This window comes from Sturnus vulgaris, chromosome 9, assembly GCF_052056855.1.
Source record: "Sturnus vulgaris isolate bStuVul1 chromosome 9, bStuVul1.hap1, whole genome shotgun sequence".
Taxonomy (NCBI): domain Eukaryota; kingdom Metazoa; phylum Chordata; class Aves; order Passeriformes; family Sturnidae; genus Sturnus; species Sturnus vulgaris.
The window spans coordinates 20209660-20498017 of NC_142251.1; the positions used below are offsets into that span (position 1 = coordinate 20209660).

Here is a 288358-nt window from a genome sequence, read left to right on the forward strand (position 1 = left end):
TCTGAAACCTGAACCATCAAAAGCTACATTTTCTGGTATCACTACAGTGAAAGAATGATTTATTTTGCTTTTATCCATTAGAAGACCTAAAGATTTTTAAAAGCTTAATTAATTTTCATATGTTTGCTTTCTGGCTTCTTACAGAGTGAAAGTTTCTTACTAGGCAGAATAGTGTTTTTGGAATAGGCTATTTATCTTTGGAGTAAAAATAGGAACAATAGCACAGATCTCCCAGCAATGTTCACTGCTCAAGGAAAAAACCGGATGTCAGTAAGTATTATAACTCAGTCTTGAAACTCATACATAAATACAGATCCTGGTTTTTTGTGTTAAGCATATTTTCATTAGCAGGCTATTCACTTTGGGACTTTCCAGGCTGAAGATAGTACTTCCACAACCCATCTTCCACAACCCAACAGAATACTTCACCAACATGTACAGTTTTACTTTCTTCTTAAGAAAGAGAAAAATGCCTTGCCTATCTCTTTGTCTGCAGCAGACGTCACAGCCTCTTTCTCTTGGTGAGAGCATGTAACACCAGGGCTCCAGACACTTGCTGATGGATATGTGTCTGGAACAAACTAATTTCAAAAGTGGGCAATAATTAATAAGGCAGTCCTTACAGCCAGATGTCTCACAATGACCCTACTCCCTTCCTTTCAGAGGAAGAAGACAAAAGTAAAGGACTCTTAAAGAACTGATGAACATTCAGATATATTGTGACATTCAGATATAGGCTTTTCATCTTTCTGAGAATCTTTTATAACTGGGGCAATACTTATTCTGTTGCATGTGATACAGCATTTCAGGAATTCTTGCCAATAAATAAATATCAAAAAGTTGCAAAAAGAAGCAAAATGATAAAACTTGTCGTACCACAAGATGGCAATACCGTTTAAAATATCAAGCTTGCTCAACTGAAACAATAGTGTTATGAACATCCATAGCAGATAGTACGCACACCACTTGTTTACAGTGTAAGATGGATATTTTCAAGGAAGTTAATCACAAATTAGTGATATCTGCAGGGTTTAAATTTCCTTTTAAGAAGTACTGTAGAATAGGTTCTTGTTCCATATTGTGGCTCAGGCTCCAGTGGAACAATGTAACTGGATTTCAACAAAAAAGGTGCAGAAGTAAGAATGAACATATTGCAATCAATGAATATATTGCACACTCATTTTCTTTTTCATGTCCTCAGTTTCTGGAAAGGAGAAATTTGAGACCATTAAATAGTGTCTGGCAGATATTCTTGTTGATTAGCTATCACATTAATAATTACAGCCACTTTCAGGCAGCAGAGAGAGCAGATGCAGGAAGCTGCCATGGCATCGTGTCATCGATATAAAGATGTGCTGCATGCAAAAGGTGTCATTCAGAGCGAGCAGATAAAATGATATGCAAGGGTAAATATCATATTCCCTTTTCTGAGGCACTGCCTGGTTGTGTTATTAAATAGTTATTGCTGTTGTCACAGCATGGTGTTTCTGCAGCAGCAGCTCAAAGACAGGTGAGGAGCTCCCAACATGGGCGTGAGAGCTGGGTGGTGTCACAGCCAGGCTAAGGGGTCCTCAAAGGCAGAGAAACTCATGGGCACAAACAACACGTGCAAGCTTTCACACTGCTGAAAGGAATGATGGAGAACGATAAAGAAATTCTATTCCAGGGACACACATAATGATATAAACCCAGAAAATCTAGTCTTGCCTCTCCACTAGTGGCCAGAGGAGTCCTAGACACATGCATGCCTCCCGAATCATGAGAGAAATCACTCTCAGCAGGTCAGCCCTTGCTGCTTTAGTCCCTGTGTCAGGCAGCACTGCTGGGAGCTGGCAGGTGCAGCTGCAGAGTTGCTATTTGCCACACTAATGATTTGTTATGGTGTAGTAAGAACTTGTTAGTCTGCCCATTGCCATGACAGGCCAACATTTCTATTTCTGTTTGCAGTGGCAGATGCAAATAACTACATAAATCACTGGTACAGAGCCTAATTCAAGGCATGTTTTTCAGCAATGTGAACACAGTGCCCAGTAGTGGGCTATGAAGAGGAATGTTATTATATTTAACTGCAGGGTGTATCTTTTTTCCTTGATGTATACTGTAGCATGTAACTCCCATTAACTTTAAAAGGTTATAGACTCTAGGAACATCAAAGTAAAACATACCCTGAGAAAAAAAAGTCTGTCCTTGGATGCTCACACACAGCTGCTATTGACATTAATTTAAGAGTGTAATTCTTAGCCTTAAGTATGTCCTTTTCTATTGGATATGGAACTGAGCTCAATTCTCATGGAAATGTTTTACAGAATTATTACAGAAAATAACAACTCTTAAGAATATGTTTTAAACCGAACTATTTAGAACCAAAACTTTATTAGACAATGAGATACTTATTTCATTGCACAAAACTAATTTCAAAATAAGCAACAGCAAGTATCTCACCCTGCTTTATGTGTAGGTCTTACCTCTCTTATATCTTGAACTGCAAAGTCTCACTCTTGCAGATAGAATTCTTTTCAAGGAGATAACACCAAGTGCCAGATGAACCCACCTTTTCCCCTCATTGCTTGCCTGGACATCCAAGCATTGTGGACACACAGCTGAGGCATGATTTTTAACCTAGATTTTGCTGCATAATTATAGTCAATAGCCATCAATATCTACTCTTTATGGAAGCAAAAACTTCACATTGATCTCACTCTAACTTCTCTGTCATAATTCAGGATTTCCTGAGAAAAAGTAACAGTTCTCCACACAAGTATTTAAAATTGAATTTTCTCCTATACCTCCTCATTCCAAGTTACCTGTTTGAGTGTCCCATGGGGAGGCTCTGCCTTTATAGGTGATTAGGCAAAGAGCTCTCTTACCTTCCTTCCAACTCAAATTCTCATCTTGTATGGAGTGAAGTAGGGTGAAGGATACCTGTGCAGCAGGCTGAGAACATACAGCTTTTTAGTACCAAGTGTTTGGGGTGCTGGTCCTTAAAAACAACCTGCCATGATTTACATAACAAGCCAAACCTGCTACAGATCAGGATGCCAAAAGGTTCACTGAAGCAGTAGAGATCTCAAAGGTCAGAACAGGACAGGATTTAGCAGAACTTTTAATATTTTCCTGTGCAAACATGGAAACACAGTGTGGCCCAGACTGTGCATTCATAGGTGTATCTTCAATTTTTGTGTACGAGACACACACACACAAAATCATAATTGATATTGCTAATTATTTTATTCACTCTGCACTGTGACATTACCTACCTCTCCTAAAACTCAGAATCTCTTTGCTGCATTTTTTTTGTAGCATGACAGTGTGGAAGAAAGCATAAATAAATAATAAAGTGACCTGTAGGCTAATATGCTCCTGAGTTCAGAAGTATTTTCAAGTATACATTTTAAGATGACATGCCATTAAAATAAAAAATTAATAAACAGTAGCAAAAAAAAAAAGCACCATATTTCATTTCACATTAAATACATCTAGGTAACTTGTCACTTTGCCACACCTTATCAGAGGATGACACAGGGAATGGGCTCCAGGAACAAAGGACAACAGCTGTGCCTTAAGTCACCTCGAATTTGAGACTGGATCTGCTGTGCCAGAGCACAGGCCCCACATATCCTGTCCAATATTCTGTCCTTGAAAATGACCAGCATCTATAGAAAGTGCAAGAAAAGGATGTAAGGGAATATTATGGGATAGCTTCTGTAGATGTGAGGAACTGCTCAGTTAAATAAAATAAAGCACAAAGCACCTAGGTTTCTAGCCTTTACACTTCTTTATCCTATCTTAAATATAAACAGATCATTCCTTCACAATGTTTTCAGGTTAAAAATCCTTATTACAGCAACAAACATTTTGCTGCCATTTTTATTTGCTGTTAAAGAGCAATACTGCTGCCACAGAGGCAAGGAGCACAGGTTTTATTTTTGTGTTTGAGGGGTGGCAGAAGGCACTTGCCAACAGAAGACGCTGACAGAAAATTAGAATAATGGTTGCAAGACAGATCTAGAGTTACAGAAGGTGACACAGATTAGGGTATGGAAGGAGGCAATATGCTGAAACACTAAAAGATGCTGCTGGACATGTTTCTGTGCTCGTGTTTACCCCAGTCATTTTAGCAAAACCTGGCTGAATCTCATCTACATCTCTAGATCTCTTTGTACATGTTTTTTACATCTTTTTCTACGAGACTGCAAAAGCTCTGCAAGGCTTTAAATCCTTTCCCCTGGTAATTGAACCTATTTTTTTGCTTTTGAAAAGTGAATTTTTAAGTTTTCCTAGCAAAAGAAAGACAACATTGTGTACAAGTCAAATGTACTTTTCTGACTACATTCAACGTGAGCAGGAAATTGAACATTCTGCTCCAAATTCAACAAAAAAATTACTCTTGGTTTAAATTTGGTGCCACTGAAATATTTGGAATATCTACCCACCTTATCTCCTTCTGCTCCAGAGTATTTAAAACTTGTAACAGTAGTGGGTTGGGTCCCCCCCCCCACCCCAGAATCAGACTAATATAGAACTGCTAGAAAGAGGAATAGTAATTGATAATGAGCAGGAAGACATGATAAATTTTTCAGCAACCTCTGGATAGCACATAAAGCTAGGAAACCAGCAATAGGAGAAATGAATTTTCAAAACCCAGAGACTTAAAAATAGTTAAACAGGTGTTCTGCTGAAGCTTTAACATCAGCACACTTGATGATACCAGATATTGTCATATTTCTGTCATATCTACTGAAAAGCCCAAAGACAGTTATATGATAATTTCAACATTTTTGCATGAAAAGTGATCCAGTAAGCAAATATTCTAATTTTATGGAAGAAAATGTGGCACTGTAGATTTAGCTTCTCAACATGTTATTGCAATAGTGACCAGAAGAGTAAAAGCCAAATGATGAGCAGATTTCCAGATTTCCCAGCTCTTTGAACATCCCCTGCTTACACTGAGCAGCCCTAAAAGATATGACAACTTCAGAAGTTCAATGCACATTTTCAAAATGCATAGTCCAGAGAACAATTCAGACAGAGCTCTCTGGGGGCTACTTTTGTGTTTTTAAGTATTCAGCTGAATTTCTAAATCAGAAGAATAGAAGCTTTCACTTATTTAGCAGAAAGGTTCTCAAGAGCATGGACACTTCTAAGCTCCATCTCAGTGATTTAGCTGGAAACTTTATGGAATTACAGGAACCTGCCAGGATGGTTTTACTACCCAGTTTAATAGAATCAAAATTCCATCACTTCATATTTACTCTAAGGCAAATAGATTTAAATATACTTAGCATGTTTAAAGCATCTAAGAGATTTAATATTAGAGTCCTCTTACTTTTCTTCCTTTAAAATAAGCACGTTCTATCCTTCCAGGAGAAAGTTTTAGCTCTAGAAATTCACATTAATCACAGTACTGATTTGTTCCTGTCCTGTGAGAGATGAGTTAGAAAAGTTTTTTCTAACTTTTGCTAGATGAAAATTAATCTTAGAAAATGTTCATTAATAATATTTGTTTAACAGAAAACACACATGGAAAAAGGCAGTCTGTAGGATTATAGAGAAGGTTATTTTATTGTTTATTGTTTTTTTTCCCCTAAGGCTTGGGCCTATTGATTTATAGGTAGTGGAGAGGATATGGAGTGCCATTGTAGCACTGCTTCCTACAGAAGACTGGATACTGACAATATTTAATTGATGGAATGGCAGTGCAATATCCCTGCATTTGTTTGTTTTCTCATGCATAGAAAGCATGAGAAAATGCTGCTTACATCATCAAAACAAACCCTCATAGAAATTTTATAAGCCAGCAAAGCACAGATGGTTGAAAGCATATGTTAGATAACTATTATAGTTTATCTGCTTAGGAAGACTTTCTCTGCTCAGGTCCTCAAAACTTTGTTAGAACTCAAAATGAGCAGGCGAAGCAAATTATGTAGCATATCTTCATAATTGTCCTTTCATTCCCCTATAAGGTCTTTCCCAACAAAAATGATATTGAGTTGCTTTATAATAATGAAAGTATCCATTGTTTATAACTTTCTTCCAGTTTTCTCTTTAGGATATTTTTATTTTAATAGGCAAGGCCAAAGTGCAAATTACTCAAGTCAGTTTATGTTAAAACTCCCCGTGTTAGGTAAGGATGGAAGGGTCACTTGTTTTAAAGATTCTACAGCTTTTCACAATTAAAAAAAAAATCCATGAATGAGTTTTTTACTCTATGTGCTATTTCATAGGTTAAAGAGGCAATTTTAAAAAGAAGCTTTTACTTTCCCACTTAGAATTGTTCTTGAATTTTAGTTCCTATGGATTCAGGCAAACCTAGGATACTCAGGATCAGTTTGGGTGCCAAATCTGATCCACTAAATCTGTGTTTTTACATCTATTATCTAGCAAGTTGTGAACCACTGTTAAAAGCTCATGGTGGCTCGAATTTAGGGACAACAATATTTTATTTTCAGCTGTGTAGGTCTTTAGGGCTCTGATGTCTGACTTACACTTTGACACATATTTTCATCACACCAGTAGTCCAGACAAAATCTCTGAGTCACTTTTTCAGCCAGGAGTCTTCCTGAGACACAGCTAAAACACAGTGCAACTCCTCATTGTTACTATGCAACATCAAGAGACTTGGGATAAAATCTCATAAAGGTTTTTTTTTTTCCAGCCAACCTTTCAAGAACCTTACAGCCTCAGATTTTTAGCCTTTATAAAATTTAATCAAGGATCTTATTTCACAAGGTGCCATCAAAAGCAAAGTGACACAATAACGTAGCCCAAGTGCATGACCACTTCCTCTCAGATTGACAGTGCATGAAAAAAAATTCCAAACAGTGATGAGGCTTCAATATCTGAATAGAAACATCACCTACACATAAGGATGGGGAAGCCCCAGCAGTCCCTCTGTGCACACACACACCTCATGAAGCAAGAGGCTCTGGAAGACACTGAGCCCATTGAATAATGATTGTCTTTCCTGCCTCTCACAGCCACAGAATCCAGAATTTCTTTTCCTGCCTAGCAAAGGCAGCTGTGCACACCAATAACTGCAACAGCCAGGCTGGGGGAACCTCTCCACTCACCAGAGCCTTAACAGGCCAAATGAAAACTCTTGAGACACTGACTAAGCCTGTGAATTAGGCGTGAATCTAGCAAAGTTTAGTCTGGACTCTGGGAAGCATTTCTTTCCTGAGAGGTTGGTCAGCCACTGGAACAGGCTTAAGTGCAGTTTTGTGGTTTTAGATGATTCCAGACAACAAAAATCTAAGGCATGCATTCTAATCAATTCTAATCAATGAAAGGCAAGATTTGTCTACTTAGCCGTTGTCATTCAGCACAGTCACAAATATATTCACCATATGTATCGTTCCTATTAAAATTATCATTCACATATTTCAGTCAATAATACCCTATAACAGATACATGTGAAAATCACAATATTTATTTCAGGTGATTTATCATCAAAAGAAATTTGAATCTTATAACTGATTACTGAGACTTGATTCCTGACTCTAAAGTAGCACAAGGGCACATGAATATTTGCCTGAAATTTAGATGGGCTGGAGTACATTAGTACTTCAGTTAGATATAAGTATCTTAAAATCAATTGTGGTCAGAATGACAATACTAATCCATCTCTAATTTGCTTCTAATTATGTCTCATACAGCTATCATCATTCAAGTTGCACTTTTAGGCTGTAGAAATATTATGGAATTCACATGTCCCTTTATGTGCATATTTCTGCTAAAAAGCTATACTAAATTCTGCTTGAAAATGGTTGTTGGTAAGAGTTGTATACCAAACCAATATAATAATTTCACAATGGCCACTCTGAGGTTTTGTTCAAAAATGGACCACTCTGAGGTTATGTTCAAAAATGCTCTGTTTATATAAATTTGTGCACAGAACATTTGCAGCAGAGAAGCTGTGGAAGTACTGGCTCCTTTAGAGAAAAGATAAAAATCAATATTTCATTAAGTGTTTGACTCTGCTTTATATATCTCTATCTACATTTTCATAGGAAAACAACCATCTTAAAATAAACAAACAAGAAAGAGCTGTTGGAGAGATATTATTAAATTAAATAATCAACACTTATCCAGTATTTCTAATTTTCCAGCTATGAAGCACTCCAGACTGAAAAACATGTAGTCTTCAAAAGGAAGGAAGGAAGGAAGAAAAAATTAATAGATAAATACACCTTTTTGATCACCATTTTGTGACCAAAAATATCTACAATGCTTTCTCCTTAAATACAGCCCACTTGAAAGAGACAATGAAGACTGAGACATTAAGGGTAAGAAACTGTAGATTTATTAAATTTAAGGTTTTGCTCCTGAATTTCTTGATTAGAAGCAAAAATGAAATGCACCAGGGACCATATTTCTTCATGGGATAAAGCTGAAATTTGCAAACGTTTCAGGTACAAGTACATGTCTGTGAATTTTAGTTATAATAGATAAGAAGAGACTGACAATGAATTTTACCCTGCAGAATACTGAATTTACATGGACTATATTTCAAAATACATAGTTAAAAAATGTTTCTGATGGTTAAAACTGTATTTAACTTGTTTTTCTCAATTCTTCATTCTCAAGGTCATTTACACTCTCAGACATACACATACATGCACATTTTGTTGCTTAAAGCTAATTTACTTTTGTTGATTATTCAGCAGTGGAAGTCATGCACTTCTCCTAGTAGCATCATTACAATGAATTAATAGCACTGTTCACTTATTTTTATTGGGAAAAATGACTTTCAACTATTATGTCTCAGCTGGAGAAATCATATGATATCTTAGGTTATCTTATTCATGCCACATCTTAAAAACAACTTGAGTGCCAACCTTAATTGGATGAATATTGTAGGATATATTAAGAGAACATAATGAAACACTTTTTAGACATTTCCCAGTATGGGTTTAATTAAACTCCCTTTTTCGTTGTTGTTGTTAATTCTGATCAAGTTTTAGGAATCAATCTTGAAGAAAACTAAAGAGGAGACATTTTGTGTCCTAGAGGCCCAATTCTGCATTTATTATTTGTGACATTTCTATGGTATTCTACCAGAAATTTCAGTGTGTAAGGACAGAGGAATTACGACTCGGCAAAGAAAAGATAAAGATAAATCAATTTACCTCTCCTGGGGACCAAACAACAAGGACTGAGAATATATTGATTACTGGAGCATAGAGCAAGGCTCAGCACGGGAATGGGGAAGGCAGACACTGCTGTCACCACCACAGGCTTCCAGGGACACGAGCTGCTCCTGCCTGTGGGACAGGACAGAGCCTGAACACCCCTGGGATACAGGGAGGGGACAGAGCCCTGAACATCCTGGGACACAGGGAGGGGACAGAGCCCTGAACATCCTGGGACACAGGGAGGGGACAGAGCCTGAACATCCCTGAGGCACAGGGAGGGGACAGAGCCTGAACACCCCTGGGACACACGGGAGGGGACAGAGCCTGAACACCCCTGGGACACACGGGAGGGGACAGAGCCTGAACACCCCTGGGACACAGGGAGGGGACAGAGCCCTGAACATCCTGGGACACAGGGAGGGGACAGAGCCCTGAACATCCCTGGGACACAGGGAGGGGACAGAGCCCTGAACACCCCTGGGACACACGGGAGAGGACAGAGTCCTGCAAACCCCTGGGACACACGGGAGAGGACAGAGTCCTGCAAACCCCTGGGACACACGGGAGGGGACAGAGTCCTGCAAACCCCTGGGACACATGGGAGGGGACAGAGCCCTGCACACCCCTGGCCCTGTCCCACCATGGGCTGTGTCACTGGGCAGGGGCTGCCTGCATGGCCAGGACTCTGCCCTCAGGGGTCAGGCTGGCTTAAACTCAGCTTCCATCAACCCCTGCCTAAAGGACCGAGAGGGAAATGATTAGGAGCAAAGCAGGGCTATAAAAGAAGTCACAACAGCCCGTACACTCGTGGCATCTGAAGGGTGTGTGGGTTTGATTTCTCTCCTCTGCATGAAACAAAATTTGCCCAGGTGACCTTTTGCCCATTAGAGGTAATGGCTGTTCTCTTGCTGCCTCCTGTAGCAATGTATTCTCAGTTTGTTGCCTGTCTCAAGAGTAACCATGACAAAAGCCAGACAAAGGCAATCAACAACGAGAAACAAAGCAAAACAAGACAGCTTTCCTTTTCAGCAAAATAAAAACATAGATTGTTTTTCAGTTTACTCTTGGGTTCTTCTTTTTATAAAGTGATCATAAGTTTAAAGACAGAGGAAAATTGCCCACAAATCCAATAAAATTTAGAATACGCAGCTACCAGCAATACCAGGGGATTTCCAACCAATATATTAGCCAACAAATCAATAACAAGAGTAAATCCTTCTGCATTGAGGGCAATCAAATGCTCACTAACAGGTACCATCACCTATATTAATATAATCCCCCATGTGTCAAAGTTAATACCAAAGGAAGCTTATGCTTCACATGTGATAAGCTGAAGGATATTTCTTAATAATGGTTTAAATAAAAGAAAATTGCATGGAGATTTTGCATTAAATGATCCTGAACTGAGTCAGCTCTGCTGAAGTTTCTTCTTTCTGGAGATGCCATGTTTGCTTATCCCAGAGAACATCCTGGTCCATCAGGACTGTAATGCTAAGCCTGAAATGAATTCACAATGCTTTTAATTTAAGGGCTTTCTAAAAGCGACTTCCTTTCAGTATCAGGAAGTTTACAAATACAGTTTTTTTCCTGACCTGTGAAGATCAGGAAACACATTGTAGTGTTTATTTCAAACTTACTAACTACCTATGTAACTTTCCAGCTGAAAATTTAATATATGTCAACCAAACTCTTATTGTTATCAGTAATAATTTCTCATCTGGACTGTGATTGCATAACAGTATCGTGGGAATTTAAATCTTTTAATCTGAAAGATCCTCCTGGGGATGTTTTGTGGTTTTGTTTTAGAGGAAGAGGTATTTGTTGCTTATTTATATCTGTACATAGTCAAACTCCAGAGTTTGGCCAGTCTGTTTCTCCTGGTCGAGTTATGTTCAGGATAGTCAAGTTATCTTCCTTTCTCCCAGGCTGTTCTTGTGTGAAAATGAATATAACAAATAAATTATATAAAAGCAGATAAAGTAACCCTGAATGACTCAAATCAGTTGGAGGTGAGTAGATGAATTTGCCTTTACCTTGTCTGATTAATATTTTCTATCAGTTAAAGACTGGCTTGGAGGCCTTATCTTTTCAGAAGGAGCAGTGTTGCAGTTAAGCCATTTACTGGCTTTCTGGAAATTCAATTGCAGAATTACTACAGGTCCTGGGAAAACATACTTGATTTCTTCTTATTTTACTGATCCATACTCAAAAAGATAATCTCCTCTGTTGCTCAGCAAAAGGCACAACAATGCATTTTGAGCTGGGGTAAGATCTGTAAGTTAATGGCAACGAGTGACATTCATCCTGCATATTCCACATCACCCAATCTGAATTCAGAAGCCTACAAAAGAACATTCAGGATTTTGCAGAGGCATGTGCAAAGCTGGCTATGTGCAAACTGATTTAATAAGCTAAGTGACAGAAAGCACTGAAACATGAGACATTGCTGTTTGCCAAGAGAAGCAAACTGTGCCTAACTAGGTGTTATTGTTATGGTGGTAATGAGCAAGATCAGTATTTTATAATTAACAGAAGGGAATCTCAGATGCCAGACTGATGAGTTAGAAGTTCAAAGAGTAGGTGTTTAAAGGATATTTATGATATAAAGCAGTAACAAGCTGCCTTTCACAAAATGGTTCACACATAAATAATGGCACTCCAAAAACTGGTGCAGGGCAGATGTTTTTTAACTAAGCAATGCATTAACAAATTGAAAGGTGTTTCTCAGATACAGTCAGAAAAAGGGGTATGAAAAAACTGCTCCTTTGCAGTAACACTTCTCTAGACAGAAATAAATGAATTGTAGAATACAAAAGAAATAAGATGGGGGTTTACACATATATTAGTGAGGCTGAGTAGCTTAAAAGAGACAATCTGCTATTTAAGGAAGACCAAAAAAAGATCATGATCATTCTAAACTGAATGTACTCCTATGTGGGTCTCTAGCACCAATGTGGAAGAGAGAAAGCAAAATGGCTAATTAAGAAATGATGAACATTCTGCATCTGATTCCAAATGTCCTGAAAGCATACATCCATCAACATATTTCAGGTGGCTACTTACACTGCTCTTCACATTGTCACAAATCTGATGTCCAGGTGAATGATAAAGAGCTATAAAGAAATTCATGGAAAATCTTAATACAGCCCCATTAGCACTTCTGTGTGAAGTGCATTGCAGTGTTCATGCTAATTACTTTATACGATTAGCCACAGAAATCTTTTGAGCATATATGCCTCTGTCAAAAAATATGAGCAGTCTTCTCTGCATCATTAGGATTAACATACTTAAAATTAGCCATGTGAGTATTTTTTTTTTCTTTGTAGGTTAGGGCTTTTGCAGAACTAATGAAACACCAGATGGCTGTATGGCACTGAACTTTAGAAGATTAATAAAGAGTAATCGTGGAAATGATCATCTGGTAAACCACATTACATTCCCTAGGAAAATAACAGAAGTGAGGTTTTGGGTTTTTTTTTTAAGGGAAGTAAGCAGCTGACAGCAGAAACATGAGCAATAAACAGCAATGAGTGAAATTATGATCCCAGACATACGTGTTGGAGCACAGGCTGACTACAGTGGGGGGTCACAAATTTGTAACCCTGAGCAATTTTGGATCTTGTATCCAGTATCAGTAGACAGCAGATGCAATGCCTCAGAAATGGTACTTGAAAAATTAAACCCAGTTGGGTTAGAAATGAGCACTGCCAATGGATTTTAAATTGGCTGACAAGCTATAAAAGAAGGGCCATGATAGATGGTGAGGCATTGAGCTTAGGGAAAAAAGCCCAAGAAACAATGCAAATGTTTAAGCACAGAACAATGTGACTGATGGGGAACATCCATGAGGATCATGTACTGCAGCTGAGCACTGAGCAAGGGTGGCAGGGTAACTAGAACTGTGTTGGGAGAGGAACTTCAGAGAGTGGGCTGAGACAATAGTGCAATACAGAAATTAGAAATAATGGGACATTTCTAAAACAGATGAGCATAAAGGAAAGTGTCTTGACTAGAAACCATTTTAAATTAGGAATATTCTCCTGTAAGAAAGGTTCCCTGATCTATGACTGAGTTTAAAATTTTTGGCTGCCAAGAAACTTTGTGGACCAGCTCCACTTATAGATGGGGAAGCTGAGGCAGAGAAGTCTCATTTCCTGCTATGATATGACAGCATATTTACATTTACTGGCTGCTTTTTGTATATATAGTATTAAATTTAGCTCTATTCTAGAATTATTAGTCTTTCATCTATTTACTTCCATTATGTTACTGCCATGTGAGCAAATGAAGAAATTTTAGCTTTTTAGCCATCACCCATGTACTCCCACGTGGCCATCCACTGTTTTCTGTCTTCAAGTGGAAAAACCAAGGCTGGCTGCAGTGCAAAGGGGCCATCTGTATCCACAAAGAAGCAGGATTAAATTCTGTAATGCAGATCAAACAGAGAATGAGCATGCATTGATTAGTCAAGTGCACATGTCCTCCACACTCTGTCTCCTATTTGTCATATTATATGTTTTTGGCTTAAAAACACAAGTGCTTAAAGAAGAAGCTCTTATTAAACCTTACATAAAACATCAATGTACAGTTTTGTGTTGCAAAGAGCTGGAGTGAGATAGCCTTGGTTCCTGATGTTCCCATTCAGTGATCTGGCAGGACCTTCATAAAGTAAGGACTTTTCCAAACGTGCAGGGTAGCTGATTCAAGCCTACAAGTGCTGTCAAGGTGACACGTATTTGGCGAAACCAGGAGCCACAACAACTTCTACAACTTAAAAATCTGGGGTAAAAACAAATCAATAAACTGACTGAAGTTATTTCTAAGAAAGAAGAAAGAAAGGAAGAAAGGAAAAGTACATAGGTGAAGATTTCACACTGTAGCTTAGTAAAAAAACCTACAAAGCAGCCTCTAGCCATTTTCTATCCCCAACTGCACTTCCTCAATTCTGCTAGCTCATACTGAAACACTATTTATTGATTCCTACATTTTTCTATTCCACTATAATAAAAAAATGTTCATTCAGATTTAAAATAAGGACAATAAGGCAACAGATTATACCTCCCACTCTAATGCTAAATAATGTTTTCTCTTACCATATTTCAAAAAGTGATTTCAGTGTCCACGTAATCAAAAAAGTTATAGAAAGAACACAGTGGATTTGAAAAATTATTTTAACTGGCTAAGAGTCAAAATTTTTTAATCTAGCATAAAAATTGAATATTTAAGCTTTTCTCTCATTGCATGGGCATGCCCTGCATGTATCTGTTATTATTACAAACTGGTATTTTAGCTTTAAGAGAGGAGTAGTACTGCCAGGAAACTAATTTTTCAGGTTCTGAATCTAAATGCAAACAGACCTAAATAACCTTCATGCCTGAAAACCCTAAAATTTTGCCTGCCTTTGGAAGGCTGAATGGAATTTTGCTGGACAGAAGTAACACTGAATTTCCCATTTTCCATGTCTCCCTAAAACTTTCACAGCTGCACTAGCTATAAAGCAGAAAATTTTGGTGATTTGCTCTCAAAATCATTATAAACATCAGCTACTACTAAAAAACCTTTATTCACCAACAGTTTGCAGAAGTAATGCAAACTCCTGGAGGCCTGATTAGATAAAGGTCTTGGATCACCAAACTCAGCCCAATCTATCTTCAAGCACCCAGGTTTTTTATTCTACTATTGCTTTGCTACTTGACTGGGCAGAATGTGGGCCAAGGTCAGATGATAATTTTCTTTCTCCAGGGCAGGGACACCTGCAAGTCCAGAGGAGCCAGCCTGGGCTTCAATGCAGCCACGTAAAACTCTCATATCAAGCTCAGATTTTCTCATCTGAGATACACCATACAACACAGAAAGGCATTTCTGCTGGCTGAGAGGTATGCCTGCACTGCACCCACTAACAAAGTATTTTTCCTTGCAGTTTCATTCATTCTAAAGCACCTCTAATATGTATTTTTCATTCAGCCCTCCTATTGTTCTGTACGTGTTGTTATACTCTCTCCTGCTTTTTAATGGATTTATTTCAGTTGCTCAGAGGCTGCTGCTGTACATGGAGTCAGAAAGGAGCTCTTCAAGAAGCCAGCCCCACAAGCTGACTGTGTTCTGCACCTCAGTTTCCAAGGAGCCTGTCCACAAACCTTCTGAATTGAAGATAACTTTTGCCGACAGCTCTGTCCTGTAGTGGAAATCAATCACTCATCTTGAGAGTCTGCTTGGACATCTGGGATGCCAAAGACAGAGTCCTTGACTTCTGTTGACAGGGACTACCTGAGAGCAAGGCAGGTACAGCAGCCACCAGCCTGCTGTGTACCAGATCCCAGCATGATGAGCAGTAATGACCTGTCAGGGAAGCAGCCTGTGTACCACCACACTGTGAAATATCCTGAGGGACTCTCTTGATGAATTCAGCCTGCCCTCAGGCGAGAATGAAATCACACATCATTTAAATATTGTTTCATCCTTTTCTTTTAGGGTGTCTCATCCCTCTCTTTGGTCTGTTTAAATCTATATCTCTAAAAATTTTCAAAATAAAGAGAAAGCCCTGAAAAGACCATCCCAACCTTCCCACAAAAATGCTGTGTCTTGGAGGTTGCTGATTTTTTCACAAACAAACCCCTTTTATCTCAATAGGGGTTTGAAAAGGCAGACAGAAAGAATTTTTTTTTTGCTAACTATTATCTGATCATTTTAAACAGGAATTGATTGCTTTGTTTTATCACCTTCAACATTTGGCAGCAATTTTCAAGGAATACATATTGACGGGGAAACAACTTGCAAACAGTCTTGGGAGAAGAAAGGAAATTTAATTTCTTGCCCTTAGTGTAGTAAGATGGTGCAAAACACAAAACCAATGAAATCTCCACTGGAGATAACCATAAACCCCGAGTCCTTTATTTGCCAATGCCTTTGTGTGGTGGGTTGTTTTTTTTTTTCTCTTTCAGCAAAGGAAGTAGCTCTGCCATTTTAATGCTTTTGCACCTTTTGTTTTTCCCTGCAGTGCTGCTGTTTGTTCCCAGGTAAGGGGTCGATTGCCAAGGTTTTGCTGATGACCTCTGTGGCTCTGCCCTCCAGCCAGTGCAGCATAGCCTGCAAAGGGATGAGGGCTCTGCCCTGCCCCTGCTTCATCCTGGACTCTTGTCCAGCTCTAGGGCCATAGGAATGCTGAAGGTTGCCAAAATTATGTGATTTGTCCAGGTCACACAAGAAGGGGCAAACCAGATTTCTTCACTTATGATGAAATGTAATAAATAAGAGTCTGCTCTTAAAAATTGCTTGTGGTTACAATAGGAAGGGATTTCCATCTTCTGAACATCATTGTAATTTCTAGAATTGTAAATTATTGTCCAGAAGAAACTTATTTTCCTTGTGTGATGAAGCCCTGTTAAAACGGAGGGTTTAAATATACTGAAAGAAGCATCATAAATAGCCTTAAAAATACCTCTGCATATGAAAGCCCAATAAATGACTCACAGAGACATGAGTCAGATGGAAAAAATACATTCCAGGTATCTGTAAAGGCCTGCATGCAGGGCCTAAAATGGTGTTAATTTCCATGGGCTATGAAATAGAAGTGTAGGCATGCACTTCATTTTCTCAGCAAGTTCTTACTGATAACAGCAATTCAGAAGCTTCATCTCTTGGAGCTATACATTGTTCCACTCACTTGAGAACTAAAAACCAGTAGCACAGACAAGAGCTACCTCGACCAGAAAACTTGTACTCTTTTTTCCCCTACGTCATTAGAGAGTGCATCACTAAAAAGCAGAATTGCCAGTTCTACTACTGAAAGCTGCAACAGAATGGCTACACAGAGAAACAATACTTAAGGGGACAAAGTCAAACTACTTTGATCAAAAAATACTGTGCCTTTGCTTCTTGAAATTGGCTTATGGGTCAGGAATATAGGGCTTGTCAAAATCAGTATTTCTTTTTTTTTTGGAATAGCACAGCATAAAATCTGCATATCTTGTTGAAATATTTGGCAAATCACTCCTGCCCTACAAGTGCATTATTACACTCCCATGCTAAATACAAAGACAAACAGCTGCAGAGAGATTTTTGCCACACTTCTCATATATATCAAGCACAGCAGATGTAGCAGATTCCTTTTTGTAGCAGACATTCTTTCCGGGATCTGAATTGTCTCTTAGGTAGATAAATGAAGATGGGATTATGTCTTTGCTGGAGCAGCAGGTGAATGAATCACAAAAACTCCTGTCAGTCTGCAGATAAAACATGATCATTTTCCAGGCTTTGTGTCTAAATAAAGAGCTGCAGAGAAATGGCCTGATTTTAGAAAGTGGTGGAGAGAAAGAAAGTGGTGGAAGAATGCTTATTTTTTTAAAAAAAGAGAGTCTTAATTTATTGATTGACTGCCTAATTTAACTTTTGATAAATGCTCATCACTATTCTTGACTATTCACATAAGCAAGCAAAAGTGTGGTTGTGAAGGGGGTAAAGATGACAGTTCTGTTCCATAATGTATTCAGCCAAGGTGCCCTTGTTCATGTATTATACACATGGGCATTTTTAATATGCAGGTTGCAGCTATTTAAAACCTTGCTAATGCTTCATGGAAAAAACTGAATCAGTCTACTGAGATTTCACCTATACAGCATGTCTTTTTTCCCTTCTCACTATTTTATAACCAGAAGCTTTTGCATTAATGCTGAATCTTACTAAAGAGTTTTTCTGATTTTGTTCTGAGGTGCTTGGCTGAAGTTACAGTCCTCACTGATATCTCTTAGTGTTTGCAGTGATGACAATAACTGGTTCCTGTTTCCAGAAAGAGCTTCTAGCCTTTCTGAAAGTGGCAATAAAATCCTGCTCTGTCTCAGGTTGAGCAGTGTGGTTGTTAAGAACTGTGGGTTTATCTCATCCTAAACAGGATTTAAATCCTTCAGATTTGTATTACTGTTATATTCACACAGAGTGTTTCTAAAATGAACATTGAAATCAGTGGCTGACTTGCCCTTCACAGTATTTTTTAATCAGAAAGGAATTTTTTTCTTGCTGTTTTAAGCCATATTGCATCTAATTTCTGAAAACAAGAGTATTCTGATCTGGACTGTTTGATAAACACGTATGAATACTCTATTCAATTTATCAGAACCATTTTCGAGACGACAGATATTTCCTTATTGATTCTGTTTGGCGAGGTAATTAAAGAATGTTCATGTCAAAATTTTCTCAACTCTTCAAGATTGTTAATATTGTAGTCCTCTTCTGGAAACTACTCACATGGAGAAATAAAGACAATGGTTAATATTAAAAACATCACACAGCTGAAGAATAACAGCCACGTGTACTGCAATGGTTCTCATCCAGTTGCACAGACAAAATGTACCTCAGTTCTCAACTGAAAGAGCTCTGGTTCATTATCATATGAATTGTGCTGATACCAGAATTCCTTTGCCTCTTTGACTACATGTAGGTACTGTAATACAAGAAATAAGATACCACGAGCTATCTTCAATTATAGGTCAGATAGTCACTGTTTGTTTGAAGAGTGGTGATCTTCTGTTATTCAAAGTCTTACTTATCTCTGCTTGCCCTCTGCTTGAGTGCCCCAAAAATAAATGCATTCAAAGTTTTTCATGACCCTTGCCAGGCTTTTCCTTTTAGGACAGTAACTTGAATCCTGCCCAGGTCAGCAGGAAGAAGTTGGAATTATCCTCCTAAATAGACAGTTGTTTGTAGCAGCTGGAAAAAGGAGGTCACAGGGCTTGCTCTGCTTCCCAGGCTACTGCTGCTCCTGCCACAAGTGACCACTACCAATTAACAGGCTTACTGGGCATCTCAGCAGTACGTGAATTCAAGGGTGACTGAGTATTGTCATTTCCCTACCCCAGACAAGAGTTGTTTGTACTCCTGTTGCCAAGTAAAAACACAGTGAATGTAGATCTTAAAGAAACCTGCTGTTTACATCAAAGTTGTGAATAACTTTACCATCTTAACATACAGAAACGATTATGTGTGCCAATATTCCATTAGCATTGCTATTACTATTGCTATTATAAGGCATTTCACTGGCCTGCAAGACTTTTTGAAGTGCTACAATAAAGTATTTTTCATAAGTGTGTTCACATACATACATATCAAACACCTCTGTGTAGTCCATCCTTATTGCAGTTGCACTGTTGCATTGCACTGGCTTGATTGTACAACAGTGAAGCCTATGAAATATTTTTACTCAGCAGCAGTTAGGAATCATCCTCAGTTGACTTTTCTCTCCAGAATAATAACATTTGAGGCAGTTTTCTATTTTTTTTACATTGTTTGAACCAACTATAAGTAGAGTTCATATACTGACACAGGGAATACCAACCATAACATGCTTCAGCACCTCGACTCAGCCAGATGTCCTTGGGCCTAGAAAAACTTGTTAATCAAATGTTTAGATGTTTCTAATAATGCAGTTGAGAATAAAAACTGAATTATATTTTTATTCAAGCTAAACATGGCAAATAATGAACTATATTTTCAGTTCTATTGCTTCTCAATGCTGGTTGAAGTTCCATTTTTCTTCCAGAGAAATGGTATAGGACTATAAGCAAAGCATATGCTCAGCCTTTTTGTTTCTGTCACAAAAATTACTTTTGTTAATTATCAGTTTTCTTGGCAGGCTCAGCAAAATGTCCAGGAAGATATTTTCCAGAGCCATCAGATTTTCACACTACATGCTTTTTAGACTATAAACAGCACACACAGCCTGCCCAAAAAAATAGGGCTTCCCACTCCTGCACATGCACATATTGTCACTGAATTAAATGGCAGGGACTGCAGCTGAATTAAATTGTAAATATCAGAAATGTACATGACATGGAGATATGTGATAGTTACAACATGGAACAGAAAGCCAAGAGGGGGGGGATCCCATTTCTAATTTCATCACTTAACTCTCCCATGGATTTGAGGAAATAGCTGATCTGTATGTTATCTGAGTCCTGCCAGCTATAATCTGGGGATAATAGTAATAGTCACACAAAATACTTTGAAATCTTCCTGATAAAAATGCTAAGCAATGTAAATACCTTTAAAAACATTCTGATTTTTTTCTTTTCACATATTTCCTAGGGTTTGGTGCATTCCTAAAATAGCAGCAAGTCAGCAGATGTAGCACAGCTTTCTAGGACATACACATGCCACACATCTCAGGTGACAGAATGAACACTGAAGGTTTTTTTTTGTGCAGAACCTGCTTTTAGGTCACTAAAATGAGGCACTGTGACAACTGGCCTGAGGAAAGGCCTGCTGGTGCCAGCTGAAGCTGCGCCTCGTGCTTTGACAAGCTGGGCTGAGGTTTGGTTTAAGATGGCTTGGTCCTGTCCAAAGTAGCAGAAGTGTGGCCTCTGTCCTGAAAAAGAGCCTGGAGAGAAGCAGCCAAGGCACAGCTTGCTCTGCAGCCACAGATATCCCTGTAGCTGTGATATGTCATGCACAGGAGTATTTGGGGAAGAAATAGAGTCTGTCTTCTAAAATACTGATTGTCCTCGTCATGATAGCAGCAGTGAGCCTTTTGTTAGCAAGCCATTACTGCCCGGCTGGAAACAGATCAGCAAAATAATAAACCTTCTCATGACATCACAGAAGATTTTTCTTCACTCTTCTGAGTATCTTTGCTAAGAAATCAATTCCTACCACCCATTTATCTGACAAGCCAATGTCTTACACCAACCACAAGACTTTCAGAGAAGCAACTTCACAGTCTTTGCTGTACTCCATCCCATGGAAGAGCTTCTGAAGGAACAGCTGCTGGAGGTTCCTCTCCAATCTCCTTTATTATAATGCACCAAAAGTAAGAGACACTATCACAGTGCTGCTGCTTCACATCACAGCTGCTTAGCATGCAGAAGCCATGTAGTCTCCAAGCACTCTTCTTATCTGTCTTGATATACAAGTGTTATTTTTTGGCTTCTACCCAGATTGTAAGTTTCTTATGACATTAACTAAATGGGAAAGTGAGACAATGCCCACGTATCTGGGGTGTTAGAATGTTTGAATAATAATTATGCTAGTAGAATCTTTCCAAGAAAAAAATGGGACTGGCAGGCAGAGACCAACAGAGTCAGAACAAATATTGTAATGATACTTTAAAATGACACTGATGTTCTGCCAAGGCAATGTTAGCAAAATCAAAGAGAAACTTAATGCTACTCTAGTGAGTAAGGCAGAAAGGAGGAAAGCAGAAGATTGACCTGGAAAGTGGGAAACATTTTCTCAGCTTGGCCATTACAAGCAGTGTATTGGAAAGTGGCAAAGAAAGGCATCATGGCTAATCCACAGGAGTTCATGTAGCACATCCCTATTTTACTTTGGTAGAATTGCAAACAGGAATCCAAACATCAAAGGGAAAAAAATCTCATCCTATTAAAAATGCCACGTATTTTAAAAATTCTTTTGTGATATATAGCTACTGGATATGGAGTTTTAAATACTTGTGATATTAGTGATTATTTTGTGGCATGAGATGTATTATTGATTATTGTATCCTTAAATTTCAGCTATTTCCAATGATGGTACTCCACAAGGAGAGAAGAGCTGATCTGCAATGTTCATTGAAGAACTGTCACTTCAGTCTGCATTTACCATCCTTTTCACTTGGGTTTTTGAGATGCTACCACTGTGAAATTCAGATATAGATAACAGATTTATAATCTAGTTTTGAAGGATGTGGAAAAGATACATAAAATGAAAACTCTTCAACCCAGGGAGTGATTTAATTTTTGAACTTTTTCTTCCTGGGAGAAATCTAAATGGGAAAACTGGTATGGCAATAAACACTGACACAGGGAAAGGTGAGACCCTGTTCACTTGCATAGCATCACAACCTAAACTCAACCTTTTAAATCCAGTAACTGGGCTAACTCTGGGAAGATTGCTGGGATATGTAATGGGTGCTTATATCTATTGCAGCATATTTTGCCCATTTTACCTCAACTACCTTTGAGAGGAGAATTGATTTGGTCATTTGGTTAATTGAAATGCTTAAGCAAAAGTTTTTGTTTACACTGGAAGCAAGTCTTTCATGAAAAGCTTTGTCCATCTTAAAAGAGAGCTCACAAAGCAAGGGAGACGTGATGGTGGCCACTAGAGAGGGGGAAGATGAATGTAAAGTGAAGTGCTGCTTGCAAAGTGCTGCTTTGCCTGTCTCAGGAGAGCAGCTGCCAAGCACACTCGAGGAAGAAATCTGAAATCAGACATCTGTATGTGCATTGCGTCCACCATGTTTGCTCTGAGGAGAGAGAACCATATGAAGCAAGACAGCAAAGGTGAAATCCAGCAAGACATCCTACTTTATTGCCATGGCAACCCCACCCTGATGAAAAGTAGAAAAACAATAAAACATATTCAGGAAAAAAAAAATCAGTGCTATCTACCAAGGGAATTGAGGAAGATGCACTTTAAGGAAGAGCTTGACATTTCCACCATTTGGTGACTCTTTGAAATAAAGGTATGGCTGCAGTTTTTGCAAGCTGCAAAGTGAGAACATATTGTACTTGATAAATTATTTAGTTTGTTTAGCAGCTAAAGTCTGAATTATAAGTGAAAGCTGTAGTTACAGATTAGAATCTTTAATGCTGCTGTAGCCAGACAGAATACTATTATTGTGATTTTCCTTGATGTCTTCTAACATCTGTCATCCTAGACTAGATTAACACTAGAATCACCTTTCCTGCATTATACTTTCCAGGATGGGTGTACATGAGTGTGGATAAGTGTGTGCACCTTATGTAAGCTTATATGCGAGTCTGAATGTCTGGGCTAGTAAACAATTTTATGCATTATGCCAGCTCTCTCTGAATTGGTTGTTATTTTCACATGAGTTGAAGCTGGTTTCATACAGAGCTCATATAGGGGCTGTGGCCAAGGAGCCCAGCAATAAAACATCTGCTTGTAAAGAAAGCAACAACACATCCTCCATCCTCACATCACCAATGTGTGATAATGGAGTGTGCACCAGGTTCTGCCAAGGGGGCACAGCTAGGGCAGGTGAAAGGCTCACACTGGGCACCTTGCACAGCTCTTGTGAGAATTGCAAACTGCTCTAACACTCCTGCTGCCTCTCTCCAGAAGGCTCCTGGAATGGCCCAACAGCTTCAGTGGCACAGCCTGCCATTCCCTGCACTGAGGTATTTCTGTGCAGCACAGAAGGTGGGATCTGTACCTCCCCCAGCCTTAGGGAATCTGATCTAGCAGCCGTGTTTGCCAAATATAATCCTTTAATTTTCATCTGCTATTTGCAAATATTGTTTCTTGTAACTAATTTGCATGGGCAATGGTTATTCTAATTCTGCACAGTAATGAGAAAAGCAATAAGACTATCTTACCAAAGGGCACTTTTAAAACTAAATATACTGCTCTCTGTTTTAAATAGCTTATATCTGATGGGGTTGTTTTTGTTTGTATTAACTGTAGCTGAGCCCTTGCAGTGGCATTTAGAGATCCTGTTTCAGGTTATAATTCCTGTGTACAAGGTGGCAGGTATACTAAAGAAGAGAAAAGGTAGAATTTGTCCTGGAAATACAATAATTGTAAGATATGAAGGTGAGAACTGATAGTAAATCACTTGATTCCCAGTTCAGGACTTGATGCAATCACTTGCCTGTATTTCCATATACATCACAGATAGGGAGATCAGCATTCTTCCTTAGCTCTGTCTGGTCTCCACTGCTCACACCACACGGACAGCCTTGCTCCTCAGCACCTACCCAAGCAGTGCTGGCCCTTGGAAGGGAGAGGGGAAAACCTCCCCAGAAGCAAAGCCCTTGGCTGCCCTGCCACGTGGATCCCTCAGCTGGCACTGACAGTAGCCAGCAGTCCTGGCACGTGTCCTAAAGGAGACTCAAACCACAGTCCTACAGCAAAGCCCATGGAAACCATTTGGCAGGAATGAGAGCACGTTTTTGAAAGGGTCACTGAAGTTTAATGCCTTTGTAACTGGAAGGATATAAAGCTTCATCCTGTAGTAAATTCATACTGGTTTTTACTCTGAGGGGAGGCTGTGGCCTTTAGTCTCCACTACATTCATCAGGAACCATGTCAGAGTTTAGCACAATACTGCATTAGTGCATGATGTAAAATGGAGTTACAATGACAAGAACTTATAATAAATTTGGTGTGCCTATGGCAGTAACTCAGCAGCTGGTGTGTGCCACCCTACACTGTGAAAAGCATATACAGACTTTTCTTTGAAACAGCAGCAATTCAGAAATACCTTTGCTTAACAAAGCCCACAGAGATGACATGCTGTCTGGTTCCAAAGAAAAGAATGTTTGGGCTTTTGCACAACTCCTTCATTCACGTGGGAACAAAACCCCTGCCTGGTAGCCAAAGTCAGGGATAATTCACTGAAAGACAACAGAAACTGAATTTGTTTTGGAACAGAATTAACAGCAGCTCAAACTTCTTCATTGAGGAGGTGTCAGGAATAGCCTTTTCCTTGCAGTGAGTGCAACTTTCCTCCTAATATTAATGGGAGATATGGCTTCCTGCATTTTCCATCAATATTAATGAGAGATGCACGTGCCACTAATGGTAATGAGAAACACACATATGTAATTCCCATTAATGATCATTAGACATCCACAGCAGAACCCTCATTAATGCTAATGAGTGTTGCATTACGTACATGTAATTCCCACCAGTATTAGTCTGAGATCTATGTGCATGTATTGCCCATTAGTGGTAATGAAAGATCCACATGTGTGTGGCTGAAATGGTGATGGTGATGGGATGGATGCAGGAGCTGACAAAACAACACACTTGACCTTGATAACACAAACTTGCCCTTGGTGTTTGGGTTCTAGTTCATCTTCAGGAAGTGCATTGCTTCCTGTTAATAATCCAGTTTCTGTATTATGCTGTGTTTTAAGCACCGTGCCAAATTAAGGCAAAATGCAGATATTAGTTTTCCAGGCAATGCAAAATCTCAGTGTCACAGACCAGAGAGCAGCAATTTCAGTGTTTATGCTGGGGTCAGTATGTGGAGTAGGTGAATACATACCTTGATTCAATGGAGTTTGATCAAAATTGTCTTTCTTAATGACAATAAATCTCACCCAAGGCTGTAGTCTGATCAGCACTTGTGCAGTTGTGATCTGCCTTGGGTCCTGCCAGCTATGCTTTCACTGGACCTGTGGAGTTTGTGGCAATTTATTTTACAAGTTTTCTTTTGTAGTTAGTTGCTTCCCATCAATTAGAGGCTGTATGTGGAGAGGGGGCCTGAATTGCACCTTTCAGTGAAAGGAGTTAGTGGAATCTACAAACTGAAAATGTCACATATGGGCTGCAGCCTTGGCTATTTCTGGGGGATCATTTGTGCAGATACTAAAATTTGCTGCATACCTTTCACATCAGCAAAAGCCTATACATAGTGAGCATCCAAGACCCCAAAGTATTAAAGAACACAATCAAAACATAATTCTCTGCAATATTCTTTTAAAAAATGTTAACAGGCCACACCACACCATAACCTCAGAAAATCCCAGAGCTCCTTATTTAAACCTGGTCCTATTATGTGCTGGCTAGCAGCATGTAGAGCCACCTTGGCCTTGCAAAGCCCATCTACCTGCATGAAAGAGTAGAGTATCACACTTACAGTGCACCATACACACGGCTTCTGAAGGAAGCACCCAGAGAAGTGTGGGTTTGTCAGAACCACACCGGTGTAAAGTATCTGGTGTCTTTTCATCCCCATATCTGTTTCAGGATTGCTCTTATTTGTTAAGACTGGTCAAAAGGGAACTTAGCTCAGTCAGACTTACCCATGTAAGGAAAGGGAATCTCCTGCATTGCCACCCTGTTTTATGCTTAGAAAATCTAAAATGTAACATTACTGTCTTTGTCAGAGAAGGTCTGTCTACAACAACACATGCTCATGGCATTGGCATAGCCAGGCTAAGAAATTCTTGCTCCTCAGCACATCTCTTCCCCAGCCTTTTTTCCCCTCCTTCACCTCAAGGCTCCAAGTCACACCAGCACTCTTTATGGAACTGTGCAAAGAATTAGATGATTGAAATCAGCTGCTTTAGAGAAAGCACACAGTACTGGGGTGCTGTGCTTGTCTTTTGGTTTTTCTCGTGGACAGGTGATCTGTAGGACCCAACTTACCAAGGACAGTCGTACCAGGATAACTGAGGGGGACTAAGGACCACAGTGCTAAGACAGGGAGAGACAAAGTCTTACCAAATTATTCCTAGGTCCAGCAGCCAGTCCTCATGACTCCTGGAGTCAACAGAAGCCCACCATCCTCACGATTTTGAAGGACTAAGGCCACACCTGGATGACAATTAAGAAACAAATTAAAACCTGTGGCTTATTTTTCCTGTTAATCACTTTTTCTAGATGCTGCATCACATTCTTCAAGCTACACCTGCTCTTAATTGCTTTATTGCTACCAGCCAGGAAACAAGGACATTCCAAGTCAGAAGAGCAAATACAAAAGGAGAAGAAAACAATTCCAAACCCAAAGAAAATAACCACAAAGCATGCTTCTGGAAGAGCATGTACTTCAATCTAAGAATAAAGAATTAAATTTAGCACTGGGCTTCATGTTAACAAAAAACTAACAGAAGTCTAACACAAAACTGTGACTTAGGGCTCAATTTTCCTTTCTGAGCATGTAACCTTTGTTTACATATTACTGCAGCTCTGGGGCTCAGCAGTGTAATCAAGTGCTCCTGCTTTTAATTAAGGGAGTAAAATTTGCATATTCAAACTCCCCTCTTCCTGGTGTTAATGCCTCAGCAATGCCAGCAGCTTTGAAGGAACTAAAACAATAAAATATAGAAATAAAAAAAATCCTACAATTAATCAGTTTTGTTTCATGAAAGTAAGGAAATACAGAGAAGATAATATTAAATATTTCCAGTCCTAAAACAAACATGCAGTAGCTGAGATTCTGGACCATGTTTTAACTATGGAAGTGTTTTCAAAGGTAATACAGAGTCCTTGTCCTGTCAAAGGTCTGAGGTAGGTAACTCAGGAGCAGGGTTTTCATGCTGTGGGAAAGCAGGCAGAGGTAAAAACACTTGCAGCCTTTAGAGACTGCTGTTTACAGAAATGCTCCTCCCTCATGCAGCCTGGAGAGAGGCTTCTGGTCTGAGAAGTAAAGCCTTGCACTTCAGGCTTTCCCAGGACACTCCAACTTGCTGCTTCACCTTCCTTTTTGGCTCACCACAGACATACAGATCTCCTCTCAGGGAAACATGGGCAAGAATTGATGCAAGACAAAGACAAGTGTGTGATATTTAACAAACACTAAATTTGTGGGCTTGAGATAATGTCAAGGAGATATTCACAGATGCACCAGAAGAAGCGAGATTTTCAAGCAAACAGACAGGGGTTACCAGAGAACTGGAGGAAATTTTGGTTTTTTCGTATTAGTTTATCCATACAATCCTCCAGTGAAATTTGGAGTGTACCATTAAATCCCACTGGCCTGCTGACATCCAGAAGGCAATTCTCATTTTAAGGAAAGAGACAGAATCTTGGCATAACATAATGCTGCTTGGAACAATCTCCTTGTCCATGCAGGCACCTGAGTGGTTAGAAAGGAATCAGTGTTTACTTGGATCTTCCTGAAAGGGCACGCCATGAGTTTGCTGCATTAATGCTGGAATTGCAACCTGCTGCTGTATGCTGTACAACACAACAGGCTCCAGAGGAGCCACTACGGTACACTGAGTAAAATGGGTCCTTTTATAATTGCTCAAATGCATTTTGACATGATAGACTGAAAATACAGAGCTGGTCTATTGAATAAACACTGCAGTAAGTTTCAGACATGTTACAGTCTATTGAGTAAATAATATAAATTTTTTAAATGGTCCAAGCATATATTTTCACAATATGGCTGAATTGCTTCAGAGAAAATGATTGTGTTGATTCCCAGGCATGTCCATGAGTGATTTCCTTTCTTTTCCTTTTAGTTTCACCATTTAGCCTGACTGTTATGCATGGCACTTGCATAATGATGTCTCTGGGCACAAATTATAAGAAACCTGTTTTAAATTCACCCCATGCTAAAGTGGTTTAGCTGCTGTGGGTTTAAAGACCAACCTCAGTAATTATTTTAACATAATCTGGGAGTAGGGGTAATGAAAGGTGATGCTGAGAGAGGGAAAGGCATTTTCTAGCAAAACCTGGAAGAGATGAAGTGGTCTTTCTCTGCCTGCTGCTGCTACCTTCTCCTTCATTTTTTTGTCCTGTTTTTTGACTTGATTCTTCTTTCCTAAACTAATAATGGAGGGAAACCTTTTCATAACATTCCATTTCATGACAGAAAGGCATCTTGACCCATGTCCATCATTAGTCTTGATCATAATTTTATTTCATCCAGTGTCTTGAAAAGGCTTATAGAGAACAAAACTAATTACAAGATTGATTCATCTTCCCTGTGAAACACAATAAATTAAGACCACATAAAGAATTAAATCCTACAGCACTTAAAAAAAAAGTTTGTTGTCTAAATATCCAGGGCCAGACTATCCATAACTGACATCCTCACAGCTTAGGAACACTAAATTAATAAGGCTGCAATTTGTTCTTACATCTCTGAATCAGAAGATACTCCTCTAGATTATACAGCTGTAATTGTAAGTAGAATATTCGAGTCTGAAATACTTTTTGGGCTGTTCTATGAGTTTTTCTGAGCATTTCCTTGAGGAGATAATCCTGAGTTTTTCTTGGACCCATCAAGAGCCTCTGCACTGACGGAACTGAATAACCCAGTTCACCCAGGAGGCAGATGAGAGCCCCAGTACCTCTGAGGTGTGCAGAGCACTGGAGACAGACCTGTCACAGCCTCCTTTTCACTTAACAATGCAATAAAACTAAAGAAAAATAAAGAAGACATATTTAATAGTGTGCTAATCCTAAAACAAACTGCAAAGATAAACAACAAGCAAGGTACCATTCTGCTTAAAGGTCGACAATAGAAAATATGTAAAGAGTTACAAAAGCTCCAGTATAAGGAAGCCAGAATTTCAGAAGAGGAAAAGGTAAAACTCAGGCTAAGCCAACCCTTCCTGCTAGTGAAACAGAGAGATAGGATTCTCCAGAAAGAGACTCACACCTCTCCTGGTCCTGGAACTCCACCAGGCTGCTAACAGGCTGCTAGAAGAAGGAGAAGAAGAAGAGGAAGAAGAGGAAGAAGAAGAAACTAGTTAAATTCGAAGCTAGTTAAATTCTCAGACAGTATAAGTTAGATGAGACTAATTGTGGACATGGTTTCAGCAGCTGAGGTCTCAACAAATACGTCCAATAGAGAATACAAGGCATCACAGTTTATTGACAAATAACAGATTTGCAGTCCATGTTATAAGTAAAGAATATAACATCATAGGGTTCTCAGTTTTTATTGTGTTTTTCAGCTAAGAATAAGAAGCAAATCCGAAGTTTTGCAGAGTCCAGAAATTGCTGACAGCATGAAGAAAGAACCATAGTAACACTGAATTTTTATGGCAACTCTGAAGCAGAATGCACTTTGAATTATTTTAAGTTTACAATGTATCTTTAAAGCAGCTATAATAAGATACGGCTTCCAGCAGTTACCAGATTCACTGCGCAGAATATTCAAAAATATTTTCAATATGGAAAACAATATTTAATGTATCAAAACATAATTTTAAAAACAATGCTTAAATAATTACCAAGACTAGCTACAAGATTCACGGTGACTTTACTAATTTTTACTTGGAAAAGGCTTATCAGTATCTTCAGGGCTTTTCCATACAGGAGAAATGGTTAATTCTCTTTGGTTCCATTGTAAAATAGACCAGCACAAGGTGTTTACCAGCAAGGCTGTAAATCATGGCAGAGCATCTGTAGGCTTTTTATTTTAATGCCCCATTATGAAGACCATAATGATTTGCAGCTAGCTTACTAGGATGATTATCTTTCTAACATAGAAATCAAAGAATTTTTGTTTTGGGAGTTTTTTGTACCTATATGATTTTTCAGGTAAGAGAAAATCAGTATTCTTATGGAAAAAATTGTGGACTCAACTATTTTGTTATAGTACAGTCAAGTGAATGGCTTAAGGCTGAGAAAACAAAGCTGTGGCACTTCCACCTATGCCAAGTCCATCAAACCCTGTTCCTCTCAACACTAAAAGTGAATTAGTTCTTCCACAGACAGCTGCTTAATTTAGCAGAACTCCTGTTCTGTACTTCATGGAGTCTCAGTCCTGGGATACTTGGCCAAATTCACATTTAAAGGTCCACTCTGGCCCAGGCACGCTTGAAGGTGGCAAAGAAGAAGTTAAACACCAAATATCCCGTGGAACACTCTCCTCAAGCACTCCGAAAGCTGTGCTGCCTTGCCCTGAGGAAACCTGGGAGGAAGGTGCTGCACACACAAGGACTAGTTTGGCCAGGGCTTTGCTGGGCGGTGTCACAGGGTCTGGGCTGTGTGACAGGGTGTCCTGGTTTAGGGCAAATTTGGGAGAAAACCTCCAAAGGGGCCCCCCGGTGTGGAGGGAGCAGAAACCATTTCTGAAGCAGAGACCATCTCTGAATCCCTAGAGAAGGCCCCATGGAAAACGATACCTTAGGATAAGAAATTGTTTGCTTAGAGTGACTAGTACCAAGAAGCATCTTGCCCCCTGTAGGCTGCTGTGTTATCTTTCTGTAATGTTAGTGGTCCATTTTCCTTATAGATAATTGGTCCCTTTTCCCCTAAAGTCTTTTGTAGATTGGTTAGTTATAGAATTCTGTAGTTTATTGGTGCAAAATATAAAACTCTTAAACCCTATAAAAGACCCCTTAGAAACCCCACCCTTTGGATTTGGTGGACTGGACCCCCTTTGCAGAAGAAATAAATACTCCATGGAATCATCCCACCCACACTGCTCGATCTCTCCCTGTGCTGGCTCCCAAGGCACATTGCCAGCCTGATTCCTATCCGGGCAAGGCTTGCAAGTGTGCCCTGTTACCAAGAAGTGTCTGGGCAGTTCTGGGGTCTCACTGGCAACTCCCCAGAACCAAACCCAAGCTCCCCTCTCCCAGCCGGTTCGGGAAGCAATTTCCTCAGAGAGAAGTGGAAAAAACCTGTTTATTCAACAGGCACAGCACTGCCCAGCACAAAAAAAAACCCCGATACTGAACAACAAAAGCTCTCAGTGCTCTGAAGAGATGACAAATTCAGAGTGGTAGCTCGGCTCAGTCTGTTCTCAGACCCTCCAGTGCTGGAAAATGCCCAGGCAGGCCCCGGTGGCCACAGGTGCAAGCTCCTGGTGCTCCCCCGGGCCCCCAGTCCAGAGCAGGATAAAATAATTCCAGGAAAAAAAAGGAAAAAAAACATTCTGGGGAGCTTCTCTGCTTCAGTTAGTCAAAAACTAACTAAAACCAAAGGAGAGTTCTCTCCACTGTCCACCACAAAAACACAGTCCAGGAGGACGAGACGATGGAACTCCTGTCTCTGTGTTTTGAAAACATCCTCAGACATTCCACTGCTTCTCCTTCCCCTCCTTCACTCTCAAATCCAGCCTTAAAGGTACAAAACTTATTCCTGGGCTAAACAGACAAATGGGGATACAATTCAACATGGCAAAGTCACCCCAGGACACAGGGTCTGGGGTGTGCCTGTTTATGGGGTGCTCAGCACTCCCTCGCTTGTCATGAGCTACAGAAATGCCAGGTAAGAATTAATGCCAGGGGTCTGTCAGTGCCCCCAGCAGCAGGGATTTGGTGACATGCTGGCAGACTGCTCCTACTCCAGCCTGCACCACTGCACTCCTGTCTGAGCTACCCACGGCACTAGGAAAATGCACTACTCTATCTTGATTTGGCAACTTGTGCATTTAACAACCAGTTCAGGGTTTCACACCTATTTGTCACCTGGCTAAAGGGCACTTTATTTTGCAGAAACTAAGTCAGACCTCTTAAGCAGAGCATATGCCAATACTATCTTGATTAACTAGCAGTCAATACTCTAGACTGTCACCAGTTTCCATGGAGATAGACCCAATAAAGCAGCTAACCCTATTCAGTATGGCCCAATTGAGTATATAGTAATAATATTCTACATTTATATAAGCCATTCATCCTCAAGCACTTCAGAGATTGCAGTGTTCTGATACTACTGTGGTGACTGTATCACAACTACCCCCATCCAGCCACAATGAACCAGAAAAACAGCAGATTTTCTACCATGGGTGCAGGAAGAATGCTGCAGTGTTTCTGAGATAAACTCATTACACTCTAAAAAAAAAAGAAAAAGTTGTTTGAGTTTCTGAATCCTCCTTTGGAAGAAAGACTTTTAGCTTTAGAACTAATCAGAATAAATCCATGTAATAAAATGCAAAGACCTCAATCAATTTAATTTGAGAAAACAGCCAAGGCATCTCTTCCTATACATAATTCCACAGATCCTGCAGATTAAATATTTCAAAATCTCTTATTTGGACTGCTAAGCTCTCTTTTCCAGTGACTGAATGCTGAATTATTGTTGGATGCATTTTCCTCCCTTTACTACCTCATTTCAGTTTTATTTCCTCTTTCTACTGTAGAAATGGTTCTGCCTAACCATGCTCTTCTACAGCCCTTCATTTTTTGTTATAATCCTCCATTTTATAAATGCAGAGAATACCTCATCTTCAGCCACATTTTCTAAACGACAGAGGGAATGAAAATGAGGTATTGAATGCTTAGCTATTACTTTCTCTGCAAGAGTTGTGCAATACTTTATATACATGGCATATGCAGCATCTTGTTTAGTTGTGGATGGAGTGATGCATTCACTTATAAGAAAGAAGCAACAATATATTTGATTGGGAAAAGACACTGAGTTAACAACACTGACTTAACAAGATTTGATGGCAAGGTGCACAAGAATTTACTGCATAAAGAACAGGATCAGACAAAACCGTCAGGGACCCCCTTGCATTCTAAACATCTCAGAGGAAAGTTCAGGTGCAGCTGAATCCAGACTTAGTCCCAGACTTAGTAAATGGTTTATGTCCAAAGGATTATATACTCACAATTCATTCTTTATGTCACTTAGCTAAGAATTTCAGTGTATCTATTCCTAATTCATTTATCAAGTATCTGATGTGATAAACAGAGTTCTTCAAACTTGAATAGCAGAAACCTGGAAAGGCAGCCCCACCCCAGGGGAGATGCTGGTGTGCAGCCCACTGCCAGGCAGGAGAGCTCAACAGGCTGTGGGCTGCCCACTATTTATGGAGTAAAATCATACAATCAGAATTGCATGCCAAGTACAGATGTTTATTTCTTCCTAATTTGGCTTGAATTGGGCACCGGGCAGCACTGTGGTTAGGTGGGTGTACTGCTCAAATTATCCCTTGGCTTTTGAGCTGGTTGCCATCTCCCCTGAATCTACTTGGAGCTGGTCACAGCCATCACGACCAGCACATACAATGTGACTGCCACTGGTGGTTTCCACTGGAGCAGGGATATGGAAATAAAGGTCAGGCTGGCTGGGGGAATCACACCCTGACACAGGTCAGCTGTACCATGCATGCTTCCCTTTCCTTGACAAAGTGTCTCCCTCCAAGTTCACTCAGGACTGTGCTGACACTGAGGCTGTTGCAGTGTCCCTGGTTAGAGTTGCCCAGTTACCTACTGAGAACCACCCTTCTCATCTGCTCTGTTAAGCAAATATTACCCTCAGCAAACAGGGAACTTAAACTACTTGCTGAGGAGGTTGTGTTTGTCTGCTGGATGTATTTCCCTAGAAGAAAGCTAAGGGTTTTTCATGCCAAGTCTTGCAGACCTACCATTTTCCTTTAGAAGTTTCAGCATTCTGTCCTTCAGACTTTCTGCTCTGTTTTGTAAAAGCTATGAAAATACTATTTATAAAGTACAATATTGTAAAATGCTTTTATGAACAGAAGTTCAGTAAGATTATTTGTCTTATTGCCACTCTTGTATTCAAAAACGGATGAGGAAGTTTTGCTCAAACTTGCCAAAATAAAAGTGTTACTTTTGAGAAGGAGTAAGTTCAGAAAGCTGTTTTAGCTCTGGCATATGGTTACTGTTTGTTGCAAGGGGACTTAATTCATTCTCAATGCATTGTTTTTGAATAGAGACATTTGCTGGAATTGAAGCTGAAGTCCCGGAAAGTTTAGCATTGGAGACAAATATTTTGGAAGGTTAATAGCCTGTGGAAATGGAGGAGTCCCACGTTATGTTTAGCACTCACTACAGTTGAAAGATGAAATAGAGACTCTCTTCACCCAGGCACTGAAATGCAGCCACCTGTGGGGAGTAATGTGCCAGCTCTTTAGTGCAACAGTGCAAAACCATTTAAGGGGGAAGTGGAGCGTAATGCTCAGTCCAAAGGGAGTGTTTGCCATTGCTATTACTGAACAGCATGACATTTTTCTCTGGGTGGAAGGCAGTGTTTGTGTAATGCCATGTTTCAAAAGAATTTGACTTTAGATACACAGGAAATGGGATCCTGCCATCAGTCAGTCGATAACTCACTGCCATGGACCAATCTCCCTACTTAGCACTGGAAGAAACCAGCAGAGGCAAGAGCAGGAACAAAGTGAATGTTACTTAATGTGAGTGCCCTCTCCAGCAGGGGTGCTTGTATTTATAATTGTTTTTTCACTAAACTCAAAGAGAGATTGAAATGTTTGGTACAGGCAAATAGCTTTGAGAATTTCGCTATAGATTAATATCACTGTTTAATTAATCGTAAATTTCCTTTCTTTTCCAGAATTAGTTGCCTCTCCTTAACTTAGGGAATTTCTCTTATAAATTTAAGCTTAACTTTGACCTGAATTTCAACCAAGCCAATTCTATTTATTTTAAAAATCATCTTTATTCTTCCATATTAGAAAGGGAGAACTTGGAAGAAGTTTTGTAGGAGGCAAAGCCACATAAAAGTAAAATGCAGATTCTAGTTCTCTGAGATGATTTGTTCAAGGAAACCACACACTATCTGGGTTTAATGTATTAACTGTGGTGCTTTCTTCCACTCTGCTTTGCTTTCCTCAAACCCAAGGAATTGAATTTCCCCAAATTCAGCACACCACCCTGTCTGCCCTTCTGTGCTCAACTGTCAGAAGAAAAAGCATAAACATGGTTTAAATATAGTTAAGATGAGAAATTGTAAGAGCATGTGTAAAAACCGTCTCCTTAAATGTGAATGTCTCCTTTCACCTGAAGGTGGCAATATTTAATAATGTTCTGAAGAAAGAAGCTTCCTATATAGAACCTTTAATTAAAGATTTTATGGCTTTAAGTGGATGTCCTTCTCCCCCATTATTTTTTCACAATGTCTTGAGAGACAAGTATGATGAGGTATTGAATACTTGTTTCCAACAGTCTTGAACACACATTATACAAAATTATTTGCAATTAAAATTAAAGCAAACATATAATATATGACATAATTTTAATATTAAAAAATATAAACCTTATATAATAAGCCAACCCTTCCTTGCCCTCAATTTAAAAGCAATTTTGAAAGAGACAGGATATATATATTCCTTTTCACAGTATTACTACCAATATGCTCTTAACTCCAAACCTAAATTGGGGCTGATTCTTTCAAACCAGACCTTGTCTTTATGCTAAGTTATTTCACCTGCACTCAGTACATGCTGTGATTTAGAATGTGATGCATCAGCCAGGCAAGAAGAGGCAGCGTTCTGGGAATTGTGCTGTGTGATGGCAGGACTGGGGTGCCCTGCTGACCAAGGGCAAAGTGCTGTGTGCACTCAGCATGGGCTAATAATCAGTAAAGAAGCTTGGCCCAAAGCATTTTCTGCAGAACAGAAGAAATAAGGATTTAAAATAGAATTCATTAAAAAAAATATATAGATTTTTTCTAAAAAAATGAAAAAATAAACCTTAATCTACAGATATCTGTCTGTGGACTTTTAAGACGATATAATTCTATAAATTTCTTAATTTTTCTTTCTGTCTTAATTCATCTTTCACTGTTTTCCACAGGGAGAGCTCAGTGATTTTTTCCTTTGATTATTATAAAATTCAGTGTTTTCTGCAATCCCATTGATTATTGTCCTTGTGGCTACATGCAGTAAGATATTACACACGGAATGGAAATATGTTTTACACAGTCCTGGCTGGTAAATCTACATCTGCAATGCTCTGAGCATTCCCTACTAGGAAATCATGTCAGATTTAAAGAAAAAAGAACACTTAACTAGGGCAGGCAGCAAACAAAAAAATCCTCAAAGTTCAGAAGACAGCAGCTATTGTGTTAAGAGTAGTTAGGCAAGAAAGCCAACTGTTGAATTTTCCCTGTCTAGAGAAAAGATGAAATGATAACAGGCTGTGAGTACTTAAGAAGAATTAATAACAAGAAGGTGGAGGGTGGTGTGGGAGGATGGTTGGCAGCATGGGGAAAGCAGGTAGAAGTATAGTAATAGCTCAGAATTACTGAAGGGGAAAATGTAGATTAAATAGGACTAAATGAGAGAGGAGGGAGGTAACCTGGCAGAGGGTCACTGATTTCAAGGCAAATGTTCATCCCTGAGGATCACGTCGAGCTGCACTGTTTGCAGAGGCTGGAGCTGGTGACCCCAGAGGTCTTTTCAGCTCTAATATTTATGGGTCAGATGACTCCTCTCTTTGGCAATAACTGAGGGAGGAGTGTTTTTATGGAGAGCCCTGCTTCCTGAGGGACTGGCCTGTGCAAAGGAAGCCGGCAGCCTGGCTAGGTACATCCTGCCAGCTCCTACACCTTGCTAACAGCCTGGAGCTTTACCCAGGCTTTCCAGCCTGAAAGAGGAAAAGAATCTCTCACTAACAATGGCTCCTGGTGGCTCTGGAGACAGGCTGATATAAATAAAGCATAAACAAGAACTGGAGAGCAGTTAGTTGGAGTACCATTGTTTTGACTAGAAAAAGTGCCATTGATGAATTGACGGCTCTAAAACCAACTAGTTCATATAATTTCTGACAGAAGGTTGATTTTGCCTTCATGTCCACCCCTGAGCAAAAGTGAACAGTAAATTATTATCCTTCCAGACAAAGAAACAAAGGCCATTTAGGAGGGAAAGGGAAGAAAATAAGGCAGTAGTAAATTCGTGCCTGAATTACCTGCCCAGCCCCTTGCCTAGCAGAGAGTGTAAACTGGCAAATTCCCTGATCTTGTCCTACCTCTGGGAAACAGACACAAACTAGCTCCCTCAGGGTATGAAATGGCTTCCATGAGACCACAGCCACAATCTTGCTCTTAAAGATTAGCCATATTTCTTACTGGGTTTCAAAAGTTTTTTGTGGGAATGTCTCAACTCCTTGTTTAATGCATCCACTCTGTGACATTCAATGCACTTAGTCATTAAAGTAGGCTCACTACCTTTGGCATTTCTATTAAAACTGCATGTTCAGGAAAGGAACAGTGTCTGAGTGAATCACTGACAAGAAAGCACAGGTACTGCAGAGGGGAAAAAGGGTGATTATCTCCAGGCATATTCTGCTGGAAATTGAATAAACTCAATGAAGAATTGACAAAGCTGTAATAAGAACCACAATATCACAAGGTAACAAGGCAGAAAAGCAAAAATAACACAATCTTAATGCCTATGCATTCAGACTCCATAAAAAAAATCATAACACAAATGACAGAAATACTTCCTATATACTCTGACGCCAGATCATTCACTAAAGCCAACATGACACAATATGTTCATGAGCAGCAATGTGTGCAGATTAGTCTTTTGCCACAGCCATAGCTAGAAAAGATTTTCAGACTTCAGCTGCAGGGACAAATTAAGTGCATGCATGAACAGGATGGTCTCAGTTTAAGAATCTCAGAACATCACAAGTAAAAATGAATTGAAATAAAAATAAAGGCGTGAAAATAACATACAATAGATAAACAAAGATAAGCCACTGTGCCATCCAGAAAGTTTCGCTACAAAGAGAAAAGTTTTTATCAAAGCGTCCAAAGCAAATGCTTTTGGCCCTTCTTAGATGTGGTGGGATTTCAGTCTGCAGGCCTGGATTGAGGAACAAAGCAGCCACGTCCAAGGCTCAGGGTCACTCGGCACAGGGAAGGGCAGAGGCAAAGGCAGTGCTGGGCTCCCAGAGCTGGCACCTGGACAGATAATCCCAGGAACAGCACTGCGGGCACAGGGGTTGTGTCTCAACACCAGTGCCCACCCCTAGGGAGCCCCATGACCTCCAACAGGTCTGGCCTTTCCCGAGGCTCCCAGGGAAAGCACTCTGCTGCTCTAGGCTGGGATCTGGAGGGGATGCCAGGGCTGCAGAATGGTGCAGGCTCCCCTGATCCATGGCTCTTCAGATGATGGAAAGGGAAGTGTCAAGAGGCTTCATGATGCCACACAGCCCCTCCCACTTACCAGGACTGGCTTTGCAGGATTAATGGATCCAAAACCCCAGGGTCTTGGCTACAACACTTCATTATGGCAAAGCACCTGTAAAGCTATGACAGATTTTGCAAAGAATAGCTTAATAATACATTTTAATAGAGTCACATGCTCTGCTTATTTGTGCTTTAATTATTATGCCTCTCCTCTCCTGCTCTGCTGAGTCGTGCCTATTTTGTTTTCAATAAGGATGCTTGATGAAGATGAATTAAAGCCTGTAATACTTAATTTAGCATAGAATAAAATATTTAGTGTGTTAGTTCATATTCTGATGTGCTAGGCAAAATTTTCTCACACTTAACAAAATTTAGGGTCAGTCAAACAACAAGAATCTGTCAGGTCCAGCTCTGGCTACAATGATCTGTGGTTCTGCCAGGATTTCTTTCACTAAGGAGAATCTCAGTAAATATTTTTTCTTGGTGAATTCACATTGCAATGTACCTTTGGACAGTAGATTCATCTAGTTAATGGGACATATTTCCAATGCACATGTAGGATGAAGGTGGAAGGGTACTGGTTGTTTCATTTTGCTTTCCTAAAAAGCCTACACAGAAAAAATGCTTTTCCTTTTGGGTTCTCTTGCAGTTAGTTCAGGGCCCTGGAAATGTTTTTTTCTTTTATTAACCAGCAGGTCATCTCTGTTATCTCAGATGGAACATGCTGTCCCATTTACAGCACTGCCTCTGAATACATTTTCTGTGTTTCCATATTTTTCCTTTCCTAAAAGAACCCACTGCAGAAAAACAGAAAAAATAAATTTCAGGTTGAAGAACCCTTTACTAAAAGGGAGAAGTACTACAGCAGAAGAAGCAGGTCATTCCATAAGATTCATTTGCTAAATTTTAATGTATGCCTCAGCAGGGTGGCATGAGTCTAATTGGATTTGAAAATTGTGTGAATCTCCTGTAATAAAAGCCATATTTGCCAGGGCAGCTACAGGAAAACATTATTCCTATTGGGTCTTAGATTTAAGGGACAGCAGAATGAAAGAATGAATAACAAGCATTCTACAAAATACCCTTCCACATGACTGTGGAATGCTGTGCAACTTCAAATCACCGTTCCAAAAAACAGGATTTATATTAGGTTTATGTTGTCTCCTACCAACAACCTCATATTGATAGAATACTCGGGGGGAAGCTTCAAGGAAGATTAGCAAAATAATCCTTTCATGCTGGGAGTTGCATTTCTTCAGTTAAATGGCCATTGCAAGCAATGAAAATGCAGGCAAAACTGCCAGTAAAAGAAAAAAAATCCACAGCAGACTGAATCTGGGTGTTTTCTGGAGTCAGCTTAAATTATCTGCTAATGGACAGCTATCACACTTGTCTCTCTTTCAGTGAAAATCTATGAAGTGTTATACATTTGTGATCTATTATACATATTATGTAATATAACAGCATCTGTTAATGAAGTCTGACACAGGCAATATTGTATTGATGTAACCTGCTATTTAATTATTTTTTGTCTGGACAAAAATGATGTGAAGTTTAGCATTTAGATTTTTCATTTATTTCATGTTTAATACATTTAGAAGCATGTAAAGGAATTGCACATGCACTGTCTAAATCTTGTGAGGAATATAAAGGTTTTCTCACAGCACTTAATAAAGCTGAGCTTTTTCTTAACCCCACCTACAATGACAGATCAAGGAGAATTTTGTTCTTAAAAAAGGATTGCCCCCAGAAACACAGCTTTCTTTAAAGGACAATGTATGGGTAAGAGTTGAGGAGTACCTCTACAGTCTAATGTGAAAATAGCACTATTTGACCTGGCAACAGTGTTGAATAGAAATACACATTGTATTTAAAAGATACTCTGCACAAGTAGTTTTACATGAAAATCACTGGATTGAGTTTGGGGTTTTTTGGTCTTCTTTGTTTTTCCTTATTCTTGATAGAAAAAACTAAGACTAACCCCATTTTCCTATCTGACAGCTAAGTATTTTAATTCTGGTTCAACTTCCTCCTTTAGATACAAAGACTCATGAATAAAGCAGCTGATGTCTTGAGGTAGCCATAGGTGATATTGCTTTTACCCACTCGTATTTTACAGCAGTCTTGCTATGAAATCACCACAGAGCAAAGGAGGCAGAACACGGCCCTGCCTAGGATGTGACACAGCATCACTCAGGCCTGATGTGATACAAAGTAGTGGGGTTTCACTCAGTGAAAATGAGGGAATAAATATTTGGTTAATTTGCTTCCTACTCAGGAGATTTTTAATCCGAGGCTGAAGGGCTGCACCACAGAATTTTCACTTCAGAGGAGAGAGGTTTTTTTTCCAGTTAAACATGAATGAGATGCTTACAATGAGACCTTTTCCAAGCAAAAAGTGATAATTTATGGGGAATTTGGGCATCCCTGCAGCAAAAGTCCATTTGAACATATATGATGCAACAGTAGGAAAGCAGGTCATTTCCCTCTCTTTCTAAACAGCCAAAATAAAAAAGGAGAAAAAAGAGCAGCGGTTGCAGACCAGGGATATGACTGTGATCTGATTCTGCTCTCATCCTGAGGTAAGTTACTTGACAGCAGTGTACTTACATGCAGGTCAATATCAGGATGGAATGAAGCCAAATGGATTGACATCAGTTCATGCTTTCACAGAAAGAGCCCCTGAGTTCCAGAGCAGCTCAAGCTGTGCTTTGCCACAGGCTGGAGAGGAGGCAGGTCCCATCTCCACCTCTCTGTGTAACACAAGCCAGTGAATTTACAACATTTTTTTCTCTGTCAGGGAGAGTTGTACTCAATGAGAAAAGATTCTGAGACTGGTGTTTGCATCCATGGTTGTGCTCTTCTCCAAGCACAGTCTCCACAACATTAACCACAACATTAACCTTGAGTTTCCAGGGGTTGTTGCAATACCAGAAATTAAGGCATTAGTGAGTTTGAGCCACCTCCCCAAATGCCCTCTCTGTTAGAAATCCTCTCAGCAATCCCTGCAGATCTATCAGCTCATGCTTAGCCCAGTGTCTCAAAGCCAATTGCACTTGTTACTGAGAAAAATCTGTGCCAAAGTTCTCCCATCCTCCAATGCTCTGCACATTCTAGGGATGGGAAGTACGACCAGCATCTCATAGCAGGCAGCAACAACACACAGTACTTCCTTCCTGCTGCCCACATCCCACCTTTTACTGTCAGTGAACTTTGGAACTGCACCTCAGAAGATGAATTACTAACCAACGTGACAGCTCTCAGTCTGATGATGCCTTTTCAGTGAAATAAAAGCTATAGTCCACAGAGATTTTTCAGATGCTGATACATTTAAATAGCAAAATAGTTTAAGACAGCCAGTTTTCCAGCTGACTAACCCCAAGTAATAAAAAAATCAAAATTGTATTAACTGTACTTCACTTTCTTTTTTCACCACTTAAACTCTCTTAACAAATGCATATGTGAAAAAATACCTCCTGTAGTAGCTACTCTAGGTGAGCGTGCATGGAAAGCATTAAAAAAAGTCCTCATGTACTGCAGAATATTGCTCTTAACCTGCCTATATATTAAACTTCTAATAGACACAAGGTGAAATGGATGTGAATGACAGAAAAAATTTTGACTTGTGACACAAGCGTTTTGGTTTTTTTTAAAAAACTGATTAGGAGGGGTCCTCAGTCCATATTCCTAAAAATAGCCAGTGACACTCTAGCTGGTAATTTGAGCTCATCAATAAGGATACTAATTATCTCCAACCTACAGTAAACTGAAAATTCTTACTTTAATTTTTTTTTCCTTTAAAGCATGCATTCTTTATTTGCGTTGTCAATTAGAAAATGCTTCAACTCCTTCTTCTCATAAGGGAGAAAGAAGAAAGTATTTTTTATTTTACAAATGTGCAAAAATAACTTTTTTCCCCCCCTATCTTTATGATGATTTTATTATAGTTCTGGAAAACAATTTTACACCTGTCCTGAAAAATCAATTATATAATTAAAATACTGTTGCAGATGGAATTAAAGAAATAAGGAGATGCAAGATGAGGAACAGCACCAGTTGACAGATAAGGGAAATGAGGAATGTTGGTTTTGAGATCCAGACCTTTCTGAGTTATTAATACATCTAACTCCCTAACTAAAAATCTAGGTCTAGGTTCAGGCTGACACAGGATCACCGGTGACTGCACCAGAAATTGCAGTCAAATCTAGAAAGCTCCAGCCAATTAGTGGCTCACTGACAAGACATTCTTACTCCTTTCATTTTCAGTGCTGACAGATAATTTTCATGAAGATGTAAACTAGCTTTTTAAAAATACACATAGCTGAATAAAACTTACATATACAAGTTCTAAAATTTCAGAATAATTAATACAATAGAAAGCAGGAAAGAGTCAATAATGGATAGGAAAATACAGAAACAAACAAAAAGCATGGGGATGCTATGCTGATCTTCATCATAGGACATGATGAGACAGTATTTTGAACTCATATACCAAGTGTGATTTTTCAAGTATCTGCAAATAAAAAATTTTATAGGACTTTTTGGATAAAATTATTTGGAGAAAAGTCAGATATTATATGCATATTATTTCAATAAAGCCCACCTGAGCTATTTTTACAACTCCCTGTAAAGGATGTATTCTGTACCAAACCCTTTCTAGTTCTTCGAACTTTTTAAATTAGCAAAGTATCCTAATTTTCACAATTCATACTTAGCTATATTACTTATTTCTGCTATCTTTTCCTCTTTACATTAGATGATAACATAAACTATTGCTCTCCTGTTTAAGCTTTGCACTGATTTAGCACTTCTATGGCCCCTCAAACCACAGATTTTGGAGTCAGTTGGAAGATAAAGTGAAAGTCAGGCCAAGCTGGATTTGCCCAGCATTGCTTGTGCATTGCTTTCACTAGATATTTAATTAGTATTATAGAAAGAAAAAATACATTTTTATGGAAATCACAAGGTTATTTGATGATTTATCCTACAAAATATATTTTAAATTATGTTCAAAGGAAAAGGTGATGAAAAGACATTGTACAAATTGCCATTATTCTTCCTCTGTTGGACTTGGTAGTGAAAAAACTCAGAACTAGGCCTTGCATCAAAAATAAGGAAGAAGTGAATCACAAAACTCAAACATATCTGAAGCATGTGATCAGAATTAGGGACTGTCTCAGTTTTGGCACCCAGTCATTTGGACCCCATCACCTAAAGCAGTCCCTGTATAAGGAGAAGGAAAGGCAGTGCCGTGGGGACACAGCACCTCAGACAATAAATGTTAAATATAACCCATGGACTGCTCACACCATCAGCTCCATCACTGCCCTGCCTGTGCTTGGGTCCTGACCCACGGACCCCCCAACCTTTGTACCCTTGCTCTGCACACATGTAAGGAGTTCAGGAGGCAGTGCAGAATAACACAAATACAGATTATGATGCAATTGCCCATAGTTAAAGTGATCTTCCAAAGCTGCAATTTTGCCAAGATGGATAACACCTCCTGTTGTTGTTACTGATATGCAATTATCACTGGGACAGTTTAGGATGCTGCAGCATCTCAATCTCACCAGCACTAGGCTAGAAATTGCACAGCTTCTCAAACACAACAAAGGCTCATCAGCTGCCCCTTGGCCAAACTGATGTGTGTGGTGTGTTCTTCACTAGCTGCCATTCTGTGAGCAAGGCAAGCAGTATTGTTCATGTGAAAACCTCCATAATATACCAGAAGGTAATAAATAAACATCAATGCATTTAATTAAATTATTTGAATGAGAAATCAGCTCCTAGACACAAAAGGCTTGCCTTCAGCCAATATGTATTCCCATCCTACTGTCCTGTCCCATTTTCTCTGACATCCTTATGTTATCTTTCACTGATCTCTTCTGTCATTCGGCCAAGATCAGGTTCAAAATCTTTTCCTTGCCATTAGTAATGACCCTGTGCATACCCTGGGAAATCATCTTCTTTTTATATAAAAAATGCTTCACCAGAGCCTTTGCTGTCAGTAAGGTTGAAGGGACATCTCGAGCACCTAATAAACACAGAATAGATTTAGCAAGGAGATTCAGAAAAGTAAAAAAAAAGAAAGAAAAGCAGATGAAAACGTAGTACAGCATTAAAAAAGAGAGCTTTGAGACTCGCTCAGAAGATTAAAGGATTACTTCTATCTTGGAAGCTTGTGAGATGAAAGGTCCAGGTAACCTATGCACCTATGTAACCTGGCATATTTAACTTTCCTGATACAAATTTATTTTTCTGGCATTTTTGCAAGATAGAGAAGTTAACTGAACCAGTCATGATGGCATTCAAATAATGAGCCCTCTATCAGTGAGGCTGGAATAAAATCCAAGGTGAGAACAGTCCACTACAATTTAACAAAATGTTATCTTACTGTAATCCGGTTCACATTTTTACAATTTATCTAGCAGTTCTAGCACTTCTGAATTTTCTTTTTGGCCTACAAAATGTTATTTAGAGTATAAATATTCTGCCCTAGGAAACAAACTACAGTGTCCAACACTTTTGGGATCACTTGTGATAGCCTACGTTAAAGTCTCTACTCCAGATATCAGAATAAAAACCACAAATTAATATAACATAATATAATTACTATGATATCATATGTTTGCTCAGGAGTGTAATTTTTAACTTGCCCAACTAAGTTTCTTTTGATACACCAGGACTCTTCTATATTTAACTAATTAAGAAAATCTGGTAAAACCCTTATTGTACCACTGTATTATGTATTTTGACATTTTCTTTTCATGCAATATTAATATAGTTCTTCATGCCATCCTATTTTCTTATTCTTACTTTCAATGAGACAAAATATCTAGAATTTTAGCTAAACACATTGATAAATGAACTAATGAGTTAATGGGTCCAACTTTGTAATGTCACAACCAGACAGAAACCTCTTCAGGTGTGCTTTGATAGGGAAGTATCCTGACAAAATAATGGTTTTTGTCCATTTACTTCATGCCTTTCAATGAAATATTCTACCTGCACCTACAGAAAAGTGCTTTTATCAGGACATTTGCAGTCTGCTCTGCACGTTGGCAGCACAGCCCGATTGCTGTGGGCTCGGGGCAGAGACAGCCTGTCCTTGCCAGCCGTGAGCAGGTTCAAGGGCAGCCTGCAGTGCCCTCTTCTCTGGCCCTTCCAGAACACTCACGGAAGTTTCTCCAAAGTCAGGGACTACAGAAAGGGTAACAAGGAAACCTGGTGTGAAATAACCCATTTCAAAGGGAATTTTGCATTTTGGAGTTTTCAGAGACTGCTAAGCACCACTAAACAGACCAAGGCATTGCCCACACAGGCAGCAAGCATCATCCAGGGATGTTGCCACCCAGACAGTGCTGAGCTCCTCCAGCTGCAGCAGCAAGGGAGATCCTGCAATAAAAAGCAAGGGACTTGGGCTTTAAAAATTGATTCCCAGCTTTGGCTTGTCAAAGTAGATGATGTAGTTGTTTTTATTTAGCAAGGAAGCAGTTGTACAGGAGGCTGGGGGTCAGGGAGATAACTTCCTTCTGTAAATTATATAAGGATGGGATGTGGCCCTGAGAGCATCTGTAATTCAATTTCCAAATAGTTTTACTAACAAGTATTGCAGCATCTTCTCCACCTTACTGCTTTTCAAGGACTAGTAAAGCTTAAACATTTACTCTGAACTTCCAGGTCATGTAATTCAAATCTCATAAAGAAACATGCAGAGCACCTGGGTACCATAAAGATGCCAATCACTAAAGCAGACTTGCATGTAAATGTTGTAAATGTTTCTGTTCGGGTTTTTTTTTCCCCCAATCATATTGTAATAGGATTTTAGTATAATAATGAGACTTACAAGGAATTGTTCCCATCATAAATTTGTATAGAAAAGCTGAGAAGTCTATTTAACCCAAGTCAGCATTACACAAATCTATATAAAGCAATAGTCAAAATTAATTTTCTGATGAAATGAAAGAGGAAAAAGTCTCATTTTACTTTGCTCTGTCTTACACATCAAGGTAGCAGGCGTTTTAGAGAGAGCACATTACCTATTCTACATTATCATGAGAAATGAAAAAATTGAACGCATGCCATTGGGTATGTGCATGTGCATCTGTTTTCCAGCATTTAGTGTAAAAAAGGCTAAGCTACATAGTTGAAATTATCCTTTTTTTTTCAGTTATGAAGGTTCAGTGAGTTCACTGAAGTTCCTTTCATCCATATTGTGCAAAAGGAGAATCAGATCAATCAAAAATTAAAATCCTGTTAGTGGACTTGGACAAAAATGATCCTTGTGCAAAAATTTAATTGTGAAGTTTCCCCTGATTTAAATTCCTCTTAATTTGACTGAAGGCAAAATCATAATCCTGCCTTTGTATCTCACTATCTCTTCTAGTGCACTGTGAAAGCAACTAAAAGATATATTTAATAGGCTGAGCTATGTATTCTGCAGGTCAATAATCTTCAAGGATCAAGAGCAAAAGAAAATGCTGAATTATACCCTGCCAATGACACTGTCTTTCTTGCAACTGCCAAAATACCTGCAGAGGGTTATCTCAGCTCATCTCAGTTACAAGGGCAGAGCATGACAAGAGGAACAGATTTGAAAGATCCAAAGAAGAGACTGAAACCAAGAACCTGCACTGAATACAGAAACAGTCCATAAACTCTATCTAACACATGATGATATGCTCTGTGCCTACAATGCTGCTGAACTGAAAAAGGAAAATAAACCTTACAAGATGCTCAGTGTAATTTAAGCTGGGAACAAAAAGCCATGGATCCCATTCTGAGGGACCTGGACAGAAAAGGGCACAAACCCTCTGACAGCTGCAGGAAAAAGTGCTTTTGGCATCTTTATGACACCATCCAGAAGCAGATGAATATCCAAAAAGACGTTTTTACTACGAGCTTTATTAAGAGAATGATATGCTGCCTGTTCAGATAGTTATTCTACTAAAAGGAATTATTCTTATTTGCTCCAGTTGTTTCACTTCCCAGCCAACACACATCTGAGTTCTTACCAGCAATGCAAAGAAAATCAGAATTTTTTACACAGGTGTTGCATCGGTTTCACTAATAATTTAAATAATAAAAATCATTAGCATCCTCAAAATATAATTTTTCATTAATCTCAGGAAATACTGATACCACAAGTCTGTCCCAGGGATTTTGAAACAACTAATGAAATTTTTGCTTTGTAACTTCTTTCCAAGAGATTGCAGAAAGTCAAGTAGTGTCAGGACTGTGGAGGACATCTGAGTGTTCTGAATGTCCCTCAGGAATAAAATCCTGTTCTTTCAATCTTTAGAATAAAATGTAGGGACTTTTGGATGTGAAAAGACATATTTTCTAATTTTGACGTTTCCTTAAATCAACTCTTCAGCCACTATTGCCCTTTCTAGGGCTTAAAAGCCATCACTAAGTTTCTCCCAACAGCTAATTTCAGCTAATTGAATATCTTCCATTTTAATCAGAGGGATAGCTCATATATATGTGAAAAAATAATGTGTTAAAGTACAGTATTTGTATAAAGTGGTCTATAAACTAAAATCTGACTCTTTTTCCCAGTCATGGCAGTATCCAATGTTTTCATTTCTCTCATGGAAGGAAGCTCCATCAGGTGCCCAAATCACACATTCACTGCAGTCTGTGGTTCCTTTATTCAGGCACAGCTCTCCCATAAACATTGTTCCTGGGTTTGGGACACTGTGGGTGCCCTCAAAGGGCTGCCTCCATGTAACAAGAGGGTAACCTAATATGCTCATCTGGATTCTAGATTTCAGGAATATTTTTTTAGATTAAAATAAAATTGAATTTTACTTATCAGGTTTATAGAAAATAAAAAATGTGTTTAAACTAAAGAAGAAAGAAGCTTGTATTTTTTTTTTCTTTTTTAATGTTTGAGACTGAGCTCTTTCAGACTAGGAAGAGAAATCCTGCCAGGCAATAACACCCTGATCTAAAGCTGGGGTCTGTGACAATGCATGAGGCAAAGCACTGATAACCCTCTCTGGTAAACAGACATCTAACCCTGACCCAGCACCTTTATTAAGAAATTCACCCACACACTGAGCAAGCCATTGCTTTCCAGAGCTTAGTAAATTCACATCTATTTACTGTAATATTTTTCAATATAGAGTATAATACACTTAGAAAGCACTGAGGTCTGGCCAGACAACAATTTATTCTTTTACCAGGAGGAATAAAACCTTCTGTATTGAAGCAAGCGTGCAAGTTCCTTTGACAAAAGGTGTTTTGCCAAAATCTGTCATTGCAGTTATTGAAAAAATATTGATAAGCGTGGTTCAAATTGACTAAATACCCACTGAAAGATGTAGGCAATTTAAACCATAATATTAATGTGGAGAAATTTCCCTTTCATGGGATAACCCAGTGGGTAAGACAGGTGTGCAGCACAAGGTTTTCAGTGAACTAGGTTCTCAGAAACCTTCTCTCCCTCCTGTGTAAAAATCTTTAAAATTAGCTTTGAGTAAAAGGGAGAGGAAATTACATGACTGAGCATGTTAGCAAAAAAATCATGAGTGGTATGAAACCTTAAAAGATCCCCCTGCAATTCTATTAAGAAAATTCTATTTATCCTTTCATACAAATTGATAACCCCTTATTCTGTAGTCCCTTCCCTGTCTCACCCTTTCAAAGTGATCTTAACTGTTACAACTCTAACATTCTGCATTCATAACCAGCAATACTATAAAGTACTAAAATAAAATAAAATAGTCTCTGTGAACTTGGGCAGCCATAAGTTACTCAAAGATATAAATCACTTCCACATTTCCTAATTCTGTTCTGTACATTATCTCTCTGTTTTACACTAACACATAAATAACTCCATAATTCATAGAGGTTATGATTTTCAGTGTCTATTTTCAAATAGGCTTGAAATATGCAACACAATATCTTTTGCTTGCTGTAAGTAAAAGTTTGTCAGCTGAAGTAGGGGCTGACAATATTGTTATAAAAGTCTTTTGGGTGAGTTTTAAAATTAGAAATTTAAAAAGTAGATACTGTCCCAGAATACAGCAGGAGTTACTTCTCTCCTAATGAACAAAAAGAGCTTTTTGTTACTTGACATTTGGTTTAATTGAGAGGGACCCAATTTGCTCTGTGACTGGTACATAATAACAGAGCAGGGAAAAGTACAGAACAATCAGAAGTGGCTGTATTTTCAGAAGTGATGAAAGGCTAATGAAAACATCCCAGGACTGCCCATACACATCCTGGTCCTTCCCTAACAAGGGGGGGAGCAAGAGGTCTGGAGTTTAATTTTCTTTTAGGGCAGCACAGTAATACACCTTAATTCATTCAGCACCGACTTGATCCTGACTCACATATTCCTGTAAGGCCACAGGGGAAATGATGGGAGGCTGGGAGGGTCATTTCTCTCCTCCTCCTGCAAACAGCCAGTGGCAGAACTGTCTAAGGCAGCAGAAATGCCAGACTGAAATAATGCTGGAATGGTACACAAGTGAAGTGAAATGACAAAAGGCAAGGCACACACCCCACACCCCCCCAGCCCGCCCCGTGCTTTAGCCAGAGTCATCTCAAGGGCTTCATGTAACAAGAGAAGACACAACATTTTCAGATGGAAATGTGATTTTCAAGTTGACAGTACAGATTTAATTAAATGGGAGTCCAAGGAAAGAACATAACACTGGGAAATAAATAGGCTATAAAAGAAGAAAACCACCAGTGTGGATAGCCAAGGAAATTAAGGGAGAGAAGAGGAAAGAGCAAAGGCCATGTGAGACATCTATTACAAAACATCAAGGTTAATGCTACAAGTGGAGGCATAGACAGCCAAAGTGATAGAGATTACGGAAATGATCAAGGAGGCAAAGATCAAACGTGAAAGGAAATTGGCAGATTCTTACTCAGTGCATTCTGTCTGCACTGACCTGAAAAAGAGAATTTTTGTGTTTTAAAATGTTGTAGCTGAAAAAAATGGCAATGGAACATATTATAGCTTTTTAGACAGTGAATTGACTTAAAATTCAAGCAGCTATGGAAAGCAATTATTTTAATATTCTACATAAAATTACAGACTCTCTGATATTTCCTTAAAAACTGTGTCCCAGATTAATATGAAAGAAGGCACTTTGAAGTATCAAATTTATGATTCTCTAAGTGTAGCTCCATATCATAACACTTCTGCCATTTTCTATTTTTCTGCAAAAACAAGGGGAAAAAAAAAGAAAATTGCTGCCAAAAGTATTTTGGAATTAAAGAAAAACAGAGCCAGGCACCATGGTGCAGCTGGAACATGAGATTCTGCAGCTTCCAGTGGGAACAAGGACACCCTGTTTGAACAGGACACCTGGGCTCTGAGGCAATCTGAGAGGCAAATCAAATCAGTATTTGCTGCCAGAGCTGGGTTGTGCTGGGAGTAATGAGTGTAATCCTGATATATATAATAATATAATATAATATAATATAATATAATATAATATAATATAATATAATATAATATAATATAATATAATATAATATAATATAATATAATATAATATAATATAATATAATATAATATAATATAATATAATATAATATAATATAATATATATATTATGCTATTGCTTTCATAGTGGTGGCAATCCCTTTACCCATCATGGTCACCACATTGCTCTCTGCTACTTTTGTTTCATTCTACTTCAGCCAACTTTTTACTGCACTTTGTGCTCTGTTTGCTGTAGTTGTTTACTTAACTCAGCTGAGCCCAGCCTGATGGGTCACAGCCAGACCCTGAGCAGACAGGTAAAAAGGACATTTACTGTTCTGGAAAGCTTGTGCTTCGTGTGTCAGAGAAGAAGACACGTCCTAGACCATATTCAATCTACCTGGCATTAATCCTCCACATATTCCTTCAGTCATTATGATATCTGTTTAGACAGCTATTATTCTTAGTGAAAAAAAAAAAAAACCAAACAAAACAGATTCACTCATGCACGCTTGAATGAGTTTTCTTTTACTTTTTGTTAAACTTTCAATTTTAGCAATTATTTTGCCTCATCATGAGACTTCTGTCTTTTCCTTCTGTCTTCAGTTTTAGATTGTACCTGTAGCTCACATATTGCAGCCACAGGTTTTCAGCTCTTGTACTTTAACAAGAGCTCGCCTTTGAGATAAAAATGAAACACACTAAAACGGACAATTTCTGAGTCAGCCCAACTTTTTTCTCTATCCTAAGGGCAGAATTTCAAAGGAGCAGCCATATCCCTGCTTCTACAATTCTAACAATCATTTTCTAAGGAGGATAACATTATCATATCTGCGATTCACCACTTATAGCAAATCTAAAGTGAAGAAAGGAGAGCAAAAGTAATTAAAGAATGTCTATTTTTTCTTCCAGAGAATTAAAGTCTATTCTTACAAGATTTATATAATCATGCTCTAGTTGCACTTGACTCCAAGTGTTCAATTCCCTAAGGATTTAGGAACAGTGCTACTGCCTATACATTTTCTTCAGGGGACTATAATAGGAAATGTGAAATCCAGTCTGGTGGAGGAAGGCTTGCAGAATGCTCTCATTGCTAGGATTAAGGAGCAGAATCAAGGAAAGGAGCAGAATTATTGTCATTAGTCTCTGCTGAGCACGTCACAGCTTAATTTACTGACCAGTTCCACAAAAGGGTTCATAATTATCTCTTGCAGGGTTGAAGTACTAATTCTCTTTGGTGAGTGGAGACAAAACCACACCAGTCTTGACAATCTCCTCTATTTTCCTCCGTTGGTACTCCCTTGTCAAAGAGCTGGGTGGAGGCATTGCTCCTTCAGCTCCTGTCTCTGGGCAGGGGTGCCTCCCTTGGCCTCTGAGTGATCACACAGAGCATCACATTCACCATCAGGCACAAGACAACATGCCAAGCACAGCAGGAAAGGGAAATTTGGTGCTATTTGACTTCTGAAGAATGTCTAGAAGGGTCATATACACACACAGGAGAGCAACTATGCAGCAACTCAGTGGATACATGACAACTGCCTACAATTACTTGAAGGAAATAAGCACTGCTTTAGGAAAGGTATTATTTATCATAAACATTGGGAATGCAATGCAAACACTGGTAAAACACCTGGGGACTGAGCTCTTTTAATTTGTAGGGTCAGTTCCTGTATAAACATTAAAACATTTGCAATTAGGCATAATGTTAGGAAGGTAGTCTGAGGGCCTATTTGAAAAACAGAGACTGAAGGGGTTTAGAATCAAGTGCATTTACAAGTTATTTTCCACCACTTACAATCTCTCTCTTTTTTTTTTTTCCTCTGTAAATGTAAAGAGACCCGTGGTTATTTTATACCTGTGCTAGTCAAGGTTTTTACAAGCAAATTTATGGAACAATGAACTCAGTGTAGAAATGATGAACATTCAGTAGATCCTTATATCCTATGTGAAGAAGAGTGATATTTTTTGTTTGTTTCATTTGCTTTAATATTATAACACCTGCAACTTGTTTTGGCTCTGTAGTACCGAAAGTAATCCCTGTTGCAAATACTTCTTTTTTTTTTACTTTTGGACATATTTGTATAAATACTGTTACTAAACATTTATTTTAAAGTTGCAACTCAATGTGCTTTTTATTCTGTACATTAAAAAAAAAAGTTATCCAGTCTCTCTCATCACTATCTCCCTCACCTTTTTGACTCCTCTTCTATGGCTTCTGCCCACTAACCACTCTTCTCTTTAATTCCTCCTTTCTCTTCCTTCTCTCAGTATTCCCTCACCTCTTTATGACACTGTTGGCCTCTCCTTTTTTTCCTTTCTCCCATCTCTAGTCACCCCTGGTTTAAGGAGGAGCCTTGTGTCCAGAGACCATCCCTTGGGCAGCCCCAGTCCTGTGATGAGAACACAGACCTCAGAGGGGCAGATGGAATGGGAATGCAAGCAATGGATGTTGTTTTTCTCCCTAAGTTAGAATGGAGACACTCTGAATTATCAACTAGAGAGTGGTGGAGAAGGGGTTCAGGACATCAGAGAAGACAGAGTTGGAGTGAATTCTGGTCCAGAACTGAGGTAGAAGGAATGGCATTAGAAGGAAAGAAACACTGTGCTCTAATGGTTGTGGCCAGCTATGAAAACTGGTTATCAAAATGCTTTCTGGGGTATTATCCTGGATGTGAGTCACTCCCTTTGCAATGGCAAAGACAACCCCATTTTTCAGCCATTTCATCTCTAAAATGTTTCTCATTATTAGATGACTGGACAGCATCTACACTGAAACAAATAGCAAAGCCATTCTAATGATTTCAGGATATTTAATACTCTCCACTTAATTCTTAAGTGCACATAAGACCCATTAGGTCTTGAGTCACACAGGGTAAACACTAACAGTAAACTTAAGCTTATAAAAAATGACTCATCATGTAATTTTATGCATATGAAATAGAAGAAAATATTTCAGCCGTCATCTATCCCAGCAGGGAAAAATGTGGGGAAAGGTTTACTGAGAGAGAACAATTTATACATGAACAAAGATAACGTGTTTTAGCACATTAGGACTCTCCATTATGCATTTCCTGTGATTTTGGCTTGTTCCTGTGAGCAGTTACACGGTCAGACACAAAGTGCTCTTTGCAGCACTACCATGAGATGTCTCATCTGCCTATGTTGTCTGTGTGTTTTATTTTAAGCAAGTGCTCACAAAAGTAACTTGCATTAAATTACCCAGATGTAATGTTTTGCAAACAGCCAGTGGAAATTATGATGAGTGTTCCTAGTTAGCTGATCATCAAGCCATAATAATTTTAGAATAAATTAAGCTATGGATATTATGGATACGGAAAGAAGTGTTAGTGCCAGGGATTTTCTGTTGCTTTTTTTTTTTTTTTTTTTTTTTTGAATGTTGCAGTCAGACAAGAAGGGCAGAAGAGGTTTGTAGGTTTGTTTTGCACTTAACTTCTGTTCACTTGCACTAAGCAAATGTAAGTTTCTCAAATCTCAGGACAGAAAGCCTGGTTTGAACTGAACTTTTCCTTGCCAAATGGGATTTTCAGTAGTGAAGAACAATTTGTTTTTGTCGGCTTTGACCCCACTTGTCTTCATCAGGTTACTTTTTGAAAGAAGACTTCAATGATTACCTTAAAGAAAGAAATGATGTTCTGATTCAAATGGCCCTGAGTGGTATTCTCAGAAGTCACACTGCTATCCTGAAAAAGGCTAATGAAGAAACACCATCTCTGCTATGACACTTCAGTGGCTGACAATACATTACTAAAAATCTACTATATTCTATGATACAACTGAACAGAAAAAAAAGAGAGATGCATAGACTCATAATAACCTACCTAAATACTGCACGTTTGCAGACACAATTATGTTAAAAAAATAACTCTACTGTGGCACTTGCTAGCCAATGTAAAAGACATTAAAACTGGTTAATTTAAAACATATGAAAATCTTCACTGCTTTGGTGGTCTTTCAGTCCATTTTAAAATGAGCAGTGTTCAAAACCATTATGAAATATGGACATTCTAATAACACTTCTTCTGTTTTGATACCTGGGGCAATTTAAGAAGGTCTTGCTTTTATGGGTTCTACTAGATTAAGTTCTCTGTTTATACATGAACCATGGCAGTTTCAATTTGTGTTTCACAGACACTGCCCTCAAAGCCTTCCTTAAGATTTTACCTCTGGAGTAATTATGCTTTGTAATACATTTGGGCCCTCAAGTTGGAATGAGGCTGGCATGGCAGATTAGCACATACTGGATTCATTTCATGAATGCATTGAAGTTTTTCCGCTCTGGTATAAAATGACGAGAATTTCCAGTGATGATGGATTTAGAATTTTAATAGACTGCAATTAATCTTTTGTACATTTTTTCCCCTAAATCTAACATATCTACCTTCCATACTAATTACAAGAGTGGCTGTAACAGTGTAATTTGTCATGCAAAACAATTGTTTCTGGACCTGCTGTTACACAGAAGTGAAGGAATTGGGTTTGGGCTACATTTGGAGCCAGGGAATAATCTAAGGGTTTTTCCTTTTTCTTTCAATATTGTCCCAAAGAGATGAAGCTAAAGCAGGAGAGGCATTGTAAAAGTTCACTCCTGCCCTTACAGCCTTGTCTCTCAAGCCTTTTGAATACCATTACCTCCACAGAGCCACATTATAATAAGTGCATATAATAAGTTATATAATAAGTGTATATAAGACTCAGTCTGACACAGGTGTTTGTATAGATGCAGGCCCAAGATTCTTTTGACCAACTTGAACCCAGACAACCTTTTTGCAGTGCTACCTTTATATTTAAAGGATTTTCTTTTTTTCAGTTAAATAAGTCTTTCTAAAGAAGCTAAATAGAAGCAAAGCACTGATCATTTTTAAAAATATATAATGTGCAGAATTGTAACCACAATGAGAGATGCATATCATGTATGAGAATTTCATTAGTTCAAACACTAACCTCATTAAAAAACCTCCATAAAAGGGAAGTATTAAATATTAAAGAGATGGATCAAAGGCTGGACAGAATTCCTGCCTAGGCTCTGCACACGTCTGAGAGAAGACAAGTTATATCCACACCTCACCCAAAACTCATGAGAAACAAAAAGCAAACAAAGAAATAAAATGCATTCCTCCAGGCCTGCTGTGGATGTCAGGGCAGAAGCAAAGAGCCTCTGGATGCAGACAGCAAACAAGGACCATTCTTTTTCTCAGGGACAAGTAATTCCAGATATGTATTTTGAGGAACTTGAGGCAACTGCAGCCTCCTCTACTTTCAAACAAAACTGTGACACCCAATGGCTCTAAAAATTCATCTCCTCAGTTTCATGCAGGACAGTTAGAAAAGGAGACTCTAAAAATTGAGTTACAACTCTGTCATGTCAGGTTTTTGCTTGGTTTTTATTTTTCTTTTACAGGCAGTGTGTTTGTTTGAGACTTTCCCCCTGGTATTATATTTTAATTAAAATGAAGTATTTAATGTGAAATTCAGTATTTTCTACCTATGTATAAGAATTTTAAATAAAACATGAAGTTCTAAAATTAAGTGTAGACATGTGGACAGGCTTGTCCTTTTAAAATGTTTTATTTATTTCCCCACCAGTAGTCTGACTGAGCAGGAATCAGCTTTATCACCTGATATTCCTTATCCAAATTGACTGAATGCAGAGGAATCCTGAACACAGAAACTTTTTCTGAGGCAGCACACTGACTTTTTCTGACTGTCCTAATTTACTTCTAGCAAATGAGGGGAGTCAAATGTTCCACTGCAGGCCCAGGCTTGGATTAGTCATGTACAAAGTGTGCAAAGTAGCTGAAAATTACAAGTTCAGAACAAAAGAGTTTCCTGGGTGTTTATGCACTTCTAATATCTGCCCAGATGCAAGACAGAAACAAAATTAATTTCAAAACCAGCTTCTCAACAGTGATTATTTCTGTGGGAGGAGGACCTATTTTTTTCAGTCCTGTCAGAATATCTATGGTTTGTTTTTTTCTTTTTTACAAAATACAGCCTTAGTATGAGGCTCTTTCTGTAGTGATTTAACCAATACTAAAAAAAAAAAAAATAGGTTTATCAAACCTTCAGGAATAATTCCCTGGACTCTTAAGAAAGCTTTCTGTTGCCTTTCAAGCTTTGCTGCACTCATGGAACCTCTCCCATTATTTGAGAAGGATGGTGTTTTGTCACTTGGCTCAAGTTAAGGTTCAGTACTACAGTTCCTGATACAAACCTGGGCAAGATCTCAAGGAATCTTTGCACACAGTGGAAGCAACCTCAGTATTTAGTGAATGTTCTGATGATTTATTTTTCTCACTATACACCAATTAAACTATCTGTATTAATATTAAAGGACTTCCTTCTACTTTATTTTTACCCATGCCACCCTAAAATCCATATGAGGATGAACCTCACCTTTGGCAATAAGGAGGGAATAGATGAAAGGAAGGAGAGAAAAAAAAAAAAAAAGGAGTATGCATAAAATTACTTTTCATTAGAAGAGCTTCAATTCCTTCTAACAATAAAATAAAATTCTGACCAGTGGTCATGGTCAAAAGCTAAAACACAAGAAATTTCACCTCAACATGAGGAAGAACTCCTTTCCACTGAGGATGGCAGAGCACTGGAACAGCTGCCCAGGGAGGTGATTTCCCTCTCTGGGGACATCCAAATCCTACCTGGGTGTGTCCCTGTGTCACCTGCTCCAGGTGACCCTGCCTTGGCAGGGGGTTGGACTGGATGATCTCCAGAGGTCCCTCCAACCCTAACATCCTGTGATTCTGTGAAAAGATACCTGCAGGACTGCTCATGCCTGAAAGTTACTGAACTTCCAGTGGTTGATAAGGAAAAGAAGTCACAAATATAAATCAATAAATAGTCACAAGTCTGACTAAATCCTAAATGACAGTGCTCAAGAGTAAGGTTTGCCATCTTTGATGGAGCAGCCCAGCAAGTGGCAGTTCTCTGATGGCTTTTTAAAGCACGATTCACAAGCTTTCAAAAACTTCAAACCTGTCCACTCCATTGCAGAAAATATCATTTTTCAGCTGTTTCTGGTGAACGAGTTGGCTGTGCAATGAAATAGCTCACAGACCCCTTCGTTTGCATAGTGAGGCATCCTTTGAAGATTCCTTTACTCTTTTTCTCTTTGATTAAGGCCCAGATCTAACACTCAGTCTGCCAAGGTCTATTTATGAGAGCAACTGGCCTCTGTATCTTGAGAAAAACTTCAGAAGTGGGTTCTTGGAAAGTCATGACAAAAGAAAGCTAAAAATATAGAAATAGAGTGTTAGATTTTCTTAAATTAATCTCTGATGGTCTCAGAAAAGACTGGGTGGAAAACGGTTTATAGCAACAGTCTCTGAACACCTATAATCTAATTTCTCTTCTCATTTTTCTGTTGTACTTCTATTTATTTAGCTAGCTGCCGAAAAAAAAAGAAAAAAAAAAGAAAAAAAAAAAAGGAAAAAAAAAAGGAAAAAAAAAGTAGCCTTGTATCTGTGATTTTGTCTCCTGTCTAACAGGTAAAATCCCAACCTGGTCCTGGCTGCAGCTGGTCCTGCCCTCACATCCCACTGCTCTTGTACACAACAGATCACACACAACCTTCACTACACCTCACATACCCACAGAAACAAAGAGCAGCTCCAACAGAACTGAATTAATCACTTACACTGGGAAAGAATTTCACCTTTCCACATTCCTGGTTTTATTTTTTGGTTATTTTTCTTGGCTGATATTTATATCTCCACAGCTGGCAGAGCTCAAACCTGCTGTAGTTCCAGCTAGATCTCAGAGCTCTCCATGCAAGAAATCAATAAAACTGATTAATGAAAAGCATCATTCATCAAACCCAGCTCTTGGATACGGCACTGCAGTTGATAAAATAACTTTAGTTCTCTTATCCTTTAGCTAACTGCCCCATGTGTGGCACAGGGGGATTAATTGATTGTTTGCCAGGGCTCACACTTTTCATATGTTTAAATTAGTAGCAAGATATTCTGAAGAGATCCACTTTAATGTTTTAATTATAATAAAAACATTATGCCATAAAAATAAAAACTAATTGGGCCAAAGAGTAAATCTATAAACAACATCCTCTGTTATTTTTGGTGAACAATACAACATTAAGTAAAACTTAAAATCTGGTGACAAGGAACAATAATACACAAGGACAAAGGTAATAAAAGCCTAAAATTATATCATGTTCAGTTTGTTATATTACTCTTTGACCATTAAAACGTTAACATGATGATAATCAATCTTAAATCAATTACCGTGTAATTGCTGAGTCAATAGAAGTGCAGTTAAATATTGATAAGTCTCTAAAAGCTCTATCAGGACATATTGACAAGTGGAGAAATGAATGCAGGCCTGTGCAAAAGGAAAGCTCGACTTGCATAGCTCTGATGGAAAGCAGCACAAGGCTGAGTTTACATTCTTATTACCAGTTAGACGTGGCGATCGATGCAGGCTGCTCTGCCCTGTCAGCATGGAGCACTGAAGATGTCTCAGTGCTATTTCCACTCTTTTCATCTTTACAACAGTGTGGAGATGACCAGCTAACATCCTGGGTAGTAAAGGACAAAGGACTTAACGGTCCAAAGAAAAAAAATTATCAAGTGATATGAGAAAAAAACCAATTTATGTCCAGAAGGGTCACTGCTGTTTCTGCTTAGCATTCCCTGGTGGTTGCTAAGGTAGTCAGAGTAGCCTGCAGGAACACTCACTGGAGTGCCTGTGCTTATAAATTATGAATTAAGAGTCCTTTTATTTTGAAGGATATAAACAAAATAGCTCCAAAGATTTACACCATCTTTTACAAAATTACAGGGACAAGACACATTTTAATAAGACCCAGCTTTGTTTTATGATGCTGTTTATCAAAGGAATCACCAATTTTGTTCCATGAAAGGGGAACAGTCATCCCTATCCTCCTGTTCTTCAGTTTATCAAAACTCTTTGTTTCTGCAATACTGAGCTACTTGTGTTCCATTTGTTTGATGAAGTCATTATGTTGAAGCAAATACCCTTTACTATTTCCTTTGTATCTATGAGTGGATGAACAATCAGTATCTAGACACTAATATTCTTTGAATGAAACATGCTCAATTTTATCTGTAGCCAGCAGCAAAATATAAAGAAACAGAGAACAAAACTATTTGGCTTAGGATTTGGGTCAGATAAGATAGAGTATTATCGTAAGCTCCAGTAGTAGTAGCTGGTAAGGTTAAGTCAGGAGTGCCACTATAACTTTGTGTTTATTTCATTCAGATAACTTTTTGAAACATTCTCCTTCTCTGGTGATATTTTCCTGCTTTGTGGCTTCCCAGGGGCAAATGGTTTTTAGCAGGTTTCAGCTAAAACTGTTTAGCCATTTCCCTTTACTGAGAGAAACATTTTCACTTTCTTCTTAACCCCTTAGTATATATTAAGGCAAAGTTTTGTTCTTGAAGCAGCAGCTGAGTGAACCTTTCAGGCCAGTCCTTGTGGCTCATTTTCTGCTTGCCCAATGAATGGCCCAAAATAACAGTGACCCTTTAGCTTCATGAGGCTTAGATGACATTGGACAAGATGTGCAACCTAGAACAGTCTGGTGCAGGTAACTAAATTGAAGTTTGTTGCTCACGGAATAACAAAATATGTTTTTATAGCTCATTTACATTGCTGAATTTGTTCCTAATAGGGGAAAGAGAGAAGCACTTACAAGTTCAATTTTATTGCCATCACTTATTTCTTCTTCAAACTTCAAGAGTGAGAAAGTCCATATTTGCCCAGAGGGTTGGTGGTTCTGGGAGTGGAACAACTGATATCCTCAACAGGAAAAACCCCTAAACAGATGAACATTCTGAGGCCAAGATACAGCACACCCTTATAAATATATGAGAGAGATTTTGGTCACTGTTAAATTTATATGACTCCTCACTTGCAACACAATGTGCAGAGTGGCTGCCAAAAATTCAGCAGTGCAAAATGTGTGGATGCAGAACTGAGCTGCAGGTCAGACAGGCAGAGCAAGCAAAATTCCACAGCTGTGGATCAACACTTTCTGTGCAGAGTGGGCAAAGACAGACATCTGTACAACTACGACTCCAGTGTCTGATTTAGATTCAGCATGGGAATGGGGCTATTTTCTGCAGGAATAGACTCTCTCTATCAATCATTGCCATTGATGAAAAAGTCACTCTAATGGGGAAGAACGTTACTCTTTCTAACAGGCAGAAATTTTTTAAAATGTCAAAGACTTTTGATAAGTCTGTTAAAAAACTCAACCTGCATCAGACTACAGACTGGTTTTATCAATTGTTTGGACATGTTACATGATAAGTTATTATGCTTTAGGAATCATTTGGAAAAATGAAACAATAAATTATAGATTAATGTCTCTGCTAATGAGATCCCCATTTTAATTAAAGCTCTTTAGCAGATGGAACAGATAGGAGTTCAATAGGCTCCAGCTTTTCCACTTTCCATCTGCAACAAAGCATGCACTTCTTAAAAAGTGAAATCTAAACGTGATGTACTTATTCAGATAATGCAATGAATAGTAGTTGAAACAAATAGTATCTTTAAAATTGTGCTGAATTCAGCCTCCAAGAGAGATACAAATTATATTTACAGATTAAAAGAAAGGGTCAAGGCACTTAGTAGAGAGGACAAGTCAGAGTCTCAGGGTGAGCTGTGGGGCAGGGGTGCCACGATCCCCATGCCAATCCTTGTGGGCTCAGGGGAGTCTCCAATGGCAGCACAGTGCATTCACAGGGACAAAATGTCTGTACTCAGATCTCCCCCTTGCCATTTTCCCAGGTAAATTCCTTCAAATGCGGCCAGAGTCAAAGCCCACACTAAGTCAGTGAAGATTCAATTGGTTTTTAAAATTGGGTGTCAAGGTTAACCCTCACCATAGTGTCTTGTTTAAAGACCACATCAGGATCATAAAACGTTGTCTGATGCTCAGCTCCTCAGAATAGATCTGAAGTGCTCACTAATGCTGCTGTCTGTGTGAAGAAAGAGAAGCAAAGATACCTCGTGTTGCCCTGGTGTTTCAGCCCTCTGATGTTGACAGATTCTTTTTACACTTTCTCACGCTCTTTCTTCTAAACAATGATTGTTTTGCATTCCTCTTTAGAGGAAGAGAGCACTGATTGACTTGTGATGGAACTAGTGGAGTCAAGAGGTCTCATCATCACTGTCCAATCCGTGCTCATTGTTGGAATTCTATAAATAAACATGTAATGTAAATAAAAAAGTCTTTGCTGTTCAACTTGCTTGAAGTCAAGTGTGTGTCTCTCTCTCTCTGTGTAGTGTCACAGTGCCACAGCCTCACACATTTTAATAAGTCCAGATAACAAATTACAAACTGATAACAGCAAAGTACCCATGAAACAAATCAATTTGTCATGGAATTTTCCATGTCAGTCTCAAACAAAAAGTATGAATTATCCCTCAGCTTTTTCTATTTCCCAGTAGGCAGTTTGACAAGGAAGGCTATGGAGTTGCTCATGCTCTCTAAATTCTCCATGTCTTCCTGTTTCAAAAAAATATGCAAACCCTATATATTTAACCTCATTTGGAAAAAAACCCAAAAACTTACAGTTCAGAGTTTGAGATTATTTAAACAGCAAACTAATTACCTCTGAGGAGAGAACTGGTTATTTCAGCCAGCATGATTTTTAAATCAACCTGATGGTCAAAAAAGGAGATGTGAAACTGTGGAGTTTGAAAATTTCTAACCACTGAAGAGATCACCTTCAAATCTGCCTTTGTCACACATTCCTCATTAACATAAACTCCACATATTGAAAAAGAAAGTGGATTTTAAAATCTAAGTTTTAATGCATTCTTACTATTAAAATATGCCATATATAATTTGGGATATGAAGCTTAGCCACATTACAGTTAGAACAGCCCAACCTTCTAAAATATTCTGATTTTTAGTGTCTGATATTACAGTGCTAGCACTGCATTAATGTACCATTTTGAAGCACAAACTGTTTGTATTTATTATTAAATTTACAGAAGTGGTTCTCTACTCCTTTAGAAGTGTGAAGAAGTATTCTATATATACACCCCAGTGCTCCTGCTAGGCCTTTGCTTTTCAAAGACTGACTGCAAAACCACAAGAGGCGTGACACTCTTCTTTACAAGCATGATGGGGAATATGTTCAATATTTATGACCTTCAGATGTAAAAATGCTCTTTATCAGCTCCTGTTTTACATTCTATTCAGCTAAAGTCACACCACAGGTCAGCTAAAAAGACTATCACTAGTGCAAGATAAATGAGCAGCTAACAGCATATGTGAAAGGCTGCAAGTATCATATCAGTCTAAGGGGATAAAGTATAGGATTTGCTTTTACAGGAAAAGGCAAAGTCCTTTGAAAACTACTAATAAGGAGTGAATTAATTTGTGCTTCATACAAAACACCTACTTTAGTAAGAAAGAGAGAGGATGAGCTTCAGCTGCGTGATTTTTAAGGAAAATGGGAGATTTGTTGTTGCATCCAAGGCTGCATCTTGCAGCATTTGTCAATCAGGCATGTCTTCTGCTGGTGCCCCCGCTGCTCTGGGCCTTGGCACATGCACCTTCCAAACATGGCCCGTGCATATTATGGTTTTGACAAGAAAAAAATGTGCTTTTACCCCAGCTGCTTCACTGGAGGGCAGGAAGCACCAAGCAGTGGGGTCTGTGCTTCAAGGGCTGGGTCAGCAGCACACCAGGGATGGAAACAGCCCATTTTTACTGACATAATGCTGAACTAAAGGAGATTCACCCTCCATGGGAACAATCTGTCTTTAATGAACTGCTCTGGTCGGAATCCCTGGAAGATAAAATCATAAGCCCCCCACACAGAGGGTTCCAAGGTTTATAAAGGTGACTGCTGGTTGTTTTCTTTAATAGGATGTCAATTTTGCAGAGAGTGGTAAAAAGGGTTCTACTGTTAATCAAATAACACTTTTTCTTTTTTTAAGGAGTCCTTCCAAAAGAGTAGGTTTTATTTAATTTGTTTGACATTGCCTTTTCCACTTGTGTGGAAAGTAAAGATCCACAAGCCTTGGAATGACTGGGTCAGCTTGTCAGGAGTAGGAAAGGTGTCTAATGCTATTCCAGCTGCACTGTGAGGTGGTTGGATAATTTTATGTTCCCCTGCACAAGGATCATAGAAGGCTGTGCTTTTTCAGCAATATCCTTAACCATATGAATGTCCAGACAAATGAGGACTGTTACAAGCAAAAGGTAGAAATACTTTCCATTCCAAAGGAGGCAGGAGATGCTCTTCTCCTCAGGTTCTCAGCAAGTCTAAGAAGGTGATCTTCTCCCAGTTAAATGGTTTTATTTCCCACAGACTTACGAGAGAAATTGCTGTATGTATTAATTATACAATACTTCTGAGGCCTCACAAGAAATACATGCTTAAAACCAGTGCTGGGTTTGAGAGGATGCTACTGTCTGTCCTGCCACATACACATTATCTAATAGCACTCCTCAGGATTTCAGAGCCATTCCTAGGTCATCTTTTCAAATCACAAGTGAGTGGAACGATTTTTGGCCATGGATAAGTCAGTGTAGTCCCTTTTTAACAGGGAACATTTGTCATAAGTTTTTGTTAACAGTGAGCAGCTCCAGTGTACATGTGCAGCATTTTACAGATAAAAGGAGGAGGGGACAGGAGGTACAAGATATACCACTCTGCTAGAAAAGATTTTAAACATTCCAGGAAAACCGTCTTAGCAAATCTGTTAATTGAAAATGAAAATTCAGATTTTTACCTCATCGTCACTCTAGCATTTTTTTGAAACAAGATAAATCTGCTGATAAATCAGGTCTTTCCACAAAACAGAGCACTTGTCATCTTTTTATTCATCACAGATTTTCTCTCAAGGCATATTCAATCATTTATTTCAGGCACTAATCATTTAAGGCTATAAAATTGATTCAAAATAAAAGTCAGTGTACAAGTATATACTGACTTCACCTATGGAATACTAATGCATTCAACTGCACAGAGATTTTCATGGCAGATTTTGACTTGACTGAGGAAAAGCTAAACACAGCATCCCCTGACTAAGTTAATGCTAGGCATCCACAGGTATATCACGGGGAAAATGTGTAGTCGAGGTTTAAGCTGAGAAGCTTAAAGAAAAATTCACTTCAGGAGGTTTTCTAGTACCAGTATAAATAGCTGTTGCTGTTTAAAATCTGTCATGGTATTTCAGATTTGTATACTGAAGAGCCCCAAGCAGAAAAGATTTCTAAATATGCCTTCTAGTTATTTTTTCTAATAGTGTGCTAATTATGCAGAAAGGATGCTGAAAATTGGTACACTGAATGTCTTGGTGCACTCTATATTTTTCTCTCTGAAAAGCATTGTGTTTATTTCACTGAGCTGTTTCCAGTATCAGGAGGAGACATTTTCCAGTAATGATCCCACCAAGCCCTTCCCTAGGTATCCACTATGGAGCTTGGGCTTTTCACTGAGGCAGGCTTCATTCCCATAGGCACAGGAGCCCACAGACCCTGCCTGTGCCACTGGGGATGTGCCACAGGGAGCCTGACACAATCCTAAATTGTGCTTTTGGTCTGTGGCCCCAGCTCCAGGCTCCAGGGCAGTGATGTTAGCAGAGCCCACTGCTTCCTAAAAAATCTGCCTGTGGCAAGGCTGACGTGGCTGAGATCCCAAACTGTTGGTTCTGGGATATTTTTCTCTTATATTTACATATATATATATCTACATATACAAACAATGGGGCAGGAATGTTGGGGCAGCTGTCTCGAAGCCTTTATTCCATCACAACCATCAGCCTCATTTTACAAAACCAAGCATGGGAGATGGAAACAGCTTCAGCCACTAGCAACAGCAGACAAAGTTCTCTTTATTACCAAGTCTTTTAACAACTTTCTAGCCAATAGCATAGTATTAAAAGCTGACAAGCATTTGCTTAAGCCAATTAATAAAGCTGCACGTACATCTTGCTTTGAACAATGCTTGCTTGTAATAGCTTAAAACAATGGATAAAGCTTCATTATTAAGCTTACATATTTCTGCTATCTTGCTTAATATATTTTCCCTAGGCTTATCTTTACACAGCTCATAGCCCTATTGTTTCCTGTCCTTGCATCTTCAGCATTCTTGCATTTCTCCATCCTGAGATTTGCTTTCACACTGCTTTCTGAGAGTTTTATACCTTTTCTATTTCCCACACCGAACCAGGGAGCTGGAGGGAAATCTGAGGGAGTGGATGATGTACCTGCAAAACCAGCCAACAGGTGTGTGCTCAGCCAGTGCTGCACTGAATGCAGGGCTGTCACTGCCAGCAGCAGGAAGGAAACTTCCTTAGCCTGCTGACCTCTCTATGACAGCTGGGTTGCAGTACATTGACAAAGAAAGCAAGCATCTTTTTAAACCATTTTTTGGGGATGACAGCTGAACACATATGATTTGTATTAGCTTTGCCAGTTTACTTTTCATAAGTTTGGGGCAGTATCAAGAAGTGTGCCATCTATGGCCTCCCACCACCAAACCAGTTTGCTTGTATATTAGACTGGGCTTGTCGTGGCATCACTCTAGGGTGTTCCCACAACACTGTAAGCCTCCTGATGCTTGCAATGCTGTTATTTAATATTTTGATACCTTTCTAGATATTCAAGCCAGGTGACAAGCTGTACAACACAAGGAAGTAGTCAACTCCTTTTGAGTATAGATGCTAGATGTGCTTTTCTCTACTTTGTCTCAGCCCTCAAGATAGCTCAGCTAGTTCCCTGAGGGCTCTGCTGCAAGTTCACTTTTTTTGGTCGACTTTTTCTGTTGACCTATGATTTCTCTAAAATTATCCTGCAGTCTATTCTTTCCTCAGCTTTGGAATATCCTCCTGATCCTTTTTTCTTAGTTTTAGTACTATCAAACATCTAGTAACATTAAAGCATTCTGTAAGTCAGCAGCAAGAGAGCTTTTAACGTTCAATATTTTCCACATCATCCATTATTTGTTGCCTCTTAAATAACAGACATCCACAAGCCTTTCCTCTGGTTGTAGTGAAATTATTCTCTTTGATTCATGGGCAGTGTATTATAGCTAAGAACCTCTACTGCTAAGAACACTTAGACAAAAGCTACCCGGGAAGAGCTCTACTTTCATCTTTGAAACTTTCCTTGATTTGCAAGCATTAGAGAGGATTACCTAACACATTTTTACATTAAGAGAAAAATAAAGAGCATAGACTAAAAAATGTGAAAGTCCAAATGCCTGAAAGTAAAACACCAGGACCATGGACCACTGTCAAATCCTTCGATTGAATGGTCATTTCCATTAAGTTGTGTATTTTCCTTTAATTTACTCCATATTACTGTAATTTCTGTTTTTTTCCCCTGGGGATTTAATTTTGTTCTAACTCAGCCTTGTATAGTATAAAGCATATTTTCAATAAAATAATTATTTTTTCAGCTTCACATTGCTTTTTTCATCTTCTTTTATCAATGACCCCCAGGTTGCTACACAAAGCAATTTTTGCATGTGACACCGACAGAACCGCTTTTCACCAGACCAGGCGACAGCAGCCAGAACAAGAACATTTTACATTAATGCAGGTCCTGACAACAACATTAGAACCAAATTGTTTACGTTTACCTTCACCTGCTTTTGATTCTGCTCTTCGGTGTGGTAATTAGGTACACGAATATCAATGTACTGCCTTTGTAAAAGAACAGAGCCCAATGGGCTTTGTTAAGTTATATGCTTGTTATTATTTTTCATCATGCACTCATTACTTTTCCATTAAAAAAAAAGATAATGAAATCATTAATTACTCCCGGTTTTCAACTGAGCTAGAAACCGCATGAGTAATTTCTAGAAGGTAGGAATAGGAGCTGAAAAGGGGAGGTGTTTGTGAAGGATGTGCTTACACCTGGGTTATGTGCTTGTGTATGACAGTAGTGGCCTGGAGAGGAGACAGTGCAGCTGTGTACCATGTAGATTCATCACAGTTCTACTTATAAAATGTACACACATGAAGAAAGGTATTTTATGTCTGCAAGTAGCTATCGTTGATTTCATGGTCAGTAGCACCCCCCATTAGGGATTATCTTAGGATAAATGAAGAGAGAGTTTGGTTTCATATTACTAAGAGGCACGGAATGAGAAAGGAATAATTGCCAGCACTAGTTGCTGTTATTTTGAGCACTAACTCAATAGGATAGAAAACAGAAGGAGCTGCAGTTTCCTTTTATAGGCAAATGGGTTTATGACCAATATTTAGGCAAGACAGAAAATTCCCTTTGCTTCTCAGTTAATTTTGATCTCATTGGACTGCTTGTACAACACCACCATGCTAATATGAAGAGAGACATCATCTGCTCCATGTAGGCAGAGTACACTTGTCAGTGTTTATGATTACAGAAGTCAAGCTGCTTTCAAGTCACATTCAGAAATGCTGAAAATGTGCGTCTTTTGATAGCCTGCCAGTAGTGTATAGATATATAACCAGTATGGTTACAGCACATCATAAAATTTTATTTCCTGCAGATTTGTCTGCCACAGAACATTTACTCGCTGTCAAAAAGGTAAAAAAAAATATGCTAACAGCTCTGGGTTTCCTCTACACACACTGAAATTTCTGAAACCATCCCTACAGCTACTGTTTTTTTCCTCCTTGCAGCATTTGATGTACTCTACTTTTGATGTATGGGGAGAATTTATCTTTAGAAACGGATTATTTTCATATTGGTATCTAGGGAACAGCAGCTTCTGGAGATATGATTTAATTTGGGTATCCTCCATGAGGCTTAGGCACGAGCCTGCTGCATGGCACTGCACATCATCTCTTTCTGGAAAGACCCTTCACAGAGCAGCATTTACATGGTTTATTAGACCCAGGTATTGCTTCACTCAAGCCTGTTTAAGCAGAGATGAATACAGAGCGGATCCATTGGCAGCTCAGTTGTTTCATGGTTGCCAAATACAAGGGCTAAGAAGTCTCTCTAGAACTATGTAATTTTTGTGCTGTGTCTCAGGACTCCTGGTACAGCATCAGAACTCAGCTGAAGGGGGCTGGGCAATGGTCTCAGCTAAATTAATTAATTAGAGACCACCTCAAACTCAGCATTCCTCCTTCCACTCTGTGGAAGCTTTAAAGTCATCCTGTATCATCAAATTAGCTGAAGATCTTTATGCCAAACCCTTCATGCAGCTGGGCATTCCCTCCTACTGTGACATAAAACAACCCAGGTGTGATCCCACTGCAAGCCTAGGTTTTTCCTGCTTTTGCTCAGACCATCCCCAGTGTACATGTATAAATCCCACAGCACTCCTGTGCAAAGTGCAGGGAAGGAGCACAGCTCACATCCACCCAGCCCCTGGCTCAGCTCTTCCCAGCAAGTGCTGCTGCCCCAAGGATGAAGAGGAAATGGCTCATATTTAATCCTCACGTTCAGGAAGTTAAATTCATGTCCATAGCAGAGCACAGCTCCTGTGCCCAGGAAGATGTTAATCCAGTGCTTTTCTATTTCTCCCAGCACTGATAGTTCCCCAAGGAAGTCCCCATTCCCCAAGGCAGAGCCCAGCTCACAAGTGCCCGGGCAGGGTCCCAGGCAGCCCAGGCTTACAGTGACCCCAGCACTCAGGTGTGCAGAGTCCCCACCTGCCTCTCCTGACTCCAGGAGCTACCCTGCACACACCAGACAAAGTTTTTCCAAGAAGTTCTCCAATGACACTGTGCATGTGGGAGAACAAACCAGAGTCCCCAGCTGGCTGAGCTCAGCCACTGCCAGTGATGACACAACAGCTCTGATGTACCAGCAATAGCTGGAGGTCCTCCTGTCACCATTAAGGACTTCTCGAACAAGTCTGGCCATCCTATAACCCTCTCCTTGCTGGAGTTTTAGTGAAAACAGCTTTCTTTCACGGTATGTGTGGCATAGAACTTTTGGGCAAGGAATATCTTACACAATTTGCTTCTAATTAGATTTTCTTTCTGTCCAAAAATATGCAACAAATCAGGTTGGACAGGTAAAGGTTTTCCAGTCTTTTTGTGTTGAAAGAGGAAATCCACAATTCCAAAAAGCCTGAACAGACAAAACCCTCAAAATTACTTTCTAACTAAATGTTTAATTTTAGCCTTAAACCTCTTAGTACATTCCATGCAGGAAACACCAGAATTATACATTTAAATGAAATAATTTATTACAATAGATTACCCAGAGGACTGTTTTCTGAGGAAAAATGATTAGTTTTAGTGAACAAACAGCTTCTAGCATTTTTTTTTTCTGAAAAATTCCCAAGCAATTTTAATCAAATAATAGTAATACCACTTCTGAGCTCCATTTGTGTGCCTTTACTGTCTCCTAAGTAAATGGAATGCTTCCATGATTATAGGGGGAAAACCCCCCTAATTTTTAACGTTTGGAAAAGGAAGCATAATAGAAAGCAGTGCACTCCTGTGGGGGAACATGCAACCACCCCCACACTGCATCTGGCCACACAGCAGTGCAGTCTGCTATGAGCAACTGCACTGAAGTCTCACACCCATTTAGATTGGAAAAAACCTTTAAGATCATCAGATCCAGCCATTAACCCAGCAGTGCCAAGGCCACAGGTGAGCCCTGTCACATCTATATGTCATTTAAATGCTGCCAGGGATGTTGACCTCACCACTTTCCCAGGCAGCCCATTCCATCCAGCTAATAACTTTACAATTAAAAATGGAGAGTCTTCCAGTGACAGACAGCTGAAAAAGAAACCCACTGGAAGAGTTTTCACCAGCCTGGGTGAAAATATTTGTACCTCTGTCCAGCTAGTGCTTGGAAGGACTCTCCACTTCAAAGCCTGCTGTGCTTCCCCCAGGCAACTGAAAATACTGACTGATGAGCACGGCTGAGGGCTGGATTCAGGCTCACCTCAGCAAAAACGTGAAAAACAAGTTATTTCAGATTTTATGCTAGAGCCACTGCCCCTTGGGCACATTTCCCTACAAAAGCTGGGAAGGACTTTCCAAGGACTGCTCTCTGGGCTTTGAGCTGGAGCAGAGCTTGGACCATTCCAACTCTTTTTAGATTACGTTTTAAGAAACAAAGCTAAGCTTTGCATTCAGGGTAATAAGGGCCAAAACACAGCAGTGTTTTGTGAGCCTTATGTGCTGTTTGCTGCGTTATTTTATGTGCATCAGCTCTGAATGTCTTCTGTCAATACTGCACAATATTTTTGTTTGGTTTGGTGCTCTCCTCATTATGAAAGTACAATAGTGTGTACCTAATCCCTGCTAGGAAGCCTGGTTTACACAGACCTCAGAAGGCTACATTTGAGTTGAAAACAATCTCGGTATCTGGGGGTTTTCAGAGAGTCATAATATTTCTGTTTTTATTGTCATTGTGTCTTTTCTTACAAATTCCTAAGCACATGCAGAATAAATACATCCAATTCCCTGTAGAGTTTTTCAGTACAATAGGCATTTATGACAAGTAAATTGCCAAGAAAACATTTGCAATGCATATAATTTTCATGTGAAATCAGACCTTTAAAATAGAAGTAATTTTTTTTAGGACTCCACAGTTTTTACAGCATAAGCTTGAGGAAAAAGTGTTTCCCTTCTGAGATATAAAGCAATAAGATAATTGCAGAGCTGCTGTGAACCATTTGGCAAAAGCTGCTTGCCATATTTGAGATTATCCCTATGGTAGGTTTTACTTTTTCTCATAAACCTTAAAGCAGCTATTAGATGAATAGTAATGAATGAGCCTGGAGAAATATCCATATTTGGCCATGAAGCCAAAAGATTATTAGTATGTTACTGTTTTACTCTAAGGAGCTAATGGAAAGGCAGATTAACTGCAGGAAAAAATGGCTGGATCATGTTCTGTATGAAAACTAGATGAGTCTTAACTTGGACATTAACTAAGAATGGAAGACTCTTGAAGAAAATCGACCTAATTCTCTTTTTATTTTAATATTGTGTTATCCTCTTATGTTCCTAACTAGCAAGTATAAATCCAATGGAAGGGAAAATTCAAAAATGGAAATGGCAGCATCAGAATCAGTACTTCTGAAACATTTCCCCTTGAGTTTTCCCTTGATGTAAGAGAATACAATTAGAAATCTGGACAACCGCAGGCCACAGCAAGCAGGCAGCAGTACAGTCTGAAGGGGAGTTGCACTTCATGAACCAGGAAATTAAAAATAAACAAATAACTATTAGCACTAGAAAGTGTGGATTTCACACTTTCCAACAGCATATAACATGTGTTGCTAGCTCCAGGAATTTGTGCAATTATGCTCTATGGTGCAACTGCTTTTCCCAGGCCAAAACAGGGCAGCAAAATCGATCAGGCAGAGAAGCCAGAAATGCCCTGAGCTCTGAGTCAGCTTTTCAGCTCTAATACAGTCATCACAAATATTAAAATCTGAAACAAATGAAATTGCAAGTGTTTCAGACACTTATTCTGCAGAGTTCAGTGTTTCACTGACACACCTGAAGGCTGGTGGTAGAATTCTAGAGACCAGGGGTATTTATGAAGACTTGCTTTTCATTACGATATGTAAACCTCACCATTTCTTTAATTTCAACTGTCAAACCCAGTGACATTTCTAAATATGCCACTGAACACTCTTAGCCATGTAGACCTTTTATAAAATATTGAAATTTCTGAAATATGAATGAATATATTGTCACCCCAGTTAAGAAAAAAGGGTAGCTCTATATTAATAATTGTAATAAACTCACAACTGAATTTGGTTTTCTATTACAAATAGCCACTCATATTGAGAGAACTGAACGTTGACTCTGATCTTCACTGGTGGCTACATGGAAAAATGTGATGACTTTTCAAACCTACAAGAAACTGTTTGAAGAAAGAGTTACTATATCTGGTGTTGGGTCACTGAAGAGCCCCTATGACCACTGAAAATATTTCTCTCTTTCTCTCCACACTCAACAGACTGACCATAAATTTAAGAAAAACTACAATAAATCAAATTTCTGACTTGCCAATGCAAAGATTTTTGGTTTGGCTGTTTGTCCAGTGCTGCAGGATTACTTGACTTATTTTGTGCAGATTTGAACTGATATATTTTAATTTCAGGGTTTCACACAATAGTTATGTAGACGCCATTGCTGCTGTCACCTCTTTATCAATTTTATAAATCTAGTGAATTTTTAATGAATTATCAGTCAGTTTTTGGACTCCAGTATAAGCTTAAGACCTACTACATGAAAACAGAACATGTTGTAAAACAGGACATAGGTTCAAAGCAAGATGTACGTGCAGCTTTATTAATTGGCTTAAGCAACTGCTTGTCAGCTTTTAATACTATGCTATTGGCTAGAAAGTTGTTAAAAGACTTGGTAATAAAGAGAACTTTGTCTGCTGTTGCTAGTGGCTGAAGCTGTTTCCATCTCCCATGCTTGGTTTTGTAAAATGATGGTTGTGATGGAATAAAGGCTTTGAGACAGCTGCTCCAGCATTCCTGTCCTATTGGTTGTGGACATATATATATGTAAATATAAGATAAGAGAAAAAATATCCCGGAAAAACCCAACAGTCTAACCCCAAATTAATGTGCCAGAATTGTGTATAATATTCAGAAGAAAAGTAACGATATTTCCTCAGGGATTTTTTTAGGGCTAAACTATCCCTGACACTCGGCTCAGGTTAGTAGGAGAGCATTGTGCCAGTGACAAAGGTAAAACTTCCACAGGGTATGTTTTCAAACTTTTTGACAAACATATTGAAAAATAATAACAACAAACATAAAATGAATGCAAACTAACCTGTTATTTGTGTATCTTATGTGTCACTATACTTGATGTGGACACCTGAATCATATTACTTGCATTTATTAGCTAAAAAAAATACCAAAGCAAACCCCAACCAGAAAAACAGAACCCAGTGAAATTTAGTCCTATTTAGGACTATTTTATCTATTTACAATGAATTTTATCTAATGTATCTGGATAAGCCATGGGAGGGAAAGGAAAGAAAAAACTCATTTTCCAATTAATATTTTTTGTTATGTGCCTTTGGAAGGAGAAGATCACTGTTTCCCATGACTATTGAAAAACTCCTAATGTTCTAGAGATGTTAGATCACATGAGAAAGAATAAAACTCATCTTTTCTAAATGCAAATCTTTCGTTTCATTAACACTTTTCCCACTCATAGGTATGGCTTGTTTGTTGCTTTGAAATATAGCTTGTTTGGTTTCACACTACGAATCAATAATATATTAATATATGAATTATTAATCTGTTTTGTTTAATGATACTATGCCACTTCCAAAATTAGGAAAACCACTTTTTTCCAATCCATATACGTGACTTGTTCTTTTAGATATTCCCTTTATTTTCCCATGCCTTCCATTTAATATAGATTTTAAGCCAGAAAAAGTTTAAGCAATTAAATCTTTGCAGAAGATGATAAAGTCTTCCAATTAAAAGTAAACTCATATTTTGACCTGTGTAGTCTTTTATAATGTGCCTTCCTTTATTTATTCAGCAGAAAGCTGCTACAGGAGAATTTAAGGTGGTAGCTATGGTACTTTTTTCTCTCTGAAACCTGAATCTGTATCTGGTTATTATGCTCTTACTTGGTTGCCTGCTGCTTCCTAATCTTTCTATCCCTGTGCTTGGGCTCACTGACAATAATCCATTTTAATTAAAGTTCTCTACCTCTGTATTAGGTCAAAAAGGAAAATGTAAAAAGTGATGGTTAAAAATACACTTTTCATTATATTACTGGAATCAACCCAAACCTCTTTTGCACTGTGGTTAATTTCCTTTGTTGTAAAGGAAATATTCTTCTGTCCTACTTGGTTTATTATTTTGTTCACTATTGTGCACTGAAGTATTAAAAAATGAGGTTTTTTGAGAAAGTGGTCCTGATAGTATTTGTCTTCTATTTGAAATGTGCAATTTTATAACTGTACCTCCCAACTGGTATAACTGTACCTCCTGTTCAGATTCCCTTCATATCAGCTTCAGGCAATAGACTTATTTTACTTTCACTCAGCAAAATTTTGAATTCTGTGTATCTGACATGACTCCATTTCAAATGGTCTGAGAATGAGATGCTTGGATACACAATAAATGTTTTTCTCATGTTAGGCTACCACGATTACAAGAAACCCTTTTTTATATAAGAAAATATTTGTGACAACTCTTCATAAAGGCTTCCTTCTTCATATAATTAGTTGATCTTTAAGTCCCTTCCAACCAAAGATATTCTATGATACCTCTGATGCCCATATAAGTATTAATATACTAATTTACCAGCCATGAATGGGATGTAATTTCTAGTAGAAAATGCTTCTTTTGATGTTCATGATATAGCATTTATACACTGCTATCATTGTCACAGTGTGGTAAAAAACCAAAAGAATGACAGGAAGAGGTAGACATGAATTATATGAAAAGAGTTAATGGTAAAGGTGGGGTAAAACCTTTTCTCAAGCTGGTTAGAATGGCTTGCCTTTCCACAGGCTGCAGTCTCATTTGCTGATAATTGGATAGTGTGTAGGAGTTGTTTCTATCCTTTCCCACCTGAGAGGACTGAACTTAAAAATTTATAGGAGGACTGAGTTGACTGCCTATATTCCAGATAGCTCTGCACATGAACCAGATATTCCTGTTTCATTATTTTATTACATACAGCTAGGAAATCTTCCCACCACCCTCAGCTCCAGTGGAGCTCCCTGGATGCTAAGGTGCACAGTAATAATTACCTGGGTTATCTGTAGTGGGTCACAGGACAGTCACAAACCAAACTGCATAAGCTACTGTGAAATAGCAAAAATCACTTCAGAACACATAAAAGGGAGCCTCATTCTAGAGTTTTCTCCCACTGTTAGTTTTCTATTACTTTGCAGTTTTCTAGATGTCAACCAGAGAAGCTTGTGCTTTCAGGATAATACAGTGGTTCTTAAGTGACTTCACCTGTGTGGAAAGTGAAGGTTGGCTGGAGAAAGACAGATGATTTGTAAAGCCTCTCAGACATAGAAAGTACTTCTTAATCTGTGCAGGCAGAATAGTGACCATAATGTAGTCACAGATAATTGAAGAAAAATGATTAGATTACAAAAAGTGTAATTGGCCAGTGGTGTAGCTGACATCAGCACGCCCAGCTGCACTCTCTGCATGGGGATGGCATCCCTTTGCAGCCCAGTTGTCAGGGGCAGATGTTCTGCAAAGTACATTTCTATTAATCAATTCAATATTCCAATGAGACTAAGCAAGAAAGTTTTTCTGGGTTAATTTTTAGCAGGAAGAAGCACACTTCTGCTATCAGTGAATCACTGTGTGTCAGTTTAGGAAAAGGATTCACTACTAATAATCTGTGGAGAATATTGGTAAGCACTGAAATAATCAATTACATTCAAATAAATACCTGCTTCCAAAGAAAAGAACAACTGAAAGCAAAGACCTCGGATGGACATTTTTCCTTGACTTGGGAAAGATAAAAATATTTTACTGAAGAAATAAATTTAATAAAAAATTCTACAAGACTGAGCATAAAGAATTTGAATAGTCTGCAAAGATTATTAAAAGGACTAGAGAAAAGCTTATTTCTGGATCTTCTCAAAGTGTCATGAACATTTGGAACTAGGTTTTAAACCAGAGGAAAATGGAGATTAATAAATTCAGGCAATACGAAGCACGATGGTACAGGAATAAAAAGAGTGTACCACCCACATTCCTTTTTGCAGCTCTGGCTTGAGAGGAACTATACACCCCAGGAAGAACACATTTCTTTGTAGAGGAAACTGGTAAAATTTAGCTTTGCTCGAAACTCTAAGTGTTCCTGGAGAATTTCAGTGATGTATTTTGAACAGTACTTTCAACAACATAAATTTTGAGGACTACAAAACAGAAAATTTACATTAAGAAAAAAAAAAAATCACATATTTTCCTGCCATCTCTCCCTAATATAAAACCAGCCAACTAATTTCCTTCCTTTTTCAGTTCAGCTAGAAAAATGAGAGTAAAGGCAGCCAGGAAGCAAACCAAGTAAATGTAGTGCAAGTGCTCATCACAATTCTCCAATTTCAGCCACCTTGAATCACAGGGATTGGCATTTCAATCATTGCACTTACAGAAGGAAACAGGTTTATGATCTGCACCATCCCTGCTGACTTTGCTGTGGCATTAGGAATTTTTCCCTAGTGCCTAGTTTTTATCATATGCTTGGTCTCTAGCAGAGATCAGTATAGAGATGATTTAAAAGATTTAAGTAAAGGCTCAAAGGCTTCTGAAATGGTAAGTTTCAAGTGAATCTGAATGGGATGTGTTTAAAAGATGTTCACCTACACTAATCCTTTCATGGTGAAAGGATGGGAGCAAAAAGGAGATGATGAGAGAAAACAGAAAGAAGCAGATGTTGAAAAGATGAACAGTCAACATGAAAGCAGTCAGTGGATGCAGGCTATAGCCATGCCAGAGATGGCTTGGCTCCCAGCACTGCACTGTGAGGAAACCAGTTGATATACATACCTTTTTTTTCTTTTGTCCCATTTTATAAAACCCTTCTCTGACCTTACTTCTTATTTTGAAGGAATTTTTAATGAATCACAATCAAAAGCTTATTCCTGATGAAGCTTCCATGGGAGTTTGAGCCCAGGCATACCCCTGTGTCTATCCATCTGCATGTTAGTTAACAGAAACTTTTCAAAATCTGTCTTTGTGTTACTAGTTGTCAGTGCAGATTGAATTGCTGAACAAAAACCACTGGGAGAGAAATGTGCAGGCAGACCTTCAGAAACAGAGATTTTTCTCATGATCTGGTTTCTTTACATCTCCTGCACATTGCAAAGCAGTCAGACTGTTCACAACAGGCAAGCAGAGGATTGTCCTAATGCATGAGAACACTGCACTCCACAGAGCTGTTAGATCCATCTCCCACATAAGCAATGCCACCACCTCATGCAGCAAAGGAAAATAAAAGAAGCTTTTGAAACAAAGCAAAGCAAAGCAACCTTTGGCATGTCAGCCAGATGTGAGTTCAGCTTTGATACTATAAAGTATATATTTCAGTGGCACCAGTGTGATCTTTCCAGCTAAAACTTTGTAATCTCTGCTTGTATATTCTGCCTGGAACAACAAAGCTTCTGTTTCCGCCTGAGTTGGTTTCAGCTGCATTCAATCTGTTTTCTGAACGTTCATATGAATAATACTGCTGCTTCAGGTTTTGCAGACATTCCTTTTAATCACAAGAACAAGGCTGACATGTAAACTGACATCTGCAGTAATGCACTGTAATTTCACTCACATATCTCCAAAAGCTAAATTTGTGACTTATATTGTTATTACAGCTAAATTAGTGCACTATTTCTCAAACTTCACCTGGTTTGCTCATACTTATTTTTTTTAATGGTATTGCTCAATTTTATCATTAATTTAATAAGGTGAAGTCTGTTCTTTGGTGGGTCATTTGCCTCTTAATATGTGTTGGTAGCACTGAGATTTCATGGCCAGCCTAATGACAGAAAGAACATTATATGGTACCATCTCACAGTGTTATGGTCTAGTGAAACACATTCTGATTCACAAATGGTCAAGTGCTCACTTTCAAATGGACTGGAGCTGGCCATCTGCAGGCACAGATATTTCCTTGTGTTTAGGATGTGCATGTTTCATGATTGCAGAGTCTGGTGTCATTGTCCTTCTCGCACTTGGCATTACAAAGATATTATGTTCCCATGAATGATGACTGACTACAACAGTTCTGGCACTGACAGAAAATGCTGCTATTGTAAGATATGCAAAATATGGTTTCCAGCAGAGACCATCACGGCATGGTTCTCAAAAGCCTGGCCTGAAACTCTCTTTCCAGTTATTCAACAGAACCACTCTTTACTGAGTGGTTAGAGCACAACAAATGTACAAGCCCAGACTGTGATAAGTCACAAAGACAATACTATTTTGAGGATACTTAGAGCTACATTTTCCCTTCTGTGGTGTTGAGGTAAACCCAAGATTCTACTGGGAACACGATGAGTCTACATGCCCATGCACTGCGTTTGCACAAACACCAACTAAGGAGAAAACACAGTGTGCATCTTACAAATAGCCATAAAATAGATGCTGACAGCTGTATAAGTTTTCTCCAGTGTATGACTACAGGTAATCCTACAGAAATAGCTTCTTTCTGGTTTTCAGTGGTTTAAATTAATGGGAATAAATATGCACACTGCACAGGGAAATGGATCAGTGATGCAGTCTGGTTTTGCTTCACTGAATTTAATAAATATCAGTTTAAAAATTAATTCCTAAGGAAACCCTTCACTGTGCTTTGTAACCTCAAGATTCCTTAAATTAATCCCAGCTGATCATTGCCTTTCTCCAGCGAGCACTTCTGACCCTTTCATATCATGAACTTGATGACATGGAAGACACTTGACCTCATCAGAGAGGGCTGTTTTAGATAGTGCTGTGTGTAGTTTATTGACTGAGAGAAGGAAATGAGAATCAATGATAAAAACACCTCTGATGGTCAATGAGGAGGAATCTGATATGCTAGCCACTGAACTTACAGTCCTTTTTTAATGATTTCAGAGGGACATTGGCTTGCACACACAAAGCCCCTCACTTATCAATAGCAGGAGAGGCACCACATTCCCAATTCACCCATGGCATCCAGCAATGTTCTTCTCAAACATGTGATTAATACAGCACACTGAGAGCAAAGATTACAATTTTCCTGGTCACCAACCAGCAGTGTTTAAAACAATAAATATTTAAAGCAGAGATGCTTTGTATCAAGGTCTACCAGCCCATCCCTTTTACACTTATTTTCATTGCTTTTATTAATTTGGAGCTGCATTTTCAGCTCCAAGTAATCCCTATATGTGCATGCTCAATGTCATGCTGTCACCATTTTCCTTCAATCTTTTGCTGTATACACCTTGAACAATATGGATGGCTATATGTAGTTACTTCACATTTTTACCTCTTGTAAGTTTTTCATCTTTTTAAAAATAGAAAAGTCTTTGTTACACTACATTAAAACAGAATAAAATTTTCTGATAAACCATTACCAGTTCCTGGCAATTCAACTGTATAGAAAGACTTTTGTCATCTTTAATACCCTTGATGCTGAAATTCAGTTTCTAAGAAGCAAGAGGACATATAATGATATCAGCCTGCTGCAGCATAACATACAGGGAATACATCTTCAATGCATCAACTAAGAAGTTGCACAAGTTGCCTACAAAATTTTCTATGTATCCCAGAGAGACAAACCTCTTCCTATCAGGACACAACATACTAAGCCCTCAGATAAGACTGCTTCTTAAAAACAGAAATACCTCTTTTACATTTGACTTCTCTCTTTTTCAGGTTTACATGCCCCTTGGAGGCAAACTAGCAAATTACACAGGAAAATTTATGTGATAAGTCAGTCATTTCTTATGCAAATATTATGTTCTGCTTCAGGGTGTATCCTTAAGCTGCATCAGATATTTACCTCAGTTTCTGAAAGAATTTCTTCTGCTAGACCAAAATGTTGTCTTGTAGAAAGGAAATTATACTGAAGTTTATGATAAAACAATCTGCAGGCATTTTAAAAGGCATTATCGCTAGAATTGGTGAAGAATACGCAATGAGATTTTGTTGCCTAGCAATCTTCTACGTATTTACAATTCATATTGGGCCACTGAAAATCACTGAGATGAAAGAAACCAAGGAATTTTGCTCCTTAGAGCTGCTAGAACATGTCCAGAGGACAATGGAATTGGGGAAGGGACTGGAGAGTAAGTCATGCCAGGAGAGTCTGAGGGAGCTGGGGGTGTTTAGACTGAAGAAAAGGAGACTCAGGGAAGACATTATTGCTCTCTAAAACTACCCAAAAGGAGGTTGTAGGCAGGTAGGGGTTGGCCTTTCTCCCAGGCAAACAGAGATAGAATAAGAGGGTTGGTTTCAAGCTGTGCCAGGGGAAGTTCAGGTTGGACATCAGGAAGAATTTCTTGTCTGAAAGGGCGAAGGAAGGGGCTGCCCAGGGAGGTGGTGGAGTCAACACTCTTGGAGGTATTAAAGAAACAACTGGATGTGGCACTTAATGCTTTGGTTTAGTTGGCAAGACTCAGTCAAATGTTGCACTTGATCTTGGAGTCTTTTCCTACCTAAGTGATTCTGTGATTCTGTTTAAGCCCTTCTGATACAATTCATATTTACTTTCCCACCATCAGCCTCTGATCTTCATGACTTAAAGCAGTATGAATAAATAATTCACTTTTTTTCATATTTTGTACTCTAACTTGCATATATTGTCCTATTAGCAATTGGTGTATTTTCTTCACATCCTAGAATTTGAGAAAAAATACTCAAAATTACCTGTTTCTTTCATTTCCTGGCTATTCTCATAGTTAATTCTGAGATCTCAATGTTAGCTCTTCTGACATTACAATGACCTGATTTTGAGTTCCTAAAGTTAAACATTATGTGCCAATTTCAAAAACACAGCTTTACCATTCTGGCCTACATCAAAGCATTGAAAAGGTCCCAAGGACACCATTCTGAAGGGTGTGAATGAAAGTCCCAGCTATATAGGCTTCCTTCCTGGAAAAATAATACCTTTGAATTGGGTGGGGGATGTGCATGAAACTTCTTTAGATGTTGGAGCTTCATTATGCAACTGTTCAGATATACCCATTACCATGACTGAAAATTCCAGCTGCTTTTGACTTCAAGGTAAAAATTCAAGGTTACTTTAACATAGCTTTCTCTGCATTTGATAATACCTATTTTCTGCTAAGAAAAAATTAGTTTAGAACTTCCCCTGCCTCACACTGCAATTATTTTTTTCATCAGTTAGAGCAGCTGCCAATTTACTACACTTTGTGACCTGCATTAGGTTGGTTTAGAAGGCAATCTAACAGTAATAAGCCTTGCTGAGCAGGAAGAGCCTTCGTGTTCACTGTTCAGGGGATGGAGAGAGATGATAGCATCAACAGTCCTTATCAGATAACAATTGCAAACCCAGCTCTGACTCAATCCTCTGAGAGCTATGAATCGATTGGTTCCCTCATAATATTTTAACTCAAAAATCTGTAAAACAAATAATGCATCGTGTTCATAGGAAAAAAAATAGTTATCAGTATTCCTCTGTGTTTTTTGTTATAGGCATTTCCCATTTTGAGTATGTCACATTTGATGGTACCACAGCACACAAATACATGACAATATTGAAGCCAATACAGTACATCTGAAAATAACCCAGCAAATAAGCTGTCACTTGCATATATAATTGCATTTACAGAAGATAATCACTAGTAAATTTATTAGAGAACTCAAGAAAAGAAAAATGTGTATTAAAAAACAAAACTCATCTCTTTTTCTGACTAATATTGTTGACTATATTATCTATAACAGAAATTAGACTTAACATCTAGGAAACATTTTTAGCAGGCACACTGCTACATGGCAAGTTAGTGGTTTGGTCTTTTTTTTATTTTTATTGGGGATCATCAGTAAAATCTTACTTGAATTTTATGGTTAAAAGCACTCTCTGAGTAGCCGAGAGCTATTTCTCTATTATTTCTATTAGTATTTCCATATTTGTTTAGTGGCAATTATTACCCTTTTACCAAAAAAAAGTCACATCTCTGCCCCTGTGAAAGCTGGGCAGAGACTCCTATTTACTTGGGAATTTACTTTGGGATGAATATCCCCGGGATCCAAGAACTCAACACTTCTCCCCCAAGTGCAAGAGACAATTATTTCATCTCTCTCTGCAGCACAAGTAAACACATCTCATATTTCAAAAATAGCAACAGAAAACCATAGCAAAGGAAAATATTCCCCAGCAAGTCTAAAGAGAGTATAAGGAAGCAAATAAGCTGTGACAGATTTGGTTACTTAATGTACCACTGGGAGGTGCCCAGATCCTGAGGTAATAGACACATGACAAAAATTCATACAGAACAGAATAGTCTCATTCACATGCAAAGCACTGTGCCCAAAGCATCAGGTGCTCCCTAGAGGGATATAATACAGTGGTGATGAAAATAATGGAATAAAAGAAGAAAAAGTATTTAGAATAACAAATCAAATAAGTCAGAACGGTTGACACTTCACAAGGGAAGATATTAAAGACAAGAAGATAGAAAAGAGAGTGACTCTTGACATCTGAGATGACTGAAGTTCAGTCTGAACCATAATATCTCATGGGAGTCAAGGCATGCCATAAGGTATAGTCAGATATATGTGAACTATATCAAGGAATCCAGTGGTAAGGAAGAAATAACCTATATTTTGTTATAAAAAAACCCCACACTTGTAGAGATTGTGAATATAATATATATTTTTTAATGAATTGTAGTTTGATTTCAATTCTAGATCTATTTTTTCACTGTCTATACAGATGGAAAATAATACAGACATTAAAAGAAAAAAAAAGTCATTATTCTTTACAATATAGATAACTTTTGATAGAAAAAGGCCTTACAATGGCAGCTGTGTTCAGACAGAAAGAAGGGTCACCTCATTGATGAGTGTGTTACTCACTCCTATTAAATGTCCTTCACGGTTTTACCTTTAAACAGGTGTAAAAACATGAAACTATCTGAAGACAACCATATCCTTTCACCAGAATGTTAATAAGTAGCCATTATTCCAGTCAAGCCACATTTCTCCTGAAAAAGTTGTACTGTCCATGCTTATCACATGTGTATGGAATGCAAACAAAAGTAGTGTAGGTTACAATTATTTCAGCACTTGTTATAAGAAAACCCTGTGAATTAAAATAAATTTTGATTCTTTTCTACTATGAAATATCTACTTGTGCTTGCATTTTCAACTGCTCAAATATAGCTATTTAGTCACATCTCATATAAATGTGGGAAATAGTGCAGTTTAAGGGAATAGACCATGGTACATATTCCCACATCAAAGTTATTACAGGAAGTCATGCATGCAGCGTTTTTGTATAAGGATAACTCACCACTTTGGTGAATGATTCAGATTTTTAATTAAAAGAACGTTACAGAAATAAAAGATCAGGAGTCCTAAGTTAAAGGCACAATGAAAACCTCTTCAGTTTCAACTATCTGAAAACCATAATGAGCTCAGATCCAGGATTTTCACTCAGTTCATTTTATAGCTAATCTGAAGACATTTGAAAGATTGAGATTCAGATCATCACTGCAGGTCTGGTGTATGACTTTGAGTCTATCTCAAATAAACAGTTAGAGACTGCAAACTTGTTGAAAATATCAGTCCCTCAAAAGGCAATTTTTTATATACTAAAAATAGCAAATATATTAATAAAGATGTAAAATGGCTCAGGCTGTTATTGACTCATTACCTGGGGTAACCATTTTTACAGTGCATTTGTGTTGAGATTCAGACATCTTTACAACCAAACTGATTCTTCTTTATGTATGAAACATGCTCAGAATAGAGGATTCTGAGGATCAGAATAGAGGGTTCATCATACTGAAAAATGGAATTATTTGCAGCAACTGTAAGTGTTGCAGGTATTCCAGCAGAGCCTTGCTGTGCATGATCATGTTTCAAGAGCACATATATGTCAGGCTTCAGCTTTTTCTGTCAAAAGGGATACTTGAATGCATAATAATACATTTTTTCTTGCTGAAGAGCTTCTTTATGCCATAAAAATAAAAGCAAACTCGCAGAAAAAAAACTTTTCAATGTTTCTGTTTATAAAAAAAAATAGATACTGCCCAATAATTTTATTTGCTGCTTTTCTCTATGCTAATTCTTTAGTGGTCAATTGCAATTTAATAGGTGTGATACCTATTAGAAATCACCTTTATCCTTATTATTCCAGTTCACTCCTTAAGGCATTTCTAGGGGGTACCAATCAGTATTCTCTGGAAGATTGTCTTACACAGCTAGTGCATAAATGCAGTGCATCTGGAATTACTCATGCAAATCCAGAGAGGGAACTTAATGTGCATCTCATATGTTCTGGGAAACTGATCTGAACATTGGCTGCATCTTCCCTGAAAGTAAGATACAGCTTCCACCAGATAAGAACATGAGGATTACAGAAGCTATTTTTATTTTAAGTAGATTTCATCAACATAAAATCTAAAAGTCTCAGTCTGCAGATTCCTATAGTTTGAAAAGCTCTGGGTTGATAGAAATTATGTTACAAACAATATTACAGAGGCCTTGCTGCAAAAGATGCCACAGATGAAGAAAGTAGAGGATGAATGTTCCAGGAAAACTCAGGGCCAGCCTGTGCCATGGAGTTACACCAAACCAAAGATCAACAGTGAGAAGCAGCAGCACAGGGAGCTAAACCAGACCCAGAAATCTCCTCTTGCAGCCCAGCAAGCCAACCATGTCCTGGGCTGCAGCAGGAGGGAGGGGATTCTGCCCTCCTACTCAAGCAGCAAAAAAGTTGGAGGAATACAATGAATAATTTTTAAAAATCCTTATGCAAACGATTCAAAGTAAAAGAGGGGTCAATTCTCATGAAACAAGATTGCTAATTCATACATTTATCACAGGAAATTTTCTTTATCAGAAAGTCAATCACAAACATTTGCTGATATCTAAATGTTTGTATTTTCTTTGATTTTAAGTAGACTATATTTGTAATGAGAATTTTCTGATTAACATAATGTTTGTGAGTGTCAATTATAGACATTTCATTTCAGTACAGGATGGGTTGTTAACTTCAACTACTTTCAAGAAGTAATACCTTCAGTTACATTTGGGTGGCTTTGCTTGATGTAAGTCACCCTTTATCTGATATAAATTAAACTAATAGACAATATTAACTTTTACAGAATTGAGAATTAGAAAGAACTGAAACACTAGGGGGAAAAAACATACAGAAGAAAGGTACTTAATGGCTTCTTCAGGGAAAGCCTATTATTTTTTGAACATTAAAAATGTTCATCTCTTTCAAGTCAGAGTTGCAAAGTGATACAAGCCTTTCACACAGCTGGAATTTCAATATTAGACCATTAGAAGACCAGGAAACCTAAAGAGATATTTTAATTACTGATGAGAGTACAAACCTTTTCTGGCTCACGCATGAAATTTTTACTCTGGGGATTTTTCCTAAATATGATACAAGGGATATAGTGAGACTCCTTCTGTTGTCACATTGACAGTTTTAGTCAAATAATTGAATGATGCCATATCACACAGATAATGAGGTATCTGGGCAGACACCCTTTACTGTTTCTCTATAATATAGAGAAATAATATATTATTATATTAAACAATATAATTGTAGATAAAGCTTTTATTTGCAAATATTTGTATTCCTTAATTTTCACTTAGTAACTCTATACACATTTCAGGTTATTTACAACTATTATACAGCATAATTAAGCAATTTTTAAAAATTTATTTTACTTTTTACAGAATCCTTTTTGTTTTCTAAATTGGACTCACAGACAGCTCTACAAGCTCCTAACAGTTTTGAAGCTACAGCTACTTTCTTTATTAATATTGTAACAGAGATGCATTTCAATTACATCTGATTATCTTCACTATTATCCTCTGTTTACTGTCAGCTATCTTTCCAATATATTTTGGCAACAAAGCATAAAATACTTCATAATGGCAATGACATTAATGCCTAAAAGTGAGTAGTTAAGCGGCCCAAACAAAAGGGTAATGGCCACTAAAATTTGGAAACAGGTAAGTACAGAGATGAGAGGTATTTCTGTCCTTCATAAGAATCTATTTTTCATCAGTATTGGTAGCAGTTTTCTCTATTTATTATAGGCAGCATATTTCTACCAGCCACCCCTCTCTGGTGCTTGATTTGGGCCTGATTACCAGCACCCACAGCCTGAACAAGCCACATCACTGGATGGCTCAGTCTTCGTGTCTCATTCCTGTTTAGTTTTTCTTCTCCTGTCACCAAAAAAAAAAAAAAAAAAAAAAAAACAAGTGGGAAGTATGATGATTTACCTTTTTGCAATGCAGAAGCGAGTCCAGCAAAAACTTGCTGGAGATTGACAATTAATTTATCTTAGGAAAGGCTATGCAACACAATTATGCTGCCTTCCAGCCATGGCAGAACGAGCTGAGGCTCACACATATTCAACTATCCTAGCCTAAAACCATAAAGCATTCACATGCTGTTAAAAGTATTTCTAGTTCTCTCTCTCTAGCTATCAAAAACTCGATATCACTGGGTGCCAATCAGTGCAGGGTTAGGATTACCATTTGCAAAGCTATTAGTGTTTGCTCTACTGCACCACCACCACATCTGAAATGGTAATTTTAAAAAGTCAAACTAGAAAGAAAAAGAAGTTTCTTGCATAAAAAATAGAGGTTATACAAAACTGGTTTCCTCAAGGAGAAAATGCAGCCTGAAGGTTACAGCTCTGACAGTTGTTTTCTACTGCCTCTGCTTTTCAAATGTGATAATGTCCTTTTATAAGCACCCCAGTAAGAGTTTACAACCTCCTCCCAGGGATTGTAAATCCACTGCTTTTCTCCTCTAAATTTTTAACAGATACTATTGTTTCCTTAAATTGCACACAAGGGGGTTGAAAGAATCAAGATTATCCTCAAGTACATTAAATTCAGTTTCGAGGTTCTTTATGACACACAAAACTGTATCAAGGGACAGTTAATAGGCATGACAGATTCAATCTTGAAAGGTGAAAGAGCACTGCACCAGCAGATAAGCAATGCTAACCAAAACTACAGCAAAAATCATCTGAAACAAAGATGTGCTGCCCAAGGAGTCTCTGCTTATTGCAACACCAAAGCCATTCATTAATATAAACACAGTATCAAATAGTTATTTTTATTTAACCCTCTTTAGGTAGAGCATTGAGCTGAATATATGTCAGGCACAGCAGAGCACAGATGTGTCTGACAGGACACTTTCACTTGCTGATCCCTCTGTACAGACACCAGAGTGGCAAAAACCATTCCATGCAGCACCGGGAACGGGCTGGGTTTTGGGGCAGCAGAGCCCATTCTAGAGCAAATCAGAGAGTGGAGAAACACTGGAGTCACCTGCAGAGCAGAACACTGAACCTCAGAGCAAGGATCTATCAGAAGCTAAGTTTTGAAACAAATCCAGTTAGTTATGCTGCTAGTCAGCAACATCTTGACTTTGCCCTACAATTTAAGTTAAAGCACTGGCCGTGTGTGTGTGGCACTGCTGAGACAGGGCACTGCTGTGCTCCCAGGACACTGCTGTGCTCCATGGCCATCAGCTCCCCATGGAGCCCCCACTCCTTGGCAGCTGCTGCCAGCATTCCTGCAACCACTCCTAGATACACTCCACTCTGAACTCAGTGTTCAAGAACCAAATACAGCACTTCAGGTAAGAATTAATGGTGCTTTGGACACGGATAGTTTAGTTCTGTGCACACCTACTCAGACCAGATTGTCAGACACATAGTAAGGCCACAGTGTGTTCATTCAGCCCTTGGCATGCTCATGCTTCCAAATTATCTGGGATGCATAAATATTCATTCAGATAAACTACTCATCATCAAACCATGGGAACCTCCAGTCTGTAGAGCTCTTTGTTGCATAGTTGAAGAGCTTGTGATTAAACCTTGGATGTGCATTAACAACCAGTGTTATTTCATGTCTATTATCTTAATAAAGCCTTCCAGCTTGCTTTTCCCCCCCAGGCAGTTTCCTCACCATATTATTTTATTACATCTTTAGACCACTCCAATAGAGATCTTTGGGGAACTCATCCACTTTGGAAAGCACCCCTCCATAAACCTTATCATCTCCTCTCCAAACAGCTCTTTGTTCACATTAGTTTTCTCCTCCTGGTCTTCATTTTATTCCACATGCATGATTTCCCAGGTGATAGCATATCAAAAGCCTTACTGAAGTCCAGAAGCATTTCTTTCAAGCTTTTGTTGCATTGAGACATTCCAAGCTGGTATAAAACCTGGCTACAGAGAGATTGCTTCTCAAAGAGAAGACGTTGAAGATGTGCTGTAAAGCACATACATGCAACTTTGATTTTGCTTTAAATATAAAGATGTTTCCTACTTTAACAGGCACATTATTTTATATTCTTCATTAATCTCAACCAAAGATTAGACTGGGAGGAAACAAGCTCTGAGCTTTTACACTAATTAACAGTTGCACATATATATGTGCATGCAATAACGATGAAGGATCAAGGGAAAAAAAGTGTTTTGTTTTGATTAAGGATCCTAGTGGAACAAAGCAAATAGTGCTATAATTAAAGCTGCCTAATGCTAATACTTTTCTCAAGTTTTTGCAGCTTCATTCCTGTCTGGCTTTCTGCCACATCCATCTTATATTTCTGCTTGCAAATTTGTAAATATAGAAAATACATGTGGTAAACCTGAGCTCAATTTAGTGAAACCTCAATTATTATTTTGTCTCATATTTATTGAAGAAATAAACAAATATTTCTTAAAACAATTCTGTCTTCCTCCTGCCAGAGTATTTGCACAGTGACTAAACACATTTACCACCATGTTTGAACTCCCCCAGTAAGACTGACAATATGCATATGTGGAAACATTTCCTTTTGTTGTTCTGAAAGCAAGATTATCTTTATACTGATTACTTTTAGCTCTTCTAATTCAATAGTGATGGATTTCAGAGGCATTCAATATGCCTAAAAAAAATCTACCTTGTATTTACAGATATCATATTATAAAAGGAAGTCTGATTAATTTTGCTTTTCAAAAGAAAGGATAAAGCCTTTGGAAGTAGGAGGCCATTTAAATTTAACAAAGCAGTCCTTGTGTTCCTGTTCCAAACTGTTAACTTTCATTTGAGTGGTTAATTTGCTTTACATATTTTCATTTCCTTTCAAACATACAGATCTGTTTGTTTACCAAAATCATAGAATAATCAAGGCTGGAAAAGACCTCCAAGATGAAGTCCAACCTTTGAGGGAACGCCCCTTTGTCAGCTGGCCCAGGGATGGTGACTCCACCACGTCCCTGAGCAGTCCATTGCAATGAGGAACCAACTTCAGTGAAGAAATTCTTCCTGATGTCCAACCCGAGCCTCCCCTGGCACAGCTTGAGGCCATGTCCTCTTGTCCTGTCTCCTCCTCCCTCGCAGAAGAGCCCAACATCCACCTTGCTACAATCTTCTTGCAGGTAGTAGTAAGGAGAAATAAAGTCTCCCCTGACCTCAGTGCTGTATCAATTCATACCAGCGAGGCCTGTATTGCTTTTGAAATCAGATCACTGATTTTAGTGTTGACATTTAGGTTTAGATGTCAAATTCTGGGTACCTTGGTTTGAAATTATGGCTCTGATGGACTCTAACTCTGTGAGAAATCAGTTCTCACTCTACTTTCTGCACTCTGGCTCACAAACGCATTTATCCTTGCTTTTGTTCACTTTTCTTTCCCTTTAGGTCTCTTCTATTTCTCACTTATTATTCAGTTGCTTATTTTATTTTTTTCCCCTTTCTCCTATGTCTCTTTAGTTCCTTAGCCATTTATTATTCAGTTGCTTTTTTCAAAGCATTTTACAATGCATGCCAGTCTGCTCACATTTTCTCAGTGCTGAGTAGTCACATCAGGAAACCTTTTCCCCTTACAACTTAAATTTACCACAATACCTGTTTAGTTTTCAAGCACTCAGCCCAGCAGCTTTTGTGGCACCGTTTATATGGTGAAAGAGCTGAGATGCTGAAGCCAAGCCTTCTGGCCCCTTTACAAGGACACTGTCTGTCATTCAAAGCACCCATATAACACAGCTCATGTTGTAAATGATAATTTATTGTTCTCTCATCCCCTCCTGCTTTCTGGGGGTGAGACCTTGCTTAGGATCTGGTGAGAGGCTAATTTCTGACACATCACCCAATATTTCTGGCTTCAAATTGGGGATTCCTCTTCAGAAGACAGCCCAAAATACATGTTAGAGGTGATATATCCAGTCCAAAATACTTTTATAGCACTGACTGGCTGGTCATCAAGGAAAAATGAGTCCTGAGCTTTCCAGATCAGCCTTCCCCTACCTGACAAACACAAAACACACCTTCCAACAGTGACAGGCCAGGCTCTCACATGAATTTCAGAACAGAAAGGGAGATTTAGTCCAACCAGAAAAATTAAATGACACAATGCATTCATTGTAAAGATGTACAGTAAAGTCAGATCCAGTTGTATTAATTACTCTGGGTTTTCCTTTGTATTTATTAGGTCATCAGTGGGGCAAACTAACAAACACACATCTTACAAGTGTGTTGGGCTGTGTGATACAGCTGAGAACTGTGCAAAGAAGACAAGCCTATCTTATAGTAAAAAACACTAATTAAAAATGGAAGCAGCTCCCTCTTTCTAGAATATTTATCAGTATTCCATATTGGATAGGTAAGACCTAACAAGGTCTGTACCACACAGCTTTCTGACCTAATTCAAGGCAGATCTTTGCCCCTCCATAGTATAAATGTTACATAGTGCACACACAACCTGTCTCTGAGGTTGGAAGAGCCAGGTAACATTTAGCACTAATCTATTTCTATAGAGGTAATGCAATAAACATTGAATTATTCACACTGATGTAAGCTTCGAGGTCTTAAATACATCTTCCCACACGTGTGTCCTGTCTGAGCCAAAGTACCACTAGAGCAGACATTTAAATAAAACATAAAAATTTTTAAGCATACTCAGTCAAAATGTTATTTTATAAGCTAAGCATCTTTCCAGCTTTTAGAGAAAAGAGAGAAATAACTTTCTGTGTGTATGCACAGAGTTCTTTTTAAACAAGAATAACACATAGTGTATGTCAAAAGCCATTGACCCAGAGATGTGTCAGCTGGGGTTATTTCGTGTGAGGAGCACACTACATGGTGAGTCTATACCTCCCATTCTAGATGATTTGCACAGGTGGTCTCTGAGCTGAAATACTTGGATATCAGATGAAGGGGATGTACTCAGCCAGATATTCTGAAAGCATAAGCTCACTAGCCATTATTTCCAGGTTATTATTAGCTTAGCAGCACTTTCATGTAGTAGCAGCCTGCTGCTTCACGACCAGCTGGTTATCATTTTCAAAGGTCTTCCAAATTCTTTCTGGAGTTTCTTTGGACCTCCCTCCGGAAAGATTTCATTTTCTTTGGAGTTAAGGGACATCAAAAGATTAGATTGTGTCATACTTTTTAAGAGCCAGCTTTATTCATCTCAGAGAAAAAGCAGAATTATCAAGCTACATCTAACAATTCCAGCCTTCTGAAAAATCTTTTTGAAAATGTTAAAGACTAGCCAAGTCTGATCATGACCTTGTTCTATATTTAGTATTAAATGTATTCTGAAGGCATACAGAAATCTGGAGTTTGGATAAGAAGTCCCCAAATGAGACAGATCAAACTGAAAGGAATTTAATTGTAGGGTAACTAGCAGTCCTGTATATAAAGCTTTTAATTAAAGCAAGAAGAAAAGATATATTAATTTTAGATGAATAGTAATTTCACTACAACCAAACATCTAACAGATTAGCTGTCTTAATACTTATAAAATAACATCATTATTTCCTTATGAAGAGCTTTCTATACAACAGGATAAAAAGGCTACAAAACTGAAATACCTGGGAACCCTGAGGTAAAAATGCTTCCCGGGTCCCTCTGCACAGGACTGCACCACATGGGGTGTGTTCATGTCCCCATCCTGGGCCCAGACCTGCCCAAAAAAGTGGACCCTGAATTAGTCCAAGCCTCCAGATTTGCTGTGGCACAAACATGAGTTGTCTGTGTGCTGAAGGTGGGAGTGGAAGGCAGGAGGGTGCTGAGCACGGCAGAGCTCAGTCGGGAGGGAGCTGTGCCCCAAGAGCCTGGCAGGGAAGCACTCAGGAGCTGGGTTTAGATAAGCCACTTGCCAGGCTTGCTTGTGCCATAATTGCTGCCTCTTTGCACAAGTGTTCAGTGGAACATTAAAAACTCCTCTTTAAAAACCCATAGAAGGCCCAAGTTGCATTTCTGGCACTAACACTTTCTTGTAATTTTTAGTTATTTTTCTCTGTTAGACTGAGCTGTTCTTTGACATCTTTATGTTCATTATCCTATCAAGCAATGCACTATGTTACTCATACATATTTAGGAGATGATATTTTATACATTTATTTGCACAAAGCATGACCAAAGAGAAGACTTCACTATTTCCAGTGCCTCATATCAGCCTTTAGGAGACAATAAAATAGTCTTGCTTCATTTACTCAGAGAATTTATCTACTTGTCCTTAAAATGTATTAAATACAAAACAAATTAATTTGCAACTAGATAATTTCATAAATGACTAGTGTTTAATTCTTGCATTTATAATATTATATTTATTTGCAATTGGAATAACAGAAAAAGGAATTGCCATATATCACCAGCTTTTCAGATCATGACACAACTGTACCCTAAATTGCATTATTGCCTATACACCATAAACACCTAATGCAGCATTCTCACTTTAAATCTTCCAGCCTGTAAAAAGATATTTTTGCATTTCCACTTGTATAAAAATGTCATTGGTGGTTTATACTCCATGAGATTCCCTCAATACAATAAGAGAATTATTTGGGTGTCCCTGATTAATGCTAACTGGCAGAATATGCACAAATTCCTTGCTTGTTAATGAAAAACTCCACAAACTCTTTCTATTTGAAAATCCTAAGCATACAAAGGTTTCAAAATATGATTATGTAATCATTTTTAAATAACCAGTATTTTACATCCTCCAGGCTTCTCTGGTTTTAATTATAAAATATACTTTACATTTAAAACTACAGGTGCATCCTCTCTTATTCCAAATGTTCTGTTCATGTTCTTAAAACACTTTTTATAAAGAGTCCTGATCATAAATAATTTTAACTTCATTTTACCAAAAAGAAAAAAAAAAAGCTTTTAGCATAAGGCAATTTTTATTTCAGAAAAGTTTTGTTTGTTACATAAAGTGGGTTGACTTCTAAATGGTTTTTCTAATAAAAATTCAAGTCTGGAAGCATAGAAATACTAACACACCCTGATTCCTCTGAATGTCACGAACTCAGCAGGAGAATAAGGTGACAATCCGGCCTCCACACTAGTATTTCATTAGTAACTCTTCAAATAAGTGTTACACATTAGAAACTGAACTAATAGAAAATACTAGTGAAGGGTGACATCCCTCAAATCTCTCTTCAGCACTGTGATTCTGTCCAATATTGTCAATTAAAAACTCCACAGCTCCTGATGGTTGAACAGAGAAATACATTGTAACTCCTGAAGAGTTTAAAGATTTATAATCTGAGATGATACTCAAACACAATCAAGGAAGACAAGTATTCCAAAAATAATTATTTTCCCTAGCACTAACGACTGAACAAGAAAAAGCTGTGCTCCAATTAAATGTATGAGAGCCTGGGATTATTAATAATGATACTTTGGCTCTGACACTAGCCCCTTTTTTCAGCTGGTATAATTCAACCTGATGTCACTACCCACTTCTTGGAGGGGAAAAAAGGAGTTAATGCCAATCTTTGATTGATGTCTTCTCAGAACCATCAAATACATTTGCATCTTCTCTTAGTACTGAAAGAATGCATTGCTTGAGGTTATCAAAACATAATAAGAACAATTCTCAAAATTATGTCAAAGTTGTTTCTCCTAATGTCTAGATCAAATACCGAATAAATCAACTCTGTAACTCAGAAACCCTTTAGAACATCCAGTCAGCTTGGAGGTACCCAGGACAGACAGGAGATGGAGGCAGCAGAACAGAGGGAGGCACAGATGCTGCTCCCTGCTGTGAAGGGGATGGCAAAAGATAACCTGCTTTCACTTTTGCCAAAGTATCACTCACGACTAAATAACTCCATCTCCTCCTGCCTCCCTGGGGTCACGTAGCTGGAGGTCTGCAACTGGAATGCAGGGCTGTCACACCTGGGCACATCTGGCTGGGTGGGAGCAGATTCCTACACAGCAATCAAAGGAGGAATGGAATCAGGATGGCCCTGGAGCACAGGGACATGGCCACTCTGCTTAGCATGACCATTTTAATGTCAACTAGAGAGAGGTATGCCATCTTCTACTAGAACAACACAGAATAATGTCACACTGTAAGCTCTTATTCCACACAGACACAGAGCTAGCAAAAATTAATGCACAGGATTCTCTCTGGAAAAGCAACAGCAAGTATAAACAGGCATTTCAGAGCCCATATCTGACCCAGCAGGGTATGTTAATCTAATCTAGTCATGCTCATAAGAATCTGATGCATATTCCAAAGTACATTCAATGTTTTTCATTGAACAAATTAAAAACTCTATTTTAAATCTTTTAACCATTCTGTGCTTATCAAAGTCACTTTCATGACAAAGTGGCTTCAGCTGCACTCCATAATAACAAGGAAAGAGAAACTTTAGCAATCCTCAAACTCTAGGATTTTAAAAGCTGATGGCAGAGCAATAAGCAACACAAGCAAAAATGCTCGAGAAACAGCTCACACCATCTGATTTAATTGGGTTATAGAATTAAGTCGTTCCAGGAAAGGATTTCAAACTTTGCAGTCGTTTTATCAGCCATGGATAGGTAGTTTAAAGGCCATCAAAGTGGAAGCTCATGATAAAATGAGTCATAGAACTGAAGCTGCCAGAAAATGTGAAGGGCATACATAATAAGTACCTGCTAGGGATGCTTGGCTATTTGGTATGTGCTGTACAATCGATTGTTGAATGCAGTGCTCTAAAAAGCCACAGCAGAACGAATAAATAAAAAAGTAGAATCCTTCAAAAGCTTTTGTCTGACTGAGTTAAAAAATTGTTACAAAACTGTCTCAGTGCTCAGCTTTGTTGTTTCCATTGTAGGGGTGGGATTATCTCAGAGTTCATCCTATTTAATTGATTTTTTTCTTATGTATCTTAGGATAATGTTTTAATTGGCTGAGCAGGAATGGCCAACCAAAATGCAATTTAGACACTAATAAATATTTCAGATAGAGTGCGTTAAAAAACTAGTAACATAAAATATATGGCCTATATTTGGCTCTGAAAAAAGCAAGTAACTTCAAACCATCACTCACTGAGGAGAAATGGCATAAATTTGCTTCCCTGCTAAGCAATAACACAATTTAGTGATCATTACCTACTGCCCCAAGATACCTCCCGGGTGCTGGGATTTGGCCTAAGCAAAGCATAAAGGTTCAAATTTCTTTGCTTTATATTTAGTCCATGCTCATCCTTTTTTATAAAAGACAAGCTGTGAGTGAAGGATATTTGGTACTGATCAAATGGGGACTGCTGAACTCTGTGACATTCCCTCAGTGAGCCCATCCTCTGACTCAGCTCCCAGCAAGGAGCAGGCAGGGACTGGACACCTTCAGCAGTATAAAGTGCACACAAACAAGCAATATATAAAAAAGAAATAATGGAAGGAATACATTCACGTGCCATGAGGAATTTTAACATTCTCAAGTTACCTAACATTCTCTTCTTTTACAAAAAAAATCCTGTAGGAGAAGACGACTGGAAACCTGCTTTAGAAGCAAATTTGTGCAAAGTGCCAGAACTTTTAAGCCCCTGGCAGGGGGAAGTGCAGGCATGCAGTCCTGCCCCTGTTCTACTGCCTTCTGGAGACACTTCAGTCCAAAGACAAACTTCCTTTTCTTTCACCTAGACATTTTCCTTAAATATAGCAGAACTAGGTCTCACTCTCCCAAACAGAAAGAAATCTTGTCCTTAAACAGCATGGCTTTTTGTGGTTTTGTGAGAACAGACAGTTAGCTATTTCGAGGTTAAATCCATGCTGCTAGTAGTTATCTGCAGCACGATATCTATTCTGGGAATGCATTTAAGACTTGAGGATGAGCTAACCTCTCTACCAAAAAGGATGAGAAGGAAAGGCTGGGTGCCATAAAACCCCCTGTACAGGGCTGTGTTCACATGAGGCAGATCCTGAGAGAACAGCTGTGTGCATTGGGAAGGCAGGGGAAGGGGAGAGGGAAGAGCAGCAAGAGTCATACTCAGCTGTGGCATCCTCTAGCTGCCAGGGCAGTGCATCAGAGCACAGCCACCATCAGCCAGGAGATGCTGTGGGAATGACAGCCGGAGTGCCAGCACAGGGCCAGTGGTGAGGCTGCATTATTGTCCAGGGGTGATGGATGGGGCAGCACACGTGGGATGAGGGCTGGGGCAAGCTGTGCCACCCAGCACGGCCACCATCAGCCACGCTCAACCAGGCAGCCCCGCCTTGCAAAGCACGGCAAGACCACCCTTGCCCCGGCAGAGGCTCTGGAGATGCTGCATGTGCAGGTCCTTGAGCTGGGAGCCTGTGCAGAGTGACACAGGGCTCTGGACCACAGCCCCTGGTCATGGCCACCCCTGCTCCAGGCAGCACGGTCTGCTGAGCCAGCCCAAGCCACACCTGCACACAGAGCCACACCTGCACACAGAGCTACACCTGCACACACACACAGCCACACCTGCACACACACAGCTACACCTGCACACACAGCTACACCTGCACACACACACAGCCACACCTGCACACACACAGCCACACCTGCACACACACAGTCACACCTGCACACACACACAGTCACACCTGCACACACACAGCCACACCTGCACACACACAGCCACACCTGCACACACACAGTCACACCTGCACACACACACAGTCACACCTGCACACACACACAGCCACACCTGCACACACACAGTCACACCTGCACACACACACAGTCACACCTGCACACACACAGTCACACCTGCACACACACACAGCCACACCTGCACACACACAGCCACACCTGCACACACACACAGTCACACCTGCACACACACAGTCACACCTGCACACACACACAGCTACACCTGCACACACACACAGCTACACCTGCACACACACACACAGCCACACCTGCACACACCACCCAGGCTTCCTCTTCTTCCTGACAAAACACTTTGGCACCCACAGCACCTCATTTTGGGCATTTTTCCCAGATTGCCCTAGCACCTTCAGCTTGGGAATACCAACTGCGGCGAAGCTGAGCAGCAGTTTCTTCAGCATTGTGCTGGCCATGCTGCTCCCAGCCTTTTATGCAGGTGTATCCAAGAGATGTTGTGCTCAGAGGGTCTAAAAGAACACTCACACAGAGCACTGTATGGCTCAATTCTCAGTACCTTAAGGTTTGGAGGTATCACGTTTAGATAATCAAGGAAATTTTCTCTATTATTCACAAGCATCAAGGAACATCACCCTGTTCTGAACAATGGCTTTCCAAATCACAGTGGTTTATTTAATTGAATTTGAACTGTTCATGTAAACAAAGAGGGGAGGAAGAAAGATATTTGAAGAAATCAAAGGAATGAATCAACCACAAGACCACAGAAACAGTATTTCCCTTGATGGTTGGGGAGTTCAATACAATTTAGATTATATTCAGTAAGTAAAACTTTGGCTTGTGATATTAATGGGCTCATAATAGCTTCCTCTGGGATATATATTACTTCCACTTCTGTTAAAACTTCCTTTGATAACTTATTCATCATTTTGCCTTCTAAGAGTTACAATGTGTTTCTTGATACATTTAGTATGCAAGTCCTCCTGGAAAAAGGTTTTTGACCTTAGGTAATTTGAACTCTCATGATTTATTGTGCCAAAATTAGAGAGGGTAATTTCAATTGTACTGTTCAAAAAAATCAAGGAAAAGACAAAAGAAGAAATAAAAAGTCTTCATTGACAGAGACTATAATCTCAGAATAATTTAGACTTCATGAAAATATTCTAATTTAACTATAAATAGCATGAGGATAGAGAGCGTATAAAGAATGCTAATAATGGCAAAATATTGTGGTAATAAAGAAAACTATGCATACAAGACAACATGGCAATACTCAGCACTACTGAGCATTTTATAATCAGTTACATAAATATTTCTTTTATAGCTAGTAATTCTGACAGTAATTCATGCCAGTAATCATATGGTTTGAAAAATTGCTGTCCCTTCTTGACACATTACTGAGAGAAAATGAGGGTCAATGGAGAAATCAAGACTGATTATGAAAATAAGCAACAAGTTTAGATTTGCACACACTTACTGTGTTTTAATATATCAATCTATAAAATGTTTATGATTTTATCTATGATATGCTACTTCAAAAATGCCTCCAAGTGCATACACATAAATAAAACAAAAGCTCTTTTAGAAAACAGGGAGACAGAGAATGAGAGACATCAAAACATCCTGAATCCCTAGAGCATGGGGTTTTATAGATAAAAGTCACTGTTTTTCACTATACAAAACAAAGAAATTGATAAAATCAGATACTTGATGGACAGGCAGGTAAAATTTATTTAAAAGAAAAACAAAGAACATCTATTTTTGGGCTTCCCTGTGGAAGGACACTTGTAGAGAACAACTCGACGTGAGAAATTTATTTCACAGCAACTACCTAGGCACAGCACCTTCCTTATGTGAAATGCAAGATAATCCTTACAATAGAGAGACATGGGCTCTTCTCATATGCCAGAAAATGTTGACTTAGAAAATAAAAGATTTTATAAGAGAACCAGTGAGTCACGACATAAGTTACCTGCTGGTAATTTTACTACACATTTCAAAAATAAATGAAAAATTCAAAACCTTTGAACAAGTGCAAACACACACACACCCCATCTCAAAATAAAGGATTAGGAAGTGCCACTGGATTACCATCATATCCTTCTGCATACCAATACTTTCAGGTCTTATTCAGAGTGCAAGCAATTAGTTGAGGAGGGGACACCATCCAAGTGTTTAGTCAGGTTTGATGAAATAGCTGAGGGCACCCTGGTGAAAGCATTTGCAACACCTCCATCCTTAAAATCTACTTTTCCCAATGTTCTGGAATTTAATGTACACAGTAAAATGGACCAACAACATCCTCTAATAATGAAACTTCTGGAGAGACAAATACATAGAGCAAGCCTCTTAAGTATCCCAGAATGAAACAAAACAGAAATGCTTATAATCAACATCAAACTCCTATTGCTATCAGCAATCACTGTACAGATTTGGGGAGGGGACAATGCTTGAATTGAATCCCCCCAGCTGACCTCACTCTTGGGGAGGTGGGAGAAATACAACTACCTGTCTCTAGCGTGGGGTGCTTCCACAACTGCATTAAAATAAGGCTTCCAAACTAATGAAAAACATTATTCTCCCCTGAAAATGGGAATGTATAATTCTAATTTTCCTCTCCTGAAAAGGCCCAAGAGTAGGTTAGCAACAAAGGCTAATGATACCTGCTTAGAGTTTTTCAGATGGAGATTCTTCATAATTTGCTACTATCACCATCTTCTCATGTAGATATATCCCCCATCGCCCCCCCAAAAAATTCCTGGTGATATCACTTTTTTCTGTAATGAAGTTGAGTGTTGAAGTGCAAGGCACTTGAATGTCACAGACACTGCTATAGGACTGTTGGGACTTCTGACCTCTGAAACTCTTATCGTGTCTGTCATCCAACATGGACATTTTCTACTTCTCACTCAAAGAGGAAATGCAGCATCTGGCATAGGACAACTTGTAATAGGATTGCAAAAGTCATCTGATTAAATGTCCTACACAGTTTGACATCTATAATACATTTCCACTGGTGTAAAAATTAAATTTCAGAACTTGGTTGTTCAAAGAATGGAAGGACAGGATGGGGGGGGGGGGGGGGGAAGGTCCCTGTCCCAAGTACTTTATAGAAATTTGACTTTCAACATATTTGATATTCTTGGCTCCACTGAAGACTGTTTCTATGCATTATAGCCTGTATTTGATTCTGAAGGCAACAGATTTTTTTTTTTATCTATACTTTGCAAATCTTTATCACTACTGTAGTGTATAATCCATGCATTTTTATAGCTCAGCAAATCAATTATCTATTTTGCTCTACTGAAGCACTAACATCAACAGTTTAGATACCTTACTAAACACAACCATGGAAGAGAACATTTCCAACCTTTTGACTCGTTCTGAAAAATATATCCAAAGATAGACCAACAAAGAAGGCAGTTAATTACCAGACATCACTTAATCTGGGACTTGGAGCTGCTTGAAATTACCACTTTGCATAAAGCTTACAGGAACATTGTTATAAAACTGAAGTGTGCCTGTCACAGGGCATTTCATGCGCTGCTTATGAAAAAGATTATTTTTTTTTAATATTACAGAAAAAATCAAATGTTGTTTGCACATATGATACAAACTTTTAAATTCCAGTACTTTATGTCTACATGACTCAAAAGACTTGAATACTGTTCAGTGGAAACTCCTACTATAACATATCATGCCATCCCTCATATGTGTATTAGATTAGAGGCTCAGGAAATTCAGATTTTCAGACAGCATTTAACATGTGAGCATGCACATAACTTAAAATAATTCTATACGTGTAAATGTACACTGATCAGTGCACTAACACTGTTTTGGGCTTTGGGTGTTTTTTGGTTTAAGTTATTTTTTTGTTTGTTTTCTCAAGTTATTCTCTGCCATTTTATTCTTCTGGTTTGATCACTGATCTATGCTTAGTCCTTATTTTAATATCCCCACAAAGATCTTAAATATCTATTACAAGGCAGATATTTCACAGATATTAACACGGAGGCAGAACTTTTCTCTCTTGGCTGATGGAATTCACATGATGGGAAAAGGTACAGTCCCTCTACCCTAGCTCAAACAGCAGAAGAAGCTGGAAGCAATTTCCACGCTATAATCCCAACAAAACCATTCCTGTTGCTAAGGAAGACATTAGAAAAACACTTCTTCACTGAAAGAGTCCTTGGGCAATAGAATCCTGCATTGTGATGGAGTCACTGTCCATGGATGTGGCACTGGGTGCCATGGTTTAGTTCATGAGGAAGTGTTAGGTCATAGGTTGGACTTGATGATCTCAAAAGGTCTTTTTCAACCCAGTTCATTCTGTGAAAGCACTGTGCTGTTGTTGAGAAAACCCTCACAAGCAGATTTGTAATCCAAAGATATTTTTTCTCCTCCTTTCCTTTCTGCAGTCCAGCTGGGACTCTCCAGATTCTCATTTACATCAGTCTCAAAACTTTGTTGCACCTGTTCCATAACTTTCAAACGTGCTTAACTATTTGAGTGTCTGATATTCTAGAGAAGATTTGGCTTTACCTCAGCTGAAAGAATTTCAGCTGGTACATCTGTGTTTTTCACAGTTGTAACTTACAGCTGGCCCCTAGCCAATCTCCAATTAATTAATGCTCCAAGGCCCTTCTGTTCCTCTGGCCTTCTCAGCTGAAGAATTCCTGGCTTATTGCTGAAATTTTTGTTTTTACTTAAGTGCATAGGTTTGCACTTTGCGTATTATAGCTCATTTGTTGTTTTTCAGGCCTAACAAATCATGTTGTCAATAGATTTCATTTGCACACAATTGTTTTCTTTCAAAAGCTGTGAAAAAAAGTCCTGAATGCTTATTTATTTAGTTTGAGCTGTATGCAATTGCAACGTCCAATTGCAACTCCTGGCACCTCTAGAATGTTTAAAATATCATAGGGATATCTACAATGTTTAAAATATCACATTCTACTCCTGATTCAACTGCTGGAGGCAAAGTCATGTCCAGTCCTCTGTGGCAGACATTCCCACCCCAACACCCTTCAGGAGCATGTGGGAGGGAGGAAACTAAGTATTGCTTGGAGTATTCAATGAATACTTGATCTAATAAGAAAATGAATGAATTTTTCACCACAGACCCAATCTAAGCCATAAAAAAGGTTTGTAATCACCCAAAGCACATCAGAACTTAAAAGCACCTATGAGAATAAAAGCAGTAGTTGTTTCCACGTAGGAATAGGCTGTCACAGGTATTGGCAGCATTTTGCTTAGAACTGGATTGAGGCTGAACAGAAAGATACTGGCATTCTGCAATACAGTATAATGTCCTGTACCAAGCATTATTTGTCAGAACAATATTTGTGTAGCTTTTCTAGCCAATGTTAGGATTCTGAAAAACTGCTCAAAGGTATGAAATCAGTCTGGACCGTGTGACCCAGTGTCTCATTTCTGTCTTCCTCAGTTCATCAGGTCTGAGTGAAACCTCAGCAACTCTGCAAATCAAGTCTATGCTTTAGCTCCATTGTTTTATTTCATTACTCCAGTGCATCAGATATCAGTTGCAATGTTTAACTTGGAAGTGAAAAGAGAGAGTAAAAATAATCACTAGGAGAAAGACAACCTCCACATCGGTGGTCTGGTGTTTAGACAAAGTTTAAAAATATGAAAATATGAGTCCCCAGCTTCCCTGTGCTGCTGTTCCATGAACAGCACACAGTGAGTGTGTGTTTGTTCATAACACAGCATGGAGGCAATGTCATCACCTGAGTATGGCTCCCAAGAATATCAGTGGGCTGACTCAGTCTTCCAGGTTTTAATCCTTACATTCATCCCCTCCATTTTCCTGGAGTGCTTTTTAAAAACATCTTGGGCCAATGGTTTTTCTTTTGGATAATTTATTGTCAGAGGTTGAAGCAATTTTCTTCTATGCTGTGTTCATGATATAGTCAAAGCCCAGGACACCTGAAAGACATCACTAAGTGATATGTTGTCACAGAAAAAAAAAGTCTTTTCCTGGTGACATCAGGGTGATTTGACGTTTTTTGACTCTCTCTGCCTGCTCTTATTTATTTTCTCTTATTTCCCAGTGACATCAACAATTTGCCTCTTGTCAAGCCTTTTTCCTCTGCAGGTGCTACTTTTGCCTGTCTGCTTTTCTACTCCTGTTGCCCATATTATTCCAGCTAACACTGTGGTAGATGCTGTTCACTGTATTGTAAAACTCCTTCTAATACCTCTGTACCATTTTGTTCCTTAAAAAACTAAACCAAACATGCAAATAAAAAACAAATCCCAACAATCTGCAAACTGCCCTCAAAAAACAGTAAAAAAACAAAGAAAGAAAGCTCCTGGCCCATATTTAATCTCAATTAAGAATTTAACCAATAGAAAGGTTTCATAATACTACACTAATTAAATAATAAGGGAAATTTGAAAAGTGTGGCTGATCTGATGCCCACTGAAGCCATGACAGGCACACTTGTTGTCCTCAGTAGACATCAGATCAAGTTTGCTTGAATGTCAATATTTCAGCAGTTCTGCAGCTTAAAATTTACTACCTTTCAAGTGAAGTCAGTGAGTTCACTATCATTTTATGACATAAAACTTTGCTGGCATTTCAAGGTTGGTCAAGAAATCTTAAGGTCTGAGAAACCAAACATATTTTCTAACACAATATCTTTGTTTTGCAGCCAACATGGAATGTTTTTTAGCACATTGAAGAACCTAGTTATTACTCATTATTGAATGCTATACTGAAATCCTTAATGTCTCCTGCTACTAAACCATATCACAGATAAGATGTCAGTTTAAAGTTTGTGTTCATTGTCAGAATTCCAGCTTTAAATTAAAAAAAAATTGGATTTCTAGTTCAATAATTGTAACATTTATTTAAATTTAAAAGAAAGCTGATGATTTGCTTGTTAATCAAAACTCTTGCACCTACTTGTACTATTTAGACATTCCATTTCTATTGTTGCTGTCTGCTTTTTGAAAATCCATTTTATGACAAACAAAGCTAAATGAGAAAAACCTACATTTTGTTCTGCTGGTTTTTTTTTTCCAAAATACCTTTTAACTCCAGTCTTCCAATCAGAGAAACTCAAAATCCACCATTAATTAATTATCTACTGAGATTTTTTCTTGGTTAAGTAGAAAACCATCACCATTCTGAAGATTAGATTGAGCCAGTTTCTTCAGTAATAAGTTATAACTTAATGCCTCTGAACTCCAAAAGATTAATTCTTAATCCAAGTTTTCACACTTCCACGGTGCGATTTGTTTTACTAAAATCTACTACAAATTGCATTCAAAAAAAATCCAAGTAATTTGTCCTTAATATAAGTTTATAAAATGCTCAGGTTTGCCTTATTTTCCTGCTAACCAGGCATTCAGAATTTATTTAGAAGAATATGCAATTCAGGCACATAAAGACAAAAGTCATCTGAGAAAAATGAAGATGAAAAATCAGCTTCAATACTTTTCCTGAATGGAATAAGCATTAATGCCTAAAGAGATATTATCATACAATAAAAATACCTTTCTTTTATTTTAATCCCTTGCTATACTGCTCTGAAAAAATGCTGCTGAACCACAGATGCTTTAAGCAATGTGAATTTCAGTATGCTTATTTATCAAAGCAGAGCTTTACCCTCACTATTGAGCCAAAGGTCCTCCCTTTTACTGCCAAACCTGCAACTTTTTAGGCATTAAACACAGCCACAACACCTGCTTTTCTTTTTATAGTTAGTCTGCTCTTAATGGAAGATATTAACGACATTCATTTACATGTGTAAAATACTGTATTGTATTCATATGAAATCTAACAATAGCTCAGGACCAGTACATTCACATTTTCATGGATTTCCTTGCATGAAGAATCAACTACACTGGCTGAGATTTCTTCTTGCCCAAAACATCAATGTGAAGATTATTATTTTTGAGAATTTTAGAATGCTTCATTTGCCTGATCAAATTAATTTTGATTTTATTTTACAAAAATTGTGTCAAATTTAATATAAAATGTTGTTGCAAAGGTTAATTTACCAAATCTAGCAAGGAGGCAAAAGTTATCATAAGATCATTATTTTAAAGTTATCTGCTACATTACAATTTTAAAATAACTATCTTGTGAATACTGCAGGTGATGAGGTTGAAAGAAATTGTTACATGCAAAGAAATTGAAGTATTTTCTGTGTAAGGGTAGTATTAACTATTGGTTTGTAAGTTCAAAGTAATTAATGTAGAATTTAGCTGATACATAACTGTTCCTCTGACAATGGCCCCATCCGAAGCAGCAGAACAGCACAAAGTCCAGCACCAATTTTACCCATAGGCCACTTCCCTGGGGAAGGGTAAATGTGTCAGAAATCATTCCAGGGAGCCAGCTGGCCTGAGCACAGCCCCTGAGAGATGGGCCCAGAGGTGCCAGCTGCAGGCTGAGATGATCGTGGTAGGCTCAAGAAAAAGTCAAATGTTATGTTTTGCCTTTGCTGAGTTATACCATAGGGTCAGACATGCGGGAGGCACTGACCATTTCTGAAATTATGTGGTACATTAGAAAAGCTGACTAGTCAATATGTTAATCTTCACTAAATCCATTGATTTCAGAGTACTGATGGATTGGTACTGGGAATTCTTAGTGATTAATCACTGGTAGCACAATAAGGTGCTTGAAATGCAATCTGAATATTTTAATTACATAGATGAGCTTGAGGATGTGCTCGGAAACACCTACAAGAAGCAGCACAGCACAAACCACGGATGCATCCAAGAGCAAAGCACACTGTTATAGGTGGGGGAAAGGAGCAGCCAGCACCCTATGATAAAGCCAAGGGACACAGGGCAGAGTCCTGTAAAATTCCCAAATCTCACTGGTGCACAGACAGGTGGAGAACACTTTGTTCTCTCCACCATGTGTGTTTCACCAAGAGGAATTGGGCTTTTTTTCTTTCTTCCCCTGTGACCCTTACCAGGAGGGATGGGGACAATTCCTCCTTTCCCACTGATGTACCCTTGGACAGGCCACCAGAGTGCACAGCTTCCCACTCTCTTTCACTTTTGATATTAAAACTAAATATTCCCTTCCCCCCGCCCCCAAACTATGGTGAATAACATATGCAGTTCTCCCCAAATGAACTCCACCTCCATCCCCCTCCCTTTCAGCATCTTGGCTTTATTCATACTGCTTTGTTTTAGAAGCTTATGACAATGGCAAAATAGACTAACACATTTGATTCTCACGATGTTCTAAATAAAAATATTCAAATCATCTGGAGGTTCATGTGTTTTAAAAATAACTCAATCTCAGTAAGATCAGACTGTATAAATCAGAACCCCCCCAAAACCAGTCCTTTTTCGGATTGTCTAGAGAACATAATGAATTGCAGATAACCTCTTTTGGGTTATGCTGGATACAGCTCACACAGTTTCATGCTTTTGTTTATCTTGCAAGTTGAGTTACTCGATATCCCAGATCTTCCCACCAAACATTGTACCTCCAAGGCTCCACAAATTAACCCCAGATATCTGTCAGTTGTCTAGAACACAATTATTTATTTCAAGTGCAAGAGCCTTTCTCAGAGCTTGGATTGTCCATCAATCAACACAAGTAAGAGGCAGGCACATGTATATGACATTTTCAAAACACATTCCCCTTTAGAACTTACTGTTCTTTCACATTTTAATTGCATTTTCAATGATCTAATTGGTTTTGGTCCTTCTGTGTACAGGCTGCTCTTTGAAATGCTTTTATGAGTAGAAACATATTTCTTCACCATTTCATGTTGTGGACTTTTTATTGATAATAGATAATGTGATCAAATGAAACTTTCAAATTTCCATACTTTAAGATGAAAAAAGAAATTATCAAATTTTCCTCTAAAATTCCTAGATAATTTCGCACGTTGCTACATTAAATTTGGTTACCTGTAAATTCTTGTTGGTTCTGTCAGTGAGCAGTGCCTACGAAAATTACCATCCAAAAGTAACTGATTTTCTTTATAATTCTGAAAGACTATAAAATGAGCCAATAATGTGTAAGCAGTTTCTTTTCTCACATGTTAATGCTCAACTTCATACTTCTTCAAGAGAATATAAAACACACATTAAAGCAAGAAACAAAGTACCAGTGAATATTTTCAGGAATCTGTCAGCCATTCTGCAGTTTTCTATGAGCTGCTACTTTCAGTTTGGTTCCTCTGAGCCCTTTTTTTTTTCTCTAAAGGGTCTTTTTAATACAATTTTTTTGCAAGTAGAATACGAAAATGTCCTTATCTTCATAGCACACCTATTTTAATCTCTTTGATGCACGGTAATCCAATATGCATGTAACCTGGGGCTGCTTTCAAAAAAGATCTGCAAATGATAAGAGCCATGTAATTCAGCATGACAGAATTTTAAAAAGGCATTTGCAGGGCTATTTACAAGAAGAGCAGAAACTAACCTTTCATCTTGGTCTTGTTAGTGTGGATCAAGATGGTTAGACATAGATTGAGTAATTCTATATTAGTCAATCAACAGCTTCACTGTAGCTGCTTTTATATTTTCATAGTCTTGTTTGTGAGCACTTAAAAAGAAAGTTGTAATAGCTCATGTCATTAATCCAGTAACTGTATTTCTATGCACAGACATGTACATGTGTACATAATGTATAGCTACTAAAAGTTCCCTCAGAGCAAGACACATCAGGAAGTTTGCCAATGAAAACAGCAGTGTTGCTTTTATAGAAGAGAAATTATTTCAAAGAGTATGCAGGGAATTAGTGTCAACAAGAAATGCATCAAATCAGTATCACTGCCCCCATTCCTTCCTCCTTGGTTATGTGCAGACTGCTTTGCACTGCACGAACCAGAGCTCCAGTGTTGCACTGACCTCAGAAAGAGCCAAACAGTCACTGCTCAAGCACTCGGAGAGAAGCAGTTCTCTCACAAAATGAGGAAACAATTCAGCACAATCTGCTAAAAATGAAATCTGAAATGTGTACAAAGAGGCAAATTGATGGAACTGCAGGACTTACCTCATCTAGGGAGAATCTTCAGGGGGTTTCAACAACTGTAACTGATTTTTAAAAGATGGGTCACCCTGATAACACTTGGGATGTGATATCACAGAATCTATAAGGTTGGAAAAGGCCTCTGAGATCACCAAGTACAAAGTTTGACCAGACACCACAATGTCACCTAGACCATAGCACAAAGTGCCATGCCCAGTCTTTTCTTAAATACCTCCACGGATGGTGACTCCACCTTATTTCTGATAAGAAAAAGGAAGAGGTTTCAAAATCGGATTTCTGACAAGATCAGGAGGGAATCTTTTCCTCCCTGCACTGGCAGCAGTGCAAAATCAGCTATAGGGCTGTTAGGTTGGTCACACCAAGCACAAAGCATCCCTCACAAATATGAGTCAAGGCATTTTAAGCAATAAACAGAGTGGGCTAAAAGGCAACTCTGAACTTTGGAAAGATGGAAATTCTGAAAGAGATCTCTTAAGGTTGTCTTGCTGTTTTCACTGCTCCTACAGGAATATGAGCTTGCAGTGCTCACAGTAGCTGTAAGTGGGACACTGCCTGTTCTTCCCCTACAGTTCACATACTTCAGTAGCATGTAACAAATAAGATCTGTGCTGCTGTTATAAAAACAATGAGTCTCTAGGTCATCTCCCACTGCAGATTTCCCCTTTAGCACTCATGTTTCTTCTCTTGGCTGAGGAGGAAAAAGAAGAAATGCAACATAACTTTTCTGTACAAGTGATGGAGTATGGAGAAATAATGCAGAAACTGTAGCACCAAACCATGTCAGGAGTAGGAGAAAAACTGGATTCAAAAGAGACTATCAGGGACCTATGCCCAACACAGGAGACAGAGTGCAACCAGGCAGGACATGACTGTCAGAAGCTGCAAACTGCATTTGTATCTGTTGATGCTTGCAAAGCATCCTATGCAGGCAAGGCAGGCACCTTGGATATCCTGGCAGGAAACATGGCCAGCCTTGCACTTCCTACTTGTTTCTCACCAAGACAGCTCACTAGTACAGCCTTACATCTTGACACCCCTAATCCTCAACTGGCTGGCACTATTCAGGAAGGCTTAGACAAGAAAACTTATTTTTGGGCTGTAATTCTTAAAACTGCTATAGCTGGGGTAACACAAACTTTTCTTTCTTTCCAGCAGAGTAAAATCACTCTTTATTTCACTTGGAGATTAACACTGCCAGCAGTGACTGCCACTTGGGCATGGTGTATTGTAGGATACTACAACACTGGTCAGCAAATTCATATCAAAGCTTTCTGCCCTGTATGTCTAAGGTCTACATGGGAGATGAGACAAAGGTCTGTGGACTCTGGGTGGGACATAACTCAGAAGAGTTTCAGAGTACCTGCTGGCAGATGTGTCCCCTTCCAGCTGGTTCTTCCTCCTGAGGACCCTTCTTTTCCCACAGTTTTTCCTATCATGGACATCCTCCCTTAACTGTCCCCCATTCCTGGACATTCCCATGACTCTTCTGCTGTTCTAAACCAATCTTTATCTGTTCAAATATGACAGTCTGATCTTCAGGTGTAACCTCCAAATGACAATAATCCTTTGCTCTCCTTGCAAAGGAGCCCCCGCTCACCCTTTGTGGCAGTGCATGGCTGGGCAGAAGAGAGAAGGAAGGGCCCAGGAGCGGGACTGATGCTCTGGGTGGGAGCAGTGATACACAGACAAAGACTCTCCAACTATTTAGAGTTAGAAAGTGGTATGGTTTATTACAACACCAGGCACACCCAGGAGAAATCTCCCACAGGCATGTGCGAAATTCACAGGGCTCCAGCTCTCCTTTTTTCACAAAAATCTTACATATTCATATAATTGCCCAATACCCCTATACATGTGCATTACCTAGCCCTGCCTACCCCCACTTTGTTTAAAATGAGCTCAAAGTCATTTTATGCTTCCGTAGTCCTTGCCCAAAATGGGTCAGTGGGCTTTGAAATAGGTCAGTGGTCTTCTAAGGATGAAGTCGGGGACATCTTCCTCATGGTAAACTTTTCACCTTTTCTTCTTGGCAGCCTCTCTGATCCCTTGGCCATAGTCCCAAGCTCCCCAGTTTTGTTCTGGCTAATTTTAGGACCCAGGTGCAGTTATGTTTTTTTCTGACAATACCCCATCCTCCCATCCTGACACAACAAAGCCAAGCAAGTGATATATCATCTTAGCTCTAACTAGTTCCATCTGCTAATAATTAACTTTTCTACATTGCTTCTATCCTAATCATTATATGTATTGCTTCTATCCCCTGGCTAAGCTCTTAACCCTTTAATTCTTGATTCAGCAGATGGGCCAGAGGCTGGAGCTGCAGCTCAGGGAGCAGCAGTGCAGAGACACCCTTGCTCAGAACTGCCTGGATCCTTGGCAAGGCCCAGGTGCCCTGCCTGAGAGCCTGGCATGGCCCGGGCAGAGCTCAGCCCTCAGCCAGCCTGCTCAGCAGCTGGAACGGCCCAAGGATGCTGCAGGTGCTCCTGGGTTTGGGGAAGGGATGAGCAGAGGACACATCCAGACAAGCTGTGCCTGGTGAGCTTTTGGCAAAGCAACAGCTGCCAGAGAAGGAGCTCGATAATGTGGTGCTTTAGAGGCAAGGACAGACAGCTCAGCCACCCCCTCAGCTCCTCCTGTGCTGAAATCATCCAGCCCTCTGCCTTCAGCTGCTCTTCTTCTGCAGAGTCTATGTTTTATGAGCAAAAATTGGAGTTTTATATGGTTAGAAGAGGTGACAAATCTTGCCACAGATGCCAAGCCAGAGGGAAGCAGAGGGCAAAGGACATGTCCCAGGATTATCATTTTTCCTTTAGGAGCTAAGGAAATCAGAGAATAGCATCTCTGTCAGACACAAGTATTTACAGTCTTGAACAGGGAATTAAATGACAAAACCATCAAAGTACAGGAACATCAGCAATCCCTATAGCTCCCTGGACCCCAGAAAGCAGCTGGTTCAAACCTTCAACCACCAGTTATCTTTTGTCTTCCCCAATGACACTGTATTTAAAACTGCTGCATCTTCATGCTTTGACTTCCAAACTGTGATTACAGAAAGTTCATTGTTGATGAAATATGTACCAGGAAGAATCCATCTTGAATTTCACATTCAAACTTGATATTGAGAGATTTTTAGGGTGGAATAAAAGTTAAAAAAACCCACAAAAACCACCAAAAAAAATCTTATGAAAGTTTTTCCCTGATGCAGAGCTTTGCTGTTTACATATAAACCACAGAAATGGTTTGTAGAGCAGAATTACTTTCTGAAGCTTAATGATGTAGCAACAATCCAAGTATTTTCTGATACTGTCCTACAGTAGAAGCAATAGACAAGATTTTCTAATAGCTGTCAAGTGTTTTCTTTCTTCTCTTCTATTAAGTGCAGTTTCCCTACCAGAATAAAGAAAATATGCTCAGCATCTTTCTTTCACCAGAAGCAGCACTACTATTAAGAAGACATGCCTCATATGAGAAAACGTGTCTTTGTCTAGGGGAGAAAACTTTTACCCTGATGACAGTTTATAGATATTTCAAATTAAGTGAATTTCATATAGCAGAATGTTTCTGTGAGTTTTATAATCAGAAATAGTCATAGCTATACATTTAATTCAAATATTTAGACACTTAAGTGCTTGTTTAGCTGCAACCTGAAAGACTGGCTTCAGCTTCATGCTGACAAAGAGATTTCTTTTATTGCACTGCACACTCCTTGCTCTAAGGTTTTCCTGGGTGTTTGTACATATTTTTATAATAGAAAGTGCTGGCAGAGTTGGAAAAAAAAATAAGAAAGCAAAAACCCCAACACCAACAACCAAAAAAACCCCCCATACCAGCAGAAGTACAAAATTTGATATTAACTGCAGTTTAGAGATTTACTTGGAGAAATCAATATGTGACCTGAGTGGTCCTAGGCACACGCTCTACCCTGTGCAATAAACAATAATGAGCCCTTCAGTTGTGCAGCTTCCATTTCATTATTTCTCTATTTTAATAATCAGGGACATCTGTGGAGAAAGTTGTAATAAAAACCAGGGAACATAAAAATTTTGGGATACCTTTAGGTTATGCCTAAGTACATACAGGGAGATATACTAAACTTTAATTAAAATAGTATTAATTACTGAAGGAATAGCTGAATTACTGAAGGATAATGAACATGAAGTAACTGTTTTCAGATGGTCTAACTGGGGCAAATTACTCCCTAGAGAACTATATTGTAGTCACAAAATCAGAACATTACGGATGTTAACATATGAAAAAGGACAAATGAAGGTCTGGTTAACATTGTAACAGCTCATTTTCAGAGCAGCACAGAACAGACATTTAGGCAAACCTCATTGCTTAGTCCCTTTATGAAGGTTAAGCAAAAGAGGAAGCCATTCAAACTCATCTTCTCTATGTAGCTTGAAGTGAAAGGATATTTTAAAAATAACCCAGTGAAGTCAGAGGAAATGAACACCTGAGCAGCATCTCTGCTCCATCCTAGCCATCTTCTTGCCAGTGTATGCAGTTGTGTCACTGCTGTGGATTGTGAGAAGAATCTGATCTTTGTGCCATTGTATTATGAAAATGCATACTTGACAGAAGGAAAAAATTCCTGTGACCGGAATGGATGTCTTAGGACTAGTGTAGCTCTATCAATGAAGTGCTGCCATAATATAAATAATCTTTTTTATCTTGACTCCTAGAGCAATGACACTTAGGTGACTGCACTGCCTGTTTCACTGTTTTTACATTAATGACTGAGAAATTCTGCTGTTTAATTTTATCCAATTGACACAGGGTAGGGGACAGAAAAATTCTCAGAGATAATTAAGTTCCTGAAAGTTTCAGGAAAAAAATTGTGCCTGAAAGAGAAAGAAAACTAATTAGTGTTCCCACAGATGGGAAAGCAGGTAGGCTCATCTCCAGCTTGCAGCTAGTGACTGACTAATCTACACCCTGGAAATGGCAAACCATCCAGCTCACAGATAGCTCCAGACAAGCACTGGAGAAAACAGGATTATCCACAGAAGATGAAGAATAAAGGACAGACACGGGGAGGAAAATGGCTTAATTACTATGTAGGAAAAACCTTGAGTTAAAGCCACACCCCTCATTAGTGACATTTGTACAATAAGTAATTAAGCATCCAGTTCCCATACAGTGAAGCTCCCAAGGACATCTCCACTTTCATATAAAGTGCAGTGTAGACATAGAGCAGCTGAGCTTCCCTTTGCAGGGATAAAGCCTCCATCTACACAGTTATTCCAACATTACATCTGCACCCCATAAAACTTCTTCAGGCCAAAACAGCTTTTTCTAGCATTGCTGAAATGCCTGTGCTGGTTCTGAATTAGAGTTCTAAAAGCTCAATTGGGCTTACTCCCCTTCACTTCCCCACAACGTGCATCTTGTTTTCCTCCCATCTGAGCAGGTTTCTAGCTTCTCCCCAGCCCACAGTCTGGTTCCTTTGATACCTTTCTGAACACCACACCTTTTAACTGAGCAAACACCATCAGCCCCTGTGCAATTCTATACTCTCTCTGCATTAAAATCTGGCAGGCACATCCTCCTTTTGACTTCCAATTTAGCACTGACAACAGAACAGCAACAAAGCTTCCTCCCTCGAACCAAGCCCAGCATGACTGAAACCATCTAAACCTTGCAGTTATTCACAATGCCATATTCTGTCCTGGGCTGCTGCACATTAGCTGCAAAGCCTGAGCACGACCTGAATGGGCAGGGGTGAATTGCAAAGCTTATCTCAGAAATTTTTTCTGAATGGAAAAATTTGCAGGTGCATCCCTGACAAAACTTGCTCCCTGTTAATCCAATGTGTTCTCAAAAACAAAACAAACAAACAAAACCCAACAAACAACAAAAAACTCTAAAACAAACTAAACAAACAAAAAAAAACCAAACAAAAAAAAACCAAACAAAACCCCCAAGACAAAACAAAAAATGCTACAAACTTTTCTCATAATAATAATTCAGCTCAAATTATCCTGGTCACACTTGCTGTGTATTGCTCTCCAAGAATTAAAGTTTTCCAAAATAGGTGCTCTCTGTACATGCTCTATAATACTCATCTTTTGGATTTGTAAGGTTTTTTGCTATAAAATATGTTTTTAAAATAAAAATTATAGTATTGGTTAAATGACACATTTGAAAACGCATGTTTTCTTGTAACTTCATGTCTATTGTGAACTGAAATCTTATGCATAGCAGGAAACATTTCAGAGGAGCCAAATACTGTTTTGTAGAGAGGCTTACGTTTGGTTCTTGGCTAGTTTAAAATTTGAATTTATTTCCTTTGGAAAGATATTTTTTTCTTTGCTTTCCTCAGTCAGAGCATTCACAGCAGAAATGGGCAGCACATTGCAGCCATTCATGTTTGTACAAATACTTCATACTGTCGAAACAGAGGCAGCTAAAATTGGGAATTTCAAGGCATCATGGTCTAACGATGCTTTCACAGTTGTATTTCCTGTATCCCTGCCTGCCCTACATAGAGCAGTAAAACCAGAAGCACTCTCATAGAGGAGTGCAGATCTCATTTCTCCTGTGCTTCAGAAAAGAAAGAAACCTTGTCTGTACCTAAACACCAAGTTTTTGGCCATATTAACTTCAAGTTTTGCAGCTGTATTTAGTTATCATGGTCTGGGTGGGACATACTATTGTTGAGATATGTATGAATTGAAGTGGCATAAAATACAAGGCAGACTATGTTATTAGTAAGAATATACAATTTATAAGCTGCATTCTCTGATAACAAGTAGCTTTCAGAGGCACTAAATGCTATAATGTGTAGCACCAGGCTATTTGCAGAATGACACAGCTTAACCCAGACAGAATAAATACAATTTATAGCCTAATATTTTACAGGCAAACTAGAGCTGCTCAGTGAGACACTATTTCGTAAAAAATGAAATGTTCATTGGAGGTTATATATGTGCAGTTACAAGTGTGTGTGTATATATACATAACACGAGCATGGCTATGGAGTGCATGTGCACGGAGGCATGAATATAACCACATTTTGAAGTTATGTTTCTTTTAATATAAGATTGCAATAATAAAAGTGAGGCCTAAAAAGGCTGATGACAAGAGCTCCTCAGATGATATATTTCACAATATTTCTTATCCTCTCCACCAAACAAAGGGTATCAGCTGTTTTGGAGAAAACAGTTCCTGTCAGGATACAGTGGGAATCTGGGGACAGTCTTTAACAAACACTCTCTTGTCCTGTCATTTGTGTTTCTTCTGCTCCAAGTATAGGACCCTTTTGCACTGGAAATATATTAGCACATAACTAAGGTAAACTTAGAAAGGAATGGTCTAACAATTCCTATTACAGAACTGCCAGAGACAAGTGGCAAAGTATTAATTCAATAGAAAGAGTAAATATTAAAGAGACAGAGAAAACAGCTTGAGGAATAGATTGGAGGGTACTTAGTAAAATGTGCTGTCAGAAGAGGTTGCAGACAGTTTCTTTGAAGCTAATGCACTCAAGTTTCCTGAGGCTGGTGCAGCCCAAGGCTGGAGCATCATGTGAAGGAGCCATATTTCTGTCTAATCCTGCTGCAGACAGATAAGTCTGGAATGGAGGCTGTGCGGGCCTGACAGCCAAAGGCAGCACTGTGTGACAGCACAGAGATGGATGCTGCAATACCAGCAGTGCAACAGCACTTTTTGACAGCAAGAAACCGACACATCAGACAAGAAATGGAGACAGGATATTTTCCGCTCAAACAAGATGTCTCTTCCTGGAAAACATCAAATCTACCTTGCTGGTAACGTTCAATATTCATTCGATTGCTGATATTTTATACTTCCTCCTTTCAGAGGTACAGGAAAATTTAGAGAAACAAGAATGAGGCTTCAGTATTCCTCATCCTTCTCAACAAGACAGCATCCTCTGTCATTTCTCCCTCAACAGGGAACTTGAAATACAAATTTGAATAATGTTTGTCAAAATTTTCTAGTATTCGGCATATTTAGTGTTCTCAGAGTTATCTTTCACACTTGCTTTATTCATTGAGGCTTGGAATAGATTTAGATGGCTTTGTACAATCTTATCATAATCCTCTCCTTTTATCCTCATTTCCTGCACAGCTCTCTATCAGTGACTACATTTGACATTCTAGACTAGTTCAGAAAAACACAAAGCTCCCATCCACTCAGGATGACAATTCATCACAAATAAAAGTAAGGATTAGATCTGCTAACCACTTTTTTCTTGTCCTGGAAGCAGAGGAGAGGAAAAATGAAAGGGAGTGAGGCCACTTTACAGGAGGAATGATTAGTAATTGAAGTTAACCAAGGCTTGGCTCTAAAATGAAAGATGTCTACATAATCATTGGTTTATAAAATGGATAACAAGGCATGGTTTACTTCCAACAGCAAAATTCAATCAAATAACCAGGAGACCCTGCCAGTGTTATATCAGGATTCTCAAAAATATCAAACTGACTCAGAAATATAACAGTTTTCAGAAGTTATCAATACTTCTGAAGAATAGCACAAATCATAAATTTGAAGAAAACCAATCCCAAACGCTAAATCAATAGGAATAAAAAAATTCACACTTCTGCACTCTGCTCTGCTGCTTCCAAGTTTCAGAACTTGAAACTGAGTTCTGCTTTTTGAAGATCATTTCATTTGGATCAGAAATTACTTTGTGCTGGAACACAAACAACTTTGCTTTCATTAATATGAGAATTTCACATGGACTTACATCCAAATCTGAATAAACAGCATCTCTCCATGATTAAGTAGGCAGGAATTCTTGTTCTATGACAATAAAATTCCAAAAAGCAGCAAATCTTTCATTTTAATCTCTCTCAAGTACACGACACTGTTCACTTTATTAAAAAAAAAGAAAAAAAAAAAAAGAAAAACTAGCATGCAAAACAGGACTATACTTGAAATCATGATTATATCCCAGTCTTGTCTGACAGAAACAAATATGATTTTGAGCTAATATATTAAAAATGGGAGAGGGAAAGTCAGAAAATGGAATTGTGTTAATAGAAACAGCTGCACCAAAAAAATAATTTGATATTATCTTATAACTTCATACTTTTAAGACTCTTACAGAAAACCTTAAGAAATAAGCGCTGGAAATTCAGTTCTAAGCCAAATTTTGCTTCTTGCCATTAGCACACTTTTGCTGTCAGGAAAACCCAATAGAGCAGGATTTTCAGAAAATATAAATTGTTTTTTAAGGAACCAGAACAAAGAAACGGAAATATGAAAACAGATTTTTAAACCAGCTGTTGAAAAGAAAGAGAAATGGAACATTAATTTGCTCCCAAAGCACACAAGGTGAAGCACCTCTGACATGGCAGAGTTGGCAGTGCTTGGAACCAAACCCTGTCTCTGCAGTGGTTTCATTTATCTCCAGGTACAACTGCAAGCAGACACTGCCTGCACCTGCAAGTGTGGAGCTACATACCCATTAGTGGCCGGCTGCTTCCTTTTTCTGCCTTTATTCAGAGTCAAGACTGAAGGACAAGAGATGGATTTTCACGTTTGGACTTGGCTGTTTATTAATTTTCAATTATAGTACAATGAGTTCTACAGTACTTTTAGCTAACAAGCTAAAAATGACAAACTGGAGCTGTATCTTGCTTGTTACAAGGTCTTCTAAGGCCTAACTATTTAATTAAAAGCTAGCATTTATATTACTTATACTTCTGACCTAATGACTAAACACTTGTGACCTGCAGTGCAGAACTTTCTCTTCAACCAAAAACTACTACTTAAAGTCAAGAAGAAGAAGGAACAAGAAGGAAGAGGAAGCTGCTGCCCTAGAATGCCCATCTTCCCAGGCTTCTGGGTTCCAACAGATATCAAAGTGTCTTTCTTGGGCCTTTGGGCTGGGAGCCATTACATAAAAACAAGCATGACCTGCTCCAGTGATTTCCTGCTTTTCTGAAGCACTTGCCAAAAGCCTGCCTTCAATCACACTTAGAAATAAACCTGGGCTCAAACATCTCATCTTTGGGAAGAAATACTGACTTATTTAAATGACTGTCATAGCATATACACAATCTACACTTAATGCAAGACTCATTGCTGGCATCCTCAAGGATTAAGAGAATACAAAAATGAACTGCAAGTCTCCAGGAAAGTCTGCCTCTGGTGGTGGCTGTGAGGAAAGTATATAAAAGGAAGCTTAAAGGAAAATCCTGTGCACGTGCCAAACAAAAAGAAAAATTAAAGAAGGCAATAATTAGTTAAAAACTTCTCAAATTTACTTTAATGAAGCAAATACTAACAGTGGATTATCACATTCACAATGTTTTTGGCTTCAGAAAATCAAAACAAACAACAGATATCAGATTTCTTTTCAGGGAATGTTCTTCTCCTTTCTCTAAACTAAATCCCAAAATATGCTGTTTTGTCATTAAGCCTTGCACATAAATTTGCAAACTGCATTCACTGGCTGTGCACACAACACCACACCTAGTATTTTTTATTTTACTGGTGAAGCTTTCCCTTAAGCATTTAGATACTCTCGTATCCATTGTTAAAGGTTTGCCACACATTGGTATATCAATATTTCTGAAAACACACCATTACTGAAATAATCTATAACGTTACTTGATGATAAAAGGTCTTTTTTTATCCAGATTTCGAACTCCAAAGCAGACACATGATGAACAAGAACAGCTGCTAGTACTTCATTGACAAGACTATGTCACCTCAAATGGTTTATGGTAAGCCAAGAAATATTTTATTAATATATTCACATTACCAAAAAAAAAAAAAAAAAGAAAACCCAAAAACCAAACTGAGGCACAACCAAAAAACCAAAACAAAACCAAACAAATAAGAGAATAAAAAAAAAAATCCCCCCAGAAAACCCTGAAGAAACCAAACATACTTGAAGAGAAAATTCTGAGAAGACCACAGCTAAGGTGTGCAGTAGGTAAGGGAGGGTAAAGTAATTTTGCTGCAAACATAATTTTTGAGGGTAAATTAGAGAAGGCATGAGGATGAAACAGGCATTAGGTACCACAAATGTATGGCAATGAGGGCCCCAATATTAAAATATGTTCTCTTTGTATCACTCTAATTAGTTTTGAAAGCAAAGAGCTTGCAATGGATGCAATAAATTGCAGTTCACAGACACTGGATTTTAATTAGAATTACCTTGTATAGGTCACAACTCTTTATTTAATGATTAAGTAGTTCAATTTGATATCATTGTGCTGTTTACCAACTCAAAGCCATTGAAGTGTGATCGTGCAAAGCCGTTTGCAATGTTATTTACTAGCATTTTTTTTTATTTCCCTCTTCTCCCTGCAACAAATTCTTAGCTTTTAACTGGCTGGGGAGTATGAGTACTTATTAGAGCTTGAGCCAGGGGGATTCAGGTCTCCATAGTCATTGAAGTGATCTTTACTGAGCAACATTTTGATAAATAGCATTCTAGAAAAAAAAAATTACCTAAATGATTGATCTGGTTTCCTACATTTTTAAGTCTCTTTATAGTCAATGGTGATTTTAGATACAGACTCTAGTATCTTCTTACTGATCTCAGATAGTTAGGAGAAGTTTGCATGAAAAACTGAAAAATTCACAGCTGCAAATATCAGTGGCTCATAGTAAGTTACAAAACAAACAAAACCACACATTTAAAATTAAGTATATAAAGCAAAGTCAAGCTCATTCACATCTTCATTTAAAAAAGGAACTGGGTTGCATTTCATTTTTACACATACCCACATTTTTTTATTTTAGGTAGATTCTTGCTACAGCAGGCAACTTTGCATCATTAACTTATCATCATAACTTATTAGCTTCTAAACCCTGTTTTTGGAAGAGAAGAATGAAATAATTTAATACTACAAGTTATAAGGAGAACAGTACCAGACTAGCAACTGAACATGTGGCAGGAACTTGCTATACCCAGGTGTCAGGTAATTCCCAGAGCTGTAGGTGGTTGCCTACGTTACATCCATGGGGACTATGGATATCCAAAGCCAACTTTCACCACTGATGCAGCAGGTGATTTACAATGTGTGTTCAAAACATGCACCCTTATTGAGGGCACAACATGAACTGAGATGTGACCTTGGAATGACAGAGTGTGTCATAACTTTAGTGAACCAAGTGCCTTAAAATATATTTGCAATACTAGTGGACAATCCTTAACTAGTGGCTATTTTCTTTACAAAAGGAAATCAATATGTTGCTATCTCAAATATTAAACACAAAGATGGGCCTAGAGTTGGATAATCAGCTGCATTTTAATACTTTCTGCATTTTATAAAATATTTCTCCAAAAACAAAAGCAGAGTGTATAAGTTGGAAAAATAGTCGAAAAAGGAAACAAAGAGAAACAGTCAGAATACTCAAAGCTTTCTTTATTGGGTTTTGCAAACCATTTAAAATTTTATCCCTTGCATATCCTTTTGAAATTGAAAAAGGAAATATTTCCTAGGATCACCTGTTTTCACACTTTCTACATTATTATTTTATTCTACATTTAATCTAAGATGCCTTTCCTCCTTTTGTTTCTTCTTGTCTATCCCCTACAGTTTCTTTTGTTTAAGTCGCTTTTCTGAAGGAAAAGTACAAGAACAAAAGGAATCTAATAGCGTTTTTCCATAAGCTTATAGTCCCTCTCTATTTTCACTATTTCTTTCATTATAGTTTATTTCTAATTCTCCTCCAGTCTCTCATCTGTTCTGCAAGCATATCCTTCTACACCTTTTTCTCCCTCCCTTACTCCACTCATCAGTTCCTTGACCAGAAGTTCCCTTGCTCAGTGCCAGGGCTCCCTCTCATTTCCAGAGCCAAAGCAGAGGGTGACAGCTCATGGGTCTAAATCCACTCCTTTTTACATTCCTGCACTGGAAAGCAACAGCAGCTGCTGCTTTATTTCTTTTCAGAGGCTGAACTAACAGAAAATACGGAGCTATTCAGTCATCATAAGAAAACCACCTTAATATTTTCCTTAGCTGAGGAGCAGAGTCCTCCTTCTTTTGAGGAGAACTCATTATCAAGGACAAGTCATGTAAGAAAACCAAAGTTGTTGTTCCCTCCCTCCCAATGAGAAAGCAAAGCATCCATCAAGAGAACCACTGTAAGGTGTCAGCTTTTCACAGAACATTTGTGCTTGTGCCAGCTGGCTGGAGGAGGAGGCTGGTATCTCTAAAAATGAGATTGCTATTACGACAGGGAAAGAAACAAGATTAGAATGCACAATATTCCAAACAGCCATCTTTCAAAAAGGCTTGATTTCCCAAGCTTAAAATAAATTAAGAATCAACAAAAAGAAAGGAACTTTCTCCAAAAGCCACATCAACACTTTTATCTCTCTGAAAAAGTCTTTAGCTTTGTTTGTTCAGAAAAAAACCCCAAGTTCTAGAGAGGTGGAAGCAAAGTTGGCCTTAAGTGATTAAAAATCCCCAAACTCCACGTTATTTCTTTCAGTATTGAAATCAGAGTAGTGTTTTTGGTTTGTGTGGGGAATTTTTTTTTTAAGGTTATGAAACACTCCCAGATACCCTCTGCAGACCCAGCATGTCCCTGAAGCAAGGGGCAATTGAGAATATGGGGTGCCAGCCTGAGGCAGCCTACCAACCCTGAGGGTCCAAAATATTTTTTTAAGCATCTGTTTAAACTTCCTAAGATTACCCTGGAAAATCCCAGTCTGAATGGTAATTCCAGTCATCTAATTAAACTCCAAGTTAGGAAAGATGTCATGGGACCAACCAAATTATTCAATTCCATAATTCTGAAACATGGAAAACTTTGTTTTAGATTAAGCTGTTGAGTACTCAAAAAATATGGAATTTAGGGACATTTTGTCAAATTTCTCTGTATCCATTTTAAGAACTAATATTTAATATTTTTCAGACAGGTCCCTTCGTGACAATTTATGAATTTATATGCACACAAGTTTAATGGTCACACCTTTGTTTGGTGAATCAATCACATCAGGTGAAGAAGGTAAAATGCAAGCTTTGTCTTCCCCACAGTCAGTGAAGGATGGCTGTTCAGCAAGTTGTTAACAAAACAGCAAGTGTCTAATGAGCATAATACAGAGAAATCTGGATGTGAAACTCTCCTTCAGTCTCACAAAGGCTCCTCATATCTCACCAGGATAAACTCTGGACCATTTCAAGTAAAGCTCATGCATGAAAGAAGAAAAGACCCTGGAGCAGATGAGACTGTGAGAGTGAGATGCAGGCTCGTTTCTATCTGTCAGATAATCTGTTGAGATTGAGGATTTAGACCTCTATCCCTACCAAAACCAATATATAATTCCTGCAACACAGACTTGATTTTAAGAAATCCCCATTTCTGGGAAAGTACAGTGAGAACTTTCTGAAGTTCTGCAAGAGCTTTATTAGTTCTGGTGATTGCTAAAGTCTTTTCTAATATCAGAACATACCTTTCATCAGAAACAAGCCGTTCTGCCTGAGTTCCATGAAAGTACCAGAAAGAGAGAAAATCAGTGATTTCTGTCTTTAAGAAGAAATCAACTTATTAAGTGCTAAGACAAGTGTGATCCGAAAACACAGGAGGGTATTCTGCTCTTATAACTGTTATTTATTGGCACTTCTTCAGAGCTGTTGTCTGTGCTTTTATCTTTCAGATAACAAAATCACTCATATAAGAACACTGCCTTTATGTAAAATTTGCATAAGCAAAAAACCAAAATCTTTCAGAAAGGTATCTTCCACCTAAGCAAAGGTAGTTGCAAGAAGCAACAAAAATATTTACAGACTAATTTTCTAGAGTTACAGAGTTTAATTTCTATACAGTCTTTATAAGGATAAATATATGGAACACAGCTTTTCTTTTCAGAGACACGAGTTATTGCCTCTTTTCTAATTCGAACCTTGACTTTTAGGATCAACCTCTATTTGCCATGCTCTTCAATGTACACAGCTTGCTAAGTAAATTAAAAGGAATCTAGAAATCAGCCTCACAAAAACTTGTTGCTTTAATTCCAGGTCTATAAAACTGTAAGACTATTTAAGACAGGAAGAACTTGACCCAGCACATCTTTTTTGATCAGTCTGATAGGAGCTGTATAACCTATCCAAAGGTTAACTACCTGAAGCTGTAAAATAGAATATTCAAAGTATCTCTCTAAAAATATTCAACAGGCCTTTGACAAAATTCTTTCAAGCTTGTCAAGAGTATTTCTGGTAAGTACAATAATAGTATAGGGAATAAAAAAATTAACCAGGCGTTAATATATCAAAATCATATGAAATGAACAAATAGTTCAAACCTATTGACCCCATCCCTTTTTTCTAGGGTGTGATTTATTCCTCTTGATTAGAATCAATGTTGGATCAATGCAGTTTTATCCCCTTGCTTACATCACCATTATAACTAAGTTTTGTTTCAGTTTACATAAATGTCCTCCAAAGATCAGGGGGAAAAAGTCCCTGTAATAAAAAGGAAACTGATACACTGCATCAGCAGCAAAACCAGAGAATACTGGGACAATCAATAGGTTTATAGACAGATGGCAGCAAGGAAGGAAGAGAACAAAAATAACCATGCCATGCAATCCAGAAAAGATTTAATGATTTATTTTGAAAAAGCTAAGCCATTTATATTGCACTAGAAAAAAAAAATTATAGTATCATTTCTGATATCAGTGCTGGAATTTCCATCCCTAAGCTACATCCTTACACAGAGGTAAATACAGATATATCCTGCATATCTATCTAGAAGAAAATGTGCTGGTGAATAAAGTTTGCATGTGCAAACTTTACACTGGTTCTCTTCACATTTCCAAAAAGTATGTGCTACTGATAACTGCAGGTTTCTATCAGGAGCATAAAATACACTTTTCCATGACAGGAAGGAGTCAGTTTCTCATTATCCCCTTTTCCTCTATTGAAATCCCATTTAGAATATCTGCACTAACCTTCGATTGAAATATAAGACTGCACTTACAGTCCCCAAACAACTGCAGGTTGCTTTTTCTGCAACTCAAATGTGGCCACATTCATTTTTGCTAGTAAAAAAAAGGACATCTAGTCAGAAAGAGGATATTGCACTGCATTGGATGGTTCTTCTGATATACAAGTTGACAAAACTAAGACAAAAATGTTTAGACTAATATGAATTTTCTTAAGTAAGCAATTTCTCAGCTAAAATTCTAGGCATAGTTTACTTCTACCCAGATAATTAGGATATTACTGTGGTGTTTTACAATTTTGGTGATAATTTCCTACATATATTTTGTATATTCCACATTCTTGTCTTTTTAATTCCCTACAGGTTCTATTTTTCCAACTTAGGGCTGTTTATTTTGTCCATTTGAAAAAAAAAAAAGGAAAAATTATTTATCACATTAATGCTTCTCATGTACCTGGCAGGAAAATAAGTGAATGGGGCTTTTTGATACATTTTACTTATTTGAGCTATTTGCAGTCTTTTTCCCCCCTTATTCCTGGCATTATTATCCATTTTAAATCACTACCACATACAAAAAGCTCTTGCCAGATTAAAAATCAATTTCTTTCTAGAAAAAAAAATTACCAGTTTTTGCAAATAGCTTTACTGAAAGCTCTAAACCAAGGTACAAGTTTAGAGGCAAAGATTATGCCTCACTGTTTTCAGCCTCTTTCCAACAGTGCTGCTCAGAGTGATTTGCAGGCAGGTTTGTTCTATTTTTTTTTCTCCCGTGGTCGGTTGGGGTTTTTGTTTGTTGTTCAGTTAGGTTTTTTTAAAATCCCAATTTCTAGACAGCACCACTGAAGTTAGAGCTACACAGACTTGTTTTAATTTTTGAAGAGTACTCCAATGTGTTTTAGCACCAACAGAAAATCTTGAGTAGAAAGCTGATATATTTTTTTTCTTTCCCTAGTAGGACATGCCCCTGGTATTTTTGTCCAAATTGAAAGTTGTCAAGATCCATGTTCCTAAATCTGAATATTATGGAAAGGATCATAGAAATCACATGCATAAAAAATACCTTATGGACAATGCTCCTCAGAAAAAGCAATGCAATTTTGTCAGTAATACAGTTTATTTCCAGTTATAACAAGTGCAGAAAGTTGTTTCTATTGCGATTTTGACAGGTTATATGATGGGATGCAGCAGCCATCCTTGTTTATCTGTATGTAGGAGCAGCACAAAACACGAGCACCAAAGGCAGGGATCGTTTTGGGTTTCAGTACCCACTGGAAGCCAGGCTGGTTGATGCAGTGGAATCCCTCCCAAACACAAACGGGGTGTCTGCCAAGCCCCTCTCCGTGCTGGTGTGCTCCACATCTCCCTGCTGAGCAGCACCAGCCTGCAGCCACCTCACCAGGCTCTTCTGGAAGCCCTCGTGGCATCATTGCCCTGGTCTATGGGCAATCACAGGCCTTGAGGCTGCACTGTACTTAGTATGCTCATCAGTCATGCTAAATAAAGAGCCTGAAACAAAACAATTAAGCTCCTTTATGGAGTGAGATAAAGAAAATAATAGATTGTACCATTAAAGATACAGCTACATGGCAATACCAGAGCAAGAGCTGACTGGGAATGAAAAGCACAGCTTCCCAAGCAACCAACTCCACACACAGGAGTGGGCACATTGGTGTGCTTAAAATGAAAACATCAGGAAAAAAGCAGCAATGCAAGGAGAAAGCTCCAGCACAAGAAAAGACATTGAAAAGCATGAGCCATGGAAAAGAATCTGGTAGCGCCAGTTGCTTTTGTTTGGTTGTTTTTTCCAAACAGAAAACACACAGTGCCATGGTTAGATATTGATTGTTTCAGGGATTCCCAAACCTTCATTTCCCCGAGTACTGACAACAGCCAGCCATGGTGGTGCTCTGAATTTATTGTGTTATTTATGGCTGGCAGCAGCTGCAGATCCCAGCCCTGCACCCCATGACACATACAGAAATCAGGTGTTCTTATCCACCCTTTCCAACTGTACTCACCAAGCAACTTCCTCCCCAACAGTGCAGCCTTTCTCAGCAATACCTCACTCAAGAATCACACATTCAAACACTATTTGCTTCCATTTCCTTAGATTATAATATTTCCAGCTCTACAATCACTTCTAATCCAGATGTGCACTGTCTTGGCTATAAAGTGCTGACCCCTCATCTGTGCACAGGTGCTTACAGAAATAAGAAGCCAGCTGCTGACTGCCTGCCACCAGAAACTGAAAATACATTCCAACTGTCCCCTATCTGCTGCCTATAAAGGCATCATATGTTAACAGCATGAAAATTGCATCAAGTCTATTTCAAATTCCTTGTATTTTTCAGCCAGCTGTGAATAACAAAGCATGCATAGTTGCACATGAATCAGTATAAGATTCTTTTCCTCCTTGCATTCAGGAACAGTAGCACTTTCAACACCACCTTCACTTGTTTATTCTGCACTAGCCACAATCAGATAAACTGCTTAGGCTCCCTTTAATAGGCTTCTCATACAAAGCACTTCTTAAAAATCTTTTTCTAGCCGTGGGCTGCTCAGATGCAATTACAGCTTAGCTCCTGAATTTACTTCTGTGAATTTACTAAGGTCCCAGTTTTGAAAGGAATATTATTTAGGGGCTTGAAAGCTTGATGAATTTGATATTTAAAGCCAAATTACATACTATTCAGAGATGCCTCTACTGAAGTTTTCTTGCAGCATTTTGTAATTCAGTACTTAAACATAACCAAAGCACCTCCAGCAGGTCTTCAACTCTGGAATTTGCTGCTCTCCACCTGAAATGCCAAGTGCCTTTATGATGCTTAAGAACATGGTACTTTAGTGAGTCCAGCTCAGACAAAACCAGTCAGGTTATTCTACTTCTTCAGCAGGGAAATGTATTGTGAAGCAGCAAGGTCACAGCTCAGGAGACCATATCACAGAATTGCAACTAGACCTATAAATAGGAGCAATGTAAGTTCACTGTAATTTACTCCTAGACAAAGCTGGTAACCTTAGTGACAGAATCAGGAAACCCTCCATTACTGTTACTGCAATATTTACAAAGAATGTGTGTGTGTATATATATAGAGAGAGAGGCAGTGAGTCAATCATATTTCTCTATAGTAAAGCACTGCCTGAGAAATAAAATATCACAGTCTAAGCTGAAAGGAAAAGGAAAAGATGTTTAATTGCTTCCTACTTTATCAGAATTCTCGCTGAGAATTATTTGGATATGTATAAAAAAATTAAGGAAGGATTACTATAGGATCCTATCTACCACAAAAGCTCTACTCCCACTGGTAATAACATAATTATTATGTCTCTTGAACATTATCTGTGGATGTAGCTGTGTGTCAGTGGGTCAAATAGGTTTCTGCCTTCCTTAATTTTGCTCTTCTCTATGACACTGCCATTCTCAGATAGCACTTTGATACAAGAACTATGGATCTTTGTCTGAGGGCTGAGTGGAATCTCAACGAACTGCACCATACTTGTGTAAGTAATCACAACTAAATTAGCAATACACTTGCACTTCTGAGGGTTAGTGGAGAAATATTTAAGAACACACTCCTCAAACACTAAACTGCGTAGGGAACCATTTCTTAGAGTTCCCAGAATGCAGTCAAAGTACTGACAATCTGCCCTGCTAGAATTACTGCTTTTCTAGAAAATACACTATTTCCCTCTCTGGCTTTTGACAATACATTAAAGGGGAAGAACACCTCCTTTTTGTGTATGCATCATGACTACAGGTCAGCAGGTTCAAAGAGCATAATATACTGAAAATTTGTCATCTTCCAGATTAATGAATTTGTATGTACTGGTGGCAAGGTAGAAACAAACCTTTTGGGCAGCTGAAAGATTTCACTTGACTAAAATATGCTGAAAGGCATATTATGATGCAACTTGAAGACACCAATCCATATATTTGGGGAAAAATATCCTAAACTTTGTGCCATCACCTCCTGTGCTGGATTTGCATCTACTTCCTACTGCAAAATTTCCTATTAGAATTTTGTAGAAAGAAATTAAATACAGTATTTAGAGATATAGAACAAAAAACATGTGTCATCTATTCATAGATATATATCCTACTGTTAACTAAATATTAAAAGTAACTCAGATGGGAACTGCATCATTGATTTTTTTTTTTCCTATGGGACAAAGCAGAGTTGTAAAAATAATTGCTTTCAAATGGTTTGCTGGAATTATTCCTGTTGTAGTTACATTATGTTTAGTACAGGAAAAGCCTCTTGGGTTTAATCTAAGCCTCACTGAATGTTATTAAATCATATCTATACAATTTATGCTTCCTTCAGTACATGCTGTGTAGCCTGAATTCTGTCAGCAGCCAAAGAAGTCTTTCAGGTTCCATGCCCAGTGCTATTTGTGATACCCCATGGAATCTGTAAGGCAGAAAGAATTACACATAAACTACAGGAACAAGGGCCCTGAGTTAAGGCTATAAGGAGTCCAACCATGTCTTATCTCCAGATTTTTGGTGTAGGCCACATTTTTCCATGGTTTCAGCAAGTGCTTTAACCATCACTTGCCAGAACCAGTACCTGACCACAGTTTTGGGACAGCACCACTGCAATGGAACCTGGCAGTGAGAGCAGGCTGCTCGTCAAACCCTCAGTTATCAGGCAGAATTCATTCTGAAGCTTGCATATATTTGCTCTGAGATACAGTGAGTGACATTAAAGTGTCCAATATACAAAGACCAAAGGAATATATGACTGAAGGGAACCTGCAGAATGAAGACACCACAAAATATATTATTTGATACTGCTGGGGACAGATAAACAGCCTGGTGCATGAGTTTAAGGCTTTTTCTGTTTCACAGATCTGTAGGAGAGACCATGTGACTGTAAGAATGAATGTGTAATTAAATTTCCAGAATTCAGAAGATTCACTGAGCACAATACATATTTATTTTATGACATTTTGTCAAAAAAATTCCGTAATATATTTTAAATATAATGGGTTACCTCTCATTCAATCTGCTTTTTCAAAAACGAGCATCAATTCATTTATTTAACATATTTTATTTAACAGCTTCAGTTAAAAGATCTGTAACTGTAAATTCTCTCTGACACAGCTAAAGGTTGGCTTTTTAAATATATCTTTAATGCTTAGTCATATATTTAATGAAGTGTAACAAAAAAAAGGGCTAGCACAAAGCGTGCCACCACCAGTGAGTGTGCTGGGACAATGTTGTTCCTCCCACTTCCCTCTGGGTATTTTGTTTTCTCACAGAAATTTTAAAAGTCTGCCTTTGTCCCCTGAGGCATCATTACAGACACCTCTCATGTAGATGCATTTCCTGAAGGTGCCACAAGCCTTTTAGTTAACAAAATGTATAATTTACACTAGGCATTTGATAATTCTGCTAAATTAAAAAAAAAAAACAAAACAAAAAAAACCAAAACAAAACCAGAATCAATTTCTTAGTTGGACCCCTTGCTGCTGACTTTCAATGAATATTTTACACTTCTAGTTGAGTATCAGAGAATACTATTAGAATTGTAGAGGTCCTGAACAATAACCATGTTCTTATTTACAATTGTCGCCTTCCCCTAAGCAGATGCATTTCCTGTTGGATTTTATGCCCTGGAAAGAAATGATGGAGAAAATCCCAAGAGTGCAGCTGAAGGAACCTTCAGAAATCAGCAGGAATTTCTGCCACAGGGAGACTGTGATCAATAGGTATCTAATTTAATTGTGATTTAAATGAATTCTCTAGAAAGCCATTTGCATTCCCATTTCAAAGATGCCTATGCTCCAGTAAGTTTAATTTTAAATATATTTTGATAATTCCTTTCCCCAAAACAGATTTTGTGCAAGCGCTTTTAAGTGCGTGAAGAAAAATCAGTTTGCGTTGCAAGTAGCTTTTAAATTATGATCAGTCTGTTCTGCTCGAATCCACTTTGCTACAGTAAAATAAAAAAAAATTGCTGAAATTAAAGATTAACTTTTTTTTTTTTTTACAAATTTGCAGTTATCCAAGTCTCCCATTGCTTTCATTTCTGTGTTTTCCTACAGCTTGTCCTGCAAGAGTTTCAGGGCTGGTGCACGGGAGGGAAAAGCTGCTGTGCTCATGGAGCAGAGGGAGCCGCAGCTCCTGCACAGATAAAACCATCACGGCAGAGGAAGGAAAGCTGGTAGCAGCTCTCAAGGTACTGCAGGGAGCACAACACTCCTGTAGCCTATGGAAGAACAACAGGTGCTGGGCGTGTAACAGGTTTTGGGGACACCCCAATGTGCTGACAAACATTTAATTAATTTCAGACACGTGTCACTGAGCTCATGAGACAGCAGCAGCTTTCAGCACTGGTGGCCACTAGATGACACCTAGATAAGGTGAACATGTACTTGCCCTCATTGTATTCTGCAACCCATCACACTTTATCATTTATTTTAGGAAAGGTTCACATTTTATTTCATTGCTGTCTTAGTGTTTTCCAACTATACTTAGAATAATAAGAAATACTTTTCTCTAATAAAATCCAATTTCAAAATTGTTACAAACAGGTTATAAACAATTTTTTTCTTTGGTCTGCAATAACTTGCTTACTTCTTGCTTCATTGAAAAAACCCATCTCCAACATCTACGTAGTCTGAAAGTGTGGGTGCATTTGTTTAAATGCAGAAATAATGAAGAATGAATAACAGCTTTGAAAGTTAAAGACAGTAAAAATTAAATGTGCAGCAGCAGACTCATTAAACCAAGTAAAAAAAATGAATGCACTGTGTCAATGAGTGCATAACTGTGAGAGTTTTATTAGATCTTTTGAAGTTTCTTCTACTTTTTTCTTGGGCAAATTTAGTGTTCCCCATGGTAGGCGTTTTGACTAGATGATCAGTAGGCTAATCTGAAATTTTGTACACATGGACTGAGAGCAGCAGTCAGCCAGCTGAAGTGCTGCATTATCTTATCAGCTCATAGCTTCCTCCAATTAGAAATGTATGAACCTCATCACATTTCCATTAAACAATTAAGCCATAAGAATTGTAGCTATAGGAACACTGCCAATTTATTTCCTTCCTTATTTCATGTTCTTGTCTTATTACTTAATCACCCTGGAAAATAATACATGGGCCATGAATCACTCAGTTCAGTGAAATGATATATGATCTGTAGGTGCTGCCCTGGACAAATATAATATCTGGCTCTGGTCAGAGATTGTTTTTCCACCTATGTGTGCTAGATTAATTAAAACTGTGAGCTTTTAGCTGGTACTTGCAAAGTAGACTTTTTTTTTTTTCTTAAATCTGTAATTCTGAGCATTTGTTTTCACATGGTCTTATTTTTCTTCACATGCTGCCACGCACACAAAAGAATTTTCTGCAGCAGTGTGGGCTTTCCATGGAAACCACCCACTGAGCAAAAACACAGTTCTGCAAATCCTACCCAGTTTACTTTTTTCCAAATAACTTGATATGACACTAATTAGTCTGGGAGTCCAGAAAATAATTTAACTTGCTTAAGAAGACTTGGTATATCACCAAAAATCATTTGCTACAATTGCAACCATTTTCTTGGCAATGTCTATTGTTATATAACTTATTTTGAGCAAACCAAGAGACGGTAATTTACATTTCCACAGAACACTTGAAGACTAACAAGAAAAATTCTAAAGTGTTCTAAAATGTTAAACACCTCCAGCTGATCAGTTTTCTGTTCTACAAAGAGAGAGGAACAACAGGTTGCTTGTTTCAAAGAATTTAGATGCTTACTACAGACATTTATTTTCTTTCAATTTTGATAATTCTCATTATGCTTAAAAAACAACCATTTTTTGCTCAAAGTAGTCCTTGTTTTTCACACTCATTTCTAAAAAGATGCTTGAATTACAGGAGGCCAATGGCACTGTAAAAGCACAGTCAGAGGGGCATGAACCCTTTAGGTTTGAGCTGTTTTCCACATACATCAAGAAAAGTACAATTACAGAAACTGATGCTACATTTTTATACTATTAGAATGTAAATTCTGCTGAAAACCAGAACTCACAAGCAAGAAGTATTTGAAGAAAAGTGATGCATTTAGAAAAGCAGTGACATTAATAGCACTGTGTAAGAGTGCCATGCAGTACACTGTAATCAAGTGGTAATCATTAAGGTTTTAGGCGACTTACCCTAAAAAATAAGGAGATTTTTGGCAACTCCTTGGAGGCCATATACTTCAGAAGTCAGAGCATTACTTTAACTCAGCTTTGGTGTGCAATACTCTGCATTTCAAGCCACTTCACAGGGAGAATAGATGAAATACGAATTTGTTGCTAAAATGGTTCTTAAAGGTGACAATTCCCATGAGAAATAAGTTCTGTCAGACTGGAAGCTGAGATACTCCTACAAAACTCGGTTCTTTCTGCCTCCTTCAAGAGCACAGGGGCCCAGAGCACTGAGCTAACCAGTTTATTGCTGCAATCAGAAAGATACAGACTGATAAGCCTTTGCTATTTTCAAACCCTGTTTTTAGTCTTCATTCTACCTCTGGTGCATGTCTGGACATAAATAACTCAGATTCAGTCTCAAACTTCCTGTGACCTTAATGTTGCAAGGACTTGAAACAGATTAGGATCTGATCCAGAACCAGGCACTTGCAACCCATCTGCATTGCAAAACACAAGTTCAGCTGAACCCATCTAAACAGTTCCTTGATTTACTTTCCCTGGTACATATCAACAAATGTTGAGGTGCCATTAATACTGGCACTTCCAGACATAATTCATTACAAAGTCCCATTTCCCAACTGGACAGTTCCACTTTTCCTGTGGTCACCTAATTAATGGATGTCTATCACCCCATCTGCAAATCTTACTGGGTAATACTTCCACAAAACTAAATTGAGCTTGCCACAGCAGAAATGATGCAGTACCGTGGGGTGCAATTAACTATACAGAGACATACTTTATCCTAGGCCTTAGGCACAATCAATAATGAGTTTCTTTTCTGAGATGTTATGGGGTTATAAGCACGAGATGATAGCCTTGAATTACTTAAGTTTTGGTGACCTTTTTCTACTTGGATCTTAACTCTCAGCAAATATGCAGCTAGACAATAAAATTCCCTACCAAGTCTAAAATTAAAAGGTTTAACTGCCTTAATATGAAGCAGTATCTTGTCAGTGAAAAATTCAAGAGTTAGAATATTAATCAAACAATGAGGACCAACTGATATGTTTTCTGTGCTTCATTTTTCTGGACACAAAAAACTGCTTTTGATTTTTATTTTTTTAAGACACTAATTTAGGCAAAAGAATTCTAATTGGCTGGGGATTAGAAGCTACATTTCAGTCCAGGTGACAGTGCAAGTCTTGTAAATCCACTGAAGACAGAGAACACTTTGTCCAGCCTCACTGCAAGCATCTGAGCAATGAGATACTCAAATTTCACTTGGAGATTGATTTTCACCAATGATGTCACTGTTTCAAGCATTTCTTTTCACTGATTTTCCAAACATGATATTGCTTAGCTACTTTTCCTAAGAGTTTTATATTGAAAATTGACTTTTTTTTAAAAAAGTAACCTCTTAGCATATTCTTATTCCGTTAGTATTTCTCTCAAAGTAATCTAGAAGTTCCTCCTCAGACACAAAATGTGTTTTGGAATGGGTTTCAGTAATTAGCCTGTTGCTACTTAAGCTCACCACACAGTACATGCACATCCCCAAACAATAAATAATCTCATTTAGCTGGTAACGTGCTGGGTGTCAGCTGCCCACACACAAATCTAGAAGGCTCTCAGATTAAGTGAGACTAATAATTTTTAAATCTACAGAAGAGAAGTGAGAACAGATACAGTGTCCAGGAATCCTCCCACCTACATTTTCCCTCAACCCTCTTGGTCTCCAACCACCTCTAACTTTCTCAAAAATATGTATTCAAGTAGAACATGGGAATTTCAAGTGGATAAGAAAACCAAACTGTGCTGGTGGTTTGCTGTGCCAGTCAAACTGGTTTTCATCCTTTTAACTTTAAACAGGTCACGAGAAAATTATTCATCTATTTATAAAGAATTTCGTGGCAGTCATGGAGAAATAACTTTAGAATGTACAATTTATTACTCAGTACTTTAGAAGCCAAACTATTTCAGCAAAAGCCTAAAGGTGATTCTCTCACAAGACTATAGCATGGGGGAAAAAAGCCCACAAAGAAAGTTAATTTCAAATCTAATTTCAAAATTCACAATGTTAATGCCTTTCCAAGGTCACACAGCAAGACATGTGAAATCAGGGAACACAGCCTGGAGCACAGCAAGAAAAATGATTGGTATAGGCAGTAAGTGAATAAGCTATAAAACCAATTAGCAAATGTGTGTTATGATGCATTAGGATCTGTGCTGTATAGGAGGGCAGGCAGAGCTGCCTTGGACTGGAGCTGCTGGATGCACCCAGCCTTGTCCAGCTGCAAATATCCAGCCTGTGCCATCCAGCTGCTGGCCCCCCATCTGCACTGGTGTGCCCACCCTGCTTCTGGGATAAAGGAAGCACAAGTAATGGGTCCAAACACTATGGGGGTTAGTTAGGACCAATGTAGTAGAAGAGAAAAATAAACATGCTTGAAGCTGAGAGATAACTCCAAAGAGACAGAGAAACTTGATAGATAACGATATACAGAATTTGAGAAAGCTAATACAGTTCTTTCAATACCTTATCAATAGCTACAGACAGAGAGATATTTCTTATTGAAAACCCCCTGCCTCACTCCCAAATGTATATTGCTTGACTTTTATATCCTTGTTCAGGTATTAGAACAGCCTAAAATATCCCCCACAGGTGCAAGTCATTTGAGTTCCTTAGCTTTCCTTGTTTTCTTTTGTGGGGTTGTGAAGCTGGCTATTTTAACTCTCAAAGTTGACACAGAATGATGAATCTCATCCTTCACCAAATCTAGTAATCCCCAAGAATGTGCCCAGGACAAGGCAGTCTCCAGGTAACATAATACTGCTTCCTTCACAGGTGTAATGATGCTTTGCTGTGCCCCAAAAATCCTCCCTCTCCAAGTGACTCCGGGGAGCACTGGCAGCTGAACATCACATGGAGCAGCCTAGAGGCCACTCTAATTAAGAGGGGGATCCGTCTTGACCCCTGCTTTGTCCCCAGAATTAGAGTTTACTTCTGCTACCTACATGTATTCAGCTTCACTTTGCCACTGCTAGACAGAAAATCATCCAAGGTGGTTTTATAGAGCACTTTTATGTAGGCTCAGAACATTCAACAATATTTATTATCTACTGTAACACATGAACTTTATGAAGCAAAGTTGATTCACTGGTGGTCATAATTCAGAATTTTCTTTATGCTCTTATGTTTTGGCAATGGCATTTCTGTTTACTTCAAATGTAGGGTAATTTCTTAGACTTTTCCCACTAAACACCATTGACAGTACAGAACTTAGTTCTCAAACGCTATGATACTTTCATTAAATATCACTCCAACTAAATTATAAACAGAATTCTTTCACATAAATTCACGATTGAAGGATTCCATAGTGAAGTTATTTTATTGGTGCATGCTTATTTCATTATGCAGTACTTGACTACGTAGTGTCTCATTTCCATTTCAGATTTTAAAAAGACACCAACACTTCAGTACCTAAGGAAGAAAATTACAGACAGTTTCAGAGTGTTTTCACATCCTGAGCTTTCCCATGAATATTTTCTGATAACAGATTATGGGTTGCATTAAACTTTCACAGTCCTGCAAGGACTAAAACTACTTCAAAGAGTGCTATATTCCCTTGGGTAATATCTATGTGGCAGATATTAACTTTACTTAGGACCTAGCCTTCAGGATTTATTCAGCAATCATAAAAGCTAGCTTGTCAGAGTTAATAGGGTTATACTACAAATACAGAGTACTTGCAAGAAAATTGATACCATTCATTACATACAACACTGTGTTTTCAAACCTTGGCAGTGTGTACAGTGCAGCAAAAAAACCCCACAAGCAGCGTGGAAGAAAAAGAGATAAATGTGTAGCAGCAAAGGAAGACAAGATGTTTTGAGACTAATGACAGCCAGGATACCTGGCTTCTCTTCTCAAGATCCCTTTTTTGTGTAACCTTGGGAAAGCAAATGTCAACTCTCTAATTGTCAGAAGTGAAAAAAATGCAAAGCCTAACTCACATTAATGAGAGCAGCTCTGAGGCTCAGTCTGAACAAGCTGAAAGTGTCAGCAAGGCAGCTCTATTCCATTGGTGCTGGTGCACACGGAGCTGTTAGCAAGGAGCTTCAAGATCAGTCCTTGCCTGAGGGGACCTGACACCTCTTCACATCCTCCTGCTGCAATAATGCTTCTCCTTCCTGCCCCTTTGCCAAGAAGTGGGACAAAAGAGACTTGGCTTAGCTACGAGTCAGATGCACCTGCGCATCCCTTCAGTGGCATTGCCTGCTGGGCACTGCGAGAGTGGCACAGGGCATTTATTGAGGTGAGCTGCAATGCCACCACCCAAAGCATTCTGAGTCACTTGGTCAGCTCATACAGTGACAGTCATAAAAAAGCCACAGCACCTTAGGTGTGTAGGAGAAATAACATCTGAAAACTTAAAGGAAATTATCTCCTTTGCGTATGAAAAATGTTTAGAAAGCGGAATGTCTGAACCCTTTTTTCCTGAAGTACTTTGATACCATGATTTTGAATTATAAACCATGTTGTGCTTATCATACTCCACAGCTATCCAGTGTTTGGCAGAGCTGTTGTGCCTAAACTCTGCTTTGTAACCCACAGATCATCGGAAAAATCAATAGGTCCAAGAGTGTACATAAAGGAACAGATAGAGACAGATATTCCTTCTGCTCATGCCAGGCAAAGGGATGTGGCTTCACATCCAAGCCCATTTGCACCCAGCCAGTTTCCTGCAGGCAGAGCCAGAGTACCACAGCGAGCTCAAACTGATCCCTGCTCCAAAGCTCATATGGTGTTTATTGAGAGCAGTGGAGACCCACAGTGCAATGACTAATCCCTGTGAAAGCCTCAGCCTGCAGTGACTCATCCAACTTCAGAAATTAAGACATTAGCATTCTTTTTTTTTTTAAAAAAAAAGCTTCTGAATTTAGCTTTCTATTTAGTGGGGTCAGGCAACTTTTGCTCACCTCAAGGAAAGAAAACACTCATCTTTGATTTCAATCAGACAGTTCTGGAGCGTGGCAGTAGATCACATCTGTTCAACATTTGAAAGCTACCATATGAGGAGAAAAATAGGGATAGACCTTTCATTGAAATACTCCATTGAACTCTATTGAAATGCATTAGTCTAAGAGATCTTTTGTTCCAGGAGAGCTTTCTAGGGCACAGAGTATAAATGTGGCTGCCTTTCTTTTTTTTTCCTCTCTCCTTTTTAAAGGAGATAGCAATACAATAGGTAATAGACAGCAATAGAAAAATGGTTTTCAAAGAGGAGGTGACATATATATGGTTAATATTTCTAATATACTTTGCTTTAACCAGGCTAGTGCTTGTGAATAATTTATTTACTCATCCTTATGACAAATTTGAAAGTAGCTTTGAGGAAATGCTTCATATACTTGATAGCTAGCTTTTAAGGTCAGAATTGAAGAATGTAACCATGTAGTCTGATTACTCCATTACTGTGGCTACAGATTTTCAGTAAGCATTTTTCCTTATATGTAATGAAAATCTAATTAGCTTAATAATGTCATTAATTCCTCTAACTAGGAAAAAATAGAAAGCAACAATGGTCTCCTATATTATTTCCAGCCAAACATTTAATTTCCGTCTGCAACATTTCCTAAAGGCTTTGCAAATATTTGGAGTTCAGCCATAGCTGAGATAGATGTAGTCCAAATTGAAAGCAAAAATAATTCTGCAACACCCTTCATGCTTCCCTCTCAGTACTCTGCCAGGCATCTCCACCAGGATGAGTGCATGACAACAACCTGAACAGCTCTGCTAAACTGGAATAGGACCTGAGGACTTGACCTGCATCTGGATGTGGTATTGATGTGTCCTACAGTAAAAGCCTAACCAAGTCCCTCTCCACAGTCTCTGGCTGTTCTGTCCACCAAGGATCTCTGCACAGAAACTTGTTGCTATTTCTCCTAGTTTTCAGCATTGCCAGTTTACTCCACCTGCCACTTCCAGCACTTGGCTGCCTCCAGGGGTCTCTCTGCTACCATAAAAGAAGAGATAACGAGGAGTAACCTGAGAGGAGCTGGGTGATGCTATTGCAGCTCAAGGACACCTAGGATTTCTAATGCTCCCAAGCATGCTTGGGAAAAGCCTTTTTGGATGAAAGCGTTCAATAAAGAGTGACCTCAAAACTTGAAAACAGCATAAGAATGATCTAAATGTTTGCAATCGTGTGTATTAGCTAAGAGACCAATACACACAAACCACTTTCTTTTGAATCTCTCACCAGTGTCTCCAATTGCAAAGACTGGTGCAGCCTGTGAAGCAATCCAAATGATGCCTGGCTCTAAAGTGGAGAGAAAATGTCTTACAAAAAGAAGCCACAGCAGTCTCTGTAGTGGACAAAAGCCAGTGGTGTTAAGCCATTATAATAGACACAATCCCTAAAGTAGGGCAATTTCAAAGTAAGATATAATTTAAAAATACTGCTGTTCTTCACTATTAACCAAATACTCTTCCCACAAAAAAAAAGATACAAAGAATATCCTCCAAAAATTGTAAAGGAACAGCAGCTGCACTAATTCTATACACATGGTTTGCTAAATGTAAAAGCTAAAGAAAAGGAAACGTGCACTTGCAATACAGTGAACACCACACTTAAGCTCACAGTTATTGTACCTTCTTTTGGTGGTGGGGAGGAGTAAAACAAAGGACTAAAACACACATGCTAGCTGGCTGAAATTATCAGTAGGTAAGATGGTGTGGTTACATTCTATAAGTGATTGCAAAATAGCTTTGAATAAGCCTTCCAGGGGAGCAGTGATTTTTCTAGCTCAGCTTCCACAGTGGTTGGTGTGATAGCTTACCTTTTACAGCATCGGGCCTGCTGTGGCTCAGCCTAAAACGTATTCAAGCTTATCTTTCCTCCAAGGGTGATTCTTATACCATGGCTTAGAATTTTAAATAAAATGCTTTATTCAGTTGTGACTTTGCATACAAGTACGTTTTTCCATGGAAGCTCTTACATGCCAGAGCTGACATTGAAAGTTTTACATTTAGTCAGTGGCAAGTAAAAAGTTAATACATATATGCACATCTGATAGCGATATAACAAAGTTTTGTGCTGCTCATTGCCCAAAGGAAACGTTTATGGGATATAAACAAGCTGAGAGTTACAGCTACTTCCAAACAATGTTAATGATACTCTATTGAAAAAGATCCCAAAATGCCATCGTCCTTCATGTGGTGTCCTTTCTGCAGTCCAGCAGCAAAACAACTGCAGTTAAGCTTCTAACACCACATATGCTCAGCTCGTGCTACTTTCTGTTAGATTCAGCTATTGATGCAGCAGGTCACAATGCAATTTAGAAGCAATTAAAAGGTAATGAATGTGCTGAACTGAAACCACTGCCTGGAAGGCTTTTTCTGTGTACAAGGGAAAGAGATAGATTTGTGTCCTTCAGTGATTTCTGTTAGTGAAACGGCAAAGAAAAATGCTTCTGAAATGGGCCTCAGATGTCTGAAGGACAGGCTGTTTTTGCAAATGTGAGCACTGCTGAAGTGCTGTGATACACCAGCTTAAACTCCTACACACAAAATCAAAGAAACTTCTTACACCGGTAACTATTCAAGAATTCTCCCTCCATAATAAGGCTTTGGGGAAAAAGGGAAAAAAAAAGATATCATACCACTCTTGGGATACCCTGCAGTTTCCACACACTGCTGCATAGCTGTGGAATTAATATCCTATTAAACAAGGTAGACATTATCTCTGCAGTTAATGACGGTGTATGTCAAACACTGATTAAAACAATTACATTCTATTAAGCCACATGTACCCAGAGTGGTTTATCCTTATTTGAAAGCTTTATTTGAAATCACATTTCATGGTTCTCTTTTCTTTAAAATTATTGCACTCTGTATCTCCAAACACTCGGTTGATATTTCACAGTGGGTCAACCAGGTGCAAAAATAGTCTTCTTAGTTTTCTACACCTGTTAATTTATGTGCATACTTTTCTTGCGTTTTTAACCCTTTGAACACTCTTATTGGAACTAATGCATTAACTGGCTTTAAACCTATTCCAACCATTCGGGATGTCAGTCTTCTAGTACCCAAACTAAGCAGCTGCAAAAATATTGGAAAGAGATATCCATACAAACTGGTGTGCACAGTTGTAGAACCATGGTGGCTGTATATATTCCTTAATATAGGCATGTACTGTATACACATAGAAATAGGCTTGAAAATTACCATCTAGACAATACTGTGTGAGGCCTATATCTGTCTAATAAAATATACTTTTGCATGCACCCTAACTTCCATATTTCAGAGTTTGCTGCCTCTTCTCATACTTAACAGCATCTGAAAAAGCAGGAAATGTTTCACAGCACATCCAAGCAGTTTATGCTCAGGTTACCCAGAGACTGCTTAGCAATGTTTTGATCAGTTGACATTTCCAAGAACTGCACAGAACTAATCAGAACATTCACTGAATTATATTCTATTTTATGATCAGTGAATTGTTCACAGGCCAATTATATTTCTTGAAGCCAGCAGCATCAGGGGCTGCCAAAAGCCCCCCAGGGCTCCATGCAGGGAGAGGAAAGGGTGCCCCCCCCAGTATTCCTGGCATTAGCAGACTTACCAGTGACAAACTCTTCTAGAACAATGTATTTAAAGATAATTTTCTCAAAATTGACAATTCTGACCTAGACTTTTTCCAGAGATCAGTAAGAAATAATATAGAAATATACAGTCATGTTGTATGTCGAAATGAGCTACAGGATTTTATTTAACTGAGGAAAAGAAAGCTCTCATAAAATCTATGCTTAAAAAAGAATTATAATCTTTAAATTATTACCGGATGGCAGTCTTCAAAACTAGTAATATCCAAAGAGTAAGACTCCTTGGAACAGAAATTTAAACTTGAGAGCTGTTTTTGAAGGAGCAGCAGCCAAGGCACTAGGTCCAAAACCTGCCCTTTTGCAGATGACAGAAAAAGGATGCCTTTCATAATTTTTTTCCTGTGGTTCCACAGGTCAAGAACAGTGTTACATGCATTTTATTCTACTTTAATTTTTCTAAGACAAAAATAATCTCTATTTAATTTTCTGCTAAACACAGTATTGACAATTCAATGAGGCAACTATAAAATAATATGTATCAGACCATAATAATTTGAGACTTACTATACTCATCTTGTGTGCCCATAAAATACTCTTATCTATAACATGAATTCAACAGTTCACTCCTGATATTTGCTAAAGGGTTCTATCAAAGTTTCTCTTCAAAATACGTTTTATACCACATACACACAAAATCTTTTTAAGCCACAAAACATTAAGGCATCCTCATGAAAACCAGCTTATAAAAAATTGGCTAAACTTTTTTCAAGTTAGCATGCTTTTCTAATATTAATAATGACACCAGAATCAGGCTTAAAGAAGGAAAGAATCTATATCAGACTAGTCTTTTACATGTCTATGGATTCTGTTTAAATTGCTATTGCAAGGCTAGGAAGGAAAGCAAAAAAGAAGTTCAAATGCCTGGGGGTGCCTTTCCAGCTTGCATTTTGTGAGACTGAGAATTATTTCACATGACAGAGGATAACTGCACATAACCCCATTTAATGTGATATGGCACTTTTTTTAAAGCAATTTATTTCAGCTGCACATAAAAACGAGATGAAATCTTATTAGGGAGAGACTATCAGGGCTACCTGGTGTAGCTGGTTTACAAATATAGGTGTTCTGACCCTACAACAAGGGTTAGTTCTGCTACTGGGTAATACTGAACAGCACAGAGCAGCCACCAGCTCTCTAGGATGGAAATCTCTGTGAGAACACAATCTGTCTCAAAGTAAATTGCTATTTTGACAGGAAATGCTGAAATGTTTACAACAGAAGAGAAAAAACAGCGAAACCAGGAATCAAAGAAAAAAATGACAGTAATCAACTTCAGAGAGGCATTTTCTGAATATGACGAAGAGAAACCTTCCCTCAAAGATGCCTGTAACAAAAAGCTGCACAGTCTGACTGGTGTCAAGGAACAAGCCTAAACCCATCCCTTCCAGTGCAGCACTCAGGACACCAACTCCGTGCTTTTGTCTGAGACACACAGAAAATTATTCTGCAATTACAGGAAATAAGCAAAATAACTGGCTAAGAATGGCTGAAACACCCCCAGATTGCCACAGCAGACCTCGGGCTGTAGAGGTGAAGTGAGACCTTTGGAATATAAAGTGCAGCTGCTGGAGCAGCTCTGAGTGGTGAGGAGCAGAAGAATCCCAGCTGATGCTGGAGCTGGGAATCCCACCCTGGAGCTCCTGCTGCTCTCTGCACCCCTCATCCCACCAAGGGGGCTCAGAGCTCACAGGTTACACTCACTATTAACGACTCCAGTGCCTATCACCCAAAAAGGAAAATGAGTAATGCTGGGTCTTTGAAAAAGCTGCTTTACATGTGTTATAAAAGAACAGGGCGAAGGGAAATAGACTTCACTGCAATTTTTGTCTCAAGCTGCGTCAAGGGAAAATTAAGTTGGATATTAGGAAAAAGATTTTCACAGAAAGAGTGATAAAGTACTGGAATTGTCTGCCTGGGGAGGCGGTGGAGTCACCATCCCTGGATGTGTTTAAAAAAAGACTGGATGTGGCACTCAGTGCCATGGTTTAGTTGAGGTGTTAGGGCATGGGCTGGACTCTGTGATCTTGAAGGTCTCTTCCAACCCAGTGATTCTGTGAATTCTGTGAATTTGTGACCTACACACATGCAAATAAATGAAAGCTTATGTGGGGTCATAAAGAGAATCAAAGAGTTGGTTTTTTTTCCAAATGACCTTTAAATCACAACAAAGTCGCTACTGACCTCAGATCACAAAACTCTGATAACCCACAGAAATTGACCTGAAAACTTAGTGCCCGTCTCAAAGGTCGGGTCTTTCACTTTGTTAAATCATAGTTAAAAAAAAAAAAAAAAGAATAATCAAGTAATCTGCTAGTTTTTTAGCCTTTATACTAAGCATTGGATTGAGGAGTCCCAGGTAAATAAATACCAAAAACCAATTAGAGAAGATTGTCTTCACTGCTAAAAACATGACATGGTCTAGGTTTGGTGTTAAACTATGACAGAGCTACTTCTCACAGTGGCATTGGAAGGGTCCTGTACAGCTCACTATATCCTTCTCCTGCACCTTTCATTTCACCAATGCAGAGCACTGTGCCGTATCCTGAATGTTTGTTTATGAGATATTTTTTCTTCCATGATGAATATGGGAAGTGTATCATGCTCAGCACCTCTGGAAATCAACCTACTGACTTCTGGAGCTCTTTACTCACATGGTAGTGCACTTTCAAGCCTCCCAAGCTGTCCCAGGCTTCTTAAGTCCCTTGACAATTCTGACATACTGACAATTCCCAGTCCCCAGCTCTGTGTCCAGTGCTGCTAAACCACCACCAAGGAGTAGAATAACCCTGAAGGATGTAAATTCTTGAGACTTCCTGGACTTGAGAATTTTGCCTCAATTTATCTTGGAAAGTCTCCTTTCATTTTTGATAGTAGTGATCTGAAAATGTCATTTAAGAAGCTTAGGAATTTTGGTGAAGAAACTTAACTGGATCCAGTTCTGCCCTTCTAGTATAACTCCTTGTCAGAAGAGGCCTGGCTCATATGCATATAAATAACACATCTGTAGAGCAAATAAGTGAAAATGACCCTGGAAACAACAGTAGCAATGGAAATAAAGTGGTGCAGATTTATATTTATATATGGAAATAACAAAAAGAATAATTGGTATAGTGATCTTAACCTCAGAAAGTCTTAGCCTCTCCCTTTAAGAGTGGAAAGAACAATTCCATTTTTACAAACCTATGGTTACAATAAAAACAGCTCTGATTTGAATAAAAAAGAAAGGCAAAAAGCAGACTCTTGGAGTGTTGTGATGCTCCAGTGCTAAAGCAGCATAATGTGCCTCTCTGGGTGAAGGTATTCAAAAGCTCCAGTTTTTTGTTTGGGCCTCTGGGTACCTTAGAGGTCTGATTAAAAGCTGTGAAAGTAATGAGTCTTTCCTCCAGCTTCAGTAGGCTTTGGACCAGACCCTGCATCAGCACAAAGCAAAACAGAGCACGTATTCTGGAGAAAACTTAATCACTCAATTGTTGTACTCTAAGTCAAATAACCAAAAATAAATGGACAACTCTACAAACAAGCACGACAAATGTTTGTGCTTGCAAAGAAGTTAGTCTGGATGAATTCTCTCATACAAAAACATGCATGTTCCTGCAAACCTTTTAAAGGATAAAGCTCACAGAAATCTGGCTGAAGAGCTAAATGTATGTAAGGGCTAAATTAAACATGGAGTTGCACACTTTGCCTGATTCAATAAGATACTTAAAATGCACTTAGAATAAGTGCACTGACTTCATAGGTTTGAAGTCAAGAGCATGTATAACATGCTGGATCAGCACTCAGGAATCCATTTTCCTGAGACCTCTTCCCAGGACACATCACCTATTCCCTCAGACGTGTCTATCCCCTCCTTGTACCCATTCTCAAATCCTCATTTCTTCAGCTCCTTTGCCTTTCCAGTCTCTCTCTCTCTCTCCCTTGTCTGCTTTCCAACATATCAGGTTATCTTCTGGCCTCTCCTACAACCATAAACAACAGTTTTCCTTTTTCTGTATCTCCATAGGGCCTCACCCTTCCCTGTGCCCCCCTTGCCTGGGCTTGGCTTTGGTGCCCCTTGCCAGCCACATTCCCCTTGCTTCAGCAGAGCTCATGGTGTCAGGACATGGCCACCTTCAAATTCTGATGACAAGCATTGAGCCTGTCACAGCAATTAATTCTGATCATTTAACAAATTTGGAAAAGCATAAAAACGTCCAGAAGGCGAGTTGCTGGCTAAATGTAAACCATAACTGGTTACATGATTCTCTATTTCCACTGGACATGAAGGATGCTGAAATCACTAAGAGCTTCTTTCTACAGCCCTGTCTGCAGCAAGGTCCAAAATTCAAGTAACTGGGGATGAAACAATAAAAATATCTAATGGGGCAAAACACAGCATTGTTTCTGATCAAGGTGACTGAAACACAAGGTGACTGGTGGAGAAAACCCCTGATAACTTTTTCAAGAACTCCTGAGCTATTGGGAATGAAAAGGCATGGAAAATCTGACCATTAGGATGAAGAAATCCTCTATTTCCCTGGTTAAAATAGAGAGAAGAGATGGCTACATATAGTGGAAAATGAAAATAAAGATAAGCATTTTTAAAGGGAAGAAAAAATGTCCATAGCTACAAATGTAGTTAGGGGACAAAAGTGAGTGAGGAGCCATAGGGAAGACTGGAAAGATCAGCATTCTAATTTTGCTGCTCCTTTCTCCAACACACAGTCCCCGTTTACCCCCCAAAGATAAAACTTATCTGAAAATAACTGAAAAGAAAAACACCCTCTCTATCCTTTTCAACTGTGCAATTTCACAGCATTTATTGGGTGGGGAGGCCTCCTTTGAGAAGCAAGTGTTTAAAAACTACAGACCATGAACAACTGAGGTTAGAAGCAGATATTTGATACCTCTAAACCCAACCAATTATTTTCAAGATAGATTACAAGGTAATAAAATTCTAGAAGTGTCTGAAATCCAAATATACAATGGATTCTTTGAATCCTAAAATGTTTTTACCAGCAGATTTTAGCTATCTCCCCTTGAAATGCTGCATTCTAAAGCACAAGGTAGCACAGTTTTGAAGATTAAAGACGTGTGAAAATCAGAGGTAAAAGCTGTTTAAGCTTTTTTATTATCTTTTAATGGTGACATTTCTATGACATACAGCATCATGAAAGGCAGAGTGATACACTTCAATAAGACATTCTTTGCCATATGTTTACAGTGATCTCCATACTGCTCCAGTAACTTTACATACAAAACGAAAGGTATTTTCTGTGCATGCTGCAGCTCAAAAACACATTTTGACAAAGCCAAGGACCTACTTGGTGGTAAGAATTCAAAAACTTTCTTGAACTGGGACACCCAGTCCCTCAAATATCTCACTCCTTTCACTACACTACACAGTTTCCAGGCCTCCTCCTCTGATTTATGCAACACCACCCCATCACATCAACAGGTTGTTCCACACTTGAGATACAGGTCCACAAACAGTTCTTGCTGATGCATGGCTCCATTTCCAAAATAACACTATACAAGTTAAACTTATTTTCCAGGCTTTTTATCTTTTTAATAAAAGGTCACAATTTCCTGCTTCAGCATTATACATCAAACCATAGAATTCTTCAGGGAGGATTATTTCTAGCACATTACTTCCAGAGCATGACTATTCTGTAATATCCCTTAACAATCAATTAAGCCTGAAACAAAGTCTGATATAGAGTTAATGGCTTCGAATCTTTCCTCAAATCCTTTGAGCAAACCAGTACCTTAAAACTGGCGACATTTGAAAAGCCATAGAAATGATAATACTAGAACAATTTTAAAATCTTTAGGTTAATGTTAACTCCAGCAGTACTGCTCTTCTAGCATGCTCATTTTTCACTCATCCAATGAATTGATGAAAATCATGGAAGCATCACTATGATGGTTACTTTTAATCTATTAATAAAACTCATAGTCAAAGCTTAGTAGTCAAATAACACACCATAAAACAGTGTTTTTATCAGGAGAGTTAACATGGAGGAAGGGCAAGAGAGGGAAGTTGTGATCAGAGAAATCTGTACCAACCCCCTGCCTCAGTGAACAGACACCAAACACAAAATTACATTTTTCTGCTCGTGATGAGCCCTCAAGAATTCAGAGGGATTTTTTTCAGAGCATAAAGATTTTCACAGGCATAAATATTTCAGATTCGAGCTTAAATTCTCAGAGCCTGCCAAAATACCTGTATCCAGACAGCGTGCAAGCAGAACAGGAATTTTGCTCCATACCCTGCAGCTACATGTGCTCCCCACGGACTCTCTTTAACAAGTATACTTCGAATTCGGAAGAAAGAGTCTGGAATATTGGGGTTATAACCAGCAGCAGTTGCAAAGACATTTCTGCACGTAGCACAGGTTCAGGAGGAGATGTGTCCCCTGTAGATGGCAGTGTCTTATCACGTTGTCCCGACGGGAAAGGATTCCCCAGGTTTCTGTTCTTGGTGGTGAAGCGGGGGCAACAGAAGCTAAAAAAGGAGACCCTTTTATGACACTAGCCAGCTAAAACTTGGGATTTTTCAAAGGTTGATTATTAGTAGGATCTGCAGGGATGGCTTGTTGTTATTTTGTTTTTTGATTTATCCCCTAATGCATTTCTTTGCCATTAGAAGGTTGATTGCATTTATTACCCATTTTTACAACAGAGGTACTACACCTGGACAGCACTAAGTTTCATGGGCAAATCAATTTATCAGCACTATCAATCTTGCTCTACATTCAGTTTTCCCTGGCAAATTCGGTGACACTTTGGGGCAATGGTTGAAATATTTCCTAGAAAGCAGAGATCCATGCCAGCACAAGCTGAGTGTATGTGTATTTTCTGTGCAGCTGGAGAGCAGGATATGTGAACACAATCTCCTCTGCAAGTGGGTTTGGATTCATGGATCCTCCCATAGCACAGCATAGAAAAAGACATTTTTTATTGCAGTTGCTAAGACCAGAAATCCTAACTTAATATGTAATTTGATCATTTCCCATAATTAAACACATAAGTAGCTTTACTTTGAAACACAATGAACTCATTCAAACTCAGTCTACCACTGTCAATCTCGTTCATAATGCCTTGTTCAGGTGCCACATTTCAAAGAAATTATGTGATTGCTTTGCATAAACTGTGCACCTGCCTTTGAATTCACAATATGTTTTTGTATAAATTATAATAATTTTCAATATACTATAGAAGAAGTCATATAAAGACCCACTGCAAACAATAAAAACGTAAACTAACTGAAACATAAGAAATATTGCTTCAAAAAAAAAAGGTATTATCACCCAAGAGAGATGCACCTCCCTCAAATAAATGGAGAATGATACTTATACAAAACAGGGAAATTCAACATTATTAAAGCAATTTTGTCACAGTGACAGAAAGAAAATTTATGTGAGAAATAACTTCAGTGAAGACAAAAATCTTTATAAAGAGAAAGGTGGGCAGGCACACACAAAAGCTGCTTATCAGAATTTAACATGGCCTTTCACCAGGAAGGCTTCCGGGTGGAAACATTCACAAAAGGGGAATCATAGAGGACTAAGTCTTGTTCTTCCACCATAGAATCACAGAGTTCAGGGGTTGTGGGGTTTCTCAGCACTCTAAATACACTCACTGGTAGGAGACAGACATACTTGCTATCAGAATTTGCAGTTTTTGTAATTCTATTTCTATTATTTACTAAAATAAGACACCAAGTTAGATGTTAGATTCAGTAGCTCAATTTCAGTTCTCAATTTTCACCTCAAAGCCTTTAATTAATCAGTTTACTCTCTTTAAAGGTAATTCAGGATTTTTATTTCCCTCTTTCCACTATTTTTTCTAAACTTCCTAATCAATATATTCAGAGAAATCTCCCTTAATGATCTCTATTTTTTTAAAGGTAGCCCTTATTGCTATGTATTTATTGCAGATGATGGATGCATTTCAGAAATTTCTTTTGCTCTCTTCTAATTTCTCCTTTAAGGGAGGCAGCTGTACCTTCCCATTTGCCTCCTTATGTAGCCACCCATATTTACACCTTAGAAAGCAATATCAGACATTAAAACCTTTCTCACTTCCAGCAATATCCATTTTGGGATGTTTGAGGTAGTTGGCAAACCAATGTAACTCTGATTTGTAACATCTCTGTAAAGACGGCTGGTATACTGAATTATTTAGCTTCAAACAAAGTCATTTAAAAGAGAAGATGACAGTTTTCACAAAACTGAGGCTGTCAAAGGCAAGGAGAAAAACAGGAAATTCCTCTGACCAGGAGACAGGATAAATCTGCACCACACAATGCAAGAAGCTGCATTTCACAGAACTCCCACCTCATCCAGTGTAGTCCTCAAAATACTTGGTATGAAGGAGCCAAGGTATTGGAGGGATGACTTCCAGCTGGAGCATGTAAATGTAGTCAGAAAAACACATAAATGATAAATTACATAAAAACACCTCCATGAATCCTGTTTTGCTTTGCTTGCATGCAACACCTTTCCTTTACCCATCAAACCACCTTTATCTTAACCCCGGATTCTCCCTTTAACCCTTCAGATTCCTTCCCCTTCCTGACATGGGGGGAGAGGGAGCAGCTGTGTGGTATTTAGCTGCCAGCTGTGGTTAAATCTCTGCTTTTCACCATGCTGTTAATTGGATTGTAAATAAACTTGACCATGTTTTTGCCTCTGAAAAAATCACACCCACCCCCAGGACTTCCATTATTAAAAGGAAAAAGGAAAATTTACCAAAACAACAATGCATTAGTTATCTGCATTAGGTTTTTCCTTATATTTGACTTAATAAAAGCCCAATAAATTTGACAGTACTTATCACTGCACCAACTCCCATACTGCACAATAAATATATTGCTGTAATTTCCCAAACTTTATCATGCAGTAGAAAGGAAATAGTGCATTTAGGCCTATAACTTTGTGGATTTTTGTTTGGCTCTTTGCTAAGTCCAGTAAAACATCAGATATATCTTATTGGAGCAGTTTGGAAGAAGTAAACTACAGCTGTATAGTCTCCATGTGCATGTCTCCATCTAGTGCTTGTTCATAATTTGTCTCCTAAAGGGCTCAGGTGTTTACTTTGACACTGCTGACCTCTGGTTTTTAACTCCTCCTGAGCCACGAGCACAGGAAAGGGAGGCTCTCTGCCACAGCACTGCTCACACTGGCCCCAGTTTCCTCCTCAAGGAAAACTGTCTGCACATCCACACCCGTGCTCCTCAGCACCTTCCACCACTCATGGTGCAGGTTTGCAACGGGAGAGCTTGCTGGGATGCAGCTGGAAGCTGTGCAGAAGGCATCAGGAGCCTGTGCTAGCCAGAGACACTTCCCCTGGATCCCAGAGCAGGGGGAATGTGGAGCCTTGGTGACAAAGCAGCACCTGTGGGCAAGGGCAGCAAGGGCAGCCTGGGGGAGATATCTGCCAGTGCCCTCAGGTCTGGGGCAGACACCAGCCTGTACAACTCTGCCTGTAAGGATGCAGCTCTCTTGAAATTACATAATTTATATTCTACATACAGTTTTATATCATTATATAGATTGAAATTACATATATTTATTATACATCTAAACACGCTCGGGATAAAAAGGACTTTCCAAGAGATAAGATTAAAAAAATAATATTTGAGAATAGTTTTTAAATTAAACCTAAACCATTGTGTAACACTACCCTAGAGCCAAACTAATTTGAGCTTTTCCAAGCCCTTAATTTGTCACGCTCATAGCTCAATAAATAGTTACTGGATTAGTTCCTTCCATTTAGCCTGCTTCCTCATCTGTTTTCCTACTTTGCTCATTTCTAGATCTTCCTGAAATTATGAGTAAACACCATTATCATTGACCACCAAATTATGCTTTATTCCTCTCCTTGTCTCTAACTACACTCTCATAAGTTACCAATATTCTCCAGAGCATTGCTAAATGATTGTCTCTCAGGAGGAATTCAGGGCCTTTTCTGGTCAACTCCACAGTTTGCATTTGTTCTAACTCTTGCTCAGAACCTGGCACAAATTTCCTAATACGTGGCAATGTTTTGAAAAATTTCCTTATTGCTGTTCTTGTAAGTTAGCTCAGTGGCACTTCTGCTCAACCAGTAAATGCTGTGTTTCAGAATCCATAAAATCTAATCTACTATCTCACTTGGTGTGATCACAGTTGCAGATAAACAACCTAAATTTAATGTAATAGGCGAGACACCGACAACATCACTCTACAATACTTAAAAATAATCAGAATTGGTTAAAAATTAATCTTTGCAGAGAATGCTCCAGTCAGATCTCTGTGGCCACCTGCTGTGAGTGTCAGAGCCACAGGCATACACTAATGGCAGAAGCATGTGATAAACCATGTTCCTCTCCTGGACCAGCATTAACAGCTTTGAGCTCAATCCTTTGAGCTTCAGTTACTGCTGCCAGAAGATAAATGTGTCAATGGGGAAAGTGGTGGGGATGGAGAGTTGTGAGTGGAAATAGGTAGAGGTCCTTCAGCTCACTATTTTCCTAACAGTCTTGTACAATGCAATTGCCAACATTGTTTGTGCTGAGAACAGTTTTGGCCTATTGGTTTGGTCTGTCTCTGTCCTCACTCCATGCTGTAACAGCTCCATCACCAACAGCTCTCTCCATTCTGAGAGGATCCAGCTAATGTCAGTCATTCCTGCAGACAATGTTTTACAGGAATACCTGTCTTCCACTTTAACACCTTAAATGGAGCTCATTTGTGGGCCTGCACAAGCCTCTACACCATCTCCAGCTGGAGAGGGATTGCTTTTTTCAGGGACTGGTGGCTCTCGGGGTGCCCCTGCAGTGCTGAGCTGCCCAGCTGCAGGAGAATAAGAGTGTGTGGCCACCCAGGGCCTTTTCTCCATGGAGTTATCAACCCTGGGGACACTGGAACTTGTCCAAAATCCATTCCTGAAGCCTCCCATGGCTCCAGCAGCACCATATCTTCCTGACAGCCACCTTTCCTTATTACACTCACAAACTGATCCAGCAGTACTTTTAACTGGATCAGTACTTTTAACTGGATCAGTTGCAACAGCTTTTACTATTTAACAGATTTTAACAATCATAGTCTTTAGACCCCCACTCCAATTCCTGGAAGGCTGCTGGGGACCTCTGAAGTTACTTCTCAGCCAAACATTTATCATTTACCAGAACACACATTTGTTCTGAATTTAAATAGATTTTTCTCTTCCCAGCACAGCAAAACAAAAGCTGAAAAAGCAAACATTTTCTACAAGTACAGAGGTCTAACCTTTTACTTGCACCTTTTTCTTTTCCTTTTTCATGGCAAGTCATTCATTCACATTACTAGACCTTTTCTTTATCTCCTTCCATTTGAACCTATCTTCTTAAACAATTCTAGGTAACCAGAATTGCAGTCAGCTTTTTTTGAGAAGTGTCACTACATTACTTTGCTCAACAACATTAACATTTCCTTCTCCCCCTTGAGAAGAAAACCCACATATTTTAATGCATCCTGAAGGATCACATTTATCTTTCTTATGTCTCTGTCTCATTAGTGCCTGATTCTGTGAAAGAGTACACAAAGTCCTTTCCTCCCTCAGCCATTTCCAGCAGATGAGCTTCACACTTAGTGCAGAAATCCCTATTGCTACTTTCAAAGGGCATGAATTTGCATTTTATATAACTGAATTACAATTTTATTGCCATTATTACAGTTCTCAAATTCATCTAGTTCTTCCTTTGTGGTATTGTCATCCACCTTTGTACTGGACACATCCACACAAGCAATACTCATCTCTCCTACTGCTCAGGGAAAGGCCCTGAGGAGCCAAATCGTTCAGCCTGATAAATCTTTGACTCAATTACAAAAAATGAAAGAATTGTAATGGTTAAGAGGCACGAGTAAAGCCTTAGGACTTTTATAGCCATCTTTGTATGAAAACACACACTACTCAAATGCTAGCATTATATACAAAAATAATAACATGCAAGAGCTCTTGAAATTTGCTTTTGCATTCAAGCCCTATCAAACCATTGTGGATAGAGCTTTACATTTATACCCTCGTTACTCAGATATGATCTTGTGCTATAACAAGTTCTTTAGGAAGAGATCCTCATCAGTGTACACTTCTTGAGTGTTTTTATTCCAATGTTTATGCCATTATTCCAGGAAGTAAACAGCAAGTAAAAAACAAATCTTTATTAGAAAATAACTGTCCTGACAGGCCAACTTACAAAGCAGGACCAAATTAGTCTTCACTAGAAAACAGTACAAGTTAGAAAGCACTAAGTTCAGTTTTCTATGAACTAGAACACCTTGTAGGAAGCCTGTAATTAAGGCTTCTTCCTTGAATATCTGAAAATCATCTGGCTTTTTGTTAGAATCAAATGGTCAACTGGTATGAAAGCTTACACAGATTTAGTTTTTGTACTTTCCAGACATTGTAAATTAATTTTGTGCAGGTGTTATGCTTTGGTGTTTTTTCTTTGTTTTTGTTTTCTTTTTCTGTTTTGTTGTTGTTTTGTTTTAAACAAACACCAGAAAATACCTTTTAGCTTGAAACTTTGTGAGTTCGATATAAAAAAAAATTATGCTGTGTCACCTTTTCACAGTTTCCTTGGGAGACGTATCTCAAAAGTAAATTTTACATGAAGAAATTTTTCTTGAACCACAGAACTGGATATTAAGAATATCTCTCAGTTAACTATACTCTCCTATATGTTCTTAAAAATGCATACATTAAGTCAATTATAATAAACCTGTCTCCAAGATTGTTTTTGAAAACATCAGAAGTAACCTTCCCCAAGGGAACAGACTTGAGGTGTGCAAGTGGACAGCAAACTCAAACCACAGTGACACAAGCATTAGGAAAGAGTCCCTGTACTCCAGGCACCAGCAGAAGAAGGAAGGAAGTAAATGCTCCACTAATTACACCATTTTCTTATTAAAAGTGCTTGATTTAATGGGGCAGAAATGTTAGTATGATCCAATGTTAATGCTTAAATAAGAACTGCTTCTGAAACCAAATTTAAGAATTAATGACCTCAGGGCCTTCATTTAAATGAAGCAAAAGGAATGTGCCTTTATTGCTCCATTGTGGGGATAACATAGGAATTCAAGTGGAAAAAGGAAGTGAAAGGTAGACTTGTGGTGTTAGAAAATTATGGTTGAAAATCTGGTAGAAAGAATGGTTAAGCTGATATTAATGGAGGTGGATGTCAAGGATCTTCAAGCACAGGCCCAGGTCTTTTATATGATATGGAGATAAGGCAAAGGACTATATCTCTATTTTACAGAATTAAACTAATATGAAATATATGCAACTAAAAAAAATGACACTTCATTTATATCTTCTGAATTTATCATTGATAACTTCTAAATCCCAAACTAAATTGGCACCCTGTCTCAGGGCTGTGCACTGGCTGCAACCTCCCAGGTCCTGTTTTGGACAGTGCCACTCCTGAATCACCCAGCTGCAGTCTGCAACTCTTTTAATCCATGTGTCCCTCCTGCAAGTGCACACCCAGCCTGGGTCTTTGTTCAGCCATGGTGCTGAATATTCAGTGCTTGCTAGCAGCACTCAAATGCATCTTCCCCAGGGCCAAAATTGTGTCAAATTTTGTCAAATGTGTCAAAATTTGTCCTCCCTACCATGAAGCCCGGAGTCACTGAGGGAGAGTCCAAAAGCACTGATCACTCAAAGCTGCTGCACAATGTACGCCATTTTCAGGCTGCAGGTTCTCCTGTAGATATGGTCTTGGCCAGCTTCAAATCTCTTTTTTTTAGAAAAGAATGTGTGCATTGTGCAGTCCCATACTAACACATCACTTCGAGTTTTGTAATATATTAAATAAATCCAGATACTTCCTCTTCAGAGAGGAGAGCTTAGACCTGTAGGTCTATTTAACACCTGGTTAAACACTACTTAACCTCACTGCACTAGCCAACTACTTTCCATAGAAGCTGAATTTTGGCTAATAACGTCCCAATTAAACAGCAGTCATTGTCATTCACTATCATTAGGCTAAATTGGTTTCCTGGGAGATGTCCCAATAAAACAGCCATCCTGGTTAAGTGCTCACCAGTTAAGTAAGATATGTGACACAGAAAAGTGTTTGTGAAAGAAGAAATTCCACTGCTTTTTGCCCTGTTCTACGTAGATAATTTGCCAACAATTTGAAGACCACATGCACTGAACCACAGAAACTTTGACTATTAGTTTTCAAATACCCGTGTGTGTGAGTTCTCTAGTGGGCAGTAAATAGCATCTGTGTTAATCCCATTTCCTTGCAGAGCCAGGACAATGTGTAACACAAACTTACATAATATATGCCCTGTGAGAGGAGAAATTAAAAAAAATGCTGTAGGATCAAAAAATTAGAAGTAGCTCTGAAGTGCTCTGTGGGAGTGGGTTCAGGAGGTTAATTTAGAATGATCTGTGTTTAATGTTAACAACTGAGAAAAACAATTTCAAGATTATTTCACAGAAGCCTGGGTCTTCCTTTGCAAATCTGGCATTTGAAAGTGTCTACCCAGAACTGCAATAAGCTGGCAACACACAATTAATTTAAATTTAGCCATTTAGAGCAAGATGTTTAACCTAACCCAGTTGTTGAGAATTTCTCTGATGTCAAAGCAAGGCACTTCTGGTTGCAAAATCATTATATCTGATAGGAAGAATGAATAAATTTCTTCAGATACTGATTTATCTCTAATCCCCATAGTGTGTGCTCATCCAAGTTAGATAAGGCATTTTCTACTATTAAACTCCACAGAAGCTGCCCTGAAGGTCTGGCAGAAGTGAATACCTGCCTTTTTCTGTGTAGTCTTTTTAAAGGATAGAGAAGAAACAAGGATCCCTGAGATTGGCAAATCCAATCATTCACCTGTACTGGGCATGCAGCAAGAGCACAGGCTGAAAAGGATGAGCTGTACATCAATCTCACAATGGCTTGGACAGAAGAACAGGCCAGAAAGAAAAGCAGCTTTTAGATGATCATGTCAAATAGATACAATGCTGTGGACACACTGTCATGAAAAGGTACTAAAACACAACTTTAATAGCAGAAAAAAGAGACAACTGTGTTAGGATGCTGTCTCTCTAACTCCATTTCCAAGTTAACACACCCTGATCCTCTGTGGGCTTTGTAAGACAACAGGAGCACACTCTACTTTTAACAGGGTGCAATTGTAGCCTGCACAGTGGCTTGCACTTCATGTCAGAAACAAAACTGAGCCAGGATTAAAGCAAAGTAAAGTAGTAAGTGCATCAAATCACACCTTCCTTGCACATCGCTCTTGGAGCAGTCAATTTAATTGGAGAAGAGACTAACACATGGGTTAGATAACTTCTCACTGCTACAAAAATTCAGCTGAGCATAGGGCAGTCACAGATGCACGAAGCAATTCAGACTTCCCAGCAACTGCTTTATGGTCATGCCGACTGAAAAATGCAAATATTTCACCACTGCACAGTTAAGTGATATTTATAAAAGTTTCCTCAACAACTAGGAGTAAAGAGAAGGGATTTATATGTTTTAAAGGAAAGCTAAAATATTAGTACTATTTAATATTTTTAGAGTTTGTGGCCTGTATGGTCCAAGCATTGAACTGGCCTCAGGACAGCTTCTGTACTTAGGTCAGCAAAAGCCTGTTCTTCTAATGAATTCCCCAATCCTTTCTTGCATGACAGACAAGAGTCAACAACAAGTTGCACTATTTGCAAACACTGGCTTTATCGAAATTAGGAAATAAGCAAGCATAACAGTTTTTTTAACAGCAACATTCTGAAAGGGAGAATTGGGTGAAGCTGCGACCTTCACTTGAAAACTTCTGCCAAAGAGGAAAAGAAAAAAATGTAAAAGTTGTTGCTGAGGGTTAAAGAATGGTTGGTTTTCCCTCAAGATAATGTAATATCTGGGACAACAGGGACCAGGGACACAAGAAGAGCTCAAGATGTTGAATTTAAAAGGAAATGGTCTCAGCTGAACATCTCCAAAATGAACCACCAGTGGACACTTTAAATAAAACAATTTACATCATCTTTTGTGCAAGAATGCAGCCTCCAACTACAGGTACGTGAAAACCCTGAATCATCCATTCTCCCTACAGTCTTGCAGTCAATTTAAAGACCATGAAGATTTCTTTTTCCTGCTGTCTGTCCCTGCCCAAGAGGAAGATCTCAGCACTTCCTGAGGTGTGCAGTGCAGCCTCTCCCTTGGGCAGCTGTGGTGGGCTGATCAGCCCATGCATCTTTTGAAGAGCTGTATTGTTCACCCTTCTCCCCACCCTCCCCGGTGTATAGATAATTAGCATTAATTGAAGTCCTGTCTTTCATCATCCTCACTCATCTGCCCTCCCAAAGTACATTAGACCCCTCTCCCTTGCTTTGTTTTCCTCTCTCAGCTCCCTGCCCTGGGTGTGCTGTCCTCACCGTGCCTGCCTCGCTGCCTCTGGTCAGCAGAAGTGTTACAGACCTTGTCGTCACCCTGCTCCACACCTGGAGGTGACCTCAGCTATTTCTGTGGCACTGCAAGGAACATGCCAAACCCTGTCTGAGCTCTTGCTAAGAATAACTAACATGTGATAGCTGCCCTGAGGTAAGAAGCCCCACACCTTTCCTGGCAGTGAACCAGCTGTGTAACCAAGATCTTCTTGCTTGACATCAGGAAAATTTGTATTGAATGGTAGATCAAGAACCAGCACTGAAAATCAATTCGTGTGTCCAAGTGCATACAATAAAAGTACTAAATTCTTTTCACGTCTTAAGCACAGATAAAATAGAAAAGGCCAAAACCCTCTTACAATTTACCTATTTTTACCTGTAAGTTATTTTGAAGGAACCTAGCTCTCCAGTTATTAGACATTCCTGATTGCACCAAAGTTTTGATAGTAAAAACTAATTATTCTGGAGACAACCACATTCAATATCTGATTTATATTTATACAAAAAAACCTCCAGTTCTTGAAGCTTAACAATTCAAAATCCCAGACAGTTTAGTTAATCATTTTTCTGAAACACACCTACAAGAGAGGAAGTCATAGGTCACACATTTATGAACATTCTGAAAAATTAAATACAGCCATTACCTGGAGAAAGTAATCTCTTTGATGAAATTTTATACCAATCCAATCTTCAATTACTAACTACTCTTCCTTCAAAAGCTTGGAATACTAAATCCTGCTACCCCTGGGATTGCTACTGGTAAACAATTACTTTCAAGCATGAGTGATAGAAGCTTATAGCATTTCTACCCCAAATTTATGAGTGTGAGCACTGATGCTGCTGCCCTTGTGCACAGGGCTGGATCTGCACCTGCAATGCATAACTGAAATGGCACTGAGCACAAGTGCCACATCAAACAAAGTGCAAGCTCTGGCCCAGCTTTTTAATAGATTATTAAATCAAAGTTTTAATTTGCTCTCTCCACCTTCCTGAAAACTTCTGTTGCATTTAGCTACAGCTGCAAAAACAAGTCATTTGTATTGCATGTTTAGGGAAAGGAGGCAAGTTAAAGAAAAAGAAAGAAAAGTCAGATGTTATGGGATGATCTTTGCTTATATTTCTCAAGAGAAAACCGAATTTTCATGCTGCTACAGCACAGTAGCACTTGACGGCAACTTCTCCATGTCTAATCATCCTCTCTGTTCACATCATCTTTATTATTTATGCCAATGGCATTGCATCACAAAGATGTCTCTACTGAACAGTAATGGTATTGATCTGCAGAGGTTTATTTCAATAGTACCATACATTAGAGGTGTATTAATGAGAACTGCAATATGTCTATTTTTTTTACATTCTGTTGGTATTTGTCTAATAAATTCTGCATCCTGAACATCCTATCAATACCAGAGAAGCACTGCAGGCTGCTCATGCAAATTATTGTGTAAACTTCTGTCCTATTTCACTGGCAAAAACTGCATAAGAGATAAATTCCTGAATTTTTAAGCCCATTGGACTATTTTCAATATGAACTGACTTTTGCAATCAATTGCAGTCCATTCTGGCTCTTGCTTTAAAAATAACTAAAAGGATTAATGAATTTGTGTAGCTTTTATGACAACTTGGGTATTCCTGGTTGAATAGGTCTTCTTTCCATACCAACAGTGCAATTATAACAAGTTATGGTAATACATAGAAAATAATCAAGGCACCAAATTTAGAATTAATTTTTCTAAATATGGATATAGATGAGTTTTATATGGCTAGTAGGGATAAGATAGAAGGTGGGGAAAGAGTATTGTAATTTAAGACAAATCAATTTGCAAGTACCAAACTCCAGATGTTCAGGGCAATAGCAAGTGTCATATATAGAAGATAAACATATTTACTCTCTGGCTTAAGGGGTTGGATGTCCCAGCTCACTGGGGATGAACACTGGGTTTTTATCAAGTCTGTCTGATGTCCAACACCCATTTTGCTTCCACTGCACTTTAATTATCAAATATTATGCTTGAACATGATAGAACTAAGCACTTTAAATCTGTTTGCTGCTTAGCATTTACACACATCTTTAGCAAAAAGAATAAGGGTCACATTTCCATTTAGCACTGATAAGCTCATTTCACTCTTTCAGCACCTTTTTCTTTCCTTCTCCTCAGAGAACAGAGTGAACAAATTCTGATTCTATATTCCATGTGAAGTTAATGTAGGCAGAATATGCGACACTTCTGTGACATTTTACTGCCTTTCTTCCTTAGGCAAAGTTCATCCCTGTAGAAAGGGTCAACATAAAGACTGTTCAGCTGCTGCTAATATGAGCATTCAGTCTCAGCAAAAATAAGAAATTCAGCCAAAGTATATATACTATCCAGACATAAGTTAAATTATGCTTCCTCTAGCAGGCTCAAATATACAATTACTTTACCTACAACTTTATAGAAGACAAAATACGAGCACTAACATCAGTCCCAGAACTAATGCAACATGCCAGAGCACAATATTCATGTATTCTGCTCTAAATACTGCTCATGCTAATGAAGACAGGACCTATGCTTGCAGCTGGTAAATGCAAGTAAAAATGCTGTTAGATGAGGTCCCCATCCAGGGAGTTGTGCCTCAAAATTTTAGACTTGGTTCCCAATGCTCTATCCTTTTCTGAAAATTATCACGTGCTGCATATCAACTTCTCTCTGTCAGCTTAAGCCAGTTTGAAAAGGATCGACTGGCCTAGCTCTGGCTGCTTGAATAGTGGGATCATCATGTACACACCCCTGCTGTAGGTTAAATGATTACTGGCAGGTGACCCTGCATTAACATGGAATGTTAACCTGTCTCTCCACCATTAACAATTTTAATGGTGTAAAGGATTCCAACATGAAAGCATGGCAGCACCTTAATATCATAGTGGCTATCCAAAATTTTTCTGACCTCTTAGTGTATCAGTCTTATGACATGAAGAATATCTTACACAAGTTGTAGATCACAGGTCAGTGCACTGAGGTTCTCTGTCCCCTTCCCTTTGCTGATAAACAGAAGTATTTGCAAAATTTTAAATTAGGAGCTCCAAATCTTAGGATTATTATTATTATTAGGGCTGCAAATTCTTACAGAGAGGCTAAAATTGCTAGCAGGGATGCTTGTCTAACTGCACAGGTACTAGACAGATAAAAAAATCAACAGGGAAGATCAGGAATAAAGGATATGGCAGAAACCACACAGGTCTGTATGTCCCCCATAACACTTGACTGCAACTCCAGGTATCTGCAGAACTAAATGTCCCTCTTGTGAGCTGTATCCTGTGGCTTCTTAAAATACAAGCAACAGGGAAACATGTTTTATTCATGCCCGATTTTCTATGTTTACTCCAAATAAAACATGATGCTGAATTTGTCAACTACACACAATTTTATCAAAATTGAGGATTTTCCTACAAGTATTTTTGATCTCTTGTTTTTAATAGAAGAGCAAAACAGTTTTAAGAAAAAAAATGTTTTAAGCTTAATGAAAGTGTTTAACAGGTCCTTGACCAAAGAGAGTTATGGGGGGAGCCAAATAGGGAAGCTGTGCAAAATATTGTATATTTATATTCCAAACTCCATCATGTATGAAAAAGCAGATTCCTATAGACATTGGTATATAGACATGGTATATTCTTCCAAAATGGAAGCAGCATTGGAAGTACCACGTGAAGATTTATGTAACAGCTAAACAGAGCACAAAAATCTACTCTGTCTTTTTCACCTTTGCAACTCACAGATCCCTTTTCCATGAGAATGGATGGTAACAAATAGGTACCCTGCTTGTCTAGGCAGCCAGGCTTCAGCAGCAGCCTAACTCTTCATCAATCCATTTATAGGCAGGAGCACCAACTTTTCCCATTTTGCAACTTAGCTGCCAAGAAATAAGTGAATTCTGTAGTTTGATATCTTCCAGAAACTGAAGTTCTTTCATAAAAGTAATCAATTGCACTAAATACAAGTAAATATTACAAAAAATAGCTGGAAAAAAAATTGCTGTAGTCACAGTTAAAGTAGAATAAATTTACACTTGAAGATTTTATTGTATATTAACTTTATTTCCTTTCTTCCTATGGCACAGCTCTTCAAAATGAAGAAGTAACATGATGCATCTGGGCAATAACTCAATAGTACAACAACGTTTATTACAGCTTCTATAAAATCAGAGGACTTTGTTACCTCTTCAATAACATCAACAATTATGCTAACAAAATAACAGTAACTGTGGAGGTTAATTAGAAGCGTGCCTTCAAACACTGTGTACACAATTTGCACAATTTGCTTTCCTGTTGTGTTGTCTGTGCAGAATTTCCCTGAAATGTCTCCTTGAGCAGAGAAAATTTTATCCTGATATGAAACAGATACGCACATCCCTCGGAGTCCACAAACTTGTTTGTGTGTCCTGGTAACCTTGTGGCAGCCCTGCTCTCAGAGATACTTATGGAAATTTGTGGATAGTGGAGTCAGGGAAAAGAGCCATGTGAGTTTTCCCAGGCTACTCGAAGGAAAGCAGAAGGGAAAGCATTAATAACAAAGCTGCACCTGGCGTTGTGGGCATGGGCAGGGTGTCTAAAATGTGATGTTTTGGTAAGAGCATGTTTACAAGAGGTGTTGCCTTCCTTGGACCAATGGGTTGATCCTATTATTGGTTCAGCAAACCAGTCTATAAAATGTGTGTACCTCTGCAATAAATCGCTCCTGCTGTTTTCTGGAGGAAGATGTGTTGCTGTGTTCCTTCACCACTCTCGAGCAGACAGCGACAGAAATTGGGTTTAGCTCTGGAATATTCTGAAAAAACTGCAAACTTCAGAGCAGCTATTCTGGCCTACTGTTGAATGTGAGCCAGTGAGGAGAGAGGAAAAGATAAACAACATCCACTTTGTATCCCTTAACAGTTTTCAAGGCATCTGTGCACTAATTCAAACTGTGGAGTCAAGAGGGGCCAAGGAAGGCACTGTGAAGGAAACAAAAGGACCCCACTATTTTTTTCCTCCACAATTTGACTAAAACTATGAAAATGCTACTGGAAAGCTCTAAGTGGTAAACTCTCTACAGGCATTTCTATAAAAATGGCACATAATGTTCTTAAGGGCACATGTTGTTAGAATACAACATATGGGTATGCAGTATAAAAACACTGCATGATACTTTCCGGTTTTTATTAGTCTTATATCACCTATAAAGATTTTTTTTTTTTTTTCAATAAAGCAACATGACTAGTACTAGGTTTAATTTCCTGATGCAACAAAGGGAACTACCGGGAGGACTGGCTGTATCTGAAGAGTTGAATCAAGATGAATTATACACTTAAATATTTCTATATTTAAAGTATTAAATTGTTGTTTAATAAATTAATCACTGTCTGAATGCTACCACGGGCCCCTTCACTGGCACGTTATTGTGCCTTACATGTACAATAAGGCAAATGAGCTCAGCAGCCAGAAAAATCAGTCTTGCACAGAATCCATGAACACTCAATTGCCCAACTGTGCAAAGTAGGAGGGATAATAATTTCTCATAAGAGATCCTAAAACACAAAAAGGAACTGCACGTTCAAGTGGATATAATTCAACATAAGGATGCTGCTGCTTCTTCCCAATGAGCCAAGTATTACTCTCACAAGGGTTTTCTTGCTGGAAATCAGCAGGACCCCTTGGCTGGCAGTGGGCGAAGGGAGGGCAGCACAGCAGAGATCCTGTAGGACCAGGAGAGAAGTGACATGGCACAGGCCAGCAGCAGCCAGGATGCCAAGGAGAGCCGGGCTGGGGACAAGGAGAGCCGGGCTGGGGACAAGGACAAGAGCCTCTGTTGCTGCAGCTGCTGACCCACACTCCTGGCCCCTTCCCAGGGGGAGGCACCAGGGCTTTCACAGAGGCAGGAAAAGCAGAACCACCCTTCTGCTGGGCAGCAAATTCCCAATTTAAAATACAGGTGATGTATTTTAGTGTAGAGCTTCGAGCTGACACCCTAGTAACATTCCGAGCCTGCTGTTAGTTCAAACTGGTAACCCCTCAGATCAAACATATGTAAAACACAGTGATTAAAGTCTAGAGCTGAAATCTCTTAAAACAGTTTACCTATAAAAGAGATCAATACCTTCTGCATTTTGATTTTTTTCTTCACATTTCTTGGGAACAAAAAGTAGTTTATATCTTATCTGAGCACTTTGATGACTTTTACAATTTGTCTTTTTTTTTTTTAAATGTCACCTTTTATGGTTGTCACAGGTCAAAAGGTAAAGTCTCCTTGCTGCAACTCATCTGATGAGATAAATTGGTACCTATGCTGATATGAAAACTGGGAAATATGCTGCTAAAAAGGACTGGAGTGACACACAGCTCTACCAGAATGTGGGAAAAAAAAAATGTTACAGCTTCAGATTTCACACCAACCCATGTAAACCCACAAGTTTTGTGTGACCATACAGATATGTGTATATAAAATATGAAAACAGGATTGCAAAATGGCAGATGTAAGGAAAGAAGCAGCACTCAATGATAACACAACCATTATTTTGAGTTTCTAATCACAGATTTTAATTAGATCAAAATGCTGCATATTAAGCACATGGATAGAGTTACCAACTGTCCCACTCAATACTCCAACGGTATTCACTTGCCATGTGAACTTTGTATGGATGCACTGATAATTTTATGATCCATTTTGCTTCCTAGACAATAAAATACTCCCATATGGCAATACCTCAAAATAACTTTACACCACTGAGACTCAGAGAGCCATATCACAGTGTCAAAATAGTTTAGTATCCCCAGATGACAGGAATCAATTAATACGTGAATAAGGATCTAGGGCCTCTTGAGTGAAGTTTTTATAAACAAAAAATTTCACTTCCTTTCTGTGCAGTTTGATTAAGAAAGAAATGGTTTTCTAATCAACTTTAACAACGGAGGCACAAATGTGCCTAGAAGAACCAGCTGCCTTTTAAATAAATGTGCATCTTTAATTCAGAAAAAAACTAGGTAATCCATCACAGTAGCAGGAAGAGAAGCTTTATTTCTTTTAGAGGAGGAATGGAAGAGGTTCAAAGTAAAAAAAACTTAGTTGTGTAAACATACAGAAACACACACCAAGAAGGTTTTATTCCAAACCAAACAAAAATATCTATAATCTCATTCTTGAATCTGCTTCTATTATTAAATCAAGGAAGAGAATTGGATAAACCTGAAGTATTGGCTAGAAAAGTTTGATATTAATCTATCTTTTTGAGAATGCTCAAATAAGCTTGTTGAGGGTTTTATCTTTTCTTTCCACCAAAACTTTTATTCTTCTTTCCAGTAATGGGCACATTCAAGCATATTAGGTATTGAGGTTTCAATAATCATGTTATCTTTTCCCAAAGTATATGATGGAAGTTGCTGCCTGAAATTCAATTAATAAAACCTACCCTTTAATTAACCTATTAAGTTGTTAAATGCTTGAAGAATTGCTTTAGCACCTTATAAAAGCTACAGCTATGTAGAAGATAATAAGTATGGCATGACATCATGATTAATGGAAGAAACAGTGGGAAAAATATGATCAATGCAATACTGACTCTAAGTCTGTCATGGAACAAGTAAATGAACAAATGAAGCATTGCAGGTAAGAGATTTTTCCCACATAAGTATCTATGTCTACAGAGGATCACAGCATGGACATTTGGCAATTATTTTCAAAAAAGCATCTATTTCAAGGGAGGTGTGGGAACAGGACTGGGTAGCTCCCAAGAAGAAAGCAGTGTATGGCTTCAGCCACTGCCCTGTTGAGCCAGATGCACCCACCCTACAACCACCCCTGTGCACAGTGCTGCCAGACACGCCCCTGGCTGGGGAACAGGAGCACCAGTAAGGCTCTGTCTTAGGCTGCAACCCAGGATGTGACTAAAAGTATGTATTCTATCATCATCTGTTGAAAACGGGGGGGGGGGCAGTGATCCTTATCTTTTCCACAACCCATCCTTCCTCCAGGAAGATATTGTCTGTTAATGGCCATCGGGTCCCAGTGCCTGACTGACAAAATGACATCATCCCATCGGGTCCCAGTGCCTGACTGACAAAATGACATCATCCCATCGGGTCCCAGTGCCTGACTGACAAAATGACATCATCCCATCGGGTCCCAGTGCCTGACTGACAAAATGACATCATCCCATCGGGAGATGCTCCAGCCAAGGGGAGGAGCCAAGCCTTTCCTACCTAAATAAAAACTGAGATTTGGAACACCAAGGCAGCTTTTTTCCACTGGATCCCAGAGGAAAAACTAGACTTTTCCACATCATCATTGGACCTTTAGAGGAAAACTGCACCCTTCTGCAGGATCACTGCATCAGCTGAGCCACATCTGTCACTCCAGGAGGATGCAGCCACCATTGAATGGGACTGCTACCAACACCCTGACTGACTGATGGGGTGTCAGATTGTATTCTGACTCTGTCAGTGTTTTCGGGTTTAGTATTTTTTGTGTAATACTGTATTTCTATTTTAATTTTTCCTAGTAAAGAACTGTTATTCCTATATCTTTACCCGAGAGCCCCTTAATTTCAAAATTATAATAATTTGGAGGGAGGGGGGTTTACATTTTCCATTTCAAAGAGAGGTTCCTGCCTTTCTTAGCAGACACCTGTCTTTCAAACCAAGACCGGCTCAAAATTAGAGCCTGAGCATCAACCAAATCACACCTGGCACGAGGTTAAATGCCTGGAGGAAAACTAGGGAGCTCCTAAAATTTTGTGAGGTGCCAGGATAACAGGAGCAGCAGCAGCTGCTATCATGTGTGACTAGGGGAGCAGAGAAAAGTCCTACACGAGTCCAAAGGGACTGTAACTTCTCTTCTGGAGAAATCCCACATTTCACACTTCTGAGTAATCCCAAATTACCTTAAACCTTGACAGTAGCTCTAAGCTTTTGATTCCACAAATCAGAACTCCTACACATCACCTTCCAGAACACGTGGGAGAACTTATTAGGGCTGGTTAATTTTCTTAGCAGGTATCTACTGAGAAAGTCTCTCAGTGAAGTTATTCTCGTCTGTCACAAATGTTTCTCTCTTGGCCCCTAAATTCCTTACCAAGAAGCAGTAACTGACTTATAAATCCATGCCTGGTCAGAATTCCAGCAATCTGAGAGAAGTTCAATGGCCTTCTGGAATACAATACTTTTTCCCATACACTTAAGGTCCCTGCCATCTGAAATCTCTTGCTGTTGTAGTAAGTCCTTTCTTTCTGCAAAATCTTCCTAGATTTTTATCAATATACACCTGAGAAGATAAAATGCAGCTATAATAATAAAATTTTGCCTTTGCAAATAGTCTACAAAAGTTAAGAGATATTTTGCCAGATCCCCAGTGGAGTAAGAGATACTGCCAAAACAATTTTTTTGGCAGTAGATTAGGATATTTGTTTGTCTAAAAAATTGACAAAGGATGTAAAGAGAATTTTTTTTTAGTATGTCTGAAACAGGTACACTGGAAAAGCTTTAAAATACACCTATATCCCAGTTGCAGCGTCTCATTAAGAACATGAAGTGCAGCACAAAAATGATGGTAATCAGAAATTATATCATCATCTGTTTCAATATTGAAAATATTTACAAACTACAGGATGTTGCCGCCTCAGAAATTAAACCTCAAGAGAAGTGTTTCAGTATCAGCCATTCTCATCTTATGAGAAAATCTGAATGTCAGATATGTCTAAACTGAAAACCAGCAAAACTTCACCTTAAATTCCTTTCAGTCCATTCACAGGAAGGTGACAGATAAGGGCTTGGAGTGAAGAGCCTATTCAGCCACGTAATATAAGCTGCATCTTGTCAACATGAAAAGCAAAAGACAAGTTATCTATGCTGCAATATCACTGTCATACACTTTTTTTTTTTTTTTTGCAGTGCCAGAGATATTTTAAAGGGAGATTTGGCTTTTTGAACACCTTTAATAGGCTTCCTCAGAGTTTTAATTAGTGGGACATCCAAGAAGTACCTGACAGCTGGCAGAATCTCCTGTCGTGAGTTAAAGTCAACCTAATTAAGATTCTGGAAGGAAAACTCATTCTTCCCAACACCCTTAATCAGTCAGGCTTGGTTGAAAATGCAATACAGAACCTTTTGCCTTGACAACAACATAACCTTCAAAATATGGCACTTCCAAACAACAATAATAGTAGAGTGATTTCTTCATATGGAAATTTAGTAGAACTCCTACTAAAGCTCTGAAATACCTTCTCCACCTCCCCCTTAATAAATGTTAATATAATTTAGGATTATTTGTCATACTTAAGATTTGACATTTCATGACTGAGACATTTTGTGCTATCAGAATCACAGACAGTGACATATAAGCTGCCCCTAAGAGATGAAGCAACATTTTTTTTCCCCAGCACTTGTAAAATTATCTAACTATTTACAGCTCAGGTGGAAATACAACTAGCACAGTCAGGCTGAGCCAGATATACATAAGCAAAAGGAGATTTTTCTTCATCACAAGCCAAGGGCTCTCTTGTCAGCTCAGGTTCAGGTGCCAGCCTGACCCCCAGGTGTCTGAGCTCTGTGCTCTGCTCTGTCTGGAGCGAGCTGGCTCTCAGGGCAAAGAAATCCTGGCAGTCAAACTTTACCTCTGAAACAGTACAGCCATTATTACCTCAAACTGTAAGCTTAATCCAAGCTTTACTACAGCAAGCAGAACTCTGTTTACTGTTTCCTTTTGGTTTTGTTTGTTTTTTTCAATGAACTGACAATATATTTTGGTGGCACATATCAGGATCAGATTTGCCTATATGCTTATCTAAAATAATTACTGCCTACAAGCAGTTTCAAACACCTGTCTCACTCCTGGCATGGCAGACTGCAGAGAGATCAAGATCTGGAAAATAACCCAGCTAAAAATAAACATCCCAGCACAGAGCACTGTCTAGAGTAAGGTTTGCCTTGAAGAGCAATACAAGTCCCAGCAAGTTCAAGCACTGCAGCACACAAAGACAGATTTGAATAGAAACCTCATTTAGAGTTAGAATGTAAAGTATCCACTGTCGTCTTTTCTCCTTCTACAGCCTTTCTCCATCATGCATTCACTTACACCTCAGAAATACCTTAATATACAGACTTTCTACTCATCCTGCACATGCCCTGGTTCTTCATTACTATATGCAATGTATAATCAATCTCTCTGCAAATGTAACAGTATCACAGCCATTCTAGTGTCATCACATATTATAGTCCTTTTAGACAGTTGTAAATGACTGCAGAAGGTGCAAGGCAGCCAGGAATCAGGCCTCCAGTACTTAAGAGTGATTACAATGAATATGACAATAATCCCTCTCTTTGTAAAACAAAATCCCAGGAAATGTGTATACACTGAGGTTAAAGCCTCTTGGAGCAGCTGCTAAGATGCTGCTTAGACTACTCAATTATGCTATTAAACCAGCAGCAGCCACCCAGGTGATTTGATTCTCAGCACAGAAGCTGTGAAGTACAAAGTAGAAGATGCTGATTTTAATAGCAGATCTAAGGCAGTCTGGCCAGCACAAGGTGCAACCACCATGAAAGAAGCTGTGCCAGCAAACTCTTCTGTTTCCCTATTCAGTCACACCTGAATAGTCTAAACAACAAATGTAATTGTGGCAGCTAACATCCCAGACCTATCAAGTGACTCATGAAAGGCACGGGGAGCTCTCACAAAAAGCACTGGAAGCAATCCTTCTGCGTGCTGCCATTTTGTACTGTGATAACAAAATCAGTGACAAAGGGACCCTTGAAATCTAAGACAGCATTATTAATATTTATACTTAAAATTGGTCCAGTCTTATATATCTTTTTTGAGAATGCTTTCAGACCTGCAGGATATAGCTCTCCTAGCAAAGAACAGGGAAGAGCTGCCTTTTTTCTCCAGATGTATTGCTCCTTAGATATTCAGATGGGTAGCTACAGGGCCCCAGCCAGGAAAGCTGCATTTCCATTAAGTTACCGTATTCTATAGACAGGCAGTCTCCTTGTTTTTCACTTTCAGGACTCCACATTTCCTTTTTTAAGTCAGCTAATTTTACTTCTGCCTTTTTCACTTCAGCTCAACATCTAAGTTACAGTTCCAAGTCCAGTGCAGTTAACATCTTGCTCTCTGTCTTTCTACCACTGTGTTTTCTTCTGCAAATCCACAGCACACAATTTATTTCCATTACCAGGACTCCTTTCCTGACTGAAGCTGCTGTGACAGTCACACCAAGCACACAGTCACAAGCACTTCCACTTCCATCCTCACTTCTGCCAACAGCCACCAGGCAGGAATGACAGTCCTCTTAGCATCAGCCCTCTCCTCCCTCATCTGGCTGCCCCAGTTTCCCTGAGCCCTGAAAATCATCTCCCAGGCTGAGCTTTCCACCTGCCCATCTTTCAAGGGCTTCACCTGCAACTCAACTAGTATGTGCATCTTCTTTCAGAATTAACAAAGCAAAGACCAATATTTAAATGAAGAAAAAAAAATGCAACACCCAGTTGTTGCACAAGACGTGATCAATAACCACCTTTACACTGGTACAACGCCACTGACTTAATCAAGTTATGTTGTATAGGCCAAAAATCCCAGCTAATATTTCATCTCATTCCTAGAGCATACCACCTAAACTAACATGTTTTTACAGACAAACAAAGCTAGGATAGGCTTTCTTTTTTTAAGAGAAAAAGCAAATTAGGAAGGAACTGCAAAGCCTTTTGAAAAATTTAATGCTTCAGGACATCAACTAAAAACACACCGGCAAAGCCCCAAAACCAAACCAGGCAGATGCAGACCTGAATCCCCACCATCCCCCAGGGAAATTACTGCCCCTCATCATTTGAAGAGACAATGAATGCAGAAACAATACAAAAATAATAGAAAATACATAAAAATACAACAAAATAATACAAAAAAAGGGCTTCAAAAATAGGTAAAGAAACCAGGGAGATACCTGCTTGTTTGAGAGTCCTTCCCACTGCAGGTCACCCTACGAGGGGTCCAGGAGCTGCAGCCAGAGGTACTTGCATGAAGCTGGGGGAAAAGAACCCCACATGGAACAGCAGGGGCTGGCAGGAACACAGGCACCCTCCAAAGGCAGCAGCCACTGAACCACGAGAAATTTAGAGGAAAGTCCCAGGGATTTGGAGAGAGGCTGGTAGACCCTTAATTCCAGCCAGGTGGAGCCAGTTCTGCTCAGTAACAGCCCTTGCCCAGGTGAGGACAGCCAGGGGCAGTAACACCTTTGGGCCCTCAGCACCATCACAAAATGCAGTTATTTCCCCGGATGGGATTGCAGCTGTCACAAACGAGCAGGCTGACTTCAACAATCTAATTTCAAAGCACTGAATTTCCCCTAGTTCTCTTCACCAAGAAACTTGCTGTTATTGTACAACTTTGTTTTCATTTGTAGTTGAAGGAAATGTCAGAAATTGCCTACACCTAAACTAAACCCTAATTTTCATCCCAAGTGTGTGCAAAAGGCATCAGCAACACATACTGCACCTTCTACACCAAGAGGGCTGGAACAGTCTTCATGGGGCTAGGTAAACAGCATTCCCCACCATCTTTACAGTGACAGAAAAATGTGTAGGTGGCCTTACAAATATGTATTTGTGGTGCATAATTGAGCCTACAGCCTCCTTAAAAGTACCCGCAGAATTCTTTTATCTCCCAAATTGAGAAACAAAGCAATTCAATAATTAAGGAGAAGACGTTAAGCTGGCGTAAAGCACTTCAGCACCCCAAGTTAGGGGGTCTGCTGAAGGGTTTGTGTGACCCAGGACTTGGCACAGAGAATATCTGATTGATGCCAACAACTTTGCACACATATTTCCATACAGAAATATTAACTACGAGATTGGAATCCAATATTTAGGATTATGATATGAAACAAATCAAAGACAAACTAGAATATGAAGTAAACCATTCTCAAATTTAAACTGCTGCAGTGTGGAAAATCTCCCACCCTGAATAGTTATTTTTTGAATAGTATCAAAGATTCTCTTCTATAGGTTTTAGTTTGTTGAACTACTATTGCTAGTTTGTTGATACTACTGTTCAGTGCAATTTGGTATCCTGCCAGAAAAAGGGGACAATAACTGATGCCTTAGAGGACTTTCTGCCCTGTGACAGCTGCTCTGCTTGCATGAAGAAGCACAAAGGCTGAGGATATGGAGTTAAATTTTTCCTGATCCCTGAGGCAATCAGTGTATTCCTTGGAGTATGAAATTTGATTACACTTATTATCTTAGCTTGCATAACTCTGACTGTCCTTACTGCATATAAAATATTTCCATCCTGTTAGAGATCCTGCACAGCACTCCACAGCTTCCTCAGGCAGGAGTGCTACAGGTGGACTGTGCTACGTGAGAGTCCACCAACCTAAATGTCAAAATATTAGATTTTATCTGTAAGAGTTTACACCACAGGCCAAGGTGGAAGCACGTGATAATGGGGCAGCCTGGGGAAACTTCAACAGTCATTGTAATGCAGCACTTTTCTAGAAATAAAATACATTTATACTCCATCCTCAGTGGCTCAATGCAAGCCCTTTCAGGGACACTAATTTTAACCTCAAAATTTGACAAATGATTTTATACTTGGCAGAAAGAGAGAAACAGTAAATGGAACCTAACTGAATAAGAAATGACAAAATACCTGAAATGGAGAACATGTTTTTAATTGCTTACTTTGCTCCCACCCTAATGTCTGTCTGTGATGGATGATGTGACAGAATGATCCTCACTAAATTCTAAGTAAATTAGAATTAGCAGAAGTGGCACTACATTTATCTTATTCAATAATGGTTCTTCGTTTCTCTTTGGTGTCATCCTTCAGTTTTCTAGTTGATGGCATTATTCAGTGTGAGGGATGAGATAAAAAGGCTAGAAGATTAATAGGGTAGAGGGAAGGGGTGAAGGCCAAGTGTTTTCATGACATCCAGTTAAGTGCATTAAAGAAACACATTATGATCAAAATATTTCTTTCTTAATGACAGCATTTGCTAAATTACCCATTGCAAGAAATTGTGCTTCTGAATGTAGCACAGTTTGCTTTCACGTGGCTGACAAAGACACATGCACTAAAAATGGAAACTTGCTTTTGCTTTCTTTTCTTTCCACAAAGTGTCTTACCTTGTTGTCCATTAAAGAGGTGAAGGATAATAAAGTAAACTATTTAAGCAACAGTGCATTTCAAGATCCAGTGCAAAAGGAACCATGTCTCCTCAATACTTAAAAAAATAATAATAAAAAAAGATATATGTGCTGTTTGCATTTTCAAGTTGTTCCAGGAAAAAAGCTTGGTCCTTTGACAGTGGTTGTCCAACAATATACAGATGGTCTCTCCTATATACCAGAATTACCTAGCTAATACTGATAAATACTGCCTGGGAGAAAGCACAACATACTGAGCCACTGAACACCACAACTGCAGGAAGTTCACTGTCCAAATAATCCACATTCACCACATTTGATAATACAGCACAGACTCATATGGCATTGTAAATGTAAGCTCATTTATTCAGCAAGTGCATGGAATGCTGCAACTTTTATTTACTGTAGTACTACAAGAATACCTCAAATATAGGAATAATTATTTAACAAAATACATACTGCCAAGGTTGAGAGAAATTAATTTGGAAACAAGTGGCATATTCATGAGTATGTTTCCTTTGCTATTTGTATGCCTCCAACACGATCCTAATAAGCATTTCTGAGGAATAATTGACTTGGTCATTCAATCTGAACATGTATTAGAAGGTTATTAAAGTCAGACACATGTCCACAGAATTAATATATTGAAAACTCAATTAAAATTGAAATACAAAATCAGTCATCTCATTCCTAATGCAGTCATGCTGTCTCATGACAGTGAAACAGAACAGCTCTCACATCAGTTGCTGACACTGCATTCACCTCCTTCTCAAACCTCACTTTCTCTTTAGCCCAGTTCCCAATTCAGTTACCCATTTTTGTTGTAACTCTGAACACCTGCTGTACTAACAATCTTACTTTTGTTAAAGCTGCAAACCTCTGTGTGTGTATGGGAGCATAAAAAAAATAAACAAGCAGCTGATTCAAAACACACCATTAAGAGGCACAAATACCAGTAGCCATAGGTACTTTTGTTAAAAGTTTTTCTCCCTGTTTTGTTTATGCAATCTTTCCTGAATAACTTGAGGACTATAGTCAAGTTTTCTTGGAAAAACTCTGCAGTTTTTGACCTAAAAATGGATCTCAAGGTACAAGAGCTGAAAATTGAAACAATACTAAAAAATCTCTGAACACATCCATGCATATCTATTTTAATATAAATATGAGACATTAATGACATCAATTTGTTTGAAGCTTATTTAAATGCTGAAAATTTTTGGTAAAAGAAGAATTTAATTTAAGGTTTAATTAAATCTTAAACCTTAAATTAGTAAGACATCCAGTTTAAACCCACTCCATATTAATAAAAGCTGTACAGTCAAACTATCACAGGGAAACTGGCCTGTAACATGAGCTACCATGGTCACACTCAGCAGGATAAAAGCCCCAACAAAAAACACTTTCTATTTTATGGATGCAAAATCTTTGTAAGATCATACAAAATATGATTTTTAAAATTTCTATTAATAAAAAGGATTAATATAAGTAATAATTAATTATATTAATATAAAGGATCTATTACTATATTCTATTAATATAAAGGATCCAGAAAAATAAAATATATTTTCAGGGTGAACAAGATCTACAGCTCAGGTTTATAAACCCAGAAAGATTTATGTTCTAGTTAGATAGATGAAGATTCAGAGCAGCAAATTTGAATTGTCATAGTTGAAAAAGTGATGGATTGTCAGAAATAATAAATACAGCAAAATACTTCAGGTCTTATTAATTCTCAGATTTCATCTTAAGCATCAATAATTTCCATGTCTAAAAGCATAAATGCAATTAATTAAATTGCAATTAAAGAATGTTCTCTTTCATCAAACCAGATTAATTTATCTCAGACAGATTGTGGTCATATTCTTAATCCTAAAATGTAAAGAAATTAATGGGAACTTTCAAGCTGAGTAGCTCGGGACATGCAGGGCTACTTGGAGCTACTGTCCTTTTAGGTGAGTTAATAAAGACTGAGTTAACAATTTTGCTTGTGCTATTGTGGGTTTAAAAAGAATTCAAGTCATTCTGCAGAACAATGCTATGGTAACTAAATGTGTGTTTCATTTTATTTTGAAGCATTCGTTCTCTTTTACTGACATCATTGAAATTCAAATAAAGGAATATATAAATCAGGTACAAATGCAAACTGTAAAATGAGCTCATTTAGGCTAGTTTTAGGATTTTGCTATGAGGGTGTATCAACAATTTTTTTAATAATATGTGTATAGCCACTTGCATATTGAGCATGGAATTTTCAGAAGTACCCGGGTGTTCTGGGAACAAATATTTCCTTCTCATTCACTGGATTAGTTTTCCTGCTAATGCCTTTGCATAGTGGTACACTGATACCCAGCGAGCTCCTGCACAGAGACCTCAAAAAATTAGAGGTCATATCATTAGAGACATCTGTTATTAGAGACAATCACCAACTGCATGAAATTCAAAAAGGCAAAATCTGCACCCGGGATGGGGAAGCCGTGGGGAGAGGCTGAGGGTGCTGGGTCTGTTCAGCCTGGAGGAGACTGAGGGGAGACCTCAGTGCAGTCACAGCTCCCCTGGGAGGGAAGAGAAGGGGCAGGCACTATCTCTGCTCTGGGGTGACAGTGGCAGGACCCGGGGGAATGGCCTGAACTTGTATCAGGGCAGGTTTAGGTTGGATATCAGGAAAAGGTTTTTAACCCAGAGGGTGTTTGGGTACTGCAACAGCTCCCCAGGGCAGTGGTCACAGCACCAGCCTGGCAGAGCTCAGGAAGCATTTGGACAATGCTCTCAGGCACAGGGTGTGATTCCTGGGGATGTCCTGTACAGGGCCAGGAGCTGGACTTGATGATTCTTGTGGGTCTCTTCCAACTCAACATATTCTGTGATTCTGTGATACAACCTGTCAGTAGAGAGTCACTTTGGTTTGAGTGGGAAAATCCTTCTTACTTACTTTCAAGCGAAGTTACAGCAGATTGACCTGCAAAGAAGTTGTGTGACGAAGCATCACCTGCCCAGAGACACCACTGCTTCCCACCACTGATAGAGCAGAAAGCAGAAGCTCAGTGTAGGAAAACAGAGAGGTCCTGGCTCTGAATTCAGGGTCTGTGGAAGGATTTTGGTGTCAATGTGAACATTCTGCAGGCTCACAGATGCAATCCCCTGGAACTTACTTTTGCAAATGAGTAAATTGTGCATGTATATATTGTTGTATATATTACTGATCTTCTGGTTATTTTCAAATCCTTAGCTGCTGTTGCAATGAACATTGGACATCATATAATAACATCAATGAGTTTATATAATGAAAAAAGTGGCAATTCAGCCATGTCTTTCCCAGTCACTTTTTGAATTCACTGCAGAAATGTCCTGTGACAATCTCTATGAGTGGCAATCCAGCTAATACAATGCGTTGTCTGATTTGTTATAAGGATAGTATTACAAACTAATTTTTGTATCTGGCAGCAAACTGGATTTTGTTTGGGAAATTCAAGGCAATAATATTCACATTATACACATGTGCATGTTTTTTTCCCTGTATTTCATCTTTGTCAGAAAGATCTCATATATTCAGGATGAAATTTCATTCCCGTTTAATAAAAATGCAGTAATTCAAAGTTTACACTTGAAAAGTGTCAAAAATCGACACTAAAGTGGTCATTCAGTTGTGTAACTTTTAATCAGGGAACCAGTATCAGTTCAATACAGTCAAACACAGTAAAATTGCTTTTCCTTCTATCAACTCTGAATTTGGATATTTGACTTCAGAAGGACTTTTATTAAAAGTTAAGGTACCACTGGCACATGACGCTGGAGGTACAGATTAGAAATATTGCTGGAGAGGAAAAATAGGCTGAAACAGTTGAGGCTTGGAGTGAATGAGATCCAGGCTACATTCCTGTTGGGGACACTGCATTACTTTCAGGCACTGGACAAATCACTTAAGATTTTATGTTTTGATCCTCAGAGATGAAAACAAAGGAATCCTTTCTTTCTGTCCTTACAGGTGGTGTTCTCATAGCTTTAAGAAAAGTTTCTTGAATATAATGTGCATGTGTACACATAATACCTATTTAAATTATCATCTACACACATATATGTAATCTCTCCCCTTGAAAAGCAAACTGATGTGGATTCCAAGCACTAATGTTACATAAATCAGAATTTAACTATCTCAGTGCAGAAGCAAAGGGGTATTGAAACAGAACTTCCCAGTGTTTCTGGGTGTCTATTTTTGTCTGCCTACATGGTTGTCCTGTGATTAGTCCAAATTATAGTGAAAAGAGGGGGGAACACAAAACCAGATAAGATATGGATAACTTAACGTTTCTGACTTTGAAAAGGGAATGTGAACAACCCTTTTCCACTGCTGGTATTCTAAAACAAAGACATACAGCATATGAAGCGACCTAATTTACTTTGACACACCATCATTATTTGTTATGATAAATTAATAAGCAGCACCTTTGGGTGCTGCCAATTCATTCAGTTCCTGTCACAGCTGATTAGGATTTCTAAGATGTAATAAAATAGAGTGCATTCATATATGATAGTTTCCTTTGTTTACTTAATGCAGAACAGTTGCTGCTTTTTCACTTCCCCAATCACAATTTTCTCATAAACGGTGAGCATTTCTACCTCTTGCTTACAGGGTTGATGTGGAAAGAGTCATTACTCACATTTATTATTGCCCAGAGCTCTTACTTACTGTGAAATAGAGGAGTTGTGGTGATTTAAATATGTAACATACACCCTAACTAATCACATTTGCTCAAAAGATCTATGATTAGCATTATTAAAACAAAATCACAATGTCTGAACATTCTATAAATTTAATCTTAGAATATTGTGCCCTCATTAATGATATTCCAATAGTGTGTACACTGTAGACAACTTCTCATCAGCTTAAATATTACATATATGAGTAGCATTCTTGAATCATCTGTATTCTATTGCAACAACACTGGCTTTTGCAAAATATGTTCAGGTCATCCTAAATTAATTTCTCACTCTTTACACACTGCAAAAATAAAAATACTTCAACTCAGTTTTTTTAAATTGTCTTTGATTATCATCATTCTGTGGCATGTTGCAGATTTCTGTTCCTGATACTACTGTACATGATTGCTTAGTATCCCTTCTTTTTAAAGTTTACTGCTAGTACATCTTTTCTTCTGAAAATTGCAGGAATACTCTCCAGTAGTAGGCATAAAAATACTTTAACCAGTAACTCTCCGTAGGGAGCAGCACTATCTTTGCTTTATTCTCGAATCTTCACTAAAGGGCCTGATTCTATTTGAAGGTTATTTCATACCATTCTAGCAATTTACAGAGTATTTTCATACTCTGTACAGACTATTTGCTGCCAAGGGCAGGTAAATACTTATTGCACATGGGAAGCAATCCTAAAGGGTTAAAGAAGGCCTAGCTGAATTGTGATCAATGTAGGTACTGACTTCAGCCAGCCCCAAATCCCAATTTCTCTCCACTACTTATGCTAGAGATCCTCACTCATGCTAAACTTTTCCTGCTAACAGGCTTCTCTATAATAAATGTGGACAGTGTGAATGCTGTATTGGCTGGCAGGAATCCCCCAGTTCTACTGCTGCTGCTGATATTCCCACTGTGTCTTTTGATAAGTTAATGAAGTTTAATTTAGTAGGAGCTGTGGGCGCTAAACATACTGAAAATGCAACCTTTATTGATGGGTTTAAATCACCTAATTTCATGGAGCTAGGCCTCCTGCACCACTTAGAAATTTCAGGCAATTTGCAGTTACATCATCAGGATTACTATGCTTATACAAGAAAATTTGCTAAGCATTACTATCCTATAGAACCACTTGCACATAAACTTTGACTCAGATTTTCTGTGGGATATTTGAAACCATGAAAACAAAAAAAAAAATGTGAACAGGCAAACATCTGCCTTCTCTACACTTTGGAGTCTGATTATGGGTAAACCATAATAAAAACCTAGGGAGACTTTTCCCATTAATATTTAGTGGAACCATATTGTCTAGCTAAACACTTTCAGAGCTTTTATTTGCATAATAATGTCTCATAGTCCTTAGCAGATTTCTTTTGCAGATTACCTTCGGGACTTCCTATTCTTCTCTGAAGCCAAAAAGGAAAGTAAATGGGTTTGGCCAAAGTCAGAGAGAGATTTGGGCTGAACTGCAAACTGAAATCTTTAAATGATATGGCTTTTGCCTCCTACCAGTTTTTCTTCCACCATTCTGTTCTGTAAGACAGAATTTTTTTCTGAAGTTATTATTTCCTTGATTCCTTGTGTCACAGAAATATACAGGGTATGGGAAAACTCAGCAGAACTTGCAGCACACGTGGGGAACAGCAATTTTCAGAAGCTGCAGTTCAAAGGCTCCTAGAGAGAGCTGGCTGCAGCTCCTCCCAGCACAGCTCTGTGCCAACTGCAGCCATGGAGGATGGCTGCATTCATTGCCCAAGCTGTTGTAGCCCGGAGGCAAAATCAAGGGAATTAAGCTTTTTAAGCTCCTTTCTTGTAGCTGTTGCCCAGACAGTTTTCTACATATGATGAAGAGGTAGCCAGCAGCTCTCTTGGGAAAAGATGTCCTGTGTGTCACAAGCTTAGGCCACCCCCAGAACCTCATGTTTGCCCTCTGTGGAAAAGGCAGCACATTTTTCCATGTGCTACAAGCACCACTGCTGGTGGTGTTTGCCTCAGATGTGATGGGGAATTGAACAGATGTTCTTTTTATGTATCGTTGGTAGAAAGTCAGCATTTCATGGCACTGGTGCTTGGACCACTCCTCTTTCATTTAATTAGGAAATGATGAAATGTGGGGAGTGATGGATGTAAAGGGCATGGTCCCAACCCCAAGTTGCTCCAGGAAATGACTCCTTCAGATGAATGGACGCTGCATTAGGGGTTAAGTGCCACATGGCTGTACAGACTGCTGACACACACAATCACTGTAATTTCACAAAATAGCTTGTTCTTAAGAGACACCCTGAAGTCTTCATGTGTTTAGAAAAAAGAGAAAGAAAGAAAGAAAGAAATTTTCCTCCTAAGTCTGTCTAATCTTCTTAACTGTATCAAAAGGCATGGGAAGATTTAGGAAAATGAAGCTCAGAGGAGAAGAAAGAGCCAGTCAAAGGATTTTTGAAAGGATTAAATATTAGTAGGGGATGATATGAAGGAATACAATAGAGCCACAAGGTTTGAAGATTTACCTGTTCTCTGCCATTAGGTGAAATGATTATTTCCTCATCTGCCATTGGGAAGAGATGCTTTGAGGGAAGAAAAGGCATTTTTGTAATCCTAACCATCACTCTTACTGTTATTATTAAACCCTTACATAAGGGAAATTCTTTGAAAAGCAAAGACTATATTAAAAAGGGATTTCACTTGCAAATACACAGCCTGTAAACATGAGAGACAAAATGTTATACAAAAAAAAAAAAAACAAACCAACACTGAAAACACCTAATGCCGTTATTTTAGTTATTGTGTCCCTGATTTAAATTGCAATTAGCTTTTAGAGGTTTTGTACAAATGAGATGTGCTTGGGTTCTTTTGTTTCAGAGATACAGACTTTAAAGTATCTGTGCATGATTATGCAAAGTATAGCAAAGCCTACTTTGATAAGACTTAATGTGGTCTAATATGAACAAAAAATGATGGACAAAAGAGCATCCAAGCACCTGGACAAAACCCAGAAAGTCTAACTCTGCCATTTTGGATGTTTGAACATTTCCATTGGAGTTTAACACATATGTATTGCTTGTTCCTTAAAAGAATGCTTTATGAGCAATAATGTAAAAAAACCCTGCAGTTACATGCAACTTGCAGAGAAGTAAAGCAGGTTTATACAGGTATCCATCATTCTATGACAGGCTCTAACTTCAGTTTCTATGCATTGTGCCTTCCTCACGTGGATTCTTGTTCTGTATGGCATTATGGGCCAGATGTTCAAGGTGCACTGGGTGACATTTGGCCTAAAGTACTGCATATTGGAAAAATTGCTCCTACTACTCTGTCAGTACTTACTGTCATTTTGGATAAACTCATCTGGCTGTGAGACATTGAAATTCTATGGATTAAAAACAAAAATCTTCCTATTTTCCACATACCATCTTCCATCTCTTACTCCTGACATTCCCACTCTTTAACACATTGTTGACAATACCTCCAGACAGGAGATGGGCCAGGTTAGTTAGGTCTATCAACCAGCCCCTTTCCTATCCTTCAGGTAGTTCAATATTACCTGTGAGGAAGTATAAAGGGAAGAAATACAGGAAATATGTCCCCACGAGTTTTTAGCACAAATAATAGAAAAAGAAAGAGCTGAAAAGCTCCTCACTACACACATAAAATGCCAGTGTCGTGCTGAGGGAAGAGAAGGGGAACAAAGCCCAAGCAGCTAAATCTGACACTAATAGGTCAAGATTTGTCAAGTGTGAATGGTATTGGGTAAATAGAGACAGATTCTACACCTAAATTCCATACCAAGAAGAACTGGGCTTTCAGTCTTTGCCTTGACAAAAGAAAATATTGGCACAAATATACTACAGTATATTTGCTACAGTGAAAAATTGCATTTATTATGAATCATTAACGTTCAACTACCATTCACAGATGTAGCTTAAATATCATTGATATTTGAAATAGATATACCAATGTTTGCACTACAAAGAATGCATCAAAAAATAACTGTTGGCAATAACTGTTAGTATTCAAAGGATTTCAAAGGAAATCTTCACCTGGTTTTAAGTAGTATTTTATTGGGAACAATTGGAAAGCCAGTAATTGTGCATATTTTGGATCAATCATTGTTCTCTGCAGTAGTGCTGAGGAACTGTCAGTTCCATTGCTGGAAATGATCCTTATAATGTAACCTCAATCCAAAGATATAATAATAACATTGATTTCAAATCCAGCTGTTAGTTTTCCAATAAACTCCAGACATAACAGCTGCTATTTTTTCTCCATGAAACATATTTTGACCGTGGTCTCTTTGTGCAACTGCATCCTCATAGGCTATTAGTAAAAAGAACACAACTTACAGCTTTTCTCCTGGTTCTCATTTAGTCAAATTTTGTATTATTTCCTTTTCCTTAATAGCAGAATCTACTCTTTCATTTATTTAACCTTAGCCAGAGAGGAAAAATGCTTTTACAGTACAGACAAGAAATCTGAATAAATTGCTACAGTGAGTATAAAGTCCACAGGGTAATGTGTAAATGTAGATTCTGCTTTTCATTATAAAATACAGCCATGAAATACTTATATATAAAAGCTGCACTAAATTTTAACAATACATCACAGTTGCAAATCTATATTTTAAAGTGCTGGGATGTTTTCTGCTACCAAATAAATTTTTATCTATGAAATAGAAATATGGCCTCAGAAGCCTATAAATATGGGCTTTCCTTGCTTTGGAAGGTTGTGAGATTTATCTAAATATGAATTGTAGGTAACAGCAGTGACACACTGTAACTTACCATGATTAGGTGAAGATAGTAACATCTAGAGAACTGTTTCCTTGTATTACAGGAGTCGTCTTTGTGGGAGGATGAAAAGAAAAATGTAATATATAACACACCAGGAAAATAAAACAACATTCCACTCTATGTTTTTTCATCACTTCAAAGTAAATGAATCCCTATTTTACATTTCAGGGTGATATATAGTAAACATTTGTGGGAAGGGGTATATGTAGCAAATATTACTTAAACTAAAAAATCATGCAAATTCACAAGGACTTCATATTTTTTACTTATTTCACTCTTCTATCACTGTTAAAAATGGCCTGTGCCTTCAATAGTATTTCTCATCCTGCAACCTCAATATGTACATTGTAAAGATGAATGGATGAGGTGTTTAGAGTTAATGATCTGTATCATATTGCATCCATTTAGCTAAAGATATATAATCCCACACAGTTTGGTTTATATTGACTCTTATTCAAGAACTACATCTTTGAAAGGCCATCATGCTCTCCTGACAGGTTAGAAGATGAGAATAAATAAGACAATATACTCAGCCTTCTGTTTTATAGATAAAGTCTACAGGCTCTTTGACAGTTTTACTTCTTATATTTTACAGTGATATTAGAGTTATTTATTACCAAATTACAGTCACATTGCATTTTATCACTTAAACTTTTTGTGCTTTGGAAACATTTGTAGTTCATTTTATTTCTGCTAGCATAAACATATTCCATATCTGAGTGTGCATGAATATATATTCTGAACAAATACATCTGGTTTCAGTGATTTTTATGCATCCCTATCAACTGCATCCTTTTATGTCTACAGAATGAGATCCACCTCAAAATAACAGTTACCACAAATAAATTATGCGATTTAAAATAAAATAATTGCAAAGAGACTTAGACAGTATGAGATGTAGTTTTTGGAAGAATAATGATTTAGTATGTTTCCTGAGATCAGTCTTCTCTTTCTTGTTTAATGCTGCCTTTTAGGATTACACTGTTGTGTTTCAAGTCAGCTGAGGAAAAGTCATGAGTAGTTTGTGTTTATTATTTCCTCAGCTGTGTTGGGTCAACAGGCTGGACTGGATATGCCACATTCAGAGAGGACATTTTCATCTAGTATCAAAAAAAGGCTATAAAATCAACAGTGATATTAATTTTCTGACCTTTATTCTTTTTGTTTCATCTTTATCATCTCTAAAATAATCTGTAACCTCCAGTATACTACTCTCAATAAGGGCAGATAGACTTTCACAAATAGCCATTGTCAGGTTTAATCTTAAATATGTGCTGTCTCTACAGTTATGGTCCAATATTTATATTTATCACACAGTAAGTTCCAGGTGCTGAACACATGGACACAAACATGTATTTAGGCAGTGTAGAACAAACTGTCTGCAGTTTTATGGATCATCTGTGCTCTCAGCAGAACCAACACTACCACTACCTAAGTGTAACATCAGGCAGAAATTTTAGTAATGTTTTGAGACAGACCAATATCTTAAAATATCCTTTTACCTCAGGGGAAACATAAGTTCTCCTATGGTAAAAGGAAAAATCCTCAAATTAATATCTAACTGATAATGAAAATCACTTTTCACCATGGTTGGAGGGGGTTAGCTGTGGAGACCTACAAGTATCTGCAAGAGAACTGGTGTCCCTCAACATATTTATTAATGATCCAGGGAGAGCCTCTGCAGTGACAGGATGAAATTTGCTGATGTGATAAAATTATTCAAGGTACTAAAGAAAATATCTGGAAAAGGCTCAAAAAGATCTTATGATACAGAGTGACTGAAAGATAAGAGTGGCAGATAAAATTCAGCATCAGTAAATTCAAAGTAATGTATTTAGAAGAAAACCAGTTTTAACCACATGGATACACTAATGGCATCTAAATTAGCCAGTACTCAGAAAATAAATCTTAATGTTTTCGTGGGCAGACAATAAAAGGTTTATCTTAAAAGAGGGATGATGATGAAGATGGTCATGAATTGTTAAAACAGAATCAAAGAGCTAGTCAAAAATTACCACTGGTGTCACTGCATCATCCCTTGGCTTACCTGTACCTTGAATATTGCATGCATACTTGTTTTCTTCACCTTAAAAAAGATACAGCAGAATTAAAGAAGTCTTAATGAAGATTGACAATTATGATTGGATCATCTTCTGTGAAGGGAAAGGTTCAATAAGACAGAATATTTTAATTTGGAAAAGAGATATCCCAAGTAAAATATGATAGAAAACTATTTAAAAATTATTAGAACAGAACAATGATAGATAACTCTTTTACATTACTTTTACAACAAAAATAATGGGGAACATAAAATGATGAAGTTTAGAAACAATTATAAAAATGCTCAAAGTACTTATGACACAGAATGCCTAAGCAAATAGAGTTCACGGCTGCACAATATTCTTGAGTAACAAAGCAGGTATTTGTTGGGTTTGGTGGAGTTTTTTTTAATAGCACTATTTGAAGAAAAGAATTACCAAACACTACTAAACACCAGACTCTAACTTAGCAACTCCATTAGCCAGAGATTTCAGGAGGAATAAGTCTATCAGAGGCAGTTCGACTGAACGCTTGATCTGTCCTTAGAGTTTTTGCTTCAGCTTTTAATGAAGCAGGCTGCATGTTGTGCTCTTTCCATACACTGCCCTATTGACGAGTTCTCAGCAAGATAAACGTTTGCTTTCCAAAGTATGAGCATACCTTCCACTGCATTAAGGGAAACTACTGTTTAATACCAGGGATTACACCAGTTCTACAGATTTTTTAATGATCTCAGCTGAAGCCCAAGTCTGACAAGGCAATTGCTGTAGGTGTCACTATAAACAGTGTCAGTGCCTGACACCAGCCCTAAATAAATCACTGAAGTTACTTCCATTCCTGCTCTTCAATAGGCTTATATTTTAGCACACTAGAACCAGAATGCAGACCCTGATTCAAAACACAGGGAGCATTTAAAGATGCATGTGTAGTCACGGGGGGCTGAGTGACAGGGATGCACAGAGTTGTACTTCCAGGCCACTTTGTGGAGCAGCAGTTTGGAAGAAGGAGCTTTGTGAACACTCATGTCCAATTTCCCTAGATGGTGAGGCACAGACCATGTCAGTGTCCAGCCTCTGACACACAGGGTCAAAGAGCTGCAGCTTTTCAAGGTTTGGTGAACCACACTTCCAGTTCTGCAAGGCCCTGGCTCTGAGCCTTCATGCTGCTGATAAAGAGACTGCATGTGTGAGAGACTGAGACAGGAGGCTGGAGTGTGTGAAAAGTGTGTTTCTGTATTTCACAGATAGCTGCAGTTTGCACATGCAGAGGAAGGCCACACTTGAGAAGTTAGAAGACAGTGGTGCAAAGTCAGAGGACAGTGTAATTCCTGGCCAGCTGACATTTTGGAACACTCCTTTAGTCCAGCCAGCCAAGTTTTCCATAATCCTGAAAAACACAGGTGCCTACAGCAGAAGAAGGATGTTCATATTAAACAGCAAATTTCAGCATAAACTTTCTTAACACTTGTCCATGACTTCTTACTCACCTCTAGACGGAAAATCTCTTCAGAAAACAATAATTCACTTTGTCTCCTTCCTGCCCAGCAAAATCAATACTCACTCAAAAAAGACAAAAAAAAAACCCCAAACCAAAAATCTCACCACTGCAGATGATGTGGCATGTTGGATTTTTACTCATTCGTTTACATGAACTGCTGAGAACTCTAAAGGATCTGGAAATGGTGATAAAGGGGTCACAGAACATTTCTAATGTGTATTTTGACAGAAGACAACCTGAGCAGGATAATCAATTCATGGACATAGTGAAAACTTTAGGACTGAAAGAAGTTTGCTTTCCCAGTGAGTGGATTCACTCTGCTGGCAATGTGCCTGGAACAGACTACAGGATTCAGCAGGCTGTTGATAGGACAGTCAGTCTCATTATGAGGCCTTGCTCCCAGATTGTTAATTAAAAGAATGTATACTGCTTGCTTTAATCCCATACATAAATAAGTGGTGGAATAGAATCATGCCTGGGGGCTGCGAGTCGTGTTTGCCTCTATTTTCTTCTTCTGCTCAAGAAACAAAATGCAAGTTCTCACTAAAGTAAGAAATGAACGTTGATGAGTTAACATTATGCATTCTGCTATGCAACATCCCCATGGAAAACTCATCCTGTGCCATTCTTGTTACTTGGCAATATTTCTTTTTCTCTTCTACAACTTCACAAGTGCGTAAAACTTCTGATACTGCTCTCCACTGATTCCCTTTCCTTCTATTTTCTCATCTCACACTTCTTCCTTGGTGTATTGTCTCTCTTTCACTATATCAGGGAAAGAAAATTGAAGCAAAATTGGTGAAGAACTTGTCTTACCAGAAATGCCATTGACTACAGAAGTTCAGTACAAACCAGCACTATTTACTTTTCTGAGTACCACGAGATTCACTCGTGTCGGTAAAACTGAGCTGTGCCAGGGAAGAAAACACCTGGGTCCATAAAAGTGGTGGAAGGAGAACGAGGGGAGACAGGAACATAAAGCAACAGTGAAAGAGTGAATTGCCAACAATACTGATCTTTTCCTTGCTGAGTGGCTGCTCACCACAAAACACCAGGGACTTTTTAGACGTGGTGATTTTGTGGAATTTTAACTGAAAAACAGTAGCAAATTTCATTGTGCATAGGCTCCTCCTCATTTTCATTCCTTTATGCATTCAGGTGGTAGACTTTCAGGAAGGAATTGTCCTTTTAATTTTCTACCCATTCATGCTTAGGTCCAACAACTCATGCAAATACTACATACCTATATACAAGTTTACACAGCTGGCAAGTCCTTTTAGCATTGACTTACAAATTTTCCATGTAGTCCTGGACAAAGTGACACTAAAGGAGAAATACTTCCATTGCTGTGAACAGTCTCCAAAGAGGAGCAGGTAAATGACACCCAAACCCTGGGAAACACAGAAACCCCACTCGGATGGGGCAAGTGGAGAGGCTGGAGCCTCTTGGCTTTCATCAGCTCTTTCCATCCTTTTTCTCCAATGCTGCTCTGCTAGTTTGATCCCAGATCTCACTGTGTTTAGTGCCAAACTGCATCATGGCAGGCACCATGCTCTATCTAGGCCTTCATTGCACAAGAGCTGCTGCACCCAGGGAATACATTCCTGCTGTAATCTGACACTGTGATGCTTCTTCAAGCAGAATAAATCCGTTTGGGTTGATGATAAAAAATAATGTGCAGCATGCTCAACTATGCTCACACTATTTTTAAGTGTATTTCATAAAACTTTATGATTTGATACTTTCATGGTTAGACTGGAGGGTTTGATGAAAGGCCCTGTGAAGATGAGCAAAGGTGGAATCTTACACTGCCAGGAGCAGGGACTGGGACTCAGTTTTGTAGTAATTCCCTTGGAGCAGTGGTTTGATATTAGTTTAGAACTTCTATCTGTTCACATTTAAATTAATCTAGAAAAAGCTGACAAGTAGCAAAGAGAAAAAGAAGGCAAAATAAGGGAAATCTGAGCTTATGCACAGAGAGCCATTAGCATTCCATACTGAAAACTTTATCATGCACAGATCCCTTAATATTACTTCCATATGTTATAGAAAAGAGAGAAATGAAAGAAATTAAATTTGACCATAGCAGAAAGAGATTTTTTTGAAACACAAATATAAAATCGTACTTAAAATTTTGATATAAATGAATTATTTATATCAGTATATCTGCATTACCTCTATGTTTTCTGAATAAATATTATGGCAAGGAACATATCAACATTGCAAGTTCTAGTCTAGTCTATCACTACAACTGCTGGCTAATTTTATTTGAATGCTACTGTCATCAGAGGATGGTTCAATTACAGTTATATACATAAACATAGCTGTTGCTTAGCATTTAGAATACTCTTGCCTTATGTTCACTGATTTTTTTTTTTTCTGTCAAATATTTCTCTATGTCCTTTCAGCTCCCCTGGTGAATTATTATAGTCAACATCGCCATCAGGTCTTTCTGCTGCTTTTAGTTCTAATTTTATTTTCAACTTTAACCTTTTGTTGCTTTTTGCTCATCTGCACAGACTGAAGAGAAGTCATGAGGCTTCTTCCTGTAAATCCCTGTGGAATTAACCTTTCTGCCCTCCCCAGACTATTAATTAATATATTCACCCCTTCTCCTCAAACTGGAATCATTGCTGTCTCCTTGTCTGTGGTCATCACATCTGAAACCTCATCCTTAAAGTTTTCTGCAGACACTAAAGATCACAATCCTCCTTTCTTCTTGGACTATTTGACACAGTTTTCATACCCCCAATCTTTGTTTCCTGCTCCATGAAAAAAGTTTCTGGTCCCTGTCACAAGCCTCTCAAGGCTGACCTTGCATTGATTCCAGAGCAACTTTCAGTGCAGGGAGACTGAACATGCACAGCCTGGGATTTTCTACTGCTCTGAGGAATATCTTCAAAACCCTTTCCTACCTCATAGTTTTACATTTACAAAATCCAATTTATCCTCTTTCATGTTGTTCTCATCTCCCCCATGTTGCAAACAGGAATCTGATTCAGAAGGAAGGGAAGTGTGACTGCTGCTGCTGGATGGCCAAGGACTGAACACATCCCTTTTTCCAACACTGATTTGTCTTTCTAACCCTGTCATCTGTCTCACCCCTTTTAGCTTGCAAATCCATTCAGGAGCTATGATTTATAATACATTTATATATCTCATTGCACTGCCTAGTGTGTGACATGTTTGGCTTCCAGTAGCACTTTAATTTACCTGTATTTTTTTCTGAGTTTTGGTTTACCTTTCCATAGCCCAAGCAGATGAGAGCTTTGCATGCGAAGAAGTATTTTTTACATTTTCCCTCTTATTTAGTTAGCAATGACAGTCAACACAATCACAGAAAACTTTATGTTTTACCATTTACTTTAATTTCCTAGAATTTTTTCCATCTAGAAAGACACAGATGAATAAGCCCATTTTAGGTGTGATGGTATAAAACTAGAATTGGTTTTTATTTTCATTTTCCTACCCAATGATGTATCAGCAATATGAAGAGTGAAATTCTGGAGTCCATGTCAATAAAATGGAAAGAGGACAGGTAAAACAACAGCAGACAGAAGGGAATGAACAAATACACATTGAAGATGGAAACAGAGGATAGAATTACCTTTTGATCTGCCATTCTGAGATGTCTCTGATGTAGAGGGAATGATTTTCTTTCCATGAAATCCTACAGAAACACAGAAATTTTCCTACTTGTTAAATACAAAAAGTTAAGTAAAATGTTAGGAAGCTAATTCAAAATTCAAGACTAATTTAGATTTCCTGGAAAAAATCATTATGACCACAGCACTAGCCTCTTCTTATATATTTGCCTGAATAATAGTTATAATAAAGTTAGCAATAATTTAAAAATCTTTTTTGTCAGGAGAGGATCTTATGATCAGTCCTGAAGAATGGCATTTGAATGCCCAAGCAAAGGGCACCTCTACAAGATACTAAATCAATTAATTGATACAGAAAAGCTGAATTAGGAATTTGGAAATGTCTTGAAAGATTAAGACTGTTTTAGAAAGGGAAAACTGGAAACAATTAAGGAAGATTGCAAATTACAAAAACAACAGTCTCAAGTCCTGCACACCCTCCCAGGACACAAGCCAGGTCCTGCCAGGGCAGTGTGAGGGGAGCTTGTATCTGCCAAAATTTCCCAAAGTCTTCTGTCAGTCATCCTGGGCTTCTCCAGCAAGAGAAAGGATATAACCAGGCTTCTTATCCTCACTTTAAAAGCACACAGTAATTTCAGAAATCTCTAAAACATGTCCTAAATTTTTGTATTGACAGCTACATTGCTTTGGAGAAAATAAGTTCTCTCAGAACCAAAAGAGTTTTAACTTTTACTTATGAATGACTTCATACCTGACTTCTGTATTTTTAAATGTATGTGCCTCTAAGGTAGAAGACGTAAAATCTAAAATAATTACTAAGCCTTGTAGCCAAAAGGAAAAAAATATTAGAATTGGACTTCTGTGCTGGAACTTGAACCTATCAGAATTACATCAGGCTCATGTTTTCACACTGGCCAGGGACATGCTATAGCATGCTGAATAGGATTCTTTATCTAACAGTGACACCTTAGAGTGTTAAATTACAAAATAATTTTCAAGTCCAACTACTGGAAAAACTGCCTCCACTTGGGTTAGTCACAGTTCACAAGCAGGAGCAATTTTACCATTTTATACTTTCAGTGACATCTCCTTTTAATATTTTTTTTTTAAAACCCTGTCTCCTAGAGTTTTTGTCCTATGCTGTTGCTAGAGGATTTAAACTTTAAATGTCAAAGTCTATCAGGAATGAAAATGTTCCTCTGGAAAGGTGAATCAACTCATGCATTAAGGAAAGCATGACAGGAAGAAAACCTTCATGTTCAGAAAAAAAAACCAAAAACAACTAAATCTGGGTCTATTGATAAAATACATGCTCAGTTCCAGTGTTTGGTTTTTAGCCATAATCAATGATGTCACTGATCAAACAGGCAAAGATAAGAGCAGGAATAAATGTTTTTGAGAGGCAATTAGAAGCAAGCAACAATTTTGCAAAGTAGACTACTGTTAATTAGCAAATAATTAATAAACCGAATCAGTATCTTATGATGATATGAAATGAGTGAAATTAGTATTTATTTTAAATAATGTGTATTATTCTTATGACTCATACTGAGGGATTTAAAACAATTTAATATTTCAAAACTCGGGGTTTCTCAAGGATGTATGAACCTATGAAGAGAGATTCTGATGGGAAATTATTTAAGTTAAGCAGTACAATGTCATTGGACTGAACTTTTTTTACTAGAGTTGATGACAATTTTTTCAGCTATTTTAGTCCAAAAATCTACTGTTCTTCATTTCTGCACAAACTGAATCTGTCTAATCACAGAATTAAGTAATTTTATATTTATAAAGGGTAGTTTCACTACAGAATCTGCAGTAAATTTTGGAATGTAAAGAACTGTCTGACTTCATTATTATATAATTACATTCTAATTGTCTAGATTGGTTACAGTGTTTGTTCTGCTTACGTTACATTTAATAAATATTATTACATTTAAAAGACTAGATATTTCATATCTATTAAGAAATATTTCTTAATAGAAAATAGTATCTTTAATACATAGTGGAGCATCATATTTCACATAGTAATATAATACAGAGAAATATCTTATATTACTAAATGAAAATTGGGCCAAATACTGACGGCTATTCGTAAATTCTAGCTGGTGCTGCTCAGCAAGATGAATCTCAAGAAGTTCATGCCAGTTTGCTGTGGCTGTGCCAAGAGGCAGTGCCAGTAAAGAAGGGTCACAAAGCTGCATTTGAGATGTGGATGCAAAGCATGGAAGTGAGACTGGAGCTCTGAGTTCCCCTGGATGTCTGGCTCCCTGCTAGGAGGGCCAGGGCAGCCTGGCTGTTTCTTGCCTCTGCTCAGTATCAGGGTCCCACCATCCCAAGCTTATAAATGATCAAATGAGCTGCATTCTGCTGCTTAGCATGTGCAGGGGCTTATATCTGTTTATATTTACTATATATACCCCTGAAGACTTGGGTCTAGATGTACTGCAAGTATAATAAACATGAAAATAAACATAAATCTAAGATGTTACATAACCATAAAAAAATCTATGAGGCTGGAACTTGGTGACCTAGTAAAAGTTACTTCTGTGTCCGTGTCTGAACATTGCACTGAATGAAGATTGTTCCCCACGTAGTGACCTACAAAATAAATTCTGCATCCAGCCAATGGCTCCAGTCTGTTTTTCAGTTCTACCACTGTATCTATGTATGTACAGGATGCAAGGGGGTAAAAAATCCGGTCAGTGCTGTAACTTTATCTGCCCCAGCCAGATCTACCAGAGCTTGTTTGCTTAGAGCTTTGGGCACCAGAGTGACCTCCCTGTTCTAAGTGTCATTCTGGAAATCTTGCCCTTCTGTCACATTCTTTTTGTATCCTCTGTCTGCACTTTGGAGCCTTTCTAATACATGAGTGGACCAGCTGAATGATGCACCTTAGCACAGAACAAAACGTGGCCACTTCTTTGCCTGTTATTTCAGTTTGCTCTTGTTATTTTCTTTTTAAATAACTATCTGGAGAGAGGGAAGAAAAATGCTATTTGGGGACCTGGAATATCCTCTAGGTTGTGATTCTCAAGCACAGTACTGCAGTCAATCACAATTGCACAATATAACAGAGAAAATGAAATCTCGCTGTATCCTCCAATGCCTGGGCATTCCCTCTGTGGAAAACCAGCCATGGTACACACTGACACACACCAGCTTGGATAAATGCTGTGTTTTGTGACCACACAGACAGCCACGAGGATTTCCAGCCTCCAGATGTGGGATGTAATAGTAACAGAGAAGTCATTTATGTATAAAATTTAGCGTGCTTTAGGCTATTCACCTCCCTGATTCCCTCTCTAACCCTATGAGGTTTAAAAGGCTGATATACATTTTACATTCTTTCATCACACATGAAGTAAGAGCATAGAAAACCCTCACAATTCTCAGGTCTAGGACTCATATGACACTGCAGAGCCCAGCACCATTCCCTGGGTTCACAGTTTCAAGTTTCCACCCTTTAAAGAGAGTAGGCTCATTGTACTGTAGAAGGCTGGTAACTTTGACATTTATGCTTGAGTAAGACACACACATTTAAGTGTTTGCCTTAAAACAAAGAGAAAAAACCCACATTTTCTGTCTGAATACAAACTGTACCTGTGACCTTGACCTCATAGGCCCTCCCAAGATTAAACATCCATTAATTCAGTGTTTGACAAAATATTTTACTTAGGGCAGGTGTAAAAGACCTAGACTAGTCCCAACATTTATACATTAGGTACAAAGCCCACAAGTATGATTATAAATCTCCTCTAGATGCAACAGCTAGAGATCTTACTAGCCCTCTGTTATTTTGAGAGAAGAGGAGTAAGAAAGGAAATCTTAGTCAGTGAACTCACCTGGGGCCTGACAAATTACCTCATCCATTGCCACTAATATGAGCTTACCAAGCTGAATTAATTTCTTTGCCACCATAATCTTTTTTTCTAGTCCAGAGATCAAGGTCATGTTACACCCACAGAACATCAACCAGATGTGTATTACTCTTCATGAGACATGCTAATTCTTATTCTTGAGGCAGTAGCCACTAGTGGCCTATTAACTATTATATATTATAAAATCTTTCCTATATTTCTGTCAGTTACAGCTCCTACAAACTGTCCTTGCACAATGTAGTAACACATAAGGCTTAGGAAACTGACCTCTAAAGAATATTAAATAGCTGTGTGGCAGATAAAAAGAAATTATCTCTGTGACTATTTAGATATACCTAAGTAATTTTTAGCATTTATAGTGTTGGTAATGGTCCCTCTTGGTGCTTTGATATCCCAAATCATGGCTAATCTATGCCCACTGCTTTGTGTAGCAAATGCAAATGTGTTTGCATTGATATAAATACAAGGCAAAATTAAATTAATGCCTTATTATTTTCAAGCTTATACATGCAAAGCTACTTGGAGCTGTCATTTTCTTTTCTATGATCTAATTACAAAGCCTAGAGGGACAGAGAGAGGAAACCAAGTATTTGAGGAAATGGGATATACATGCTCCAAGGGTAGTCACGAGCTCAGCAGGCTGCAGGAGCAAAGCCCACCAAGCTTAAAACAGGTTAACAGTCAGCAGAATGTGTAGAAACTAAAATAAATATCTAATTACAAATGAAAAAAAAGCATCCCAGGAGAGCAGGGCAAGTGCCATGTGACTGAACCCGTGTAAGAAATATGTCATGTAGGAAAATGCTATTTTATGCATTGTTAACAGAAGTAAGAAAGCAAAGTTTGTGTGCCAGGACTGTGGTCCCTTTGTTGCACCCAGGTCCTGCAGGACCCAACTTTGGACACTGACAGAAGCGAGAAGATGAGTCAGTCCCATTTCTAATGAAACCACCTGTCCTTAATGGTAACAGGCAATTTCTGAGATTCTTTACTCCAAGTTAGTGATTCTCCTGCTCTGCACAGAGTTTTAAACATGCCTGGAGACAATTCCATCAGAGTAATAAAGATAATCTCTGGTGGTTTGAAGGAGATTGAAGGAAATAGGAATAATAATGTTTTATATGATCAGCTAGAGTAGCATTAAAAAAAAAGGAGTATTATGGAAAAGGGAGCTTGTAAAATTTAACTTGTAAAATTTTACCTGGAGTAAAAATGATCCATTATGCAGTAGTCATGTAACCTGATTCCTCCCAGCAAGACCTAGATCAAGGCCCAGAACTTCCCTAAATTTAGATTAAATGGCAAGAAAATTATTCAGGGTTCTGCATTCCAGTGCACAAAAAAATCATTTTTACCAAAGTTGCCCCACAAGTGTTTAAACTACCTGTACTATGTATAGAGCTATGCATGATTTAAATGTTTTCCCAACTTCAGAAATTAGCATTGCAACTGTGCAGCTCCTAAGCAAGTTGCTTCTACAATAATAGAACTTTAAAACTCCGTGGAAATATATGTTAGAAATTGCCTGCTCAAAGAAATTTATGATTTTATTATAGCTGCATATTGACTATTCCTACAATAACCTGAAGGCAGAACCAAACAGTTTATTTATTCAAACTGCAAATGAAATCGGGCAAGAAAAGTAATTAGCAAGCAACAAAAAATAATGGAAAAGCACCATAAAAGCGGTTTTGAATTTATGTGGGTTGTCAGATAGTTAGAAAAATAACAGCTTAAATTTAAAAAGATCAACATTCTTTTTTTCTTTTTTTTTTTTTTTTTTTTTTTTTTTTACACACAGCACACATTATATAAAGATTAACCATGAAGCTGGTTTTGAAAAAGCCCAGAAATCACAGGGTACTCTGCACATTGCCCAGCCACTGCTGCTTATGAATGGAAATGTTAGCTCAAGAAACAGAGTTGCTCCTCCAGGCCCCATGGGGACAGATTGAAGCAATGCAAATAATATAAATTAAAGAAACTAATTTTCCAAAATACAGATCCTTTGGAGGGTTCTTCCCTCCACAGTATTTAAGTTTTATATTAATAAGCTACATTTTTTGTCCGTGAAAATTAAAACTACTTGGAGCTAGGAAGTTTTCTGCAGGCCAGTGATCTGCTCCATCTTCCTCTTTAGCTGTACCCCAAACCCAGCTCCACCCTGCACCAGCCCAGGCATGGTCTCATTCCATAACAAGGAATTTCAGCCCCTCTGACTTTCTTAAACTTCAGGTTCCACATTGCTACTTAACCTCCACACTATCCAAGGAAGGACTTCAATTTCCTGAATATACAATAGTGCCTCATTTCTAAAGAATTTAAGTCACAAGTTAGCTGTTTTGGGGCATAATCTCGGTGTCACTTCATGTAGCAATGTTGCTTGTCCCCCATTTAATCCCTTTTCCTTTCTGCTATCCATCCTCTGCCTTAACTGTTCAATCCCTTTCATTCCAGTTCTCAACCTGCCTGTTGCAGTCATGGTTTCATTCTCTCTCAGCTGGCCTTGGGCTGTGTGCACTGAGCCCTGGTGCTGCCACTCCTTTCCCAGCTGGGCACTTGCTGGACACAGGGAAAGGAGCCCCATAAATTCAGGCCAACACAGCCCAAACTGCCCAAGGGCAGGACAGAAAAATGCACCAGCAGTGGCAAAAAGATCATGGTGGGTTTTTTTTTAACTATTCTAAAACCTTCTGAGGAGACACTCTGCTTTAATAAGACTCTCTCATTTCCCCTGCCCCTACAAAATAATTCATATATGGTTTTACCCATGCTTCTCTCTATTCCTCAACTGCAATGCTATCTTTATAAATATTTTCCTACTGCTTAATGCAGCTATGAATTTCATAAAGCTCAAGGTAAAAGCAACAAGAAATAGCTGGATTATCACTTTGGCAGTTCCATTTTTGCATGGTCACTTTGCTCTCAGTGTGGAAACAGAGTAAATAATGGCTATTACTATTTTGATGAATAAGCCCCCAGTGAGGACATAATCACAATTCCAAAAATAAAAGGGTTAATTCTTATGCTTATTTTGGATATTTGTATTCCTTTTAACTGAATGTTCTCTTATACCGTATTTTACTAGCAAGGCATATAATTTGTTTCTTTTTGAAATGTGGAGCAGAATGTTCCTGAAAAACATAAAATCTAAGCTACAACCCCCACCATGCAGCTATGGCTTGTAAAGTCAGGATTTGTAATAAGTGTTAGAATGTCTCTGAAAACCATTGTAGGCTTTTGTCTTTGATTTTTATAAAATATACTCTAGCAATTAGATGTGAATCAATGCTCAAAGTCTTAAAAATCTTTAATCATGAGAATTTGAAGCAAGAGAATAGAAAAAAGAAAGAAAAATAGAAATAGAATAGAGAAAGAAAGAAAGAAAGAAAGAAAGAAAGAAAGAAAGAAAGAAAGAAAGAAAGAAAGAAAGTTATTGCTTCTGATATTTTGTATTATATCAGTAGCTGCAGTTCAGTGACTAGTCATTTGTCTGAGACAAATATCTAAGACTGTCTCTCCCAAAAAAAGAGGTGTGAAGAATCAAACTAAATATTTTAAACATGCTTCTAAAACAATTTGAGGAATTAAGAAAAGCCAAGCAAACAACACATTAAAAAAATACACCAAACCCCAAAAGAAACACATAATGTACAGAAAATAGCAATATTCTTTCTGAACAGAAAAATATCAGCGGCTCTTTTAATATTTTGTAGTCTCACATTTCCTTCTCCTTTGAAAAATAAAGACAGAAAAAAGCAGTCTAACTGGCAACAACAATAAGGTGCATAATCCTTCCACAGATAGACTCTACTTAAAAGTAGAGACGATTATAGAAGTATTTTAGTACAGAGCAAGAGTGCACTTTTGAAAAGGATTGCTTAATTATCCTTACATCATACAGTCACTTTTACTTCCACATGTAGATGAATTCAGCAAAATTTTTGCTTTTAATTTGCACGATTTGCGAGTTCCTTTTGCATGCTCTATTGAGATGGTGATGTATTTTGGACAGAACTATACAAAGTTTCTATCTGATATATTCTATTTCTTTTCAAATACTTTCATGGGGACTTTCTCAATCTGTGCCAACGGCAGAATAAAAATTATGTACATTGGGTCCTCATGTCTACCAGGTTACTGGTTGTCTATTTGGGTATTTAATCTAAAATAATCTCACTTTAATTTCTCAATGTTCACATTCTAAGACAAAAGAAGTAGCAAAGGAATTACAAAACTCCCTTAGTTTTTGGATGCACTAATACAAGCTAGTTGCATTTAAGTCCACAATTAAGTTCTTTCCTAGAGAGGAGTGTGAGAATATCTCGTGTATTATCTCCTGGCTTCTTTCATGCACTGCACTTATCTCAATTAGCTTAAGGCTAGAACACCTCTGACAGATTACCATTATTTTACATCTGTAGTACAGAAATAAATCTGTAACACAGATATTATCAAGTTTCATATGGGAAGTTCTGGCAAAGACAAGTTTATCATACAAGATTCCAGCCCCAAAATCTTTATACTCAAAGTGTTTAATGGGATATTAAAATCTATGGATTCCAATAGTATTCAAAACAGAGCAGTGTGCAGCCTTGTGGCAGATACAGGTAACAGACTGGGCTCAGCCTCTGTATGTTTGTCTTTTTCCCAGCTCCTCTCAAAAGTCAAAACCCACTTGCTTATTTTTATCCTCTGCAGAAAAGCTCACAAGTCCTGGCCCTGAGAGTTTACCTACAAAGTGAAATCAAATTCCTGCCAAAATTCTTATTGACCTCAATACAGCCATGATTTCACCCAGTGACTTCACCACAGTATCTCCACAAGCAAGCTTGGAAAATGACCTTAGGCTGATACTGCAGCTCCTTGGATGTCAGCAGTCAAAACTCTGCTGTTTTTCTCAGAAACACTCCTGAAAAGAAGGCACAATTAGGTGGTGTATATTGGGACATCTCTGGGTAGCTCTGGATACACCAAGTCTCAAAACACCCACAATTCTAACATAGCAACTTTCCACACAGGAATGATTTCTAAATGACAGACCTTAATCAAGAATAATACTGAAGCTCAGGTATGAATAGGAGATGTGTACCAGGTTACTCTCTAATTAAATATGGAGTCAAATACTTTAAATTAATTAACATGCTAAACCCTTGAGGTTTATCTCCAGACAGAGATTGTATAAGAGAATCACCAGATACATAAATTATCTTTCAAGAGAACAACATTATGTTTACCAGTTCATTTGTTTTGCAATATTACTTCCAGAAATAACCTCCATATAGGTATTGTCCCACATTACATTGATCTGTAATTAAAAGATGATTATTAAGGTTACAGTGTTCAACCAGCAGAAATTAGACATTTGCAGTCCCAGTTTCCCCTAAAGTGCTGAGTCCCAGTCTTCCTTTCTTCTTCCTCTCCCCTCCCTTTTCTCAGTCCTGTTCTGTCTCTCCACCACCCTAATGTCTAATGGCAAGGACTGTCCTGCTGGAACATGCCCAGGGCAAACAATATTCATGGTTCTCAATTTTAAATCTCAATATTCTCCCTGGTCTTGGAAGTGCTCAGACATTTTCAGACATTCAAAACTTGTCTAAGTTCAGATGCTCTTTACAGAAATGGTGAAAGGGGGAATGGGTCACTGGCACATGGGATGAATTTTAAGACTCCCTACACAAGGAATCTAGAACTCCTCAAGGAATATATTGTCAAAATACTTTGATATGGTTAATGCACAAGTTACCTCACAGGTTCCTTAGAAAAGAATACTGCTGTCTCACTTCTGAATGTCAACACAAATAATAGCAGATTGGGATACTGAAATATCTCAAATAATGTCTCCAGTTCTGACACCTTAAGAAGACACAAAACTGCCACCTTACATGTAGTTTACTTAGGGAGAGTTCTTCTTAAATTATATGGTTTGTGGTCTCTGTTTTCCATTTCCACAGTGAAAATCTTGTCAGTATGCAATATTACCAGCACAGAGTAACAGAAAGTAACTAAGAGAGAGTAATCTCTGCCACTGAGAAACTCATGAAAACATGCAATGGAGTGCAGCAAGAGCACCCTCTCCAAAATGTACACCACCTTTTCTGCTTAATTCTACCTCAGTTCAACAAATATATGCATCAGAATAAATTTAATCACTTCTAGGCTTTTCTATTATAAGCAGGGAAGGAAATAGCTAGCAGAGGAATGAGACAATAATGCTGGGGATATCTTCTGGTCAAGAACTGTACCTTAAAGGTACCTTGTATGTATTTTGATGTTTAGCTATACTAGCAACTCATATTCAGTAAGGAATAAAGAATTCTCATAACTTTCTGCTGATTGGATTAAAATTGGGTTCACCAAGACCAACTAATGGTTTATCTGAGGTCCCCCAGTATGATTTTTATGAGTGTATTATTGCTTTCTCCAAAACAATCCTGGAAGGTTTCAAAACCTTAGCATGACCAGAGAGGAACTACACCATTGTATTCCTTTTCCAGTCAAAAGAAACACAACTAATCATCTATAACTGCTTGGTAAATGTCATTCTGCAGTGTTATAAAGTAGCTGGTGTTTGTCAAGGATGTCTCAAAGGGTGAATGAGTATTTATTTCAAAGTTCAAAGGGTAAACAGAAATTTAGCTGGCATTATAGAGATGCTGTGGCTGGAAGCATCAGCAAATGTCTTGGGCAGCTTTTCCCAGTCCATAGTAAAGGGTTAATTTTCACTGCCCTTTGCATGCCCACTGAGACGTATTTACTGCCACTTTTCTGTTCTCTGCTAACCCTTAATTTACAATTCTCCCAGTGAGGTTGTTCCAAAGGCCTGAGAAGTCATTAGCCAATTCCTGAAGTGCTAAATCCAGAGATAGGCACTATCCCCAGGCATACACAACAGTAAAGCAATTCACAGTCAAAACAACATGAAATTATCTGAGAATGACAGTGATTTAAATAATCTAATTTCAGATAGATTTATTTTAATTCTATAAATAAGCTTGTATAGTTTTGCTGACGCACAGGTTTTCAAAACAATTTGCAAAACAGAAATTAAGTAACAAAAAAAAAAAAAGCCCAAGAAAAAACAAAACCCTGCAGGCTCATTCAGGAGCAAATTCTGACATCTGTACTCCAATTTAGCATTTTGAGTCAGGCTGATAAAAACATTAAGTCGTCTCTAACTGGTGATAACGAATGCAATCAAGCCATCTCAAGAGAATTATGTTTCTGAATAAATGCCAATTATATGATTAGAACTTACTTATCACTGTCATCACTTTATTCTTAACAAAACTAAGTTTCCTTTTTTCTTTATTGCAACTGCTAGGCATATTGTATATACAATATGCCATTAGGAAATTAAAAATCACACAATTGCCTCAGGATAAGATGCTTAAATTATAACTATTCATTTTGCTTCAAAAATCTCTCTCTATTTGAGCAGTGTTTTAAGCATATTTTAATATGCAATCTCAGTAGAATATGGTGTGCAAATATAGCATTGTGTGTTTTGTTAGAAAACTAGAAACCATTTCTAAAATGCTTCAGTTTCTTGTGACTGAGCATGTGTAACTTTTGAACTTGTGGTGTTGTCTCCACTCCCTCAATGTCTCCCAGCACAGAGGCTGAATTTCTTTTCTTTTGTTGGCAGTGACCACTGATACTCCTGACTACAGGAAGATACCTCAGGTGTAACCCATAATGCTCCTGAATGGGCAGGATTTTGGAGCTTTCCTGCAGAAGTTTTCTCTTGCATAACCTCAAAATGCTCTGTAAAAGACACTACTCCCATAGAAAACAAAATGGTGGGAGTTCTATTTACATTTTACTTTATTTTATTTTATTTTATTTTATTTTATTTTATTTTATTTTATTTTATTTTATTTTATTTTATTTATTTTATTTCATTTCATTTCATTTCATTTCATTTTCATTAGTGGAAAATACTTCTCAAGAAATCTGTCAGGATATTTTCCTAGAGACACATTTGGATGAAGGACTTGGTCAAAAAGAAATTAAATTATTAAGTAAAATAATTTGTATAAAAGCAGAGGCGTAAAGCTAACATCTTCGCTTCCTATCAATGAATAAAAAAAATCCTTTATTAGTGAAAAAGAGAGAGGAAACTTTTAAAAAGCTCTATAAATTACATAGGAGAGGCAACCTGAAGCAGTCTAGACAGTAATGACTCACAGGTCAACAAATGATAAGTATTTTAAGCAGGGATGTTTGTTAAATTCAAAGAATTTTAATTTTAATTCACTTCTAAGTAAAAATGATAATAGAAACATATCTTTTCATGTGACATAAATAGCAGAGATATCTCACTTTTATTCAAACAGGGGATCCATATGCTCAGGTCTCAGCCATGCACTGCCTGGAAAGGTCAGAAGCAGTATATCAGGGTCTGGAGAGCCAGAATTGAGGACAAATTTGGATTCAAGACCAGAAACTTTGCACTATTTCATATTTGACAAGCTCCTGCAGCAAAACCTACCTGTGCCAAATTGAACAAAATAATCTTGACATTGCAGAGAATCCTTACCTGTGGGAGTCATTGTAGGAAAACACAATTTCGAGTAATGTGATATTGTTCATGCAAGCTGAGACACAAATATCGAAACTGCTTCTCCAAACAACATACAATGGGGACTTCAAGGTTTGTAGGCTTTTTGCTGAAATCTTGTGTTATGATTATTATCACATCCAAGCTGGCAGAGTAACAACAGCAGAGCACAAACAACAATATCATGCCATGCTAGCAGTGAGTGAATGACAGAATATTACAGCATTTCCCCTAAAGTAGATCTCTATAGCCTGTTCTCTGCTGTACAAACAAAAACAGGGTGAAACCAGGGAAACGAGTAACTTTACCATTTGTCGTGAGTGACAGGAGTAAGGTGTGTTGCAAATTTCAGGTATTCTGGAGAACACTTAAATGTGTTAAATGCCTGCTTCTTAAATAATCACCTAAAGTGATTCTAAGACTAAATCAACCTATGGCCAATTTAGACAAAGAAATCTTAAGCATACACTTGTTGAACTGAATTAAAAGCAGCACATTTTGCTCTTGTTTCCTTAACCCTTTCAAAAATACCATCCTTACTATGTTTTATGTTTGTTGTAGTTCTTAGTGACCAACAGACATTCAGTTCTTAGAAGACACATCTATGAAAACACTCAAGATGTTTACCTTTACTGAGACTTTGTCTTGCCAGCTGCAAGACTGCTCCACACTCCTGTGTGTGGACTGGGACTAATTCCACATTGAACTGGAAGAAATGGAGATGCAACAGGAAGAAATGCACTCAAATATACTGAGATATCCTGTTTTATGCCATTGCAATAAAGAGAAATGATCAGAACTATCATTTCTTTTGGAACAAAGAATGCCTAAGTCACTGTAATTAGGATGAAATTCAAATTTTAAAGGAGATTACACAGTAGGAACGTGTCAACAGAGGAAGCATCCATCAATTCGTGTGCCTGGCAAGAAGAAAGTTGTCCTAGGAATTCCAGACACATAGTATGCCATATGGATCCTTGTAGACTAAGAATGAATTCTACTTCCAAGATGTCTTAACATTTATTAAAAACCTCTGTCTTCTTATTTCTTATATAGTTTAAGTTCTTAATGGATATGATGTGTCAGAGAGCAGGAGATAATCAGGAAAAATAGCTTCATTTTCAGATTCTACAGGAGACATTCTAGCCTGCACTGAGAATAATTGTCTGACACACCAAAACATGAGGAAATAGTGATTCTCCTGCTTGACTCTGGCCATTTCACCTGGTCAAGATTATCATGTTTAACACCTTGTCACAGGACAGGGCTGGCACTCACTGACTCAGTCACAAATAACCCCCCCCCCATATACTTAGCAAAAACATGGAAGTGAAGTGTAAAACACAATTTTAATTATTAGTGTTTAAATTCTTGTAGAGGTAAGTAAAAAGCCTTTTACAAAAACACATTCGTGGATGTTGGAGTGTTTATACAGCTAGGAGATTTATTTTTTCCTCAGCAAACCGAGCATACCTGTAATAAAAAGACTCAGATGGAAGCTACAAAAATAGTCAAGTTCCAAGGTATGAAAATAATGACACATGAAACAATGAGAAAGTCTCCAAAGTTGAATGAATTTTCAAAGAGAAAAAGGAAAGTCATTAAGATAGAATTAAAATCAGTGAAAAAGAATAGCTTGAATAAAACAGTTTTAATCATAAGGTTGATTGAGATGTCTGTGAGAGTTGATAATGGTTGGCAATAAGATTTATAAGTAAATTAGGTATAATAAAAAGGTGTTAATTTTTAATGAGATGAGCTCTCATTAGAGACAAAAAAGAAATCTAGACTTTTAAAGTTTTACATTTCATTTATGATGGTATCAGAATTTGGTCTGAGCCCATGACACTTTTACAAGGCTATTTTGTGATTTCAAGGAGTTTTGCTGGCTGTGTAGGTTTGTAAAGCAGTCATTCCTTATTGGTTTCTGCTTTTCACTGATGGCCTCACCAATATAATTTTATTTCCTAAAGATCATGTAGATATTTATTTCTATATACTCAAACCATAAATCGTTTCTCAGCTATACAGCACTGCTGTTCTATTGCTGATCCAGAACCACAGAGGAAAGTTAGCATTTTTTAGAGAAAAGAGAGAGGAAAAAGGAAGCCAGTGCCCACAGCTCCATGCCTGAAGGATATTTATTTCAGGAGGGGATTCATTGTTGGGAACTGCAAATCTCCATGGGCAGCTTCCTTTTACCTTGTCACTGCTCTCAGGTTGTGAGGACTGGAAATTAACCTGTGATCTGGCTGGCACTGGTGCTGTAGGACAGGAGAGCATCCTGACACTGTTTTGCAGGACACTGAAAAAAAGCTCCATGATCTCTCACAGAGCTAGAAGTGCCATTTCAAACAGTAAAACCTAGAGCAGTGCCCGTGGCACAGCCAGTGCTCAGACCTGCCAAAAGAGTTTGTGAATCTCTGCTGGGTCCCAGTCTGCTGCAGACACCAAGAAGTTGTACTGCTAAAGATGTTTATACTGAGCTGAGCTCCAGTAGTCAACACTAAGCTCATCCTATTCCCAACCTGCTTTGTAAAATATCATATTTCAGTTCTTAATGGACACAGAAGCAGAAGTTATCAGATAGAACAGTACTCACAGCAGTGCTGAACACTTCATGCCTTTAGAATCCATTTGTTGTTCATCTCCTCACTTGGGACAGAGAAGAGCTTGAAAGATCTTTCTTCCCATATTTCTGTAGGAAAGAATACTGCAGGATGGGGGGAAGGCCAACAACCCAAACCCGTTACATTAACATTCTGAAGAGAGATGGAAATGGGATTTGCAGTGTAAGCAATTAATGTACATATTAAATCTGATAGAAAAATAAGACTTATTAATTAACTTGAGCTTATTCTCACAGCATCTGTAGTAGTTATGGACATGGCTTTGAAATCATAGTGTACTAATGAGAATATCAATAGATCTCAGCACATTACATCATAGCATGTATCCATTTTATTCTGCCACAGGAGAAAATGTCTTGTCAGACAGCACCAAAATCCTGAGAAATTTTACAGATCTGTGTTGTGAAAACACTTGATTACTCTTGGTCAGAAACAATCTTCACCATTTAAGCCAGATTTAAGCCCCAGCTTTGCTGATTCTCTTTTGCTGTGTTCTACTCTTACCACATGCATTTTCCACACAACAATTCAATGCAGTTTCATTACCTGTGACAATGCAAATATCACTGTCTGTATTCTGGTGCCAAACCAAGGACTTTCCTGAAAAAAAGCATTATTAATAACACATTAGCCTAAAATGTTAGCACAGTTTTATAGGATTAGCAAGTGTTAGTATTAGAGATCTTACATCCAGGGCTGCTAAAACATCAGATCAAACTCTGTGCAAATGCTGTGCAGACCCACACAGGCAGATTCCACATCCAGGCCCTGGTGTTTCCCTGAGCACGAGGCCAGCTGGCTACAATGGAAGCACTGGTCACAATGCAGAAATACAGAGATATGAGTGGGATATAAGTGACTATATTTAAACTCCTCAGTTTTGCAATATGCCTGTTTTACTCAAGCACATCACTGGCCACAGGTGTATCACATTACCTAGTAGCCTCTCCTTTGGGGAGGAAATACAGAATTATAATCTTCCATAAACAGCACAGGATGAAGGGTTAATAGATTTCGAGTTATACTTTTTCATATTTATCAATAAGTCCTAAATCAACGCTAACCAGGAAATTATATTCTCAAAATCATCCAAAGTACAATAAACACAGTTTGGAGATGGAAAAACGAGGCTAGAAAAGAGGTCATGGCATAATTTTATTTTCCGAATACAATTTGAGAGGGTAAATATGGGAGTTTAGAATTGAGCCATCTGACTGTTATTCTCCATGAAGCACTATAAAGAAAACAAACACTACACAGCAAAGGTGACCTTTATTTCAGCCCCTCAATGTTTCATCCCACAAGAGGACCTGATCACAGAGCAAAATCTTAGTAATGCAAAGTATGGCTGCTCTATTTTCCCTTGTTCTTCTATAGTAAATACTATTGACTTCCATATATTCATCTTATTGATTTTTTTAATGATATGCACAGAAAAAAGGATTCCCAAACGTTCACTCTGTCATTGTGACTAATCATTTTCTCTCCTGTTTAGATTTTACACCTTAAGGAAACATTTGCATCAATGATATTTTCCATAAAGTGTCCTGCAGTTATCAAGAGATGAGCATTAACAGCCAGATAAACCTTATAAAGAGCAGGATGCTGTTTAAATACTAAATAAAACCAATAACCAATAAAGAAACTAGAGGCAGAGTATAAATTTGCCTATTTTAAATAATTCCCTTCAGCCATATAAAATGCAATACTGACTTATTACTTTCTTTTTCTCTTGAGTTCTTTAGTGAAAACTCTATGTCTTATTGCTTCCTTCTAATAGGTTGTTTTAATGTTCATAAAAATGTAGCTGTAACATAAAATTCACTAAGAAATTTTGTAGAATTTCACAATGTGAACAAATGGGGCTTTTTTGGACATTATTTACTAAAAAGTTACCTGAAATTAAATTTGAAGCATGGTACAGAGTCAGCTTGTTACCAGGTTATTGGGATGTTCTCAGGTTTATCTAGGATACTTAAAGCAATGGCCAAAGTGATTTCTGAGTTCTTTATGGTTATCTCACAATGTTGTCAGAAGATGGGAGATGGGACAACAAAGTATCTGTGGTTTAAAAAAAAAAAAAAAAAAAAAAAAAAAAGAAAGGGAGAAAGTAAAAATTACAGACCAGACAGTTTCCTTCAGTTCCCCCAAACCTCTGCAATAACTTATCCACCTCCCTGTAACCATCTGGAAGGCAGTGCAGGAAACACTTCAGAATGTACAGATATGTCAACACCAAATTTTCACCAGGTTAGAGGATCTTCTGTGTTTAAAAGACGGGAAATAAACCCTCCTGCATCCTGATTTTAAGGAAACTAAGATAGCATCTCACTTGACATTCTCATCAGCACTTGACAAGCACACTGGCCAAGTAAAAAGAAAAAAAACAGGTGCAACACCTGGCTGAAAAACCATAGCTCAAACCTAGTTTTTCATAATTTCTTACCAAAAGCAGAGGAGGTTTCCCTAGCAGAAACATCCCTGATTTTGGATCCATCCAGAATTTTCATTATGACTACTAATGACTTAGTTAATGAGTGTGTATTTTGCAGAGCTGAGGATGGCATGAGACTGAGGACTGCAAGTATATGGTAGAATTCCAAGTTACCTTTTCAAATTGAGGGTATGAATAAATTGAAATAAAAAATTTGGATAAGTAAAATTTGATACACAAGTAGGAACATCAGCTGCACAAAACCCAACAAACAAACAAAAAACTCAACACTGCATAGGAGTTCTTAGAGTGTCATAAGGGGAAACAATCATTGGTAAAGGTGAGCACTCACTTCCAAAATTTATCCTATTTTCAAGACATGATGGATAGACTTATGCTGAAATTTAGTAGATGGGTAAGGAGTACTGCATGTAAAGAAAAAATTGAGGAAAAACCCTTTAATATTTTCATAACTGATATTTTGAGAGTTTAACTCCAGGACTAGAAGGGGCTGAAATGTGGAGCCATGGAATTTGGTTCATGCCAACCTTGCCAATATTTTCTCAGTACACAAACAGAAGAGCAGATCTGCAGCAAGGTGGGACCTCCTTTCCACAACCAGGTGTGATCCATTCATTCCATGAGGATTTCAGTCTGTGCATTTTTCATCATGATCACCACTTAGCAGGGTGGGTGCTCATGTCCCCTGAACAAGGGTACAGAAAGCAATTTGTGTCCTGCATATGAAACATAGCTTGAAAAAGAAGGAGAGAAAAATGTGTTGAGAGAAAAAAGTTATCTACTGTTTCTTTATGTTATTGAAGCTGTAAAATATTTAACATTATTCACTTGATTTTAGGCAATGCAACTGCAGTCAATAGGAGAAACAAAATTTTCAGTGGAGTCCAGTCCTTAACTCTTCAAAACCTACTATATTTCACTCCATGAGAAATTGGTGAAAAGCCCATGAATTATGAATTATTCCATTATATATGTTATTTCATACTTTCCATTCCTACAGTTTATAGTCCCTCATAATTGACCTAAGTGTCAAACCCTACATATGGACCTTCTGGGCATATCTTGGAAGTCTAAAGAAATATTTTCAGAGCAGCTACTCTATGTATGAGAAAAAGGATGCGAGTGAAAAGGTACCTGTGAGAAAAGATAAAACACAAAATCTGTGTATTGAGTCAACTAATGCATGTGAGAAAACAAAACCAAACCTGGGAAAATGAAAAGTAACTCAAGCAAGAGACACGCAAGGGATTAAGAACAAAAAGCTAAATCTCAGTTTTACTGAAGTAATTTGGAATTTTGTTATACACGTTATGATTTCTAAGGTTATTTGAAAGCCCAGTTAAACACAAAAGCTCACTTTTGCTCTGCTCTCAATTTAAATCCCTTTCCTGGGGAGCTACTGGCTTTAGGGAAGACCTGGTCCCTAACTGGGTTCTCACATGGAGATTTAACTGCAAATCTCTTCTTAATGTGTTCTATTGCAAGTATAGCTACTTACTGTGAATATTCTATCACGCTTTAATGGGTCACGTATTTATGTTTGTGCCCTCAGATCTAATTGAACTAAATAAGATAAGTAATATTAATAATTATAATTATACAAATGCCATTATAGATATTTAAGGCTGGTATAATTGTTAATCATTTAATCCAGTTTTGCTGTGCACAGTCTCAAGAACACATTGAGTGTAGATGAGATAAACTAATGTGTAGTGTAGATAAACTAATGCATCTCTGGCTTCTTTCTAAGGACAGAAACCTACCAGCAGTTGAAACCTCTCATGAAAGGTGTTTTGGTTCAGGAGAAAGTCATAAACTGGGAAAAATCTCACTCAGGTTTGATGGTAGGATTGTCATATAAAGGTTCAGGAACACCATTCTTGTAATTTGTCAGGGGCCTTTAGATTATCCACAGTCCACAAATAATTAATATTTCTTCAAATTATTTTCCTAGGGTTATTACCTAACAAACTACACCATGGTTAGGTTTATAAATGAGAATTTGTCACCAGAAATTGAGAAACTAAGGACAAAACATAATCTATTCCTGAGCGATGTGGGACTGAGAAGGGACCTTTTACCCCTGCTTAGAAAGCTTAAAGAAACCATTTTTACAGGTCCTGTAAGTTGGTTTTTTTTTCCTTTAGCTCCATATAGATTTTCCTGTAATTTTAATTGGTTTGTTAACATGTGTTCACTCATTAACTGGTTCACTAAGGTTAACTAAAGACTAATGTCTTATTTAAAAATATTCTGTCATTACCCTGCACCCACATATTTCAGCTCAAGAGCAACAGAAGGTGTTTGGCTTCCTGCAGTGCTATTTAAAGACTTATAGAAATAGACATAATTTTAACCTACATCTTTATTCACTATTTTAATGTGAGCTTACAGCCTTTTTAAAAGAATGTATTGCAATTAAATAACTCATCCATGTAAAATAAAGATTATTACCAGACTAATTTAGCCGAGAAAATCTGACCTTTTCTTGTTTTCATTTTGAAAACAATAACATGAAAAATTTTTGGTCTTAGTTTAAAAAGAAAAAAAAATCAAGTCCACATATCTGTATATCTAAAAAACTTTATCTCATAAGAAAAATGTCAGTCAAAAAATCATAGGGGAATAGGGTCCCCATTAAGCTTATTTTGTTAACTCACTTTTCCAATATTTTTGACTTTTTAATATTACTTTTTCCTTTCCATTTTTTTTTGTTTTAATTTTGTAGTGTTGAATTAGAATACCCAGTCTAACTCTGTGCTTGTAACCATAAACTACATAAAATTTTCTAGTGGTCTCTTCACCTTTAATTACTACATATATAATTACAGTCCTAGATTTAGATCTCTGCATGTAATAATTTTTCATGCCAGTCTCAATAACCATGAGTAATAGAAATTCATAAGGATTAGAATATACAGACTCTTGCAGATAATGAATCAATTTTCAATTTATGGTTTACTTTGACAAGAATAATTTACATGAAAACAATTGACAATGCTACATCAGCAAAAATTATTTTCTGTGTATAAAAAATCTGCATCAGGGAAAAATAACACCAAGTATTTTTGTAAGTATTCTGCTAAGGGAAATTTAAGAAAAAGGTTGTGGAAGGCAGGACACTAAGTTTCCTAGCTGCACAAAATGTCCTTTGGTAGGCACTACAAACAGCAAATAAAACCACCCAACAGCACAAGGGTGGGACATGCACTGAAAGCAGAGAATGAAAAAAACAATTCCTTCATATCATTTAGGAACTGCACTGTACTGACGGCTTTTTTAAAAAATGCCAAGAGCCGCCCTTTCCTCAACTCCTGCACATGTTCCTGCACCAAGAGCATCTCCAAGGGGCAGAATGGAGCTGCTCAGGCTGTGCAGGGATGGGCAGGAGGGGCTCGGTCCATTATGGACCAGGCACAATCTCCCTCTCAAACACTTTCTGATCCCAACACTGCTGAATAAACCCCTGCTGCAAACACCTGGATCTCTCATTCACCATCTCCTCTAATAAAACACAATAAGACATCTTTTGTGCCCTGGAACACGTTGAAATACGTTGAGCATCTACAACAGACACACTCTCTCCTGGGGAGGGGAGTACAGGATTTTTTTTTTTTTTTTTTTATAAAAGATGGATATTCCTTTTTGCTCTACAATTCATATCTCCTTTGTAAATAGTGTGGAAAACTGACTAGCTGAGCATAAAGGAAAGAGGTTTCATGTGTTTCTAAACCTATAACTTAAATTGAAAAGAGCATTTTTCTAAATAAACAAAGGAAGCCATGTGAAAGTAGGACATGACTGGTTTATGCATCAAAATGAATGATAATAGTATCACTGTGCAACAGTTTGTCACTGTTTCAGATGCTGTATTTTTACTTCATTGCTTTGGCATGCTCTTTTACCATGTGAGACAAATGTGAGAATTGTTTCCCTGATGGTCAATACTGCACACGGACTCCAGACAACTGCCACTGACATTTTATAACCACAGTGTGGAAAGATGTGATCCTGACTCTACATGGAATATGACTGGAAAATCCCTTACTAGCACCCTTGGCTGGAATTCATACCTGAATAGTAACAATTTATGCCCAATTTTAATATATACAGAATAATCACATGTACTGCAGGACACCAGTTACTTGCAACTCATGAAATGATCAGGCTTATGAAATCACACAAGGTTGAAGAGGAGTAGTCTGTCACTGGTTTTGTTAAGAGTGAAGAATACATTCCAGAAGCAATGAAAGTTCGATAATTGCAGTAATTTTTGGTTGATGGGGTTTTAGTTAGTCAGTTGGTCAGGGTTTTTAGGGTGTTTATTGTTTTGGGGTTTTTTTTTTAAGAATTTCCAGTGTCCTGTTAAATCCTCAATCTGTTGAATAAAAGATAAACAAGTGAGACTGATAGCAGGCTGTGTCTGCTGATTCACTAGGTTTAGAATCACAGGAAATTGTGTTTATCTCTTGCCTATAAGCCATTATTCCTGATGTCTAAACTATTTGCTGGGAGTACAAGACTAACACGTGTATCTGTCAACAAAATGGGTCACCTCTATACTCCTCTATATTTTCTTTAGTTGAAATCAATAAAGAAGAAATCAGAAGCATCAGACACTGGAGGGCAGGAATGAAGAAGTGCTTAACATTTCTCCCTGATGTCTGTATCACAAGACACATGGCTGCTTCCCAACTATTTCATCAGTTGTCACATTTTACCTGTTTGTGCATCCTCTGGCCCTTCTAATTCTTTTGCATGCTAAGACTTTTTTGTCTTTGTCACAAGGTTATAAACAATAACGCTGAAACATATTATTAAATTATTTTTTTCATGTTTTGCATAAAATTAGTATGCAAAACACATGGCTATAGATTACATCTCCCTCAGTATCACATATACAGAAATCACAGTGCAGGAAAAAACCAAACATGTAAACAATTCAGTGTTAATCCTATTGTAACTAATGTGTACTGTTTTCATTGACACATAAATGAGGGATGGGTTATAATTACTTCCCTGTAAAAATAATCATTATACATAATTTATATTTTTCTAATAATTTAAAAGAGATTGCTTTATGACCTAGGATGAAAGCCAGCATCAGCATCACATCACATACAGAGGAGTGAAATATAAATCAGTATTAAGGCAAAGTAGACACAGCAGCACTAATCACAAGAACAGTAAAGAACACAAATTTTCACCCTTTCAAAATGCATCTCCTGAGTATGCCTTGGCTGCAAGGTCATCAACTCCAGATATAAAACCTGAAAGTATTACTCATTGGCAGTGATGTCACTACACATGATTAACCTGGTAACTCATTATGACACCTAGTAAGGCACAGAGGTAGGTTTCAAATTTACTAGGTGACTAAAATAGAATATTTATGGGAGCTCTTCAGAAATCCAGCAGAAAACTGCTCATATTAAGATGCTTTATTAAAATGAGAACAATGGAATGTATACAGAGCACATGTTCTGGCTTACTCTCAGTTTTGTCCTGGGTTTTTCCCATAGGAGAAAGACCACATGGAAGTAATAGGACAGTCCTGCCAGAGAGGCAAGTTCATATTATACCAAATTATATATATTAAGTATATATGTATGTATATATATATATATATATATATATATATATATATATATATATATATATATATAAATATATCTTTTGAATTAATACATGATCAGAATTAAAATATCACCATTCCAAAATATGGACCTGGGTTTCAAACTAGCTAAAATATCAGAGGGATTGAGATGTATTCATTTTGATTTAGAGCCATCTCAGTGAATGCTGAAAACACTCTGAGATGGAGTGTTTTGGATGGGAGAGGTTGTGGATGTCCCATTCCCTGGCAGTGTGGAAGGTGTCCCTGTCCCTGGCACAGGGATTGCAACCAGACCATTTTAAGGTCCCAAATCATTCTGTGATCCAATTACATGCACACACCTCATTTTTCTCCAACAAATTACCAAAGACATCATCCACAGCATCCATCAGAACCACTCAAAAATATTACTGCAATGTTTGTTGATTTGAGACAGAAATAAAGAGGCATGGTGTAATCTGGTTTCTTTAGTAATATCTGTGTCTACATAGGGCTCTGGAGAGCAGAAGAGCATTGCTGGGCTACTCTGAACTCCTATAAAATATATGCAAACTCTGGCAAAAATTGTATTTAACTGTTTGAATCATTGTTCCTGATACCACAATATCTGTCTTAATTGAAAATATCCATGAAAAAGCCTTTGTGTCTCTGAACCACTTCTCAATTTTTGTAGCAGTTTTCATTTATAAAAGGAAATAATTCCTTTAGAAGATCCATATTGGTAATACTCATCACCGAGATCCAAGTAGAAAACACAGAGAGCACAAGGGAGAGTATTTAATAGCTTAAAAATTTGTTTAGTCTAGTGGGATTTTTAACACTGAAATACAGAATTCCCAACTGCTCAGATTTATTGAAAATCCTTACAAGGGTTCAGAAACTAAAAACCTACATGACTTTAATAGCTCAGTTTAAGCCCTGGAAACCTCAGCACACTGAACCTTCCCCCCATGGCTGGAAACATATTGCAGTGCACTTTTCTTCTGACAAGAAAAGTGGCTAAAATATCTCAAAAAGATGCAGATGTCAAACATTAATCATAACCAATGCACACTGCTATGGCCCAGTAACTGCTGATACTTAATTTCAACAAAATCACAATACTCTCTCAACCTTTTCTATGTGCCTGTGTAAACATGACAGCAACTTTAAATCTTGTTGACAGTGACCTCCCTACCTGTCAGCAGGCAGGCAGCTGCAGTTCAAACCGTGCTGCACACAAAAGCACTTCTCAATTCCCACCCTGAGCTCCAAGCTCAGCAATGTACTTTGGGACATGGTTGAATGCTAAGTCCAAAGTGTCCCTGCTTTACAAGCAATTAAACAATTAAAAAGTATGTCTGTGAAGCAGGAAGCAAAGGTTAATTAGAAAGGAAAATCAACCGGAATTTGAAACAGGACAGAAAACTTTTCCAGAGATAATTAAATCAAACTTGTAAAACCACAATATAAGGAAATTATATCTTCAGCAGTAGACCCAGATTATCATAATAATTAGGGACATGATAGACAGGTAAGTACTTTTATGTAGATTACACCTACCTGCCTACATATGTAAAAGTTGCTATCTAAAACCCCCATTAGAAAGTGAACTGGAATTAAACCATGATTTCCACTACCTTTACTAACAGATTAATTTAAGAATCAAAGAGCAGAAATAAATTCATTAGCCACCCTACAAAATTCTGTTGCTTGATTATTTTCTTTAATAATATATCTTAGATTGTTCCTCTGAGTATGTGTATTTTTTTATTTAGTAACATTCTGTAGATTCAGTAACTCCAAACAGCAATGCACACACTAATGGGTCAAATAGAGAACGACTTGAAGGACTCCTGGATTGTCTGTAGGCAGAACGTGATTATCTGATAAAAGATTTCAGGGGAAATGTCAGATAAACAGGATATGTCTCCTAAGCTGGTCTAAACAACATATTTAAGCCTACATTCTCCGTTGGGCTTGGGTTTGTAATGTCCATCCATGTGAATAACATGAAAGATCAAACTGAATTTGTAGTAGGGCTGTTTAATATCTCAACTCTGCTGTATTTTAAGACAACTATCCCTAGAGCAATTTTAGTCACCAAAAGCATCAGTGCCCGCCAACTTCTGGTTTGGAGAATTTTTGTTGAAAATAACTAGTATATTTCTAATTATTTTCCAATCCTCTGGAGGGAATCCCTGTATTGTAACTGCAGCCTGACATTACAGTGTGCAGTTTCTTGAACTAAATAAAGAAAACATTAGCAATTTGCTCAGTGGAACCTGATTGCTTTCCCTTTCTCATTTACAGTTTGTTAAATGAGAAGCTGCATAAAACAAATAAATGAAGCAGGTGCATGTCAGGTTCTGGTTTGGAAGACAGCCAGCTGATCAACTCCACCAAGGTTTTATTATCTAACTGGAAACATTTTGTTGGTACTCAGATTTTTCCCTCAAGAATAACCTCTGCCAACTGGAAAGAGCTCAATGAATAAAATGCTGTAACTATTGAAGATTCAGGTAAATGCTCTGTAGCAATCATTGTGCCCAACAGGCTCTTATCCCTCTGTATATGCATATAGACACACATATGCATGCTAGTCTGAAAATATATTCCAAATTTTATGTCAAAACCCCACAGAAATAACAGCAGGCCATCAAAAAGAGAGACCATGTTTTTCCACGGATTTTGTGGTAAACATTAAAGCAATGATTGAACAGAAAATCTCATATTTGGTAATTTGGAGGGCATATTTTCCAGCTGGAGAGCTTCCTTTGGACCCCAGTAAACAGCTGGAGGGGATGGATAGAATATTTGGTAATACTGTCCATTTGGCCTTTCTTCTGCTTTCATCAAACTTCTAAATGGTTTGCAGTGGAAAAGCAGGATTGTAGCATCTTGTACTGGTGCCCAGTGCACATAATTTGGAGGGATGTCAGGCAGAGTGATCTGCCATGCCATGAATGTTAACAGCTGTACCCGAGGCTTCCATGCCTCCCTCAGTTCTGTTAAGTTCATGTTGCAGCATTGTTCAGGTCTGCACTTGCACTGAATCTCAGCCCCTGGGCACTGCTTTTAGCCCTCCTCACAGATTACATGGGAAGATGTAAATCCTGCAGCTACACAGATGCTCAAGAATTTGCTGTCCTAATAGGAGCTGCAGATTTATAGAGGAGCGTATTTTTAAAGAATCAGAATTGCTACTTTCAGGAGTATTTAAATCAGTTCAGACACTAAGGTATTTCTTCCACTCTGCATTATAAAACATTTCAACCTATTTATTGCTCCTCTTCTCAGCTCAAGGAAAGCACTCATAGCATGGGAACATGTCATAGTGTGCTTTCCCTTGGGAAAATGTTCTATGAATAATGTTTAAACTTATTTACTTTGCATATTTTTTAATATATATATAACTAAAGGGAAAATTTAGCATGTTTATGGTAGAAGCCTAAATTGAATTGTTCTTCAGCAAGGTACATGTACTTTTGCAAACTGTATGTCAAATTTGATAGTAGAACCCATGTATTTTTATTATCGCAAAACAGTTTATAAAAAAGAAATCTATAATCTTTCAGAGAAAAAAAATGCTTAGTCCTGATTATTTTTTTAATATATGGGTAATGCATGTGGAAAATAATGAAAGAAAATAGTTGGAAGAGACTTCAAGCAGTCCTCTACTCTCAAACTCCTACCACAAGAAAGGATTAAAAATATCTAACCTATATTTGGCAGATGGTTGCACATCCTGTTCATAAAATCCCTTGGTGATGGAGATTTCATTGTATTCTATGAAACTTCCGTGAGAGAATATCTCCCACTGTCCTTTCTTTGGGAAGGCTTTATTAAGGCTATATATAAATCTCACTTTCTGCAACAGAAGCTCAACTTCCTTGGAGGTTGGGGGAGCTTCTTGCATTTTTCTTCAGTTTTCTTTAAATCATTTGAAGACCTGCCATGCCCCAAGTCCTATCTTCTCCATTCTTAATACCAACAATAACCTTTTTCAGAAGTAGCATTTGCTACACTTTGGATCCTTCCTTCACTGCATCACTTCTCAATTTGTCCTTACTTTTCTTGAAGTTTATGTCAAAAAATAGCAAAAAGACTCCAACAGAGGCTTTATTCACACTGAATGGAGCAGAATGATTATTTCCTATTTCTGAAACTTAGTGAAAATTATTTCCTATTTCTACACTCACAATTTCACATCCCAGAATGAGGGCTGCCTGCCTGTTTCCACAATAGAAAAACAACAGTGATTTATGTTCAGTTTATGATTTGCAAAGGGGAACTTGTAAATCACTAGGCTTGTGACCAAGACACTGCTATCTAATGGGACAGTGTCTAACTTTATACACAGATTTATTTCCTTAAGAGTAGTATTTTGAACTCTCCTTAATCAATTATAGCTTTTCACATTCAACCAATTTTTCAGTTCTTGAAGATGTTTTGAATTGTATTTCTGTCCTATGAAGTGCATGAATCCCCTCCTAGCTTGGTACCATCTGGAAATTTAGAGAATATTTCTCTATGCCTTGAAAGCCATCCATAAAAAGCACTTAGAATATCTGTGGGATAACAATTCCTTTTCTATCTATATCATCTATATCTACCTATCTGATGACAGAACTGAAATACCCAGGGTGACAGAACATTCCCTAATCTAACAGAACCAAGGTTTTCTTGTTTTGCAGAATTCCAGATTCATGTTTCTGTACTGATGGCTCTCACTGCACACTATGCCACAGCTCTACCCACAGTCTGCATAAAGACCAGAGTCCCTGTCAGTCCCTGTGTTGAGCTCAAGACACCCCTCAGCTGGGAAGATTTGTTCATGACATTTACTATGGGGTGGGGGAAGAAACCCTATCATTTTCTCACTTTCTAAAGCACTAAATTAAGAAGAAGAGAAATTGTTACACAGACAATGTCCTGGGGTGTCCATCTGAGAATTGTCCTAGAAAATCAGTCCCAGGAGCCTGGACTGCTGAAACAGCATGAGGCCTTGAGCAGTTGCCTTTTCTCTGTCATGTCATTTGCTGGCTGGCAGCCTTTTTAAAGATGCAAGAAATGCAGTCAACACCCACTGCTAAAATTTTAAAGCTACTGCCTAAAATAATGCTTTCACAAGGAACAGTGCTGTAACACCTCTACATAAATGGTATCTGCCCTGCATCAGCTCACTCCCCTACACAGTTTGAAAGGAACTTGCTCACCCAAACTTTCTGCACTTGAAATCAATCAGGATGCTTTCACTTTAAACTGAAAACTAATTTTAAAAAAGAATGGCACAAATTGTACAAGACAGGGGTTGTAGTGCATGGATGTAGCTTTGTTCCAAAGTCTCCTCAATTTCCCTTAAAAAAGAGGGGAAAGACTCATGCAACAAGTGTGTGACTCCAAGTAAACTACACCTGGCCTACACCTAGTAGAAGAATGTGGTTCATGAGTGAGCTCAACAGGAAAGTTAGGAGAGATCCATAATAAAGGATAACTTCATTGTGGGACTCAGATTTACAGCATGGGTATTCATTCAGGGCTGTAGCCACACTCCTTATTTTACTGCTCTAAGCAGAGGAAAAGAGAACATAGTGAAAGAAAATCTCTACCTTAGATTTATTATGAAATGACTGGAAAACTTCACTTTCTTGTTCAGGATATCACTTATAAGAGGCTTTCTGAAACTAAACTTTTCAAGCGCTTGGAAAGAGAAATCCTACAGACAACTAATTTCCTTTAGCTTAATAGAAACAAATTCATAGTTTTGAAACAGAAGAACACAGTGGTGTGGACTCAAATAGCAACTCACGTGTTTGTGGTGTGACCCCTGACAAGCCAGGCTAAGCAAAAGGGATTTAGAATTCACAATTTGTCTAAAATCCACAGGATCAAGGATTCACCTCCAACAAAAATAATTACAGTTTGGCTGAAGGGCACACAGACACTTGCATACACAAAATTTTAAAAGATCAAAGGGATGAGAGGCAAAAGTTATTTTAAAAAGAGAGATAGTCTCTAACTACCTATTACAAAACTACAGTAACAATAAAAGTGGCTTTTCAAATAAATTTTCCTTCAGTATTCTGGCTGACAGCTTCCTCAACATGAATCTGATTCAGGACATGAATATATTGTTTACAACCTTGGTAATGATCTACTGACTACTACCCTTAGTCTGTCTTTCAGAGGCACTCCAAGCTCAGTTTTTTATAACACTGCTACTTCCTCTACTCTGGGATAGAACCTACCAACTGGTACACAACCAAAAACGTTTATGCCCTTCTTCATCTTCCTCTTCCTCACAGACCATCACCAGGGTTTAGGAGGCTGCCTGGGAGAACCTTTCTGCACAGCCCTAATGAGTAATGAAATCAAGCCAGTCATGATTCCCACACTGAGGCACAGAGCAGAAACAGGATTCACTCTGGAGAATTGTGCCTGGTTTTGAGATACCAAAGGGAATTTTGAACTGCCTTCTTCCATCCCTCCCATTCACCTTCCCTTCCACCCCAAGAAAACACAATTAACTGTGATCTGCAGTTGCTCCATGGGGTCCAGGCCACAATCCCTTTGGCATTTGAAACACAGAATTGGGTAAGGCCACTGGTTCTGTGCTTCCTCAGGAAGGGTGAATCTGTCTGCTGAATCAAACCCCCAGTTTTCTGTATGAAGAATAACAAAAGTCACAGATATTGCTGCTTCTCCTCTCTTTTCTATTTATGGTACTGACAATATGACATTATCTATTTTGCATAATCAAACACTTCATGCTTGAGTGGCCCCATTGTAGCAAAAAACCCCAAAACAACAAGAAAGGGATCTGGACTTGTGAAGATAATGGTTTGTTAAGTAACCTGCTTAGCTGTGGTTCATTTTAAGACACATTAAAGCACCTAGAAAGGGTTGCTTTTCAAAATACAGCTTATTCCCAGAGTGCATTCATAATGCATGGTTTCATTTGGGATTTTATCCCCAGAGTGAGTTAAGCCAAGAAAGGTAGAGAGGCAACTCAGAGAAATGCATTTATTAGGTAGCAAAAATTGCAGTGAAGGGAAACATCTTTATACAGATTACAGGAAAATCTATTGCTCAGGAAACAAACAAATTTCTGAAGATAAGGATGGCCATTATGATGCTCAAGGGAAGAGAGCTTGACAATAAACCTAACTGGCAAACAGGACAAACACACTGGTCTTCTCAGACAAATTCAGAAGAAAAGATGTTTTCACCACTTCACTTTACAGTCACAATGAAGCAGATCAGGACTGGGATGATAAAAGGACTGCCCACTGTTTCTGTTGAAAAGCATATGCATTAACCCATGAATCCACAGAGAGCAATACAAGTGCATTTGTGATGGTTTTGTATTTACAAAGACACTTTTATCTCTGAAGCATTTACACTTGAGAACTGTGAGCACCATAAATGTAAGCACTTGGCCAACTTGCAGGACTGGTTTAATCCATGAGCAAAAAAAAATGGCAAACCTTGCTACTCCTCCCTTAGTAGGACCAAAAGCAAGACAAATTGAAAGAAACCAGGCGGCTGACTGAGAGGAAGGAAAGGAAATAATCTGCTTTTTGTATTAGAGACACACATCCCTATCCTAAAAATGAAAATCTGATACACATTTGAACATCAAACTGAGATCTCCTGAGTCACTTCTGTCCCAGTTTCTTGCAGATACTGCCTCACACAAGGCATTTAAGAACCTTCTGTAAACTTTTGCTAAAACCACATGCTCTGCAACATTTGTTTAGATAGTTAAGTTTTAACTTCTAAGTTACATAACTCATGCCTTGTGCAATCTTGGGAATGAGAGATGTTAATTTCAGGGAATGAAATGAGCAATGTAACTATTTTTAAAATTACTGTCCAGGGGTTTGGCTGTGGCACTGAAAATTGCTTGTTGATAAAAGAACTGGATAAATATATTTACAAAGACATTATCATGCATTGAAAACCTGCCTTCTGAAGCAAAAAAAAACCCAAACCCTTAACTAGTGAGACTTAAACAAACCAGACTCCTCCTGAAAAAACTTACAGTAAGACTATCAAAAGCTAAGAGAAATAAATTAGAAGCTCATGATTAGCTCCATATAAGAATGACAACCCTATTCAAGCAACACCATCTTCTAGTACAGAAATATTAGGCAAGAATATCTGGTTTGCAAACATAAATTGAGTCTTTCTAAAGTGAGCTTGCTGTAAACAACATACACCACAGTAGAGTTAGAACATACATAAAACCACTGTTTCTAAATTCCACTTAGCTCTCAAAAAGAGAAAATAGGTAATCTCCTGTGAAGTGCACAACCATATTCCATCTACCCATACTGATTCTGTTTATCTCTCATGAAAACTCCATGCATTTTATAAAGAGTCATAACACCTCTGGAGCTGTTCCACTAACAGTTTGGTTAACAGGAGGCAGGACAGAAAAGTGCAAAGCAGGGACAGGCACCAAACTGCTTTCTCTACAAGAACAGATCCTCTTTCCCTCTTCACCCTGGCTTTTGGTCAGTACAGAAATGTTTGGCTGCTGCAAGTGCCTCTTTGCAGACTTGGTGCAGCACAGTTCTGCCAACATGAGGAATGCATAAAAAAAACCAAAACCAGGCTCCCTAAAGCTGTAAGAATAATATATAAACCAGTGACTTTTCACAAGCACCACCATATAGGCTTTTTGTTTCTAAGCACGAAGAGAAAGTTCTGATTTCTGAGTATATAGACAATTCTTGGGTTTTTTTCTAGACAATGTTTTTATGCATAAATATGTTCACATGGCACCTGATGTTTTTTTACAGTCGTGTCCTGTCATTCTAAACCACCTAAATTCACCAATAGTGAGAACTGGGAATTTTCAAACCTTTCCAAGTTTGAAAGTTTTGATTAAAAACACTGTCCCTCCTGAAGGTAAAGAAGGTTCAGTTGATTCAATTACTGCTTGACTTATCCAAGGGGGAAGAAAAAAGTAATGAACAAAAATCAACATAATTTTCTCATTTCTAATAATGCAATTCAAAAAGAGATGTTGAGAGGATGAGATCTACCAGTTCTAGAGCTCTGATCTGAGTAGCTCAGCATTTAAACTCTGCTGTGAAACTCCTGAAAAACAAATCAGTTTTGGGATAAATTTGTTAAATTTTATTAAACCTAACTCTATATACACATCTACATTTGTTTAACTAATAAAACAAAGCACAAAATAATTCTATAATTCCATTTTAATTTCCATTCAAATACCAATAAAAGGGTAATTAAAGAAGATTTCCATGAACAGCAAACATCAGGAAATTAAAACATATATAAAGGCAAAATTGCTTTAAAAGATGAAAACCAAAGTATTTCAATCTCCTGAGTAGGAAAAAAAAAGTTCTGTTTTCTGCAAATATCTACTGAACATTTATGTATTGGGAAGTTCCAACCATTGAGAGCCTAAAATTACTTCAGAGAAGGGAAAAATAAAGCAAGCTACCATCAAAGAAAAAGGTCACGTGAATTTTTAAAAATCAAATTCCACATCACTGCTGTAAAACATGACTAGTGCTGGTAATTTAAAATAATCCAGTTTGCTATATAAAACTGCTTTTAAGAGACAATTAGTAGACAACTGAGTATTCAAAGGTTACTAAATGCTTCTAGATATGAGGAGAAACAGATATGTGAATATTGTGACATAATATTTAGACTTTTAGTACCAAAGGCAGGACAATGCCAACCTGAAGATTCAATGCATAATCTAGAAAGTAATTGAGCATACAACAGAGATTTATAGACTGTTGTACAGTTGAACAATAGTCATTCTTTTCTTGAAACTCTAAGAATGAAAAAGCACTGTATTAATTGTGTTTAATTAGACCAAGAAGCCTCAGAAGGCTGCAAGATTGCATGCATGACTTGTGAATATTTCCATTAGAACTGAAGATATTTTTATTACAATTCTACCAAAAACAGAGAAAAAATAAAACTAAAAACAAACCAAAACCAAACCAAAACCCCCAAAAAAACCAAAACAAAAAAAACCAAACTAAAAGCCCCAAACCCAATCCAACCACTATTAAAAGTATTTGGCATCATACTCTTCCTGTATTTTCAGATTTGGTACATCTGGGCCTTTGTATCCCTATGCACAAAGGTTTCCCAAACCAGCAGTGTGCTCCCCCTGGGTTTGTTAACACCAAGCACAGCAGCTCCAAAGGGGCTGAGATGGTGAAAAGGAGGGAACCCAGCTGGAAGAGCCTCTGCTGGCACTGGGGTGTGGTGCAGGGACAGCTCCCAGACAGAGCAGAGGCTGCACCAGCAGGAAAAGAGAGAAAAGTGAACTTTCAGCTTTGCAGGGCATGCCTGGAGCCCAGCTCCCCTTCATGCAGACATGAATTAAGCAGCACCACACCTGCCCTGCTCCATTCCAGCAAGGAGAGGCTCAGTAGAGGCTGCACCTCCTTGCACTACCTCAGATCTTCTGATCTGGCCCAGCAAAATCCATGGAAGAAGACCAGGCTGCCCTGTGATCTCCATGGCAATGGCTAAGCTTCATAAATAGGTTTATACACAATCAATATAAAGATGTGCAAATCCTTGCTGGAGTTTTTCCTCAGCTATACCAGGTTTGAACTTTAAAAACATCAATTAAATCAGAAAAATGATAAAAGCTTCATATGACCTGCTTCTCTACTGGCTTTAACTTTGAAAATAATTTATGTCTGCTCCAAATGGGTTCAGAGTACTACCATCCTCATGGGGTAATGATTTATGAAGTGTTAGCACACAGGTGAATGTGTGTAGTGCAAGAACTTGCAGATTCAAACCCTTTGTTTCCCTTTGTTGCTATTTAATTATGAGTGAAGGGGAAGCAAAGAGTTTAAATAAACCCAGTCAAGTGTACACTGCCAAGGAAACACTCGGGGATTCAACAACTTCGTACAACTTTCCCTGTATTTAGACTTTATTGCTTTTTACATTTGGGTACAGCCCAAATCATGCAACTTCCCCCACGCTCATTTCACTTTGTTCTTTTCTCTGTCAGATTATTCTCTATTTATTTTGCAATTCTGCTTCCCCACTCCCCCTGGGAATGAATTTCTTACTAACACATTTCTGAAGACAGGCTCAGAACTCAAAGGCTTAGTCAGTCTCCCTTAGCAGAAAATGCTGCCCTTCCTTGGTTTTCAGTCTTCATTGCAAACTGCATCTTAGAAGAGCATTCAGTGAGGAATCAAGAAGCCAAAAAGTCTGAAGACAACTTCTGTCTTGTCTAGCTCCTGTTGGTGTCTAAATTAGTAAAACTGCTGCCTTATCCTGTTGAAATAATGAGACATGCACCACTGCTCTGCTAAGCTAGTAGTCAAATTTTACAGTCATTTGTCTTATAACGATCCAATAATACATATCTCAAACTTTCAGTAAGATTTTCATATACGTCAAAATAATCCATTGTGAAAACCATAGAGAGAGAACAGATTTTAATTTAAAAAAAAAGAAAAAATTTGAACATGACAAACAACATGGGCAGTGTCATTTCATGCTTTATTCCTGCAAGCTAAAGGGTTTGCATTTTAGATGATCTGTCTTTAAAATGTTAGGGTGAAAAATAAACCTAAATCATATTTTCTTTAAAAAGAATAAATTAATTGTTACCATCAGTATAGAAAATCATATCAATGAATCAATCCAAATTCTCTATTCCATTGCATTATCTAGGATATAAAACTGTTTTCATGTTAGCCTATAATTTTATATTCCAACAAATGTTATTTGGGAACTAAGATTGAAAGATGAAGCATGGAAGAAAATGACATTTTGTGTACCATCTAATTACCAATTATCTGCCAGTGGAACTAATCAAATTGTACAAATTTAGACTGCAGATTCATCAACCAATTACCTTAGAGAACATGTTATACCCTTCATCAGTGATTCAACCAACAGTCCAAGTATCAAACAACTTCCTATGGATATTATAGGGATCTATTTTACTCAGAGAAACACATCCCCAAACACAGTAATTAAAAACTGCTGCAAGTTGTATTATTGGTAAAATACTACCACTGGTGTAAATGTATTTTAAAAGTGTCTAATATTAATTTAAGCTTAACTTATAAAGAAGAGTGACTTACTATACTGGATTAGAGCAGATTGAATTTGATGTACTATATTCTAAAAAATCACACTTTCCATAACCTCTGCTTTTTACACAGTCAATAAAATATTGAAATACAGGTCTGGCTTCTAAATAACCACTCATGCATTAATTCAGGTGCTTCATTTAGATTTAGTAGGAATTGTTTGGAAATACAGCATGCCAGCTCTTATCTGTGAATTACTTTTCTTTATATACAGAAATTATCAATTAAGTGTAATTCTATTTTCATACCCTCAAGATTTTACTTGAATTACCTGCAGACATTAATTTGAAAACACACCAGCTGCTGGTGAATGTCTTTCAGGATATATTTCAAAAGAAGAAAGAGAGCAGTATGTTTTCTTTCTTTTCATCAGAGCACTCAAGTACATAAATATACTCTTAAAAGCACTACGACACCTACTTATGCTAACACAATCTGAGCTTTCTATTATTTTGCCTGAGCATTCTTCTGGAATTAATTTCTAATTATGTTTACAGCACTATCCCCAAATTTGCTAGGAATTATTATTTCAACACTAATGAAAATATTAATATCCTCTTGAGACTCAAACAAACAACTAGAAATTTGGCTCAAAAAGTAAGTTTTTAACTCACATTTCTTTCTCTGCACAAGCGATGTGGTTAATTCAAAAATTTCTTAATTGATGACTTAATATGACATAAAGTATATTCAAAAATATAGTGGCTCACATTCAATCTTTATTTGATTTATGTTTTAAAAACTCTAGGTGTTTCCCAGTTGCTCTGCAGACTGCTGTGTGCAGTGTGGTAGGAAAGAATCCCTCGTGTTCAGGTGCAGATCACAGCTTTCCCCAGGCAGCACCAATGCCCTGAACCTCATCGACAGTGATAGAACTACCTACAGCAGTGATAAATGAAAATTACTGAGACCAGTTATAGGGCCAACAGAAAGGGCATGGAGCAACTACTGAGCACACACAAAATGCATCCCAAAGCAGCCCAAAGGTGAAGCTGCAGCCCCATGAAGTGCAAGGTGTAGAAAGCTTCATAAAACACAGAAATGACCAAACCTTTGGAGAGGAGCATGAACATCAGCATGATTGTCCCAGCCAAGGGGAGGAATCATCAGCAACATGAAATTCCTTGCAGGAGCTCTGCAAGCTGCTGGCAATGCACTGCAGTCCCAAGATGGCCTCTGCACCTGGAAGGGCAGCAGCAGGTGGAATATAACACCAAAAAGCAGAAAAGTTCAACATTCAAGAGCTCTTTTCATTTTTAAATGTAGCTCAGGTGTCTAACTAACACAATGCTGTAAATAGGAGTAACATTGTAACTGAACCAGTAATCACCATTGTATTTTGATTCTACTCCTAATTAAACTAGCATGAAATTCTGGGCTTTGTATACCTGATGCATTCCTCTTTTTCCACAAAACAAGACTTTGAGCATAGGAATATATAGATGTGGAAAGGATATTTGTTCTCTCCCATTTTCCATGCACTAAATTTCAATATGCTGCATATAAATAAGTCCATATGTTCCCAGAATCCATTTAGAAATCACTGCTTCCTCAGAGTGCTCATTATACCCAGACAGACTTCTTTCTACAAGCATCCTATTATTCAGCTCCCTGATGCCTCTCAAAATACCACTCCTATTTCCAGTAGACAAGCTAAACTGTGGCAAAGTTAGGTCTAATTTTCCTAAATCTAGGGATATAATCAAGGAATTAGATTTCCAAATATTCATTTTGCTTTCAGTTGAAAAGCTCACATCTTTAAATATAATTTTTTCTCCCTTCCCTTTAGAAAAACGTGTGTTGTTTCTGGTAACAAGCAGTGGTAGGTGTACCTACTCAGCACATAATATTGGCCCCCATGGCCTCAGACTGAAACTTGCACCTGTGTTTAAACAGAGTTGATTTAGAGAAGGCTTGGTGCTGCTAAGAAATCAGATGAAGTTAACTCCTACTGTCATTCTCTTTACCCAAAAGAAGAATTGAGCTCAGATTCCTGCTTTTTGAATGGGAATGGCATACACGTTAGAAGTCAGCTTTGGGAATTCCTCTCCTGTTATTACCATGAACATAATATCTCCACATCTCTCTTCAGACAATATTGTCAGTAATACTTTGTCTAGCTGTAATTCTCCCTTTGGGAGCCAAGTACACAAAGACGACAGCTTTACAATTTAATTAAAGGCAACAATGGAAAAAATATAATAATAAAGTGAGCAAAACATTTCATGAGAGTTAGATACAAAGGAAGAGACTGTCGAGCATCTCATTGATAAAGCACTGAAACCCTTTTACATTTTACAAATGAGAGTAGCAGTCCCAGGAGCTCATGATGAAATGTTGAAGGACCCAGGTTGTAGAGTGCCTTTACAGTCTCAAACTGTATTTAGAGAGACAGGAAAAGGACACAAAACCAACGCTTCTACAGCTAAAAAGAGCATGAGATGTGTTCTATTTGTAGATAATTATTAGCAATAAGACAGAGACTACCTATCCAAGAAATTTTTCAGTAACCTCTATCTGCTGAGAGTTTCTGACTTTTTACTGCAATGCCAGCCAGAAAACAAGATTTTAAGGAAAGGTGCCTGCTCTTTAATGTATATACTCAATCTTTTCAGCTTTGTTGTAGTTAAAGAAACTCTATTATATATAGTAATATGTACATTCTTTCTTTAGCTGCTGCTGAGAGACATTGGGCTGTGTAAACTGTTCCTTTAAAACTTACTCAGGAAGCCGTTTCTCTGAGACAGGTCCAATTTCTAGGCAGGTCTAGTTTCTGAGTGCAAGCCTTCACAAAGTGGAAGGCTTGGAAAAGTGAGATGCCCAAAAAAGAGTAGAAAGACAGGTTCAAAGGACAACAGACAACTTAGGCTATGGCATTCCAAAAGGAAAGGCAGCCTAGCTCTGATGCAGCCATCAACAGTAGAGTGACTTTAAATAAAACAAACAAGGACAGGCTAGAGAAGGTGACTGTACCACGGGCTTTCTCACAAGTGAGCAGGCAGTGCATTTACCTGCCATGCCTTTCCTACCTCCCTCTCCATGGGGCACCCCACACAGAGCCTCCAGACCATTTAAATGTCTTGAGAACTCTATCACAACAGACTGATTTATCTTCACTGCATTCTCTATTATTCCTCTCCTGATCACTTCTTTGCACAAATCTTCCTCTGTGCCTACTGGTCTTGGAGGCAGAAAGAGAACTCCCCACTTTTTATCTTCATAGGGAAGAGATAATTTAGTGTCTTGCTCCAGGACAGATTATCTCATTAAGTAGAGTTTTTTAGCTCTTCCTTGTCAGGTGAGCAAGGGCTCAGAGTGGGTGTCCAGCACCATCTGTGACCCTGTGCCAGCAGGACACAGGATTCCACAGTGCACTTTGGGTGGGAAACATAAAGACTGGCATATTTAGGAGCAGAATAAACCCACACAGCCTGGCTGTGGGCTTGGGAGACACAGTGGCAGAGCCAATATTTAGAGAGAGGAGATCTCTTTCAAGAAATAGAATTTCTACAGCAGTGAAGTTTTACACTGTGAATAGTAAGAAGGTAAACAGAGTGTCCATCATTCATTTTATAATGCCTTAAGATGCCTTTTATCTCTCACTACAGGCATAAGACACACATCAAAAAGCTCCTCTGACATTGCCTCCATCACTGCCACTATGACATTGATCATGGCAATAGCAACATCTGAGGAAAGCATCTCCAGGATATAAATATCTTAATTCCCATTTGTTTAGGTTTGTTTATTTTTTAATCTGTGGATAATGTCTGCCTGAGATCCCAGGAAATATGGTAATTAATTAAAAATTATACAAATATGTTTGATTGAAATGAATATTTGCCAAATCCAGTATTTTCACACACCTGTTCTTTCCCAGATATGAGATGCAGCAGTTGGCAGCAAAAACAAATAGAGAGGAAAAAAGTCCTCCTGTGTAATAGAAAGAATGTCCATTAGCTAAATAGAAAAAAACCCAAAATGACAAAGGGGAAATAACAGACTAGAAAGTTCAAGAATCCAAATTAGTGTTAACAGTTCAATTTATCTTGCATAATATTACAGTAATTGGATTGTGTCTATCATACTGCTGTTGTGACACACTTGGTTTGCTCTCTTTGTTCTGACAGCTTCCCACAGAGACTGCTGTTAGATGGAGATCACTTCTGCAGACTCCAGCATCTCTATCCCTGCTCCATCTCACATCCCTGCTCCCAGGGCTGAAATGCTCATGGCAGCCTGGGCTTCCAGCACCCACAGGTCCTGCAGACCTGCGTGACCCGGGCTGCTCCTCCTCACTACAGCACAAGGTGAAAAAGTTCTCATGTATTAATACTTTAAGGCTAACTTAACGTGCCTATTAAGAATGTCAAAGCATATTTCTTGTCTTGGTGGTTTAGTCATCAGCAGTGAAAGGTAAAGGAGTAATTTTCATCAGCCACAGAAGACTGAATATAGGTCATGGTGAGTTCAAAGACAAATAATTTCAGAATCAAAGTCTCAGTGGAATGCATCAGAGGTAATGCCAAGTAAATCACTGTGTCAGTATGACTGATTAAATATTAGCAAAGAATGTGAATTGATCTTTAAAAAGAAGAAAAAAGAGCTTTGTATCTATTGTGTTGTAAATATTTTTTCTTCCATGCTACCATTACATTCTCCATTTTATTCTCTTGACCTATGATAAAACTATAATGTTTGCCTCAATAAGGTTACACATTTTAATTTAAAATCCATAAAGATGAATCTCAACTAGAAACAATGCAAAGCTAGTCAACATTGTATAAGACTCATTCAAAACACTGTAGTCTTTTCACCTAACTCTAACAGAATAAATGCTGCAATTCATCTTAAATCTCAAAAATAAGCATTGAATTTCATGTGACTAATGTTCAAGCAAATTGTCATAATTCATGTGTAACAGCAAAATCTTCAATCTCAGTGTTGCAATATTACAGATCAGCTAAAAAAAATAAAAATAAATAAATAAATTAAGAATGTGTCCTGAAAAAGGTGAATAAAATATGTAGATATAGTAAAAAGTCCCAAACAAAATCATCCCTTAACACAAAATGAACCTCTAGATTAATGCATTTTTTAAAATTCTAAAACACCCCTTCTATGCATTAAAGCTCAATAAGGAATATCTTTGAAAGTTACCAATTTAAATTGTAAACATACTGGGTTTTATAAGAAATATCATCTTGTGATGGGATGATAAGAGAAAACAGTCCAGGTTGTAACTATATAACAGCACTAGTCATCCCAGAAACTGATTAAAGGAAAAATTAAATGACAAACACTAAAATGTATTTGGTATGTACTCCATTTGGAAAATAAGATGTTTCTAAACATGTCATGCATATATAAGAGAATAGGAGGAGAAAAGCAGGGCAGCAGTGGACAGACTTTGTGAGATTTGTTAACCAGGCATTTCAGACTCTTCAAGAGAAGGACAGCTTCTCACCATGTATGCACAGCAGTCCTGGCTTTTTCTTGAAAGAACAGACACGCTGGCCATTTATGAGTTATGACCTGTCCACTGTAAAAAAATTGCTTTTTCTTTACTTGCATCTTCATAGTTAAGCAAATAATTCAAAGGGGATATTACCAGAAGACATCCTTCTGTGAATTTCTATAGGTTACAAAATAAGATTTTTAGACAGACTCCTCTTCCTACAAGAAAACAAAAAGATATTTAGACATCCAGAAATAGTAAGCTCATCAGCTACAGAAAGGAGCCATTTTACTGTCCAAGTAAACGTGGAGTCCTTTTGTTCAGTGCTGGTAAAGGCATCAAAATTCCTCTCACTCTTTGGACATCTCATGAGATTTCTCCAGCCTCAGGGCTGCAGAAACTAACTCTGTGCTTGAAGGTGGAGATATACATTAAAAACATAAGTTGAACAATAAGAGACCTGGAAAGCTCACCTGAGCTGCTCTTAAAACTGTTCTGTAACTCCCACATCTCTATTCATGGTTTATTTATAGGGGCTGACCCAATTGGCCACAGTAAGTTAAATGTCCTCTGGACATTCATCAACATACCCAAGCTGAGATATTAACCTGAGTTATCTCAACAAAGCAAACTTCTGAAATCTGACTCTATGTACAATGTTTTAGTAATAAGTCACAAATTTCACTAAACCTTCATTCAGTCATAGGTTACATAAATCATATAACTATACCTTGCAATGATTTCACCATCTAATGTTATATTTTTTGGCATTAAAATAAAAATACACTCAGAATATTTATATTGCAATTATTTCACCTTGGATAACTCTGAGCTCTTAATTTATATGCACATGTTAGTCCTCTAGATATCATAAATAGTATAAAGACATATTTTTTATATTCTAATATTTTTTCCCTGTGCTATGTTTAATCTCTGTTTCCTGTTTCTCTTCTAATTTTCCTTTAAAACACAGCAGCATTTGATAGCTTTGTATCCTGGGGAAAGAAGGAAAAAAAAAGTGTATACAAAGGAATATTTTTATCTAACCATAAAATTATGCCAGAAACCCAACAGGGACCAAACACCATGTTGGAACAAAAATAGTCCAGAGATACACTTTCAAAGTTGAGCACCTGCTGTAAAATAACCATCTGTGTTTAACTGTAATTTAATTATAGGTTCATTCCTTTTGTGTACACTGGAAGGATCTCACAGGTCTTCCCTAGTTGGTCTGCAATCAACTTCTGGCATTTTGCAAAAGCAACAGACATGTTCTCTTAATAACACCTGCTAACTTTTTTCATTCCTGTTTCAGCAAAATCTTCTGGGATTTTACAATGCTGTTGAGAAACAAAATAAAAAATTATTACCGAATCTGAAATAAAAACCTTCATTAATTAATCACCTGCCCTAAAAAAAGCCAATATTATTGGCTATCAGATTACCATTTCCCTTTCCACAAAAGTAAATCAAGAATCACAGTGGTAGAAGATTTTTTATTATTATTTTTGAGGGGGAAAGAAAATCAGTATTCTGCAAAGATCTCCAAGCTACTATGGCAATCTATATTAATTGAAAACTGCAGTGTTCTGCACAATACCTCAAAGCAAAATAAAGTTCATAGACATTAATACTTGCTGAAACTAAGCCAGCCCATTTGAATTTATTGGAATTAGAACAAAAAAACAACACAGCCACTTCTCACAGGATCCAGTCAGAGACCCCAAATTTCATCTTAGTATGACCAGCCCATTTGGCCAAATGATTCAAATATTGATGGCCAAATTTAGCCATCTAATAAAAGCTTGATGTCAGAAGAAGACTGAGAAGACTTTTCTAAGATTATTTAATTGACTACTTAATTAATTACTAGATAAAGGATTGAAATGTCTTATGTTTTCACTGTACCTTTATATATTATTATATATACACAAATAAATCTTTAGCTGCTGAATGTGAGTCCTATGGATGAAACTGCAGAAAGCAGAGTTAAAACCTTGAAGCTCACGGAGCTTTGTAGTAAAAATTCTAATAATGCAAACTAGCAACTTCAGAAAAAAAAGTGGAATTAGACCTGAATTCAGCACTGGCTCATAATAGACCATACTTGAAATTATATATACATATATATATATATATATATATATATATATATACACACATAAACTAGCTTCCCTGAATTTTCAACCACTAGCTGCCCCATTACCAAGCATTTACATAGATAAGAATAATGGTAAGGGTTTGCTTGTGAACAGTGGCTGACAGAAATATCAATATTAGCAGGATATAGAAACTTGATATAATCTTAACTATTAAAAACTACAGCAATGAAGATATCTACTCAGATTTAGATAATGCAAGACCCTAAATCATATCTCTCTACTTCTCTAGCATTATTGCTGTTTTTTAAATATCTTTGCAAATCCCTAGGTACTTAAAGTTCATACATTCACTAAACAAACTCTTGCAAGGGACAACATACATTTTAAGTAACCTAACTGTGCCAATTACGACTCAAAATCAGACACAACATCAGACCCAAAAAGAATCAAAATTCTTTCCTGACAGCAAATCAATGCAATCTTCTAATCCTGGAGTAGATTTGAGGTAGTGAAGAAGAGTGGCCAAACCCAGATTCATATATATCAGGTGTCATTGAAAAAATCCTGCACTTTGCTCACTGAGTTGGAGCACACCTGTTGAATACTATTTGATTCTATGTGAAGCAAAAACATTTCATCAAGTGGTATTCTGCCTGTTAGTGAAACACCTTCACAGAAAACTCTGATGGAAATGACACTGAAATTTAAGTATTCAATAAGTTCTGGTCTGTCAAACTTTCTCAGTGCCACACTGATGTCAATCGAGTACAAAACACCTGTGATGTCAGATTTCTGTTTGTACTTTCACCCCACACAGATCCATAGCAATCTCTCAAACATCCTTTAGGAAATGCCATTCCAGTAGCACCCAGCTACAGGCAGAGAGGGTTTTCCTGCTGGAATTGGCAGCAACAGCAGAGGCCATTCCATGCAGTGTAAGCACAGAACAAAGGGAGCAGGTGGATGCATCCTTGCAAATGGACAACCTCTCTTCCTTTTTCATTTTCTTTCAACAGCTGTGAACAAACAGCTCTGGACTTGCTCAGTAGTAATTTCCTACCCAAAAGCAGCTGTGTGCATGATAGGTTTAGTCCAGCTGCTAAACTAAACATGAAACAGGTGCTTTATTGCAAGTCTGACTTAATGATCAAGTAAAAAATAATAAATAATCACCATTTCTAAAATTAAAAGAAAAACCTGAAAAAAAACCCCACCTCACCAGTTTATGAAAGGTGGGACTTCAGCAATACCATCAGCAAACCAGGAAAAACCATGAGCAATTCCACATTCACCACATTCTTTGTCCCAGCCCTTTACTGCAGCTGCACAACTCAGCTGTGAGCTGTGGATCCTCAGCCTGAGACCTGCAGCTGCCCCAAGGTAGCACTGGGACTGGTGGAGCCCTAAGCTGACAAAACTGGACAAAGTCTCTCTGGGACACATCACAGCACTGGCCAGCCCTGCAGCCTTCCCTTGCCTCTGATCACAGAGGCTTTCCAAGCCAAATTCTAAATCCCCCAATTCCATCCTCTCATTTCAGCAGCCACTGTGTGCATTTCACAGCCACTGGGGTCATATCTTACTTTTGTACAGAGGATATTACAAGCCTCTCTCTATCACAGAATGTGGTGGCACATCAGTTAAAGGTCTGCTGCTACAGGTTTAAAGGAGAAGCCATAAAATCAGAGTCCAAATGACTGCAGAGAGATAGCAGCACACGCAGGGATGGGAGGAATGCCACATGAGTAAAACATTCAGAGGACACTAAAGGAGGGACACAGGAAAACATCCACTGCTCTGCAGTGGTGTCTAAAAAGCTGGGTTTGACCCTAATCACTAGGTTCCTTCCCAAGGAGCCTTTTTTTTCCTCTATTCAGGCTTAATGATTCTGAATAGTGTAAAGAAAAGGTGCAGGGGAACATTCATTCACATGTTTACAAATTACACAGTAAATGAGGAACTGAAATTACAGTTTTAGGCCCACAGAACCCTAAATAGTACCCAAAAAATATACTTACAGAATTTTACAAAGCAGAAGTGACACTTAAATCATTTTCCTCTCCTAATTAATAATTACAGTCTCCTCATATTCTGGATGCCCAGCAAACAACACCTGGGCAGTCAGTCTAGATGGAGTGCTTAGCTTCATAATGTAATTTTCAATTTTTCTATTAAATTAAAGGGCTGGAGTTCTTTTTGTCTGTAAAAAAATATTGCCCATAAATCACTTCTTCCTGCTTCCCTTTCAACTCCAGAAAAAGAACTTTCTTTAAACCTCCTAAAAGCTCAGTTATTTGTAAATCTCTCTTTTTGCCTTTAAGAAAGAGCTGAGCTTTCTTCTGTTTACACTATTCCCTTAATTTGCTTACAGCTAGGATTGATTAAACACACAATAACTAAACCTTCTCTTGAAACGCAATTTGCAATGGCCATGCTGCCATGCATTTTAGATTATATTTTTAAATAACTGCTTCCTCAAGGGTATTACCTAACCTCTAAATATAACCACCAAATATTTAAAGGTTTGCATTTAAGAATCCAATTTCATATACAAAAATAACTCTGTTTACTACAAACCCACTCTTCCCATCTCTCTAACAGATATTCCTCACTCTCTGATCCTGAAGTCATTTTTTAACATCAGGGGCTTTGATGAAACATCAGATTGAATAAGACCTCCTGAAGTCCTTTAAGACCATTTCTAAACCTTTTACCAGAACTTTTTAATGCTGTTCGTTGACCACAGGTGAAATTCTCATTACTGATAACTAATCACATTGCTTCCATTGATATTATCTGTCATTTATTGCACATGCTACTCTTGCTTCCAGTGACAGCCTCAGCTAAATTAGTTCTATTTACATTTTACCTGAATGTTCAAACATATAATTTCGTAATTTAAAAAGAAAGGTTAAAAGTTGATGCAGTAGAATGAAAATAAATAAATCCTCATAACAACACAGATGACTAAGTAGCTGAATTAAAAATTTAGAAAATACATATATTTTATTAAATGCAATACATGCATTAGGAATATGTTATTTAAGTGTTTTGCTTTTGCACAGTTTCTGGTGAATATTAATTACTGGAGCAATTAACAACATAGAGAATACTTATAATGAGTTGAAGTCATATGCTTTACTGTCACCCTGGAGTTTTAAAGCACCTGCCATATGTTCTCCTAATAATTGCTACTTTTGCTTTCTGAATACAGTAAGGGAATTTATTAACTTGAGAAGCTTCTGAGATATATGCACTTGTGACTGGAAATAGGGGAAGAATGCCAAAATGTTAGTTCATTCTTAGTCTGATTTAATAAGAGGTTAGACCTAAGGACAAAAGCTAAATTGATATATTTTCATGGAGAAGCGAACATCCAATGAAAAATTATCCTTTTGAAAGCATATGAAAAATTAGGGAAACTCTTCTGAGTTCAGCAGTCAGGGATTTTCAGATCAAGTCTATCTGATTGGGTTGCATTCCACCTTGGGTAATGCATTTCTCAGTTGTGTTTCGTTTATTACTATTTTCTTTATATCCATTTTCATGATTAACATGCCGTGCATGAAGTTCCCCAGTATTCACTCATTAAACAATAAAGTGCTAGCTGGGCTCGACGTTTGCTTGTTGCAACAAGCTGTACACAAATACATGGAATTTGATGCTATTTGTGAGCAGAATTTCTATCAGTTTTGTACCTGATGTTTAAAACATCTCAGACTCTAACCAGCAAACATAAAAATTAATATAGCTTACAAAGCAGGCCTTTACAATAAGGTCCCTACATCTCATATATGCTAAAATTCTTCTGTTAAAAAAAAAAAAAAGGAGTCATATTGCAAATAAAGGAACTTTTGCACACTTATGAAGGAAGGAGCTGATTATTTAAAACTATCCTATGCAACTCTCATTCACCACATGAAAGATCTTTATTGTTTTGTATAATTAAATATGTAATTTACTGCGAGTCCTGTCATCCAAAACTAAAACCTTAGAGAGACTGGTCCTAAATTAATTGCTAATATAGCAATTTCCTTTTACTTCATTGCCAATAAATGCAGCAAACAAAGTTTTTAATTCATAACCTCTTGATATTTTGGAGTTGAAAATAGCATTAGCTATTCATTTTAAAGCCATGATAATATATTTCAGCAAAACTACATTCTTTTTCTTATGCTGAAATCTGGGATGTACTGAAGCAAATGAAGGGTTCACTATTTACCTCAGTGGAGCTGAAATTTCATACTAACATTTAAAGAAAAGAAACCATCTATCATAAAAAAGACATATTAAAAAGATAAGTCCAATTTATTAATATTTTTCTCATCAGAGGCTTCGTATCAGGGTTGGTTGAAGAAATTGGCTTTAAATGGTTTTGAATCTTGCTCTTCTTCAGGAGCTACCCTGACTAAAAACATTCAGAATAGTTTAGTATGACTGGAAAAACACCAGACACAGTTGCCCTTGTTAAATATAAAACAGGGGTTAACAACAGATCACCCGTGGATCTATATCTCCAATCTGCATTTTTATGTACACCTATTTATCTTTGTGTCTCTTTGTGCAGAAATATGTGAGTCCAACAACAAAAGAGTATTCCTTTGTAGAAAGTTTAAAGTTTTCTTCAGTGAAAACTGCTAGAGCCCATTCCTTCTGAAAACACCTGAATATTAAACAGGACATTTCCTTCTGCAAAGCACAAGTGTCTCCATCCCACCCACGCCAAAACTTCACAGAAGCAGCATTTCTGGCATCTTCATATTGCTATGTGTTTAAAACATTCTTTTAGCTTGATGTTATAATAGACAGTCCAATTCCCAGGGCTTTGATACCTGCACTCTTAGCAAACCTTTGCCCAATGTTTTTATTAACTCAATTTAATGGAACCTTTTTTATGGTGACCTTAAGAATTTAATAACTCCGCAATGCAAGGACAATACCACCTGCAGGCTCTTCTGGGATTAAACTGTGGTACTTCAATATGTCTGCAGGAACACATAAAAGAAAAGCAGAAAAAAAAAATGTCAGGAACTGCACAAATCAGTCACTCATTGCTGAAGCTGGGAATTATGCCTGGTGATGGTGTCCTGCTCTGAGACACGTGACATAAAACTCTGCATCTGATACATGCTGCAGCCTACTTAATGCTGCTTAATGGTATTAATCTAGCTTTGATCATGTCAGATATGCTGGCAATTTTCAATTCCAGAGTGTCTTCCTTTCTGACAAACACTCTGCATATCTTACAGATACGATCAATACATTATTAGTCAACAACCTGAGCAGAGGCACATAAATTAATCCTTTTCTGTCAACCCAGCAGTTTGTACTTGAGTGAAACCTCACCCTTGCAGTGTGCGTGAGACTGATCCTAATCCAATTAGGGTAAAATGAACTTTTTTTCCTATTGCACTCTCCATCTGTGTAAACTCGACCCCCTGAAGACAGCTGCTCTGAGGAAATACTTTGTGCTTGACCTTTTTTGGGCAAAGTTAAAATCAGTATAGATACATATATATGCAAGGAAAGTCAATAAGTTTGCTTTCTCTCAATTCCTCCTTTAACCTCCACTAGCACCTGTAAAATAAAGCCAAGGAGCACTGCTGATTTCAAAGTGACAGGGATGTATTTATTTTACTTGCATAAAGGACTCTGTCACTTCAGCTTTGCACTGAGTACAGCATGTACCTTTGTTTTGCTGAGGGGCAAATTAATATGGAGTGACAGCTCTGTCTGTAGTACTGTAGGATTTGACAAGTAAAGGATTTTAACAGCCTACAATATGCAAAACCAATCATTTCTTCTCTTTGTGATAGTTATCAGATATAATGACAACAACCATTAAGGAAACAAGACTTGCTTGGTGCTATTATTTCTCCAATGGCGAATATAGGTGAGAAGATAGAGCTATAGTGCCTTTTGATGATAGTACCGTTCTGTACTAATGATGAAATGCTGGAGGGGGTCCTTAGTAAGGTAGCACTTAACTGATTCCTTTTTCTCAGTTTGTCTCACAACAATTTGGAATGTCATTGATCTGGGCCACGATTACTCCTCTTTCACTTTAACTTGCTCTGAATATCTCCCGGGACCATACCTAACTTCCCTGAGTTAAAATTAAATGCCTGAACCCCACCCTCTCCTGCTGACTGGGCAGGGCAAGGAGGGTACCTGGGAGCAGGTTGCAGCCCTGTGGCAGCACTCGTGTGATGCTCCCTCAGCTTGAGCTCTCATTGCAGCCAGGAACAGAAAATAACAGAAAATTAGGCTGCTGCAAACTGCAGGAACAGCCTTCTCCAGGAAATCCCTATGTATGTCCCTTTCCCTCCCTGTCCATGCACACCTTGTGACAGGAGCAGGTGTGTCACACACTGCCTCTGTCCCTTAGCCCTGCCTTGATCAGGTGGGGCATTCACAGGAAATGTTAGCACGTCCAAAAATGACCTTACAGCTAAAGAAGGAAGAATCAAAACTTTACTTTGTGAAGTGCAATGGGCACAAGTCTCTATTCCAGTCTGGATTCCTTACATATAACAATATGCCACTAACAGACAAAAAACAACAACAAACCAACACACAAAAAGCTTGGTCTCTGAAAACTTCCCAAGGCAAAGAAGATGAAGCAAAGACTGTTATTTCCTGAAGTAGAAACATGCCATTTTTAATGTTATTTATGGGGCACTGCAGTAGAGACTGTAATCATCTTAAAATCAGCCCAACGTGTTTCTGAACCACTGCTCTTAGCTTCTGCTTAAACACATGCAATTTTAACAATCATTTTGCCTTGCTTAAAACTTCAGCATTTTTATTCCAACTAAGACTTTAGTCCTGAGGTTTGTTCTACTTGATTTTTTTTGTTCCTATCTAAAACAAGTAGCTTCATTAAATCAGGAAAGCCTTATTTTCCAGCATAATTTAAAAGGATAAAATACTTTTATCAAACTCTCTAAAGTAAAGATAGCTCTGAATAATACTAAGCATAGAAATATATAGGTCTAAGGTGTTGAGGAGTTATGGATGAATAACATATATAACAGTGTAAACTTATATCCTATCACAGCATCTTGGTACCCAATTCCAAATCTTTAAATCATCCCAGCATGCCTGTGCTGTGACAGGATAAGAACAGGCATTCCAGGTTGGAGCATACTGTTTGTCCAGCTAATAACTCTTTTTATTTCCTCATTAACAGCATACCAACATGTATGTCAAATGCTGTCTGCACAGCTCCTTCTCTAAACAAAACTCTGTTGTCAAATTCATTTCTCAAAAATACCTACCTGAAAAAGACTCACAGCCCCCTGGCACGAAATGTCACACCATGAAGGACAGGAAAAACACAGAGATGAGAGGAAAGGAAGTGTCTTTGAAGAAATATTTCCTAAAGGTAAAATTGTATTCCTCTCTTTTTCCTGAACTTCCTAATCCAAACAAGCTTCTTGGCAAGTTGCTCTGTGGATGTTCTCAGGCAAGAAGAAGCAAGTTCACCATCAAAGCAAAGTTCTACTTGTCCCCAATGTCAAAAGGTTTCCCATATCCAAAAAAACATAACTTCAAGGAAGAAATTATTGTTTGGCAGTGTTCTAGACAGCTTAAAAGGAGAGAGGAGCTGCATAACTAGAAGCTTTGTGTATAACAAACAGTCAGAAGTGGTGCTGAATATCTGGTCCTAATCAATGATCCCTGTCTCACTTCACCCAGTGAATTTTTCAGTTCCCAACATATTCGATTATATTCACAAATATGTCCTGCAACCATGGAACTAAACTGGAGTTTCCCAGAATATTTCATGGGACAAAATATTACCTGCATATAGATTTTCACATACAGACTGATATTATTGGGACTAACATTTGATTTTACACATAAACACATCTATGTAGCTTAATTTATCAGGCCACATCTACCAAACAGCAGCAGTCAGCAGTTCACAAGGAGATTGTAAATCCAATTAGGAATACTTGCACATACGGGAAGATGTTTCTTCAGAATACCTTTCCTTGCTAGTGGGATGTCAATTAAATATATGATAAAAGCAGTGTTGATATTTCAAAATAGCATGCAAGTAAGCACAATAAAATTAAGAAATCAAAACAAACCTAATTGAAATAAGGCCAAATCAAGCTTAATCAAATTAATTCTCCAACCTGAAACACGGACCCTTTTCAGTTAAGGATCATGCTGCAAGGTGTAAAGTTTGGTTGCAAGATCAAACTTTTTTAATTGCAATAGTTTCCTGCTTATTGTTTGAAGATTTTGACTTTAGTATTTTGGTAGAAAAGAGGTACTCAATCTCTCATCACCAAGATGCTGTGCTGCCTGTCATAGCAGGAAACTCACTGAAATATTTGTTCAAGATCAAAAAGCGGTTTGGGGTTTTTTTTTTTTGTTTTTTTTTGTTTTTTTTCTACAGAAGATACTTTCCTCCTTTTATCTTTGAGTGCACCTCAGACTAGAATTGGAAGTGTTTTGTAATTGGAATAAAGATCCTGAGTAGTACTATCATGCACTGAAGAAAAGTAATAATCTGAAGTACTTTAAAGTCAGAAGCAAGTTTTAAGAACATATAAATTAAAATACTCTACAAGCAATAACAGGGAATTCAAAGATGGGGGGATAAAGAGTGTCCACGAAATGAAATTCAGATACTGGTTATTTCTTACCTAATAAATGGAATGACAAGTAACACAGTATGAAATGTATTGTAACAAAATCTCATAGTTGTATTTTTTAAAAGCACTATTCACAATGGCAGAATTGTTGCAATTCTTAAAAGATTTCAGTAATGCTGGGTTTCTCCCCAGATACTTTGTCTGTGTTACAGCTGAAAAAGTTAAGTATTCCAAATCTTAGAAAAGGCCATTTTTACCCATTTACACTTGAGAAGTATTAAATACAACACTTTATAGAGGAAAAAGGACACACACAATCATACCTACATCTCCTTGGAGATAGAAAAGGCAAAACAGACCAGGGCTCAGAAAGGGCAACTATCACATTATTACAACCTTCAAAACTCAACAACTTTTTAAATTCATAATTTCAACCCTTGTCTTAGGTTTTTCATCAGGAATGAAGAACAATTAAACTGTTACTATCTTTTCCCTAATGGCATTTGGAACTTTTACAGAAAATTTCTGATTTTGCTGCGTGCCCAGTAAAAAAAAATACAAAGAAATATGTTTAACCTTTTCTTTCATTTCAGTTCACAGCTTCTCTAACAACGTTACTGGAAGTATTCTAATATCTGAGCCTATGCCTCTGACATGCAATAAAGAAGCATTTTGTTTGTATGCTACTTGAATCCAAGTAGCTGCATAGAAAAAAATCACAGTTCAGCAAGCTCATCTCTTTTCTTATTTTTAGTTTAGTTTGATTAAATGCTGTCTTGGTTTAATTCACAAATGCTCATGAAACTTCTGACTCCTCCAGTGGGGCAGCATTGGGTAGATGTAGTCTGAATATCATCACACTGATTTTTACAAGGACTGATAAACACAGTTGGGAGAAATGACTTGGTCTTAATTCTTAAGGCGTTTTTACTTCACTGCAAAGAAATAGTATTTGAACTAAGGTTCTCTTTCCCATTTCCTCTTTTCTCTCTTTCATTTAAAAGAGACTGATAGAAAATATAATGAAATATTGAAAATAAAGTAAAACAGAATAAAAAATAGAAGCAGGGAGGGCTCAAGAAAAGCAAATTATTTAACATGGGAAATCATACTTATATTTGCTTTCCTTGTGTGCATGGCTTTTGCTTTCCCCATTAAACCATCTTTATTGCAGCACATGGATTTTCTCACTCTTCCCCATCCCACTGGCAGGGGAGGGAGTGAGCAGCTGTGGGGTGTTTAGTTGCCTGCTGGGCTTAAACCATGAGACTACTCAGGACTAAACCAAAACCACACTTGTTGCAAAGCCTAGCTGCCAACAAATAAAATGTACAGCCTCACACTGCACAAAGAAGAAAAAAGCCCTAAATCTGGAGCAAATCTTGGTATGTGTCTCTCTCCCTGAATTAAATATAATCTTAATAAAGGCAATTTTTTTTGAGTCACTGAATATAGCATTTCAAAAATCAATATTATTGTTTCATATAAAATGCAGTGACACTCCCTCAAGTGAAAGTAAAATCTATTTCCAATCACAAGTTTAAAGGAAAAGATAATCACTCTGTGTCAGCAACACTCAATTATTTTCTCCTCAATAGGAGCATTCCAAGAAGCTTAAGTAAATTCTTTGCTAAAGAATAACAAATTGGTACATGGTATCTACCCTTCCTCATGAGTTATGCCAACTGCATTAAAAAGGAATAAATAAACCCTGAAAACCTTGAAGAATGAAACAAAACCATGTCAAGAAATTTAATAACCAGTAATTAAACCAGTTTTCAATCTTGTTGAAAATCTTAATGCTTTTCCATAGTGTGTTCTGAAATGGTACTGCCAACTTTTTTGTTGGTAATAAAAATTATTTTAAAAAACCCAGCAGAACCAAAAAATGTTTCTTATATAGGAGTTGCAAGTGAGAGCATATTCTGTACACTTTAGAACTCATCTGCCAAGAGCCCTGGAGAGGTGCTGAGGTCTTGCCTTTCTCAACACTCAAGTGTTTCTCTAACAAGTCTCAACAAGAGCTCTGGATGAAGCCTTGCCACTGAAAAAGTTCATCTTCTTTCATTCTACTTTCAGAAGTTATCTCCCTTTTTATAAAGACAGGCTGAAACACCATCAGTACCTTAGGAATTGCTGGGATTGATGCTAGAACATTCTGTAATGAAAAACCAGCTTGTTGTCTGGGACACTGGGGCAGAGTTTGTGTCACAGCACTGTTCAAATAAACCAGACAGGAACAAGAACTTCACGGGCTCAGGGCTCCCAAATGGAGTCTGAGTGTGCAGAACAATTTGCTGTGTCTTGCAATCCTGTTTTCACCCCATGTCGATGTTTAAAAATATTTTAGCTCAATTTAGAGTGAGGTTTTTGCTTATCCAGATGAGTTATTTGTATGAGTATTCTCTTAGTTCCCTATCTGTAAAGGGCAGGAGAAGGATGTCCCTTACCTGACCCCTGAATGCTGCCCCCTGTGCTGATCATTGCCTGGCAGCTCATGGAGAGATTGGGCAGCTGATCTGTGTTAGACTTCAATTTGGAATAACATGGATGATCTGCATGGGAGACTAAAATCCAGACTTATTGATGTACAGATGCCTTTGCTTAGACTGATGGATCCTACCTTGCTCACCCAAATAAACCTGAGATGTTGGGAATACAGCACTAAGGTACAGAAGGTCACCTAAAATACAATTTGAATAAAGAAGTTTTGTTTTGCTGTAACTCTGTAACTTTCATTATAATTGCTGGAATTACTAAAATTGAAAATCAAGAGAAAAACTAATGGCAAACATCCTAAATTAAACCATAACAAAACATTGCTAGAAACTGAAGTGTAAGAAGATTCAGATCGATCCAAAACGGATGGCAGAAGGAAAGCTGAGTTTTCTTCTCCATCCATATTGACAACACAAGGTCAGGAAGGGCAGAAAACAAGCAAGAAAAAAACATTTTTATCTTTTTCTTCCACTCATCTCTTTCCCCTCTACTACACAGGTTCATACTTCATCATCTTCTGAGGCTAACAAAATTTCAATTTCTGTGTATCTCTAATGAATTTAACATGCCATCATCACACCAGAACTCCAACATTTTCTGCTGTAGTGTGCACTTTTCCCAGGAGTGATTCTCAAGGATAGGTCAAACCCACAAGATTTCATCAAGTTCTCTCAGCAGAAATGTCAGCATATTATTACTGACCAGGAAAATTTATAGCAAAATAAATATCTCAAGGGTAATTTCTTGTTCTATTTAGCAAGAGAATATTATTTCTAACAAGAAGGACAAGAAGGCTGATGAGACAAAATACAGTTACAGAATTACTAAATGAATGATATGACGTTTCCAGAAAGATGCTTAAAGAAGTGACCCAACTATCAGTGTTCTTGACATGCCAGAGAAAATTCCAGAGCAAGCATTTGATATGCTAACATGTTTAAAATGTATTTTTCATATGGTTTATGTTATTATTGACAGTTTGAAGCCAATTAGCAATGAATAAAATGAGAAATAAAATTCCATCTGCCTGGTAAAAGAAACTGATTATTTTCTTACATTTCTTTCTAGGAAGGATAATGTTTTTTGAATTAAAAAGTTCAGTTTTGATTAAAAATTTTGATTAAAAAGTCCAGAGCATTCTGCAACAAACTGTGGACTACAAGATGTGTCCTAAAAAATACTTTATCATTGAAATAAAATAAAAGTTTATATTCCTTCTTTATACATGTAAATCATATACACCTGGCAGGGGAAAAAAAAAAGAAAAGAAATTATTATTTTACGTGTAGTACATAATGATTTTCCACAGTTTTCTAGATCCCTATCAATACAAACAGAAATAAGCATCCCTTTTGTTGGAACCCTTGTCACTGAGAATTTTAGATTTTCTGTGCTAACAAACACTGACCCCCAAGAGAACACTGTATTTGACCTAAGGCTCAGAGAAGTGTTCCAAAATTAAATAATAAAACTGAAATTATAAGTGTGTAGTTTAAATATAGGTGTGTAATATCGCATGGTGAAAAACTTAAAGTTTTCAAATATAGCAATATATATAAAACAAGATGGAGGTTTTAAAGCAGAAGCTAGTCCTTCTTCACCTTCTTCATGGGTCTAAAAAATATTGTGTAATTAAGTAACAAAGTCTGCATTGCGAGCCACAGGTGATTAGTTATAAGATTAAAAGTAAAAGTAATTTAGGTATCATTTTTTAATTAAACAGTTTACCCTTTAAAAGCCTTGTGAAAAAGAAATATGACTCCATTTTAGTTTATTAGCTTGAAATACAATAGAACTCACAGTTTGTAAAACTATAATATAAATAAGAACTAATGAACATCTGAGTCCAAACAAGAAATACTGTCTTGCACATTTAATCCCAACTCTAGCAAAAATAAGATAAAATAAGATAAAACAGAATACCTTTGATCATGGTATCATCAGGTATCTGTTTAACTGGCACCCCTGCAACAACAGCTTAAACACAACCCCGTTCCTCAGATGCTTCTGCAAAGACCTCAGCAAACGAGAAACTCAGAAAGGGAGTGTTGCTCAAAATATTTATGCCAGATGTGATGCTTCAGATGAAAGGGAAAATTGAGTTGGAAGGCACATCTGTGATCAGGTTACTCAAGGCCTTGCTCAGGCAAGATTTTTAGAACTGCAGGGTTGGAGTTTCCACATTCTCTCTGGGCTACCTGTTCTCTGAAGAGGTGACCTAATTGGCATCTTACCTTACAGTTTAAAAAATTCTAATTTCCAACTATTTTCCTTTTTTCCTTTCTACCTATGCATTTTACAATTTTCTAGCACTACTGGAAAAGAAAATGAAAAAGGTGCTGATAAAAGCTATCATGACAGCACAGATAAGTGTGCAAAGTTTAAGTATAAAATACACATCATAAAACCCATGTTTATTAATTTCATTTCAACATGCTATTATATCAGTGGCCTACACTGATCTTTACCACACCTTTAACTCGTTTCAAATGTCACTGCAAGGAATTTGGTTTATTTGGTTTGACAGACACTGGAAAAAAATCTCAGCAAACGGACAGCTGACTATTTGCAAAGACTAAAAAAGCCTCCCATCTTTGTCTGATTGAAAGTTTCTCTGATAACCAAAGTCTAGGAGGGTAATCCAAACAATTTCTCTGACAGTGACCTAGTCACACATACAAATCTGCTATGAGATATTGCTCCCATAATGTGGTCAGCACACAATTTGAAATGTTCCTTCAGTAGCCACATGCCCAGATGCCAAACCAGATTTTATACTCTGGGTTCTCTTAGAACTCTCTCTCAGTGCATTATCCTACTCAATTCAAAAAAACATAAGGACACTGAAGAGATGGGAAGACGTTGTAAGTCCCTTAAAAAGAGCAGGGCAAAAAGCTGGAAGCTGCCAATGACACTCAGGAACTTGGGCAGAACAGTGGGTCTCATCCTCTGCAGAGTAAAGCACCTTGAAGAGGAGGCAGATGCTTTTCCTGGTTGCTACAGAGAAGGGTAAGAAAATGGCCTCATCTCCCTCATGCCCTTAGGAGACTCTGGCATAAAAAGATTAGTAGCCCTTAAAATTAAAGGAAGGCATTTGATGCATGGTGGTTCATTTTCTGAAAGTGGGCATATATCTAATATTCTTATTTATTTTGAATTGTCCAAAACTAATTGCTGCTTTCCAAATTTTGTTTAGAATTTTCTCCTTTTGCCTTCAGCTTACTTTTATTATTTGAATGGTTCTTTGGTGACTACAATGTGTACAAGGTAAAGAAATTCCAATCTTGATCAGAATAGCAGAGCATCTACCTTACTAGCTAGTCCCAAATACTTCTGAGTAAACCATAACAAATGCTGAATTTTCCCAGAGAGAGCACATACTCCTGTTTCCTGCTTCTTTTATCAATTCCAGATGATAATTCTTAAGAATTAAATGTTGATTTATATGATCTTTCAGGTCTCTTCCAGCCCCCTCCAGTCCTAGTCATTATATGATTCTATGAAATACTGCAAGGTAGCAGCCTCCCCAGACAGGAAATATCCTGTACAGTGGGCATGTTTGTACTATTAATCTGGGCTTTTTGGGGTTTCGAAGTTTTCCAGCACTAGTGCTTCCCAGTTTAGCAGTGCCAGCCATGGCATCCCTGTACACACAGAACTGTTTTGCTGACCTGAAGGGATGCTCAGGTCATGAGTCTTCAGATCAATTGGTCATCATGACCAATGAAACATGGTAATGTGCCCGATTTAAACAAACCCCAAACCCACAATAACTCTAGAAACCTGGTTCTGCATTTTTACAGCTCCTATTCTCCTTTTAATCTAAATTAAATTAGCCATTAATTTGTGACTCAGGAAATCACCTGATCTCAAAATTCTTTGCTATTTTCAGAGCCATTTCTCACACTTATGCTTCTAACTCTCTCTCACCTTCATGTCATACCATATGCTTTTTACAAGCTCACCTTCCTTTACTTATCTTCTAAGTGCTTCCCTGCTACTGGTAATGCAAATTGACTGCCAAAGCCCACATGATCATTCTCAGTCTTTCCCCCGTCTCTTCTTTAAGTGTTTAATATTCTTCTGACTTTATTTTACATTGATTTTTCAAGAGCCTTTAGCTCATTCCCTCGGTAATAATGCTCACATTTGGCCAACAGTCAGCAAACATGGACACAGAACTGTTTTCAATCCAGGCTGAAGGAATGGCTATGTGGTTGGATTTCCTGGTTTTCCAGCCAATTTCCATGACTAGAGTGCTGCAAACTGGTTGCTTCTCCTCCCACCTACCCTCCTCCATATCTAAGATAAAAGAGCACACATCATTTTCTCCTGATTATAGCAGGACTATTGTTTCTCTGGGGGTTAAATACTTGGGTGCTTTGGATTTCCCTAGTCAGAAGATGAAAATTTCATTCCTTTAAAGCTCATGGATATATAAGATTCCCTGACTATAAACCTGTCAGGTGCAGACTTATCCAGAAAGGAGTGACTAAGAAGCTGTTCTTTATTCTCTTCTACCTGCTGTATTACTTAGCACAAATAAAAAGACAAGTGACCACACTGTAGGTCTGCAAGCTGAACTAATGTGCTTCACTGCCTTTAATCTCCCCAATTACTGCTGAATTTTCAGTCAAGAACCATGACTGATTTTATAACTCAAATACCATTTTATTTTCTTTAGTTCTTCTATAAATGTGGTTATTTATTCTTTGGTACTTGAGAGTCATTTTTCAGGAAAATCAAAAGAGCAAACTGAACATATTGCCAGTAATCCAGTGCAAAAAATCATAGCATTAATTTAATGAGAGCTCTGCTATTCATTTGGCAAATGAGACAGTGGAGTGGCACTGACATATGTAGAGCAGGGACCAGTCTGAGATGAAAATACATTGATTCATGAGTGGCAAAGAGCAGCTTAATGTAACCCACTGATAAAACTGTCACTGATCTTGCTCTCTATCTGGGATTCCAAGAGAAAATGATGGGAAAGACATTCTGTGCCATTAATGATAACTGAGTAAAATGTGCCAATGAGAGATAATAATACACCTACATGACACAGACCATTAAGCAGCCAGTTACAACAGTCTCAAATAACACAAACAAATAAAAATAGCACTTATGGTCAAACCCTTGTCTTATTAAGCTGTTGAATGCTTTTCAGAATAATGAATGTGACCTGGAACTTATAATTCAAAAATTTAAACTACTGCCCTGTCTGCTTTCCCCTAGTTAATAATTATTTAATCCAGCAATGTCAAGATGTGCAACAGTAATAAGCAGAACTGTGCTGAAGGAAAGGCTTTTGGCTGCAATTCCATCTGCAGAAATAAACAGAAAGGACTTCTACCCCCATGAAAAGCCACTGCCACTGTGCTCTCCCAGATATGTGAATAAAATTTGCTTAGAGGTTAAAAGCAAAGATGAATAAAATTGAAAAGCATAAGCATGAGAAATGTCTGTAGCATCATATTTATCCTTTTGCCACTGCACAGGAGAGGTACATGAATATCTTTTGATCTATTTTTCATTTCTTCTCTAAATAGCAAGACACCACACTTGTCCTTTCTGCACACATGGGGCTGATGCAAGATCTGGCTGAAAGAATTTAGAGATAATACTCCCATGGTACTGATCACCCTTCCTATGTCTTTATGGGAACTTCAGGTTCAGTCATAGGAAGGGAAAGACAAAGAGTTCTTGGAAATATCCTTGAAGGCATGTGATGGCCACTGGCATACACAAACCCAAATGAGAGCTGTGTGCACTGCAGGTGTTGCATCCTCACACATTCCATCTTCTGTGGGCTCTCAGATGAGTGTTGACAGGAGCACGCAGGCAGCATCCCTCTGTGAGGACACTCTCCTCCTCCTCCTCTTCTTACCTGCCCTGCCCTGGCCCACCCAAAGGAGGACACTGCTTCTCCCTTACAACGGGAAAGATTCTCAGCTCCTGCTGCTCTGCTTCCAGGGCTGGGAACATCAGGGTGGTTACCCTGGACCAGTTTCAGCATCCAGAGAAATGAAGGCAATACACAGCTGACACCCCCCAAACCATCTGGGTTTAACAACTCTGGAATACTGGATCACAAATTTCTCACTTTAGAAGCAAGACCTAAGCGAATGCTGTAACAAAACAAGCCAACCTCCTAATTAATGAAATTATATTCTTTTGAGGATTTTAAACATCATTGCAAATATGTTTAATCTTGCCCCATAATATTTTTAGATTTCTTTTCGCATAACTGTTCATACTGACAAATATCCAAAATCTTGCAGCAGACACAATTTATAAACCAAAAATATGGATAACTAAGTGCCCAATTTAAATATTTCCTGCACTGCAATTTAGTGCCACAGTTTTCAAACATAGTTTAATTTCAACACTTAGTATTTTTTGTTGTGGAAAATGATAAAATGTCTTTCTTAAGAAAGCCTAGATCTTATTTCATGCCAAATCAGATCAGACACTAATGCAATGTTGTTTCTTTAAGTAAAGTGAAAAATTTATAGGCCTTTAAAAAAGCACTTTACTGATTACCTTTTAATTAGGAAGAAAAAAAAGGTTTGAATCAGAGCTACAAAAATCTCGGCATTAATTTCCAAATAAGAAAAGTAGTTTTACTGTTTATTGAAGCAAGCTAGGTTGGTGAGTGTCTAGATTCTGGCATAAAGCAACCAGAGAACAAATCTTGTACATGTTCCCCAAAACAAGAAGAGAAAATTCAGATATCTTTTACTCTTCAGATTCCTACAAAGTATAACCTACCAGCTTCCCACTTCTCCCTTTTTCAAGATTATGAAGTAACCTGTTAAGTGAGAAGCACTTTGAATAACTCTCTTCTTCCACTGAGATGTCATCTACCTAACTTGGTTAACTTGGTTCAATTCAAGTGCATCTTTATCATTCTACCCAAATGCAGTTGCCTTGGTTTTTCCCTTGACTTGCTGCTTTTTTTTTGCTTTTGTCAGTCTGGTTGTAGATGCTCTCGGGCAAAGACCAGCTGTTAATATGCACAGCATCTCTCTCTGTAATCAGGACTTTTGAAAGGTTGTTACTAATGTTCTTGGAGAACTACCACAAATCATGAATAAACAGGAAGTTTATACCTTGGCTATTAGATCACATCCTTTTATTTTCCTCTCTTTGCACTTCATACACTAGTGACAAAATACAACCTTGGGCATATATACACCATTTAACCCACAATGGTGTTCAACCATCTCGTCCTCTGATTCAAATGGGTGTTTTTTCTTGATGTTGTACTCAAATCACTGCATTCTGTGACAAAAAAATGAACTCATCTTGCTTATCTACTTGTCCCCTCCAGGGACACATCTCATTAAAAGCCTTTTTGGTGCAGTGTACCCTTTCACAATCCCTCCAAGGAAATGTAAAAATTACCTGATACTGTAGCTTTTGCACTGTGTCAAAAATCAGTACCAGGATTCCTGATATTATTTAAAACAACCTGACACGGAAGTAAATCCTTTCATTGTGCCAAGTATTTTATGAATTATTAATTGGTCCATTGAACTTTTGCCTGCAATGGGAATAAATTTTAAAAAGGACAAAAGTACTTTGAAAGGTGAAACTCCAAGTGGTCCTGCCTGATAAGCCAAATTCCTAGAGCTGCATTTGTGTTTAGAATAAAACCTCTTGGCTAGTTTCAGGTTTGAAAGTTTATGGAATCACCACAATGATATTCCATGAGTTCAGTGAGGGGATTCAAACAGCAAGAGGAAGAAGATGGTAGGCACATTTTGATGAAGCACAGCTGCAGTGTCTAAAGATATCTATGCATATTGCTGTTAATGGCTTACTGAATGGATCTGTTCAATTTGTGTTATTTAATGAAGCAGAGCACCTGACACTTTATCATAAGCTTGTATTGGTTAAAAGTGTTTAGCTAAATGTCTGTATTGCTAATGGTATTGCCATGCCATATTTCACTTTGCAGATTTGCAAAAATAATAGTGTGGATAAATTCCAGGTGTTTCAGACTTTGGAAAGCTCACTTTGGGAGGCAACAGACAGACTAGTAAAGAAAAGGCAAAGCAGCTTTATAATACAAAGAGTGTGAGTAGGAAATAATTGTGCCATAATTAAAGAAAATAAAACATGTCATCATACTTCTAGGTGGAAAATGCTGGAAACCAATCACGTCTGGCTTTAACAGTTCCAGTGCTCTTGTGTAGTATAAATCTAGCAAATTAGAAATAAAGGCTACACTTTCAGAAAGAAAACATTTAGGTGTTCACATTGAGACATTGCTTCATTCTACTCATCAGTTTTTAAAATTTAGATGGACCTTAAACAGTCTTGTAAAAATGCATTTATAAGTTCAGTGTACACTAGCTTTTATTTGTCTTTAATAAGACCCATACATTATGTTTATAACAAGAAAATTAACTTTCCCTGTTCTTGGTAGCAATGAATAAAAACAAGTGTAGGAACAGAACACATTTTGTACAATTAATAACCTGCAGTTGTCATTGGACTGTTGACACAATTAGAAAGATCACTTAAAAATTGTCAGAAACAACAAACTTGTTTGCCCAGCTGTATTCTGGGTCCTCTGGAGTTCTAAACAGTTTAATTTGCAAATGAATCCAAGAGGCCAAGGCCAAAATCACATTTCACTAAACACATTGTGAAACATATGTTCATCACGTGGACTGGTTCTTGGTTTATCTCTTATGTATAAAATATACCTTGAGGCTTTCTATCTGGTTTAATTTGGACTAAATTTTAATTAACATTTGCAAAATAGACATGGTCAAAAAATTCCAGGTTAGCCTAATATATGATCCCTCTCAGAGTGTAAAGAAGTAATTGAAATAAAACATTGAGTAAAGTATATTTATCCATGAGAGATTAAGCCTTACAAATAGCAATAATGACTAAATGCTACAGAAATTCATGGTTTAAATGATTTTTTTTTTCACTAGTGTACCATACTGCCTTTCAAGTATTTCTAAAATTCTGGGAGTAGAGAATAGCAATGTGATCACAATAAGCTGTTCATTGGTATTAGTATTTCTGAAACTGGTTACTGGTTCCATCAGAAGTGACCCAACTGGCATTGAGGCCTATTATCAGCTCAACAGCTCAAGAATGCTGCCTTAAGCCTTTATCCTTCCATGAGCTTTGCCATGGAAAAGCACAAAATGAACATCAATAATCCATCCCTGTATCACATAGCTCAGTCCATGTTATATGGGGAACAACTACTGCATCCAGAGGTTACATATTACATATATTTATGCAATATTTATATATTAAATGTGCAGGGAAACATTCTATTTCAGCTTTTCCAGCTGCTAGCAGAAATGACTGAAGACAATATTGACTGAAGAAAGAAATCCACTCATTCATTAAATCTCTGTGGTCCCCCACTTTCAGAGCTGTAGAACCAAATGTACTCTGAGAGGAGCAGCCTGGGGCAGGGAGAGCTGCTCTGACAGAGCAAACTGGCACCTGATCACCTTCCAGAACAAAGCAGCACCACAGACTCAAGTGCAAAGGAATTTGAATTTCTGGCCAAAAATGGAGCCAGTTAGGATTCAGAGCTGAGCTTGTCCACAACTCTGCACTGTAATCCCAAACCAATGGATTCAGGTCCAAATTTTGGCACTGTCCCATTAAACTGTTTCCTCACCAATTATGTAACATTTCTGGAGCCTCAATAAAAGACTTCTATAGATAAAAAATACAGAAAACAACAATTCTGTCTCTAATTTAAGTGGTGATAAAAGCATTATCTAAATACCAGACTTGCCTGTCTTGTCCATCCAGATGAGAGAAGAAATTCTATTACTGTATGGATGAGAGGAACTCAATACAATAGAAGTTCTAATTTTTGTTGAGAGGCTGCATGTACTCTTTTAATAGATATAAAATTAAAGGGCTTCAGGGGAAAAAATGCTGAAGTACAGAAGATACAATAGAAAAACACCGGCAATTTCTAACCAACCTGCATAAACAAAATACTATCATTTTTAACAACTCCACTGCCCAGCCCTAGTAGAGAATATGTAGAGTTAGGAATTAGCATATATGAATGATTGTATTATGGAGTTTGAACAAGAAATCGTATTTTTTAACCAAGACAGTAATATAATTTGTGAAATGTTAGGTCTAAACTAATTTTACCAAAGCCCTCACGATTATAGTTTCCTGGAAAAAATTTAGGCTCCTTTTTTTTTTCAGTGAGGAAAGGGAACTGAAAATCTTTGACATCCAGTGTAATTTTCAATTAAAAAAAAAAAAAACAAACCAACAAAAAAAGCATCCTTACTAGAGACGAGAGATATTCATCGGTATGCACAAACATGTTTGCTTTTCTAAATAATCCCCAAATACTAGATAATATATGTAATATGTAATACGTAATATGTATATTACTTTTCACTTATAAAATTGAAAGTCAGGCACAGGACACTTCTTCCTAAATAGATGGTACAGCACCTGGAGATTCAATTCCTGCTAGGTGTTAACAAATACATGCAAGTCACAAGAGTCAAAAGGTCTCAAAAAGTAAGGCAACATGCTCCACTTTGTTCAGAAGCAACCCAGTATGACACCATTGCCTGAAAAATGCCCAACTGATTTTAATTTGAAGGAATATTTTACAATTGCCACCCTTGTGGATGAAGATCTGGGCATGAGCCAAGCCAGTGTGTGCATCCTGGGCTAAATCCAAACAGGAGCAACCAGCAGGACAAGGGATGGGATTCTCCCTCTGCTCTGCTCCAGTGAGAGCCCACCTGGAGCCCTGCTGGTCCAGGGCTGGAGTCCTCAGCACAGGAAGGACCTGGACCTGTAGGAGAGGGTCTGGAGGAGGCCACCAAGACAATCACAGAGCTGAAGCTGCAAAGACAGGCTGGAAGAACTGGGGTGGTTCAGCCTGGGGAGGGGAAGGCTCTAGGGAGACCTCACTGCAGTGTTCCAGTACTTAAAGGGGGCAGAGCAGGTTTCCCAGAGAAGCTATGGATGCCCCAGCCCCAGAAGTGTTGAGGGCCAGGCTGGATGGTGCCCTGAGCACACTGATCTAGGTGAGTGGCACCCCAGCCCATGATGGGGGCTTTAAGGTCCCTTCCAGCCCACACCATTCCATAACTCTTCCTACAAGCTCTCAACAAGACTATCAGCTGCTCCCTCCATGTCCTTCAGCACAACCCACTTCCTCATCTATCCCAGCTTTCTTAAGTGCCCTGAAGTTGTCCAACAGAAGGCTCAGTTACTTGGTTTGTAATTCCAGCAGTGTAATTCATCTATCCTGGTTTTGTGATTCCAGCCATGCCATAGCCCTAACCATGCCTTGTGTCTGCTTTCCTGTTCTCATCTGGGTCTCCAGCCCCCTAATTTAAAGCTCTCAGTCCTCAATTCTGTCTCTTGCTGCTGCTGAAAATTCACAATAGATTCTTATTCCCTCAGCACATGGAAGTGAAGTGTTCCTCAAGTAATAATAATCCTCTAGGTATATTGCTCCAAGCCTTTGAAGCAGTACTTGCTGTTATCCAAAGGACAGCAACAAAAACATGCAGCCTGGCTCAGCATATTGGGGTTTTTGTGCCCATGTGCACATGGAATGTGCCCAGAATTATTCTGGTTTTTTGAGTTCCATGTCAGCAGGTTTCTTTACAGAGCAAACTTGACAATTCACTGTGTTTAAGGAATTTTACTTCAATAAGTCTGCTATTTTTGGTGTCTGCATAATTCACTCACAGATAAAATTCAGTATCATTGTCTTCATGTTAAAATACACTTCAGATATTGCAGCAAACAACATGTAACATGAAGTTATATTTTATATGGTCAGCAAGGCTGATCACATCCAGGTTGGAAAGATTTTCAGTAGGAACATTCCCTCACCTCTCAACTTGTTTTTGTTTGTTGAGGAATTTTAAAATCTGCAGTCTGAAGTAAGAAAAGGACAGGAAAACGTTATTTCCCTCAACTAGAAAGGGCATCATGCTTAAACCACTAATTCCTGACTTGCTCAGTTCCCAAGATGCCCATCCTGAGGAACTGAAGCACTTGCACAGAATGATACACTGTGAGAGTGGCATTACTTAGCCCAAGTTAAACACAGAAGTAACCCTATTTCTTCCCTTAAGCACCAAACAAGGGAAAACCACCACTTAATCTTTGGCATTTGCTATTTACCTTGTAAATCATGGCCCAGCAGGGACACTTGCTACTTCTCCCCTGTAAATACAACTTGGTTGGAACAGAATGGGCTCATGGTTATCTTCTCTCTATAAAACTGGTATAAAAGAACTAAAAAATATTGAATTTTTCGTAAATAGATAAAGATTCTGAAGGACATTAACTAAATAAAATGCAATTTAAAAAACACAATAATTTCAAGCATCCTCCCTTTGAAGTAATTGTTAAAGCTTTTGCCTTTACATTTCTCATGGAGTAGCTTTCAGAACTGAAGCAATTGCTCTACCTCTTGTATGAAAGAAATATTCAGTATATTCCTGCCCCTATCTAAGCACTGTATAACTATTTCTTGGCCATTTTGTATGCACCTGTACTCACCAAACCAACATGTATCTTACACCTGACAGCTCCTGCCATTCCTAATCCATAATCCCGTGCTGTTGCCAAGGGCAGCCAAAGGTCTGTTTTCTCAATGAGCAGCTTTTGTACATTTTCACAGGTTCCAGCACCCTTTTTCTCTCACTAGGAATAATAAAAAAAGAGCATTCAAGCAGAGTTGGAAGAGAAGTATGCAGGAAACAGCAGGCACAGTTACATTCATGCATATTTTCAAATAGCTCAGTTAAAATGTATTAAATGGAGTTTTAAATATTCCCAGTTGTTTCTGTGAAGATATGACAACATTTGTTGTTTCAAAACCTGGGTTCCACTGTTTTCTGCTGTTGTTTTTTTAATCAGGCACCAGATTTTCAACAGAAGTGTGTATGCCAAAACATTACAGCCAAAACCCCAAAAGATATCAATTTAGAAACGCTGCCACAACACATCAACATCATTTCATTGATCATTTTTCTTATTCTTCTAGTGGAAGAATCTAGTACTTTTTAAAGGATGCAGCTGAGGAGGCAACTTGACTCAGAGATGAAGCTACTGAGCTGCAGTGATTGAGAAATAGGAAAAAGAAAGCGAAATGCACTCTTTGTCAGAAACATCTCTGAGCAAGTAATTTTTTTAATGGCAAACATTTAAAAATGAATCATGAAAAGCTTATCTTAAGACAAAGATTTTTAGTTGTCTTCAGAGCATGTTTGTTCTTACTCTTTAAAAAACTGCAGTTAGTGCTGAAGATAAACTAGATCTTAACAATTACAAACATGTTGAACAAAAAACTCTGTAGGAGCCATAAATTAACTAGTTAAGCTTCCAGTCAACTGCACTTCATGTAACTCTAAATAAATTTTTAGATTGAACTGGAAATAACCTCCTGAAGGTGTTTCTTGCCCGTGCCATGCAGAGAGGTGTGGATTGGCAATGGTGGCAGATTTCAGTGCAGGGACAGCACCAGTGGCACTTTAGAATGAGCTCTGAGCTGCACTCAGAGCCCAGCCAGGAGGATCAGTCAAGGCAGGGTCTGGCAACCCAGCTAAAAAAAGTGCTGCTGCTGGGACCAGACTCTGCCTAAACTGCACTGGCAGTTTTATTACAACTAATAAAAATTTATTAGCTTTATTTCTCTAATTTATTTCCCATGGTTTAAACCATTGGTCTATGTTAGGACTGTAGAAGGGATCACTGCAGTTCATCTGAGGAGAGCCTTTCCACTTGCAATACCTTGGCAGTCCTCAAATATCCAAGACAACAGAAAAGAAAAGAAAAGAAAAGAAAAGAAAAGAAAAGAAAAGAAAAGAAAAGAAAAGAAAAGAAAAGAAAAGAAAAGAAAAGAAAAGAAAAGAAAAGAAAAGAAAAGAAAAGAAAAGAAAAGAAAAGAAAAGAAAAGAAAAGAAAAGAAAAGAAAAGAAAAGAAAACAACACAAAGAACCTACATGTTTTTGAGTCTCTCTTTCAAAAGTTATCATTAGAGGAAATTTCTTTTGAAAAATTTTGACCTTCGAGCATAAACAATTTAAGACATTCTAGGTAAGCATTCTAGCAAATATTACAAAGCCAGATTTACTAAAAAATGACTGTCATTCTTTCTCCCTTTGGTACAGTTTGATGCATCTCTTAATTCCCTGACCTGTAGAAAAAGTGTAGTTACTAACATGGATGCATCAGTTACATCAGAAGATACAAAATTATAATTACAGCATTTACCATTAACTCAGTTATTAAGTAGTTGTTATGGAGACAATATCCTTAACAGAATTAGCTCATTTTCACAAACCCCAGCACATAAAGCAGATTGCAACTTTTCTTAAACTCTGCAATAAAATAAGCTGAATTCAGATACAGGATTATTTGCTTCTGGATCTGGCCATTAGGGGCTATACCTATCATTTAGATGCTTGTTCTTATAAGAAATGCTTTAATATTAAGAGATCTATTTAAAAAAATATTATTATCTTATTAATTTACTTTTGAAGACTTTTCAGTAAGTTTCACTAACTGCCTAAAGCAATAAATAAGATAATTTTATTCCCATCTCTAAGTTGTTTCGGTGGTTTTTTATGATATCTTTCTCTAGATAGAACTTCCTAGATCTTGAGGATCAAGTAAGATTTGAGATTTTTCTACTTTCTGCAGTATTTTCAGTTGGTTTTTTTCCCATGTAAATTTATACCCCCTTTCCATTTAAATTATAAATGAAAAATGGCTACAAAACCATAAAAATTAATGGAAATGAATTAGTTGTCTTTGCAATTACTTGAGAACACCCCAAGTCAAAAAGTTACATTAAATACTGTAATGTAATCAATTTGCACGTAATTTAATGTAATTAAATTAATGTAATTAAAAATGTTAGCCCTTAAGTAAAGAGTGACAAATCACAAATTTACTTATACGTGCAATAATTACTCTCACTTATAAAACAAGCAGCAGTTCTTTTGAGGGTGCCTGCAATTGTAAAGTCAAGACACTGAAAGCAGAAATTCAGCCTTGGATTCTCACTCCTTGCACATGAGGATAACACTTGAGGACTCAATTTCCCTCAGCTCTCTGCAGTTTCCAAGTAGATTATCATTCAGCAAAAACGCTGAACTACTTCACAGTCACACATTTTACCGAGAGAAATCTCAGTAAAAGAACCATGCATTTTATTTGGAAAGGGTAAGAACCAAGGTCATCTTGATCACAGATGGGAGAAGTTAAGAACTGCAAGTACTTGACTAGCACATCAACTACCAATGTGAATCTTGTTAAAGTACAAGCAAATCATGATGAGCCCACAAAACCTTTGAATCTGAAAAACCTTCATAACTTCAGTTAAAACCTCGCTTTGAAATAATGGGAAAACAATCTCTTCTCATTTATCCATCCTCTGTTACTGCAAAACCATATTCGTGGACTTAAGCAGGCAACTGAATTTGCACCTGTGTTTGCTTGGTGTTTAACTGTGACAAATGAGAATGATTTTCCCCTTGGGGCCAGAGTCATGGAATTTGTAAATCCTTTTGTTAAAGGTGCATAACTGGATGCCAGAGCAGTGCCTGGGTTCATACTCAGCTCCTTGGGTGGCCCCCAGTAGTCACCTACAGAGGGGGGAATGGCCCAGCTGGAGAGCAGAGAAGGCTCCCAGGGCACAGGATCAATACCTGCTGCAGGGACTCTGCAGGAGGGACCTCTGCTATGTACTGAGTATGGTACCTTATGCAAAAAAAAATCAACAAATCAGGGGTTTCTTTAAACAAGAATTCTGCCCATGAGTGTCTAACACGATCCAGAAGGGCAAACTGAATAATTTCTACATTTATGTGCCTGCAACAAAAGAACAGAGAGCAAAACCTTCTCATTCAAGTGATATTAAAAGCTTTCAGTGTCCTCCAAAATACCTTGCCAGTTCCATCAATATCACTGTATGTCAGGAAACACAATATGGCTCTGAACAAGGGCTATGAAGGGTTTACATGTCAAAAAATATTATTTATTGACAAGTTTCCTAAGGAACAATGGCCAAAACCGTACTTTGATTAATTCTTCTCTTTTTGTAATGTTAGAACATACTAAATGAATATCTATTTTAGATGATATTATCTAATATAATAATGAACTACAGGAAAAAAAATATTTCTAGAACTTTATTTTTTATTTTTAAAAAAGGTAAAACAAAACAAAAATACCCACCTTTTCCCTCTTCCGTTTACAGATAGATGTCAAATACTGTTAGCCTTCATTGAACTGCATCTAAAAAAGATTGAGTGTAAATAAAAGTTACCAAAAAATCCACAAAGGGGAAACAAGCCTTAGCACACCAGAAGTAACAAAGAGAAGCATGGACTGAATAAACAAAATATTAGTATCTCATTAGACTATTTTTTATTTCTATTTCTATTGTATTTAAAAACAACATAAATAATTTTTAATATAAAACTTATAAAGAAAATGATATAATTTAGGTATCAGGGATATGACTGGACTGATTTTTACAAATCCATCAGTCTGCTATAAGTGAAAAATACACTTAATCAGCACTTTAAAATACTCTGTTTGTACAGATATAGCCCTTCATGAAGCAAAAATATTATTTTTATGTAAGGGTAAGAAATCTCATTCTTGGAAGTTAATTTTCAAAAGTTACAATACGACAGTACTATAAGAGTAAATTTACTGTGCTGAATACTTGGAGTGTAAAACAATACTTTGGTTTCAGATTTAGTGAGCCTCTTGCTCTGGTAGTTCTTATTTGCAATTCCCACATGAATCAAAACAATCATATTTCCATAAGTCTAATTGGAACACACATCCTGAAACTTGACTTATTGTCCTATGCATCTTCTACTCCTTTGATAAAACTCTGGAAAACACTTTTACAAATTGCTAATTTCTATTTAAAGCCACCTTAAGAACTGTCACACTGAATTTAAATTTTCTGGGCGTGCTGCTGCAGCTGTAGCATACCAAATGCCAGTGCTACCAGCACTGCAAGATTAAGTTCCCTCAGGAGTATTTCAGCCAGAAAACACTACACCTTTCTGTATCCATCAGATTTGCCAGAACAATTTTCTTCTATTTCTCAGTCCAAACTGGACTTACTGAACACCAACATACCTTTTCAAAACCAGTATTTTTAGTTCTAACTATTCCACAAGATCAAGCTCAGAATATTATTTCTAAGAAACATTCATCTTCCTCCACAACTCTATTTTTAATCAAACTATCAGAATGCTTTACATTAGATGCATATGTCTCCTATAGTACAAATGCACTGTCTTTTATCCCCTGATTTCATGAAGAGACAGAGGGGTTAAACATCAGGTGTAATAAAAATGCCTATAAAACAAAGAATTAAATAAAGATATGTAAATAAAATCTGGAGCCTTGAACATGGTGCTGAGGCTCTCAGCAGAGAGCAATGTAAGAATATTGCAGAATTCACTTTTGATTGCCCTACAGATGCTGAGCTGCCTAAACATTACATTTTCTTCAACAACCAGCAAATAAAGACAGAGTGATGCCAAGTGTCCTGTCCCTGAAGAGGAAGCATCTCTTTGCTCTTCATGCCCACATTTCTTCTAACACAAGGTGCCTACTCACTTCACTGCTTTTAAAAAGCTGAAGGAAGTTCAGTCTGACTTTTGTTTGTCTCTTTCCAGGTGACAGTACTAAATCTAATAGTTAGAACACCCATGCAGGAAATAGGAGCATGAGGACTCATTTCCTCTGTTTTTCTAACAAAATACAGTAGCAAATATCTTCCTGTCATCTAGCATAGCCTGGGTGAGGGAGATTCAGTTTTCTCTGCTGAACCGAAAAAGCAGATGACAAGTAAATGTAAAATTGTTTTCGTATCCTGAAATGCATTCATTCTCATATGCAGGGTTGGTTTGTTCTTGTAGTTTTGCCTGGGTGATTATAGAAAAGTAGGAGAAGGACAAAATACATTAATGCCTTTTCCCACAGAGCCTCTGCCACAGCAAGCAGGGAAAAATACCTACTGAGAGTCTCCTGCTTGAGCCAAAAAAAATATTGAATCTTCTCTGAAGCTGAGTGGTCCTAAAGGAGCACATTCAAACAGAGTTTGAACAGTGCTATATTTAGTTATATTTAGTCCTTTAATACTGGATCTGAAGTCAGAGTGGTTGAAAGAAGCACCCAGGTTCTCACACTTAGGCTGCCAGAAAGGACAGTTTCTGTTTAATTTTCAATGTGTCCTTGCTGATGTCAATAGTTCTCTCATAGCCAGCATAAATATGACTGGTGTGACTTGTTCATATGACCTCTGCCATTGCCAGAAGAAGGTCACAGGTTTGCACTGTCCTGGAGAGCAGAGCCCCAGGAGCTCTCTGGGATCATGTAGTGTGGATGCTGGTGAGAGTTAGGGAAAACAGCAGTTTGGGTTTTCCCAAACTACTCAAAGGAAAACAGAAGGGAAAGAATTAATAACAAAGTTTAGCACCTGGTGTTGTTTAGCACCTGTTGGAGGAGTGTGTGAGGAATGTGATGTTTTAGTAAAAGCATGTCTACAAGAAGTGCTGCTTTCCTTGGACCAATGAGCTTATTTTATCCTTGGTTCAGCAAACCAGTTTATAAAAATGTGTGTGTACTTCTACAATGAATGGCTTCCTCTGCTCTCTAGAAGTCTGTGTTGCTGTTTTTTGCTGCTCCCCAGCCTTACAGTGACACATGTAGGGCAGAGCTGACTGGCACTTGTCCCATCTCTGGTGGCCCTGTGCCCCTGGACTCCTGGCTGTGGCTGTGGCTCTGAGTGCCAGAGCTGGGAGGCAGCTGTGGGCTACTGAGTGACAACCCACAGTCAGCTCAGTCTGGGATCCACTGGGAAGGCAGACAGCAATAAAAATATGGAAAAACACATAGCCATGTCTGAAGGAGATCTCCACCCTTCCCGAGATACATTATGCATTTCTAACAGAGTTTTGAAGATGTACATTTTTGAATTGGAAACCAGTGAAAGTGAGTTAAGAAATATTTGTTTTGATTTTCCTATGCCTCTTGGGAACAGAATGGAGGAAAAGAGGTGAGTTTCAGTTTAAATACCAGATCTGTGTTCAGATTCTATTTTCTGTTCAAGAACATGAATTTCAAGAAGTAATCTTGTAGAAGAAGATCTGCAAAATGCTTTTGCATCAGCTTTGTTTCCACTGAAAACTCACTGGAGAGGAAAACTTAAATTATGGTTGAAATGGGCCCATCCCTCTTCCTAACAACTAGAGTAACTTCAAACTTCTAAGAAAGTCTTTTAAAAGTTTCTGTAATAAAACACCATAGTGGCTTGAAAGAGATGCTGTTCAAATAGACAGAAGACTGGTCAGAACTGGTGTTGTGCTGGTGTTGCCTGGACTTTGGGCCAGAGTTCACCCTTTCCATGCAAGGAGGGCCAGCACTGCTGTCTTCTCATCACTCATCTGGTGCTAAGGTGTGTCTGACACAGCAATTTCTGGCTCTCTAAAGGATTGTTAGGTTACCATAATAAAAGTAAGAATTACGGTAAGTCTTGTATCCTAGTGATAGGTTAAAATGATACAAAAGTCTTCTTTTTTTCATAAGATGTGACAATCGTTTATCACATATCCTGAACACAATAGCATTTCTGTCATTTTGATAATGAGGTTCCTTATTACCACTGAATGTTGAAAAACTCTGGTAATGCTGTAGAAAAGCTTTAAACAGGGAATTTTCACCCAAATAAAACTGTCTTACTAAGCTTTTGAAAGCTGCACTGTTATAACTCTGCCAAGACAGCTAATTGTGAGATGCTCTTAACCATAAAACATGCCAAGTGAATTTCACAAATGTGACATAATTATTCGATATTCCTGCAGCTTCTTCTGACACTTCAATGATCTGTCAGATTTTAATCTGAGAGCACAAGCTACCTCTGGAGAGGTAGGACAGAGAGATAAGTTTCCATATTTGAATCCAGAGTGGCTTTGCTGGCAATGGCCCAGGCAGCCTCCAGGCCCTTCCTGAAGGAGCTGCCCTTGCAGCCAGGGGGAAGAAGTGTTGTAGCTGTCTCCTCATGCATGAGAGCTGCTTCTGGAGCTGGCAACTATCAACTGTGCTGCTAAATCAAGTATTTAGGATATGGAATTAAGTTGTCACTCTAATGACTTATGTGTGATGTTATTTTAATTTAATGCATCTTCAATTCCTTGTGAACTTAAAATACAGTGTACTTCCAAATTAGTCAAAAGCCTGTTCTGTTAATTAAGAGCTACAGACCAATGTAATGTATTAACTTAGGGTTGGACAATTAGGTTTACATTATTATACAAATGGAGTTGTGTTAAATGAATGAGAAGAGCACAGTATTTTGTGGTACATTGACACCCCAATACATTTTCAGTGATCTTGCTGTAATATTGTGTTCAGTGAACTTACAGATTTATTCTGCTACTAATTAAGATCAGAATTTGGACTTTGAGCTTTAATCTACCTTGGTTTGTGTGCATGTCTCATTATAACTGAGCATAAACTGTTACTGAATTATTTCTATTATATGGAACTGGTTAAAATTCTTGGAGTTTAGGCACAGATTTTTACTGTGCTGCATTCCTCTGAAAGTATTAAATGATGATTGAATATTTTATTCGTTTTCACACTTGGAAAATCCGTTCAAAAAGAGAAGGAACATTTAGAGAGGGGTGATTTCTCACTGTAAGGTACTTGATTTCGTTTCCTTGAGCTCAATCCTATCCTTACTAACACAAACTGAGCATCCTTGAAAGTAGAACTAATGGCATCTTTTCAATGTTTAAAAACGTTCACTCTCTTTTTTTCCCGTTGAAAATAAAAATCAAATTGTGTCATGACTTTTAAGTGAATTGAAACTTAGGAAACAAAATAAGATTTAGTATTATCCACTAATTTGGCATACTAGTTTGAACCTGCCATATGCAAGATCAAGCTTTTAAAGTCACATTTCATTAGTGTAATTCAACTGTAATTTTCAACTATCACTAAGAAAAAGATCTTTCTGCTACAGGATAAGTTTAAATAGTTTTCAGCCATGGGTTAGGATTTTTATGGAAGTATCTCATCTTCTGAGGAAGCAGAGGAAAGGCACATTTCATTTCACAACGTTGCAAGTCTCTGGCAAGTACTTCTGACCTAAAATATGGTGGCTTAGATAAAAATAAAGACAGTAAGCAACACTTCTATCCATTTGAAACCTTTAAGAAAGTAGTTATTGTGACTTCCTGGGCAGATTTGTAGCTGGTTTCATGTGTCAGGAATCAGGATCCTGGTGCTGCCCAAGCTGGAAAGTGAAGGTCTGGGAGGCTGCTCACAGGCACGCAGGGGCAGCACTGCAGCTTGGCTTCCTGAGCCAGATCCCAGGTCCCCCATTCTCACAGGGCCTCCAGCTGTCCACAGCATAAACCGAATTTCCTTACAAAAGAGAAAAAAGAAAGGAACAGCTAACACCTAAGGTTTAATTTCTCTGTCAGTATTGGCCACAAACTAGCAGGTGCTGAAAAACTGAGATCCAGCATCTTCAGGGTGTGAGTTACCTTGATGTGTTGGTAGATTGAATGGGCACTCCTGCCTCATCCCAGCACTGCCCCAGCATGGAGCCCCTTGGCTGGACCCTTCATCCTGGCTGGCAGCACCCTACACACACTGCCAGAGGCTGGAGCTTGTCTTTACAGGGCAGCTGGGAAGGAATTGTTAGTGCTGAGGAAAGGATAAGCCTGCCATCCCTGGAACATTTTTGGTCCCTGCTCTTGGTTCTCTTTTGCACTTTATCAAACTATTCAGTATCAGGAAATACTGAACTACTTAAAAAGCATGCAAAACAGTACATGATCATCCCTTGCAGTGCTGTGCAGAGTCCAATCTGTACCCAGCACATTATTCAAGCAATATTGCTGAAATTGGAAGAAAGGGATTTAATTTCTTTCCTTAGATAAAGGAAAGAGTGCTAACACACAATATAGATACAGTCAGAAACATCAACAAGAATATGTAATCACATTTCCCTTTAAGCTAAGCTTAGAAAAAAGGCTGAAACAAAACTTGCTCAGTTAAAAACTTAGAAATTCTCTTTTCTGTCAGGATATCAATAGAGACAAATATATATTATTTCTAAAAAGCTTGAAGCACACAAAAATGCCTTGATTGCAATGATGCCTTTCCCTGTGATGTGGAAGACAAAGGTCATGCAGAGGTCAGAGCTGCACAGGTCCTGCTGTGACTGCACATCACCCTGGCCATGCACAGCACACAGGGACTGAGGCTGATTCACAAAGAGCAATCTCCAGCAGTGCCTGTACTTCTCACACAGTGCAAAGCAGAATTCAGTCTTGGCTTAGAAGCTCCATTAAAAGTTTGTACCATTGGGAGCTGCCTTGTGGCCTTTAAACAACCTTACCATGCAAGGATTTAAACATCCTCAGAGCGTGATTTGGATGCACATACAGCAAATATTTGCTCAGACTAGGAGATATAATTAAAGATATCATATTAAGATGTTAATTATATGTTATTAAATTATATTGAGATAATATTAAACTTAATAATCATTCGTCAAAATCTATGGAGATATAAATATGAAATAACATAGCTTACTTCAGACCATATATTATGCTTTAGGATGCATTTTCAAAGCCACAGGTCAGTAATTTGAAAACAAACCTGTCAACCAACTGAAAAACAATTCTACAGGAAAAATATGACTTCTAGAAACCAGGGCTCAGTTGCCATAGGTAATCAGGCCTATCCTAAAGGAGCAATATTAAGTGCTGAACCAGGTTTCCCCTGAAAAGGTGAATTTTTGAAATACTACTTCTAAAAAAATAACATCCAACTTTTGAAAATAGATGAAAAAAACAAAATCAAAATCCAAACACAACTTTTTTTTTCATTTGACCAATCAGAAAGACCAATCTCACATAAATATGATGCAGTTGTCTTTAATAATAAAGAATATATGAGGTTATTTTCCTTAAACAAAGAAACACTCAAACCAGCATGATTTTTCCTAATACTGTGTCCCTTAGAGTCAGCAATAAGCCTCACCACAACCCCCTTCTTTTCCATCTTCCTTTGAAACATGGCACTGATGCTGTTAATTCCCCATTACTCTATCTGCCTCTCAGAACTCCCTGCTGTTTTCCCTCATGAACACATAAATCTTTAAGCAGCACCTAAATCACATGTTTATTTTATCAGCCTCCAGACCATGCAGTTCAGCCTCAGTTCAACGCTCACACTTTGTCTTCTGGACAGGATTCCTGAGAGTTTTCAGCTATCTTTTATGGAGGTGGATGGGTATCCCTGTGCTCACACAGCACATGACAGTGACCAACACATCCCCCTTCTCTGCCATTGGCACTCTGCTCTTTATATTCCCCCTCTTTCCAAGCAGTACTGCTGAGGTTTCAGAAGCCTGCAGTGATGCAGGAGGTTCAAGGAGTCACTTTTTCCTTCTGCCATCCCTACCACGGCATGCTGTTTCTTCATTCATGCCCTGCTCTCAGTGTGACTCCACAACTGACAGGATATCACAAAGACACGAGCCAGCAGTCAGAGATCAGGGAAGGGACAGGAAGGAAAATCAGCAGTGGGAGATCCTCAGTTTGACACTGCTGCCAAAGGTTCCCAGCTACAGCCTGGAGCATGAGCAGCATGAGCAGCATGCTGCACACCTTGGCTAAAGGACAAAGATGCTGCACTTCCCACCACAGAGATGCAAAAAGCCAACTTGATAGTGGCTCATTCATGCAGTTTTAGGTAATTTTGATGTTTTAAACTATACCAGGTAGCAAAAGGCAGGCTAAGGTCATGCCCACAGAACAGCAGTTTCCTGCCTCATAACCCTGATACTCCCTCCTGACCAGCTGAGGTCATGCTGGAAAGTGCTATGAGCTCATGCTAGAGTTTCCCCATGCTAGGAAACTCTTAAGGCAATGAACCAGTTCCTTGCTGATCCTCAGGAATCAGTAGAAAAGGGTACCTAGCAGAGTATGGATCTATAATCCATATGCACACCTAGATCAAAGCCAAGAGGACACTTACCTCATAAGTTTTAATTTAATGTCTTAACTCTTTGGGGTGAAGCATTATCAAGATTTCAGCTGGACTACACAATACCTCTTCTTTTAAATCAAGGTTGTTTTTTCTTTTAACTGAAGTGATAAAAAGAATAAAGAAATCCAAACTCTGTGACAAATTAGTAATGGACTTCAAGCTTACAAAGAGTCTAAAATAAATAGAGGTTGTTCTTCCTTCCTGCCCAATAGACTTCACTAGTAGACAAAAAGGAAAATTAAATCTATGCAAATGTGCCCAGCTTTCAAAAACAACAGCAAAAATATATTGTTCCCTCTTCTGTTTGTGTGTATGAGGGATATGTACTAACTTCATGGAATTACTCCAGCAAGCTGTGAATGATGATGCATGAAATGAAAAAATCTCAGTCCAGTGCACAGGAAGAATACAGAGAACAGCAGGCTGTCAACAATACACTTTTTAGAGGAGAATGGATATATACCACATCCTCCTTGGATGCAACTGCTCAATTCATTCACTCATAGTATCATATGATGAGGGGGGCACTTCCAGGTTCCATTGGACACATTCCAGTTCTGCAAGACAGCACTGAATAATTAATTAAAAATTCATTTTTCATCTAATTGAGCAATATTTTCTGTCTCAATTGCAGGCAGTTGTAAATAGAGTCACAGGAGACAAATGACAGTCTGCCATTAGATTACTGGTCAGAAAAAAACATCATTCATGATCTATATTCTCCACATCTCTATTTTACTCATCTGTTTGATTGAATGAACAGGCAAATTCTAGATAACAGAGAGAAACTAATAAACCCTTTTTGCAAATCTCCAGCCACTGACTACAGTCTCAGTCAGGATGCAAAGCCTCACTTCATCTAAAAAATTAGTTCATCAAGAAGTTTAAACCTTTCAGCAGCCAGACATCACAAAGAAGCTTCCAATTCCAAGGCACAATGTATTCACTCCTGCAAGTTCACTCTTCAAGGAGCAAGACAACTTATTACTAAAGTCCTGCAAAACCCAAGGTAGGATACTTTAAATGAATTGCATTAAAAAATAAAATTAAAAAAAAGCAAAAAGCCAGCCATGCCTATGTAAGATGACAGATTCCAAAGCAACGACACTGCAAACACCAGTGTTTCATTGAGGAAGAGAAGAGTTGTCTCCCTTGGCCTTTTTTGGAGTGTAATGTTCTCTGGAGATAGAGCTGACCCTGGTACCACAGGGCTTCAGCACAGCTGATCTCTGTGCAGGCCTAAAGGGGCAATAAAAGGTTCCCTGTATGTCCATGTCACTGGTACACAGGGAGTGCTGGATCTGGAAATTGTGTGGTTAGATGCAGGTTTAGAGCAGTCACTGCAGTGGTCCTTTTCCCTTTGGTTTGGAGGCAATACACAGGAATGCTCACTGACTAAACATAAACATTTATTTTAGGAGAAAAAGTATCTTCTCTTACTACTTGAGCACTCAGAAATCACACAGCCTTCCAGAAAAATTCAACAATATATGCCAAGTACAGCCAGGGGCACCACGAGGGCACAGTGGACACACATGTCCAGCTGCCCTGTGTAAGGGGTACAGAACTAATCAACATTTCATTGTGCCCAGTCCTCTGCTGGGGATGTGCAACAAGACACAGATAAATAGCACTGCTTGAAAAGCCAAGCAGATGATTTCCACAACAAAAAATGTTTGCTATTATTTCCATGAAGCACACGAAGAACTAGTTGAAGCAATTTAAAAAGAAAAAGTAAAATATTTTTAACTTACATAAAAGCAACACAGACAACAGTATGAAAAAGGGCTCTAGCTTCTAAAATTGTTTGTTTCTTTATCCTATATAATAATCACTTTTTGAAATTTCCACACCATTTTTGCCATGCTTGCAAATCAGGTAATGTATCACCTCTCAGGAAATTTGCTAACCAATTTCAAAGGCACAAAACTGTTTCTTTAGAACTAGTTCAGTGTAAACTTTGTGTGAGAAGAAAATTAGCTAGTGATTATGGATCCTGTTTAAGACAAAACCTGGAGGATACAAAAGCTTAAAATAATTGAAAAAATGCACATCTAAACAAACAAGCTCTAAACTCGAGTCTTTAAAAATATTATTAAGGGAAATTGTTCCCCTGATATGTTTCAATATATTACCAGTAAATAAGATATGCATAAACATCCCATTAAAAATGTTTCTACTGCATTAAAATACCAGTCCTTTCTCTCCTGGTTGAGATTGATGAGAAAGTATTCTGCCTGATGATCGTGGCCATTACTGTGCACCTCCTCCAGGGCTCCTGTGACATTATCCATCAGTTTGTTTTTACAGACCTGTCGAAGACGCCAGAGGAGGGCCTGAAGTTGAAATTTATCTGCTGCATTTTTTCCCCTTAAAACACTGTGACAGAGAGTCTGTCAGAAGGCAGAATTTGTTAAAAATTTCAGCAAATGAGATAAACAAATACCACCCATGAGTTTCACATGTCAAGTGAGTTTCAGATTACTAAGCATGTACAAGATAAGCAGTGGAGAGTCAGCATCCACCTTAGTCAGAAAAAGGAAACATACTTAGGGCCAAAGGAAGAAGACCTGAAATATGGGCTTGATTTTTTTGTACACTTGATAGACCAATTTTTATAAAAAATACAGAAACACAAGCACAAGATGGAGAGGTGCCATTTTAATGCCAGCTCTTTCATCAACCCCTCGCACCTCTTGAGAGAGGAATACAGTTGTTTTCTACTTACCACTGAGAAAGTGAGAAGACAAATCCTGGATCTCTATTTAGTACATAACCTGCTTCAGAAAAAAAAAAAGTAATTTAAGCAGGTTAAGTGAAGGATTAAACACTGTTAGCAAAGATGCATTATCACTTCAGCAAGAGTAGCTGCAATGCTCAGTTTGGCTGATACCTGTTTCTGCATAAGGATGCAGATGTGCTCTCTGAAAACACACTCTCCCTGGAGAAATTCTCCTTGCTTGATAATCAGGAGATAGGAGCAGCTCCTAAGTTCAGTAACACCACTGTAATGGGATTAGGACACCCTTCAGTCATGTCTCAATGAAGATATGCTTATTTAATCTTACAAAAGCATTAGAAATAGCAGTTAACAGTTAATATAAAATTTTAAAATTGAACAAAATAGAATATTCTAGTGTGCTTTCCTATTTGGGGCTAGTTTTTGTTTGTCTTTTTTCTTTGGTTGGCACTAGTTAGGGCACAAGTTTGTGAAGTCCTGGGAACCTGCCACTGCTTTCCAGCAGGGACATGATCTCCAAGCATCTTTTTTAGCCAGAGCAGATGCAGTGCTCTAACGACGTGGCCAAAGGGCCCTGCTCTCTCCCTCTTGGCCAGGCTGTCCTGGTACTCCATTCTGAGCAGACAGGCTTCTGACAGGAGGCAGACAGCTTCCCTGGCCGTGCCACCAGAACCCCCCTCAAGGGAAGCCTGCTCATCCCTACCAGTGACTCTGGACAGGCTCCCAGTGCACTTCAGAAGCCTGACTGCTCAGCCTGTCAAGGAGGATTGGGGTCATGGCCAAAGGCAAAAATCTAGGCTTACACAACTTTCCTGGCACAAATATGGCAACCTTCAAAGTCTCGCAGATTTTTTTTTTTATGAATTTGAACTACTTAAATGTTGCACTTCTCTTCTTGCATTGCTTTTCCCCAAGTTGTTTTAGAGGAATGTTTTCTGCAAGTATTAATGAAAAAGGCTATTTTGTTTCTTTTTTTTTCCCTTTTGCCATAAAGAGCAACACCCTTAGCTAAAAAGAAAAGTGGATAAGTAAGAAGTAATAGAGGTTTTGATGGCCAATTGAAAGACTGTTTTGCATCATCTTGTTTTAAAAAACTAGCGGTTTTTTGTACTACAAAGCAGGAAAAGTTTCAAATAAACTCCAGACAGCTTCATCTCTTATTTTTACTGTTTCATCCTCACTGTATGCCCCACAACACCTCTGACCTGACCATTACAGCTGGAGGTAGGTGAGGAGCAGAGCAGAAGTAGATTGGACAGCAGAAAGGGGCACAGCTGTTGTGCTTTCCCAAAGCATCATCACCTGCTGCTGCAGACACGGGCTGGGTTAGACTGATCATTTATCTGACCCATGTGGCAAAGAAAGGAAACTAAACAAAACAAACTGAATGGCCAGTCCTACCTGAATGGTATTAAAACTTCATGAAGTTGCAGGAACTCCTTCCTTTCCATACTAACTGAGAAGTTCTAAGCTCAGCAAAGCCATGCAATTTCTACTGAGCAAAGTTTACAGCAAAAAAGCAAACTTGGTTAATGCAAGGTGGGATTTTCCTCAAGCATGCTGTAGCTCAGAAAAAATAAACCCAAACATTTCCACCACCATGATCTTTTCCAGTTGAATCTTGTGACCTTCCCCATGCAGCAAAATAAAACAGTGCTTTCAGGGTTCTTTGTTCTTATTTTTTTCACTGGTGAGTTCTTAGAGAGTTTCAGAGTACCTTAGTTGCAATTTGTGAGCTGCCATCATCATAAATGGCTGACAGAAAGAATTCGGTTTCCTTTAACTGCATTCTTAGGATTTTGATTAATCAGTTATTGATCCATTTAGATTCCCTATTCAATATCTGAAAAGCATACTGTTTCAAATAATTCCAGTACACCTAATGATTAAAGAGAAAATTGCAAAATTGTACTGCCTTAGATAATTTCCATATTTATTTCTGGAGCAATAAAGATAATTACTTGAATGTTTAGAAATTCCAGATAGGTTAAATTTTGAATCAATGTTTTAAGCTAATATAGCATTGACACTGCAATACAATAGTGCCGCCAATTACTTTACTAAGCAATTAAATACACGTGAAACATTTGTGTTTTTCTAGAAATGAGAAATCAAGGCTATGCATACTTAAATTCAAAAAAGTCTTTCAGATCAAGGTCTTAGCCAAATATAAAGTGGAGCAGTGTATTTACTATCTTTCATAACATTTCTCCTCTCAGAGCCTGGCATGTATGACAATCAGTTCTAAAAGGTTTCTTCCTTTCTTTAAAAGAAGTACTGATAAGCTGGAATCTCAGAAATTTTTCATTAGAATATAGAATATTTTGGGTTGGAAGGGACTTTTAAAGATCGTTAATCACACCCACCCACCTCTGCAATGAGCCAAGCCATCTTCAGCTAGAGCTGATTGCTCAGAGCCCAGTCCAACCTGGCCTTGAATGCTCCCAGGGATGAAGCATCCACCATCTCCCTGGGCAACCTGTGCCAGTGTTTCATCACCCTCATCACAAAAAAATTGTAATCTAGTCTAAATCTATCCTCTTTTAGTTCAAAACTATTACCCTTTGTCTTACCATAACAGGTCCTGTCTCCATCATTCCCATAAGGCCCCACTAACTATTGAAAGGCTGAGGTAAGCTCTCCCCAGAGCCTTTGCTTTTAATTCACTGTTATTGCATAGGGAATCACTGGGATAAAATCCTAATGACAACAAAGAATTTAGAACAGAATCACTTGAAAAGTTAACATAATTAAATTTCCAAAGATCAATCTTAGCCATGGTCATATCAGAATCAAAACTATTATCAACAAATCTGAATTTCATCCTTACTCTTTGCCAACTCTGCAACATGGACTAAGAGCCCCTCAAAGCATGCTATTTTTTGTAATGTCAAATCTACATCAGTCACAAAAATGAATTTGAAAAAAAGGAATAGTTTTGCTTTGTTTTGAGAAGTTTTACAAAATGTTTATCCCTAGCAGTTTTTTTCTAGATTTCTTCCGAGTCAACAGTGTTTCCCTGAATTCTCTAAGTTTTGGATCAAGTATTTAGTGACCTACATCTCATCTAGGGCAACTAAAACGCCAAACTCATGACTACTATTACATAAACAAAATAGGTAGAGACTGATTAGAATAACCCCCACACACACACACTGAGATCTCTGCAGCATCAACAGTGGTGCAAAAGCTATGATAAATCAAATTTTAACATAAAAGCTCAGACTACAATTGCATCCCCCAGACGTAAAAAATGTAAACCAGGAGTGGAGTGGGGTGTTAAAAATACTCAGCAAACTCTTCTCACTATCTCCAAGGTAAAGCATGTAGGGAAGTTAAGGGACAGGACAGGTCACAGAGCACAGAGAGGAATTCTGCAAGGAAGGGTCAAATGGAAAGATCAAGCTGTTGTTCAGTAAACACAAAGTAATCAAAAGCAAACTATACTGAGTGTGACATTTCACCAGTTCCAGTGTTTGAATTGCATCTTCCCCCACAATATGACCTCTTAAAAAAGAATCTAAAGAAATCAGAAATCTGAACTAATAAAATATTCTTAAGTGTAACAATATATCCATTTCTTTATAAGTAACTGAATATTGAGAACATATAGTACAGATAAACTGGACAGTTTGTAATAGCAGGATGTTCAGATATGACTATTCATGTTCCTCTTTTAACTTTTAAAGTAGATTCTGTATAGATTTCTTACATTGCAGACAGGCTAAAAACAGTGCCTCCTGACTATCTTCTCAACCTCTACAATTTTCCATTAAAGCTTCCTTGCCTGTTTGAACTATATAACTGCCTATATACTATAACTGCCTTGGTACAAAGGCTTATTCTTATAATTGTCATCTAGAGGGCAAAATAAATGAGAAAATACAAACGTAATTTCTTTTTCAGATATTTATTCTTTCGGGTCTCAGCAAGCTGTACATCCACTATTGACTCTGTCATGGCAGTAGCTGGATTACACACTGCAGATTTACCATTCTCATCTATCAGGGAGCAGAACACTCTATTGTCATTCCAATAAAAAGAAAGAATCACACACCTCTGTGTCAGCTTACAGCTCCTCTTTGACACTAGCAAGTCAACTATACTTAGCATACGTACAAGTGTAAGCAATAAAAGCATTACAGAGCATTTAAGACTGAAGGGGTTCTTTCATCTTTGACTTGCCACTCAGCAAGATGATAAGATTTGAAAACATCTCTGCTAAAATTGTCTACAAAAACAGTTCCTAACTCTCTTCACGAGTCATTTTGGCATCAGAGATAAATTATTGGAAAGAGGACCATAGTCTGCTGCATCCTAAATCAACATGTGAGAACTACTGAGGTGTAATTTCAGAATTCTCAGAATTACTTCCACAACCACTTGATTTTTACAGTGATTTCAACCAGTACTGTCATGATGCAATTTTCCTGCTGCTTTAGCCAGTACATCTGTCAGTGGCAATGTGGTCAGTCTAACGAGAAGGTCAATTAAAGAACGCCAGCTGTGATTAAGCTGTACCCACCTCTGAGAACTTCCTGACTCACTAGGCACAGGATAACTTGTAAATGTCCTTGCAACAGGTAGCACCATTCACTCTCCTGATATCCTGATGTGTCAGTCCTGATTTCAGACAAACCTGAGGAGAAAAATCAATAAGTAGCATTCATGCTCTAAGTATTGTCTCCAGCAATATGTTTGTATAATTTCATGTGCAATGAAAATATACTGGGGTGAATAATATTGAGAACAGAGAGGAGACAAGAAAGCAGCTTTTTCTTACTGGTTTTGCTTACTGTGTCTCAGCAGGACTACTAACTCTGGTGTGTCTTATCCTTGGAACTTCCCTTTCCTCTTTCCCAAAATGCAATCAAAATATATTTCCTTTAAAAAAGTGTGCTTTTAGAGGAGGTTCTGTCTCTCCTGGCCCTCATCTGGGGAGCCAAAGTTAGTGAACTGAATTATTATCTTAATACTGCCACTCCACACTAAATAAACCACCTGCCAAAAAAACCCTGAAAATTAGTGCAGAAGGCATCCAAGAAACTTGGGAAATTTTGCAGCTGGAGGTTAAATGTGCCAGTCACAACTCCCTGGGAACCACTGGCACAATGTTTGGCCCCTGCCAAATTCTGAACTCCACAGGAAACAGTGACCCATCCAGCACAAGTGCAAAGTATTAGCCAGACTATTAGAACAACACTAGGGGTAAAGATTATGTGAACAAGCCTCTCAAAATCTGCCCCCAAGTCACTCTGGCAAGTTGATTTCTCCATATGGCTGCCCTGAGCACTACCCTGCTCTGAGGAGCACTTCTCCAGGACAGATTGGTTCAGTAGTCACCTGGGCCCATTTCAGAAACTTGCTGAAAACACAGAGATTCATTGACTAGTATCATCCTTCTACTGTTTGGATTTTTCTAAGCCCTTAGAGATTTATTTGTGCAAAATTTTTGTATCTCAATAACTGGCAGAAAAAGGACAATGTCCAACCTAGACATGTTTCTAGTTCCATAACTGTGGCCATGTTTGAGCATAGCTACAGAAAAAAGAAACTAATATTATTCCAGTTATTCAGATATGAGCTAGAACTGAAATGTCAAATCATGTGACTTTGAGAAGGTAAAGCTAAAAGGAGTGTAGGGGAAAGGCAGGGAGGATTTTTGTTCTGAAACTCCTAAACAAAAATCTCAGGTCCAAGCTGCTTCCCTGCAGCTTCTCTGCAGTCAGAGACTGGCCTCTAACTTCATGCAAGTCCAGGAAGCACTTTTTTACTCATCACTACCTATCCTTGAGTCTTTTATATATATATATATAAATACAAGTCTACATCAGAAAATGAGATGTCTTGCATGTAAAAGGCATATCAAGAAGTAATGACATTTTTCTGTAGAAGAGTGTAACTGCTGGCAATTTCATTAGAACAGCTTCTTTGAAGTCAAGTCCAGAATGTGATTGCAGTACCGGATTTTCTAGTTAATATCTCTTCTCTTTTTCTCCTTATTTCTCCTGTAGGTGTAGTACCTGCTGACTTTTAGCTAGAACCTGAATGCCCCAAGGGACAGAGAGTTTTCAAACTTTCTACCTCTCCATTTTAGGCACACTTTTAGCATTTCTCTAAAGACTACATATCTACAAATATCATACCCTTTCTACCACATACTGAACTACTGAAAAGAAACTTTCAAAAAGAAAGACAATGTCACACAGATTCAGATTTAACAATGTATTTTAGGGAAAGTGGTGGGGTTCTATGTTTTGAGGTTTTTTTAAGGAATACTTGACAGTTCTTTGAGAAGATAAAGGAAAGGGATATTCTGGCAAACATTTCAAAGTATAGCAAAGTTAGGGCAAGAATGGCTCTTCAAGAATCCACGCAAGATTCTCACTATTCAGCAGAAAAAGAATTAATTCATATCAGGAAGGTATAGAAATCTGAATTTAGCTCAATTCTTTTATATGGTGGATTTTATAAGAAGAAAAACTAGGTTCCACCGGATAAAGTGTCTGAAATTTCAATGCAAGGTGAAAAAATATGGCCTTACAATAAGACTGGCATCTAAACATATTTATTAATAGTTCTATTTTTCCAGGGCTTTTGCATCAGCACTGCAAACATGATCTTTTAAAAATGATTTATTACAATCAACTATCCAACATTCCTCATTTATAAAGATTGCAAGTTGTTCATTTTGCCCAGATTTATTTGTTTGGATAGAAATAATACATAAAACAATTTTAACAATGTTTTTTTATTCAAATTTTCTAGAAAAACAAAATCACAGAAAATCAGCCTAATTGCTTTTTTAAAAGTTAATTATATTTTATTATGTTTCTGAATCAGCATGAATTAAGGCCAGGTTATTTAGAAGATAAATACTACTTTATCATACAAACTTCAAGTTTATAGCTATTCCTTGTAGAGTCTGGCAGCTGAACGTTCTGAATATTTTGTTTTCAGTGGACTGGTAAGTGGGTTTCAATGGCATAGCTTGAAAGGCCTTTCCTTTGTCTCCCTTCAAACTGACGCATTCATGGGATTTGAGAAAAGTTCCTACTTTTCCTTGACCAAGACACGGTGGGACTGACCACACTCAGTGGTCAGTTTTGTAAAGATTTTCCTCCAGTCCAATACCAGATATATACATAAACAAAGCTTCTCCAAAAGAAAATAAACCTGAAGATTTCAACCAGCACCCACTTGTTTGAGCACTTCATTAGAATGGAGGTTCAGAGTAATCCCTGCAGTCCAGAAGAACTCATGACAAACATTTTCAGTTCCTGGTGTTTCCAGCTAAGTTGGATGCCACTGCCATTACAAAACTTAAGTCCTCCATTTTGGCTCACAAGGGAGGAGAAAATTACTTTCTAAAATCAGCTTTCCTAAACCAAACAGAACAGTGACCTAGCATTATTTAACCTTCATCATCACTCACTGGATAACAATCAGTATTCCAGGATATCAGTCTGAAAAGCCAGCAATTAAAAAATAATACTCAAACTACCTCTGAGCACAGAAGTACCAACCAGCTCTAGTAGCAGCTATTCTTATAACCAGTTTCTATCACTAGGGACCATTATCACCTTTTCATGTCATTCCTGGGAATCTCATCTACTAGGACCAAACTGAGATAGATTAAAACAGAGATCAACAGGATTAAGAGTGCAAATCATGCCAACTTTCCATTTACTGTAAAACCTCACATATATTTCTATGAATAGTGAAAGGAAGAAATGTGGAAACTGAAAACAAGAGGCATATTGAGGCAATTAAATACCAAAGGAAAATCAATTGCCATGCTTCTTTAAAAGTCATTATTATTGTCATACTTTAGTCAGCTATTTTAAAGTGTCTGAATTAAGTTTTTTTGTTTAATTTTTAAAAAGCAAAGCAAAACAGCAAAACAAAAATCCCAAACTTTCCATTTAAAAAAATCGAGGACTAGGGATTTAAAATTATTTTATATAAGCAATGAATGGGAAACTTACTCCTTTTAGCATTTATGTATAAGTATTGTCACTATTATTCATTTATCATGCCAGAAATGCATATCCTCAAATAAAAACCAGCCTATATTTATAACATCACATTGCACTGTTTGTTTGCCTGCTTTGGTTTGGTTTTGTTTGAATGCTGTGCCTGTTTCTCTTCCAGAAAGTCCATTAAACTTTGATTAGGTTCAAGATAATAAGAAAAAACAGCAGATGCCATCGTTTTAATTAAATCTGAACACGTGGATTTAGGTCAGGAAATAACTGTTTCAGTTAACAGAATCTTAGAGTGATACCAATTAATTTTGCAGGTATCCCACCTTTTCAATGGGATCAGTTCACAGTATATGGGGTGGCAGAGCAAGATGCAATAAAAACAGAGACAGCATAACAAGTCATTTGCTAATCTACCTATTTGCTAATCTACCTATTAGAACACCAAACCAAAAGCAAATCACCTATACGGAAGTTGTAAAAAATGCTTATACAACAGTCATTACAACTGCAGTTTTAAAGATGCCACTTCCAACTCAGGAGGGAAATGACAAAATAATTGGTTTGAGTTCAAGCCTCTCTAAATGAATTAAAAACCTCATAGCATTCAAAAGTCTGTAAAATTGCTCACAAGTCCATGAAAGGGATCCTAAATAGAATACTAAGCAGAATGGGCCATAACTGTGGGCCTGTTGATTTTCTGACCTGCAGCAGATTGCACTGTTCTTTTATTGTATGTGCACATTCCCTATGGAAGTGAGTGTCTGGTCAATGACAATTATTTGTTCAAATACTGAGACATGCAAGGGATGTGGTCACAGTCGTTTCCCTTCCTCAACTCCATCTCATAGATATATCATGTGCAGTGTGATGGAGTACTCAGCAAACCTTTCATGAGCATCCCACGATCACAGGATTGACATTGGTTCAATGCATAAGAAGCAGCATTTTCCCAGAAACTTAAAGAATCTGATTAAAATCCACTTTCCATCAATTATTCCTACCCAGCTTTTTACTTAATATTGTATCATACACAGCCCCTTGAATTATTAAATTAATGTTTGTGATTCTATGCAATCTTCTGCAATTAAATATTCCCTTAAGGTAGAAATATTTGCATTCAACAACAAATGCAATGATACAGTGGGAAAAGAAAATGGGTTGGGGGGCTGGCAGGGAAGAAGCAAACTTACAGCAATAATTTGAACATCATTTTCAACTGCAGGATTTAAAAAAATAAAAAAAAGTGTGACTTCCAAGTTTTCTTAGTGTTACTATGACAACTTTCTCTACCTCGAATGGAAGTGTTCTAGGGATGCAAAAAAGCTCCTTGACCTTTGGCAAAATTTTAAATTCTTCAGAAGTGCTCTCCCTGTAGTATCCTAAGGCTCAGATGAAACTTAAACAGATGAAATTCTGCCTTTTCAGTTATATCTGTTGAATTTCATTTGAGTCACTAGTACTACACACAGGATAAAAAAAATCCTTGTCCAGTAGTATTTAATATGAGTAAATCTCAGGTTTATTTAGATATACTTAAGTAGCTTAGCATTGTTATTAGAAATCTAAAATCTAATTTCTTAACACAAATTAATTTTTGACACTCAGGAGCCTTGCATTTGGCATAGCCTTTATCCCTGCAGCTAATTTTCACTAATTCTACTGCCCCTGTGAAAGTACACACTCAAACATAAACACCACCACTATCCTCCAAAAAAAACCCCAAATAAACGACAAAACCCCAAAACACTGTGCAACACACGTTGTCTTCAAGAACATGCAACACTTTAATTAAAGACTTAGATAAACCTGGGAAACAAGATGTAGCTCAATGTGATTTTACCAGCTATGGATCACACTGGACTAACCTGACAGCTTTTCTTCAATAGATTTTCAATACAACACAAGTGAGGTACAAAGAAAATCTTATCTAACAGGATTCCAGGAACCCATTACAGATGGTGTCACATTAGAGCTTGCATTAAAGTCAGAAAGCCAGGATTAGCAGCTGAATTTAAAGCATACAAGGAATTAAGGAGTTGAAGGAAAGGAAAATGACAGCGGTGAAAGGGAACACATCTGGTTACAAACAGGTTATTTCAAATTTCCCAAGGATTACTCTTATTAAGTAATTCATTTAGTACTCTTATCAATGGCATGGACACAAATAGGAGTGAGAAAGTAACATTATCTTTAATAAAGAGAAAGATGAAGTTATCAGAGAGATGGAAATCAGGAGGGCTGCAGTAGGAAAAGCATCAAAACTCAATTGCATAAAAAGAAAGTAATTTTCTTGGCTAACTCAGAAATCAGGCCCAGAAAGCACTGAAGAAAGTACACGAAGGAAGGGAAAGATGATCATAAAACTTTGATGCAGACCCAAGAGATTATATTATGACTTTAGGATACACTAAGAAAAATAATAGAGTTCTACAAGACATTCTGTGGATCAGTACATAATACACTCATCAACTGTCTTCAAGAAAGAGCTATTTAAACTCGAATTGGTACAGAATGAGACCTTCAGATTGAACAGGAAAACAATGAGCTGGAAGCAAGGGAGGTTTTGGGTTGGTTGGCTGGTTTTGGGGAGGGGGTGCTAAATCTAAATATCTAAACAAAAGTATTGTAACAAGTAGAGCCAAGGCCCTGAAGAACTATTTTGATGATAAAGGATAAGGTTAACAAAACAAAAAACAGAACAAAACAAACCCAAACAAACAGGCGATGCCTTGCTGAGAGTAAATGCAGGCTAGAAATGAGAAAAATCCAAACCATTAGATCAATGGTGTCTTTCACAATTTTCCTGACTGCTCTAAACACAAAGCTCACTAAATTAATGAAAGGAATTATATGACATGGAATTTGCAGTATTGGGGGACAAAACTTGATGTCATTGAAAGTTCTCTGTTTTGGAAGGAACCTTACCTCCATCACCTTACATCATTTTATGAAAAATGAGTAACCTCTTTTTACACCTAGAAATCAAAAAGCAGCAGATGCAGCTGATTTACATTTAAAACCTGCCTTCTGCAGTAGAGGTCAATCTTTCTGTCCATAACAGTGACCTCAGGAAAAAAGCTTGCCATGACACATAAGGAAAACACATTGCTCAGACACAAACCTTTTGAATTGGCTGCATATTTTCAGCATTATCAGTTACAGTTCCTCATTATTTTGAGAGTACTTGTAGACAGTTTTTACAATCCATCTATGGAAAGAAAAAGTCATGAAAAACACAAAATAAAACTTTTCCTGATGAGAGTTGGTGACCTAAAATTTCATAGTCTTTAACATACTGAGCATTCCTTATTCACAATCCATTATCCACAGTTTATTCCAAAGTGCCAAATAAATACAGTAAAACAATGAATTACTGAGGGAATTAGAGTTCTTGCTGTACAAAAAGGAAGATGTTGGAGATAGATTAGCAACATCATGAGGAGATATTAGCACTCAGCAATAATCCCAGGAGTAAAACTGAATGTGTTTTTAATGGATATCACCTGAGTATTTCGGGGAAAAATAGATGTCTAAAAGAAATTTTCTGTTCTCCCATCTCTGTTTCCTGTCACTATATCTTTATTTAACTCCTAGCCTCCTCTTCTACTGCTATTTACAGTTCCTCTGTCCTCAGTGCTCATAGCCCTCCTTCTCCTAGCCCATTCCACTCTGCATTTATGAATGTACTATTAGACAATATTTTAAATACCACACACACTGCACCCACCCACCCTGAAGCTCATCCCCCTCAAGAGGGTCCATGTATATATATGCATGTCACTGTTCAACTGCCCTCCCTTGATTCTGTGACAAATACAGACCTTGCAACTTTCCACAATAATAAAGTTTCCACCAGAATTTATAAAAACATCACAGGCAGGCCCGCTTCTGTCACTATCATCGAGCTCCAAGCTGAAATAAGGCAACCACAAAGATTTCCAAGCCGGCAAGAACCTTTCCTGGGAAGCCCATCCAGGCAGGAATAACCCTGCATGTGAAGCTGCCACCTCTGCCCCAAATGCAATTTGAGCACTTGCAGGAGGGCTCTTCTGAAGAAAATGTTCCATGTGCAGAGCAAGGGCAGGAATCAGCCTGGAATAATCTCTGAAGGTTTGTTTCTATGCTAGTACTTCCCTTACTAAGGCCCAGGCTTTCCCTGTGAACACTCTGTAGAACAGTCATGCTGTCCACAGCACAGAAAGGCAATGCCCTGCTCCTCTGCAAAGGGAAAAACTCTGTCCCTCTATCTCCATCTTAGCCTGTGCAAGCAAACCTTGGGAATAGCATTGTTCTCCGTTTGGAAAAAAAAACAAAAACAATACTGCATCATTTGGAGATTAGCTTTCAGCTGGAAAAACATCCAACATTAGGTACAACCTAAGAAACCGTTTATTAAGTATACACCTTGCTCTGAAATATGGAAGTTTCTGGTGTAGAAGCACAGACCTCCTGTTTCTGAAGCAGCAGTGACACTGTAGGGTAGAGCCAAGCAAAGCAAAAAACCCACTTGGGCAGCTTTGCACAGCATATTTTCACATTCATGCTCCTATTCCAGATCCACAGCAAAACCCTAGCTGATTTTAAGTAGCATTTCACAACTAAACCAATTTAATAAACAAATAACTTAAACTCATTTACCAACAGGTAAATTGCCTTAATTTCAACTGCTGGCAGTAAACAACTTCAATGTGAGGGCTATTAAGAAATAATCATTCAGAGTAAGCCTCGTGGGTGACAGAGCCTGTGTTTCCAGGATTCAGTTTAAAACTGAACAGACATAAATATGGAGAAAATGCAACTCAATGGAATGGACTAATGAGCCAGAAATAAAATCTGGGTAACAAAGCTTAATATTCTGATTTACGTGTGTGTCACTTTAACAAGTATGTGTCATGAGACTTGTGAGTAACCTGTGACAGACTCTTGTGACACGTGGACACATTCCTGAACTTAAAAATCATTCCTAAACAGTTTCTAAGTCCTATTCTTAAAATGTTCTAGTATGAAAATGGAAGTGTTCTTTTCACCCAGCATCCCAGTCTCTATCTTTTCATCCCTATTTCTTTTATAAAAATCCAAAGAGATTCTGTAAAAGAAAAATGAAACCGGTTTAGATATGGTAATGATTGAATTCCTTTTATCCTATATGTATGCAGAAATACCAGAAGTCAAACACTTCTAAGCCTTCCCCCCTACTCCCCTGAATACTCCCATAACAATTCTTTAAAACTCTGCTGTGGATGCTGAGGCAGACTAATGCAGTGGCTGTTTCATGGCATAGCCTGAGGCTACAAATGCTCCCAGCCCTCAAATGTTATCCTTCAAAGTTTTTAGAAGTTTCTCAATTCTTTGTTTAGCTATCACATGGAGTCTCAAACACAAGTTTCACACAAGCTAACACTGAAGATAATTAAAAATCCCTCTGCCTTTATAAATAATTCAATACAGAAAATACAACATATATCATATGCTGACTTCATTTCATTGTCAAATCAGAGGTGTGCATTTTGCTCATGGGTATCAAAGGCCAGTTTCACAATGAGTGCATAAGCATCACTTGATTAAAAAAAAAAAAGATATTCAGCACTGATTTATCCCATATCAGCTTATAATTGTGGACAAACCAATTTAAACCTTACAGTATGGTTCCACCTGATTACAGTTCTGCATTTTCCTTAAATGCTCAGAGAAAAATAAGGAAAATTAACACAAGTTTCACGTAATTCAGGAGATACTTTTGACATAAGAACTACTTGATATTAAGGGCAAATCAGAGTCGGCCAGTATTATGGTAACAGTCATCTGCCTGCATAGACATAATTTCATTTGGATAGAGCAGCTATTTCTCTAAATTCACAGCAAAAATATAGAATGGGAGTTGCAGAAGGAGTTAAGACAAATCAACTGTTGATGACAGCAATATTTTTCAAAAGAAACATATTTTTTTCAAGGTTTTCATGTCCTAGAAGCATAATTAGCTAACAGGCATTAAATACTTAGATTTAGAAGCATGGTTTGAAAGCAAGCTTGGTTTGTAGTTGAACAACAAAACAAAAAGCTACTACAAACAACTCACCACAAATCTTACATGCAAAATTAAGGAAGCAAACAAAAAACCTGCACATTTTCTTTCTACTGCACACTATGTTTCTGAGCTATGGGTTGTCATGAAACAGGGTGGACTCTTTCTGCTGATCTTCACTGATAGAAACTTCCCCAGCTTCAAGGATTTTAAACCCTCAATACTGCTCATGATATAGGTTTGGAGAAGGAGCTCTAATACTGCAGATTAATAACTAGTGCTTCTTCATTTCAATATAAGAGTGGAATGAATCTAGTGACATGGATCTGTTTTATTATTGCCATTCAGAACTCTGAGAGCAGTAAAACCCTTAAGAATTGTATCAGTTCTGGGCTGCTACTCTGAAAGGCTACCAACAACAAAGGATGACTGAGATATAGATAAAAATATTGTGTTTCCCCCTCACTTCAAGGCAATGAGGATAAAATATTTTAAATAAGGTGCATTCCCTTCTCACACACAAAACAAGGAAGAAAATATCTCGGTAAAATTTCTGCCTTTAAGTTTGAATGCATGTAAGTGGCCAGAGAAGCAGTTTAGGGATGGGTCTGTGCAGAGCTGACACCATCCACACTCTGCCTGAGATGTCCCATCCTGGCCTGGAGCTGAGCCACTGCAAGGGCACAGCCCTCACCTAAGGGGATGCTCTGCAGCAGCTGATAAACAAAATCTCTGCCTCTAGTCCTATATCTAGGACTGTATAGATTTCTGGCTGTGAGCATGCCTATAGAATGAGAATTTCCAATTGCCTCTTAACTCTAAAAAAGTCACTATTTTGTGCCAAGTAACCTTCACAACCAAAGTCCTACCAGCAAAATTAAAGACAAAAGAAATGTGGCTCATTAGGGACATATTGTGCCACCAATAACTAGAGCAGATTTTCATCTCAGTTATTATGGAATGATTCAGCTCCAATTTCACTGTCTTCCATAGTCTTAGCATCATTCATTAGTTTCCTATGGATGTGTTCCAGCATAACCAAGGTTAGAATCAGGGTCATCTGTACAGATTATAACATGCCTTGCACAGGGCTGTGGTAGTAACCCTCCAAGTTGCTTGAAATTCTATATTTTGACTTGGATATATGTACACCCAATACAGTTCTGCTTGCATTTGTAGGATTGGGAAATTAAATTCTTTTTCAAAGACATTCCTTTTGAGCAGAAGTAATGTTTTAGCTTTCACTAATCTTAAGGTTTCAGTTGTGATTAAGGAGATCAGCATCAAAACCAAATGAAAAATTGAGCAATTTTACTTCCTTGAGTTTAATAACTTCTTAATTTAAGATAGGATGTTTATTTTCACATAAAGTATTGGCAATTTTTTGGCTTTGAATACCTTCCCTTTTAAAAATGAGAGAAAAAGCACTCCACTTGTGATTGCTTTGACGTTATATTACCCCATCACATAGAATAATTCAAGCTCTCCAGACCCAAGCTGACATTTAGAAAGCCAAACAATCAAGCCATATCAGTAATTTAACTCCGTTACTAAATATTTGGGTACTCTGCTTTCTTTTGTGTTTTTAATTGGACACAAAGACTATGAAACCTGTACTTATTCTTTTTCTGCTTTACCACTTCAAAGAGAGCTTTTTCATATTTCTAATTATGATTGTCCAAAATGTTAAATTATGGAGTCCAGGAATTGCGCAATAGTCATGACATTGATTCAGGAAAAACTAGCCATGAAAGTAAGAAATTCTAGTGCTATGGGATGAAAGAAAAAATTGAAAATATGCTCCTAAAGGATCCTAAAGGATCATATTTTTTTAACCAGCCTCCCTGGCCCATTAGCACTGGTGAGGCTGCAGCAAGTCCTGGGTTCAGTTCTGGGCTCCTCACTACAAGACAGACACTGAGGGGCTGGAGAGAGTCCCGAGGAGGGGACGAAGCTGGGGAAGGGTTTGGAACACAAATCTGGTGAGGAGCAGCTGAGGGAGCTGGGGATGTTCAGCCTAGAGAAAGGAGGCTCAGGGGAGACCTCATCCCTCCCTACAACCACCTGGAAGGAGGATGGTACCAGGTGGGGGTTGGTCTTTTTAACTAACCAATATCAAAGCTGTGCCTTGATTTGTTGCTGCAGATGCTTTATTTAAAGAAATTTCTCCTAGTCTTATTACTGTGGCTAAGAAAATGAGAAGCAGTCCTTCTGAGAGCCTTTGTCAGGTTTCATGCTCATCACAAGCCAGCTGGTACTTAAAATTAATTACAATTGGTTACCTAGTAACACTAGATCATGCTTGAAAGTTTCAATACTGTTTATTCTTGTAGGTTTCTACAGCAATTTCAGTTGTAATGGTAAAAGATTGAGGACCAAAGTTCAGCAGAAAAAGCAATCTAAACTGACCCCACCACTGAACCAGCACCCCTGTCTCTCTCCACCTTTCAAAAATGCATTTAGAGCTTGTTGCATTCTGTTTTAAAACATCTGATCTTTGAGTATTTACTCTTAAAAGGCTGTTCATAAAATGCCTACTGTTCACATCAGATACCTACTGCTCAAGTCATAGATTCTTAGATCTCTGCTAAATTGATATTGATTTATGTTCAATTAAAAGCATAAGGTAACTGGGCTGAAAGCAGAGACTGAGAAGCTTGTTTTGTTGTTTTTAAATAGAGAAGAAGAAAGCTCCTTTTATATACATCAGGCCACTCTCAGCAGTCCAAATTGCCCCTATGCTTAGGACCAAAAAGTGCCAGAAAAACATCAAGTCAGTTGCCTAGGCTTGAAAATGAAATTTCATTTTACTGGTAAGATGCAGTGTAGAGATTTTGCTGCAGGGTGAAGGGTGGAGGGCTGCAAACGTGCCATCTAAATGCTTGGGGATATTTTGGTACCTTATTCTTTTCTACCATAGGTTATAAAGGTTTTAGAGGTAAAGGTCTGACTTGCAATGCAATTGCCAAATTTGTAGCTTAATTTTCTACTTGCCACAGAACTAGTTTGATACTTTCCTCTTAAGCACTGCATAGTATAAAACACTAACAGCTAAGAGTTCTGAACAAAGCTTCTTCATATTACTGCAAACTGATGACTTTAGTCAATCAAGTATCCCCCTGCAAAACATGAGCTGATACAGTCATAGCCCTTAACCAAATTTTATCCTCTCCACCAGGACATTTTCCTCCTTCTCTGCAATACAAGGAAAAAGTAATATTTTTTGGGTAAAGAACTGCTTTTTTGGGTAAAGAACTACTTTTTTTCCTTCTACAGCCAAGGCAATCCTAACACCTCCATCCTGCAAGTGGTCAGCTCAGCTACGTGGCAGGAGAGCACATAGCTAAGGCTCAAGGTAAGAAGAAAATCAGTGGTTAGTTAACATGTCAATAACAGACCTTTCAATTCTCACTTCTCTGTCTCCCTGTCAGTACCTTTTTCCACACTGCTACCTGCTAAAACATTCACAGTGAGATGCCTACTGCCTTCTCTTCCTGATCCCCATGCCAGACACCTGGAGTGGGAGCCACCACCCCTGTGTGCTGGGGAGAGCACCTAGCAGAGCTCACACACTCAGCACAGCAGAGCTTCTCCTCCACATCCTCTGACTCAGACTCACACACTCACCTCATGGACAGTAAAGCAACACCCAAAGAGGACATACCCCTGCTAATGGGATCCAGTACAGGCAGGGTATGCATTGCCCCTCCAGAAAATTGTGAGAGATTTTCACGGAGTTCCTTTCTTGTAGAGCCTGGAGTGAGGCTGCAGAGAGTAAATTGACAACTGCTGAGCTGAAGAATACAGTGACCTCCCTTGGTAAAAATACCAGTGTAGCAATTGATGCAAAATATGTCTATTCAGAAGGTGAAGAATGTGGTGCAATTAACCTCGCTTTGCAATTGAGGCAGGTGTGCAGGCACAGCTCTGGCACCCATGATCAAAGCAAGTCACAGGCATTCCTTGAAAAGCACTATTTAAAACATATCCTCTCTTTAACAGCAACCAAAAAAAAAAAGTGCTCTTTTCACTTCTCCAGTTGCACAGAGAATTAGCACCACAGAGACACAGGGGTCCTTATTGGTCTAGAACAGCACATGAAGCACATTAAAATTCCTCTTCCTTTTCACATATTATAGAGAAGCTTTCTTGTTTTTTTGTTGGTTATTTTTTTTAATAGAAGGTATTTCTTTTGCAATTAATATAACAGAAGACACCAGAATGCTTGACTATGAGAAACTCTTCACTGAAGTGAAAGTGTAGAGTAGCTGACCATTGACCTCTCCCTGCTCCTAGTGCTGCTCTCACTGGCACAGATATGGAGAAAGAATTAAGTAGGCTGATCAGCACAGAGTTGTAAGAACAAACCTGACATGTACAGAGATAGAAAGTCCTCTATTGTCCAGCAGGAGGAGGAA

General features: G+C 38.1%; 2 long non-coding RNA genes across 2 annotated transcripts; both read right to left on the reverse strand.

Annotated features, from left to right (window-relative positions):
• Positions 1-9769: 9769 nt before the first annotated feature.
• On the reverse strand, positions 9770-230005 carry LOC106858557 (uncharacterized). Its single transcript, XR_015805265.1, has 9 exons — positions 229885-230005; positions 228284-228350; positions 225469-225599; positions 207218-207423; positions 206132-206296; positions 204782-204835; positions 204208-204303; positions 26322-26414; positions 9770-13558 (listed from the first exon to the last, which is right to left on the reverse strand). It is a non-coding gene; the product is annotated as an uncharacterized LOC106858557 (long non-coding RNA).
• LOC148222841 (uncharacterized) lies at positions 189048-198051 on the reverse strand. Its single transcript, XR_015805264.1, has 3 exons — positions 197887-198051; positions 194244-194325; positions 189048-189226 (listed from the first exon to the last, which is right to left on the reverse strand). It is a non-coding gene; the product is annotated as an uncharacterized LOC148222841 (long non-coding RNA).
• Positions 230006-288358: the final 58353 nt, after the last annotated feature.